Raw genomic sequence first — 288,358 nt, forward strand, 5'->3', positions numbered from 1 at the left:
TGGGTCATAAAATAAAAATAAACGTCTATCGCTGACTACGTTCCGTCAAATCATTAGTATGGACGCATTTACTTATTAGGATGCGAATGTCCGTGCGTATAAAATGGAGGTAAGGAAAACACAGCTCTCCGGTAGTCTTTCTGTCTCCTTTTTTTTTTTTATACAGGAAAGACCATTGCACTTGTGCGCATTCTCACAAGTAATGTTAAGAGATCCATGGGGTTCAACTAATATTTAATTTTCAGAGATTTTTGTATTAAATATTAATGTTGATAAACTTAATTGTAATTAATATGAATATATATTGTTAAAATGTTGTATCTGAATAAAAGATACTCAAATGGAAGCTGTCTTTCTGCTTCCTCTTTCTATACAGATTAAAACATAGGCTACTCCCCATGTAGAGGAAGATACTTTTTAGTAACACCTTGGCAAGGACACCGCCAGGTGTGGGCAAATTGGAAATGAGATCTCGGGGATCTATTTCATAAATATTATAACACTCCATATGACACACTAGCGGACTATTATGATATGGTAGTAGAAGAGTTAATATATGGCTATCAAGAGTATGTAAAAGCAAGCAGACATGTTCATGAACCTATCCTAGGACCATGCTCTTAACAAACGTCAGTTTAGTTTAAGATCAGTTTCTCTAAGCTCTCCTAAATTCAGGAACCTGCATTTCGTCGTCCTAGCTTTAGATCAGCATTAGTTTAAATCACGATTTCCCGAACTATTTTGTGTTTTTTGATGTTATTTGTAAAGATCGGTAGAATAGGGTGTTCAAATCTTTATTCTCATCACCTTACAACCCTTTTATAGATACTTTTTAAAATTATACAACACATAAGCTTGTACGTATATTTTTCTATATATGAATATAACAAAACAGTACATTGACAAAAATAAAAAGATGGACCACCAACCCCCCCCCCTCCCCTCCCCCGTTGCTACGTGCCTTACTGTGAGCTTATGAATTAATCAATTTGTTTTTTTTCTTTTTTCGTTTTTGTTTTTTTTTTTGGTTTTGTTGTTTTTTTTTTTTTTTTTTACAAAATATTGTCTCTGTGTGGCGAAAATGAAAATTGTTCATCTATTTAATCATAACATTGATTTAAATAAATTAAATTTATTGCTTTGCAAATTGACCAATAAATTATGAAAATATTTTTTGCTAAAGAGTTAATTCACTTTAATTAGTATAAGCCTACAAGATAATTTTCACATTTTCATTTTGTTCCTGAAAAATAATTGGAAGAGACTTGCAGCTTTGTTTGATGAATTAAGTAAAAAAATTGTGTTTTTCAGAAACAACGACAGAATAAAAGATAGTGAGTGGTGGCACATTGGTAATGATGTTTGAGAAATTGTAAATCAATTCACTTACTTAGGAATACTTTTCAACTTTAACAACAAATTTACTAAAGCTGAAAAACAATTATCTGAACATGGTAGAAAAGCATTGTTTGCGCTTACAAAAAATATACGGGGAATGTTTTATTGGCGGAATTGTTAATTATTGTTCAGAAATATGGGGAAATAATATTGGTTGCATTATTGAAAAACTTCATACAGAATTTCTGTAAACAAGTTCTCGGAGTTAAGAAAAATACAAATACTGCTTATTTATATGCTGGATTAGGCCATGTGCCCCTTGTACATTATAGAATGTTTAACATTATTACGTTTTGGAAAAATGTCTAATTAGTGACAATTGTATAATTAGACATTGCTACGAAGTTAATTATATTAGTTGTGAAGAACACGGTTATAAAAACTGGGTTTTCGATGTTAAGAAAATTCTCATTGACCTCGGTTTCTTTTATATGTGGACTAACCAAAAAATAAACAATGGTATTTACTACTTGTAAAACAATGAATTTTTGATCAGGCCAAACAAGATATTTTTGCAAATGTTGAAAATTCGAAAAAGTGTTCCTTTTACAAATATCTTATCGATGATATGCATTTTCAATACTATTTAGGAAAACCTATTCCCATTTTAAATTACAGATATATATAATTCAATAACGACTATCGTCACATCGCCTGGCTATTGAAACTGGCAGATATAATAGCACAAATAGAGAAAATAGATTTTGTCCAAATTGCAAAACTAGTGTTGAAGATGAATTCCATTTTTTATTTCTTTGTCCTTTAAACAGAACATTGCGCATATTAAACATGAAAGAATATTATTATAAAAAAAACCTTCTATGTTTAAATTAATTCAACTTTTAATACTGAAATTGTTAAAGATCTTGGCAAATTCATTTCTAAAAGAATGCTATTTGTATTATATAATTGTTAGTCTTTTGTTTTGTATTCTCAACCGGTATATATAGTATAGTATATGTTATTATTTGTACGTGCACAAGTTCTCCTGTAAATACACTACCACCTCATGTTATACATATGTTATACTGATACTAGTAAGCTATAAAGATTAAAGAAATAAAGAATTGAAATTGACTTGTGTAATGTATTTTTTAGGTAGATTAATACCAATTTTTTTTATAATCATACTTGTAACTAACATTAATATTCTATTCATTGCAAATTTAAAGTGATTTTATTACCCCCCCCCCCCATGAATTCTATGAAAAGGTGCCTTCTCGTGTATTACCCGTATGGTAAGAGTGTCTAATTTCAAGAAAATTTCTTGTTAAAATGATCATTGGATTGTATTATATTCTCATGTTTTACTAGCTACTAATTTCCTTGTAAATCTTAATAGATACCTTTATTTAAAAAATGTATACAAATTGAAATATACTGGTTTTTATCGTGTTAATTAATTTTTTTCTGTCAAAATTCATAGTGATTTTCCCCATAAAAGTCTCTTAAATTAAAGTACTGAATATAATATTATAAAATAATTTTTTTGATAAGGTTTTTCTAGGATACCGTCGATCTACATCATAAGGTATGTCTTAAGCTGATCTAAGGGTTTTTCTAACTTTTTACCTAAGTCATATGTGAGTAACACTCTTAAGTCACAACTTAGGAAAGTTTTGTGAACATGTCTGCTGGTTTATCTTTTGTCTACTTAAAAAATCATATTACAGAACAATATATTACAGAAAAAAATGAACTGTAATAATGAAGAATTTATTCAGGTGCAAAAATGTGCCTTCACCTTTTTGAATAAAACAAGTTCAAAAAATCCGTTGGCCATCGATTGAAATTTTTGAATGTATCAAGATCAGGAATTGAAACTCATTTCTGGTGTTGGAAAACTCAGTAGCAACAGACTGTAGTACAAAATCAGCTTGCTTAATTTCAAGACTCATCAAGTACTTCAATCAATAGCCACACCATATGACAGGATCAACTATCTGAAATAAAATAGGGTTTTTTAAAATTAAAAAAAAACAAACAAACACAAATCAAAATGCAAGAAACGGGAAAAAATGTTTTTAAAAATATTTAATTTTCTACATACATGATTCCCGGTATAATATTCGTACGGTATAAAAATCGTACAAATTTTAATTTCTTTATTTACCAAATAAAGCCCTCAAGGGGCAACATGAAGATTGTACATACAGCATCCAATGTACATAAAACATTCAATAAACATGTAGAAGAGGGAAAGAGTTGGATGATTGAAAGAGCTAGGACAGACAGGAACATTTAATTAGTATATATATATATGTATAGTTCTATACACTCAATACAATGTCCTCTGTATATTTATGTTTAACACCATACATAAATATGTCAAAATACAAATGTACATACAAACATGAAATAGTTTATCATATGATTAAAAAGTAAAAACTCAATATTTGACCAGGAAATACAAATTAAGGCAATGCCTTTTGTAAAAATATACCAAGAGAGTGAAATATATCTAATTCTTCACAGTTTAAAATCCAAAATAATTTTTGCTTATCTTGCAAACTAGTAAAATGTTTTGCTTTAGATGAAATGAAATCAGTAGTTTCTCTCTTTCCTTTGTAACGTTGCTGCATTTGATAAGAAAATGGTCTTTATCTTCAATTCTATATTAAGTGTACACTTTTTACATATTTAGCTATGTGAAGCATGGTTCATACTTTTCTTATTCAAACCCAATATGGTTTTACAAAATTTGAGATGTAACGTTTCAGCTATTAAGTTGTTATAACACTGTTGTATCAATATATCATTAGACCGTTTTATTTTTATGTTATTGACATTAAGGATTCCTCATATTTCAGAGTCATAAAGTAAAATTGGCTTTATAGTGTGGTCAAATACATTTAATCTAGTGGATATCCCGGGGTTTAGACTCAGGAAATCTTTCCGTAGTTTGAAATAAGCTTTCAATCCCTTGTTGTGTAATTCAACCTTAGCCAGTGAGAAAGCCCCTGATGCTGTGAAATGAATGCCTATAAGTATTTGTAACTTGGTACACATTCAATATTGGAAATTTTGAAACAAAATTTATGTTTTATTGTTCTCCCGGCTTTGTTAAATATGATAACTTTGGTTTTATTGGAATTAACTTGCATACCCCAGTCATCACAATATTTCTCTTAAGCCATTAATTTTTGCTGAAGTCCTTCTGGTGACTATGGTGGTTATGGTTATGATAAACATTTAGTGAATATTGGTTTTGTGACGGCTTTTAATGAATTTGAAGTTTCCTCGCTTTTAAAAAAAAGGAATTTGGATATTTTACTTGCCATAATAAAGAAAACCCAGAAAAATTATGTACATGCCACATTATTTTCACCGGCCAAAACACGTGTGCTAGGAATGGTGAAGGGAAGATAATTCCCGTGTTTTGCCACTTTGTTTACAAGTTATTTTTAGACTACGGCATTCCATTTACAAGGACTGCAACTCGTTTGTTTACATTTTAAAAACAGGAATAAAGAACATGTACTATTCCTAGTTTCTGGTTAGATTTAGTGGATATCTATACTCCGATTATAAATAATCAAACTCCGATTTTAAATAATCAAAATTAAATCAGTTATACCAAATAAAAAAAACTTGACTTAAATTTTTCAGCAACACCCTGCTTCAACAACAAAAAGTAAAAAAAACCCAGAATTTTTTTCTCCTCTCATTGAATGAACATTTTTAGTTTTTTCAAAAAATAACCTACGTTTTTGCGTTTAAAAACATATTCTGTTAAGAACGTCATTATATTTTTGTAAAAACTGTAAATGAAGAAAAAAACTTACATTCACCTATGTTTTAATATTAATTGAAGATATTTCTTTTACAATAAATAACAAAATAAACACGTCTTGTGAGAGTATATTTATCACAAAACAATCCATTTAATGTTTTTATATCATATTGATTTCACGCAAAATGCATGTATGGAATATTTTAAATGGTTCATATTCTTGAAAATTAGAAGTGAAATATTAAAAGCTTAGGGTTTATATTTCATATATTTGGCAAATTAAGACGATAGATAAATGTATGACAAATAAAGAAAAAATTAAACCGTTATTTGACCCTTAAAGATAATTGTCACATGAAAATGATAATTTTCTGTACCCAGGACAGTGTTTTGCATTTATCGAATAATTCTCTTGCATCTGAAATACATTCTTGTAGTCAAACAAAATTGAAAAATCAGAAAATATTGATCGGCAAAAATCCTATTTTAGATCTCTTGTGTTTTGTTATATGTATGACAACTTCAACTATTTCCATTCCAATATTATGGGTAAACAAAGTATGCTATTGACACACACATCATATTTTAAGATTAATTAAACGACGCAAATCGATGTAATTCACGGTACACAATTTAATATTTTAATAAAGTTTTTTTTTACAGCAGATTCAAATGAGGAATAGTGGCGATAAAGAGAAAATCTAACCCAGAAAAATAACTGTTACTTTCTAGCGTGTAGTTCATGTGTAAACAAAGGAGGTATTACCTACCGAAAATACGAATAATATAGCTAAAAGCATGATCACAAGAATACAATTAATGAAGATACTTACGTTAACAACACCAATGAACAAAAAGTAACCTTAAAATACTCCATTGAACTCACAAAATTCATGAAAACAATAAAAATTCTCCCGAAGCGAACTAGCCTAGTCCGCCATTGTTTTCAAGCTAAATAAACCGCCTGACGTCACAAAATGTATATACAGTTTGAATGCCGGTTTTAGAGCCTGTTAAAATAGAAATTCCGAAGTCTTTTAAACATTACTGAAAAAATCATTGTGATATCTTCAGGTTATATCAATTCTTTACTACTTTAACGTATGCACTCATTCTTTTATTCTTATATAGTTAGAATTATTAAAAGAAAGTCAAAAAACATGCCTGTCGACATTCTCACTATGATTATCAAGGTGGCGATATATACTTCCGAGGAGGGTACCCTCCTTCCAAAGATAAAAACACGAAAGCAGATAAGTTTAAAGAAACCAAAGCAGAGTTTTATTTACAACTAAATGTCAATCTTTCGAATAATAACAAGAAAAACGACATCCAGTAAGCAGATCATACCAAACCAGAAGGGTGCGGAACAATGTCAACACCGATGTGTTGACATTCTTCCGGGTCGACATTGATGCTATGTTTATCCGACGCAGTGTTGACCTTATACAGGATCCTCGTATATATATATATATATATATATATATATATATATATATATATATATATATATATATATATATATATATATATATATATATATATATTATATATATATATATATATATATATATATATATATATATATATATATATATATATATATGTTTTTTATTTACGCTTTACACATTTATAATATATCAATATATCTAAGCGTTATATGCACTACAATAATTGAATTCTGAATGAATGAACTATGACATGTGCACCTGAATATACATATACAGATTTAAAAATTAAAGCTGCTACATACATGCAACATGCCGTCCGAAAGTGTTTAGGTATATTAAGGAGATAAGCGACAGTCCTCAGTTTAAGATAATTTTCCTCGGTGTATTATTTCTTCTTTATGTGCATTACCGGGTTATTTTTGGAGTTGGAATATTTTGAATTTTTCTTTTAATAGCATGCAAAATTCAACTGAATGCTTATTGGTAATGTCATAGCATATATTTTCAACTAAATGTATTTATTCAATCTTCACATTGCGGAGACTGGAACTGAAGAAAAGTTTAATATAATGGATGCTATAGTCTGTCCCGGGTTTTTGCTACCATGATAATTTAACAATATTGTCAGTGAAAAACCAAATAATATTTTATCAAATTGAAAATATTTTAAGGTTAAAAAAATCCAGACAAAATTACCGTAACTGGACTGCTTAAAGAGACAGTACGGCGCATCTTATCGAAAACCCGACATGAAAAAAAATTCCGATCGGGTTTGGTATTTTTGTACTACTCATCAATGTATAAACTTTTCAGAAAATTACAAAGTTCTCCGTGCAATAAATCTAATTATATCATTAAAATTAATAATTACGTATAACCTATCACATAAATACATTGCAAGCATGTATTTATGGTGTTTATTATAGGAGTTGCTACAACCTAAATCTATTTTTATAAATGAGGCCCCTTGAGGGGTTATTTGACATATACATGTATATGTCTATTCATTTTAGAATGAACCTGAATTGGTAAACCATTTATAAATTATCGCGTAAGAAAGGATGTGTTTCAATTAGGGAATCGCTTTAACCTCGTTTTCCATGATGACCGTAGTGGGACGAAGATCTTGTAGTTTTCAGCACGTGTCTTTATTCTTTTAAAAGTACATTTACAATTTTTTTTCTCACTTCATTGTCTCCATATTCAGACTTATCCAATTTCACTTTGATTTTCTTTTGTTCTTTATGGTTTGCTTAATTCATGTTGCAATACTCTCTTATTATTTGTGTAAATTCTTACTTCTATCTCCGTTAAAAACATGCATTTAATCATGCAAACCATAAAGCTCTCTCAATAAAGACGAATACAAATTGTATGAATTTAAAGTTGCATTATGGCGCCAGGAGAGCGTCTTTGCGCTACAATAGCTGCTCCCGAAAATTCATGAATACGAAACTAACAAATTCAAATATTTTGATAAGTACTCAATCTAGAAGTATGGAATAGATGTAATCAACTTGTTAACATGCTATGATATACGCGGGCTTAAAAGATGCACTTTCTCTTTATATGCATGTGCAATGCGTATGCGCGGTTTTAAAAACATCTCAGAGAAAGATATACAATACACATAAGTTAAATTATGTACATATAATATGAAAATGCACAATACAAAATTTCTATGAAAATAAGAATACAGACTATCACTACATTTTCAAATGGAAACATTCTCTAGGGTAAACATACTTAAAAAGTTTCTAATGTTGAAAGACATTTTAAAAATTACGATAGTTCAATCCATAAATGAAAAATGTAAATTTTAAAAAAGCTTTTAAACTATTCTGTTTTTGCCTTTGGAATGTTTAAGGCACTACGTTAGCTTAATCTTGTTGATTTAATGTTTATCTCGTCTATATATTTCCATAAGTCTTGATAACTTGTAGTTAAATCATGGTCTAACTTTAAAAATTAAAATAATTGTTTTATAGTTACACAAAATAGCATTTTTAATAAAGATGTGTAATTGTTTTGTTCAAGATACTGTAAACGTACTACATTTGGCGGTGTATTCTATTAAACGCTTTTGGCGGAATACTACTTCTGCTAAATCAAGTACACCGCTAAATGTCATGTATATATGTTTAAGAATAGTCACATTCAGGAACACACAAATTCAAATCCACGCCAACGTGTTAAAAAACTTATTTCCGTCAAATATAGTACACGCCAAATATAATACGTTTACAGCAGTTCGCTTTTGATTAAAAACCCATTTGTTCAGGTTGTTAGATTAAATGTGTCTCTTGGAATCTATAAAGACATTATATCGCCAGATCTGTTGTCTTCAATCATTCTCTTCTGTTCTATATCAGCAGTTAATCATAATAGTAGGTTAAAAAATACACAATGTTTATTGAGTAATATGTTGTTGTTATCTGTAAATAGACCTCCTGTCATTCACATTTACATCCACCACAAACTCTTAAAGAAATGAGCATTTTCCTTGGTTTGCAATTCATTTGATTAATTTGTGATCGAATTGATTTTGTATCATCTGCTTAGCATTGCTTGGTATTGTTTCCATTTTTCCCCACTGATTTCTAAAATGGGTTTAATGTCACCTTGTTTCATACTAGGTAAGTTGCTTTTTTCTTTAACCCAAGGCCTTAATTCTTCTAGGTTGCATAATGTAAGCAGTTTATCAAAGTGATAGGTTCCAAACACGATAAGAGTCATTCTTTTTATGACGTCATGTTGTAATCTGTAAATAGACGCTTCTTTTTTTACAAACTCCTTTGGTATAAAGGAAGGAATATCCTCTTTACTCTTGCAATGCTTTTTAGGCTTATCTTTAGAGGACAATCCCTGCTGAATATTACTTGTTTCTTCTGTTGTTTCAATTCCAGTATTCTCGTTTTGTTCTGTTTTGCATTTTGTCTCATCTCCAAAGGTATCACAGTTGCAAGACTCAAGTAATTCAAAAAGCTTGTCGTATTTGTCGTCGTTCACATTTATCTTCATTTTATTTAGACTCATATATACTAACATTAGAAACGTTTCTTTATCATTAGATCGGTACTTTTTTTCTAAATACGACTTCAAATATCTTAGAGGTTGATTACAAAATGCTAGTAGGCCAACTGTTTGGAAATGGCTACATCTACAGAACAGCGCACATATTTCTGGGTATCCTAATGAATGGTCATTGCCTTTTAATGCTAGCTGTTCAACTTGACTGAAGCCAATTTTCGGACAGAAAATTAGAAGATGTGAAGATAAGATTTGGGTCCGATCTCCTTTTGTAAGACTCTTTGACAGATCTATGAATTTTGTTTTTTTTCCAAGGGATTTGACAAATTTAGTGATACTTTCCCGATCTTTATCAATAAGAAAGATTATGAAAGCTTTTGTATATGTGTTTGAAGAGGACATATTTTCAAATAACATGTGACTTTTATCTGCTAGGTCTTGCTTTTCTGACTTAGATATTCCTATAGAAAGCGACATGTCCACGATGATAGGTTCATGATGTTCTTTAACGTCAAATGTAAGAGGATTGCTGATCATTATCGGTGATGAATTCGTGACAGCCACGTATACTTGTTTAGCTGTTGACCTTTTCCCAGATCCCCATCGGCCTACCAAACAGAGTACTTCACCACCACTGGTGATAAAGTTCACTCCCTCGTGAAAGGCTGATGTTTTATAGAAAGGTTTCTCTAAGTTGAAATCTAATAAGTCAAGAAGAAAAATATTTATTAGATATAAATAATAAAAGTATTAATTATAATACAAGATAGTAAAAATATAAAGTATTGAGAATTAGACATACTATCAATCAAATGCATGTCTTCTTCTCCCTTTTTTCGTTGTCCTAAAACATAATAAAATAAGACATTTTATTTTCAATTAATGTAATCACTCATGTCTTCGAAAAAAAATTAATGATAATTATGACCAAATTCAGGTTAAAACTAAAACGTGCCTTCAGCTGCGTTTGTAATAAGGGGCTTTTGACTTTCTGTCTTATTGTTTTCGTTCTGTTTTATTTTTATTATCATTTTCGTTCGCTAGTTTTGGACTGATTAACCTCATTTGTACCCAAATTTTGTGAAAAAAATGAATACCATTAATTTCTTCATGCAATTCACTACTGATATCGTCTCTTTACTTTGGAAAATCAAGTATGTTAAATTTACATCGAAGTAGAGAGTCGTTTCACATATAATTAAACTGCACCACTTCATTTTACGGGGCTAATGATGGTGTTAAAAGCCGATCTGAAGAAAGTTAAGAGACGATAATAGCAGTAAATTGCATGAAAAATTTAATAAAATTATTTTTTTTTTTTTACAGAATTTGCAGTTAAATAAGGTAAATCAGTCCAAAACTAGCGCACGTTTTTGTGTGTAATAAATACACAATTTTTTCAATGGGTGACACTCTAGCTCCCAGGTCGTCCATCAGAATTTTTTAGGCCGGAAACTACAGACCTGCAGCTAGTACAAATCGGATTGATCTTATACTGTGGTTTCATTAATATTCAAGGGTATCAATTTTCGTGGAAAAAGGGAAAATCACGATTTCAAGGATACGTAATTTCGTGGCCAATGACCCTATCAATACAAACTGTTAATAGAAATTGCACTTCATGGAACACTTAATTTCGTGAATCAACTTAATAACGAAATCCACGAAACCACAGTATCGTTTATTTGTAGCACGTGGATTTTGATCGACCAAAATTGACATGTGCTGAAAACTACATGAACATCGCTCGACTAAGGTCATCATGGATTAAGAGGTATTATAGGGGACTCTCTAAACGGAACACATTATCATATTTTTGATGAATTATAAATAGTTTACCAAATTTAGTTAATATCAACATGAAGAGACATAAATATGTTATATAAGCCCTCAATGGGCCAAGAGAATAAAATATTTTCTCTGCGTTACCTTATTAAAAATTGTTTTTAACAAAATTAGGAATTTTTTAGGGGCAATACCCAGTAACTGCTTTAAGGTGACATCGAATTGTTTTTGTATAAATTGATTGAAGGCATTGACAAAAGTTATTTTAAAAACTTTGATTTATTGCATTTATACCAGTGTTTTGGAATTGTAAAAACTTCGTAAAACTACTTTCGTATGAGTTATGTCAGTTTGAATTTTTTGCTTAGGTGAATGATTTGACCCCTGGTGATTTTGAAAATCTCATAAGATAATGTGCGTCTTATTAGTTTTGTATAACTGTCATTTACTTCAGTTACTATTACAATGAGCTTGCAATTTACGTCTTTGATTCTATTTGCAGATAAAATTTAATCGCAGGTTGCTATTCATTATACATAATGATTATGTCAAAGTTTTAAAAAAGCGACAAACAATTTGAGAACACCAAAAAGTACTTAAAACGACCTAGAACGACCTCCAAAATTACACTTCATAGATAATTGTGTGTAGTACATAATTATGTTATTCTCACTATACTTCCCTTTGTCATATTATATGATCGTGAGACCATTTCTTGAAACCGTCAAATTCAAATTAGACAAAAACTTTAAAAAGTTATAAACGGCAACGAAACAACAATATAATATTGAGAGATAGCATCAGGCAGAGACATAACGGATGTACAAATCAGAAATATCAACATAAATATTGGAAACATAATTACTACTACTTTATGAATACCATTTACTTATCTATGTCGAACCTAACTATTTCTTACTTTTTCGCCGACTTTGATATACAATACAGCTCACGATGAGAAGAAGAATAACGAATAATATCCCTACTCCGACAAAGATCCATGGCAGTGGGTCTGGTAAGATATCTTCTCTAGAAATTCTAGAATCCAACAAAAAATGACAAAATAAGTATATATCTGTCGGATTGCTTTAACTTTAATCGTTTAATCTAAACTAAATTTACTTCAAGTTTTTGGTTAAATATTTTAATAAATTAGTCCTCTTTGGTAGTACGGGCGACTTCATTCGAAGTCCACAATTTGTAAAACGGTCAAGATTTGTGTGTTCCCTTTTTAAATGTTCTGAACATGAGGTGTTTCTCAAAGTTTCGTCCTTTATTTGCTGTTACATCGTATACAACCCCTAACGCGGGGGAGTCGACAAAGAGTATGGGGGAGTTCACGGGAGCAATTCAGGTCACTCCTTTTGCAGGTATTAATAACAAGTATTTCCAAAAAATATATACCGCACGGAAGATAGCGATAGTCATACTTTGCGTCGGTCATATATTGGTCCGAGTGCTCTATGCGTCTAGTAGTCTCACACACTTCGAAACTATTTGACAGATTTCAAATTCACGGTGATCGGGTGGTCAAAATATGCATGATTTGTAAAATATATGACTTGGTTTGGGTTACAAACATTTGAAACAGTCATACAAATAATCAACCTTGTAAGTGCAATAATCAAATCTTAAGAAAAAAATAGTCAAGGCATTTTCTGTTAAGATGTAACGGTAACCTATGGGGGAGTCGATTTTCGGAAAACAGAACGCACGGGGGAGTAGAAAAATATTGTCTGTTTAATCGATAAACGGGGCGTGTAGTTTACAGTCCTGTCAGTTTCATTTGCTGTAGGTTTCGACCGAAAATCAAATCCCTCATACATTACCTAAATAAACAATGAAATCAACTGTAATTTTATATAAAAAAGTTTCTTTCCCATCATTGTCAACCAACAGCGGAGCGCGGTGGGTTAGAGGATTTACTACGATTCTGTAAAACAGAGTTCGTATCCCGCTCAGGATTTTAACATTTTTACCTTTCTAATACCTTTCTATTACTTTTCCGATACCACCTTAAGATTTGATAAGTTTGGTACATATTCATGTTCTGTGTAACGTACAAAATTAAATCTTGATACAGTGATAGACTTTAAGCATAAAATCATAAAAATTTAATAAAAAAGTCTGAAATTTTTTTTCAGATAAAATTTTGCAATAATTTTGCCTTTGGAGCCCTCTACCTTAAATTTGACATTATTGACACCCGCCCTCTTTTATTATGCCAAATTTATACTGAAATCATGTACATATCTAGGCAAACTGAATTAATTTTATAAAGTTCTTGATATTCAACAAGCTTTTAATCAGAATATTTTCGTAAATCGTCTATTCAATCTGATCATTGTGCATAATTAGAACAATATTTGTTGAAATAATTTTGCTTAATTAAAAATACTGGCAACCATTGCCAGTCGAGCTGAAATTGCATTTTTGGTGCACGAACTTAAGGTAAAAAAATTGCCTTAACTCAGAAGGATGAATACTGACCCTACCCCCTTTTTACTTGTATTTTTAAGTATATTTTGTCGTAAATGTAAACACAAGCTTGCGAACTACTTGCTTACGGGTCAGAATGTCGCACAGCATTTGGATGTATTTGTTCTTTATGGAATTTTTATGATATTAGAGAGAGTAAGATTGCAAAACAGGTTTATGTTATTTTTGTCATTTTCAATTAAATTAAGTTCTAATATCGCGAAATTGGTTTTTTGAGTCAAGGAGCCCTACAAGGGGCAATACTGACTTTTTATCTTTGGAGCTCATTTTTTACAAAAAGGACTGTAAACTAGAGGTTTTTTCATCTTTTTTTACTTTTTACTACGCATAGAATTGTTGATATGCAAAAAATATATAAAATATATTTTTCATAAAATCAAGAATGTAATATTTTTATTTACTTTTAATGTATATCCGTCATACAAGAGCAAATCTCAATACTATCATTCCTCTTTTAAAAAAAAGTTTCCTTTTTCTAAACAGCATTGATAATATAAATATGATATGTAATGATTATGATATTTTTAAAGAGAGAAGTACTCACTTGTCATCACCTGTAAACGTTTTATTCAAACACGCAGGATCTGAAATGAGTAATGAAAACGCCTTTAAATTGATCAACTTTTAATTTCGAAGTAATTCAATATCATATGAGCCATTTATAGTTATTTCCCATAACTTGTCTTTCTTTCAAAAAGGACTATATCTTGTTATAAATGCATAAAAGTACAAAATTATAAAATTATACAATGTATATGCATTCATATTTAATATATAAAACACCACTGTATACTCAGATACAGAGATTGGCAATCTCGTGGTTTGATTTTCCAATAAATATTTTGAGGTGACGAACTTCAGTTTTCAGTCAGACAGAGACTGTCTGGTTTTTTTTCCTTTATTTCATCAAAAAAATGATAAGCATGAGAAAAGGACTGTGATTCTTACACTTATAGACTTCATTGGACAGAAATAAAACGTCTGGACACGACCCGGTGGACACGTTGCATGGCACAGTGTCCAAGGTATTGGCCCCTGTGTTGTATTCAGGACAGTAGTCTATTAAAAAACCAAACCAGGAAGCTAAATATAAAACAGTCACGTTAATGAAACGTGAGTGAATAACCGCCAAAGGTAAACACATTTGTACTTGAGCAAAGTCACATGATGATCACAAGACTAGCGGGAAGTAAATATATTGCAACATCATTTATATACATGTCGTCTACAGTGTTAATGTACTCAACGACTTGTAATCTTTTTTATTCAAACAATAAATTGATTCATCATTGATAGTTCAGAAGTAGCATTCAATTAACACACGTACGCGTTTTCGATAATCTTTTTTTAAAAATCAGTGAAAACAAAAAAATCGTTTACACATTGGTTAGTGTAATGAACAATCGATCGTAAAGTTACAAGAAACTACATGCTAAAGTATTGAAAAGATACAAAAGACATTTACTAAAAATGTTTTTATGTTAGAAAAATAGGTGTAATGCTATGCCTACATGTACAATCACGTTTATAAATTTAAAATGGCTGATAATGTACCAGGTAGTAATGATTGAATTCTTACTTGGTTGAACCCATACAGACTGTATACATATCTCTCCCGATCTATTCCTTTCGTTTTGGATACAATGATATACATTGATGGAACCCTGACAGTTAAAAGAATCTTTATTCTTCTCATATACGGTTTTATTGAATGAACAAGTCGTTTTTCGTTCCTTAAACATGGCTTCTTTCAGTTTGTTTAATCTATTTATAGCATTGAGTATGTAATGAAATACTTAATTGTGCTATTTCATTCAGTAAGGTGACAGATGAAAAAAAAATGCTTATAGCGAAGTACATAGAGGCGTTTAATAGGGGTTAACTCCAGAAAAGTTTCTACGTTATGTTTTGACTGACTTTTGTCCAATTAGATCTTAGCTGGGCGGAGTTAAAATATTGCCGCTCGTGACTTGAGAGAGAGAGAGAGAGAGAGAGAGAGAGAGAGAGAGAGAGAGAGAGAGTATGGTGGGCAGAGATTTGCCACCATAAGAGAGAGAGAGAGAGAGAGAGAGAGAGAAAATTGAGTAAATTTTAAGTGATGCCGATGAAGAAATCACGATATAGAAATTACATGTATATCCTATATTGGTATAAGTTTAATTAATAAAGGCGTTTTTAAGAACGACTTTGAAAATTTCTTTGACCGTCGACAACAATGTCTTCATATAAGAATGACGTAACTATCCAACTTATATTTCCTGGAGTCCGAGAATACGGGCATTAAATATTTTGAAATGCGAACGAATGATAACATGAATTTAGATGTAGTAAAAAGGAAAGGCAACGCAGACGGATGCTTAGTGGAAAAATAAAACAATGGCGGACGTATTCGTCCTTAGGTAAAGAATGTTTCTCAATGAGTAACCATGGAGAAAGTTTTTGTACAAAGTAAATTTACAACCTATATTTAATTCCAGGAAGATTTGTCATACTTTAATTAATATACTAACTGGTAACACTTGTAATGAAAACAGTTTCTTAATTAAGGTGGAATATCCCTCTGATAATCTCACTTTGTTTCTGTTAACTCACAATTATTAAGGCATGTAGCAATAAGGGAAGCAGTGTTGGGCCCCAATTTATGTTGAGAGGCGACATTTATTTAATATTCAATTATAAAAAAAAAAGAAGAAAGGAAATTTGAACCAAACGTACTAAGCCCAAAGTTTTGGCAAGTGAAAAAAGTAAAGAAAACTTCACACAAAAAAAATGTAAGAAACGAATTATATTTATCAAAATTTTAATGAGGCAGTGTCTACATGTAAACCCCTTCCCCTCCCCCAATGGATTAATTTTTTTTTTAGAAATATTACCAAATTTTATGTACTAGTTCAGTACATGAACAGAACGTGTTTGATGTTTTAGGCCAGAGAATTTTGGATGAAATTTTGCTCTCTCTCTCTCTCTCTCTCTCTCTCTCTCTCTCTCTCTCTCTCCTCCCTCCCTCCCTCTCTCTCTCTCTCTCTCTCTCTCTCTCTCTCTCTCTCTCTCTCTCTCTCTCTCTCTCTCTCTCTCTCTCTCTCTCTCTCTCTCTCTCTCTCTCTCTCTCTCTCTCTCTCTCTCTCCATTTATAGCTCGTTCACGAAGGTGAATGAATTGTAATTGAGAAAAACGTGACCAAGACTATTGCAAACTTTAGGCTTTATTATCATCGTTTGAAACATAACATTTCAAATGTTTAAAATTGAATATGGGTTTTCTTATCTGAGAGAGCAGATATGGGACAACAAAATTAAACAAATAATAATATTGCATTTTATTCAAGACAATATATCCCTATATTGAGATCATACCAATTACTGGAAGATCATTCATTTGATCCCCTTTTAGTGTCATAACAAAATACTCTCACGACTGGTTTACACTTTTAGCATTTCTAAAACATATGGATCCATTCAAATGAACTATTATCTTATCCAAATTTAAAAACAGAAAACATTTTTGATTAGTTAGAAACTGTGGCAATTTATCAAGTACTGTATGTGAAATATGTATGTAAAGTCTTCAATAGTCTATGATAAAGAAAGATAACTCATGCTAATTGAAGCAATTTTTGTTACAAACCTATGCAACAAAGTGCTATTCTGAACTAAAAAGCACTTCATTATGTTTTCTAATATGGATTGGCAATGTATATTACTATATATTATTTTCATATACATTTAATATTTTTAATTTATTTTACGCTGCAATGGTAAAAGTTTGCTTTTTCTATTCACTTTGTCTAGTTTTCTTCATAATATGATTAGACACATTATCAATTTTTGAAAAATCTAGCAGCGCTTCATCACTTCAACTTTGTTTCATCTAAATCTATTGATGTTGACTTTCATGAAAATCAATATGAATTTTTAAAAAAAAGATATGGTAAAATTAATAGCAGAGAGATATTACACCTTAAATAGTCGTACAGACTTCGATGTTTGACATTACTTCTCCCCATTGTCTATATATATAGACATCGTTGTTCCCCGGTTAAAGATTTTCAAAACACTTCAAAGTTACATAAATTAAGACTTTATATGATATGGGCCTAAAATGGCCCCCTACAATGAACATGGTCCTTATACTGAAATTCTTTGTTTTCTTTGTACAGATATAAATGTGATGTTTTTACATAATGTTCATTTTGATTAAACTGCCCAAAATTTAGAAATATGACATCGTAAAGACAACCTTTTCCAGCCATTTTTGGCATAAAACAGCTTATTTTCAAGCAGTTTTTCTTTCAGAAAACATAGAGTGCATGCTTGAACAAACAACATTTTTTCATCAGAGATGTATCTACCCAACACTAAAAAGTGACAAAAAAATTTTCCTTGTTCACGCATGCGCTCTATATTTCCCATTCATAAAAAGATAAGAAAAATGTCAGTTTTTGACCGATTTAGATTGAATTATAGAGATGCCGTCACTTCTGACGTCAAATACGGCAAGTGAGTGAAATAAATCAATAAATAGGTGAAAAATATGTTTTAAATCAACTCTTCTAAAAAAAAAACATAACATTTTATTGTACCTGAAACACTTTAAAAAATGGCGAATTATGGGGGCCAAATTTAACTCATAGCATATATAGTTCTTTATAAGATATTATGATACTAGATACCTTGATTTGTCACTTTATAACTATTGATACATAGTTCGCTCATCTGCCTCATCTATGATGTATTCCATTAACTCTCTCTCTCTCTTTCTCTCTTTCTCTCTCTCTCTCTCTCTCTCTCACACACACAAATTAGGTCACGAGTGGTAATGTCTCAACTCCGCCTTCTACGATCTGATTGGACAAAGGTCAGTCAAAACATTACGTAAAAACTTTTCTGGAGTTAATGCCTATTAATCGCTTCTATGTACATGTACTTCGCTGCATAATTATCAGCTTAGGACGGGTGTAAAGATAAAAATTACATTCGTTAAATAATGGCCGATATGTAGAACATGTTGGTCAACATGTTCTAGTAGAATACTTATAACTGTACATGTTTGTTGTAGCATACGCGGATTGTTTTGTAGAATCAATATCCTTGGATAGCTTTGTTTTTTACCTTTTTTAGCTCACCTGTCAGGTTGAGTTAAACGCAAACCTGCACTTTTCTATTTGATTGTATCTATCTGTGCAGCTATTTGTCTATAAACGTTTTGTGATATATTTAAAGTACAAGTTACATGTAATTATAAATAATGTAAAAGTAAGAATGATGTAATCATTATGTAATCGTTGTCAACTGAATGTTTTACTACACAGTCTCATGTATTATAAAAAGCATGCAATTAAATCTGAATAATAAATTTAGTCTACACACGTGCGCTGTATACATGATACGTTTTACATTCAAAACATTTAATCTTCAGATTGGATTAATGAAATGTTCTAGTAACACAAAAGTTTCACCCAACATGCATATGTGACTCAAGACTTTTTATTGATCATCAACCCCAGATAGCATTTTGACAAACGTTAGCTCACAATAGAAGCTCTTATACGAATATATGTTCCCATATGAATAAACGCAAATTCAGTTAGAGAAATAATGCAATTAATATGGGTTTTTTTAATGATCATTTTTATCATCACTAATGCATATTGTGAGAAATATATTGTATTTGTTTTAAAATTACATCATCATATGATAGGTATTAAAAATATAATTCCATTATGGAATCATTCATATTGTTCAAAGGTTGTTGAGGAAACTGCAATAGAAATTTGATACGGACAGAGGCACAGATAAACAGGAAGTTAACATAGTATTCGTACGAAAATGAATTCAACCATATGGCATGTCTAAACAAGAGCGTGCTAAAATTACAAACACCTTCAAAAAGGAATTGGTAAGAAAACTGCGACGAAAGTTTTGTTATGGACAGATGCGGGGATAACCAGAAAGTTGACGTCAAATTCGACAAAAATATTTCCTACCATATTGCATGCTTAAACAATGAGTGTGCAAAAATTTCAATCATTTATAAAGACTAGTTGCTTACGACACCTCGACAAATATTTGTCATGGACATTTGCACGGATAAACGTATGATCGTCAGATTCGTATTAAAATAAATCCAGCAATCATATAGCATGTTAAAAAGAGTGTGCTAAAATTTCAAGCACCAACGAACAACTGTTCCTGAGAATTCTGTGACGAAAATTTTGTTACAGACGGACACACAAGGGCAAAACAGCAAAAATTCTCTCCATCGGAGGGGAGGGGGGGGGGGCGGGTTCATTACATTTTGGGCTTTTATGTTTCCTTAAACAGTATTTCATTTAAATGGGATGTCACAAAATACTGGTGAGGGACTTTGAAATTTGATACCGGCTTCTGTATGACGCATACGCCTTTTGAAAATCGGTTTAATTTTATCCTGAAAGGCCAACTACTTCCACTTGAAATTTGATTTGAAATAACAGTTACTTTCATTATGGAAAGATTCTTGACCATAAAGGAATAATTCTTAACCGTTAAAGCTGAGATTATTTCATGAAAGCATTTGGTGGCCATATTAGTTTCGATCGCTCCTCGACTGCTACTGTGGTATATAAACCATCGAGAATGTTAAGGTCTTCTATAATAGTAGTGCCTATTCAGCCAAACAAGCAGACACGAGCTGTCGCATCATTACCGTCTTTAGTTATGGAAAAATGGAGAGCAAGCGAGCGCATCATCATGCAAGTACCTGAAGGGGTAGACACAACCCCCAGAGGCACCATTATGCAAGCTGACGAGTACTTTAAGTTTTTAAAAGTTAATTACAGATTTTGAACTGATGCTATATGTAACAGGGTAAAACGGGAAGTCATCCATATCTTAAATGCTTCCGCTGCCCCCTTCCCCCTCGCCAAACATGAATGCTACACATCTCACCTCTAATTCTATAATTTCTATGTAGTTTATAAGCGATGTCAAAATTCTATGGGGTCAGTACTAGTTTTCAACATGTGGGGGTCTGGAATGGTTTCAACTGTAGGAAAAAGACCCAACTTATCATAGAATACTGACCGTGGGTCAGTTTTCTTCGTAGAAAATTGACCCCCGGGTCAATATTCTACGAGGGTCACTTTTCGTCGTTACACCGGTCGCGCTACATCCAACACAGTAGATAAGTGGTAGTACGCGCTTCATGAAAATAATAATTTTTAAAAAGTATTAGAAATTGCATGTTGCCTTCTTTTTGACTAAAACCTGGTACAGTCCTTCAATTCAAGTTTGATATAGTTGCACTTCGAATAATTGATGACATCTTAAAATTTAAAACAAAACACAAACTTACACAAATAATAATAATTTGCACATACACGGTAAGCGTTTTATTCAATAAGGAATCATTCTTTTAGTATTATAATGTGATTAAATGCATCGTGGGTGATTAATTAAAATAGTCATCGATGAAATGTATTGGACTATTCATTACAAAATCGATTTGTTATCTCAAACAAAGACCCTGGAACGCATATTTATTAATAAGGGTCATTGTTATATTCATGTTAACATTGTTTTATTGATTAGGTTATTTGGATATTTACATTTAAGAAATCAAACATATCAGAGTTATAAACGTAACTATATTTTTGTATGATTTAAAGGATTCAATTTTCAAACCATAAGCTCTTGTGATAATATTATTAAATTCTTAAACATGACCTCATGACCCGATAAAAGTTTTACACAAAAATGAATATCATTGCTCTTTAGAAAGTTTATACCACAAATATATGAATTTAAACTATTTTATTTTTTAAATATTGGATCAAAGTTAACAATTATTTATACTAATTACGCAACTGCATTTGAAATGCTTTTGATTGCGAAAAATTCGAAAGCTACGTGTTTATGAGTAAACACTTTGAGCGTTTCAAGAAGAGAAGAAAATAAGCTCCCTTTTCTTTAATTAAGACATCCGACGTCGGAGGCCAACTTGTCAAGGAGTTTGACAAAAGAACATGTTCACGGGGTTGTATTGGCAGTGAATAACAAAACGTGGACGTTTCTGGACCATGATGTTCTGAACAGAGCAGACAATAGAGTTTGATTTTGTAGCTAGAGCTACAAATCTGCAACTACTTCAGGTTGGGCTTTTTATTCTTTCCCTTGATAATTTCAGAAACGTCCTGTTCAGGGTTATCAGCTTAAAGAATCATCGATACACGTATTTGAGCATTTAACAGGGGTGACTTAAAATCACCCATCTACAGCAAAACCAGAAGGTTTGAATGTAAGTACCAAGTTCCGCCATATTATAGTATAATCTATAACCTTTGGATACAGTATTCATTTACCGAAATCCAAGATGGCGTGACAGTGTAAAGGTAAATCTAGGACCGTCGGATGTTGTGCACATATCTGTTACATTATTTTGGTTTCAAAGTCAAACGTTTGCACGAGCTGCTGGCAAATATTAACTGTTATGAACCATTAACTAGTAAATATTATAATTTTACATCTTAAAATATAGGATAAAACATCAGACTAAACAGGAAGTAAAACAAGTATTAATACTAACGCACACGCCCTTTCTGCTTTGAAGTACATAAAGTGTGCCTTGTTGAGATAAAATTGCTAGTTGTAAATCACTATCTCAAAGTAGAGTACTAGGAACATGTTTTGTGGTCGAGTATAACTAAATAATATGAAAGTTTAATCAAGTTGTTACTTCTTGTTGAGATAAAATACATTGTAATATTTTTAAATGGATTGACAAAATGTATATAATTAATTTACTGAAGTGTTTCTGGTGTTTTATAATTACTTTTCATTTAAGGATTACGTTTACTCAGGGGCCAAAAAAAAATCCTCTAATAGGAACGAAAAAGTACCTATTGTTCATTGTAGCCCCACTATTGTGGAGCTATTTTCACTTTCAAATAACTAGGTCAATGACATACTTTTTCTGCTAGTGACCTCTAAATGGTTTTTTTTTAAATTGTCAAAATTGTCCACAATTTTCAAGGTTTTCTATATTTTGTAATATTAAATATTAGAAATAATAAAACAATTTGTAGGTTGGGAAATGATAAAATACGAATTGCTTGACTAAATTTATATTTGAATGAATCGTTTTATGCTCATATTTTAAGTTTAATTTAGTCCGAATTTCCTCTATCAATTTCCAAAATTGTACCCCTTTTTGACTATTAGGAGCCCCAAACCATTGATTGCCTAAAACTGTTTTTATTGTCTGTATTACATTGTATGTTGACATTGACATTATATAAGGTCAATGATCAAAATTTCGAGATATTTTATCTTGAATCAATTTTATATATTTGAAAGATTTTTCCAATTGCGTGCCAGCCAGTGATATAAATTTATAGACGAGTAAATCCAACCATAAAATATGTAAAATAATATGAAAAAAACACATAGAAACTAAACTTTTGCAATTACATTGCAACATAAAGATTTTAAGAGAAATTAAGAAAATAATCCATAAACAAATCATGGATATTAATATCGATATTTGTTAATAACATTGCTATTTTGTGTTTCTAAAACAACTTTTGACTTTAGATATTGAACATTGTAAAAATCTTTTTTGAAATCTTAAACCCTGTGTAAACGTAATCCTTAATAAGGCTGTTGGATTCTAATACAGCAAACTACATTGAAGCGTTTATTAGGTGTTAACTCCAGAAAAGTTTCTACGTAATGTTTTGACTGACCTTTGTCCAATCAGATCGTAGCTGGGCGGAGTTAAGACATTGTCGCTCGTGACTTGAATGAGAGAGAGAGAGAGAGAGAGAGAGAGAGAGAGAGAGAGAGAGAGAGAGTGAATTGAGTAAATTATAAGTGGTGCCGATGAAGAAATTATCATTAGTTATTTACTTGCAAACAAATTAATTAAGGTATGAATATAAAAATTACATGTATATCCTATATTGGTATAACTTTAAAGCGTTTTAAAGAACGATTGTGAAAATTTCTTTGGCCGCGCGCCGTCCACAACATGTACCTGTATAAGAATGACGTAACAAACCATCTGAATTTCCTAGCATGGAGTCCGAGAATACGGGCATTAAATATTTTGAAATGCGAACGAATGATCACTTATGAATTTAGATGAAGTGAAAAGGAAAGGCAACGGAGGCGGATTCTTAGTGGAAAAATAAAACAATGGCGGACAAATTCGTCCTAAGGTAAAGAATGTTTCACACTAAGTAACCATGAAGAAAGGTTTTATACAAAGTAAATTTACAACCTTTGTTTAATTCCAGGAAGATTTGGCAAACTTTGATTAGGACACTAACGGTTACACTTGTAATAAATACAGTTTCTTAACTTTTCGTACAGTCTTCGATGTTTGGCATTACCTCCTCACATTATATAGACATCGTTGTTCCCTGGTAAAGAATTTAAAAACACTTCAAAGTTTCATAAATTTAAAAGATATTCTAGACCTTGATTTGTCACTTTAATTTATAACTATTGTTGATAGATAGTTCGCTCATCTGCTTCATCTAGGTTATAATTTACTCCATTATAACTCTCTCTCTCTCTCTTTTTCTCTCTCTCTCAAGTTATATCACGAGCGGTAATGTCTCAACTCCGCCCAGCTACGATCTGATTGGACAAAGGTCAGTTAAAACATTACGTAGAAACTTTTCTGGAGTAAGCCCCTATTAAACGCTTCAATGTATTTTGCTGTAAAGCATGTATTCAAACATTAAAGGAGTATAGTCACGGTTTTGGTCAAATTATATTTTTCTGTTTTTATTATTTAAAATGCTTTAGGAATGCATTTCAAGTGATCAAATGAAATTTGAGGGTCAGTCGTACAGTTATAAGAAAATACAGAGCTTACAATTTTTTGTTGTGTAAACAAGGCTAGTGCCCTGTTTTTTGTTTACATAGGTTCAATATACCAGTAAAAAAAAATTAAGCTGATTTGTGTATCTCCTTATTCATTTTAAGCATAAACAAACAGTTTCTAACGTTAAACACATTCATTTTTGGTCTAAAACTGAAAATTTTATTTCAACATTCAAAATGTAAACAGAGGCTTTGTTTACATATCAAAGAATACTTATAACTCAACAAATGACATTCAAGTTTTGGTTGACTATTATAAATGCCCTACTGAAGCATTATAAACATTAAAATCGAAAAATTAATTTTTAACCAAAATAGTGACCTCTTTCATGCAGCGTAAGGTTCTTGAGATCAAGTGAATAACAACATCTTTATCCCTTAAAATCTACTGAAATACAACCTACCTGCATGCATGTTCATGAAGCTATCTTAGGACTATGATCTGTCCTAAGTTTCTCGAAGCTCTTCTAACTTAAGGAACCGCCATAACTTTATTCTTACTTTACGACATCACTTAGTACGTTGTCCTAAGACCATCCTAAGGCTATAAAATCACGTTTTGGGGAATATTGCGGCAGTTGTGAAGATTTCTCTTAAGGCTTATCAAATGTTAATTTACACTCAAAGAATGCACGTGTTGTTTGAATTTAATATTTGTAAATTTTTAAAAATCTATACATTAACTTTACTGGTTTTATGCATATTGTCGACACGTGTTAACTACCGACACTTACACTTTTCTCAGGCAAAATGTTTAGTGATTTATCCCGACAAAAGTCTCTCAAATTCGATATGTATCAATAAATGTGAAAAATAAGAATGGCAGTAGAAGGTTAGGATATCCTCTGTGTTAACTACAGAGACGTAGAATTTTCTCTGGCAAAATGATTAATGATTCATCCCTACACAAGTCTCTCAAACTCTATCTGAATGAATTAATGTGAAAAATAAGAATAATGGATATCCTAACTAAGATGTTCCTAGGTAACCATCTTAAGACGTGTCCTAAGTTGATCTTAAGATATTCCTAACTTTTTTTCTATGTCATATTTTAGGAACACACTTTGGTCATATTTTAGGAAAGTTTCTGTGAACATGCCTGCTGGTTTTCATTAATAAGAGGGTGGTGTGATCGCTTTTAAGTCGCTGTAATATTACATTTTTGAGATTATATATTATTTCCAACAACTGCAATTTTAGTTTTCGATCTCCTTGATACGCTCATCCATACACTCCCTCTATGTAAGACCGAAAGCACTGCTGAGTATTCATGCTTCACTATATTCCAGTATTTCATTCATCCGAACTCGGTTACTTACATTGTACGAGAAGATTTGTAGAAACGCTTTTTGAAAAAAAATCAGATAACCACTTCACTAGTACACGGGTTCTGGGCTGCTCTGGCGGCACTGCTCCAAGTCATATCCAGTGCTTGTAGGAATGTTGTTGATGGCCTATGTTCCTCACGGAACGCGAGGCCTAAGTAAGTACTTCACTAGTACAATAAAAGACGAAACAAACAGACTGAGACTGAAATTCAGGCACACATATTTCAAAAATCCTTGATCATTGTAGAACGTTTCCCTGTGTCGAACTGTTATGTGTATATCATTGCACATGCGCAAACCACACACTGAAGTAGAAAGTGCAGTAACAACTGGAAAGGACTGAAGAAAAGAGTGTTTTTATAGAAACGAAACAAGGGCCCGTTTCACGAAAAATACTTAGGAATAAGTCATAACTTAGGAGAGAACGTTGTTTAAAATACTTATTCACCTACAAATAAGGAAATATACACTAAACACATGAATAAAGAAAATTTAATTTAATTAAGGTTGATTCTATAGTACATGTATAAGGATTCATTATCGGTCCATGTAGCTAGGGATCACAGGGGTCATTACCATTAGACATTGTATTAGTATGGAACTTACATACCAAAAAATATGTTTGTGTGAGTGGAATAATTGGATTGTGTTTCAAAGTAATAGATTAAAGTACTGAAAGCACTGATAGACGGAGGCATCATTTCTGAGATAATAATTAAAGTATTGAAGTACTGACGGGAGTTGATATTATCGATTATAATTTATCTTAAAATCAACGATATGCAATTAATTTCGGATGACAAGTAGTTTCTTATCCGTATTTAAATTACGCACATTTTAAGAATATGGATTTTCGGTCTTTTCCGACAATTTTAAGATTTCCGGGAAAACATCATATGAATCATTTGTGTAATATTTAAAGATAGAATAAATTCCATCAAACTATGTATCATTAATGAAAATATTCTCGAAAATTGTTTGGATCCAAGCAATATTTAACTCTAGTCTCGTTTTACCAGACGCTTGGTTGTCTCCGTTAATCTCCAAAAGCAAGAGAGACTATCTGCTTGTTGAACATTTCCGGAGACAGTCGAGCGGCTTGGTGAACGAGACTATATTGAACTCTGGCATAGGAACACATACGACTACAAGAATTATCTAAATTATCGATTTATTTCGAGAACTAGGTCTTATCAACGGCGATGATTTGTGCTTACTTACAATCACAGTTTTACTCTGATTTGCCAGAGTACATGTAGCTGCAAAGGGAGTTGATTAAAATCCACTCCCAATAATATGTATTTTGTCCTCAAAATTTAAGGTATAGAAGGTTTGGAGTGTTAATTATAAGAGTTTGCAATACTAAATACTACAGGATAGAGTCTGACACTACTTTGCTTACATATTTCTAGATTTTTATGGAATATGCAAAAAATAAATATTTTACAAAACAGAAAATGTTACAAGTAAATTTAATGATTCACAATATATACTACAATTCATGATAAATCGCTCTTTTTTGTATGAAAAATTCGTTCCAGCTTGAAAACCCCTTATGCTAGGTACATGTACATGTAATACATGCATGATCTCAATCTCGCAAAGGTGTCGTTTTTTTGGGTTTTTTTTGCAGAATGTTTGATTCCATAGTAGAGAGTGATGAAATATATTTTTAAGCGTTTCCAAAAATTATGGAGATAAACTTTTTATGTAAAAGAGACGCTACAGCTCATTTTGCGCGAATACCATTAAATGACAGTTTTCCCATAACTTACATGAATTTTAAAATAATGCTTTTTAAAGATTAAAAATACTCAAATTACCGTTAAATTAATCAATTCAGACGGTCCAAACAGTAAATGTTGCTAGCTCAGCCTTTTGATCAACATTTCAGCGTTCTGGGTAACTGCCAGTAAAGGAGCGAAATTTCTACAGATTTGACGTGTGGTTTAAACAAAATTTTAAAGATATAAATTTTGAATTCCGGAAAAATCTTTAAAACGCAATTGCGAGCGTATTATTGCAGTGAAAAGATCCAGTTTTTCAGTACATGCACGGGAAACTGTCAGGGGAAATAACCAAGAAGGGAATAATTAGCTTTAATGTGTCTTTATTAAGGATATGTGAACCTGACATGAAACTAATTGAATAATTGAAAAAATTGTTTTAACAGACTCTAATTGATTCTTTTTTGTCAAAAAAGACATTTTAAGCATATGTAAACGAGTTCGTTTCCATGCCAACGACCTTCAAACTTACCCATGTTCAAAAAATTAGAACGAGAAAAAAAAACTTAAATGCAAATTAAAAATGTCATAAAAGACATATTTACAGAAAACTAGCTAGAAAATTTTCTCACCGAAATATTAAAAAAGGTTAATAAAATACATTATTTATCTGAAAATAGATTATAAGAATTCCTTTTATTTAATCCGCTATTTTGGTTTGAATTTCCACTGACGACTAAAAAAGTGACATTTTTTGACGTGACCAGAGCTAGAAAAATTGCCAAAAATACTATTTTCTATAATAAGACTCTTAATTTTTAATGTTATTTTTAAGAAATGATAAATAGCAAAAAAATAATAATAAATAATTGGCATGTTGGTGAATTAGAAAAAAAAGATTATAACGTCTGAGTTTCCTCTGACCTCTATTGAAATAGATGCTACAAACCCTACATGCTGTTAGAAAAGACGAATAATTCAGTTTTAAATGGAGTTTCTTTCAACAAGTTATACTGTGAACCTGCATAAGTTCTTGTAGAACAAAAGTAATGCAGTTGAGTTGCAAATACTTCTATTAATTGAATAAAAGGCTAAAAATCCGAATTTCCTCTGATCTGACTTTTACAAAAAATCAGTCTGCGCCCTTCATGAAAGTCAATACTGCCATAAATGATTGTATTTCTAAAAACCAATTATATAAACAGAAAAGGATTCTTTAATTTGACAATTTTTTCACTTCCAATCTATATTTAAGAGTTTATTTTAATGGTATAAGAATAAACAGAGTGCCATAGTTGTGCATCTGATATAATCAAGAAACTCTGGTCTCTGTACACAAAAAAGAAAACATGCATGAAAACTTTAATGCACACTGTAATATAATCAGAATTATCTTGTGTACGATCTGTTACATTGTTGGAACTCTCTTATGTAAGAAGTTACATAAAGTTAGTTTATCCGGTTACACAACATGGCTGCATGAGTTATTACATTGTGTCAGGAAATCTGCGTCCATCAGTCAGGAACAATGTCACACAGCAGTATCAAAACCTTACCAGAATTTATTATAGCTGAAGCGCGACTTTCTTGTGCATTTAGATGCTCTGGGACTGGACGAAAAACCCGGCAAGAGGAAAGTAGGACTATTGCTAGCTAACATGGGCCGGGAAGCTGTGAAAATCTACGATTAGTTCACATATGGGCTCCACAAATAGAAGAGGACAGAGACAACAACATCGAGGCACAACCTGGAGCGAATAAACATGATCTACAGACAGTATTCATTATTCAAGAAGTTCGATCGTCACTTTGGGGTCCATAACTATCGAAACATTAAAAGCAAGAATTCTTGAAAAACAGGAGAGGCAAAAATACAATTATGGATTACATATTATATGAAATGTAAAGCTGAATTTTGTGAGTATGGAGAGCAGAAAGAAGTGTTGATATGTGACATGATAATTAACGGTGTCAACGATATGAAATATTCAGAGAAGTTAATGGAAATTCCCGCTGGCGAATTAACACTGGATAAGGTCATTCAAACCTGTCGTCAAATCGAATTGACCAACGTGCATCTGAAAAACTTGGACGCTGAAAATCCATCAGTAAATTTTGTGAACACAAAACATAACACAAGCGTCGAGAAACCAAGGACATTTGGACAACCAGTGCAGCGAGGAAGCATGCAGAGAGGAGGAAGCAGATACCAAGGTACGCATCCGTATTGTGCAAATTGCAGTAAACACCACATTAAAGGACGTTGTCCAGTATTTAACATGCATTGTGGTGCCTGTGGGCAGAAAGGACACTTTAAGCATTCAAACCTATGTCAAAGTCGTGCGGCACCACCAAGAGGTAATCAGAGAAGTCGGAGAAATTTCAGAGGAAGAGGACACCCTCTGCGGCGTTCGCGAGTATATTATGCGGAAGACAACACACCTCATAACCAGGGGTTCAAATTTTTGTTATTAACAACTCTGAGCTGGACGAGATGTTTAATCAGTGCACCGGCTCCGGGATCATGAAACTGTCTTAAATTTAAGTTAGAATTTTGTCTTAAATCTACGATTTAGACTTAGTTTAGATTGCTTACTTAAGTGGATCACAAAACGATCTAAGAAAAAACTTAGCTAAGATTTGTCTTAGCTAAACTCCATAGTAACTCGCGCGATTTTTCGACAGAATTTGTTAAAAGTGGAACTCTTCTTCGTTTGAAGATTCTTATCGGCTGCATCGTAAACATTATCATATATCACAAAGTTTAAAAAATTATATTTAAAAGATGCTTCACACAAATATTAGCATAGTTTCTTACTGGATAACATTTCAGTCATTATACAGACGTGTTTACAAAATTTCACTTTAACAAAGGGAAATAACTTCAATAGCAAGTCCACAAAGGGGAAAAACCTAGACTATAAATAGAAAACCCGAGGACGAGGGAGCAACCTTCTTTGCTGATCATTTCTTCTTAAAAATCCAACGAGTGTCGCCATTTTGAACTTACTTAGTAACAATCTATAAACTTAAGTCTGCCTAATAGCAGTCTTAAGATTTAAGACAATATTTCAGACTTAACCCTAAGTCATTTTTTTGTGATCCACTTAAAGAACAATCTTAAAATTTAAGTGCAAATTTATTTACTTAAGTCTGACTTAAGATTTAAGACAGTTTCATGATCTCGGAGCCAGTACAAGATGTGTGGACCGCGAGTACAGATACTAAATCAGAGTCAGCCTGTGATTGGAAAGTTACATTTGACATTGGCAGCAAGAAATTAACCTTGGACACTGATAGCGGTGCTCAGTGCAACATATTATCCAAAACAAGTGCAGAGAAATGTTCGTCCATTGCTCCGATCACTGATAGTAACATTATATTAAATCAATGGCGTAAGCACCAAAGTTAAAGCATTTGGACAGATAAGCATACCATGCAAATACAAGGACACAGAAAGACTAGTTAGTTTCCAAGTGATTGACAATCCTCGACCCTTACAGTTACTTGGTAGGAAAGACAGTATTCTATTTGGTCTGATTGCAAGAGTTAACAGTGTCAATGTCAGTACCGCAACTGAACAAATAAGAAAAGACTATGCAGATGTCATTGGACAGGACATTGGATGCCTTCCTGGCGAATAAGAAATAAAAATAGACAAAAAAGTGGCACCCGTAATTCACGCACCAAGAGCTATTCCAGTAGCTATTCGTGATCAAGTAAAACTTGAGCTTGATAACTTAGTTCGTTGTGGCATCATATCTCTAGTAACAGAACCAACTCCATGGGTCAACAGTATGGTCAACAAGGCAATTATGCGTGAACATTATCCAATGAACAGTATTGATGATATTGTGACAAGATTGCACGGAAGCAAGTATTTTTCAACCTTGGATGCTAACATGGGCTACTATCAGATCAAATTGTCTAAGACCAGTTCTATGTTAACAACCAGGGATGGGGTCAATTACAATGGAAAGTAATTAATTAAATTACAATTACTTGCCTAAATTCTTCAATTAAATTACCATTACCATTACAAGGGTTTTCAAAAGTAATTAATTAAATTACAATTACTTTGCAGATGTAATTTATTAAATTACAAATTACATTTTGAAGTTCATAAAAATTTAATAAAACTATGATTTATCTACAACACATAAACATTTAAGGAGGTATGTCAAAAATGTGAATAAAATTTCGCCATAATCAAAATATTTTCACTGTTTGAGAATTTGCTAACTACTTTGATAAGTAACAATTTTTGGAAAGAAAAAACATAAATTTGGTTTTATTGTTTATTTCAAAACCCAGGTACCGGTAGTCATAATATGGAGGTGTCCCATACCACCTTAATATTCAATAAACATTTGAAAGTCATATCCCCTAACCTACACCTATCATGTCAACTAAAGTATTTCCTGCATGCAAAGCTTTTAAATGAAAACTTTCTCCTTGGCATTTTTATACACTTTTTTTTCTTTAAAAATACAATGCCAAAGTACAGGTTAATCTCGGGTAGAGGACAGACTTTAATTGTTATCAAAACACGATTCACACCTGTTGTTCTCTAACTAATTATCAAATGTTTGCAATAAGGGAACACACCCTGTGGACACGTTTGGCATCTAAGACTTAAAACCCATTTGAAGCCATACATTTTAGCTTTATGTATTTTAGGCTATCAATTACAAATCATAACTTGATAGTTTATATAATTTAGATAACACTGATTTTGTTTGTAAATTAAACAGTGATTTTTGTTTAACTGATTCAATGATAATTGACACACTAATTATTCTAATAAGAAGGAAAATAAGTACTTTTTAAGAAAAAAGAGATCAAACAAATCATCAAATACAGTCATGTACTTAATTAAATTTGGGAAACTTATGATTAAATATTGAATCACTGAAAAATTTCATTCTGAAAAATATTTAGTATGATATATAGAATAAGAGTTCAATGCTTTTTAACTACTCTTCCCAAATTAATTAAATTAATTAACAATTAGTGTGGGGAACAATGGGTAGTGGACAAGTTCATATTTATATGTACACCAGTGTGTAATTGAAAGTAATTGAAAAGTAATTGGAATTACATGCCTTTTTCGAAAGTAATTAATTAAATTACCATTACATGTAATTGAAAATGAGGCCAATTACACTTTACTTTCAATTACATCAAAATTTGTAATTAATTACACTCAATTACCATTACAAATTACCATTACCCCATCCCTGTTAACAACATTTAACACACCCTTTGGAAGATACCGATACCTTCGTATTCCAATGGGATTGAAATGTTCCGGTGAAATTTTTCAGAGGGAGATGGTGACTCATTTTGGCAGCATGGAAGGAGTAGAAATCGTGATAGATGACATATTAGTTCACGGAAAGACCTTGGAAGAGCACACAGACCGACTCACATAGGTATTGGAAAAAGCCCGAACCATCGGATTGAAGTTAAACTCAGCCAAGTGTGAACTTGTGAAACCGGAAGTTGACTATGTTGGCCATCGTCTCACAGGAGAAGGCTTGAAACCATCAGCAGGTAGAGTAAAAGCAATTCTTGAAGGACCCAGAAGACAGAGGGGAACTTGAGACAGAAGTAGGTACATGTATATTAGCCTATCTCGCCAAGTTTATTCCAAGACTGAGTGAACTCACAGCTCCGCTATGGAAAACGTTGAATCGAAACAAGCATTCGCTAATGTAAAAAAAACCCCACTTACCTCTACAGATGTATTGAAGTATTTCGACGCTACTCGACCAGTGACTGTGACCGTTGATGCATCAATGAAAGGATTAGGAGCAGCGATTTGCAGGAAAATGGATTTGTGGCCTATGCATCTCGAGCTCTCACCTCAGCAGAACAGAAATACGCGCAAATCAAGAAAGAGATGTTGGCAGTAGTCTTCAGATGTGAACGTTTCCACAAACTGCTGTCAGGGAAGTCTAATGTGACAATAGAAACTGACCATAAACCACTGGAAGCCATCATGAAAAAACCAATTCATACAGCACCAAAGAGGATACAAAAAATGATGTTAAGATTACAGCCTTACGAGTTCAATCTCATCTACATTAAAGGCAAAGAAATTGGATTGGCAGACTGTCTGAGCCGACTACCATTAGGAAACAGTGACGAAAGGCTAATAGATGATGAAATGATGGTCATGGTAGCTGAAACCTTATCGTATACAAACCATGAAACACTAGTCGAATCTACGAAGAAAGATCAACAACTACAAATTCTGAAACAAGTTTTTGCCAAGGATGGCCAGAAGAGGCAATGTGATGTACCACTTGAAGTCATGCCATTTTGGGACTTTCGTGATGAGCTATCTACTTACAATGGACTCGTCTATCGTGGAGAGCGTACAGTCATACCATCAGAACTAAGAACAGTAACATTGAAGACAATCCACAGTTCTCACCAAGGGATCATTAAGAGTAAACAGAAAGAAAGCTAGAGAATAAGTGTTCTGGCCAGGAATGAACAAACAGATTGAAGATCTTGTCAGCAGATGCAGTGCATGTTTAACACATAGAAACAAACCACAAAGGGAACCAATGATGATTCACCATATACCTTCATTTCCTTGGAGCAAAGTTGGAATCGATTTATGTGTCCTTGATAATCGTCATTTCCTCATCCTAGTTGATTACCTCTCCAACTTTATTGAAGTAGCAGAGTTAGAAAGGGACACCAGAGCGAAAACTGTTATAAAAAAGATCAAGGAGTGTATTGCTCGTTATGGTATAATGGACATATTAGTGAGTGACAATGGTCCACAGTTTGCTTGCCAAGAATTCAGAGTTTACAAGAGCATTTGGGATCGACCATGTCACATCAGCACCATTACATCCACAATCAAATGGACTTGCAGAAAGATCAGTACAAACAATCAAGAACATCTTAAAGAAATGCACAGAGTCAGGAGATGATATGTACCTAGGGCTTCTCGATCTACGCAACACCCCCAGGGATAACGAAATCGGAACTCCAATGCAACGTCTTATGTCCAGGCGGGCTAAGACACTGATACCCATCAGGGACACATTGCGAAAGCCATGCATTATAGAACCAAACCTAGTCTCTACTCGTCGTATGGAATACAAACAGAAGCAAAAGTTCTATTATGACCAAACTGCAAAGCCAAGACCACAGTTTGAACATGGAGATTCCATACGTTTTCAAACACCTGATGGTTGGAAATCAGCAACCTATTTGTCAGCCTCTGTACATCCACGTTCTCATATTGTCGACGCTGGCAGTCAGGGAAGAACGAACCGCAGGAACAACTGTAAACTGATGAAGACAAGGGAAGACCCGCATGTGATCCAACCAAACATGAAGGATTCGCGTCGCCCACTCTTAAAGTTCCAATCCCGAGAAATCCATCTGCAAACCATTTACTACCAGAGAAGCCTAAACCAGCATTACCAGAGGAGAAGCCAAAGGTCGAACAGAAGTCCGAACCGGTACAAGCACAAGATACACAGCAAAGATGTACACGTTCTGGACGAGGCGTCACCAAGCCAAAGTACTTATCCGACTATTCCGAGTGATTCGCAATCAAGTGATTATCTATGATGTGAAAGGGCATAATAATCCCTTAGTCAGTTTATACTTATTTGTTATGTTAGTTAATGTCATTTAGATGATGTTACACTAGTCAGTGTATTTCTAGTCATTCTGAAATTTGTCCAGCCTAATTTGCAGTAAGAACAATAATGAACATTGGATCTGACAATATTTGTACAACTCATTTGAATTAACTCAACTATGTATTTCATTCTAATCTCCAATTAACACAATTATAAGTTAAATGTAATTCAGAATAAAAGGGGGATGTAGTATAATCGGAATTATCTTGTGTATGATGTGTTACATCGTTGGAACTCTCTTATGTAAGAAGTTAAATAAAGTTAGTGTATCCAGTTACACAACATGGCTGCATGAGTTATTATACACACAATCTTTATTAAGCCTTTGTTGAAAGATTTAAAATACAATCAAACCAAATAAATCACAGGTTTCATAAAAATCATATACTGACTGTAATTAATTTGAATTTCCTCTATCAATCTTTAAAAGTTTTGTCTGAATTGCAAGGTATTGCATTAAACTGGGTGTTGGAAAATAGGAGAATCTTTTAAACGATTACAGGTATAAAATGAAATGTGATACTTAATCATGAGAATTCTTTTAATCATATCATTTGATTGGACTAAACAACACTGCAGATTCTGAAATGATTTATGATTTGTCCTTATGTATATACATGATTTTATGCAATCCTATAATTCCTATATATGCTGAACTTTGAACCCTTCCTTGGTCCCCATATTGGTCTTGATGCTATTTATAATTTATGATTTAGACTATCAGAATGATTATGCCGGGTAATATATTACAATGGTTCAGCCTCAATCTGAACTAAAAAATACAAAATGTGGAAGGCCACACCAATTAAATTTCTTTTTCATCGGATCCTGCACGCTCGTGTTTAAATAAAACTTTACAAATCATATTATGGACCGCCTAAAAATTTCGGCCTCAAAAAATAATAATCTTATTATTTTATCGCTCGCCCGCTCGTACCCTTTTCCATTTAATGTCCGGCAAGCAAGAAATTATATTGGTGTGGCCTAACTAGGATATGGATATTTTTTCATGCAAAAATGATAAAAATATAGATAAGTTATCTATACCGGTATATATAACAAAAAATATCTTATTCACAAAAATCATTTCAAAAAATATTTAAAATAAAACTTTTACTCAACCATACATTCATAACTCATTCAAACACTCTGTCATTCAAGAGGACTGATATTTTCTGTGAGGCTTGTTGTATATAAGTGTCATTATGATGATCTCAACTTGATCTACGTCAGTAACCTCATTAGGGTTATAAAATAAAACAGACTTCAGACAGATAAATGGATGGACAGACAGACACTGATAGACAGAAATGATGATTTGAAATACTATGCAATCATAAAATTAAACATAATTATAAACATAAGACATATATAATAAAAACCAGTTTCTCCACATGAACAGTAAACAGTATATAGCCATTACAAACTTCATTACTGCACTTGTTCAGTATAAACAACTTTTGATTTCTATCAATTGTATTTCGTATAGCATATGCATTATCATAATATATATTCTTTTACATTAATAATTCTTAATCGTATGCATTATTTGTCCAAATTATTCATGACTTTTGGGATTTCAGAATTGGTTTTCAAATCCAAGTAAATGTAAAAAAATCATTAATGGTAGATTATCACTGGTTTGGCCCAGTTCCATATTTCAGGATTAGTTGTGTTGCTTATTAATTGTCTTAATATTATATAATAAACGTTCAAATAAATATTGTCATCCTTAAATTACCAAATAAATGATCCAAGTCATCAATCGGGAAAGGCTTTACAAGGATGAACATAAGAGAAACAATAATCTGATTATCAGCACTTCTCTTCATCACTCATGGTTTCAGTTCTTTACATTAGTCTTATATTTTCCGCATTGTGTCTTTAATAGGAATGACCTCGTTAACACATACCAGTGATATTCTCACTTCTTGGAGGTTTGATAAATCTGTATTAAAAAACAAACAAACTGATATTACTGGTACTATTACTTATAACATATAAGAAGGACTCATATGAAAGGATGATTTTAAGAAGCTACATGTAGAAAAATAAAATTCATATAGGCATATTATGAAAATTTATGCAACATAGACAGACAGAACCTTATATGAATGGATTATTCTATATAAAAATTTGATATCAGGTGAAACTTGTCAACTTTTTATTCTAATCTTGAAATTTTAAATTAATGTTACCTAACTTGACAATTTCAAATCTTATATAACTGTGTGTATTTAGAAATCTTACGTTTTCATGATTTGAAAATAATGGGGAAAGAAATAAGAATTTGTAACAGTAATGAACATATCACATGAAATCTAAATATGATGTGAGCAATTCTATCAACCGATAAACCATGATATACTAATTTTTCTTTCAACTGTACTTTGATTTTTACAGTTCAATAAAGGTGAATATCAGTCAGCTGTTTAAATGTTTTCACAGTACAGAGAATCAACATTATCAGTTATTGATAGTGAATAAAAAATTAATTCTTCATGTTATGAACCATATGTGCTAAAAAAAATCATCATTACAAACATGTAACCTATTTCCTTACAAATATACTGTTCAAGCTAATGTGCATGAAAGTGTAACACTTAAAATCATTTTGTGAGCACTGTAAATGTTGGTAAAAAAGCTTGTCATATGCTAGAGTTAACTCAGGGCCCTCTACGCTAACAGCTGGGTATATACGCGCCTGGTTAAACATACCATTTATCATGGTTAATTTCATTTGAGAAAATTCGAACTAAAATTGTGCTTATTTTATATACAAACACTGACTGAATTAACAACGAATAATTTTTATGTTTGAACAAATTAGGATAATTGTTAAGCTATTCTGCATATAGGCGAGGCACTATTGTTTCACGTGGATAATATACAAGCATAATAATCTGTAACGTTAACATAATACAATAGAACATGTCATAACACACCTACCATGTTTACTGTAATGTTCATGTTTCTTAAGAACATGTTGAAGAACAACCAAATCCGTGCTGCACGTTTACTTACTAGTTTATTCCTGGAAGTCCCATTGTACAGGTTACAAAAATGTAAATATATGAAAACCTGATAAAAACGGAATTTACAAATAACATTACACCTTTCCCCTTAATAAATTTTGCATTATGATTTAAAGTTCTTTTTTTTCATCATATAGAGAATTTCACTCATAGTATCATTATAGACACAATTGAAAGAAATAGATATATAACATACTTACAAATAAATGTACAAATATTTACTGATCATTTATAGGTATACATATCTAATCATGTGCACATCAAGGTAGACTGCCTTGATTGCAATTATATAAGTAAGGGATTATGCTGCCCCATCACACATATTCACTAAGATATTTCGGACGACGCACTTCTCGGCCTGCACGCGTTTTGTACGGTTGCACTTGCTGAACAATGTCTGGACTTCTCGCGTCTTCCATTTCTGTAGTGTCCGGGTTTCCAGCTTCTGAATTACTTGTTTCTTTGTCTCTCACTGTATCTTTGTCTTCGTCATCAAGTTCAACAATTGCTTCTTTAAAACTGGTTTCTTTTGACTGTATGATGTCTCTTCGATTTCTTCTAAATTGATCTCCATTCTGATCTTGTAAGTTGTATGATCTGGTATGGACTTGATCCTTGACATATCCGGGTTGCCACTGTCCTCTGTGTCTGAATCTAACTCTTTGTCCTGGCGACAAACTTGACAGATTTCGGCTTCCAACATCAAAATAAGTTTTCTGACGATTCCGAGTAATTTTCATCTTTTGGCTGGTAATGTCATCTGGTACTAATTTTGGTTTCAGTTGATTTTTGGTTATTGGTAATATTGATCTAAGTTGTGGGCTCAGGAGTAGTTTTGCCGGAGATTCAACATCTGTTGGCGTGTTCCGGTATTCTAGTAAACTGATATATGGATCCTTCCCATCTATCCTTGCTTTTTCTAAGAAGGATTTTTTTTTCCTTGTGGATTTTAAGGACTCGACGTTTTGTATTCGAAACACCAACTTCTGGAGAAATCTTTGAATTCCTTGGAAGTATACTGAGGACCATTATCACTTCGCACTTCATAAGGAATGCCATGACGGGCAAACATGGACTTCATATGTGTGATCACAGTTTTGCTCCTAGTGTTCTCAAGATTGACTACTTCAAAAAACTTGGAATAATAATCCACAACGATCAAATAATCCTCATTGTTCAACGTGAACAAATCTGAACCAAGCACTTGCCATGGACCTTCTGGTACTGGCGTAGGATTTAACGGCTCTTTTGGATTCTTGTTTCTCATATCTGTACATGTATGACATTTGGCAATCATGTCGGTTATGTCTCGATTCATACCAATCCAGTAAACCACAGTTCTTGCACGAGCTTTAGTCTTCTCTATTCCAAGATAACTAACATGTAGATATCTCAAAATTTCGGGTTGTAATACTTCTGGAATAACAATTCTTTCATTCATCAATAACAAACTGTCTACACATGTAAGTTCTGATCTTAACTTCCAGTACTCTTGTAATGGTTTCCGTAGCTGATTTTTGTTTTCAGGCCAACCACTTTTTGCAAGACGAATAACTTCACTTAGAATAGCATCATTTGCCGTTTCTTTTTTGATGTCTTGCAGTATGTTTCTAGAAATGGGAATGCTTGGTATAAACACGGAATGAACATAAGTTTCAATTTCCTCGCAAATTTCTTCTTTTTGTTGCTTTGTCGGAGGTAAATGAGCCCGAGATAGAGTATCAGCAATGATCAACTGTTTTCCTGTAACATACTTGAAGTTGAAATCATATTTCTGTAAACGAAGTAAGAGTCTTTGTAGCCTTGGAGGAGTTTGGAATAATGATTTCCTTAGAATATTTCCCAATGGTTTGTGATCATTCTCAACAACGACATTGACACCATAGGTATACTGGTGGAATCTCTCTAAACCGAATGTAACAGCTAACAGTTCTTTTTCGATTTGTGCATATCGCTTCTCAGTCTCTGTCAATGATCTAGATGCATATGCAATTGGTCTTTCATCTTGAGTGATCACAGCACCTAAACCACACTTTGAAGCATCAACACTAACACATACTGGTTTTTTAACATCGAAGAAAGTCAGAATTGGTTCACGAGATAAAATGTCTTTGATAGCTTCGAATGCATACTGTTGAGGTTTTTCCCATGTAAACAACACATCACTCCTGAGTAAAGATCTGATAGGCTCGTTAATCGCTGACATATTAGGAACAAATTTGGCAAGATAGTTCACAGTTCCTAAAAGACGTTCGACTCCTTTCTTGTCAGTTGGAGGTGGCATTTTAAGAATGGCTTCTATTTTCGTAGGATCAGGTCTCACTCCATTTTTCGAAATCACATGTCCTATGTATTGAATTTCGGATTGATTGAAAAGACATTTTTCCTTATTTAGAGTAAGATTGATCTCTTGGCATCGCTGTAACACTGCTCATTCTTCTATTGTGCTCCTCTTCATTTCTCCCCCATATCAGTATATCATCAATGTCAACTTCTACACCATCAATATTGTGAAAGTGTTGCGCAATTCTCTTTTGGAATACTTCCTGTGCACTTTTGATACCAAAAGGCATACGACAGAAACAATATCTTCCAAATGGTGAATGAAACGTAGTGAGGAGTTGACTAGCTTCATCGAGGGGTATTTGCCAGTATCCGCTATTGGCATAGAGTTTACTGAACACAGTAGCTCCAGACAGTCTTGATGTAATTTCTTCAATAGTAGGTAACTGAAAATGTTCCCGCTTGATTGCTTTGTTTAAATCTCTGGGATCTAAACACACACGAAGTTTCCCCGTTTTGACTTTTTCTGCAATGACGAGAGAATTCACCCAATCAGTAGGTTGATCGACTTTTTAATAACTCCTTTTGATTCCATGTTGTCCAGGGTTTTCTTCAGTTCATCGCGGAATGCTGCTGGTATTTGCCTTGGACAGTGTACGACAGGTTTAATTTTGTCATCAATACATATCGTATAAGGTTCTTTCAAACATCCAAGTCCAGAAAACACACTTGAGTATTCATCAACAGGAGAGAAACACTGTGATATTCCTGTTGATAAGGTAACTTTTATAAATCCTAGTTCACAACAGGATTTGTATCCTAGTATGGGTGGTTGATTTCCAGTAGTAACATAGAACTCTAACTGTTGATCTTTGTATGGAAGTACACATTTTCCTGCTACTGGTATGGAATCCCCCGAATAACTGGTAAGTCTTACACTAGTATCAACGAGTGGTTCTCCTGTCTGATTTTTTTCGTAGATTTTATCTGTGAGGATATTTACTTGTGATCCAGTGTCCAACTTGAACTTCACTATTTCATTATTGATCTTTAGGTTCACATATATTTCATCTTTGTTATTTTCGCTTGAGATCGATCCGATGAAAAAATCTTCTCTTTGTTCGTCTTGCGAATCTTCATCTCCGTTTAGATCGTTTGCATGAATAGCTTTAGTCTTGCACATTGCTGCGAAGTGATTTTTCCAATGACACTTGCTACATCTTTTCCCAAATGCCGGACAATGTCCTCGACTGTGACTTTTCCCACATTTACCACATGTGAATGTTGTTCTCGAATTGTAATTTGGACCACTGTATTTCTGCTTTCCAGATGTTTGTTGATAACCGGTTCCAGTAGTTTTTTGGAATGTATGTCTATTTCCTGTAGACGGTTTCACCGACTGTCTGTTTCTGTCACACTTGACAACACTGATCTGTTCTTCTTGTTGTAAGTCTTTCATCCTGCTCTGTGATTCTTCATTTGCACGACATATGCTTAATGCTTTGATGAGTGTAAGTTCATTGTCTCTAAGAAGTCTCTCTTTCACTTTCTCGGAGTGTACACCACACACAATTCTATCTCGTAACATCTCATCTTCTAATGTGTCAAATCTACAGTTCTTAGATATGATTCTTAAATCAGTAACATACTGGTCTATAGTTTCTGTTTTCCCTTGGACCCTAGTATGAAATCTATGTCTCCACACTGTTATATTTTCTCTCGGAGCGCAGTACTCTTTAAAATTTTGGAAAAGTACATCTACTTTATCTCTATCTTCTTCAACTATTGTCATAGTATTGAAAATTTCTCTACCTTCTTGACCGATAATATACAGGAAAGCACTGCATTTCTCTGCGTCGGTTCTGCCATTCATAGCAATGGTTAAGTATAATTTCATGGTTTGCTCCCATTTTCTCCATCTTTCAGGTATATTTCCATCTGTCGTGGAAAAATCCAATTCTGGTGGTGGACGAATATGTTCCATTATATATATATAGTAGTATATATACTACAGTTTCTTCTGACACCATGTAATATTCATGTTTCTTAAGAACATGTCGAAGAACAACCAACTCCGTGTTGCACGTTTTACTAACTAGTTCATTCCCGGAAGTCCCATAGTACAGGTAACTAAATAAATGAAAACCTGATAAAAACGGAATTTACAAATAACATTACACATGTACATAGACACTACACTTATTACATTTTATTTACATACTTTCCTTTTTTTTAAAGATGTTTCCAGGTGAATAAGGGAATGAATTTTTACATTCACTTATCAAGTCTACATCTGTGTCATATTGAGAAGAATTTACATGATCGGTATTAATTTAGAATTAACAATATGGTATGAAAGTGTCTTAGAATGTTACCTAATTAAAGTGTTACGCTAAGAAAGTTTTGTGAAACAGCTATTACACATCTTATGAACTTCCTAAGTTAAAAGTTGGGCATACTTTAAGTTCTATCCTAGGAAACATCTTAGGAAATCTTTGTGAAACGGGCTCCAGTGATGTAATGCAGAGTTTCCTAACTACGAATGACGAATAGAGAAACGTGAAAAAACATTTATCTTGTAAGAACGGGAAAGGATCTCGTTTTAACGAGAGAGAGAGAGAGAGAGAGAGAGAGAGAGAGAGAGAGAGAGAGAGAGAGAGAGAGAGAGAGAGAGAGAGAGAGATTTAAGTACAAATTAGAGAAAAAAAGTACAAATGGTCAAGGAGGACAGACTGATTAAAAAATTTCATGTATAAATAAACAGTGTTTTGATTGTTGAGTTTATAAAGTTTTTTTTAAGTTTTAAGATAATTCACAAAATTAAAAAGTGTTAGGTCTTTGACAAAATCTAGGTTCCAAATATTTTTGTCTAATACATGAAAGAACATTATATTCTAATATAAAGTGCATTTCATCAGCTATTTGATTATTATTATATTAGTGCATCATCTTTCATTTAGAGGAATGCCTAACCATCTAACGTTACCAGTTTCTACAGGAAGTCGGTGATTCGACGACGAATTTTTACAAGTATTTTCGAAGTTTCGAAGGTAGAATACTCATATATTTTTCATATTCAAAAGTTAATTCGAAAGTAATATATATATGTGACCTTTTAAAGAATTTGCAATATCAGCCGACAATTTCTGCACAAACTGGTCTTTAAGCCTTTGCTTAACAGCATTTGTAATCCAATTAACATTCCAATTGTTTGAAAAACCACACTTATCAAAAATAGAATGTATACAATCAAAGAGAAAAGATCTCGTTATAACGAGTTGATTATCCCGGATCGTTATTACGAGAAAAGATCTCGTTATTACGAGAAAAGATCTATTAAAATGGAGCGTTTTTAGATGTATATTCCATACATAGTCAGAAGAAAATATTACCCCCTTCGAGCACTATGACGTCATTTTAGTGCATTATGACGTCAGGTTTCGTACTCAAATTGAAAATTGTAATGTTATTATAAAAGCTTGATTTCTATCGTTCTATTTACTTTTCATCCGCCCTCGCCCTAAATGGAATTTACTGACCATGTATAAACCATATTAGGTCAAATACAAATCATAACTAATAATGTTTTATTTGACCATTTTATGTAGAAATTATAAAGAATGATCGTTGTTATTTAGGAATTAATCAAAATTGAAATAACGCCAAACGGGTGAACCAATCGACACGAATTTCTAGACAATACCATTATATATTCAACCAATGTAATTTTAACCGTTGTACTGCACACACATTTAATCCATAGAAGACAATAAGTGTAAATTACCCTATTTACCAGTTAAGGCATCTTGACACACAAATGCATTATTTGATAGATCGATGAAGAATCATTTTTTGAGAAATTATTATAATACAAAAATGACACATATATCGGCTTCCAATTGTTTTATATGAATTTTTTTGATTTTTTATATAAACCGGAAACATCGTTTTAGCTGCGAACAGGATATCTTAGAGCAAAATACTGAGTATCAATTAATTTACATACAAATATCTATTAATACATATAAGAGACGGCCATAGAAAATTTATGCTATTTAAAAATAAATATTTATGAAAGTAAAAAACAAGAATTGTAGATATCTTTTAAATCCATTGATAAAAACTGCAAATAAACTGTTACTCGCATTAAACAAATCAATTGCTGTAGAATCATATTTCAACAAGAAATTAAAACGAAATATTAAAATTGGAAAAACTGGAAAATCTTAAAATCGAACCGATCCCGATTATATTGTAATTAAACTAATCACGAACGAAATCATAGAAAGTTAGAATGTATCACAGTTTTGCAAAAATTTCAGGTTGTTTAGCTGTACTGATTTGACTGATTTTCATATCGATTACTAAGAACAAACTGCAGATTTAAAATAAAAATCAATTCTGATGGGAATCAAGGGTTTTTTTTTCAATCGAAATCGGTTCAAATTTAAGAAATAGCAATTTTTCTGAAAATTTCGCATTTTCATTTCAATTTCTTTGCAAAATATCATTGTTTAATTTGAGTAATTTATGTGACTAGATATACGGTGCACTAATTGTTCTTATTTCAAATTATCCTCGGCAGGTTGCCAAATACTTATATCATTCTTTTACACGAAGACAATCTTTATTGTTCAGAAATTAAACATACACTGTATTATATAAACTATGCAAACTCAAGGTTCTGAAGAAACTTTTATACTCATACATGTATATTTTCAATCATATCTTTGTTTACCGCTTGATGCTGTGTTATTTTCTTTTCTTTTTTCATGTATTATGTGTTCAAAGTGGCATATAGGTCCGACAGGCCGGGTGTTTAATCTATGCTGACTGTTGCTAATATTACACTTGGAAATGTATACACATGTCACTATAAATAAATAAATGACTTACTTACTTATAAGGAATTACATTTTTGATTTTCAGAAATATTTTTTTAATCAAAAAATTGAATACTTGACCAAACAATCTTTGGCATGTATTTATTTATAATTATATTACACATTAAGGTGGCTCGTATCTATACACCACTTTTTAATGACGCAGTACGCAAAAAGGTAAATCTGGAAGCATGCAATTCCGGTACTGGCTGATTTAAACTGAAGCGAATTGTATGGGGACCGCTCTTTTAAAAATTTTGTAAATGAATATTAGATTTAATTTGATAATTGGAAAATTCATTACTTACAAGTAATGTGGTATGTGACACCTTCACGTTGTGTGGTATTATTTATCGAAATAAACAATAAACAATAAAATCAAGTATTTAAATAGTTTCTTTCCCGTTATTGACATGTTTCACCGTAGCGCAGTGGGTTAGTGGGTTTCCTACAAATCTGTCATTCTCTCACCAGAAGTCGTGCTACACAAGCTTCGCTTACACCTCTGTCAATGCTAAAAAAATAGTCTGTCACATGATCAAAACAAACAAGGCAAGCACATGGCATTGTTGATTCGCTTCTTCTGTACAATCAGCTTAAAGGGAAGTCATCGACGGGTGAAGACTCTGAGGAGACGTTTAAAACATCACTGGAGATGACAGTGGTGCTGATTTATGTAAACTCATCGATGAATCGGTAGCGTACAGAAACTGATTTTTCAAACATCTGTTGAACTATATCATGTTATCTTATTGTAATGTTTACCTCTGCAAAATAGTTCTCCCAGTAACATTGAAATAAAAATAAAAAAAGCATTAAAGATTTAAATTTAATAATTTATAATCATATTCATAGATAAAAGGAATAACTACATAGATTTTAATTACATTTTGTCCATTGTTTAAGTTTGTACAAGAATCTTGTACATCGGGCGTTGACATGGGTGTAAGTGAAGCTTGTGTAGCGCGACCTCTGGTGAGAGAATACAAATATGTAGGTCATGAGTTCGATTCCCGTTGAGAACAATAAATTGTGGAACTTTTCAAAAGTTTCTAAAACGTATTTTTGGTTGAATACAGTGAAAGAAAATTCTAAACCGGTGAAAATATTGCAATTATAATATACTTTAATGCACATTAATATCCACACCTTAAGGGGATGGGAGGGTTGCTTTGAATCTCTCGCAGGTTGGGATACATAAATCCTATTAGCCTAGTCAATTTTCCCCTTTATTTATTATACCCGCACTTTCTAAAGAAAGTTCGGGTATATTGTTGTTACCCTGTTCCGTCCGTCCGTCTGTCTGTCCATCCGTCCGTCTGTCACTTTAAGTTTTACTTTCTCAAACTGCTCTTACATCTTATAAACCAGCAAACTGAACTCTTGGAGTTTGATTTGGGGTATCATGTTGTTTTGTAAAAAGGTATCAAAAATTCTCTGTTAGTCCTGGGGGTCAAATAATTGGTAAAAAATGACGTTTTTTTTCACCAAAAAACCTTCTTCCTCGAACTCCTCCTACATTTTCAACAGTAGACAAATCATCTTTTAGAATATGTTTTAGGGTATCCTATAGATGTGCAATAAGGTTTCGGAATTTTCAATTTTGTCCTGGGGGTTATTTAATGGATGAAAAATGATGGGGTTTTTTCTTACAAAAAAACTGGTTTCAAAAACGTCTTTATTTTTGGGCAGTAGCCAAATGATCTTCTAGTATATGATTGGGGGTGTCATATTGAGGCGTGATCAGGTTCCAGAATTTTTTTTTTATGAAGGGGATCAGTGGGCAACAAAAAATGACGTTTTTTTGCAAAACATTATGGTTCCCAGAACTCCTCTTACAAATTTTGGAGTAGCTACGTCATCTCTTGGGATATAATTGGGGCTGGCCTATAGATGTGCAATAAGGTTTTAAAAATTCAAATTTCATCCAGGGAGTCAAATAGTAGAAGAAAATTGACGTTTATCACTTCAAAAAAGCATAGATCCTAGAACTCCTTTTATGATTTAATGGATAGACACATCATATCTTGGGATATGATAGGAACTGTTCCATAGATGTGCATTATGGTTTTGAAAAATTAAATTTAACCCTGAGGCCCATTACCTACCGGTACATACCTTTTAATGCCCTTAAAGGATCAAGAATATATATATGGTTAAGGGGTGGGGATCTCAACCGTTTTCGAGATATTCGTGCACTTCCTGTTCAAGGGGGGTCATGACCACTCCCGGGGCCCATGACCTACATACCGTTTGATGCCCCTTGACACAAGGAACAAGAATATATATGGTTTAAGGGTGGGGATCTCAACTGTTTTGAAGATTATAAGGGACTTGCTGTTTGAGGGCGTCAGGACCACCCACAGGGCCCATGACCTACGTAACATTTGATGCCCCTTGACATCACAAACATGAATATATATGGTTTAGGGGTCATGATTATAATAGTTTCTGAGATATATGGTAATTTCAAATTCATGGGGGATGGGGATGACCCCAGGGGTCAGATCTAATAAACCCTATATATTGCCAGTAACAGCCAATATATGATTATGAAAACCCTATATCATTATCTTTGTCCGTTTTCAAGTTACCTGCATTTACAATAGAGTCTACGATTCTTCCTACAAGGTTCAATGTTAGACCCCACACCCTTTTGACACCCCCCTCCCCCGAAAAGTGGTTGTCTAACCCAAAATAAGAAAAATCAAACCAGTTTGCACAACTAGATATGCAGGCCTATCATATCATAGAGTTTTGTACAATTCTGTTCAGCCATCTCTGAGAAACAAGTTCAGAGCGGGAAAGAAGAAAAAGAAGATGAAGAATATATATAATAATACATGTATTAAGAACCGTACAAAAACAATAAGTCTCCAAATTTCATTCGGGAGACTTAATAATAAAGATTAAATAGAGATAGGATCATCAAACATCAATAATTTAAAGATTATTGACAATTTCTGATTCTAAGGGGGTCAGGATGACCCCTTAGGGTCATGACTTACATGCCATAATGATCTGATGCGCCTGCATGACATAAGGAGGAATAATATCTTTGGATTAAGGTGGGGATCTCAATGGTTTTTATGATATTTGATAATTTCAGGAAGAGCACTTGGGATCATGACCTACATACCATCTTAAATGCCTTGACCATAGAAACAATAATATAATATGTACATGATATATGATTCAATTAAAGAACCCAGATATAGATTAATCATCTGTTTTGTAATACTTCCTATGTATATATACATGTACATGTATAAGTTTGTGTTTTGTTCTATACTATTCATGTTCATGACTGTAGTATGGCTTAGTCTTATTCTAAATTACATTAAATATTGTCAAATATATGACTTGGAACCCCAACCCCAAAACAAACTCAAATATAAACTGTTTTCCCCCCCTCCCTTGTCGAATGATCTATTACGTATGATCAGAGGTCATATTTCTACCTTGGGATCAATAAGTAGTATTCATTGACAAGTTAAAATTAATAACAATAAATGATTCAAATTATAAATGTTTATACTCCACATTCACCCCCCCCCCCCAAATTTAACCTGGTTATAAAGATTCAGTCTTCTTAATACATTCTTACATGTGTACAGTAGCAAATTTTAAATCATTTCTTGATTGCTTTTTCTCTCGTGATTCACATTAACATTTTGGAAATTGCTTAATTCAATTTTTAATAGATTTATAAACAAAATGTTATATGCATCACTGCCATGTGTATTCGCCTATTTGGGGCAATTGTATAGTCTCCTAAACAAAGCAGGGACATCATTAGGCTAGGAATTACCCACATGGATCAACCACTACTGTATAACATATGAATAAGATAAAATACATTATTATTTCTAGTTCTAAAATGTCAGGGTGTCTCCAAGGGGGCATAATCTATATACAATTTTACGCTCAATGACACAAAGAGCAAAAATAAATTATATGGTTTAGGGATGAGGATCTCAGATCTCAGAAGTTAATTAACAAAATATACTGTGTATCATATCATTTCCTATTTCATAAAGGGGGGGGGGGGGGTGTTAAAGACAACACCTGGGGGTCATTAATGTACCTTACACCATTTGATGCATCATAATGACATTAGAAGATATTTTGTATTTTCCTGTTTCGTGGGGTCAGAACAGTCCCATAAGGTCATGACCTACATTGTATTTGATGCATTATAATACATTAAGAAAGAAATACTCCTTCCTTCCTATTATAACTCATATAAAAATGATAAGTGTCTACACTTACTTACATGTAATACACAAATTTAATAAGAAATTGTTTATACAGGGTCAATATGGGGTCAACTCAATAGTGCATGCAGTCTAACAAATGAAAAAAATAACTTTTACAAATAAAATGACAGAAACTTTACAAATACGATAGGATAGGTAACGATGATAAGCTTATTTAAATATTAAACGATGATGATACAGTATGCTGTCAAAGGGAGATCACATTTAGAAAGTGAAAGTAAAACTTATATATGTATGCTGGCATCTCATTATATTGTGCTACTGCTACTACATGTATTATGCTTACCTAAATTGGTCAACATCATAATGATAATCCAATTAAAACACAATAATGAATTCCTTAAGTTGATCTTAACTAATCCTTTTCTGCATACGGAAAACACAGACATGTATGTATTGGTTTTCAACTGCTAAAACGCGGAACGGATAACGGAACGGAATGGAAAATATCATCACGTTTATCGCTTAAAAAGGGTATAGACTGGCCAGAAACGATTTACTTTGTATCTTTTATTTATATCTAATATATGATTATCAACATGTTGTTATCTTATTAGTATTCATATGAATGTCTATCAATTATAGCATTGTATTCATTCGGCTTTAGTTGAGTACGAAACGGAAAAATCAAATGTATACGAATTGTGAAACATTAAAGTAGTCCGAGTATCGCACTACGTCATAATACGGATTTCACAGTATTAATTCGACTTTTACAAAGCGTTTTTGATACCCGGTATTGATTTTGCTCTTCATCGCTGTTGTAAACAATGGCAATAATAAGCAATTAGAACGGTAATATATGTATTCTATGAGAGATAGAAATGATTAATGTTGAGAAACTCGATTCTGTTAAAGTAAAATGAAAAACGAAGTTTCTGATTAACCAGGATCTCAGGTATGCTTATATCTTCTTTGTTTTTACCCCCCCCCCCCCCCGAATTTTTCTTTTTCTTTTACTAAAACCGGTTTAAATTTAGAGACAGAAGCTACGTTGAATGTAATTAATCGTCAATTAATTAATGTTTAAATGATATCTAACATTGTTGACAGATCTAGGCAGAAAACTGTAGCAAAATGTGATTTTTACGGATTTTTTCGTCAGGGTCTACTTGGTTTATAGCTTATAGCGTGAAAAGTAATCCGTCAACATATAATTTATTTTACCAAATCTTTTTTCTAAGATGTCAATCTATAGAATAAACACCATTTTTTTAAGTTTGAGTCCATAAAATAGTAAAAAAAATTACCAAAAGCGATACTAGCATTGCATTTTTGGTATTCTATTTTGATACATCAAGTCCATAAAGCGTACTTACTTACAAAAATTTGCGCAAAATTATTGATGAGATATGGCTTAAATAAATATTTATACTCTATTTGTATGTTCAGTTCTAATTTTCCCAAAATTGTTAATTATTTTTAGGAAAAACGGACGTCTGGCAAATTTCATAATTGTCAATAATTTTCGCAAGGGGGTACACCCGTCTGAGAGGTGATAACAAACAAACTAGCATGTAAACATACATATTTTCTTATGTATATGTATTGCTAGAATGTATATTTATCATTTAAAGCTAAGCTTTTAATGATTGAGCCCATTTAGTGCCGAGTATAGGACTACCTTAACATGATTAAACGAGCAAATTAGCTATAACTTTTTACTTATTTTTCTTATATGGTATTCCTGGCACATCAGCGTAACGTACGCAGTTAGTGAAAGCGTTTTATGCGTGTTTTGAGTATTTTTATAATTCAAATATGATGTACATGTATATACTTACATCAAAATTGAATTTTCTGTGTTCTAGACGATCTTTTATCATACAGACGATACAGTATCATTGAGATGGAAGAAGAATAAAACCGTAGGACTGACGACATTAAAAATTAAAATACAGTAAACATTAAAATACCCGGTAATTTGTGAAACTAGTAATTTGTGAAACTAGTATTTTTAGCAATGCAATTTCGTTTACGTTTGCATTACTAAGCAGTTGTTTATTCCAGCAGCTATATACATATATGATCCGAATAGAGAGCTCTAGACGTTGCCTGGTTTACGGCCTCGGGCAATAGATCATACTGAGCTGTTCCCTGCAACAAGGGAAAAAATTCTGGTCTATTGTCTGTTCAAGCGTTAAATAATTGTTTTATTACCTAATTCCTTTTTTAGTTTTCGGGGTTTACAATTTGCATATTGCAGATAGTTTTCGTGCCGTTATGCAATATACTCAATTTTTTTTTTTCATCTTTTACATGCACAAAACCTGTTGCATGCATTACAACATCTCAATTTAATATTAGTTTACACAAAGAAGGGGGAATCTTCAACCCATTAGATTATAAATGCATGTAGTCTTTAACCTAATATGAGGCTTTAAAACTATTGATTATTTGATACTCCATTTTGATAACATTGAATTTGGTTTCACCAAGTACTAAAAACAGCGTCTATGTAAAGGAATATACATTCCATGAGAACTATCGAAAGGATGTAACATTAACATACCCGCGTTCTGAAATACGTTTCCTGTCCAATGTTATATACATACGTATATTTTATTGATAAAGACAACTTTCTTATATATTTCATTCATATTGAATTAATTTCCTTTTGTAGACCGAGTGGTATTTTATGTTTGAAATTTAATTTGTTTGATCATTTTAGAAATACATTGCCGCATCTGTTTGTGATCTCTCATGTTGACATCTCCCTCCTCTCCCTTATCCATTTCTCACAGTGATCCCCTGTTTATTGCCATTTGTTTATTTTCGTTTATCTGATTGATGGTCAGATCTTAGACTTGCGTGTCTTTGAATTTATTATAGTAATTCCCTCCTGTATCCTGTTTTGAGAATTTATGTCTTTGAGCGTTCTCAAAATTTTGGTTCCATCTTGGAGTTATTTCATTGGTCCTTTATAGAGAAAGGGGAGGAGTTGTCAAAGATGAGACATGCGGGATTGATAATTATTTTACACTCTCACTTTGGATTTCTTTTTAAAATGATGTTTCTTTAATTGTGATTTTGAACTTTAATAAATTCTAAATTTTAAAACTGGATATTTTTATTTACGTTACATTACGTAACCAATATTACGTAATCACAACATGGTGGAGAATCTAAATTCGTATTGTGCTTCTTTTGGACTATTTTTGCGTTAATTTATTGAGTTAAAAAAACAAAACAATGTTTACACCTCTACGAGGACAAAACAGTGATTTTAGTACACCTCCAACTGTTATCAATATGGAAGCAGGGCTAGATGACACTCCTGTCTTCAATCCTCGAAGTTCACTAAATTATTCACGAGGAAACAATGTTTCATCAATTTCGGACAAAGTTTCTTTGAAAAAATTCAGTGGATTTAGTTCCGAAAATGGCAAAAACTTTCTTATGCAATTCGAATCATTTTGTATATACCAAAATCTTACAACTGATGATAGACGTGTTGCAGCTTTCCATCTCCATCTATCTGGACCGGCATTGATTTGGTTTAATTCGTTAGAGATCCCTGTAAAACGCACATGGTTTACCTTAAAAAATGCGTTTACAGAGCAGTATGCAAAACAGGGAATGTTTGACCCTGATATGGTTGCAGAGAGTGCAGTTTTCGAAGCGCTGAGGTTGGCATCTTCACAACCCTTGGAAGATTTTCACAGTAAGATAATGGAAAAGGGTTCCCGCCTGCAAAAACCCGAGAGAGATTTAATCACAAAATTCGTCAACGAACTACCTGATCAGTTGGCATTTTTCGTACGGACAGCGTCCGTTAAATCTTTCAAGGATGCTTTGCAACAAGCAAAGTTAAGCCCTATTTACACGATGTGATTTTACAGATCTGACTCGCCACATCTTACAAATCAGACCATGTAAATAGGAAAATCATAGGACAGATATCAAGTCAGATGGAGTCAGATGGAATAGAGACATGCTCTATTCTGTCTGGCAAGTCAGATGGTTTTGACCAATCATTAACACGGTCAGAAAGGTTGATCTAAATACAGAACAATTAAAACGTGGACTTTTCCCGAACTTTTGCAACTATTTAATTTAGATTAATTTCAGGATTAATTTGGTGTATTTTTGAGTTGGAAGTGTTAAACATACATAAAGACTGATACATCCTACATAACCGAGTTCAAACTCACCAGAAAGAAGAAAAATAATTATGTAAAATTTGCAACTGAAAAATATCTATGGATAATACCATTGTACTAAATTTTTATATTTGTGAAATATTAATAGATTGTAGGTTATAGCCATCTTCTGATGTTATATTGTAAACAACAAAAAAATTGGAGGGACATATTAATGAACTACATGTCTGACAAATCATACTGTGTAAATGCAACACTGCAATCAGATGTGAAATCAAATATGAAGTCAGATCTGTAAAATCATATCGTGTAAATAGGGCTTTAGGCGAGGCCTATGGATATAGATCCCTTTCTGCCACAGCACCAATGGTCGCAGCCGTACAGCCAGCAGAGTCGAACACCAACCAGGGCCATAATCAACACCTCTTTAGCATGTTGCGCGACATCAGTCAACGTCTAGAAAAATTAGAGGCACCAACTTCTAGACCGCGGACTGGACGTGACCGGGATTTGCCTACCTGCCACGCGTGTGGGGGAGCAGGCCACTTGAAACGAAGCTGTAATTGGACCGGGCACGGTTCTCCAAAGTCTCAAGCAAAGTGCCAGATCTGTTTCCAGACCGGACATACCGCCGCGGAATGTCGTCTGTTCGCTACAAAGAAAAGTCCGTAATTCCGAACCAAAAAACGCACAGCGCCCGGGATAAATGCGGCATCTGTCTTGGGCTCCAAGAATGACGTGTCAAATGGTGCCGATAAGTGTGATATTTCTCAGCAAGGAAAACTTGTGTATTTACCTGTACGTTTTGGTTCTAATTCAGTTTCTGCACTTTTGGATTCGGGTAGTACAATCAATATAATTTCATCAAAATTTTACCAAAGTTTGGGCTCAAAATCAAAAAGTGCTCTCTCACCCTCTGAAAATCCTCAAGTCAAATTAGCCAATGGCCAGTACGTTAATATTTTAGGTACTACCAGAATTCATATGCAGTTACCCGATAGGGAATCCCATTCAGTGATTCCAGTGTTTGTGCTTCAGGAATTATCTCATCCAATTATTCTTGGAACTCAGTTTTTAACGTCATTAGGGATTGTGTTAGATTTTAAATCAATGTCTGTATATATGGATTCTTACTCGCTTATTAAGGTAAGGAATGCAAATTTTGTAACATTACCTCCGCATTCAAGCATGATTGTCGAAGCAAAAATACCAAAACATGTTAGTATTGGTTTAACTGGTGTATGTTTACCCAGTGAAGCTATGATGAATAGAGGTTTGATGGTAGCTAAGTCAGTTGCTTTAGTAGATATACGGCATACTATGCCAGTCAAAGTTTTGAATGTTTCTGACAAGAATGTAAATATAGGTAGAAACAATGTTATTGCTTATTTTGAGCCTTTGAATGATCATGTTATCTCCAACCTGTCTGAAAATGATGCCTTAAACATGTGTGCAAATATATGTTTAAAAAATACTGGTGGCGAGTCATCTGAAAGTTTAGAAAATTTATGACAAATTTTACCGTTAATGCTGAATTGCATGCTGACGAGAAGATAACGTTGCAAAATACACTTTGGACAAACAGAGACTGTTTTGTTACCGCTGAAAATCCTGATATTGGTGTCACGAATATTGTTCAACACACAATTCATCTCAAACCAGACGCGATCTCTAAACATCACAAGCCGTACAGACTTCCACCCGAAAAACGGGAAGTGTTACGTCACCAGTTGGATGAATTATTACGTCAAGGCATAATCGTACCTGTGAATGAAAACGAAGATTTGCCGATTACAAGTCCCATTGTTTTAATTTCAAAGCGAAATAAACCTGTGGAAAAACCGGAATCTATTACAAAAGAGTACCGTATGACATCATACCGATTTTGCTGCGATTTTCGATACCTAAACTCGCAAAGTCAAGATTTCCGGTACAATATACCGAATTTACAAGAACTCACAGAATCCTTTTCTGAGAAAACACCGAACTACATTAGTAGTATTGATCTTAGTTCCGGATTCTTTCAAATGGGTATTTCACCGGAATCAACAAAGTATACTGCATTTAACACCTGTTTTGGAACTTATAAATTCAAACGCTTACCGATGGGATTGAAAACGAGCCCGAATTTATTTCAAATGTTGATGGATAAAGTTTTCAGTGGAATGACTTTCCGATCTGTACTGTGCTATATTGATGATGCAATCGTTGCCTCATCAACATTTGAAGAACATATCAAAGACCTCAACGAAGTTTTTCAACGTTTGAAAAACGCCGGACTTAAAATCAATCCTAAAAAGTGCGTATTCGCCCAATCTTCGTGTAAGTTTCTTGGTCATGTTGTATCCAAGCATGGAATTAGTCCCCCATCCGACAAATTACAAGCTATTGAAACGTTACCTGAACCGAAGAACACTAATGAATTGCGCCGTACTCTTGGACTTTTTAACTGGTTTCGGAAATTTATACCAAACTATTCTGCAGTTGCTAACCCGCTGAATAAACTTCTTAAGTCCAATACAAAATATAATTGGACTGATGAGCAACAATCAGCGTTTGTGGAATTAAAACGTTTATTGCTACAAAGTCCTGTGCTGGCCTTTCCGCGTTCTGACTTGGAATTTAGACTAGCAGTAGATACGTCTAGCAAAGGAATAGGCTACATGTTATACCAAAAACATCCTGATGGTACTTCCCGTGTCGTACGATTTGGATCCAAAGGACTAACAAAATGGCAAAGTTCATATGGACCGACAAAATTAGAATTTTTAGGCATGGTTACCGCTATTCTTGATTGTTCAACATATTTAAGCGGGAAGCACTTTATAGTAGAATGTGATCACCAAGCTTTGAAACCCTTGTTTCAAAAGCAGTTACGCGGTGCTATATATGAACGGTGGCTAGCTTTGTTACAACGTTATGACTTTTCCATCGAGTACAAACCCGCAGCCCAGATGGTGGTACCTGATGCATTGTCCAGAAATTCTAATTTTCCGTCAGTGATGGAAGCAAGTCCGGAGGAGGACGACCCGTTTTTCCCGTATGTATCGGAACCACAAACATCAATTACTTTACCAAACGGACTGTGCCTCAAGTCTTTATTAAGCCAAGATCTTGTTTGTAGCAATTTTGTAAATGTTGAAAATATGTATGATGCAGACACTGAGGACAATTTAGAAATTCCCTGTTATAATCCCAAAACAGCAGGTGTAAATTCTCCGATTAAGTCACACATGTGTGAAACGTCTATACAAATTAAGGACTTAGCGCCTAATATCGATAATGATTTAATTGCGACCGACGGCGGGGAATGCAGCAGTACTGGTCACAACCATCTTGATGTAACTGATGAGCACTCTTCTCAAGAGGTCAGTTCCGATCAGCCCGTTCGTGGTAAATTAGAATTTGATGCATCAACACGCTCGCGTCCGCAGATAATTAATGAAATTGGTGTGACTGCAGATTTTATAACCCAATTACAAAGAAATGATCCAACCCTAATGCAGCTTATCTCTTATCTGAAAGATGGTGAATTACCGCAATCTCAAAAAGCAGCCCGTGAAATTTTACTGAAACATACAGACTTTGCAATATTTGACGGCATTCTGTAACATTCAAAAATCGTGAAATCTAAGAGATCAAGAACTTTAAATCCATACCAGATGGTATTACCCCATGATCTAGTATTAAAGGTCCTAGAGATATACCACGATTCTCCAACGGGCGGACACGGAGGAATTCAGGACACATTGGACAAAATAAAAGAACATTTCTACTGTCCAAAATTGGCCACACTTGTGTATGAATATGTCAAATCATGCGACTTTTGTCAAAAACGAAAAATGACACAAGATGCTACAAAATCTAACATAACAGCATTTCGAATCCCATCAGAACCCTTTGAAGTCTGGGAGATTGATTTATATGGGCGCTTACCCCCGACATCGGATGGCGATTCTTACATTTTCACAGCTGTGGATTTGTTTTCAAAGTATTTGTTTGCAACACCAATAAGAAACAAAGATGCGTTAACGGTATCTAATGCACTGTTTAAATTGTTTACATATTTTGGTGTGTGTAATACACTTATTAGTGATCAAGGCAGTGAATTCATCGCAGAAATTACCAGGGAACTGTGTAAATCTCTCCATGTCACTCAGGAGTTTACGCCAAGCTTTGTCCATCATTGTCTTGGGGCATGCGAACGAACGCATTCAACATTAGCTGAAAAATTAACACCATATACTGTGGAATCATTAAATTTCGTGGAGGCCAATTTTCGTGGATTGCTTAAATTTTACAGGTTCGTGGGGACGTAATTTCGTGTATTCTCTAAAACTTACAAAGGAAATATGCCTTTATTACCTTAATTTATTAATTCGTGGAGGATGCTAATTCGTGGATGAGAGGTACCCACGAATTCCACGAAAATTGAGCCACCACGAAATCTAATGATTCCACAGTATTTCAAATGATAGAAAATCCTGGAATAAATTCCTGCCAGCTGTGGTGTTTGCAATGAACACGTCTGCGAACTCCAGTTCAGGATTTTCATCTTATGAAATCATTTATGGACGGCGACCAAAATTTCCCTTAACAAATCCCATTAGAAATTTTGAAACAATGCACAAAGGTATACAAACCTACATGAAAGAACACACAGAGAAACTTAATGTTATCAGAAAAATTGCAAAGGAAAATGTGGAATATAAAGCAGAAAAAATGGTAACATCGGCAAATAAAACATCCAAAGAACTTAATATCCAAGAAAGAAGTTATGTATACCTCCAAACCGAAACATCAGGAGAAGGACAAAAACTACAAAATCGATTCAGTGGTCCGTATGTTGTTGAACAATTGTCAAGTCCGCACATGGTGGTACTGCGTGACCCGGAGACTAACAAACTCCTAAACCCTGTACACCGGGATAGACTCAAAACTGCGTTTATACGGGAACCTACACCAACCAATTTTTTCACAGTTTCAAATTGCGCCAAACCAAAAACCTATAAATCGATAGAAACACAAACAGAAAAACAACATCAACCATCGCTCACTGAAGTTCGTAAGTCAGACAGAGCAAGAAGAAAACTCATAAGATTTAGAGACGACGATCATGTGAATCCAAACGAACTTCCAAACTTTTCTATTTCGAGTGAATCAGACGGTTATCATAAAATAAAACGTGTTTTAGGAAAACGCGATTCAAATTATTTAATTCAAATCGTTGGTGAACCGGCAGACAATGCAGTTTGGGTTCCGTGGTCTGCACTTAACAACAAAGCCAGACGCGCACTTGAAATAAGACCGCCACCTAATCTGTAATTTTCTTATGCATTCTGTTGATATATTTATTGACAGTGTGCTATATTTAGTTGTGTGTATTTTCATTTTACTGCAGAGTATGTTTGACCTGTAGTAATTTATGAAGATAACTGTTTACAAATTTTGTCATTGAATGTAATCACGGATGTTTTATTCCAAAAGGATTACATGTACAACTTTTGAAATGTAAATGAATTGTTTAGAATAGAAATGTATCTTGTCTGTATTGTGTTAACTTAGATGGATGCATCGACAAGGTTTAACAATTATGATACAAGTCGAGATATATTGAGAGTTCATTTTGTTTATGTCATATAAAAATATATGCAACTTTTTGTTGTGGTTTACATAGATATTGCTCTCTCTAACCAAGGATGTGTCGAGATATATTGAGAGTTCATTTTGTTTATGTCATATAAAAATATATGCAACTTTTTGTTGTGGTTTACATAGATATTGCTCTCTCTAACCAAGGATGTGTTATTCCGACAGGGTTATAATTTATGCAATTCTATAGTATTTGAGATATCTTGAATAATTGACATAGTTATTGCTGTTTCTAACCAAGGATGTGTTATTTCGACAGGGTTATATTTTATGCATTTCTATGGTGACTGAAATATTTTCAAGACAAGATTGATATAATTTAGTTGTTAAACTTTTCAGTAGTTTTTGTGTGCAAAGAATAAAAAAGTAAAGAAAAAAAAAGTTTAAAAGTTAGGATAATGACCATGACATTGCAGTGTAAGGAGAATGTGTGAGTACATGTACTGCGCAAATCATGTACAGTGTGAAAGTGATAAAAATAATTTTCGGGTGACATGATCATTATCTTTTCAGTTGTGTTTAATGTTTACTTGCATGACTTGAGTTTTGTGTTTTTAAATGGTGAGTAATGTTTATTTTGTTTTATGTTTGTGCAGTATGATTTTATTGTCTTTATCAATTTTTTTTATATCTGAAATTGAATGTCAATTTTTTTTCGGGGCGGATGTTATATACATACGTATATTTTATTGATAAAGACAACTTTCTTATATATTTCATTCATATTGAATTAATTTCCTTTTGTAGACCGAGTGGTATTTTATGTTTGAAATTTAATTTGTTTGATCATTTTAGAAATACATTGCCGCATCTGTTTGTGATCTCTCATGTTGACATCTCCCTCCTCTCCCTTATCCATTTCTCACAGTGATCCCCTGTTTATTGCCATTTGTTTATTTTCGTTTATCTGATTGATGGTCAGATCTTAGACTTGCGTGTCTTTGAATTTATTATAGTAATTCCCTCCTGTATCTTGTTTTGAGAATTTATGTCTTTGAGCGTTCTCCAAATTTTGGTTCCATCTTGGAGTTATTTCAATGGTCCTTTATAGAGAAAGGGGAGGAGTTGTCAAAGATGAGACATGCGGGATTGATAATTATTTTACACTCTCACTTTGGATTTCTTTTTAAAATGATGTTTCTTTAATTGTGATTTTGAACTTTAATAAATTTTAAAACTGGATATTTTGATTTACGTTACATTACGTAACCAATATTACGTAATCACAACACCAATAGATCGCAGTCTATTGACCGGCGGTCAAATAGATCGAAGTCTATTGAACGGCGGTCTAATAGATCGCAGTCTATTGACCGGCAGTTCAAAATAGACGCAAATATTTAATATGTAATAAAACAACAAAATCCCTTTGATTAGGTAATAATAGAAAAAGGTTGACATCTTTTCTCCATTTGGAAGTCACTCAGAAGACCTTGCACAATTTTGCAACACTATCATCCGGGTCTGTTGAAATGCAAACCCCCGTAGACTTCTTTATTTTTAGCTGTGTATTTATACCAGCTGATAAGTTAGAGAGGACATTTTAAAGAAAGAATAATGAGAATGTTTAATGCTTCTAAAAGAGAATCGCTTGAACCCTGAGGTATATATAAATATACGGCTAAAAGTGAATCGAGGATATTTTGGGACAGAAAATAGTGGTCAATGCATGTACTGTTAATTTTGAGGAAATAAATATTCTTAAATAAATAATCTAATATTGCTAATCTTTCAAAAAAAATTAAAAAGGTACTTAAAGTATATCGTTTTAGCATGATTAACAAATCTATGAGGTAAATAACATTAGATAAGATTTTCCGTTTTCCCTTCCGTTCCGCTTCCCGTTCCATTTTCCGTTCCGCGTTTTAGCAACACCTATGTATGTATACACGTGAACCCATCTAATCGACGCGAAGAGCTGGGTAAAACTAGTACCCGCTAATGAGACATGCAGACCTGTGTTGTGTACGTAACTTCAGACAAAGATCAGTCATTTGTAACATGCATGTATTTTTATGACCTATTCTTCAAATCCACTTGCACTATTTTATTAGGTAAATAACAGCTTTAAGGTGGTGCAGGACACCTGCATATTGTGATGTACATGTATACTTCCAATTGAGATAAACAATAAAGTATATTAAATATTGATTAAATATTTACCCCCCAAATAATGTTTCCTAACATTGAAGCGCAATGGGTTAGAGCGTTTACATGTCTGTAAGGGCATTGGGGTCCAAGGTGTATTTTTGATAATTTTACAATTGATATAAATGAATTTTCATGGGGAGGGGGGGGGGGGGTCTGGACCCCTCACTCCCACCCCTTCTCTAAATCTGTGCACACGATGATGTTCATGTAGGCACACAGAAGCAAATCTAAAACCGGCAACCGCCATGGGGAGGGGGCATAATTTAATTTTTAATTTTGTTTGTATTAATTATATAGACCATTATACTTTCTATGACATAAAATGTTAAGATTATTGATTAACTGAAAATTCACTTCAAACAGTTCTACCCCAAATTGCACATAAAGTGCTGCTCATGTCACGATGTGTATTATCATATGGGAAGGGATCTCATCCTTCAGTTATGAAAATTATAATTGTATTACCGGAACTTGCATATAGCCTTCATTTTTAATTAAACAGTGTTATTTAGGGGCAAACACATGGTGCGGGTATTACTGTCTAATGACAGCATCTAGTTCTATTTAGGAAATTTTCTTCAACTCAGAAACGAAAAGTCCCCAAGGTGTTTGGGCCTTGGGACTGAGGAACGATAACCCTTACATGAGGAACTTTCATACCAAATAAAATTTAAAATATTTTGAATGTTTATTTACAATGATTTTCATTCAATTGTTTTGTCAGATTTATTAAAATACATTTTCTTATAACATCAAGCAACTGTTTCCGATTTTGTCAACAGAGTAAGAAAATGTGAAAAGTTATGTTTTGGGGAATACTAAAACAAATTGCAAAAATAACATTTTTGAATGTTAAGAAGTGTAAAAAAATTTCATGTGTCCGAAGGAAATATCCATCATATGACAAAAGAATTTCTCTCAATTTGTTAATAGCTGTCTTTTAAAAAATACACGAAAAAACATAAAAAAAATTTCTTTTAAAATAGCTATAGCATCCCTATCATCATTTTAATATTTGATAAGTATATGATTTGTGGTCTTCTATTGAAAATTGGAATAAAACTGTGGGTGTATGGAGCCACCTTAATTGATACCAAGTTTTAAGCTTTAAAATACCCTGTTTGTCCTCAAAACAGTTTTTCCTATTTCACTGCAAAAATACAAAAAAAGGAAGTGAAAAAAAACAACATAAAATCACTGAAAGACGATGTTGATCTCTGTTTTGTGGAATTATATTTAAAAAAATCTAATAAAATTTTGGTGTGTCGAGGAACCTTTTAATCAAAGGACGGGTGCACACTTATGGGCCCCGGTAAAAAGTGAAAAAATGAAGATTCAAATTAAGCATATTTTTCTCCCTAACATTATTTAATGATATCTATTTCATAAGAATTAACAAGTTTTAGCGCTGAATTTATTGTGTATAAAAAGCATGAAGCTTCACAACATAGTAGGGGTCAGCCGACATTCGTGATTTTGTATAGTAAATCGAGGACGGGCATTTATTTCAAAGCCTTTGTTTACTGTCAACCTAACCGAGTACAAACTTGTGGAAAAGACAAAATTCGCATTACACATTTAGAAAACTCCTGTGAAAATAAGAAGTTTGTAGTACGTTAGGCTGGTACCTAAAAAATGAAAAACGTATGAAAATTTCAAGGTTTTTCCTATAGCAAGCGAAAGCTATTTCTTGCGTGACCCATGTTTGAACCCACGCATGGAATAAATTAGGAATTTTTGTTTGGTCAAGGCGCCAATCTATCCACGTACAGAACAATGTTGATTTAAATGTCTCCTCTCTCTGATTTAAATAGACACAATTCAGGTAAGTTCGGTTCGATTTTGTCGGATTTAGATTATTTATAGGCATTTAAAAATCCTAATTTTTTTAAAAACTTTATGCTAATTTTTGTAAATTTAAGCGTGCATATAAATCAGAAGTATCCATCAGTGCTTTACTATTACGAGAAGAAAGTAATTTGTTGATATTTTCAACAAAAAAACGGCAATGAAAATGGGCCCATTCTCTATAGCTTAAGTGCACTTGTTCTTTCAAAAAATAAAACGATACGACGACTAAGGTAATCATATTAAGCTTTAAGGTGGCTCTATACACCCACAGTTTATTCCAATATTCAATAGAAGACCACAAAACATATACTTATCAAATATTAAAATGATGGTAGGGATACGATAAGTATTTTAAAAGAATTTTTTAATGTTTTTTCGTGTTTTTGTAAAATAATTTTTAAAAAGTTAACTACTTACAAATTGAGAGAATTTTTTTGTCATATGATAGATATTTCCTTCAGACATCTAAAAAAAAAATATAACACTTCTTAACATTCAAAAATGTCATTATTGCAATTTGTTTTATTATTTCCCCAAAACATTATTGTTCATATTTTCTTACTCTCTTCACAAATCATCTGAAAAACCTGCTTGATGTTATAAGGAAATGTATTTTAATAAATATGACACAAAAAATTGAATGAAAATCATTGCAAATAAACACAAAAAATATTTTAAATTTTATTTGGAATGAAAGTTCCTCTGGTAAGAGTTATCGTTCCTAAGTCGCAAGGCCCAAACACCTTGGGGACTTTTCATTTCTGAGTTGAAGAAAATTTCCTAAATATCATGTTGGAATGATAAATACATAGATATTTCATTATAGGCTTATATAAGTGAATATATTCGCTTTAATGCAAAACTAAATCAAATAAATAAACGGGAAAATAAACTAATAGGATTTATGTATTCCAACCTGAGAGAAATTCAAAGCCACCCTCCCATCCCCTTTAGGTGGTAAGGAATATTTGTCGACATTAATGTGGATTAAAGTTTATTATAATTGAAATACTTTCACCGATTTAGAATTTTCTTAAACAGAATTCAACCCAAAAATACGTTTTAGAAAATTTTTGAAAATTAAAATTTTTATCGTCCTCAACGGGATTCGAACTCATGACCTACAGGTATGTAGTAAACCCACTAACCCACTGCGCTACGCTGCAATATATCGATGATCGGAAAGACACTACTTAAAAAATTATACTTGATTTTATTGTTTATTTCGATAAATAATACGACACAAAGTGAAGGTGTCACATACCACATCACTTGTAAGTAATGAACTTTCCAATTATGAAATTCAATCTATTCATTTAACAAATTTTTCAAAAGAGCGGTCCCCACACAATTCGCCTCAGTTTAAATCAGTCAGTACCGGAATTGCATGCTTCCAGATTTACTTTTTTGCGTACTGCGTCATCAAAAAGTGGTGTATAGAGCCACCTTAAATAGCAATTTTATACATATCATTTGAGATATCATTTACCATATGCTGGGATAAGGCTTGATACTTTTTTATCACATCACCAAATTATTGATAGACAATGATATGACTATGATTTAAACAGCAACCTACTGAAATCGGAATTATCCAGGAAAGTGTAAACTTGTGTGGAAGTATCCTCAGATAGCGTAGATTTAAGTTTCTTAATATCATGGTCCCTGGGGGTAGGGTGGGGCCACAATGGGGGATTGATTTTTACATAAGAATACATAGAGAAAATCTTTAAAAATCTTCTTCTCACAAACTAATAGGCAAGAAAAGTTCAATTTGGAGTGGAAGTATACTCAGATAGTGTAGATTCAAGTTTGTTCAAATCATGGTCCCTGGGGGTTGGGCGGGGCCCCAATGGTGGGATGGATTTTTACACAGGAATATATAGAGAGAACCTTTAAAAATATTCTGGGAAAATTTTGAGTCCAAAAAGCAGTACTTGTGTAAAAGCATGGGTTGTGCAGATTAAAATTTGATCAAAATTTGTGGGGTCATAAAGTGGGGGGAGCGGGTTATATAGGAATATAGAATATCATCTTACAGCTACAACAAGAAAAAGGGTCTTGATATTTACCATAAAAACGTGGATAGAAAACTGTACTTAGTCAGTCAACATATATTGGTTTTGATAGTGTAATGCTATCTCGACTTCTACCAAGGAAGAAAGCTAGATGCACCCAAGGTGGCGGCATTGCAGTGTTAACTAGAGAAGAATTATGTCATTTCGTTAGTATTTGTGAAGTTTGTGAAGATACTGTTCTCTGGTTGAAAATTTCATCTGTAAACAAAGAAGATACTTACATCTGCTGTTTCTATATACCTCCATCTTGCTCATCTTACTATCACTTATATGACTGTGATTTATTTAGTGACATCGAACAACATATATCTAAGTACAGTGATTTAGGAAGGATTTTCCTCATCGGGGATTCTAATGCCCGTACCGGAGATAAAAATGATTTCATTAGTGATGATACCTTGCATAACTCTCTGAACGAAAATCTTAGTAACTTACTTGACTACAGCAGTGATCAAAACGAACTTCTCCCACCTAGAATCAACCCTGACACTGAGATAAATGATTTAGGCTACAAGCTTATCAACCGGTGCAAATCAAGTGGAGTACGCATAGTCAATGGTCGACACCCAGTTGGTTACTCGGACAGTTTCACGTTTCATAATAGAAGAGGAATGACATGTATTGACTATCTATTAACTAGAAGTGATATGTTTGTTGAAAAGTTTGTTGAAAAATTTATTGTTTGTATTTCAACCAATTCTCAGACCACGCCCCATTACACCTTCAAATACGTTTACCTGGACAGCGGTGCGAAAAACTCGGACAAGATGCCTCAAGTGGAAGTTTATGCGCAGCACCTCCCAAGTGGAACAGTGAAAAGATTCATGAGGGTCGTTTAGCACTTGAGCGAAACCTGAGCAAAATAACCAGCCACATCTTCTCCTGTCCCTACGACAAGGCAGAAAATCTCAATACGCAGATGATACATCTCTTGTTACAAATGGATCACCAGAATCTTTAAATGGGATTCTTATAGAATTAGATATGTTTGCGAGTATTTCAGGTCTAAGAATTAACTTTACGAAAACAAAAATGGTCTGGATAGGCAGAAATTTTTTTTCAAAAGATGTTTTTCATCACTCTAGATGGAAACTGACCTGGAATAATACAACTTTTGATCTGCTAGGAATTAAATTTTCAGTTAACTTACAGGAAATGCCAGAACTTAATTATAAAAGTAAATTTTTGGAAATCGAACAAACAATTAAACAATGGAAATCAAGAAAATTAACTCCAATTGGAAGAATAGTTGTTATAGAAACTTTAATTGTACCCAAAATTAATCATTTGATTTTAACCTTACCAAACCCCGACCATGAATTAATACAAAAGTTGGATAAAGCTTTATTTAATTATCTCTGGGGGTCAGATATACAAAAAATTAAGAAAAATACAATCATTCAAGACTACAATCAGGGAGGGCTTAAGATGATCGATTACAAGGAATCTATGTTAGCACTTAAATCAACCTGGATAAGAAGACTTCTTCATTCATCGCCTAAATGGATACATATTTTAGAAGCTGAAATGAATACTAGTGTTAGCAACTTATGGTCAAGAGGTACTGAATATACTCTAAAAATATGTAAATTAATACATAATTGTTTCTGGAAAAAAGTACTCCTGAGCTGGACCAAAATAACTGATTGCCAGATAACTATAAAAGAATTAATTCCATTTGAACATATATGGTATAATCCAAGAATTAAAATAAACAAGGCATCTGTATTTCTAAAACAATATTTTAATAATGGTATGATTTATATTTCTGACCTTTTTGATCTAAATGGTAATTTCATAACTTATGAAACAATTATTAACTCAAAGGTAAAAACAAATTATGTAGAATATGTAGGACTGAGGAACGCAATTTTTGAATATATAGGGACATGTAATATGACACAAGTAAAACAAAAGATTCAGCCATATATATCAATGCCCCTAAAAGTGTTTTACAAAAGCAAAAAAGGATGTAAAGATATGTACAATTTACTTACTAGAGAAAAGAAAAAGCAAGTTACCTCGGTAATAAATTGGAGAGAGAAAGGATATGATATGAATGAATTTGACTGGGGAAATATTTTTGAACTTCCATTTAATCTACTCTTGAATCTAAACTCCAATGGATGCAATATCAAATATTACATAGAATTGTTCCTACGAATAATTCTCTCTAAAAAATTAAGCTTAAGGACTCTCCTCTTTGTAGCTTTTGTAAATTAAACATTGAAACAATAGAACATTTATTTGCAGAATGCCCTGAAGTTAAGGATATATGGTATAGAATTGAAGAGCTGTTCTTAACAAAATATAATGTATCTTTTGTTTTTGATAAAAGAAGCATACTTTTTGGTAAATACAACAATAATAAATTATACAGAGTTCAGAACTTATTGATACTTATTGTAAAACAATACATTTTTTCTTCTTGTAAGTTCAAACCTATCCAAAAACTTTACTATTTTGGTTTAAGTATCATAATTGCCGACAGATTCCTTATTCAGAAATTTATGTTATTAAAAAACTGCAAATATTTAGAATATGAAAGAGAATAGAAAGCAATTTGTGATTTGCTGTAGGTAGCATATATATTAGCTATTACATAGAACTTATGAATTATAAACCCAAAATCTACTATAGTTATTACTAGAAGTAAAATATACAATAGCTGATTTATGTTTGATGTACATGATGTGATATTGCCTGTCTGTCTTTTTTCTCTCTCTCTCTTTTTACTTTCTCTATCATATATAACTCTTTTGCATAATAATACGCTATATATTAAATTTTTTTGTACCATGTATGTTATATTGTAAAAGAGTTTCAATAAAATGTTTCAAAAAAAAAAAAAAAAAAAAATCTTGACTTATGTGTTAAACTCTTTACTAATGATTTACAGAAAGTTTTGACTCCACATCTAGAATTTAAAGTCCGACGTCCAACCAGACCGCCCGTGCGCAGATGTAACACTTCAGCATCAGATATCCATAGGATCTATACAGAAGATAAACCCTGGTTCATAAACACATGTAAACAAAAATACCAAGATTATATTTGTGCACTCGCCCAATTCAATAAGAGCAAATCTGATTATAATAGGTTTAACCTCCATGCTGTTAAACATATCTACAAAAAGTACGAGACCCGCGCAAAGCGTGAATATTTACAACAGGAGGGAGACATGCTTTGTGCTCTAAAAAAATCAAACCAAAAACTTTTCCTAAACACAAATCATCGAGACCCGCTGTGACGGCTTACAATTTTCTTGAGTACTTCAAAACCCTAGAGGGAACCACTTTACAAGAAGACCCGTACCCGGAACTGGATGAAGAATCAATCAATATTTGAAGAGCTGGACAAAGAAATCGTATTCGAAATTCGAAACGCAGTCAAAAACACGAAAAACGAAAAGTCTTGTGGCCCTGACTTGATGTTAAATGAAACTTTTAAATATTACATAGATCTGCTGTTGTCATCTATACATTATTTATTCAACAACATTCTAAACAATGGTTTTTTCCCATCTCTGTGGTCCAGAGCTTTCATCGTACCGATCCATGAAAAGGGCGACATCTCCGATCCGAACAATTATCGCGGTATCAGCCTGATCAGCAACCTTGGAAAAATTTTCTCGTCTATTCTGAACTCTAGATCATTAAAATGGTCTTGTGAAAATAATGTTATATCTGATGCTCAATTTGGCTTTAAACCCATGTCAGGGACAACAGATGCTATTTTTAGTCTATTCTCAATTATTAATTCTACTCTAAGCCAGAGAAAAAGGTTATATTGTTGTTTTATTGACTATCAGAAAGCGTTTGACTCTGTAGATAGGTATAATTTGTGGTACAAACTTTCAAAACTTGGAATACGTGGTAAACTGCTGTCAGTAATTAAATCTATGTATGCTAATGACAGAGCATCAGTACTTGTTAATGGTTTTATTACAGAAGACTTTGAAAAAAATGTAGGTTTGATGCAAGGCGAAGTTCTTTCACCTATTTTGCTTTCTCTTTATGTCAATGATTTTGAAAATGAATTTTTCTGTAGTGACACTATCCCAAAGGAAATTCAAGATTTAAACCTGTTTGTACTACTATATGCCGATGACATGGTTATTTTCTCAGAATCTGTAGATGGTTTACAAAAAATGTTAGATATTTTATATGAATACACTAGTAAGTGGCATCTTACTGTAAATGTGGCAAAAACTAAAATTGTTTTTTTCAGAAATGGGGGAAAACTACACACAAATGAACAATGGACATACAAAGGACAGTTACTAGATATTGTCGATAGCTTTACTTACCTTGGTGTCATATTTAAGTACAATTGTAAATTCTTAGAAACAGAAAAAATGTTGGCTGAACAAGGACAAAAGTGTCTTTATACCATGCTTTCTAGAACAAAATATTTGTATTTGAATAACGAAACAATGTTGGCATTGTTTGAAACATACGTAAAAAGCATTTTATGTTATGGTTGTGAAGTTTGGGGATCACACAAGGCAAATGATATTGACAAAGTTTTTATGAAGTTTTGTAAGCGTTTATTAGGAGTGAAAGCAAATTGTAATAATGCTATGGTTTACATTGAATTGGGATGTCTCCCATTAAGGTGTGTGAGAATTATTAGAATGATAAAGTACTGGTGTACACTACTTGGAACCACAAACTGTATATTAAAATCCCGTTAAGTAAATCTTACCATAGACTGTAAAGCCAAAAGGCCATGCTCCAATTGGGCAGCATTTATTAGATCAGAATTGTATAGTATTGGTCTTGATGAATTATTGGAACACCAAGAATACCTTGTGTTCCAAAAACATTTTCCAATTATAAAGAAAAGAATAATAGATGTTCACTGTCAGGAATTGTATGCTGTTATCAATAACTCTCCAAAATGTTATATTTTTTCACATTTGATAGATAATTTTTGCATGCAATCCTATTTACCTAAACCTATACCTAAGAAATTTAGAAGATGTATTACAAAGTATAGATTAGAATCTCATTCATTAGCAGTTGAGTCTGGAAGGTATAAAAACATTGCCAGAAATGAAAGAAAGTGTATTTTTTGTAATCACAACGACATTGAAGATGTTTTTCACTTTGTGTTAAAATGCCCGCTTTACAATTTACTATGATCAAGATACATTAAGAATTATTATGTTAAAAAACCATCTGTGTTCAAACCTGTTCAGTTATTAAGTTCGAACAATACCAAAGAGTTATGTAACCTTGGTAAATATCTTCACTATGCAACTATGTTCAGAAATTCATTGCTCTAGTTAAAATTATAGAATTTTTTTTTCCTATTACAATTGGTAGATCATAATTTCAGTATTATATATATCTATTGTACCTCACAATATTGCTCCGCCTCGCCTTCTATGTCTTTACCGACCCCACAAATTTCTGTACACAGTCAGTAACAAACCTAATAAGTGTTTTGTTTTGTCGAGGACCTAAAGTTTGATATGTAAACAAACAGAAGATAATACATAATATTAAAATTCATAGCTTAATTCTCTAATTGTTTACCTTTCTCGTCAGTCGTCTGTGCAAACCTGGATGCCATATTGTAGGATCATAATATTACGTCACGGGCAAAGGGGGGTCACTCTAAATATTTTGGGGCTTATGGTTGAACATTTGTGTAAAAAAGCAGCTTAAATAACTTTACGTCCGCCATGTTGCCGTATAAATTTTGACGCTCGCCGTGTAAAGAAATTTATAAGGCAATCACGTGACGCTATTCATCCAATGACGTCGAGACATTCCAGTCCGAGGCAAAACAATATCTTATATAATGTAAACATATATGAAAGCTGTATGTTGTTCTCCATAGCCAGAGTGCATGCTCTGCAGAGACTCTGAAGTCTACTGGCTTCGCATTTTGCGTGCCTCGCATATGTTTATAAATGTTATTATGTTTAATGCTGATGAGCTTATTGCTCAAAGTTGAAATAAATAAAAAATAAAAATTTGATCAGAGCTAAGGCAACTGTTGCTCAGGTGAGCAATGTGGCCCCTGGGCCTCTTGTTCCTATCTGCTTTGATTGAGTTATTGGGGATGGGGGGTATACAATTTTTTATATAATAAAAAAACAAGCTAGTTAAATTTGTAAATAATGCACACTGTTGTAAAACTGTTAAAACAACGTCTTTTGAATTGCAAGTCGACAAGTTCGAAATAAAGAAATTAACCCTTGATATGCGTACATCTTAAATATAATGAAACAAAACTAGCTATCATGAATTCAAGCGATTAAAGTTCAATTCAATTAAATGAGTACAAATAAACAACACATATGCATATGCACGAAGATCATTGATAGTAAACCATACATATGTTTTAAAATTTGAACGCAATTAATTCATTGATCCTTGAATCAATAAGGTTTATGAATTTGATTTTCGAGAATTCAAGTAGGCGTGCATGCGACATTTTAGAGTCTTTGAGAACCTTGACAAAAGCTTGTCAATAGATCTAAAATTGATAAAAGTCTGCATTATAGCATATATTTTTAAGTAATATTTTAACAAATTAAAATTGATTGTATCTAAATGTAGCTTTCTTAGAGAAAAAAATGAGAATACATACGTGTTGTAAAATTGTAAGTAATATAGATAAGGAACATACAACTACACAAAAGGACAAATTACAACTGTAAACCTATTTAAAGGAGTATTCTAAATATTTTGAAATCAGTTTTGTTTCACATTTTCGAATTTTATTAAAAAACGTTGAACTGGTCTCAGACTTCGTTCAAAACATATACATATATGTGGTACTTCTTCAAATGATGTGAAGACTTAAATGAACAATGTTAACTAACTTCAGAGGTTTTTAAACTAAAATCTAGTCTCCGCTCACTGAGAATTGATTTAAAAATCAAAAATCTATCCTTACTTATAAACATCTATATGATGATGGAGTTGTTGTTGTGGAATACATGTATAATTTAGAATTATAGCATCTGTTTAATTATTGTGTTTATATAATTTATTAGCGTATACCCAACTTTAAATCTTCATACTTTAGGTAAATTTTGTTGACAAGTAGTAGTACATATTACACACGTTTAATGAGCTAAGCCCATTATTGATCAAATTGATTTAATCTTAATTTATTTATATAAAAATGTGAATAGTTATCAAATGATAGGTAATATTTTAAAGTTACATATACAAATATTTCAATAAATGTGAATGTTTTCCTTAATAACACGTAAACAAACCCAAAGTCAAAATTCTATGTTTATTTTGCCTTAGAAGCAAAACGTTCGCCTACCTATTAGCATAGATTTAAACCCAAATTTAGTTCCGACAAAGTTTCCGCCTTTTTGTGAAACGCAACTTAGTCGGGTTTTGAGGTTTAGTCCCTGATTTAGTCTGGACTAAGCTTACGCCTGAACATAGGCCTTTTTGAGAAACGGGTCCCAGTTGAATTCGCAAAGCGGTTAGAAATGTGAAAACAAGGCGATTGAAAGTTGAGTTAGAGTCTACCTAGGCAATTTCAGGGAAAATTTATCTCAGAATCAGATTCAAGAGGAAATTATAGAGGAAAGCAATTTTAACTTCGAAGTTCTTTTTACGGACCAAAACGGACAGAAAAGCACAATGAGTTTAATTTGACAAACATTCTGTTTACAGGCATAAAGTGTTATCAAACATGAATCATTTATCTCCCGCAATTAAATGTATTAATGTTATATTTTTCAAGAAAATGAATGAAAAACACTTTGAATAACAAAATACAGTTACGTTTATTTTTCATACCTAAATCATATTTTCATTACGATATCTAATTAAGAAATAAAGTACGAGTTTTCGTGAATGTTGCATTATAACCTCCGAGGTCGAGAAATGTTGTTTTGAAATATAAAAGGCTTTTATATTTTAAACAACATTTCGAAACCGAGGAGGTTATCAAGCAACATTCACGATAACAACAACTTTATTTCTATTCTACTAGCAGCCCAGAATTTATACATATCGTTTCTTCTATAGAGAATGCAATCGGAAGTGGTTGTTTTCATATTAATCATAGCTTTACACTTTTGAAAAATATATGATCGCGTTACATGTTGCTATGTTTTACAGATGTGAAATATATATCATCGTCGTTAACTATAGTTTTCTGTCCGTTAACTATAGTTTACAATCTTTAAACCTAGTTTATCGACTGTGAAACTAAGATTAGCTCATTAAGTTTTTGTGAATTTGGCGTGCCATAGACTTTTGCGACGTTTTTCTTTGTATGGTAAATTGTTATCCATAAGACCTCTTTCCTCAAACTTTGCTCATATGTAAAATACTTATACAACTTGAAAGTGGTTGACGTCAGTCCGCGCTCTTCATTTTTACAAAGTTGCTGAAAATTTCGACCAATCAAGAAATAATCATGAGTTATACACGCAGAGTATCAAAAAGTATTTAATAAGACATCACTTAAAAATATACGCAGAGATTTTAATTTAATCATTTGAGATTGTAATTTCGTTACGTCTACAGGGGCATAAATCAGATTTAAATCAATTGACGTGAATTAAAAAAAAAGCAATGTAGATATTGTCAATTATCCAGGGGCCCGTTTCTCAAAAAGGCCTACATATGTATGTCCAGGCGTAAGCTTAGTTGGACTAAACCTCAAAACCAGACTATACTGCGTTTTACAAAAAGGCGGACACTTAGTCGGGACTAATTTGTGGGTTTAAATCTACGCCTGCTAATGGGTAGGCGTTAGTGATTAGTCTCTGCACAAAAATGGCGAGTGTTTTGTTTTTAAGGCAAAATAAACGGAGAATTTTAATTTTTGGTTTGTTTTACGTGTTATTAAGATAAAAATTCACATTTGTTGAAATGTTTGTACATGTAGGTATAACTTTGAAAAATACCTATTGTTCGATAACTGTTCCTATTTTTAAATAAATTAATATAAGATTAAATCAATGTGACAATTAATTGGCTTACCTTATTAAACGCATGTAATATACAATACTACTCGATAATGAAATCTAAAGGAAGGAGTCTTCTCGTTATCAAACATACTTCTTTTAATAAGAAAATCATGAAATTTTGACACAGTCAAACGGATCATATTACCAAATGATTCTCGAAGGTCAAATCAAATTTGACCTTCTTGTTTTCGCATAAAGGTCAGGTCAAGGTCACTACCTTTTTCCTCAACGTGAAGAATTATAAAAAATAAGTGCAGCTCTTTGCAGTTATGTTGACATTTGTTTAAGATTTTAAGATTATATTCTTCTATAAAATGATAGAATATCAGAATGTTTATCAGCTTAAACTGCTAAATTGCAATAAATATTTATACTAAAGTTGATATTGCTTAGCCCGCATTTCCTCTAATTTTCTAAATTTTGAAGAAATTTTGATTATTTTTTATGCTCCAAATAATAAAATATTTCTGAATTTTATGTATTATAAAGACTTTATATAACGATATAAAATGACAGAAAAGCTAATACATTGACCATGTAACAAGAGAGAAAAACTGATTTAAGTGATTTTTTCACGAAAATCAATGTATAGAATGGGCGCTTTAAAAAGCTTATCAAAATGAAATTTGATAGGCAAATCATATTTTAAAAACATATTCTGAAACCCAAGTATCATATCATTAGTTCACATAAGTAAAAAATCCAACATTGATGTTATTGTTTTTAAAATGCTAAATCAGACGCATTAATCTGCAGCAATTCTGAATTGCGAAACGTGATATTTTCTTACGCCAATATTCCGCCAAAAATATAGTCCTTGTTAGATTCTAAACATTTATTACTTTTTCTATGCCAGGTTGTATGATAGTAAGAAAGAAAGAAAAATATACTAATTAATTTCCTTTCATTTCGATTTAATGAAAAATTAATCAAATTTACGTTTGACAAGTCGAAAACCAGAAAAGACTCCATTCTTAAGTATGAAGAATTAAAGATGGGTATACCTCGATAAATGATATAAACGCACTAATTAAAAAGATGTTATAATTCTAAAATAAACATGTATTCCCCAACAAGATAGCTGTATACATAAGTACGAATAGATTATTGATTTTCAAATCAATACTCAGTAAGCATAGACTAGCATTTAATGTTTCTAATCAAATTTGAACCTATAAAACAAAATTGATTTCAAAATATTGGGAACGTTCCTTTGCATAGGAGCAACTCAAAACGTTTACAGTTGTAATTTGTCCTTGTGTGTGGTTGTTGTTTCTTTACATATATTACTTACAACTTTACAACATGTATACATTCTCATTTTAATTTTTTTTACTCTTAGTATCGTTACAAAAACGTATGAAAACTGCATGTATTTTGAATGTTTATGAACTTGCATTTAGATACATGAACAATCAATTTTTGTTGAAATATAACTTAAACATATGTTTAAGAAGCGTGCAGAGTGTGTATCAGTTCTAGATCTATTGACAAGCGTTTGTCAAGGTTCTTGAAGGTTTTAAAACTTCACATGCACACATCCTTGAGTTTTTGGAAATGAAATTCATCAATCCTATTATTCTAGGATTAAGTGATCGATTGCCTTCATATTAAACATCGATTGTAATTCTTTTAAAAAGGTATGTTTTACATGTACTTAGTGCATATTCAAAACTGATTTCCTTCTGTTCATGTACATGTTATTTATACAGTAGATATTTTCGATTTCAGTTGGTTGTTGTTTAACTCATGGTCATATTATTGTCTATAAATAATATAGTGAATTGATTAAAAAAGAACCAAGCCTTATCCCATCATCTGAAAGTGTCTTAATATTTATATGAAGCATACTTATCATTCTGCAGACTTATGAGGACATATCTACTGTACCCTGTCCATGTATTCTATAAATATTTGAAGTTAACACGAATATTGGAGTTAAGTTCTATGTATTGTTTCGTTCAATTAATTTGCACAATTGTGCCTCAATATCATCTACAATGCATTTAATTGTCATATATTTGGTTTCTGAAACCTTTATATATGCCGCTTTTATATCAACTATTTTTCTTTAAAATGTCATTATGTTAAGAAGTGTATAGGCATTTATTCTACTTTCATTAATATAAAACAACTTGAACTATACACATTCAGTAGTAAAGTATAACATGCGTACTTTCGGGTACTATGTGTACTACGAATTGGAAAATTGATCCACCACATATAATTATAGCCTCAAAGCAAAACAAAATACGATATGCACATGCTCAGTACTCAGAGGAGATGTCTAAGTTATTCGACATTTAAACCCTAACTTACGCCTCTTTCAGAAACGCATCTTAGACCCGACTAAATAATAGCGTAATTCAAAGAAAATAATGAATTTTTTTCTGATAATATTTATATCTAAATTCTAACAATAATTAAAACAGTGTCTTTTTTCTTCTTCTCGGTTTAATTAATGATACAAATAACACACCTGTTACGGTGTCTTACACCATCGCGGTAAAATCGTGGCCCCGCGATCACCGCGATGACAATACCGCGACGGTGTATTGCGGAAAGGATTAAACACCATTATGGTATCGCGGGAAATTACGAGATCCGCGTTGGCTGTGGTGTAATTAGACCCAGGTTTACGCCTTTTTGAGAAACGGGCCCCAGGTGGATCAAATTCCAAAAATTGCATGCACAAGAACTGGAACAGTATCATTGTCTAGCCGCCTGACTAAAAGTCCCAATTATTAAATTTATTTTTTCATAATAATGTAAACATTTATGTATATTTTCATTAAATACATGTACATTGTATGTATATAATTCGGTCAAACAAAGCGAGATCACTTTGTATGTACAGTGCAGGCTAAAAGATATGCTGATTTCATTTTCTGGAAATTGATGAACAGCTGATCAATAACACCTTTCTACTGTGTTCAAAATTCTTCCATGACAGTTCATTTATATTGTTTACACATTCATCCAGATGTTTATGCACATTAATTCTTAATTATTACTAGTTTGTTTTTAGAACTCAGTATATTACTACCATAACACTGTTTGAAATCTTGTCACCTGGGTTCATACTTATGATGCTGTACTATTGGTAATAAAAAAACCCCAAATAATAATAAACAAATTACTGCATGTCTCCATCTGATTTTCTCTAAATGAGGAATCTACATTCATGGTCATATATGGTATTGTTTGTGTAGAATGTGCATATATGTAACTTTCAAATAAAATTTGAAGTGTTGGTCATTTTACCCATCCATGCATAATATATGTAGACCTTTCACAAAAATGTTCAAATTACTGTTGACATGTCCTTATATGCATGTAAATTAAATTGTATGACTTCTCATAATTATATTTTGTTATTTGCAGAGTAATTTGAAAAGTGTCACACTGATTTGAAAAAAAAAGGCTGGAAGAAAATGTAAGTAAATAACATACATGTATAAGTTCAATAATTTATCATTGAAATAATGACCAATCTTATTATTCTATGAGACAATTCAATTAGAAAAAGTATTTTCAAGTACGAATGGTTTCATTTAATGTTTTAAAATGATTGATATAAACCTATGTTATTTATAAATCTACAATTTGAATATTGCTCATCAACAAATCAACAATACATGGTATGTTTTAATTCACACTGACTGCACCAGCATTATATAATATCAATCAATCAAATCAGTTGTGTGTGTGAGAGAGAGAGAGAGAGAGAGAGAGAGAGAGAGAGAGAGAGAGAGAGAGGTGCATTATTAAGGTCAGGCCGGGTAAAATAAAGGGGTGCAATTAAACTAATATCATGCACATATCAGGGGTGAGGATGCGAATAATTTCAAATCGATCAAACTGAAAAGATGTATTTGAATTTGTGCAAAATTAAATGCACATCTAAACATAATGAAATGTTTATTAAGATAAATAAATTCCATTGACTATCAAATTGTAGAAAATCCTCCATTTCAGTCTTTCAGCCATTTTGATAACAAGTTAAACTTACTGAAATATATATAATTTTCATTTTAGCTGGTACCTGCTTTGTCTTGAGATTTACATAAATGATGTTCTTATTGGTGATCATTTACCCGCACCCTTATCCTGGTGTCATATACAAGATGAAATGATGGAAAGAAAAACCAGAACTTTAGAAACAGGAAGACTGTGTTTTTGAAGAGAGAAGAGGACCAGAACTAAGATGTCATACAATAAACACATTGACATCATGAAAAAAAATTGCAATTTTGAGTTTGCATGCATATGTCAGGTTTAAATGTTGTCACAGAATTTTTTTTCAGAAAGTCCCTTTATCTTCTTGATTTAATAAAACAAATGAACCATATATAATTGTTTCTATATATATAATTTTGTTTGATAAGTGGAAAGGGGATGGTATATAAATGGGCGGGAGAGAGAGTCTCTCACATAGGAGAATTCAGACTTATTTAAATTCAATATATTGATGTGAACCAATCAAAGTACTGAAAGTACTGAGAAGCGCTAAGCATTCGCTGTAATTGTTACTGTATTAAGGAACATCTGTTAAATCTAATAATAAGCAATGTACATGAGATATACTTTCTATGTTTTAGAATTTTGAAATTGAACACTATTTGAAAAAGAAATGGGATAAGGCAAAAATTTATACAATGAAAGTCCCAGCGGGATTCAAACTCACAACCTGCAAATTTTTAGTTATTGCTGTACCACATTTTCTACGCTGTTGAACAACAATTAAAGGAAAGAGAAAATCTATAAAGTATGTCAAAGAATGAAGGTGTACCATTTTTTGTTGAATTTGACAGCCTTACCATGTTTACTGGAAAATGAAAGGTTTCAATTTTTGAAATATTTGCAAAAAGGTAATTATTGGTTTCATAAACAATGTTCTAGGTTATCTCAGATTAACATTGATGTTTTGTGCAGGTGAAAACATTTATATTCATTTTATTAGCCATGCATTTATAATTTCGTTTATATCTTAATTTAAATTGTAAAGGGAATTAAGAGTAATTTGCACAATGCATACAGGTCTTAAGTTATTTGTAGAGGTAAAAGTGGAAAGAAATTTAAGAGATTTAACAAGTTTTATTGCAAAGAATTTCACAATGAATACAAAGTTAGAAATGCTTACAATGGTAATGTAAAACATTATTTGACACTGAAAAAAGAATTGAAAAAAAATAAACAAGTAGAGGTTCTTTAGGATGAAGGGAAACATATTTTCTTCAATAAAAAAATGTAGTTAAGTGTGATAAATATTACAAAAATCTGTTTGCTGGCCTAGAAAATTAAATACGAAATTTAATGGTGCTGGAGATTGGTTTCAACATGTAATAAGATAAAAAACAAAACAAACTAAAAACCAACACATGTACATCAGGTATGAATTAAATACAAGCACAATCCAATCTGCAAGATGTTAATAACCATAACAATACTTCTTTAATAGTAATCATGTCACAAAATTGTTCATCGATAACAATACCGGTAATGGACAAACAAGTGTATCAAAAAATTGCAGATAAGGTTTAACCATGTCTTAATTTGTAACAAATGGAAAATGTTTGCAAAATTCATATAATATACATGTACACACAACAAGCAATATTGCTGCACAACAAAAGCTTAAATGTTCTTTCACATTTTGAATATATTTTTGTTTAAATCCTTTACGATATAAATAAAAAAAAAAATGTTTTTTTCTAAAAATTGGAATGATATTTGTTATAACCATATATAAAAAGGAGGGAGAGTGTATACTTCGAAAACATTTTTTTTCCTCAGAATTTTACATAACTATTGGGAATAATTAATTTTCAGAAGTATACAAAAAATTTTGAGTTGATAAATAGAGCTGAAATTACAGTATGAAATCCATCTCCTTCTCATTTGAGATTGGTGTTGTGGTTGTTGTCAGTAAATGCAATGTTCAGACTGAGAATTTCAGATCCTTGTTGTGTGGTAATAATGTTAATTGGGATTTTACTCCAAGAGATAATCTTTTGGTTCATTGAAGGAGAGACTGGAGGCATGGTTGTCACTTTCTGATAATGTTGTTTCATTACTGATTATAGTTGAACTGTAATGTCCCTGTAGTTTGAATCCAGTGATTGTTCTTTAATGGCCCTATTGCAATTGTAGACCTAAGTGCTTCCATGTGTCCACTAATTTGAATTTGAAGTGGCTGTATTTTCTGCAAAGAAAGAAAATTGCAAATATATATTAAAAAATGTCAGATTGACTTTCTTTATCAGTATATCTTTTAAAAATATGGTAGTTGAGTGTGACAAAAACAATTTAAATTTGAAAATGACAGTTATAATATTGTTGTAATTTGCAATACATATATACATATATTCATGTAGTCAATGAACAAATAATTGACCTAAACAATAGTGTTCCTACTTGAATTGAGAGTTCCATATCTTGCAACTCATTCAACAGACAATGGGAGATTTTGATTTGAATTCCCTATCTGTTGTTCTTGTTCTGCAAGTTCTGTCTAAAGAGTGACATCAATGTACATGGGTTTTCTTCTTGAAGAGTTATTGATCTAATAAATGTGTTGTTCCATTAACCGTAACAGTTTTTGAGGCTTCATTCTAAAATAAACAAATGGAGAAATTCAGATGTACATGAATAAAATACCAACATGTTGTAAATGTATGTTGTTTTCTACTATCAATGTCAAAGATTGAGATTTTACTATAGTCTTACTTTGATTATTTGTCTCTTAACAGAGAAAATGGATCTCCATGGAGAAGTCTTTGTTTCAGAAACCTTCTTTATTGGTGATGTGGGCATGATCATTTAAACTGCAGATTCCTCTATGGCATTTGGTACATCTATTCTTGCCTTCACCCATTCTTGTTGTTTTTGGCGGTGTGTTCCTTTTGTAAACACTTTGACAGTTATACCATTCGAGTATGGTATAGCTCGAGGTTTTTTCCTCCTTGAGGTCAAGAATGCTTTTGAATGGCATTCTACAAAGAAATAACAATATTGTCACTATTCAACTTTGAAACAAAGTCAGAAGAGAGAGAATAGCTTTTGATGGCACAAAAAAATATCATATTGATAATACAGTTTATCTCACAAAATTAACAGGGAATAAAGTGTTTCTTTTGCAAATGTATATTTTTTCGAATTAACTAATATACACCTGATTGTAACTCAGATTTTTCGTATTAATGGAATAACTGAAATTTAAATTTATGTCAAGTTCAAGTCTGATTCGGTATGAAAAATTATTTCTAAACCCCAAGAGGAATGTTATATTGACAACTGAGTTTATGTTACATTGACAACTGAAAAAATGCTTAAATATCATCATGATAATATCAAGGTTTTTTGTTTTTGTTTTTATTCAAGTTCATCAGTATGATCATCATGATATGGCAAATAAGCCACAATTGGCTTGTGGTCAGAGTAATATGACTCCAATGTTGCACTTGATATTTGAGAAGGACACATCATATTGGTATAAATGTGGTCCAAACATGAGTCATAATCACTTGTAACAGAGTGAACAACCTGGCTTACTTTATGGTCTATGAGAAATTCTGATAAACAAGTCTGTGTAAAAAAGTCAACATTTGCATCTCCCATAATAACAAAATGATGTTCTGTTCCAAGCAATTCAAACAAATTCTGAAGGTACTGACACAAATACCCCTGTGAAGCTTTTTGAGGAGAGCAATAAAAGAAGACAAGTTGCAATATTCTTTCCCGGTGAATTATATGACAAAGCACTGTTTCAGTTGCCATAATATGGAGTCTTCTTATATTCTGGAAAGGGATCTTTGAATAAATAACTATTCCGTGATATGGCCTTCCACTTATGTATTTCTCATCATCAAATCTAAAGGTGCTATATCCTTGTAATTCATAACATGTAGCATCATCTGATGGTTTTAGTCTGCTTTCGGCTATAGCAATGATATCAGCTGATATCAAGTTTTTCTCCAACTTCATATCATTGATATGCAAATGCAGTGATCTGCAATTATGATACAGTAGTTTTAAATCCTCGTTCAGATTTTGTAAAAGTGGCAAACATGAGTGTAGAGTAGCCTCTGAGTACAAACGATCCATTTCATCAGCAACACTCTTTGATACAGAAATCTTACTTTCATTTAGTTCTAATAAAAACACATCTTCTAATTTTCTAACTCGGCTTAAACCTACATAATGCATGTGTTCTTGCTTCCTTTTTCCAAAATGCAAAACGGCTTTATTCATGGTTGACCCCTGAGATTTGTGTATGGTTTTAGCACAGGCTAAACGCAAAGGAAACTGTCTTCTGATCACATATGCAGAGCGAAACATGCCTACATTAAAATTTCTTGTAATTTCTAAGACAGAAGTCCAAGATATACTGCAATATGGAGCAAAAAGGTGTGCATACTTTGTACGTGCTTTTGAACCAACAGCTTCATTTTCAAATGCAACCCAAACTAGAACTGTCCTAATGGGACTAATACCCCGCTAGGCTAATTTCAAATGGGACAAATAATTGAATTGAATAATAAAGGTTTGGAACACATACAAAAAAAAATTTCTAGAATTGTAAAAAAAAAAAAAAATAGTTAACAAAGAAAAATTAAAATCAAAATTGTCAGAATTTCACTGTAAATACATATCTATAACAGTAATACTTTTACAAATGTATGTATTTGATGATATATTTTTTTAATTTAATTGATTTAAAGAAAAACCAACAAAATGACAATAATCCCTCCCTTTGCAGTGAATAGAAATACCAGTAGCCAAGCAATGCTCTTCTGTTGATAAAACTTTCAATATCTTTCTAATAAGAGTCTTGACAGATGCAATTAGTTGTTTCAAATTTTCCTCACTTTCTCCTATGGCACAATGGAACTCCATATCAGAAAATTGATCCCATAGGACTATGATTTTCTTTGATGAACTTGTTAAATTTAATAAACTCCCAAAACATTACCATAATTACCATACTATGTAAAAATATGTAAAAAAAGAAAATTTAATATTACAAACAATTTTAAAATTGCCAAAACACTACAATCATATCAGTAATTTTGAATTTCAATACAATTAATGCCCAATAGGGTCACTTCATCAATTTACTTGACAAATAAATTTAAACAACCTCTAAAAATAGTTTAACTTCTTTATTAATAATTATATTATTTATTTCCTTATAATGATAGACCTTTTGGTTTACATGAAACAGTTTTAAAATAGCCCCAAAACCATCACCCACTTTACAGATTATCAATTTCCCCTAAACACATGCTCCATCTGAACCATGGCTCAGATAATGGCTCCCTTGGGACAAATGAATTCAGCCACACTTGTCTTTGATGTTCTTATTAGCTCCTAAGAATTTATCATTGACAAACAAAAACTTTGCATTGTCAGTTGATAAAAAATAATTTCTTTTTTATTAATTAAGACATAAAGACAAAAAACTCCATCTGGATGTATTTATATAAATATATTTTAGAGTGTTTTCTATTAATTAATTAATAAAATCTGTAAGGATTACCTCCCTTACTTTTCAACATTAGTGTACAATATATAGAATAAGGAAAATGAAAACTGTCATAAAATCATTAAATCTTGTCTGATCTTAAAAAAAATTCCAGGTGCACATCTTCAGATGGTGTTCAACATATGTACAAATTTTCAAACTGTTCCATGCAGTAATAAAAAATTCTATAGGGGGGACAAAGTTGCGTCTACAGACAGACGGACAGACGGACGGACAGACAGACGGACAGGGTGAAACCAATATACCCCCCTAAACTTCGTTTGCGGGGGTATAATAATACTGCACCTCTGTGAATTTTCCACTCGAAAGTCTAATTTTTTAACCAAACATGTTGTTCCATTAGTGAGACCATCCTCGACATCGATATTGATACAAATTTCAGCCGGCATATCTTCAACTATTAGCAAATTTTTGAATAACCCCATTGTTTTTGATGGATCATCAGAAACTTTTGACAAAATTTTCTGTTTAATGTCTTTAGTTACATCTCCACTAACAGTATCTATGGCTGAAATTGTACATTTTTTACTGGTTTCTGCATTTGTGTATGCTAGCATGTTATGCTCATCTACTTGTGCATTAATAGTGTACAAGTAAGGCAAAGAAGATGGGATGGAATCAAGTGACTTTAACCTTGTTTTCAGAGTGGCAATATCAGCAAAAGAATGCAATCCCTTGCGCATTCTATTGAGTAGTTCAGCAAAACTTTTATCATCCTTTTGACGCATGATATCTGTCAATTCAAATACCCTGAAATGGTCTTGCCAAAGATTTGCTGCCAAAGGTCCATAATCATCTACCAAATTCTGAAAGATCCACCCATCAAATACCGGTTTCAACTGAAACAAATCTCCAATAGCAATAATGCTTACTCCACCAAATGGTTTCTCTGTAGCAAATATTTCTTGAAGTCTTAGATTTATGTAATTGAAAAGTTTGTTTCCAACCATAGATATTTCATCAATGAAAATAACTTTCAAACTACGGAATTTGACTCTGAAGGAATCTAACTGCTTCATATCTAATGGTTTGTACTTCAAAGATTGATTTGCAGGAATACAGAAAAGAGAATGAATTGTTTGTCCACCTATATTGTAAGCTGCCTTTCCTGTTGGGGCACACAAAAGAGTTTTCACATCATCTGGATTTTCATGGATTTTTTTTGCAAAATACCTTGTCACAGCCTGGTAAATAGCAGTAGTTACAATGCTTTTTCCAACACCTGCTCCACCAGTCAAGAAACAGTAAATTGGTCCTTCATTCATCTTCATTTTATGTAATACATGATAGAAAAATATTTTCTGTTTTTCATTCAAAGTTCTGACCAAATTCATATAATCATTATGACTAAGTGAGTTCACAGGTGTATCACAAATGCTGATTTGTTTCCTTGTTATGCCTAAATCAAGGCCAATGTCATAGTCGAGACCAATATCTTTTGGGTTGAAACACCCATGAAATATGTTTTCATCATCTGTTTTTTCATATTGGTCAACTTCTTCATTGTGCTGCACTTCTGCTGCAATCACGTGGAATTCTTCATCACAATCTGTCATATTCTTTTCAACAATGTCAATAATGCCTTCATCTACCTCATATTTAAGTTTATTGGCATTTATGATTTCAACTTTTCTTTTGTAGTGTTCCTCATATGTTCCATAGTTTCCTTGCAAATCCTTTGTCTCATTTCTCCAAGGGTAAAACAACATAAGTTGTTCTCTATAAAAGTTCTCAGGATCTTGGTCTTTGTTAAATCTTACATATCGAATTATTTTATTTGTCTTGCGTTTCCTAAGAATTGTTCCATTTCTCATGTGATACTCCATTTGCAATGAATCTACAGTTTCATCCTGTTCTGCAAGCATGTCCTCGTCTTCTTCATTTCTTTCATCCTCCAGTAAATCACCATCTTTGTTCTGATTACCTTCATTTTTTTTCTCTGAAATAACATCGAATTGTGACACAAAATCAGCCAAACAGATATTTTTTAAAGCATTTGGTCGTCTCTGGTAACGTTTCAAAGCATTATCTGACTGTATATCTGTTGAACTCTCGGGTAGTTCTGACAGAACATCCAATGGTTTTAAAAGGAATGTTCTGTTTTCATCATGATTGGTGTTAATAAATGCGAATGACCTAGTGCTAACACGCAGTGGTAACTGTAATATCAAATATGCTGCCTCCTGAGCTGATACTTCTACATGAGTCAAAAATGTGTTCCCTATATGTCTCACTTGCTGCTTCAAAGTTTTATTTCCTTGCCTTGCTTCTTTACAAGCTTCGTACATCAAGTTCGACATTCCTCTTTGCGATTTTGAAATATATGAAACAATGTAAGCAGCACAGGCATATGCGTCAAGAATAAACTGAACATCAATGTTTGCTTGCCAACATTTCAATATCATTTCATTGTAAGAATTGACTCTGATTTCAGATACATCTCTTTTTAGGAAAACCTTTGGTGATTTCAATGAAGATCTCAGAGCCATTATGTACATTTCCTCTGAAATTTGAAGTTTACAAAGAAATTCTGAAAAAGACATGTCAAAGCCAGTTTTCATTTCATTCAAAAGAGAAGCAATTCTTTCATATTCATCAACAATTTTTGGATATTTTTCCTTTTCAGCATCCTGTAATGGTTCAAGAATTTGTGTTCTTGACAAAGGAGGTAGGGGGAAATTGAACCGGCAAATATTTTTCCCCTTCTTTCTACATGTGCGAGCATGTCTATGAGTTTGGTAATTGATGAGATCTGGGATATCATTTCTCTTTTGACATGAAGAATGGGTGTCAATGAAATTCTCCAAATGTTGTTTGTCAGATTTTCCATACAGGGGTGCATTTTCAATCCATAAAAGCATGTGAATGTGAGGGGATCCTCTTTGTTGGAATTCAACCCTATGGAAATGGTCCACAACTCTTCCCAATGGAAAATTTGATGATTTCAAAACATCACTAATGAAAACTTGCACTCTGTGATTGAAAAATCGTGTACATGTTACAGGATCACTTTGTACAAGCTCGCACTTCTCTTTCCATGTTAAATTGGCAATTTCTTCATCGGTGTATTCAACATGTTTAACCTGTTGTCCAAGAATTTTGAGAAGAGATGGCCATCTGGTTTCAGCAGCTGATAGAGAACAAAACCAGGTAGGTACACCTAACTGCCTTATCATTGCAAAAACATCCCTTTTCGCACTTTCCCAGTAAGCTGGAGATCCACGCAACTGCCGTAATACACGATAACCCTCATCAAGTCTCACAATATTATCAAAAGTTGATTGATTCAGAACTTGTCCTACTGTAACTTTTTGCCCATTCAGTTGACACTTTCTCATAGCCAAATTTACTCGATCTTGAATTTGCTTGATTTGCAATTTTTTTAGTTTAAAGAAAATATTTGGAACTGAACAAGCTGCACGTCTGTCAACACTTCTCAATTCCCATTTGCAGATAGTGCTATAATGCACGGGCATTTGCCTGTCTTTGTTCTCGAGACGTTTCTGACCACAGTAAATACTTGGAAATGCTAAATATTCTGCATTATTGTCTTGATAAAGACCAAGTGGTACCTGACCTTCTCCAGGGGCAAATGAAAAGGTTTTACACAAGGACCTTACATCAACGGGATGAAGCAATGTATCTGTGCTACCAGTTAGCCTGTTTTCAAAATTTGGATCCTCTGTCCACTCATCAGAGTCATCATCATGATTTGCATTGTTTTGATTAGTCAGTTCAGTTTCACTTGATAATGTTTCAATATGTGAATCACTTTCACTATTACCCACATCATACCCTAGCCATTCATGCATTTCTGATTCTATGTTCCAATTTTCATTCATTTTAATCCCTTCTGTCTGAAATAATGAACTGTTTTTCAAAAGCCATTTTAAAGCTTTCAAGCATTTGTTTGGTCTGATTGCTTCATGCAATACAGAGTGCTTGAAATTCATCTTTCTTTTCAGCTTAACCTGAACAGTTTCGGAATCTGACAAAGTTCTTGGTAAAGATGTAACTGTAGAATTCACATCTGATGGTACATTGACAACATTTCCTCTCAAACTTTTCTGACCACCACGAGGTTTCTCTACGACTTGCATAAATGGTATTCTTGGACTTATTAATCTTTCTTCAAGTTCAGTAATGTCAAGCTCAGGGGGTTTCTCTGGGAACCCCATTCCATTGAAGACAGAACAGGATGGAATTTTTTGAGATTTTAGATTTCTATAGCAAGTATTACATACCCATTCTGTATTTTCCACACTTTTGATTCCAAGTAAGCAGTTTTGCAATAAATCTGATGAACCAATGAGGGAAGTGGCTTTATGAACATTTTCCCTAAACCATGTTTGTGTACAGCAACTGCATATATAACAGGGTCCATGACAAACTTTCTTTTGAAAGTTTTGAACAACTTTGTCTATTCTTGCATCAGTAACATCCTTCAAAGTGAAATCATTTTCTGTTTTTTCCGTATTCAATGATGATTCGCTATTTACAATATCAAAAGCATGTTCACATCTTTTGCCACTTACTGAGTGAGTAATGTTCAGGTCATCATCTACATCTGTATCCAAATCTAAGGAAGTTTTCTTCCGCTTTTTGGAAACTCCTATTTTGACTCGACAAATCTCATACTGAACTTCTTGTAAAGTTGATGTTGGAGACAATGAAATACATAGTTTTCTCAGAAATGAACACAGATCTTGGAATGATGCTAAAGTACTTAAAACACCTGATCCATTTGGATCACACAAACCATTCAAACCCCGACTATGAGAGTCAAATACTCCATATGTGCCATTTCTTTCATTAAAAGTGATTGCAACTGCAGATGAATGGAAAATTAGGATGGCAAACTGCTTGGAACAAGAAGATGACAACACTGAATTCAAACTTGTTTCTAGCTTCTTCCCAACACCATCAACACTTCCATTGACTGACATGTTTCCATAAAATGTCGATAAAGTTTCAATTGAGAAACTAACGCATTTGAAATTGACAAACTTTGGTAAATCTGAAAACTGTAAAAGTTCTTGATTTGGTCGAAGAAAACCATATTGACACATCTTTTTATACAAAATATCACCTTTCACTAATGTAAAATTCAAATCGTTTCTGTCAATATCTTCAAAGCTTTTCAAACAACTTTGCATTATGAAGACAACACAGTTTGTCATACACTGTTTACCCCTGGATTCATTAGAGAAATAAACATCCCCTTGACTAAAATTAGCTTGAACTACTCTTTTCTGAGAATCATTTGTAGCCATTTTCTTTCAATACTTTAACTGTGTACTATCGAGTGGTATTAAATTATTATCCTAATCAATAAATAAGTTGACACAAAATAAGAGAATAAGTCCTGATCTGTAGAGCATACTTGCAACTGTATCGGATTCATTTGGCATGACTACGAAGGGAACTTGAACGTCAGGCAGGCAAATATTTTATGTCGATTATTAAATTACGCTTCATATAATATCCCGCAGTTATATTTTTTAAAATAATCGATTAAGCTGTCATTCCTAAAAATTTAGAATAATTTAGCCAAATGATGAAACAAATGGACACATAAAACTCTACATTACTAGTATCAATTTCTAATTTATAAAAAAAAAACTAATTATACACCATCTACAAAAATCTTATATTCTTTGAATTTGTAATCAAAATTCAAAACTAATGGACCTTTTTAGAATTATCTAAACAAGGTTTCAAGAAATTGATGTAATGTATGCTAAAGCGTTGTTTTTCAAGGAAACTTATTTACAAATACCTTAAAAATAGTCAGATTTTAAATGGTACGAACAATTTAAATATTTTTTGTAGTCGTATGTATTCCTACGCCAGAGTTCAATATAGTCTCGTTCAACTCGACGCTCGGCTGTCTCCGTAAACCCTTGTCGGAGATTTACGGTGTCAGCCGAGCGTTTGGTTGAACGAGACTTGAGTTCAATATTGCTTGGATCCATACAATTTTCGAGAAATACCACCACCGGTACCACCACTGATACATAGTTTGATTGAATTGATTTTATCTTTAAATATTATTTAACATGATTCATATGGAGGTTTCTCGACATTCTAGTCAAAAAAGTCCAAAAATTCATATTATAAAAAAATATGCGTAATTCAAATTACAAACTACGTAAACATGTACTTGTCATGCAAAATAACATATCATTGATTTTAAAATAAGTAAACATCGACAAAATCAACTCCCGTCAGTTCTTCAGTACTTTGATTATATACAGTATTCAAGTCTGTCGATGACAGTTTTAAGAGTTAAAAAGGACAATAGTAAGTTAATTTAATTTGACAAGAAATATACCAATATATTTTAGACGGAAAGCGATCAGGGTTATTTCAAATGCCGAATCTGCGAAAAACTATAATTCATTGTAGAATACACAGCTTAAAAAAGGAACGAAAGTGATGTTTTATTGGGTTTTGAAACATCTGTGTGCGTTTAAATCATAGTCAATTTCACTCGATTTATTTCCTATTTGACTGCCTATGTTACAGTTCATAAGAAAGACTCTCGCAAATCTGACTAAAATTATCACAACTGTCGAATGGAAAAAGAAGATTTTTTTTTTATTCATGAATCCATCAAACTTTTTCAAATTAAATAGAGATTTAACATGATTTTGGAAAGTGTCTGTTTATTAGTATTTAACAGACCAGGTCTCAGTATAGCATTATTTGATTCACGTTTAGCAGATTTTTTCACAAAAAATTATCTCTGCCATTCTGTTGAATTCATGTCAATAAAAATAGCATATATGGTGAAACATATAGTATCGTTTTGTTGGGATAGGGGGTGTTAAGCAATAAATATGAATATAAGTTCATGTTAATAACCGTTGGATCAGTTGTATTTCACTAGGTCTTGAATCAAGAAATTCAATGGTTTTAATGTGTATGCCCGTATCTTATTTGTTGACTCAAAATCACACAAACTCTGGTATCGAAAGATGTCTTTCACGTAAAAACACCATCTAGACGTTATCGATGTCATCAACGTTCACATTTATATAGTCTATTTTTCACTAATCCTATCATTTAATTTTTCCTTTTCTTAAACGAAAATGATGACATCATGTTAATAATTGTATTCCTTTTTTACCTATGTTTTACTTATATGTTTTGGCAAGCTGTGAAGACAGTGTGAGGTTGCCAAGGTAAAAGAAATTCTGAGTATTAGTGAAATCAAGAAATGAAATTAAGTGACTGGGCTATGTTATGTAGTGTGGGTTATGATTTGACTTAGTTATTTTGTGTAATAAGTGGGTTATAATGCTATGTTCTGACTGGGTTATGTTGTGTTTAATGTCTGGGTTATGTTATAAAGTGACTCGGTTATTTAGTAGAATAACTTGGTTATATTATGAAGTTACTTAGTTTCACTATGTTTCAACTGATTTGACTGGGTTATATTGTGAATTGACTGGGTAATATCGTGTATTGACTGGGTTATAATGTGTTTTAACTGGATTATAATGTTTATTGGCTGGATTATAATGTGTATTGACTGGGTTATGTTTGCAGCGAGATGTTTTGCATGGTTACTTGGTTTAATTGTCTAATGATTGAGCTTTATCATGAAGTAACTACGTTTATTGTATATTGATTGGGTTTTGTTGTTTTATGACTTTGTTGTATCGTACATGTATATGCTTGGGTTATGTAGTGAATGATTGGATTTTGTTGTAAATTGTCTTGGTTGAGTTGAATAGCGACCAAGTTAAATTACATAATGACTTGATTTCGTTGCGTAGTAACTAAATTATGTTTGGTAGCAACTGGGTCGTGTTATATAGTGATAGGGTTATGTTGTTACATGACTAGGTTATATTACGTTTTAAAACTACTTGCACTTTGATTGGCAATAAGCATTTCACTAAATTTGATTTAAGATCTGGTTATTGGCAGGTAGAGATAAAGGAAAAGGACAAGCATAAGACCGCTTTTTCCTTGGGCCCCTTAGAATTTTATGAATGCAACCTTCTGGCATTTGGCTTAACAAATGCCCATGCCATGTTCCAGTGATTAATGGAGACTTCCATGTGTGATTTTCATATCAGAGAATGTTTTATTTTTTTTAGATGATATTATGGTCTCTTCTTAGTCTTTTGATGATCATTTGAAGAGATCAGAAAATGTCTTCGAAAAAACTGGAAAAACATATTAACTTAAAACTTAAGGTAGCTCGCGGGTTTACTGCTTGCGAGAAAACCTACCCTGAAAATTTGTCCGCGTGATCGACAGGTTTTAATGATTTATTTCTAAAATTTATTTGAGATTCGTCTGCGTTGTAATAATTTTATCGTGATTCAAACACAGTGTCGCTGATAAAATCAAGCAACGCCATTTCAATGAAACATATAGTAAAATGCATATCTTAGTCGAAAACCGCATTTCAAAACTATGCTTCAAACTTTTAAACGATCTAGACGAACTTAATTTTACTCAACACAATAACAGAAGAGATTATTTTGAATCAATTCATAGAAAAAAATCAATATGTGTTCTCGGCCAATTTTTCGTAAAACAACTTTAAAGATTTAAAAGATTTCACAAAATCCTATATTCTTATCACGACGTTAGCCCGACGTTATCAATTTCTTTTGTCTGAGAACCAAATATGAAAATGCGCTGGTTGACCAGACTAGCTGATTTACACATATTAGAACATGCAAATCTAATTAACATTATTATGAATGTTTTCGAATGCATAAATGAAATTAATGTAAGGTTGTGAAGAAAAGAAACATGGCTACTTATCTTTTCAATGAGTCAGTCATGCATTTAATGCAAAAATAATTACCATACACGTATTGACATATAAAAAAGTTTGTAATCGCATAATTACGATAACTAGCTAAAGCCAAAATGATTTCAATAGTTAGATCAGTATTTGAAAATACAGAATTCATAATTGTGAAACGAGCGAAGTTAATACATATGGTTCAATTTATTTACAATGTACTTGTCTAAACAACAAATTAAAGAGTTCCAACGCACACTCATACCTTATAGAACTCAATGCTACAATGTATGTCATCTTTAAATTTTTAGGACTTGATAATTATAAATGTTTTCTATAAACTGCAATTTAGCTTTTTAAAATATTTCATTTTATGTTTCTAAAGACCATTTGTTATTTCTAAAAGAATTGTATGAGTTTGTTATGACGGTCAACTCTTTGCGTCGAATCCTATTGTGACGTCAGCAAACCCGCGAGCTACGTTAAACCATCCATGTTTGAACTCTTTATGAGTGAAGTGAAATATTTAGGTCATAGTGTGTCTGCGGAAGGTGTCAAAACCGACCCAGATAAAATTGAAGCACTCAAGTCATGGCCAGTATCAGAACATGTTAAAAAATCACGCTTTTGTTTGTTTCACGGATATATTACAGACGATTTATTAAAGATTATGCAAGAGTACTTCACCCTGTCATTGAGTTATTGGCAGGACACTCTACAGCAATAGGAAAAAATTAGAGAGGGAGCAGTAAGAACATTGCATAACTTCTACCTTTTATGTCAATTTCAGATGCTGTAGATACTGAATTTCCCAAAGATTAAGATAGACAACATAAGATGTATTGCTTCTACCATTGTTTTTTTTTTATAGTTTTATTTAGATGATAGACAGTGGTAATAACTACAACAAAACAAAGACGAACATAAGCACATATAACAATGGCATCAAATGTTTTCTATGAAAGACAATTAAAAATAGTCAAAATTTATAGGCTTAGAATAATCAAAATATACAATTATGAATTTTCATTATTATTAAACTTGTTAACTTACTCCATTGTGGTCTAAAACATGTAAAAGATTGACAGTCACTGATGTTTCTAGTACTGTGTTTTCCTCACGAACCGCACGAGACACACTGAGTTCCACAAATCACTACACACGGATATAAACGGAACATACATAAATTTCACAACACGGACAAAAACGGATAAACACACAAAATAAGCCGTGTGACGGCACATAAGAGGAGATACAGAAGTCAAAAGAAGATATATATATACAAACTCAGAGTTGATATCATCTGATTCAAGTGAGGATGTTGGTGATGTATAGATTACCTATGAGGTAAAGAAAAGATCAGGAAAGGTATCCAAAGTTGTGCCTAATACTTCACGCATTTGCCATTGTAATGATTCAAGTGAATCTTTCGGTGTCACGGGCAATAATAATTTTGGTATATCAGGCGATGACGTTGGTCGCGGAAACTCGTTTACAACACACTTCGATTCTTCAACTGTAAAATCGGACTATGGATGTCCTATCTATTCTGTTGATTTATTCAGACAGGTGGGTCACATAATTCTACTTTGTCTTTACTAAATGAAGATGAAAATGTGTTAACAGAAAATGATGTTATCATTAGCAATCGGTTTTTGGAACGGAATTCTCAGTTCGCAGTTCGCAGGGGCTCGAAATTTTCAGGGGCATTTCTGGTGGTATACCACTGCCATCGTGAAAATTTGGTGAAGTGGTCTTCTCTAGTTTTTGAGATTTAGGCCTTTTCACAATTGAAAAGTGAACTGCGTTCTAGAACGCAGTTCGCAATTCAAAATTTAGAATTCATATTTGGGGCCCGAGATTCTCAGGGGCATCTACTAGTGGTATTTCACTACCACTGTGAAAATATGGTGATGCAGTTGTCTATAGTTTTTGAGAATCGGGCTTATATGCATTTGAATAGTGAACTGCGTTTTAGAACGCAGTTTGCAATTCAAAATTTAGAATTCATATTTGGGACTCGAAATTTTCAGGGGCATTTACTGGTGGTATACCACTGCCACCGTGGAAATTTGGTGAAATGGTCTTCTCTTGTTTTTAAGATTTTGGCCTTTTCCCAAATGAAAAGTGAACTGCAGCCTCAAATCCCACTCCCTCTGAAAAACCCTGCAAGCGAACATGTACTTCATATATCTATATTTCCCATCACCCCTCACTACTCTTTTAAAATATTTCTGGATCTGTGCCTTTTTGCACTCAATTTTTCCTTTTCTTCTTAGTTTTTTTGGAAATGTTTTATTCGCATATCTATTTTATAAATTTGTAGAATTGAAGAATTTCTGGTATCAATTACATTACAGTTGATTCATAGAATAAATTGATCAATGTCAGTTAAAAACGTTAAACACGTGTACGTAAAATTTCTATTGTGTTTAATCTTTTAAACGCTTGTCACCGCTGCGACCCGAGTTCGATCTCCGTGATCGACAGTGGTTGTATGTGATAGGGTATGGCGGTCGCTCGCTTGGACACATGGGTTTTCTCCGGGTACTCCGGATTCTTCCCACACCAATGACCCACTCGCGCTAAAATCCGTGTCAACGAAAGATATTAATATAAGTTGTAGAACTTGCTTATCAATCATTGTAAAATAAATAAAGTTCAGTTTCAGTTTCTGTTAAATTTATTGAAAAATTTAAGATATGATAAGTTTTTAATATTTGCCTAATAGCAAAATTATTTTCATTGATGATGTATCGATCAAAAAAGTATACACTCTTTTGAATAAGTTTCTAGTCGACGCTGCATAAAACTGATTGACCACATCCGTCCATTAAAGTTCTCTCCGAGCCAAAGATAGGTACTTGTACCCAGCATCCGTGGTGCAAGTGGATGACAGTCATTGCCCCTCACCCCGGGATGAGACACCAGTCTATCGCAGGTTAACTCTCATCGAAAACCGTTCCCAAAGTCAGTTGGGTGGACTGCGACATTGTAGATAAAGTACTTGTTAATTAAATTAAGTAATTGTTAATAGTAGAAATTAACAGCAAAAACATTGAGTGACAACCCTTAAAAATAGTAGTACCAAATGCAATCAAGTAATTTTATGCTATTCAATATAAATATTAATTTCTAACCTTTTTTTTTAAATATTCCAGCTTGAACTTTCTCTTTTAGTTTTCAAATCCCTTCCCATTTTTTATTCAATTAAATAAAAAATTGAATGATAAAATACAAAAACATTACTTTAATTAATTTGATATCATTTTCCAGGTATAAAATTAAGATGAGGTCAATGATAAAATGTTTGAGATACGATGTCTTTTATCGTTATTAAGCATTAAGTTATGTGGTTATCTAAATGATTAAGTGAGATAATACCAAAAAATACATGCAAGATTACATGTTCATTGACTTAGATATAAAAGTTTAACTTCTAATAGTGAAGTACGGTCAAAATTGTTTTAGCAGAAAATAAAATCTGCAAAATTTAGACAAAAAATTATATGCGTTTTTATGCATTGTTTGCCCCCCAAATTAAAGTTTTAGAAAGAGCTTTAAAAATAAGGTAAAAGATATTTAAAATCATATTGGAAATAAAGGTGTAACAAGTTATCACCACAGTGACGTCATAATGTAGAAATGACGCCATGAAGATTGCATTATTTTGATAAATTAATGTTTTGTAGCAAATATGGATGTTTTCAGATTGTTTTTTGACTGGGAAACATCGAGCGCAGGCTTGCTCAGGTACCATTTTTAGTATAATGTGTATAACTATCTGAAGAAAAACATATGTTAAAATCGCACTTGAGCAGACCTGCACTTTATACTTCCGAATGCAAAATAAAAAGCAAAAGTGAGAATAATTTCATTTGTTTGCAAATTTGCGGAAATTAGGACATTTAGGTGACGTCATAGATACATATGTAAACAGCGAATGAGCAATGGTGACTAAAATCAAGATTAAAGTTAAAGGCATCCCCTATACAATAATTTGTGAAGATTATATTTTTATACCATACTATTTAAAAATTGATTGAAATCGGGGGCAGATATTAGACCATACCGTACATAGTCCTTTCTTCTCTTTTGCTTGAAGTCCATTTTTGTTTGAGCCTAATTCCATATTATATAGTAAAAAAATATTAAATGTTATGTAAAGAATAATCTATTTGATTTTTGTGTTTTGAAAAAATATCTTTCATGACATTGATCCTTATTACAATCAAAATTTGATAAATCGAACCCAAAGTAAATACCACCCTTAACAGTAGCACGATTACTCAAAATTATATTATTATTATTATTATTATTAATATGAATTCTAAATTTGAATTGCAAACTGCGTTCTAGAACATTGTTCACTTTTCAATTGCACATCGTGTTTAATGAGTGGAGGCCGAGTCTATAAACCTAATAATGACAACATTACCATATTTTTACAGTGGTAGTGGTATACCACCAGTTGATGACCCTAAAAATTTCAGACCCCAAATATAAATTCTAAATTTTGAATTGGGAACTGCTGTTTAAAACGCAGTTCACTATTCAATTGCATATAAGCCCGATTCTCAAAAACAATAGAAACATGTAACCGCATCACCATATTTTCACACTGGTGGTAAACTACCCCTAGTAGATGTCCCTGAAAATTTCGAGACCCAAATATGAATTTAAATTTTGAATTGATAACTGCATTTTAGAACGCAGTTCACTATTCAATTGCATCTAAGCCCGATTCTCAAAAACTATAGATAACTGCATCACCATATTTTCACAGTGGTAGTGAAATACTACTAGTAGATGCCCCTGAAACTTTCGGGCCTCATATATGAATCCTAAATTTTGACTTGCAATCTGCTTTACAGAACGCAGTTCACTTTTCATTTGCGAAAAGGCCAAAATCTCAAAAACTAGAGAAGACAATTTCACGAAATTTTCACGGTGGCAGTGGTATACCACAAGTAATTGCCCCTGAAAATTTTGAGCCCCAAATATGAATTCTAAATTTCGATATGCGAACTGCGTTCTAGAACGCAGTTCACTATTCATTTGCATATACGCCCGATTCCCAAAACTATAGATAACAGCATCACCATATTTTCACAGTGGTAGTGAAATACCACTAGTAGATGCCCCTGAAAATTTCGGGACTCAAATATCAATTCTAAGTTTTGAATTACGTTCTAGAACGCAGTTCACTATTTAATTGCGAAAAGGCCAAAATCTTAAAAACTGGAGAAGAACACTTCACCAAATTTTCATGGTGGAAGTGGTATACCACCAGTATAACCCCTGAAAATTTCGAGCCCCAAATATGGATTCTAAATTTTGAATTGCTAACTGCTTTATAGAACGCAGTTCACTATTCAATTGCGAAAAGGCCAAAATCTCAAAAACTAGAGAAGACCACTTCACGAAATTTTACGGTGGCAGTTGTATACCACTAGTAAATGCCCCTGAAGATTTCGAGCCCCAAATATGAATTTTAATTTACTTATTCAATTGCATGTAAGCCCGATTTTCAAAAATATAGTGAACCACATCACCATATTTTCACAGTGGTAGTGAAATACCACTAGTAGATGCCCCTGAAAATTTTGGGCCCCAAATATGAATTCTAAATTTTGAATTGCGAACTGTGTTCTAGAACGCAGTTCACTATTCAATTGCATATAAGCCCGATTCTCAAAAACAATAGATAACTGCATCATCATATTTTCACAGTGGTAGTGAATACCACTACTAGATGCTTCTGAAAATTTCGAGCCTCAAATATGAATTCTAAATTTTGAATTGCAAACTGCGTTCTAGAACGCAGTTCACTTTTCAATTGCGAACTGTGAACTGCGTTCCAAAAACGGATTGCAGTTTTCATTCAGGTTTACTATGACCAGAAATGAACCTGACAGGTATGGAGACTGGGTTATGGGGTCCCAGCCAATTGAATTTGGTATTTGTGACAGAGACGAATGGAGTTACAAAAGTTGTATACAGTTTTATGCTTATATGATTTAAAGTTTCAGATTCGGTGAATTATTGTTTGATGACAAGATGAGTTAGCTGGGAAAGTTGTAACATTGTTTTCAGAATTAATCTGAAGAAAAATCTAATTTTTAACACGAACTTTGAGTATGTACTACAGAACGCCACCCAAGACGGACGGTTGATGTTTTTAAGACTGTTTCATCAACCAAGAATTACAAACTATTTATATAGTAGTCCTAAATCGAGAATAAATTAGTTCCACGAGAAGCCCTTGGAATTCTATATCCTAATGTAGCCTGGATATATTATCTATATCATAATCAGCCACCCCATGACATTTGTTCTATATAATGATAATAATAACCAAATGTAATTTTGTGAACTGTGACAAGATAATGTTGAAAAATTGTGAGAGGTTTTCCGTTTACTTCTAAAAAATGAAGAATTTTCCTTTTCCATTATTGATCATCATACGAAATATGCTTCGTTTTTGGGTAAGAAGAGAACATGAGAACGAAGAATTATTGGTCCCCCTTACTTTTATTTGATTGTACATCGATATTTACTGTGAGTCACATTGTGTTATGCTTTATAATAACTTATTCTCGACTAGGTTATTTTAGTGTGTGCTCAATAGTAAATGATCCTGTCTTTGAGTTGTGATTTACAACAGGAAATGGTCTGCAACTTTGACGAAAGTAGATTACTTGAGTAAAAAAAAAGTGTTTACTCTGTATTTTTGGCTCTATTTTTTTTTTTTTTTACATTATACTCAAAACTGCTATAGCTAGAGCGCATGAGGCGTGGTGTGTACATTAGATCAAGAATCAATAAATATGATAAGAGCTGCAAGGGTCCCGGGTTCGTTTCCTGTATCATTGTATACATAAATATATGCATTTTTTTAAGTAAATGGCAGCTGTTGATCTGCTATCATTCAAAGTTGAAAACGACCTCGATTAAATTTTTTAAATCCAAGTCAATTTCTTCGCTGACTAAATAAATGTTATAATTGTAATCGGGATGTTTAAAATTTATTCTTTAAAGTCGGAATTACCACGTCGAAATAACGACGGCAGACATTTTCTATGATACTTGGCTTCTGTTGACAATTTCCACATTTACGCGGAGATTTCTCCGACACTAACCCCCGTTTTTAGATTTCAACAAACATGCTCCATTTGACGTTAGTTTGTAGTTTGCAAAGGTAAAAGAACGGTCTCAAATCAAAATTGTTTCAAATTTTCCAGAACTTGTCATTTAGAGCGAATATACTGATGTTATGTTGATAAGACAAACCGGAATAGATGGTGTGACGTCATAGATTAAAGTTCAATGGCAGCCCCCATGGCGGCAGGAAATTTAAATTAAGCGATCGATTTTCTTGATTTATTCATTGTTCCGGGGTATTTAATGAAAATAAATACGATTTTCAATTATAGTAGATGATAATTAATTGATTTATTGTACAACATATTTTTAGTTTCCGTCCCCTTTAAATAATAATTATCTATTCGGAATTTATATTTCCACATGCAGTGACTGGGTTTTGTTATTAACAATCCACCTACTTATGCATAGATAAGGTATATAATAGTGGGTTATTTGTGAAGAGGAAAATATTCGATGGCAAGCATATACATGTAGTTATGTTTAAAGTACGAACTGTGCCTTGTTCGTTTAACAAAACTGTGTATGAGGAGGATAGAGATTCCTTTAACTGTCAGGGTTCCATCAATGTCTATCATTGTATCCAGAATGAGAGGAACAGATCAGGGGAAATATGCATACGAACTGTCTGGGTCCAACCAAGTAAGTCTTACATTTACATACAGGAAGAATATAAGATTACTTTACACATAATTCTAAATACATAAATGTTGGTTTTAACCTTGTTTTTCAATTTAGATATGTTACAATATATATACCTGTATACTGACCGAGTTTTACTTTTGTTTTCGATTAAAAAGACAGAAGTGAAACTGAAATTTCAACGCAATTCGACTAAACATCATTTCAAATCAATACTCTGTAGCAGCTGTCTTATTTTTAAATAGTCGATCAGTGTTATTGTTAAAATATGTCCGTGATAATCATGAACATTTTAATTACTAAGAAAGCCATTAATTGCACACTTTTATTTTTTACGTTACTGTTGCCTTCTTTATATTTCAATGTTCCAGTAAGGGTTTGGATATGTTGTTCAGGTCTTGGGTAGAAAATTAGCTATTTTATCATTTTAATACACTACTGTCCAGAATACAACACTGGCGCCAACACTCTGGACACAATCCTTTGCAATGTGTCGAGCGGTTGTCCCGACGTACTATATCACTCCAATGAAGTTTACAAGTGTAAGATTTTTTTTCTTATTTTAGTTTGTTTACAATACAAATTTACATCTACTTGAATATTATAAAGAACCCAATATGAACAAAGCTTTTAGACCCACTCAAAACGAAAAAGAACGGGTTTTTTTTTTAATTTTATTGGGTTTACGTTCCACGGATAATATTTAAACAATAAAATGCTTTCTTTAGTGATTCATTCGGGATATGAACGTAGCAACATTGCAGGAAAAATACATAACCCCCGTTAGCAGGTTATGTTAATTTCTCCTGCAATGATACCCACCTTTATAACCCGCATGAATCATCAAAGAAAGCATTTTATTGTTTATATTAACATCTCTTTCTTTAACTAATTAATAAATTGATTATGAAAAGTTAGTAAAATTCACTAAATTAATGTAAATGTACATTAACAAAAAGAAACAGCCAAATCGTGTCCTGTAGGAGTTTTAGTCTGACAGCATCATGATTATTTCGCGCAGTCCGTGAGTTTACTTAGGTCGCTGTAGATTCAGACCAATCGATAAACAGGACGTGTCAATTTCAGTCCTGTCACTTTCAGCCGCTGTAGATTTCAACCAATCGATAAATGGAGCGTGTAAATTTCAGTTTGGCCTTTCTATAGAGCTATGAATTGACTATATTTTTCCGTAAGAAAAAGAGGAAATTTTACATGGTATATGCAAATATTACACATGTACTTCTCAGATAGAGATAGATTCATATACTTATTATCTATTTATCGTGCGTTGAATCAAGATCACAGTCAAGGTTAGTATGTGATTTAAATTACGCGTTTATTTAAAAAAAAAAGATTTATTCAAGCAAAACATCATATACATTTACCTTACAAATCTGGTTTTTAATTTATGGTTGGGCCTAATCTTTTAGGAGGTTTAAGGACTAGCATACTAAACTTAACAAAGGTCAAAGCGTTCCAATATACTGGGTATTCAAGACAAAAATTGACTATCTTTTAAAAGTAAAACAAAAGCTTTGTGCATAGGAAACACTCCTTATCCACAGGCAAAAATTGCCTGGTGATAAAATTATGTTTAACCATTTAAAAATATTCCTGTGTGAATAAAATGAGTGCATTTCTGTATCAAATAGATAGAAGAATGATTTCTAAAAGTAGTTTTTTCTCGTTTCCTATTTAAAATGCAAGTACTAGTATTCAACATTTTCCGACAAAGAATATTATCGGTATCGCTCATTTATTGTATCGTTCATTTGCAGTATTTTGTTTTATATGCATCAATTGTAGATACACATATATACATAGATAGGTAGATCAAACAATTTAAATTTAATATATAAATAAACGATGCATTGTTAACTCTGTAATTACCGTCTTGTCTGCGATTTTAAGCTCGCTTGAACCAAAGTTAGAGCTAATCTTTTATAGTTATCTAGCCTACAAAACTAGCAAATAAGTCTAAGTCAAATGTGATCTGATGTATAAAGTACATGTACATGTACTTTTTTATGAGTCGATTTATATATCATTTCAGATCCTGTATGTTTGAATAAAACTTTTACTGAGCGTGAAGAGTGAGTTTACTTTTATTTTTTATCATACAGATACTTTAAGTTATTTCAAAAGTTTTGTAACTTGAAAATGATTGAATTATGATTTATATTTGCTAAAGGTAAAAACCAAGCTGAAAAAGCTAATGACTTATATAAGTATCTTTGATTTCTCCTATATCTTCTCTTGCGAATGATGTTACGCATTGAAATACTTTAGACAACCCAAAAGTAGATATTCGAAAGATGAAAATTTATAACTGTTAATTGTGAAGCTTTGATTTTTTGCAGTAAACAGTAAACTTATTCATTATCTTCACAACTCAATACTTATATTTTGTATCTTTCCTAAACCAAGACATATTGATTTTAGAAAAGTGCGCCATTCTAAAAGTTTTACACAATGCACTGTAGATAGGATATCTATTTATGTACAGATGTATTTAAATGATAAATAGTTGTTTGAAAGTAAGTCTCTCTCTCTCTTTCTCTCTCTCTCTTTCTTTCTTTCTTTCTCTATCTCTCTCGTAGTTCATTGAAAGTCTTGTTTTCAAAACACGGATATTATATACAAAATATATTTCTTAAACCATGTCTCTCCGTGAAACTTTTTGGTATACCGGAGGCGTCCACTTTGACGCTATTTGGTATTTTTGTTTACTTTTGCAGGTGTGTTATTTAAAAAAGACTAGCAATTTACATACTTATATCCAAGTCTTTGCTGAAGACTTTCAGCAAAGCCTGGCTAAACATTGGTAGCGAGCTAAGTTTATTTTGTCTTAACGTTGATACAACACGGGAAAGTTAAGAAAAGCAATCGACCACTACCAAAGAAATATGCATTTGTTTTACTTGCTTTCTAATAAATTACTATTAGGTTTATGGACATCATCTTTCAATTTAACCCATTCAATCACTAGTACTTGGTGGTTAGAATAGGCACCGTGCGAATATTCATTCAAGTTTCCAGGGCCTCCTTCTCTCTCCACCAAATCGTCATGTTTATACACGAAAGCATCTAATTGCGATACATCTCCACTACTATATTATAATAATAGACTCGAATTTTTGGTCTTAAATACCGAGAAATTGGAAGAATACTGTCTTTTGTTTTATAAATTTTAAACATCATTGGTACTTGAAGATTACCAATTTGTTATTATTTTTTCTCTGATAAGCTTGCGCAATACATTCACGCTAACGGGATCTTTAGTTTATGTTTACACAATATCACATCTGCATGAATAAACTCAGAAATGATAATACAAATACGGGTAAATTTTCATTGGACTTATGCTTTATATTCTGTTCATATATTGTAATGATTTCTTATGAATGTATGAAAAAACAAATATACATTTCAACTTACTACTTACTTTTGTCTTCGTGATGACAAAAATATTTGATTACATGCAAAAAAAGTTACCTTATATTTGTTAAGAGAGTGAAGATAGAATATGTTTTATCGTAAAAATGAGTAATGTCCTACGGACCCAGTTTAACAAGAAAAATACTTAACATTTTTAGTTGAAAGGTATTTGCAGTCTCAAAAAGGTTTGTTGTGATAAATTTGACTTTTATTTTCGAGGCAACTTCATTAACTTTCTCCAAAATCGTTCCGGGGCGATTCTGCAATTTTCTGCTACATTATCACAGATAGCAAGCTTATATTGGCTCAGCGTTGGCCAGATGTTATCATTAATGTGGGCCCAATGTAATTGTGCTCATCGGCACAACAATGCACCAACACGCTGGCGTGACGTTGGCCCATTGACAGTAGATTGACACTTTTAATGTTGGCCCGATGTTGGAGCAACGATTTAATCAAACCAATATTCCCCATACTTTGTTCTCAAAAAACAATCTCACAAAGATTAACAGTAAGTATAATCTTTATTGTTTTCTCACCGAAATATAATAAATATTCAAATTTTCAAATGTTTTTTTATAGTCGATCTATATACTTCCATATCCCTTCAATCTTCTTCATTTGTTTTCTTTACTCCTATTTTCATCCCCCTTTCCAATCCGATGAATAACGAATCACAATAAATGCGTTTGGTCACTATCTTTAGTTCAGTTCCAGTTTAGTTCTCTAGTTCTGACATCGTTGATAACTTCAAAAGCCTGTTTTCGCAAAATGCTGCTCTACATTAAAAAAATAATCATATAAAATGAAAAAATGATTAATTGATATATACGGAATTGCATTTACATTATAAAAATAATAATGCAAAGAAAATCCTCAATATATAACTATTCAAAAAAGAATGTAATACCACATTGTGTCTAATTAAATTTAGTTTTCAATCCAGCAATAAATTTCTTTGCAGGAAGGGGACCTATTTTACTCTGCAAAGTTTTGATATGTGTATCAAAATTTTTTGTAATATTACTGCTTTTTTACTGTAAATAAGTCAATTTGAATTTTCCGGGGAGGAGGCCAGGGGCGCCGGGGGGGGGGTGGGGGGTTGGTTGGTTGGTCGGGATCTATCCGACCTTTTTTTATATCCGTGCAAGACCCCCACAGCTTCTGATCTAATATTGTTAGCATATCATGCCGATGATTTATCATACAAACATACGACAGAGGTATTTATTAAAGCTGCATTGAGGACAATTATATCAGTTTACCCTGACATATTCTGATCAGCTCACATCAATGATAAAAAATTGTGTCTTTAATTCCTACTCTAAATGTTGAATATTATCATAATAAATTCAGTTACCTTAGATGTTCCTTAACTTGAGCCGATAAACTGCATGGTTCTTATCATCTTCACAAATAATGTAGGTGACAGCTATGTCACCCAGTTTGAACATCAGCAGGAGGATGTCTATACAAGAAAATTGCCTTTAATTTGCTTTCAAATTTTCATTTAAAAGTTTTTAGAACATTATTGTAAAATTATCATCGATATAATAAATCTTCATACTTACATTATTCCTGCAGGCAGCCATGATGATGGCATCAGATCGAGTTACTCCGATGGTTTTGTAAAAAATGACATCAGTTCTTTTGGCGGTAATGTTTCATTCACGAGTGCAGAAAAGTTACTATGCATTGATACTGCATTTCATTCAAAGTGTAGACAAGTAAAATGATTCATGATGGACACACATAATAAAGTCATGTACATTTTAAAAAAAAATAAACAACTAAAATTCTAAATCTGCAATTAATTTGAATACATTTATACTTATAGTAACCATTATAGATTTATAATACATGTATATTCAATATAATATAAATCTAAATTAATCTAAAGATTTTTAATTATAAAAGACTTTTAGTCAATAGTTTTTTAAAGACACACCAATTTTAAAGTTATATACTTTGTTCATCTGTAAAATAATCATTTATATAAAAATTCAAAACACACATTTTACTCCGTCGGCCCGACATCGGTGCAGTGTATTCGCGCCCATCGAGATCAATTTAATTTTGGTCCAACGATGGTACAATGTTTATGTACTAACGTTGGATGAACTACGTTGCTCCAATATTGGAACGATGCCAATGCACCAGCAGTGATAAAAACAATGTTGGTCCAATGTTGGTCCAACGTCGTTCTACCAACAGCGATATGTAGCCAACCTTACAACCATAAGCCAACGTTTGGCCAACGTAAGCTTGCTGTCTGGGTTACGGGTATAAGGGAGGGATTCTAACTGTGGTGAGGGCCTTTCCTGAGACACAGTTAGATTATTCAAACTAAGGAAAATTAATAGCATAATTGTAGGCTTATAGCTTTGTAATGTAAATGTTAATAATCAGGCGTATCGATGTACCTATTTCTTAAATGTCCGAAATGCAATGTCAACTCGTGCACGCACGGGTCAAAGTCTACTGTAAAATCTAGATAAAGGCAACGTTTTGTAGCGACTTTCATCTTAGCGTAAGTTAGAATCGAAACATTTAAATTTGACTTTTGAAAATGTAAAATCATACATATGTAAGCCTTTTGCATTTTAACTATTCAAATGTAGGATTTATTTTAAAAATTGTCGAGTTTGGTCTCTTTTACAAATATATGTTATGTCATAAGTTTTTACCGTGTTTTAAAACTGTACATACTGTTTTCAATATTATCACTGAGCTAGCAAGTCCAGTTTTGAAAACGCTGATTGGCTTTGGAGAAATTAAAATTGAGAAACAAATAATTATGAAAATTTTTTATGAAAAAATCTGAATCATAAGCTATTTAATTGATCGAATTATTAAGGCAGACTCATAAGTGTTGCTATCTTAATTTCAATTAATCGGCTGTGTTTTATATTAGTGTTGCAAAAGACGTTGTCTCATCGATGCTGGGGATCTATGTCGGAATCGCTGTTGCTCTATCTTTGTTAATTGTTCTACTTGCAGTGTGTTTATTCTTGTCATATTATCGCAGAAGAGGCAAGTTATTTCTACTGAGTTTACAATGATAATTAGTTATGGAGACTTATATGAAGATATTTTTATGGTTTGGCAATTTTTTCAGCAACATTATCTACTTTTAGTGCATAACATTGGCTTCTAATATTGTATCATGATTCATTTAGTTGATTTTCAATGAGTCTGTGTATGAAATGCAAAACTTATTATTGATCTGATGACATATTTATTGATGCGTGATAGCTACGTCGGCAGATTACCTAATGCTGTTTATTTTGACAGCGCTTGTATTCATGATGTCTAAATGCATTTGATGTCATTGAGGAACACACAATCACTCACTGTGTATTGAGTTAACAGAGAATAGTTGATATAGGCACTTTGGTATTTGAATCTCAATTTATTACAACATCGTAACTATTGTAATTATTTTTTATCAAAGGCCTAATAGTAACATAATCTAATAATAAAATGACTTACTTTACTAAAATACTTTTTAGGACAACACAGGAGAGAAGATGAAGAAATACCTTTGATTGGTGGTATGTCTAATTCTCAATCAAAGATAACAATACTTTATATTTTTACTTTCTTGTTTTGTAATTTATAATCTAGAAAATAAATAATTTTTAGCTTGACTTTTTAGAGTTCAATATAGAGATACCTTTCCATAAAACATCAGCATTTCACGAAGGAGTGAACTTTTTAAACAAAAATGGTGGAAAGATACTCTGTTTCGGAGGACGATGGGGGTCAGGAAGAACGTCAACAGCTAAGCAAGTATATGCGACTGTCACGAAATCACCACCCATAATAATCAGTGATCCTTTATCATTTGACGTTAGTAAACATTATAAACCTATTATCTTGGACTATGCATTTTCTAAAGGAATATCACAGACAGAGACGGAACTCTTAAGAAAAAAGATAAATACATTGTTTAAGAATGTGTCCTCTTCAACATCAGATTCGAAAGTGTTCATAATCTTGAAATTAGATGAAGATATGACAACTGTGCCTGAATTGGTAAAATCCCTTGTGGCACAAAAGGAAGCAAAATTTATTGATCTGTCAAAGAGCCTAACAAAGGGAGATCGGACACAAATCCTGTCTTCAGAATTTGAAACTTTCTGTTCGAATGAAGATTTCAGTAAAGTTGAAAATCTGGCAATGGTAGGTAATGACAGTTCATTAGGATACCCAGAAATATGCGCTCTAATAAGTAGATGCAGAGCCTTTCAAAAAAGTCCGGTGTTGTTCTGTAATCGTCCTCTGGGATTTCTCAAATCGTATTTGGAAAACATGCATCAATCTGATGATAAAAATAAGTTTCTCGTGTTGGTATACATGAGTTTAAATAAAATGGAGATAGATGTGAACGACCGAAACGACCAGCTTTTTGAATTTCTGGAGTCTTGCAACTGTGATTCCTTTGGAGAGGAGACAAAATGCAAAACAGAACAAATCGAGAATATTGAAACTGAAATAACAGGAGAAACAAGTAATATTCACCAGGGATTTTCTTCTAAAGATAAGCCTAAGAAGCATCACAAGAGTAAAGAGGATATCCCTTCCTTAATACCAATGGAGTTTGTAAAAAAAGAAGTGTCTATTTACAGATTACAACATGACGTCATAAAGAAAATGACTCTTATCGTGTATGGAACACATCATTTTGATAAACTGCTTGAATTGTTCAAGCCCGAAGAATTAAAGACATGGGTTAAAGAAAAACAAACTACAAGGCGACATAAAACCTGTTTTAGAAATCGACCGAGAACAGTGGAGACAATTCCAAGCAAAGCTGAGGTATTGAAAAAAAAAATCATTTATGAATTCAAAATTTGGATATGAATGATAACAGCGAAATTGATTCGCTCTTTACTAGTGTCCTGTAGCTGTGATCGAATTGGAATAAATCCTTAAAAAGAATCAAAAAACTTAGTAAAATATTCATATCTTGATACAAAGGAGTAAAACTTGTGGTGGGAGTAAACAAGAGGTTCATTTACAGATAAATACGTAATAAAGAGAGTGACTGATATCGTGCTTTCATTAACTGGAGACATATACTGAATAAAAAGATCTGGTGGTATTAGGTCTGTTTTCGAAATCAATGGGAGCGATGGACACTATATCAAGCAATTATGGGAATTCTTCAGTTGCATTGAAAGTTTAAGAGTCCGTCTGTCTAATCCACATTAAAATATAAGTATTTCACGGTAGAGATTAATTTCATAGTTTTATAGTTCGGTAGGAATTGAATCACTGTTTCTCTGCCTGAGATATCAACCTTCTGATTATTTTTTTTGCAAAATATACAGGTCAAAATATGCGTATTCTTTTATAAAATTTTATTTTTGTTTGAATTGTTTGAATAAATATCTAGCTAGAAAATCAAAGGATGTGTTTTACTTTACCCTTTACAGTTTATCAAGTAATTAAAGGGTTGCTCTGTGTTAGACAAGTAAAGAACCTTCAATAAGATTAGAGTGAAGTAAAAAAAATTAAGATAGTGTACAATTTGATTTTTTTATAGCGTTAAAACAGTAGACGTTGCAATTGATATTTCTTGTTATACTATAAAAAGCACATAGATCATGACTTACATATATGTATACAAAACGTGGGTAGATAGATAAAGGAGGCTAATGAGAATATATTATAAAGTAAAGAGGAAACGGTTTAAATCAGAATGATCCTGCAAACATTTTTAATCATCACTTTGCGATCATACTTTCAATTATTTGAATAATAATAATAGTCTGGTCGACCCATTCGATATTAAATAGAAATAGGCAGTCAGTGAAATATTATCATTTATTTATTATGCAGGTAAAATAAGACTTTTACCCCATGTTCATCAGTATTGTTGAACTATGTATAGGTAAAGATAAACTTTGATTTTCTGATATAATGTATAACAAAAGGCATACAAGCCTAGACAGTCACATAATCTAAGTATCATAGTTTTTTTGGAGTCTATGCCATAATCCAAGACTTCCCTGACTGTTACTTCCGCATTTTATTATAATTATGTGAAGTTTAACAAAATTATAATATATTAATCCATAAAAAGGGTACCAGAGTCTAGGAAATCTTGGATTATTCATACCCTAGCTCAAGGTGCCAAATATTGTAAACTTTTGGTAAACAAGAGGCCCATGGGGCCACATCGCTCACCTGAGCAACAATAGGCGTTCAAAAGATATTGTGCCATATGGTCCCTCGGTAGAATAACAAAAAATAAACATTGTAAAGTATTCGAAATTTACACTTTTTTTTGCATACACGTAATCTTTGACATTGTACCTTCATGAAATACTATTTTTTACCAGAATAAGAAAATCATACGCAAGATATAAAACTAAACATTTGGTAGGGGTACACTGTTAAGTTGTTAACTTCGAATTCCCTAAATTTTCGTTCTGCCCCCCCCCCCCCCAACCACTTTGTAAAGCGATCAAAATATATGAGAGCATATAGGTACATTTTTTTCACCAATTATTTACTAGTTATTGTATTTAAAAAAGATATATAATAGTCATTGTATTTCATTTTTAAAATCCTACATGTATAGATGTGAAGAAGAAAATTGTACCTCAATGTGCTCAATTCCTCAAATTGAAAACATTCAAAAATTTAATTTGTGTTCTCCATTATAATTAAATGACTGTTATTTTCCTTGCGTACAAACTAGGATAATTTTCCACTGTGATATTTTCTTAGGAATATCGATAATTACTTTATCCCCGCAACAGAAATGTGTCAGAACTATGTAAACTGTTTTAAAGATGTCGTTTTTATTTACTCGTGTCTGAAAAACTATCAAAATTGATGTAGATTTCACATTATTTATTGTATAAAGAGGGGGCCCCAGAGAGTAGGTATATACAGAATATCATTCTTTTATTTTGTTTGTACAAGTAAGTACCTAAGAATTTCTAATGTTCAACCAAAATTTCAGCGTCAATCGTAGAATTATAAGGAAGATACAGAGCTCACAGTTCGCCTAGGTTTGAGTCATATTTTGTTCATATGCGTTTATTACATTCAGCTTAAGATTTTTAACTTGGCATTTCCTATTCAGCATTTAAAATGGAAAAAAAGAATGGCCTAAGATTTTCTTTTATTCACTCAAGACCAGTTCACTGGTATTCGAGGTTCAAAACCAGTTTATACAAATGTACACAAACACAGTCAAGGATCACATGAACAGTAGGAGTAATAATGACGAAAAAAGGTTAAGTTTACAATACAATAAGTTGTTAAAGTTGGTTTCTGGAAGAACATACTTTGAGAATTTTCTTAATAAATATTGACAATTTTTTTACTTTTTTAATCTTTAGTTTTTAAGATCTGTGTACAAAAATAGAATTGTGAGCAAATCTCTGTATCTTGCTTGTAATTTGAAGCTTAACACTCAAATATGGTTAGTAAATAGAAATTGCAAACTATTAAACACAAGAAACATACACTATAACAAATAAAGAACACAATTTATTTTTTCGAAATGAATCATATATATACATGTATATACCTACATATTTCCGTCAGCGATATCAAACTCTATTTGAACTGAATAAACTCGAGAAAATGCCGAGCATCTCAACAAAACCTTTTGCATTAATCTACCATTACGCAAAAGATAATGCCGAATTACCGATAGAATGAATTGTATTTCAGTACTTTTTTGATACATCAGATTTTGCTTAATTTGCGCATGTAAACAGTTAATTGTTTGATTTACCGAAGTCTCTGTTTGATTTGATGCGTAAAAATCACGAAATACAGACGATAGTTCCCAGGTTACAAAGCATAAATAATGAAAACGAAACGAAAATCAGAACAAGGTAACACAAACGTCATGTGTGAAAACTGTCAACGCATTGAACTAATTAGCCTCAATTTACTTCACAAAATTGGCACCAATGTATTTTGCATTTTTCAAATATTTCCCTTCATACGCGAACTGTTGCACAACAAGCAAATTTATCATAGTCAGATCGACCCTTTTTCGTATAATCACATGGCTGCTTTAAACAAAGAACCTCGTTTTAGGAGTATGGAATACGAGTCTTGGTTAAAAGGGTATGCAAACCCGGGCCGTGGCAATATAAAAGCCGGGGCAGATCGGCAATCGTCAATTCCAAATACGCATTATTTTGCAGCAATATTTACAGCGAATACAAATATACTGGTCCATCAAATATCCTGAAATTTTAATGAGATTGGCAGATTAATAACTGCCAATCTTTTGTTTTGCCAAGGCGAAGTCTTGCCTACCAATTTTACCGGATGCCGAACCCGAAGCTATTAAACTTATTGAAACACGCCTTTCCTTTATTATTATTTTCGTAATAACTCAGATTTGAAACAGAATTAGCCCTTAATTTTTGCAATTTATATTTTCCTTCCCATAAGGATAATTTATGCTAAACTACGTTGAATTGGACTCAGTAGTTCTTGAGAAGAAGATTTTTAAAAATGCACCCCCCCCCTTTTCTACAGTTTCAAGGTTTCTCCGCTTTGAATACAGATCGGACTTTTATTTCTGCAATTTATATTTGCCCTCCCATAAGGATGCTTTGTGCCAAATTTGGTTAAAATTGGATACGCGGTTCTAGAGAAGAAGTTCAAAATGTAAAAAGTTTACAGACGGACGGACAGACAGACAGACAGACGACGGACAAAAGGTGATCAGAACTTTACCGAGTGACTATACGACCATATTTTTCACCCCTCAACCCCTGCCAAATGGGCACTGAATTTCACAATTTTACTACAAAAGTCCACTATATACATGTACATAATAACAATTCATTTAGTTTAACCATTTAGTTTATCTTGATTTTATAAACATATAGGAATGGAGTAAAAAGAATTGTAAGATAATACAATTTCATTATATGGCCACACTGAAATTGTTGAGTAACTTCATTAAAACAACAGAACCCCAAGTGAGCAAAAAAAGATTTAAAAAATGAAACTATTTACAAATAAACAAAGATTTTGAACAAAGCTATACCTGTTAACTAACTATAAAATAACTAACTAAACATTGACTTCTAAGTTATTGTTACATAAAAATAAAATAAATAAACATAACATCTTTTAACCGACAAATTCTATCTTATAATTATAAACTGCAATAATTTATTGACTTTTTAAAAATAATTAAATTTATATAAACCCATAAATTTTCAATAAAACAGTAATTTCAAAGTATTAATGATTTGCAATCACATGTACTGAAACATCTCCTTTAAATCCTTGTAAACAAAATCATTCTTAGTGATTTCAATAAGGAATGATTTGACATTTTGATGTTAAAAATCTTAGTATAAATACTGTTCCGGATAATTATGCCGAAGCTTTTTTGCACCCGCTTCAGTTGCATATATCGAAAAAATAAAATATGCCATACGAAAGACCATTGCTTAAAGCTTTTATAACCATTTTTTAAATATAAATGTATCTCACCTTTTCAAGTGAGATATTTACCTTTAGAAAATAAATTCTTACAGGTAAATAATCTTTCTTACAGGACAGAATTTTTTCCTATAGGATGTTTGGCATTTCCTACCGGAATAAAAGAACTTCCAATACGAATTTAAATTCCGATAGGATTTGAACAAAACTCCCGTAGGATTTCAAAATCCGAAAGGATATCTAAATCTCCTATAGGAAAACTACCCGTCTGAATCAAATTCCAGCAGGACTTTGTTCTTACACGAAATAAAAGTCCTTTAAAATTTTTGGAAAATCTTATAGGATTTTCAATATTTCCTGTAGAAAATTTATTTCCACTGAATTATTATTCTCTTATGGGATATTAATTTTTAAAAGTAAATATCTTACATGGCACACTAAAAACAAAAATGGTTATATACTCTCTAAACAATGGTCTATCATATTGTATATATGGATTTTAACGGAACTGCATCTTAAGCGGATGCAAAAATGCCATTATGGAACTGGCATAATGATCCGGCATAGTGTTTATTCTTTAATCATGCTGCAGGATTTGTTTGATGAAAACCAATTTTCTTTTAAAGGTCATTAAGTCTTTTGCTGTACACTATTTTGAATAAGTATAAAATTGTAAATTGGAAGTACGGTCAAATAACATTAAAGGACTACGTGCGGTTTTATGCATTTTTTGCCCCCAAAATTAAAGTTTTATAAAGCACTTTAAAATTAAGGGTGAAGATAGTTAGAATCATATTAAAAAGAAGAATGCAAAAGGTTATCAATACAATGACGTCATTATGTAAAAATGACGTCACGATGATTGCCTAATTTTGATAAATTGATGTTTTGAAGCGAAATATGGATGTTTTCCGATGGTTTTTCGACTGGGAAACATTTAGCGCAGGCTTGCTCAAGTATCATTTTTTAGTAAAATGTGTATAATTATCTGATGAAAAACATATGTTAAAATCTTACTTGAGCAGACCTGCGCTCTCTACTTCCGAATGCAAAATATAAAGCAAATATGAAATTTTCAATTGTTTACAAATTTGCGGGAAGAATGTAATTTAGTTGACGTCATAGATAAAAATCGAATGAGCAATGGTGGTGAAAATCAAGATTAAAGTGATAGGCGTCCACTGTGCAATGATTTATGAAGATTTGATTTTTATACGACACTATCAAAAAATTTGTCTTTTAATCCCCGTTTCCTTTAAATGGTCAGCAGGTTTTTTTCAGAACCATTCCTGAATGAATAGGACAATTTTTGTGTGCGACAGTATTGTTTAATATTTCGTAATATGTCTAGGTTTGCTTAACAAATCAAAGGTCGACTTATTGAAATTTTATTTTATTCTGTATCATTTCCTTACAAATAACGATTTACCTACATTCTTCCTAGACTAGTTAAAAATATCAGTGGTCCTGTAACTTCTGCAAGCAACATTTTTACTTTTGTTTGGTTTGGTAAAAAAAAAGACAATTCATATGGATTAAAAATGAAGTATATTAAAATAATATTCTGGAAAAATAATCAGGCATGAAATACCAATTGGTATTAATAGCTAATACAAAGTAAGTTTCGAACTTCCCATTATCGACTTTTCGAATTTCACGTGACTCAGTGACGCAAGTGCGATTTTACTTATTAGACAAGTTGTGCTGGGCTTTTCCTCGCTATTGGCCATGTTTAATTATAAGCTAAGGAAAGGGCCTTGTGCTTTTGAAGAATCTGTTTGGAGGCAAGATGCAGTTTCTCTTCAATGTTCGAGTCCCGGGAATGACTACCATTGCGTCTCAGACGAAAACAACAGATTAGTTGAATTATGTATACAACATATCTGGGTTGATCCAAGTAAGTACAGAACACGTAATACCTACTTAAAAACGTTATTTCTTTTTTATGACTACAATGCTTGAAATTTAACCGATATATATCAGATTTAGAGATAGTTGTGTGTAAATTTTGTTTGCTGTCTCTCTGGTTTTTAAACCGAGATATTATTAGAAACGAAACCGAAACCTTGAATATTGTTCTACTTTTACACCTGATTTGCGTATTAACGTCCATCAATTTAAATGTAAGTTAGCATCGTTATGCTTTAGCTGTGAGCACTATAAAATTTACAGTTTAATAAATGATACTAAAAAATGCAGACCCTTTTCATTTTTCTGGATAAACAGATGAATTTTTTGAATGAAACTAACTAAATTACCTCTAGTCTGGAAGTATAGAATTGGCATAATGGGGTAAAAAAGTGTCGTCGTTTTGTTTAATTTAATATCACATTCAATCAATCTAATTAAAATTAGATCCTTCACGCTTTCGTATTTGATATGTCGCTGTGAGGCGACATATCAAATACGAAAGCGTGAAGGGTCTAATTTTAATTAGATTGACATTCAATTAAATCATTTTAAATTCCAGTAACATATCTTGGCCAATCATTGTAATGTTTTATTTACATTAACTTCTATTCGCTTTGTATAAACCTTTTCCTAAAATCAAATGCAAAGTGTTTATTAACTAAATCTTAAGTTTTTGGGGGATAAAGATACGCGTTGGTCGTGTTCACTATGTACAGACCGTCGTTTGATATATCCCCATAAAACTGAAAGAATGCTTCCTTGTAGCTATTTAATTTGCTTTTTATTTGTTTAAACATGCAAACCTCGTCATTCATTCTTGTCTCTTTTCTGTGTACTGTGGTTTCATTAAAGGACTTGCAAACGATTTGATATCAAAAAATTTTTAAAATATTTTTTATGTATAAAATGGTTTACTAGTGCATTTTAAATGATTGACCAAAATGTTGAATGTTAAAGTCAAGTTACAAGCGAGATACAGAGATAAGAATTGGTTGTTATGTAAACAAAGCTCGAGTCTTATAGTTGTTTACAAAATATGTAATGTAGAGATTTACCATTTCTTAGAAAAAATGACATTAAAAAACAATTTAAAATAACTCAATATCTTCATAAATACTAGTATCAACAAAGAAAGATACATCTGATTGAATCGTAACCAATACAACACATATGTAAAAATGAAAACATTCGAGCTTTGTTTACAAAACAAAGAATTATGAACTCTGTATCTTGCTTATTATTTGATATTTGACTTTCAAATTTTGACATAGCATTAAAAACGTCTATATTTATCAATATAAACAGTGAAAAGGGAAAAATAAAATTCGAAAATTCGAAGTCAAATCGTGTCCAAGTCCCTTTAACACTCGGGAACATAAGTTTTCACGTGTGAGGTGAAAATGAAAGATTTATGAATGATTCTTTTGTGGCCAATTGTCTTATCAATGCAGTATCATAAGAAATTGCACTTCTATGAACATATTTGATTTCCTGGATCAACTCAACAACAAAATCAAAAAATATCAACAAGAGGCCCATGGAGCCACATCGCTCACCTGAACAACAATGGCTTGGTATTGACGTTCAAAGGATATTTTGCCATATGTCCCCTCGGTAAAATAACAAAAAAAAAATACTGTTATTTAGTATCCAAATTTTACACATGTTTTGCATACACTTAATCTTTTTCATTGTACCTTTATGAATACCATTTTTACCACAAGAATATCCTATGCAAGATGATATTAAACTCAAGTTTTGGTAGGGGTACAATTGTAACTTCCCAATCCCTTTATTTTAATTCTGCCCCCCACCCCCCCTCCACCCAACACTTTATAAAGTGATCAAAATATATGAGCATATAGGTACATTTTCTTCGTCAACTACTTATTACTTATTGTATTTCATTTAAAAAAATCCTAAATGTGAAAGAAGAAAATTATATCTCAATTGCTCAAATTAAAAACATTAAAAAATTTAATTGGTCTTCCCCATCAATAAACAATTGCTGTTTACCTGGCGTTAAATCGTGTGACGTTTTATAACCTTATTCACTTGATCGATGAATACATTTGAATGAAAAATGTTGTCACTTGATATTTAAGGGCTATTATAATCAATGTATTGACAGGCATATCACTCTATTTTACTAAGGCCCACCCATTATTTTCATCTTTATTCAATAACAAGTAAGTTACAGCTACCATCCCTTTAGCAAACATTTCTATAATGATCAACCAAATTTTCAGTATCAGTCGTAGAATTATAAACAAGATACATAGATTGGTTTGAGTCATGTTTTTGTTCACATGAGTTCCTTACATTCGACATAAGACTTTAAACTTAGTATTTCCTATTCAGCATAGCTGCATTTAAAATATAAACAAACTAAAGCATGACATCAGCTCTGTGTACAAACATAGCATTGACATAAAGCTCTGTGTCTTGCTTATATATCAAACAGACATTTTGTTTATACAAATAGCAATACAAAAAAATATCATTATGACTTTTCGCTTTGTCAGCTTCTGAGAAGTTTACCCTTCAGAAAAATATTTCAAGCCAAAAAGACCTAAATTGCGCCGTCAAAAACACTTTCACATAAAAGTCGAGTCAGTAATTGGAAGGACAAAACAGAATACTGACACAATATTCACAAAATTTCTATTCAAATAAAAAGTTGTCGGCGTTTCGTCTTTTAATGTGTATTAGCTACATGGGACATGTAATGAGGATATAAGGGAATTAATATAAATTGTTTTAAAAGTGCAAAATAAATAAATATAATGCTGAAAACGTGTATTGCTATTTAAACAAAATTATTTATGTATCAAAATCTTTGTGTATTAAAATCTTTATATAATAACGTGTATGTCAATGACATGAATATATTTTAATTATAGCCTTACTTTTTTTCCATAGACTACTGTCCGATATACAACACCGGGGCCAACACGCTTGATACAGTTTCCTGTAATGTGACGACTGGATCGTGTCCAAGCACACGAATTTGGTCGAATGAAATTTATAAGTGTAAGTTTTTCTTAAACTATGTGGTTCTTTAACTAGTATTGTCAACGAATTTTCATAACATACAACTATTATTGTCTATCCACATCCACTATAATTTGACAGTAGGGTGGCTTTTATTTATTTATATATGCGAACTGTATACATGTACATTTATTTCATTATTTGAGTGCTTGTGAATTATTATTTTAACGATAAAAGTTTATTCAATTTAAAAAAAAAAGAAGATATAAACACAGATTAAAAAATTAGTTGAAAATGAAAAAATGAATGAAAAAATTAGTTGGTCACATGATCAAATCCTGTGAAGCCCAAAGGGCTTCTCAAAAGGTTTCATCACGCAACATTTTAACATTGCTGTTTTTTCCTTATATTTGCGTTTGAGAAAGGCAAATTGTTCAGAATCATTATGATTCATTATGATTACGGTAATTATATGTTTACAATAATGCAATCATTACTATGACGGTGGTTTTACGTTTACAATAGCGCAATTATTACTATAACGATGGTTTGACGTTTACAATAACACAACCGTCAAAGCATCATCGCGTGAAAATATCAGGTAGTCATTACATATCATAAAAGAGTTCACAAAGAACTGAACGTTTTGGCTCTTTTTTTGGTTCATATAAGGACGCATATTTGTAAATGTAAATATACAGAAATGAACATTTTTTTTCTCTTTTGTTGGTTACTTATTTTAAACAATATTTGCAAATGTAAACATTTATGAAAATTAGCGTTTTCAAATGCTCACGGTAATATGAACTTGGTTGGTCATATGATTTAATTTTGTGTTTAAAGTCCGATGACCTCCTCAGAATATTTGACAGAAACGTTTTAGAAAGGCCAATAATTTCACATTAGATTGTTTTTATGTTTAGAGCAATGTAATCGTCAAACAATAAGCCGCCTTAGCGCAGTAATCTTTATTACGTCATTGCAAAGTTCATACATTGCAAAGTTCATACAGATGGTCAAACATGTAGGTTTATAAAAGGAACCAAATATTACCAATTAAAGAAATGATACAATCCTTGGATCCGGATTCCATGTTTGTACATTTGGTATTCCTGCTATTGCTGCCAATCAGTCACTCGAGTGTGATAACCTTTTATGTTTTGTCGACATTATATTTTGTCAGGAAGCTTTTGCAAAGTATAGGTTTCTTATATCTTTTCATATCCTGTATGTTTGAACAAAACGTTTACTGATGGTGAAAAGTAAGTCTTTTGTGTTCCTTTATTACAACTACTGTAAATATTTAAGTTAGTTGTAGAAGTTGTTAAATGATCACTTCCTGCCCGAAATACTATATATTTCTATGGAATACATTTTAGATGAAAAAAAATCCAATCTGAAAATTTTTCGGGGGGGGGGGGGGGGGTCCGAAACAGATGTATTAGTAATTTTCCATGTGATTTGTAAGTATTTCAATTTTGAAAAGGATGGGGATTGACATAAAACAAATACTTTACTTAGATTTTAACAACCGTAAGTGAAAATCAACAATTAGAACTATACGCTACCATTTCATAAGCCTTTTTTTAATCAGCGCTCGTGATTTAACGAAAACGTATTTTCACTAAAATGTTAATAACTATTATTACGTTTTTTTTGACTACGTTTTTTTACTATTATTTTAGTGTTTCAAACGAAACAGTCTCATTGCCGCTGGGGATATTAATCGGAGTTCCTGCATCTTTGTTCATTGTTTTCTTTGCACTGTTTTTAATCGGGCATTGTATTTGCAGAAGAAGTAAGTTTTTTAAAACTAAGTTTACAAAAAATATTTATAGAAATAAATACAAACAGCACAAACCTTTATAAGTTTTCTTTTGATTAGTTACATATCAACATTATAAAGAAGAACTGCATGCAAGTAATTTTTATGATTTGAAATAGTGTTTTAAAAAATATTTTACCAACTGGAAGTGCATAATCAATGATGAATCATAAACCATTTAGTGCATTTTCAATATATCTTTTAATTATGTACTGCAATAACTCTGATGACATGTTTAAGGATAGCTACGTCATCGAAGCAATGGCAATCTCTAAAAAAATTCATTATCACTATATTTATTTTTCATTTCAAAGACATAATAGTAATATTATTTAACAATAAAAATATTAATTATAATAATATTATTAAGCTGATGGACTGTATTGCCCAAGTTTGTATTTCTGAATAAATAATAATATTTGAAATGTCATATTTTATTCTGTTTTTAGGACAATACAGGAGGGGAAATAAAGAAATTCCGGAGGATGGTATGTCCAGTTCTCTACTAAAGATATCAATGCTTAATATTTTTACATTCTGGCATAACAATGTATGACTTGATAAATAATTATTTTTTTGACTTATTAGATTTCAGCTTAGAGAAACCTTTCCATAAAACATCAGCCTTTCACGAAGGAGTGAAATTTATCACCAGTGGTGGTAAAGTACTCTGTTTGGTAGGCCGATGGGGATCAGGCAAAAGGTCAACAGCTAAACAAGTATACGTGGCTGTCACGAATTCATCACCGTTAATAATCAGCGATCCTCTTACATTTGACGTTACGGAACACCATGAACCAATTATCGTAGACATGACACTTGCTATAGAAACATCACAGTCAGAAAAGAAAAACCTAGAAGAGAAAATGCTCATGTTATTTGAAAATATGTCTTCTCCAAAAGAATATACAAAAGTTTTCATAATCTTTCTAATTGATGAAGATCGAGAAAATATCGGTAAATTTGTCAGATACCTTGGAAAGGAAACAAAATGCATAGATTTATCAGAGAGTTTTACAAAAGGAGATCGGACTCAGATCCTATATTCACAATTTGTAACTTTATGTCGGCATAAAAATTTCAGTGAAGTTGAAAAACTGGCAGTTGGAAAAGGCAAGGACCATTTTTTAGGTTACTCAGAAATATGTGCTCTGTTTTGTAGATGTACCTTTTTCCAAAGAGTTGGTCCAGTGTTATTTCGAAATTGTCCTTTAAAATATTTCAAGTCATATTTAGAAATTATGCACACCTCTGATGAAGAAAAGTTTCTAATATTGGTGTACATGAGTCTAAATAACATGGTGATTAGTGTCGACAACCAAACCGCAATGTTACATGAAATACTGGAGTCGTGCAATTGCGATTCCAATAAAAAAGAAATCAGCAGCAGAACTGAACAAAATAACATTACTGAAACTGAAGCCACAGAATAGACAAGTCAAAATAGGCAAGGAATATCCTAAAAAAAAAAAGCTTGAAGAGAAATACATGAGTAAAGAGTATATAACTTCCATAATACCGGAGGAGTTTGTAAACAAAGAAGCAGATCTGTCTGTTTACAGATTACAACATGACGTCATAAAGAGAATGACTCTTATCGTGTTTGGAACCTATCACTTTGATAAACTGCTTGCATTATGCAACCCGAAAGAGTTAAAACCATGGGTTAAAGGAAAAAACATCCTATCGGATGTTGCACACGGCGAAATAAAACCTGTTTTACAAATCCATGGAGAAAAATGGAGACAATACAAAGATGTGTTTCGTAATGAAATTTAATCTATTTTTATGAGGATAAAGAATAATAGCATTGAAATAGCAAATGAATTGTCTTCTTTTTAAAACCTTTATTTGTAAACATAGATAAACATCTTTGTATAGCGAAAGTTACTACTTTGACGCTTTCTGGGGTTTTTTTTATTTCACATCTTTACTTGAGAATTAGGTATTCACGTTGTGTTCTTTCATCATCAGTTGACTTTTCTTTGTATTGTCTCCATAAAAAAGACCTTCAGTTTATTAATTAAATATTGTCATAGATGCACCTATTCTTTCATATATAAATATTGTTTGTTTCATTTAGAATGTTTTGAATAAGCATCTACTTATTCTTATATATCAACTATACTATCTCCTCAATGCAGTTAGTCATGTTTCCAACGGAAGACCTTGTACTGATTCTGATGGTAATTCTTCATTATTGTTATTCTTCTTGTAGACGTGTTTTAAACCTTGATAACTTTTTTGCTTGTTGTCCGAATCATTTAATATTTATTCGTTTGATGAGATATTGGCGCTTCTGATTGGTCGAAAAATTTCTTTGATACCTGCATCAATAAAATTTTGCCGGATCTACTTTTCTAAACTGTTCTGATCTAACACTATTTATAGAACAGGAATTTCCAAAATAAGCACTGTCAACAAAATGTAAAGTTATGTCTGTTTTATTGTCAGCAGACAAAATACAATTTTATAAACATAAAAATTTGAAAGTTTAACCTTCAAAAATAAACAAAACACATTATTTGATTCACGAAATAGAAAATTAAGCGTCTTCTCACGATTTCGTCTGCTTGAGATCAATCAACATTACTGCGAGGCTGGCTGTTTCTTTTCCAGATTAATTATAAAGAACATATAGGCCTATACACTTTCACGGTAACACTGCTGTTCAAATTTGGTAACGATAATTTTTAATTTACACACGTAACGTTACATGATCGGTCATCAGAATAAGCATCGTAAAGCAAAGCTAAGAGTATTGCATCAACTCCTCCGGGGTATTCCAAGCGGCAGATATACCATTTAAGTACATCATTGGCTAGCTAGTTACCACAACGTTTACAAAAGTTGCTTATACATACTATTCTTTGTCGACATATCAACTATTTTCGTCCACGATCGCCTCTCCTTGATTGGTTATGTCCAGTTGCATATTCCAGCGATCACACATGAAAACTAGTTTTATTACGAATTTTTCAGCACAGAGAATAATATCACAAGATATCGCATGTATTTTCCTTTTGTTTTCAATTCAGCCGGTTCAGATTTTAACTCACTATTTGTGTTTAATCCATTAATTCAACTCAGTAGCTCTGCATCAGCTGAAGGCGCATTCATTTTGAATATTGTTGCTGTTGTTGTTTTGTATTCATACGCGCCGCTTCATTTACATTATTTACTTTTTTGATCAATGACACTTAACATTTTTTGATTTGAAAATGTTTTATTAAATGATAAGAAATGAAGATAATATTTTTTCTATTGATCGACGTATCAAAGAAAAAATTGACCGGAAAACTTTTTCATCAATGCGCTACGCGCATTGATGAAGTTTTCCGGTCAATTTTTTCTTTGATACGTCGATCAATAGAAAAATTATTATCTTCATTTCTTAATTTCATTCAAATTTTCAGGGTGTATTGTAAATTAGATTTAGTTTTTAAGTCACTTAAAATGAGAAATCGTAATTTCGGGGTTCGAGTTATGCCCCTTTTAAAAATATTTTAGGGGCATTCGTTTTTGGACAAAGGCTCCGAAATGGTCCGTAGCAAATAAATCAGAGTGAGAAATCTTCAAAATTGACACTTTGAATGTTGTCCTCTGATTTTTGTATCTTAGTTTTTTTCCAATTGTACCACCTGATCTATATAATTGAAATCCATGTTTTAAAAATTGCTAATTTTTAATCATGTTTTTTTTTGCTTCGTAACTTTGTAGTTTGAAATATTTTCTAAATGCATATAGAACAAAAGTTGTGCATGAATTAAAGGGCTTTCATTTAAGACCAGAAAAAGGGGCTGCCCCTTAAATAAGGGATCTAGGTGCCCGGAACGACTTTGCTGTATAACTAAAAAACGATACATGCCACGATAATGATGTCGCTGGAAAAGTTGTTCTTCATTATCTTATCAATCAAATAGCAATATAGTATTGTTTGGATATTGTATACTATATTGTATAGAGTTAAAATCTTCACATGAAGACATGCATATCCGCTTTCATTTTGCTTATAGGGAATAGCTCCCTTTGCGGACTAGTGTTTTAAAGTAGCAGTCAATTCTTTTCTTGTCTAAATATATCCCCAACTTATCACAGACATGCCTTTATCCGTTTTTTGAGCGATCTAAGTCTTCAATACTCTGCAGTCTGGGGGTTACATTAATACATAGAAAATAGGCATGAACTAATTTTCAAGAGTTCAAATTGATTTTCTAAAGCCCTGTTTGGTCAGAAGTTAAGGTAGGGTGAAAATGACCTCCTATCAATATCTGTAAGACCCTAAAAAGTGTAAGGAGAAGGTGGATAGTTTTATTAAGACTGATTGACAATCCTTTCTTGATTTGAAGCTGTAACAGGACCTCTCGGCTCTAGTTTTTTTCCCATTCTGCTTCCCGTTCGGTTTCAAGTCTACAAAAGTGTTCAATCAATTTCAACGAGTTTATGTGAAGGGACAATGCCATAAAGCTTTTGAAATTTCAAGAATGAGCTCAATTTCTTTTTAACGGAACGTCATTCTATAATTTCAAAAGGTAATTTTGTTCAGGGTATATTTTAAAATGGTTTTAACTAGACACTTGAAATTTTCCGGGTGTAAACAGTCTCCTTTGAAGTCATCTTTTCGTAAGTTCTAATGATAGATACAACGACCTTGTCAGGAAATACAATCTTCCACTGGGTCGCATGCTGACTGACGTTTTTCATACAAATTGTTAGACCAAAATTAATCACCTAATTGTCTACGGACTTTTCCGTTTTTCCCCGATTACGACAAAGAGCACACGGCGGGTGCGACAGAGGATGCTCACTTCTCCTAGGCACCTGACACTACCATTATCTTTTTGGAGGTCCGAGTTGCCCTGCTTTGAATTTGTATTTCGTTTTATGGATTTTTTTTAGATAGTTGTCGGTTTGTTATTGTCATTTTTTTTTCATCAATATGTTTTAAAGTGTATTTCAAATTGTTCGGTATTTTTTTTTATTGAGGTCCCTTCATTTAAATATTCAACCCCCCATACGATACACTGTGTATCGTATGGACGTGTTATATAATATAATTATATAGTACTAGAAGTTAGATGTCCCCTTTTTAGTCGCAGGTTCATTACATGTAATGTATATCATCGTTCATATCTAATAGGATCTGATTGTATATAAGACAAATATGTATCGGTGGATGATATACACGAAGTTCTTCAAGTCTGATGCTGATGGTTTAAAGAGTATAGAAAGGGAAAGGAGTACATTGATTTGATTGGACCGGATATTTATCAATATTTTAGGAAGATGAACGTCAAAACATCAGGTTTTACCAACTGCCGAATCTGCAAATAACTATTATTCATTAAAGAATACATAGCTTTAAAAAAATGAAGGAATTTTTTGTTGGGTAGTTTTGAAACATCTTTTTAAGTGTATATTACAGTCAATTTCACTTGATTCAATTCCTATTTGATGCTTATGTTAGGGTTCTGTCGTTGGAAGATGTAAACAAAGTTTTACTTCATTTTTAAAGTTAAATGTGTAAAATAACCCTTTCATCGCATGTAGCTGTCTCTCGTATATTTGTAGATATGATATCTAGGCAACCCGTGATATCTAAAACGTCGTCATATGTACTTTATGATACCAGTGAACTTTATACAAGTATGTGAAGACCAGAGTACACATCCTACTTAAGTTTGGATTGGCCAAGTACATGTATGTCTGCACATAACAATGCAATCTATCGGAAAATTAAAGATTATATGGTTATTTTTCTTCTATGATTACATTTTTCTTTCAAATAGAAGTTTTGCGTTACAAAAAATATGTATTATGAATAAGCTACATTGTATATCTACTACCTTTTATTCTCCTATATTTACACTATATAAATAGTTCCTGTTTGGGAGGGTAACAGTTGAAATTGACACCCCGAGGAAACCATTGTCAACCGACGCGAAGCGGGGAAGAGGGGTGTCAATTTCAACTGTTATCCTCCCAAACAGGCACTATTAAAATTTTTTATTATACTGAATGTCTTAATTTTAGAGAATTGTTACTGCTTTTATATAGAAATAACGTGATTTCTACGGCGAACTGTACTCCTATAATTTACGCGCATGTAACAATTCGTTGTGTTACCCGTTGCTAAGTGTGTTGCTAACGCTGAGGGTAATAGAACGGATTATCAACTGCGTCTAAACCAATCAGATTTCAGTATTTAATATGAAAGTATAATAATTGCAAATGTTTTCCCTTACATAACATTGTTTGCGCAATCCGCTGTTATTCCTGCATTACAGCAGTCTGGATCAAGATGTCAAAGTAGCGCAAGAATAATCTAGGTCACTACGTTTTAGCTCACCAAAACGAAGTCGTGGGAAGGGGGGGGGGGAGCTTATGCTATGAGCTGGTTAAAGTTTTTGATATAGGCAGATATAGACAGGTCCTATATCTAAGTTATTACTGGTTTAAGTTTTTGGAGCAGGTGCCCTTTGATGATTATATCTTAGTGATAACTGGTCCTAACTTCATTAAAATGTTATGATTGATGCGTCTAATGCTACTGATGCACCTGACAGGCATAAATGCTGAATCTGAGCCATATGTTTCGGATGCTTGATGAGGTTAGGGTTTTTGAGATAGGTCACATGTTTAATAGATAATCGCAGAGGTACATTGTAACTTTTACAATGTGACATACGTACTCAAACTAACCGACTTTCGCTAAAACACACCTAGATGTGTAATGAAAACATGATTTAGGCATAAAGAAAAGAAAACTTATCAGTATTTTGTCATACGAAGTTTTAATCATTCATTTTTTTTTACATTAACGTTAATCGCGGGGATAAATTATTATGGCTTAAGATTCACGTAAGACAATGTTTATGGATCGACATCGTAACAACGCGTTCTTGAAAATTACAACCGTAATTTGTCAAAGTAGATAAATCAGTCATAGTTCATTTCTGACTCTTATAAAAAGTCTCGATCAAAAAAGCAAACGCAATATCACAGAACGACACGAACATTTAATGTAATTGTCAAATTTTCGACAACTTCTCCCTTCTTCAGGACAAAAGAAATAAATAACATGGAAAAAACAAAGAAAATAAAATGTAGCTTTACATTTAACACTATTTAAGAATATATAAAAAAAAAAATAACAAAAACAAAGACATTTTAAACAGCTTTGATTCTCGATGTTAGAGAGGGTGTGGCAAAATGGCTGATCGCTGTACTTGAATAATTAATCGACTACAAAATCCACGCCTGTTTGAGTTATTTAGTAAATAGTTAGTAATAAATAAATTAAAATTGACGTCCGTGTTAATAAAGGGAAATTTAAACCCCCGTTGTTAATTCGCACTGCGCTTTGAAGACACGTAGCATCGTTTTTGAAAGTTGGGGGGGGGGGCAGACTCATCAAAAAATCTTGACAACCAAAAAACGAACAAACAAACAAATACCAAAACAACTTTCATAAATCTTTATAATGCTAAGCAGTGGGGGAGGAGGGGTTCGGGGGCGGTGGTAGTATATATATAACTTCAATTTCACTCTTAAAAGGCCAGATAATGATGTTGAAAAATTGTGCGAGGTTTTTCGTAAACTTTTAAATGAAAAATAGTTTATCATTTATATCTTGTGATCTCAGAAAAAAATCTGCTTCGTTCTTAGCAGTTTCGCCCCGTGAAAGGAGATGATATATAGGAGATGATATCCCTTCCTCTTACTTTGATTTGATCGAACAGTTAATCTTACTTGTTCTCATACAGACACAAGATTACTCGTTGTTTGCTCCGTAGAAGTAAAAATCTGTAAAGTTCTGTGGGGTTTTTTTTGCTACTTTGAGCTTTGACTTATCATCAGACATCAGGCCTGCAACGTTGACGAAAGTAGATCATTTGAGTTAAAAGGCACAATTACAATAATTATTGTTATAAACAAACGTTTTAGTCTGTATTTTCGCTCTACGTTATACTAAAAACTGCTTTCTTTAAAGTACATTCCACGTGATGTTGTTCAGTAGATCAAGAATCAAGTAATGTGGTAGGCTTCGGTTTCTGAGCTAATTTAAAATGTAATACTATATTGGTAAAGAGGAAAAAATGTATGCATAAATCAATTAATAAAACCGTACCTTATGTCGTCATTCATGTAGTTAGGTACTTAACGAGGCCGGGTCCAATTTGTACAGCCCTAGATTTTTGAATGAAATTTTTTACAAGAATTTCTACTGATATAATTATTATTTCAAGATAGAAAAATATGACATTTACCACACCGTTTGTTTAAGGGGTCATCTCAAAGTTTGTTAATTTTTAACATAGGACCCTATGGAATTTTGGGTTTTTTTTTTTTTTTTTTTTTTTTTTTTTAACAATTTTTTAAAAACTTCTTCACTTGGGATTTTTTTTCTGTTCCACATATTAAAGTTTTTGCTAAAAGGCTTCAAATGGTCAAATACAAACACCCTTTTACCTCCTGGTTTGTTCCGCGGGTCTTATGAAAGTTGTGTTTTGTATGCCCAATTTCCCAGTTTGTCAGATAATGGCTATTTTTTATTTGACAAAGGCGGAAATGGTGATCTTTATAGTATTATTAAAACATTCAGACATATTTAAGTAATAATTAATATATAACATCACATATTAAGGGTCATTAATATAAAATACATGGTTACTGTTTTGAAATATATTAATTAAGCTATAATCAGGCGGGTTAAGAAAACGTGACAAAGGGCTAGGCTTGCTGAACCCTCTTCACATTTTCGACCCGATCCCAAATATAGCTTAAACGTCGAGACATTTATGTTTATTCCACAATGTTATATCAAATTTACGCACCAAACGAGCTATTTTCAACAAATATCGCTGAATATCTGCAGTTGAAACTATCACCCCAATTTTTCAACAAAGCAAAAAGATGACGTCACAATACAAATGAAACGCTGCGCGAAAGCGTGTGTACTCGTTCTGTACGGCCTCGTTAATTCAAACGATTTACTTTCCGCCAATAATAACTATTCATCAGATTCGGCAAACAAATCATTGTATATTATTTTCCGATCAAATCGGAATTTAAATTTCCGGATGCGTTGACTGGTTTTTTTTTTAAATTTATTTTAACTACTCCACCTACTTGAACATTGATTAGGTTGTGATAGTACATGTAGGTGTGTATATGAAGAGGGAAATAGTTCATTTGATAACAAGCATATAGTTATGTTTAAACTACGAAATACGCCTTGTACGTTTAACAAAACTGTATACGAAGAGGATAAAGCCTTATTCAGCTGTCAAAGTTTCATCAATGTCTATCATTGTATCCAAAACGAAAGGAATAAATCAGGAGAGATATGTATACAGCCTGTCTGGGTTCAACCAGGTGAGTTTTACATCCACATACAAGAAGTAGATAAGTTTATTTCATACGTAATTTTATATGCATGCATGATATTTTTACGTCTTGTTGTCGGTCTATATTAACAGTTATATAAAGTGTACACTTGATTGGGGTTTTCTAATGTTTCTATATTAAAAGAAGTGATTTGACGAAAGTGAAACTGAAACTCTAACGTCATTCGACTTAATATCAGTTTAAATCAATACACAGCAACAGCTGGTGTTTTTTCTTGATAGTCGATCAGTGTTACTTTTGTAGAAATATTTTCTTTATATTTCTGTAATCATCGTCAACATCCTTATTACTAGGAAGCATTTTATTACTGGACACGGATATTTTTCACCTTACTCTTACATGTATGATATTGCAGAGTCTTAGTGAGGTTTTTGGTTTTGTTGTTTAATGTTTTGTATATAAAATCTGTATTTTGAATCTATTTTGAAAGACTACTGTCCAGAATACAACACTGGCGCCAATACACTGGACACAGTCCCTTGCAATGCGTCCAGCGGCTGTCCAAACGTATTATTTCTCTCCAATGAAGTCTACAAGTGTAAGACCTTTCTCATTACTTTAGTTTGTTTAAAATTCATGTTTGCATCTCCTTCAATATTATCAACAACTAAAAGTGAACAGGTTTTAAACCCATTCAAAAGAAATAGAACATGTAGTTTTATTTCAATAGGTTTGCGTTGCACGGATAATATTTTCCTATAATTTGTATGCAAACATTACACATGTACTTCTTAGATCGATTCATTTACTTCCCTATTTATCATGCAGTTAATCAAGATCACAATTTAAGACCAGTATGTGATTTTAATCACGCAATTATTCATTAAAAGGAGTTTTTCAAGCCGAACATCATACATGTATACATTCACCTTACAAATCCGGTATCTTTTTTAAATTGTAGTTAATCTTTGAGGACGTTTATGAAGTAGCATACTAAATTTAACACAGGTCGTAATATAAGCGTTCCAGTATACTGAGTATTAAAAGACAAAAGGTCATTTTAAAGAACAGTAGTGATGACATCGCAAAGTTTTGCACATAACAACACTTTCTTACACAAAGACTAAAACTGCTTGTTGATAAAAATGTTAAACCATTTTAAAGATATACTTGTATGCATAAAATGATATGTCCTAAAGAAATTGAAAACCTAATTATTAATAGAAATGCGCAGTTTCATCTTATTCAAGGTCATTACATATGACCATCAAACAGGATCAACAGGATTATATACAGTATGATTTGAAAATATTTCACCATCTTCATCTGCAGTATATGTAACTTATCTATAATTCTTATTCTCCTTTGATGTATCACCGTGACAAAGATGTATGTGTTGGGGAAGAAATCGCATTTACTTAAAGGTTGCTTCCTCAGACTAATGAATAAAATCTAATAAAGTCTAGTACTGCATATCTAAGCAATTTAAACATGTTTATCTCCTGATAATAAAGCGGAAAAGGAAAATTAGTAATGATGTACTTGGTTCATCAAAAAAAATATTTTTTATTTTTTGGCCATTGTTTGTATTTGGTAAATACTTAACTTAGGATCGACATCTTTTAAATAATGGTCTCTCATCCAAGCGTAATAAAAATAATTAATAAAATAACATTAATTCAATCTTTTATTTAGACAGGATAGCATAATTAGTAACAACGTACTTGCTTACATTGTGGTCCTGTAAATACCGTTAGGGATTGGAAGGATAATAGAGACATTCTATGTAATATGAGCCTGAGGCTCAAAGAGGATATAATTATCAAGCCTGAATTTCTCATAAACAAGTCTAGGTCAAATAAAGTGTTTAAAGCCGATGTAAATTTTAAAAACTGAGGGTTTTTTTAGATTTGAGACAACTCATTTTTTAATGTTTCAGATGCATTTTCTTTCTAAACAGAAAAGAAAATGACCAGATCTTTCCTTGCTAGCAAACATTTTAAAACCTTTTAATATTGTTTATTATTCACACATGAAAGCGAAAATTCTGTTAAATCTTAACATTATAAAACTGTTTTCTTTAATTTAAAGACCAATGCTTCATACTAAGAATCTGTTAATTTTACTTTTTTTCTACAAATATACCGTCAATCACTCCTGTGTGATGTGTACGGTAGTTTTTTTATGAGCTGATCTGCATATTATGTCAGCAACCATTTGCGTAGTAAGTATCACATATATCTTTTCAGATCCTGTCTGTTTGAATAAAACGTTTACTGAAAGTGAAGAGTGAGTTTACATTTGTTTTCTATCATACAAATACTTTATGTAATTAAGATTTACCTCACCTGAACCAAAGGTTTAAGTGAGATTTTTGATCACCTGTTGTCAATCGTCCGTCCGTCGGCCCATCTTTTGACTTTTCACATTTCTTTTAATTCCTTTCAAGAATCACTGAGTCAAATTTAACAAACCTTTGTACAAACTATACTTACAGAAAGGGAATTATAAGTTCTAAACCTTTGGAAAGGTTGACGATTATTTATGCCAAAGATTGTATATAAAGTCTTAAATTATTAATTAAAACCGTGCCCCCCCCTCCCCGACCAATATTAGTGTTCAAAAATGAATTTCAAAGTTCAAAATAAATATGTAAAGAGGAAAGTTTTAAAATCTTCTACAGTGATATTAAATATTCTAACTTGTAATAACTGTTACCCCTGAACCAATACTGGGGCTCAAGATGAGTTTAAAGTTCAACATATATGTACCATTAGAAAATGTTTTATAATCTTTTCCTGTAAATATACAATGATTCATTTAGTGAAATCACTACGTAAGCATTCTGATAACTTCATATCCTCAAATCAAGATCACTTCTTTCACTTTTTATAAATATTTATGAATAGTCAATTTTCAAATTATTAAATTTGATACGTTGAATCCAAGGATAATATGTTTGGTCGGTTAATGTATCTCTGATCTTATGATCATGATGTGTGAGATAAGATTTCGATAAGTCTTTTTTTATAGTTTTTTATGTATTTCCAAATCTTAAAACATGTGAGAATTTGTGTGTAAATTTGCAAAGATATACATGAACTGTTGAGCAATATGGTTCATTGGCCCCTTGTTTAAGTTATTTAAAGAATAGGTATATCGTTTTAAGAAATATCCATTACGTATTTTGTAAAAGGTAAAACCAATCTAAAAAAAATGGTGTCTATGATATCGAAATGTTTCTGTAATTAATCTTACAGACCAGTTCTCCTACTTCTTCGTCTCTGAATGACAACTAAAATGCAAATTTTACAGAAATAAAAAACTGTTAATTTATAAATTTATAACTGTTAATAAAGCTTTGAATTTTGTGCAATCAACTTATTCAGTATCTTCACAACGTCAATACATATATTTTGGATGTTCCTTAAACCAAGTCAGAATGTTTTAAAAACTCACTTATCACAGTGGTACACAATGTGTTATTGATAACATATCCAACTATGTATTAAAAAGATAAATGTTTACAAAAAAGGTTTTTTTAATCTAATCATTACTAAAAAAAAAATTGGAAGGCTTTATTTTTTTGTTTTTTTGTACAGGTTCAAAGAGCAACCGCGCACTACTACAGACGCGTGTAGTTGTTAAATAATGATTGTACTTGTTTTTTGATAAGTTACTTGATAAGGTACGGAACCCAACATACAATTCAACCCCATTAACTACTTAGTTTGTTAAAAAAGGCACTGTGCAATTATTCACGGATACCTGTTTCGAATGCATATTTCTTTCTCCACTAATTCGTTCGGTTGATAAGCGACTGATTTCGTTAATTAATTAATTACTTGATTTTTTTTACTGACAGCAGATACTGCTTACAGTTACAGTTACTAGACATCAAACCTAAAGTTTTGTATAAATTTTAAGCATTAGTATTAGAAAGGAAAGATTATCAATATAAGATATAAAGACGTGAATTTATACATATTTTGCACTTGCCATAAAGATATTTTAAAAAATTGTCCACATAAATTGTCGAGTTTGTTCTATATTGGATTTATTTAGTTTTTAGTTGTTTATTTTTTCATACATATTTCGGCTTGTTTTAAAACTGTACTTACTGTTGTTAAAACTATCAGTGGTTCGAGCTTGCCAAATTTTTGATATCGCTCATTGGCTGTAAAGAAAATATTTAAGGCACACATAATCATTTAAAGCGTTTATATTATACCTGAATAACAAGTATTTGGTTGGTTGGATTTGTTCGGTTTTATATTCAATTTTTTCTTTAATTCAATTAACAGTAAGTATTTAATTTTAGGATGTCAAAAGGAAATAATTCATCAACAGCGGAGGTTTATATTGGAATTGCTGTATCTTTGTTTATTCTAATTGCTCTCATTTCAATTGGTATACTTGTGTTTTGTTTTTGCCGAAAAGGTAAGTTTTTTCCGTAAAAATAGTTATAAATAAACCATGCAAACAATAGTACGTTATCTATTAACACATTTACCTTAAGAAATAATATTTTACTGTTTGTCAAAACATAAACATAGAAAACCCCAATCAACTTGGAGTGCATAATTTTGCCCAGTAATTTTGAACTGCAATAAAAAAACAAAACTCCTGATATACTCAGTGGTAAGTCATAGCTAAATGTACATCAGTAGAAAAGTAAATTGTTTTCATGTCGTACGCGCTAGTATTCGTGTAATTTAAATGCAACTTATATCATTGGGAAAACAGTGTAAATTGTAACTTAATTATATTGGTTTTCTTTTTAAAGGTCAAGATCTAGTAAATGAAAGGTGCCTATGAATATCAAGATATTTATTCTTCCAATACTGTTTCATAATAACACTAGCTTTGTTTGATAAGGGTTTGATGTTTTGGTACAACAGTTAAAATCATTTTTGCTGTCTTTTTAATGAAATGTAAATTCAAAAAAAAAAAAGCTTTGCTCATTTTTTACAAATTAAATGTAAATAGTAAGGGGATTTATCAAATCAATATTGACATCATAATCTTTAACGGTTCTAGCCCTAAAAACACTTTGGATTCAATTACTACATTTTGACCTTAACAGAGAAAAAATTATTTAGGTATGTTTTCATTTGAGTTTGATTTTCATCATAACATTACATGTATGATTATTGCTTTTATAATAACATTATCTGATAATAAAACTCCTTATTTACTATGTCTTTCAGGACAAAAACATGACAAAGATGAAGAAAAACGTTTGATTGATGGTATGGTTAGTTTTCAATCAAGGATATTAATAGTGTATAGTTATATATACTGTTTTGCATTTAAATGTATAATCTAATAAATATATTTTTCTTAACTTAATAGAGGAACCTTTCTATAAAACTTCAGCCTATCACGAAGGTGTGAAATTTTTAAACAGTGGTGGAAAAATACTTTGTTTGAAAGGACGATGGGGGTCTGGGAGAACGTCAACAGCTAATAAAATATACAAGGATGTCACAGATTCACCGCCGATAATAATCAGTGATCCTTTAACATTTGACGTGAGGGAAAAATCTGAACCCATCATTATTAGCCAAGCTTTTTTAAACAGAAAAAAATGTGTAGAAATGGAACATTTCAGAGAAAAAATCTGCATATTTTTCAGAAATATACCCTCTTCAAACAAAAATTCAAAAGTCTTCATAATCTTAATACTAAAAGAAAACGAAGATCCGAAAGCAATTTATGAATTCTTCGAATCCTCTGTGGTGCAAAAGAGGGACATAAAGATTTTAGATTTATCTAACAATCTAAGAAGAGGAGATCGGATTCAAATCTTGTATTCACAATTCCAGACATCTTCTTATGTTGACAACTTCCATGAAATTGAAAAACTTGCAATAAAAGGCAATGACAATTCGTTAGGATACCCGGAAATATGTGCTTTGTTTTGTAGATGCCATTTTCAAAAAGTTGGACCAGTATTATTTTGCAATCAACCTCTAAGAAATTTAAAGTCGTATTTAGAAACTATGCACCAATCCAATGATAGAGACAAGTTTCTTATGTTGGTATATATGAGTTTAAATCAAATGATGATTGATGTTGTCAACGAAAATGACATGCTTTTTGAATTACTGGAGTTATGTAGCTGTGTTCCCAAAAACCAAAAGGAGGCAACCGAGACCACATTGGAACATAGGAACAAAAATAAAACTGAAGTAACAGAAGAAACAAGTATTACTGAGCTGGGGCAAACCTCTGGAAAGAAACCCCCCAAAAAGCATAACAGAGAGCACGTTACATCCTTAATACCAATGGAGTTCATAAAAAAAGAAAGCCGGACGTCCGTTTACAAATTACAGCATGAAGTTATAAAGAGAGTGACTCTTATTGTTTTTGGAACTCATCATTTTGATAAACTGCTTACATTATCCGACCCTGAAGAATTAGTGACATGGGTTAAAAAAGAGCGGTTGATTGACCCACAGGGCGATATTGAACCTGTATTAGAAATCAAAGAGGAACAATGGAGACAATACCAAACAATGAAAAATAAAAACTGAAAAAAATCAATGAAAAATCAAAATTTATTAAAATCAAATATAATTTAAATCGATATAAATGAACGATTTGTTTTTACTGGAGTCTTGTAGCTTTAATCAAATTGGAACTAATTCTTCAAAAGAATTACAAAACTAAGAAGTTTTATTTCTTGATACTGAAGGAGTTTGTTTTGGATTTAATAAGGGGTCCATTTAAGGTGAGATGGGACACTTCCATGTTGTGACGGATTATCTATCCAAATAAACATGAAAAATGAAGTGTAGTTATGTTAGTAGTTTCTTTCTCAGTGTTGTCACCTAACAGCGAATCGCAGTGGGTTAATAGTTTACTACGAAAGTAAGTCATGATTTCAAATCAAGCTGGGGGTTTTCAATTTTTTACCTGTCAAGAAATTTTGAATAGCAATTTTTGGGATAAATATTGTTAAGTTTCTAATTCTAAATTCTAATCCAATGAAAGTATTCTTATTTTAATGTACTTTAATCCACATTAACATCGATAGATGTTCCATACCACCTTTAAGATAGTTATATAATTTCATAAAGAAAATGTTATCATATCTTGAGCTTACTATTAATGATGACAAAAAACTATAAAAATAAATTGAACAGATTGGTCTGGCGATCGTGGGGCTGTTTTCAAAACCAATTAAGATATACATGAACGGACATAATACCGTATAACGGGTATCTTTAACGTGCTACTAATTTTTACTAATTTTCACGAGTTTTATGTATCCGTAAACATTAAAGGCGTAAATTTTAACAGAATACAAACTAACGTAAATTTTCTACATCGTACCTATGAGAGTAATGTTCATGACCGTAAGCTTAGTCCCTGACGGCTGATCGTGTAGGTATATTTGAGTTTATATCTTCCTATTCAGTCTTGAGAATTTTTATAATTACGTATAATGCCACGGGGGGGGGGGGGGGGGGGGGGAGAACATTTTTAAAATGTAGTTGTCTTTCTTTATTTCCCGGGAAATCGAACTGAGACGAGCACATGGTGTACATCAATGATGATACCCAGATTAATAGGAATAAGTAAAGTGTATGTCGCATCTGAAATAAAGGTAAATGAATAAACACAATCATAATAATTAAGGATTTGTTAACAGAAAAGCGTTTTTCTGATTTGTATGTGTGTTAACTGTAACAAAGTTACGATGAAATCTCCCCCCCCCCCTTTACCACAGATGATTTTAATTTTTACGGACGTATCCAATTCGTAAAACATTTACGCGTAAAAATTCAAATCGCCCTATTTTAAGACAAATTCGTAAAGAATCACAGCGGTAAAAATTACCTGTTATACGGTATTAAAAGATTTAGTAACACTATTGGTTTCAGAGTCTGTTTTATCTATATTGGTTTATTAGTACAGTGAAACTTCTCTCAACCGGCAGGCTGCCGGGCCGGACAAAAGGGCTGGTTTACAGGGGGTGCTGGTTTACTGAGGTACAGGAAAAACTAGCCATAGTCAAGGAAATTATGTCTCTGTTTGATCCATATATATACAGTCTCGGGTCATAAGTATTCGTAAAAAAAACAAAATGGCGGCGATGTAATCAAATCTAGGTCACCTTAGTTTCATCAACTTTTTAACTTAATTAAATTTCCACCAACCTTAATATTTCGTAAGACAGCCTTTAAACTTGATTACTGCTTGAATTCTTCTTGGAATCGACTGGTAAAGCCTCTGAATAAATTGAAGCGGGATTTTTTCCCGGGCCTGTCGAACGGCAGCTGCCAGGTCATCGTTGGTCCTCAGATTATGAACATTTCTATTAATTTCGTGTTTCATTTTTTTCCAGCAATTTTCAATAATATTTAAGTCAGGACTTTGGGCTGGCCATTCAAGTGTTGTTATTCCCTCTCTAGTCACGAAATCTTTCACTACTCTCGCTCTATGCACAGGCGCATTGTCGTCTTGAAATATATACTGATTGTTAGGGAAATGCATGGCTACAACAGGCCATTAGTTGCTATCAATGATTTCAATATATTTTTCGGCATTTATGTTACCGTCGACAATACATAAAGTACCTACACCGTGGGTTGTTATACATACCCACACCATCAAATCAAGGCGCCGTCCAGAAGGGGGTGCAACACAAGGGGGGTCCCACTATTCACCATCCTTTCGCCATACATACACGCGTTGTTCTTCATCAATCATAACCTTACATTCATCACTGAATATTATATTATTCCAAAAATCATCGACAGTTTTGTGTCTGTATTGTTTACACCAATTAACTCGCTTTTTCGTGTTCACTTCACGAATCCGGAGTTTTTTCTTTACAAGCCTTCTCCGATATCCCCCTTTTCTCAAAATTCTTTTTACCGTACTCTCTGACAGTCTACTAGCTCCATTCTCATTGGAAACATTCGTTAACTCAGTCAAAGTCCTTCGACGATTATTTTTCACTAGTCGAATAAGTTGCCTTTCCCCTTGAACACTACACTTACGCGGCCTGCCACTTCGATTCTTGTTTTCTGTAATTTCACGTCTTTCCTGTCGCTTTAAAAAACTGCATATTGTAGATATTGGTCTTCTTGTTATTTCTGATATTTCTTTTAACTTTATATTAGCTTTAGACAATGATAAAATACTTTCTTTTTCGGATGCACACAGTTCAGATCCTTTTCTACCCATTTGTTTTGATAGCGGAAACAAAACATTTGCAGACAACAAAATACGTCATAACACAGCCACGTGATCCGTCATGTGCTTGAGTATATTTGTACAAAGTAAGAGGGATAACTCTAGTTTGTGCGTCAATAACGACGCTGAAATGGGGAGCGAAGCGCGGTAGTGAAAATGACGGCCGCCATTTTTTACGAATACTTTTGACCCAAGACTGTGTGTGTGTATATATATATATATATATATATATATATATATATATATATATATATATATATATATATATATATATATCCATAATTGATAATATTCAAAATAGACCATTCCTGCATATAGCATAATTCCACGCATATTCCCATGAAATAATTAAACTCTATCTGCTCGAAATTGAACAACCTGATGAGCCCTTATCTTTGTACAGTAAAACATCACGAAACAAATAAGTATGATTCACATTGCCACTTTATTACATGTATTTAAAGCAATATGAGCTGCAATTTTCATGTTGTAACAAATATGTTATTTTCTACTAAAATGAAAAAGAATGTCATGGTTTTTCAATATCTGTAAGCCACGTACTACCAGGTTTTTGCAGCAGAATAAAATTCTAAAAAATACAGCTCATATTGCTTTAACCAAATTTGGTTTGAAATAATCACGAAAATGACAATAGATGATTATATAACAATAATTAAAAAGTTGATTAAATTAATCATAAATCATGAATATTTGATTTTTTATGCCATACTATTTCACAACTAAACTAATCCATAACTCCCATAACTCATGTAATCAATGATGTGATTGATTAGATAATCTATGCAAAACATAATCATTGTGGTCTGAAAGCGCCATGTACTTGATTAATTCTAATTAATCAGGTTCAGACCCCAAAGAGGGAGGGAGAAAATTTTAAGTGGCAAAGTGCATTCCAATATCTTTTAATAAAAGTAGATTAATAATTGCCTCGATATACATACATGTAAGCCTTACAAACCTTAGTCCAATATACATGTAAACACAGACAATTACTCTTCATGCATGGGTAAGGATATACAAATGCTCCACCTTACAAGATATACAAAAAAACCTAATACTTGTTAAGGTCTTTCGTTTCCAACGGAAGACCTAATAGTTTTCGTACTGTTCCTTATTAAGGTCTTCCGTTTCCAGCGGAAGACCTTATTGTTTTTGTACTGTTTCTACTGATGTTTGGGCGTGATCTAAACTTCATACATTTTTCTTAATTTTTTTCGTAGTCACTTCCGGTACCGAATTATCGGCCATGTTGTAATTTTTGACGACTCATTTTGTGCAGCTTTAAACTCAGAAACCATAAGAGATATGAATATGATAGGTAGACTATAGTTTGAAGTTGTGCAGCATGTAGTTGTTTAATGCCTGTTGCACCATTTCTTGGAGCTCGCCTGGGCACGACAATTGGGTAGGAATTTTCATTCAAAATGTTCACACGTTTTGATTTATGTCTTTTTATCAGTTGATATTTTGTTAAGACATATATAACAAAAGTGGTAGAGAATCAAAAGTTCTTTCAAACAAAATCAATAAAAAGGGGCAGGCCCCTTTATTTAGGGGCCAAGGCACTCGTAAACTCTATTACAAATAACTTAAAAAGGATAAATATTTTGTAATGCATTATAGAAGCAAAGTTGTTGATCGTACCAATATCTATTAGAAAAAATCATTGCCACGCCCATTTATTACGTAATTAGGGATTTTTAGGGCCCAAAGTACTTAAACTTTGACGCAATATAACTAGAGAAGTAAACATATTTTGTTAGACATCATAGAAAAGAAAATGTTTGAATTTATGATTTAAATCGATTCCACTTATCAAAACACGAATTTCTGTCCCCATTAAGGATCTAGAGGGCTGGCCCCTTAAATATTCAATCATTTGTATCTCAAAAATGATCAACAATTTTAGATGGGTGTAAGATCAAAAAATGTTAGAATTCTTAAGACCTTTTAAAAAAATCAAGAAAAAGGGGCTGGCCCCTTTTTTGGGGGGGAGGGGGGGGGGGGCAAGAGACTCGTTAAGTCTTTTACAAATGACATAAAAACGATTAAGATTTCTTAATGCATTATAGAAGCAAAGTTGTTGATTGTAGCAATATCTATCTGGAAAACTCATTGCCACACCCATTTATTACGTAATTAGGGATTTGTATACATTATCTGAAAGTGTGTGTGTGTGTGTGGAGGGGGAGGGGTAATTCTGAAATTGTATTGATTATTCATGGTATGATTTAAAACAGAAATCGCTAGGAAGACCTACTCGTTACTCGTAACGAGATCGTATCTAGTTATTATTATTTTTTTCCCCAAATTTTGTGCACGAGATTTCTCGAAAACTATTCGACCGATCTCAACCATTTTTTCACAGATGTTTGGGCGTGATCTAAATTCATACATTTTTCTTAATTTTTTGTAGTCACTTCCGGTACCGAATTGTCGGCCATTTTGTAATTTTTGACGACTCATTTTGTGTAGCTATAAACTCGGAAACCATAAGAGATATGAATATGAAATTTTCAGGATAGGTAGACTATAGTTTGAAGTTGTGCAGCAGGTAGTTGTTTATTGCCTGTTGCGTCATTTCTCGGAGCTCGCCTGGGCACGACAATTGGGTAGGAATTTTCATTCAAAATTTTCACACGTTTTGATTCATATCTTTTTATCAGTTGATATTTTGTTAAGACATATATAACAAAAGTGGTAGAGAATCAAAAGTTCTTTCCCATAAAATCAAGAAAAAGGAGCTGGTCCCTTTATTTAGGGGCCAAGGCACTCTTAAACTCTATTACAAATAACTTAAAAAGGATAAATATTTTGTAATGCATTATAGAAGCAAAGTTGTTGATCGTACCAATATCTATTAGAAAAAATCATTGCCACGCCCATTTATTACGTAATTAGGAATTTTTAGGGGCCAAAGTACTTAAACTTTGAAAATATAACTAGAGAAGTAAACATATTTTGTTAGACATCAAAGGAAAGAAAATGATTGAATTTATGATTTAAATCGATTCCACTTATCAAAACACGAATTTCTGTCCCCATTAAGGATCTAGAGGGCTGGCCCCTAAAATATTCAAACATTTGTATCTCAAAAATGATCAACAATTTTAGATGGGCGTAAGAATAAACATTGTTTGTATTCTTAAGACCTTTTCAAAGAAATCAGGAAAAAGTGGCTGGCCCCTTTTTGGGGAAGGGGGGGGGGGAAGGGAAGAGACTCGTAAAGTCTATTGCACATTACATAAAAACGATTAAGATTTCTTAATGCATTATAGAAGCAAAGTTGTTGATTGTAGCAATATTTATTTGGAAAACTCATCGCCACACCCATTTATTACGTAATTAAGGATTTGTATACATTATCTAAAAGTGTGTGTGTGTGTGGGGGGGGGGGGTGTAATTCTGAAATGTATCGATTATTCATGGTATGATTTAAAACAGAAATCGCTAGGAAGACCTACTCGTTACTCGTAACGAGATCGTATCTAGTTATTTTTTCCCCCAAATTTTGTGCACGAGATTTATCGAAAACTATTCGACTGATTTCCACCATTTTTTCACAGATGATTAGACTTGATATGAACTTAATACGTTTTAGATAATTTTTTTGTCGTCACTTCCGGTACCGAAATATCAGCCATTTTGTTCATTTTTACGACCTATTTTGTGCACACTAAAACTATTAAAGACATGAATATGAAATTTTCAGGATAGGTAGACCATAGTCTGAAGTTAATCCTATTGTTTTTGTTTTACGCCAGTGGCCCCATTCTTAGGAGCTCACTCTGGCTCGAAAATTGGGTACGATTTTTGTTCCCAAGTTTTTGTCTACAAGATTCCTCAGAGATGGGTGGATAGATTTTCTTCAAATTTGCAGGAATGATAGATCAACACTTTATCCTCAGGAATTTATTTTATTTTTTTCCAAAGTTCATTTCCTGTCGTCCGTTTCCTGTCCCGCGTCAAAAATCTTGTGACATTGAGGTCTCAATAATGATTAGGACTTGGGCATTCAGACTTCGTAGGATTATAGATATATAGTTGTAGATGTCTTCAAACTATTATGTTTTGTTCTTCATAACTCCCGGTCGTCACCGGAAGCACTCTAAAAATTATTTTTTTTGCATTAATTTTATTTCATATAGAATTAAAGTATAAGTAATAATCCTTACATATGTGATGTGGCCGATGTTAAATGAAAACAAAAATTCGACTTTCGGTGAGATATCTCAGATGATTTATTTGATATCCGCGAGATTTTAGTCACTGTAAGTGATTGAGACATGAAACTTTAATGAATGATAGACAATTAATTGAAGATGTGTTCAACGGGTTTAATTTTGTCAACTGTCACTTCTGGTGCTCACCGGAAGGTTCAAACAATCCATGTTTTTAACAAGTATAACAGATTTTCTTAGGTGTTTCATCTAGCATAATAAACAGTGATGTACACTAGTCAAATGTACAAGAACTACTAGCTTTTTTTCCATTAATCACTTTCGTTCGTCCGTTTCCAGTCTCGAGATAAAAAAAAAACTAGTTTCACAAGGATCTGGCAGATAGTATCGACATTTCATTGTATCGTATAAAACTAATCGGACGGAAGACCTATTCGTTACTCGTAACGAGATCTAGTTATATATATTAATCATAGGTAGGAATATACAAATGCCCAACCTAGTCAAAGCATTGACTTAAAAATTAAAATTTATATTTAAAATCAATTTAAAACTGTCAAAGGTAGGAATTAAACTATAACCAATAAATTTGACAATACCGCAGGAAAGATAACTATCGTGAACTTAACAGTTTAAGCCCCGGTACACCCTTTGAAACAAATATATTCTTATGAAGCATCATTAAAAGAATTTATATCTTGAATTTCAGAAACATGAAGCACCTTTCATTTTCTAGATCTTGACCTTAAAGCCGCTTATATCAACTTGAGTTTACATTGGAACTCTGATAAAATATTTTAGTTTTGGAAACATCTGAAATGAAATTAAAACAGTTTTGAATGTAGAATTTAAAATCACAGTTGATGAAACATTTTATAAAAGTCCAATCAAGAATTTGTTATCTAAACAGTTATGCCGCTAGTTTTATTGACGTTCGATTTATCACCGAGTTCTAATCTTTAATTTCAATGTAGACTAGTATAGAACAGAATACGATAACTGAATACGAATCGATGAATTAAAAAATAGAAAAAGAACTAGAGCAAAGCTCGTTGCAAAGCAACGAGTGGGTCTTCCGTTAATGTCGGAAGTTAAGCTGGAAGTTCCTGTAAGAAGCAGAGCTCTAAAACCAACAACAAGAGTAATTAAAATAAAAAGATGGGAAAAAAATCCAATTATTCCTGGTACGACTTAACAAAATACGAATGATTTTAAGTACGACTTAACAAAAACTTTTCCGATTTCAAGTACGACTTAACAAAAAAAATCCGAATGTGTTCAAGTACGACTTAACAATTATTTTTGGTACGAATTAATTTTACTTTGAACATTATGCTATTTTTTAAACCAAGGACGCGGAATCAAAATTTCCGGAAAAATCAATTTTTAAACCCCGATATCTCTGTAATGCATCGTCCGATTTTCAAACGGATTTCAGATTTGAATTCACCATGGCAAGTTCTATAAGACTGGTGTATTGTCTTATTTTGTTCAAAAAAATGAAAATTTCCAAAAATTGGAACTGCTTCCGGTTTTGAGCAAAATTGATGAACAAAATTTTAAACCTCCCAGTACATTATAGAATTGATACATCTATTATCAGTAAAAAATTCAAAGCGATATCTTTAAAGTTTACGGAGATTTCTTCCGGACAAAATCACTTTCTTTAAATTTAAAAATGGCCGCCAAATTTGAACGGAAGCGACATAAATGCTGAAACTTTAATATCTTTAAGGCACGGTAACTTTACAAAAGCTCTGAAAATTTCATTGAAATCGGATGAAAACTGTTTGAGATATAAAGCCGAGAAGGAGTCAGAAAAAAAATAAAAAATAAAATAATAACTAGAGCAAAGCTCGTTGCAAAGCAACGAGTGGGTTTTCCGCTAATGTCGAAAGCAACGCTAGAAGTACGTCTAAGAAGCAGAGTTCTTTATCTAGTAACAAAGAAACCGAAGTACAAAAAGATAAAAAAAATCGAATGATTCTTGGTACAACTTAACATAATCCGAATGTTTTTAAGTACGACTTAACCAAAAACCCTTAACCATTTCAAGAACGACTTAACAAAAAAAACCAATGTGTTTAAGTACGACTTAACAAATTTGACTTCATTTTAGGTACAAGTTTACTTTACCTTGAACTAACATCTTTTTTCTTAACCCAGAATGCAAAATTAAAATTTACGTAAAAAATCAATTTTGTTTAAAACATAATTCTGAGCAACTTTTTCTCTTCACTGCTTTTCAAAGGGTTGACCTTTCGTACTGTGTGCTCGTTGCGTCATTAATTGTCAGAAACTTATCGATGTTAAGTTTACTTTACTGTACCTCTGTGAATATTTTCTATGTAAAATTACTATGAACCAGACAACATTGAAATGGTGAACATTTCAAAGGGCCCCGCTTATGTAATTTCAGAGAATTCTGCTTTGACCTTGAGCTATAACTTGAAATTTATCCAGCTGGCATAGAACTTTTAATTCAATTTCATTCCTCCTAACATACATGCATTTTTGTTCAATCTGACCAAGATTAAGCATATTTGGAAAATAATCTACTGTCTAAAACTAATTTTAAAAAGATCTGCTATGACCTTCCAGGGCTCTACATTAACTTTTTTTCCTACTTGTCCATTCGGACAAGTGACCAAAACATTTACTTGTCCGAACTTCAACTTCACTTGTCCGAAAAATTTTCAATATTAAAGATCAAATATTGTCAACTTGAGAACTACAGTACTCTATTACTAAAATAAAATCATTTATTGATTAATACTCTAGCTATAATTAATAACCTGACTTTTTAAATGGAAACTTAAAGTGTCTTTCCTATAATTATGTACATGTATTTGTTCTATATAACATTAAACATGATTTGTCAGCTGTAGCTTTGTCATGGCAAATTACAAGACATCTTAAATTTAGCATCAGGTTTAAAAATACATGTAACTGTTATATTGATTTCTCAGCTGTTTTTTAAACTAAACATGGAATGTCATCATAGTCTATCAATGATGAATGAAACCTAAAATAAGTTACATTTCTTTCCATAATCCTTTATCTTTGCTACCTTTTCTTCCTTTCTTTTTCTTAACATATGTGTTTGGTACTTTGTAAGAACTAAGATCCACACCTTGAAAGTTGTTTGAAATTAGTGAACTTCAATCCCGATCAAGAGTAACTCAATTGTATTGCAATTTGATGTCGGGATCGAAATTCAAAATAACTAATTGATAAACTTATAACGAGACTACAGATAAACTTATCACAAAACTTTCTTTTCTTTTTTAAATGTTGGAGACTTCTTACTATAAAATATGCACTTGTCCAGTCGGACAAGTGGCCAGCAATATTCACTTGTCCGCATATTTTTTTAACTGGTACCGGACAAGCGGACAAGCGTTAATGTCGAGCCCTGCCTTCACATTGACAGACTTGGTTCAAGGTCACTGCACGCCATTAACCAATAAACTCTGTAAAGGTAAAATATTAGCCAAATTGGGGCTAAAAGGAGAGTATATCTATGCTCTTAAAATATGGATTTTTGTGTGATCTGATATGACCTTGACTCTTCATCTACAAATATCATTCGAGGTCATTGCATATATTTTGATCAAAGGCATCATGTGGGTGAAGTATGAGGCTGAATGGAGCAAAGGGAGAGAAGATATACTCCGGACAAGGATTTTTTAAAATATAATTCTGCTATGACCTTCACAGTTTCTTTTCACTGAAAATAGGTTCAAGGTCACTACACACCCTTTCACCCTTTACTCAAACGCTCTGCTTATGTGAAGTCTGAGCCAAATAAGGGTTAGTAGAAATTATATATGCTCTCAAAAAAGGATTTTTGCATGATCCGATATGATCTTCACCCTTTACCTAGAAATTTCATGCAAGGTCACTGCACATCGTTTAACCATAGAGACACTCTGTGAGTATTAGCCAGATTGGACCAAAGGGAAAAAAGATATGCCCCAGACAAGGATTTTATATATATAATTCTGCTATGACCTTAACCTTATACCTAAAAACATGGTTCAAGGTCACTGCACATCCTTCAACCAAAGGAACCCTGTGGATGAGGTATGAGCCAGATTGGGCCAAGGGGAGAGAAGCTATGCTCCGGTCAAGCCATCTCGGATGGACAGACGGACAAATTGATCACTAGAAGGCGCCCGCATAAACATGCCTTTTTATCTAATTTAAAATAGTATCCATGCTATCTGCCCATGGTGAATAGTCATCAATATTTACAATATTTAACCAAAAAATAGCTTTTAAAAATATTTGAAAAGGTAAAAATTGTAAAAACCCCAGCGGGATTCGAACTCATGACTTACAGGTTCCTAGTAACCCTCTAACCCACTGTGCTAAGGAGTTATGTGACCATTTTTGAAAAGAAACTACATGTACTTATAAAATTACACTTTATTTTATTGTTTATTTCGATAAACAATACGTCACAACATGGAAGTGTCCCATATCACCTTAAACTCGGAACACCTCTGACCTAATAAGATCGCATCATTAAATACAAAGTTTGATTTAACTCTAATTTGTTTATCATCAAGAAATTGTGCATCGCTGACAAATAAAGTTTTCTTCTGTATAATGAAATACCAATTAACTGACTATTCGGACAATAGCAAGTTTATTGTCCCACTCCACAGCAACTATTTCCCTTGGCTTTGCCTCATTAAATAGTTGCTGTCTTTGGGGACAATAAACTTGCTATTGTCCTCATACCCAGTAAATACTAAATAGGCATATAATATCCCATCCACCTACATTTCATGTTATATAACCTCCCGTTTGTAACCTTCAATTTCACTGTAAAGTCAACATATCTGTCATAGCCGCAAGTTTCACAATTTATTTCTGCTTCTCATGTACTTAAAATCAGGGGCCTTAATATTGCTTACCAATTCCAACAAGAGACATCCCTCTAACTATTGATAATCATTAAAATTCATTTCATGAATCTACGCAACAATGATAAACCTTCAAGTACAGTCACAATTTTACAAAAATATTGACGGTACTTTATCCGAAACTGTTCCTTGTACCTTAAACTTAGTACACTAACATTTTTATGAAAAGACTAAGAAAGCTAATGCAATTCTGAGAAAAAGAATACCACATATTGCCAATTCCATTGAGGTTTAATAAAAATATGGCCATTTAAGTGAACCCACCATTTCCAATTTCCTTTAGTAAACACAGATTTACAGGGTTCTCCATAGTAAAACATCTTTACCTGACCTTTTAAGGGTCAACTTTTGTTCAACCACCTTTAAAAAGAAACCTTATTCAATACAACATACCCCTACATGATATAATCATGATAAAAGCTTCACATCACTTAGAAATACCCTTACATGTATACCCCCCACCCCCCAATCTTTTGATTTTCATAAAAAGTCATGGTTTGAAATGTTTTACCTAATTTTATGAAACGTGTGGCAATTTCCTTGAGTAATTTCTCACACATATGAAAACAATCATCAATGATTCTAAAATTTGATCTTTATTTGTTTATTGTATGATTTGTACCATTTTAATTAACAAATAGACAGCTGTCCTGCTTGTGATTTCTTGTTTTCATGAAAAAAGTAAGCTAACAATCATATTTAGTGAATATCTAATCTATTCTGATTTCTAGTCTCCTTCTAACCATGCTAAAACAGTAAGTTACAACCTACAAGTTAGACATCTGCCTTAAATTAAAATTAAATTCAAACACACCCAGGTAGCTGAAGACAGATCGAGTTGATGTCAATGAAAAATTTTCAAATTTGACATGTTTTTCTACTTTTTTTTATGCATATATACCTTAGAAAGGTAGAAATAGGTTGTTTCTTGTTCATTTCAAAAGTAATTATCATAGCAGATGTTATTTCAAAGTCAAATGTACATTTACATATCCTACATGTAATCTTAATGCAGACAATTAAATAGAGGGGGGGGGGGGGGATTTTTCAATTATGTAAACACATCTAAATATCTTTACGAAATAAAAAATAAAGGAAACATAATTGCATACTTTTATTGAAAAACAAATTTTCACAGCAATTATGAATTTCTTTTTAAACAGCCTTAATTTTGTTTTCATAATTTCTTATCAAACACCAACCACAACATGGCATGATGCTTTCTTCAGTTCCATTATTGTTTATGCATTATCGGATTTAATTTGAATTACCAGTAAATAGTCTGTAGAACACAAGGAATATGCATGTGGATAGAGGTGACAGGTTAATCTCAGGAGCTGACCCACAAGAATCAACAGGTACCGGTAAAAGCCATGTGGTAACAAGAGTCTGTTTTGAGCTGAAATAAAAAAAAAAAATAATTAGCTGTGTTTACATACATGTACTAGTAATAGCTGTGTTTACATTAACAAATGCATAGTATTTCTGGAAAAAATACACTGACCATGCAGTGTAATAGGTATGACATATCCCAATACATGACATAACATTTAGGCAGTACAAGATCAAAAATTTGCATATCAAGTCATAATATAATATTAAAAAATTTTCATAGGTATAAACATTTATCAAATGGAGAGAGAGAGAGTTTGAGAGAGAGAGAGAGTTTATTACCGTACTTGTAGTGCAACAGTCAATATTTCAATTCGTAAATTACAAACGAATATTACCCACCGAACAGCGTCAAAGTACATGTACTGGTATTAGCTTCTGGTATACCATTTTTTTATCAATTCTACTGTGTTTTTTTTTTTGCAAATAAATTTAGCAAGGGTTTTTGCTTATTTTCTTATAAATTACATGTTTTAAAAACAATACTATGTGTAATAAGCATAAAACATGTATGAGTTAACTTAATGAAGAATTTTTAATAGATTATTTTTCACAGAATGTGGTACATTACATGTACCGTATGTCAATCTTTATAAAACTAGCGTATATTTCGTGCGCCATAAATTGCAAGTTTTTTGTAAATATCATTTACTTGCATGATAGGTATATATGGTCTAACCAAAATTTTCTTCACAAAGCTACAGCTGTATGTACCACATATATGTTTTGTCACAAGTATACATTTAAAAAAAAACAACCCCAAATTCCAACAGTTGAAATAAACTCAACTCATTCTCTGATAAGTTCATTGTGTTTTGTGCGTGCATATCTTATTTGTCTGCTGCAACAGCAGCCAATCAGCGGTAAGCTGAATCCACAAAAAGAAAGTTTGTGTTTTAGGAGCGGGTAAATTGTTTATGCGACACTGTCAAGAAAACCACACCAAATAATAACAGGAAACATAAATATTCACTTATATGTATTGTGTTGTAAAGTAAAGGTTTTTAACACTTATTGCATCTTGCAAAACATGTGATGACCCTTAATCATCTGTCATATATCTGATATACATGTATATGTAAAAGATGGGAGAAATAACGACGGAACAAACTGGGATTCGAACCTGGCCCTCTGAATCTCTAGTCAAGTGCTCTACCAACTGAGCTACATGTATCTGGCACCGGTATTCAAACCAGTCTGACCGTCACATTCCTTCCCCCTTAAATGATCTTCACCCTCGAAGATCACCCCTGGCAGGAGTTAACCTGTTAGTTCCAGGGGTTGGTCACAACACCAATATTGTAACAGGATGGGAGAAATAATGAAGGACCAAACCGGGATTTGAACCTGGGCCCCCTGAATCTCTAGTCAGGTGCTCTACCAACTGAGCTATCTGGCACTGGTATTCAAAATGGTCTGATCGTCACATATATAAAGAATTATTTTAAACAATGTTGTTCAATAAAAAATAACACGCGCAACCTTCAGTTTTTGTCTGTAATTAATCAATATTGGCGTGCGATCAGTTCTCGCCGAGTACCATTTCTCACCAGTGCATTGTTACGTCATTTTATCAACACATAAAATTATATACGAATCAAAGTATGATGTTACAGTGCACCAGCGAGAAATGGTTTTCGACGAGAACTGCTCGCAGGCCAGTACTGCCAGTAGTCAGATTAAAAAAAGAGAATAAAAAATTACATTTAAATCATTAACAAGGACAATTTAAGTACACATCATAACTGCTAAACAAGAAAAATTATGTGAACTGGTAGAATAGTACGCATAGTTCTAACTTGTAACCTACATGTACAAGTACATGTACCGGGTACACGTTGGTCTGATAAACCTTTCTAATGATACAATGATTGGCATCATAAAGATATTAAAGTCATGTTTTAACTCTGAAGTCTGAAGTATACAATTTTATTTACTTGAAGTTATGTCTACAGGATATTCATGACTACATTTGGAGTCTTCTGCACAAGAATATATGATATGTTTCTAATTAGACCCTGCTTTGAATTTTGAGTTGAAAATTCACAATCTGTTATTTTTTTAAATAGATAAATTCAGTTACCCTTTCCAGTCCCCCATGAACCTCGAGCGAGTCTAAACATCCATGAAACATGTAAAAATTACACGTTAGCCTAGTAAACAAACACCCACACCATAACAACAAGAGGCCCATGGGCCACATCGCTCACCTGAGGAACAAGCGGTATGATAAAATCAGCTCAATGGAGTCATAATACAAACTATCTGGACAATGTTTAATAATTCATGTAAATCCTGTATAAATAAAATCCATTTTCCCTTGGATATTCTTCTGTTTATAATCATTAGTCCCTTTTCTAACAGGATGATTTTATAGTCATATCATATGTTGAGTATTGCAGATCTAAAAAAAGATCCCTAACAATAGTTTATATATGGGATATAAACGTACATCAAACTCTGAACCTTCTCGTGAGGCCAAAAAATTGTCCTGGGGCCAAAGTCTTAACAATTATAAAGAATCATCTGGCTGATTAGTTTCTGAGAAGATTTTTAAAGATTTACCCTATATATTCCTTTGTTAAACTTTGACCCCCCCCCCATTGTGGCCCCACCCTACCCCTGGGGATCATTATTTTCACAACTTTGAATCTACACTACCTGAGGATGCTTTCACACAAGTTTCAGCTTTCCTGGCTGATTAGTTTCTGAGAAGAAGATTTTTAAAGAATAACTCTGTTTATTCCTATGTAAAACATCGACCTCCCATTGTGTCCCAAACCTACCCCCAGGGGTCATGATTTTCACAAATTTGAATCTACACTACCTGAGTATGCTGACACACAAGTTTTAGCTTTCCTGGCTAATTAGTTTCTGAGAACAAGATTTTTAAAGATTTACTGTATATAATCATATGTTAAACTTCGATCCCCCATTGTGGCCCCAACCTACCCCCAGGGGTCATGATTTTCACAACTTTGAATCTACACTACCTGAGGATGCTTCCACACAAGTTCCAGCTTTGCCGGCGAATTAGTTTCTGAGAAGAAGATTTTTAAAGATTTACTGTATATATTCCTATGTAAAACGTCGATCCCCTATTGTGGCCCCACCCTACACCCAGGGGTCATGATTTTCACAACTTTAAAATTTACACTACCTGAGGATGCATCCACACAAGTGTCAGCTTTCCTGTCTGATTAGTTTCTGAGAAGAAGATTTTTAAAGATTTACTGTATATATTCCTATGTACAACGTCGATCCCCTATTGTGGCCCCACCCTACCCTCGGGGGTCATGATTTTCACAAATTTGAATCTTCACTACCTAAGGATGCATCCACACAAGTGTCAGCTTTCCTGGCCGATTAGTTTCTGAGAAGATTTTTAAAGATTTACTTTTTATATTCATATGTTAAACTTCGACCCTCCATTGTGGCCCCACCCTACCCCTAGGGGTCATGATTTTCACATCTTTGAATCTACACTACCTGAGGATGCTTCCACACAAGTGTCAGCTTTCCTGGCCGATTAGTTTCTGAGAAGAAGATTTCTAAAGAGTTACTCTATATATTCATGTTAAACTTCGACCCCCCCATTGTGGCCCCATCCTCAGGTGAGCTAAAAAGGTTAAGTTTACAATTCAATAAGTGGGTTTCTGGAAGAACAGATTTTGAAAATTTTCGTAATAAATATTGACAATTTTTTATACTTTTTTAATCTTTAGCTTTTAAGATCTGTGTACAAACATAGAATTGTGAGCAAATCTCTGTATCTTGCTTATAATTCGAAGCTTAACACTCAAATATGGTTAGTAAATAGAAATTGTAAACAACATGCACTACATGTATAACAAATAAAGAACACAATTTATTTTTTCGAAATGATTCATATATATATACATGGATATACCTACATATTTCCGTAAGCGATATCAAACTCTATTTAAACTGAATAAACTAGAGAAAATGCCAAGCATCTCAACAAAACCTATTGCATTAATCTACCATTACGCAAAAGATAATGCCGAATTAACGATAGAATGAATTGTATTTCAGTACCCCTACATCAGATTTTGCTTAATTTGCGCAGGTAAATGTAACGTAACGTAACTGTTTGATTTACCGAAGTCTCTGATTGATTTGGTACGTAAAAATCACGAAATACAGACGATAGTTTCCAGGTTAAAAAGCATAAATAATGAAAACGAAACGAAAATCAGAACAAGCTAACACCAACGTCATGTGTGAAAACTGTCAACGCATTGAAATATTTAACCTCAATTTACTTCACAAAATCGGCACCAATATATTTTTCATGTTTCAAAACTTCCCTTCATACGGGAACTGTTGCACAACAAGCAAATTCATCATAGTCAGATCGACACTTTTTCGTATAATGTCATGGCTGCTTTAAACAAAGAACCTCGTTTTAGAAGTATGGAATACGAGTCTTGGTAAAATGGGTATGCAAACCCGGGCCGTGGCAAAATAAATGCCGGGGCAGATCGGCAATCGTCAATTCCAAATACGCATTATTTTGCAGCAATATCTACAGCGAATACAAATATACTAGTCCATCAAATATCCTGATATTTTAATGAGATTGGCAGATTAGTAACTGCCAATCTTTTGTTTTGCCCAGGCCAAGTCTTGCCTACCCATTTTACCGGATGCCGAGCCCGATTGAAACACGCCTTTCCTTTATTATTATTTTCGTAATAACTTCGATTTGAAACAAAATTACCCCTTAATTTTTGCAATTTATATTTTCCTTCCTATAAGGATAATTTATGCTAAACTACGTTGAATTTGCCTCGGTAGTTCTTGAGAAGAAGATTTTTAAAAATGCACCCCCCTTTTTCTACAGTTTCAAGGTTTTCTCCGCATTGAATACAGATCGGACTTTAATTTTTGCAATTTATATTTGCCCTCCCATAAGGATGCTTTGTGCCAAATTTGGTTGAAATTGGATAAGCAGTTTCAGAGAAGAAGTTCAAAATGTAAAAAGTTTACAGACGGACAGACGGACAGACGGACAGACGGACGGACGGACAGACGGACAGACGGACGACGGACAAAATGTGATCAGAATAGCTCACTTGAGCTTTCAGCTCAGGTGAGCTAAACATATATGGCAAGAAAATAGGACTGTGTTTTGAGGTGATACTTTTGTACCCTAGGGTACACTCCTATATCTTTAAGGAGAAAAAGGGTTACAAAGAGGGTACAATGTAAAAGCATTGGAAAATGAAAGTAGCAAATTATTTAAGATACTTGTAAGTCACTAAGGTACAGAGGGTACAGAGGGTACAATGGTAACATAATGACTGAATGCCACAGACTAAGTAGCCTACATTTGATTCAATCTTTATTTCCTCTTTACAGTTTTTCAAATTGATATTATTTGTTGTGAATAATATAAAACTTGATATTAATTTTAATTTATTTTTAAGTGGGTCAGTTCTCTTTATTTGATATAATTAAAAGTTTTTCTTGAACCTAAATTGTCTATGAAGTCATATCCTTACATAACAATCATGATTTTTTATATTAATTCATATATACCTATGTTATAAACAGAAATATGAAGCTCTATATTTGGGCTTGTACACCCAATGATTATTGAAATCAATTAGTAGTAGGAATACTGTAGGTGCATGTTTTTCTCTTTTTGAAATATGTACAAAATCTGTACGTAAATATAGAAATATTCATTTCTTATGACATGTATATTGCAGGCTTATTCACATCTTTTGGTAAAACAATTTTGAATGGTAATTCCAGGGACATAAATAATGTTATTTATGTCCCTGGTAATTCATATAAAAGATTTGCTTGGCAATGTGTTTAAAAATTACTGCTGATCTATATTGGAACATCCCTTACCTGAGACAGTTAGATAAAATAATCCCGGGTAAATTCATAATTAAGGTCATTTCCATGAGTTTTTCATGATAAACTGTGAGGTCAGTAGCTTTTTTTTTAAAAGGGCTGATATCCTGAGAGAATATAAACATTTCACTTAGACATGCTTCTCAACAAGTGAAATATCTACATTTATTCTGCATGCAGGTGTTGTCAACAATATGTCTTTGAAGTTTGTATAAAAAAAAGGTGTGAAACTGAGAGTCCTTGCAAATAACATTGAATAGAGTTATACAGGTAAACCATACACATTGGAAGGTCCTTGAGGTGTGAAATGATTAACCCCTTGCAATCAACATAGGACATGTATATACAAGGACATGTATAGTTGGTGTCTTCCCACTTAGCCAAAATTCTGAAATTTACACAGGTGACTGGTTTTGGCTAGGTGGGAATGGTGCACAGGTGGTTAGGGAAGGGAGAGAACAAAAGAAATTAATTACAGGTGACCTAGAGTCCGTTTTAGAATGACCACAAGTGCTTTGAGAAAATTTTTGATTTTTTCTTTATGTGGGAATAAACTGTATAGTTACAGGCCAAATTAAACTTGTATTCCAGAAAAGTGCAAACACTTAACATGCTTTCTAAAGAAAAGTATATATATAAACATTCACAATATTTAGCTAAAGAAAAACCTTTTTTCATATGTTATGTACAACACTAATTTTTTTTATAATTGAATATTTTTTTCAAATTGAAAAGGACATATTACCTAGATTCCATGTTTGCAATTAAATTAAATTATAACAAGTGACATCATATCTAACTGTTCTTAAGTAAAATGTTGGCATAATTATATGATTGCTCTCTAGTGGCAGTATATGTACACCACGAAGTACTTAATTAAATTAAAGCAATAAAATTATTTTAAATCGTAATGAAGATCATCCCTTGTTGGCCTAGATATATATTGTTTTTACTTTGCAAATTGTAATGAATTATCATCAGCATTATAAATTCAAAGTCGGAAAACTGATCTCATATTTTATTTTATATGAGCAATGGAAAAATATGTTTAACCTGTTTGCTATAGCTAAGTATACATGTAACTATATTTTGAATAAGCACCTTGCCATGCACCTGGGTACAGGACACACCTGTTGTGTATATCTTGTATATTCTGTGTTAGTTCCATGGTTTTTTCTCCAGGTGAACAAACAATAGATTTTAATTAGATATACACAAACATATAAAAATGTCTAGACACACAAGCAGTAAAATTTTATCATGGGAAATAGTGACTTTTTACATACATGCATTTTTTTCCACAGACCTCAAGTCTAGCAGATTTAGCATCTAAAATCAGTATCTAGAGATGATTAAAATTGAGAAACAAAATGCATTAATAGAGCCATAACTTGAATATTACATTAAATCATTTTATACTACTACCAATTCTTTTTTTTAAAATTTGAACAATATTGAATTATGTACATAACAGGATTGGGCCATAGGCACTCTGAAATTTTATTTTTAAATTTGTTTTTAAATAAGATTTTTCCTAAGACACATAATATAAAGATATATTTAATAGTTTTATTAGTAATGTTAATGCATGTTCAGAGTAACAAGCACCAATTTTGTTTTTTACTGATCAATAAATCTTATTTCTGAGCACATTGTGTATACAAATAAATTCATTAAAGACATTTTACTTTAATGATAGTGTCATGTTACTACTCGTCTGGTTAGTGCCTCTGATATTCTTTTAAACACCATCACCAGCTCTGTAAAGTGACCTAACTACCTAACTAGTGTATAGATTCTGTGCATGTTAAAATGGTAACACTTGCACATAAGCCCGTTTCACAACGATACCCTAATATGATGATATGACATTTCATAATTTAAGATGAATTTAAGATAAGTTATAACTCAAAGGCGTCAGAACCCGGGGGGGGGGGGGGGGGGGGGGGGGGGGGAGGGGGGGGCTTAGGCCCCCCCCCCCACTTTTTTTGCAAAGTTAGACCTAACCATCAGGCACATAGCATCATAGAGGGTTCATACCCCGCAGCAAAAATAATTGTTCCTAAATTTACCTGAAAAGATGGAAATATTGAGAAGTTGGAGTCATAAGTATACTAGCGGATTAGGGTTTTCATTTTTGGGAATCAGGTTTTTTTTCCCTTTTTTTTGCTTGTCTAGATTTCTGAGGATTAGTCTAGCCTGCCCCCCCCCCCCCCCTTTTCAATTTGCTTCCGACACCACAGTGACTGTAACTGAATTTGGATATGTTTCGAAGATTTGCTTTTTGGGCACTGACATCATAATTAAACTCATATTTATTGAGCTAGGTCCTGCTTATGTCAAAATTTTAAGTTTAAATTTGTATGTACCCATCCAGTAAATTCTTTTTTCATTTGATATATACTGTAAATTAAGACTTTCAAAGTGAATTAATGTAAAACTTAATAAACATTTGAAGAGTAAAACCTGTAAATAATGTGCAGTGTCTACATTCAATGACATCTTGATGTACATTATGTGTAGAAGATTTTACATTTACATTATTGCATGCCGGTACATGAGTATTCAGATAAAGAAATCAAATTTATTTGATATAGAGAGATCGAATCCTACTCCTAAGGTATTTGGTGTCACATTTCTATTTCAAATATAATTCTGAAAACAATGTTAACATTCACTAGCTAGGATGTATGATATCAACTGCCTAAATCAATTGATTAAAAACATTTAAATTGTCGCAGCTACATGTTGATTTTCAGTCTAGTACATTTTTTGTCTACTTCTTGGTCCATTTAAATAGTCTGTGTTAACTATAATAATTAAGTTCTTATTCCTATATTAAAAAGGCAAATTAGACAATTTAGACTTAAAGGTAGGCCTAGGTGGAATGGAACTTTTGAAATATTACCTCAATGTAAGCATTTTTTCTTTTGGTATGGTTTACATCAAAGATGGGGGTGTTTTAGGCAAAAAGAAAACGACACAACCAAATACACCTGATAGAAGAATCTAGGATGAATTACAATAATTCTGAATGGAACAGCTAGCATTCCTTTGAAGGATCTAGCATTTGATACTCTTAAATCAAATTAAGAGAGCCAGGATTCTTTTATAGGTGGTACCAATTATAAATCCGTAGTCTCTGACCTACATCACCCCCACCCCTACCCGCTAAGACCAAACTTCTTCAGCATATGCTCTAGTTATGGTCTTACAAAAGATGGTGAAGAAAATATCGAGATTTATTTCTCCAAGAAAAATCATATATTTTACGAGGACTTTTTTAGGGGAAAATAAATCTTCATATTTCCTGATTCAGAAAATTCATGCAATAAACCTTTTATAATCATACAAGTATTCCTATTCCTATATGTAAAAAAAAACCAAACCCTATTGTGGCCCCATATATCCTACCCCCCGTGATCATATTATTCTACATTACCCAAAGATCCTACCACACAAGTTACAGCTTTTCTGCCCAATTGGTTTTTGAGAAGATTGTTAAAGACTTTTCTCTATATATTCCTATGTTAAAATTTGACCCCCATTGTGGCCCAACCGTATCCCTGAAGTATATTTTTGCAGTAGCCAAATGATCTACTAGAATATGATTGGGGATGTCATTTTGATGGGGATCTGAACATGCAGTTTTCAAGATATTTGGTATTTTCCTGTTTCATGCAGGGTTTTCTGCATTTCTGAGGGATGAAGGCCAAAACTGAGGGCCAAAGGGCAATAAGGGGTACGCGGTTGCTCCCTCACAGTTTTCAGGTATTTTCTTGTTTCATGGGGTCACAAAAATCCCATAGGGTCATGGCCTACATTATATTGATGAATCATAATACATTCTGAATCTCGAAAACACATGTGATGTACACCAGGTGAAACCCATCTAGCCTAAAGAGCCGAGGCAAGTTCAACAGAGCTAGGGCTCGCCAAAATTTGGGTTGTGGGTGTAGGGAATTTTTGTGAGAGCTTGCGAGTGCTTGCTCTGTTGAACATGTCTCTGGGTAAAACTAGTACCCGATGATGTTGACGTGCAAAAGCAAATAAAGTGCTTAGTTAGTAATAATTATATACACCATACCGTCTATGACATAAAATGTGATTATTATTGATTAAATTGATTTAAAATTTACATGCCAACGGTCAACCTCAGTTGACATTCCTCCAGAGTTTTGCCAAGTTTTTTTAAACATAATATACTTACGGTAATTTACATTGTACATTTAGAATTTGTTTCACACGCATAGTCAAAAGCGTGATCTGCATGGAGTCACAGAGCTGAGAACTTCAAAACTTTAATAAAGTTTTCCCAAAGAGTTGTCACAAGCATTTCTTACACAAAGGGCAATAACTGTGTAAACTCTGGGAGTTTTCAGACTTGCGTCTTTTGGTGCCATAACTGTTAGTAGACAATTTAATAAAAACATAAAATAAGACTTGTTCCATTAAGTCTAATAACAAAAAAGCTATCCTGAGTCAAATGTAAAAAGCAAAAATTACTAAAGAATTCTTTCATCTAAAGGGCCTTTAGGATTGAATGTAAGGTTTTACACAGAGAGAGAGAGAGAGAGAGAGAGAGAGAGAGAGAGAGAGAGAGAGAGAGAGAGAGAGAGAGAGAGAGAGAGAGAGAGAGAATTTACACAAAGAGAGAGAGAGAGAGGGTTAAGAGAGAGAGACTTTACAGAGGGAGAGAGAGGGGAAAGAGTTGTTTTGGTGGTATTACTTTAATGGGAAACACACTCTGAAAATTCAGGACTATAATTAAAAATATGGAGCACAGAAGCACTCTATAAAAGAAAATGCCTTGAAGTTCTAAAACATGACAGTATTTGCAGGTTTTGATTCATTTACCCCTGTTTGAGTCAACATATTCCAAGTATTGAAATAGTTTATAGGTTAAAAATCAATGATATCTAAAATGTATATTGTTTTAAATGATTTTTTTTAAAAATATCGGATATATTGATATTTCAATTTTTCAGTAGCTTGACCGACCATATATGGGCATTTTACACACCTTATCCACCCATCTTCTTAGAATGGGATATATTAGAAAAAATAAAAACTGCTAAATTCATGTATGATCTCTCGATCTAAATAGTGTTACAGGTATCCTTAACTGTATCCAACTTGGCAAGTGTACCCTTTGTACCCGCTGTACCCTTTCCTCCAGCTCATATATTTGATTTTTTAACTTAGACTAAAATAAAGACTTCTTAAGCCTTGTATCACTTTCTAATAGTGTTGTAACCAACCATGTATCCAAGTGTACCCTTTGTACCCACTGTACCTACCCTTTCCTCCAGCTCCTATATTTGATTTTTTAACTTAGACTAAAATAAAGACTTCTTAAGCCTTGTATCACTTTCTAATAGTGTTGTAACACACCATGTATCCAAGTGTACCCTTTGTACCCACTGTACCCTTTCCTCCAGCTCATATATTTGATTTTTTAACTTAGACTAAAATAAAGACTTCTTAAGCCTTGTATCACTTTCTAATAGTGTTGTAACCCACCATGTATCCAAGTGTACCCTTTGTACCCACTGTACCTTTCCTCCAGCTCCTATATTTGATTTTTTAACTTAGACTAAAATAAAGACTTCTTAAGCCTTGTATCGCTTTCTCATAGAGTTGTAACCTACCCTGTATCCAAGTGTACCCTTTGTACCCATTGTACCCTTTCCTTCAGCTCATATATTTGATTTTTTAACTTAGACTAAAATAAAGACTTTTTAAGCCTTGTATCACTTTCTAAAGTTGTAACCCACCATGTATCCAAGTGTACCGTTTGTACCCACTGTACCCTTTCCTCCAGCTCATATATTTGATTTTTTAACTTAGACTAAAATAAAGACTTTTTAAGCCTTGTATCACTTTCTAATAGTGTTGTAACACACCATGTATCCAAGTGTACCCTTTGTACCCACTGTACCCTTTCCTCCAGCTCATATATTTGATTTTTTAACTTAGACTAAAATAAAGACTTCTTCAGCCTTGTATCGCTTTCTCATAGAGTTGTAACCTACCCTGTATCCAAGTGTACCCTTTGTACCCATTGTACCCTTTCCTTCAGCTCATTTATTTGATTTTTTAACTTAGACTAAAATAAAGACTCCTTAACCCTTGTATCACTTTCTAATAGTGTTGTAACCAATCATGTATCCAAGTGTACCCTTTGTACCCACTGTACCCTTTCCTCCAGCTCCTATATTTGATTTTTTAACTTAGACTAAAATAAAGACTTCTTAAGCCTTGTATCGCTTTCTCATAGAGTTGTAACCTACCCTGTATCCAAGTGCACCCTTTGTACCCACTGTACCCTTTCCTTCAGCTCATATATTTGATTTTTTAACTTAGACCTTTTCTATAGCTATTTAAAGTCGATTCTCTAAAATCCTTCCTGACTCCCCTACTTTCAGTTTTAGTAGAAAAATATAGTGTACCCTGTTTGTAACTTTTAACTCATGTTTTATATAGTGGTGTACCCTTGGGTACAAAACTATTACCTTAAAACGCAGTCCTAATTTCTTGCCATATCTAGAGCTAAAAACAAACAGTGTGCACGTACTTACATGTACATCTATACTATATACTAAATTTTAACTTTAACTTTCTTAAACTTTAAAAGGAGTAAAAGCCTCACCTTCTTCAGTAACATCCACATAAATCACACACTTTAATGTCCATCTTTTCCCCTTTATTACTCGTAGCTTATCAACGGCTGATCGTCGACAGAAGTGTGGCTGTCAGAATTTCCTCGTAAACGATTCACACGAGAAAAATATCCTCCTTAAACAAATATGTAGTATTGTTCCCTGTGCATGTTCATATGTTTCACAGTAAATTGAAAATGCATTTGTACGTCGAAAGAATACACAACTTCTCTTCTGCATTACGGCTCTCTCTTTTCTACAATGCCGTTCGTTACTGTTTACATTCGGCGCGCGCGCGGGGGTTACAAACAGGGGCGCCCCGACAAATAGTTGCACATAGAACGTTAAAATAATGTGTATTCATTGAATTCATAAATGATATAGATGAAAAAAATGAAATTGAATCACAACTATTTATCTAAGACGCAACACAACGTAATGCAGTATATGCCTGGGCCTTAAAGTGGCATTTGTTCGCTTGTGCGTCTATGTAGACAAATTAACTCGTTCATGTAACGTTACGATTCACACATGCATATTTGTTTTATGAAATTTGAAAAAAAATAGGGCACAGAACTTTTTAAATTTGATACCAAATGACATTATTTAATATATTAACAATAACTGAATTGATTTTTTTTCATAAAATGATAACGATTTTTGCTATCAGAAAAATACGTGTATGAGCTGCTGACCCCTAATTATAGGGGCCAGCACTTTTTTCTTAATTTTAAATGAAAGCTCTCGTTATTCTAAACAACTTTTGTTCTATATGTATTAACAAAATATTTTTAGTTTAAAGGTTATAATACAAAAAGCAACAAAATTTCAGCCCCGAAAAAATCTTAAAATTTGGCGACAAATAGCTCAAAAACTAACAAAGAAATTACCAAAATTTTCATGCCAGCAAAACTATAAAATGTTACCGACAATTTCGCCAAATTTCATGCGTCTATCATCTGTAGTTCCCGAGATCAACTCTGGACAAAAGACCCCCCAATTTTCAATTAAAGGGCAATAACTCGTAACCGGAAGTAAATTTTAAAAATTTGAAAAAAACGTCTAGAGATATTAATATCATCTACATACCCTGAAAGTTTCATAGCAATCATACAAAAAATGTTCGAGAAATCTCGTGCACAAAATTTGCGGGGAAAAAAAAAAATAATAACTAGAGCAAAGCTCGTTGCAAAGCAACGAGTGGGTTTTCCGCTAATGTCGAAAGCAACGCTAGAAGTACGTCTAAGAAGCAGAGTTCTTAAACTAGTAACAGAAACCTAAGTACAAAAAGATAAAAAAAAATCGAATGATTCTTGGTACAACTTAACATGATCCGAATGTTTTTAAGTACGACTTAACCAAAAACCCTTAACCATTTCAAGAACGACTTAACAAAAAAAACCAATGTGTTTAAGTACGACTTAACAAATTTGACTTCATTTTAGGTACAAGTTTACTTTACCTTGAACTAACATCTTTTTTCTTAACCCAGAATGCAAAATTAAAATTTATGTAAAAAATCAATTTTGTTTAAAACATAATTCTGAGCAACTTTTCCTCTTCACTGCTTTTCAAAAGGTTGACCTTTCGTACTGTGTGCTCGTTGCGTCATTAATTGTCAGAAACTTATCGATGTTAAGTTTACTTTACTGTACTTCTTTGAATATTTTCTATGTAAAATTACTATGAACCAGACAACATTGAAATGGTGAACATTTCAAAGGGCCCCGCTTATGTTATTTCAGAGAATTCTGCTTTGACCTTGACCTATAACTTGAAATTTTTCCAGCTGGCATAGAACTTTTAATTCAATTTCATTCCCCCTAACATACATGCATTTTTGTTCAATCTGACCAAGATTAAGCATATTTGGAAAATAATCTACTATTTAAAACTAATTTTAAAAAGATCTGCTATGACCTTCACATTGACAGACTTGGTTCAAGGTCACTGCACGCCATTAACCAATAAACTCTGTAAAGGTAAAATATTAGCCAAATAGGGGCTAAAAGGAGAGTATATCTATGCTCTTAAAATATGGATTTTTGTGTGATCTGATATGACCTTGACTCTTCATCTACAAATATCATTCGAGTTCATTAATTGCATATATTTTGAACAAAGGCATCATGTGGGTAAAGTATGAGGCTGAATGGAGCAAAGGGAGAGAAGATATACTCCGGACAAGGATTTTTAAAAATATAATTCTGATATGACCTTCACAGTTTCTTTAAACTGAAAATAGGTTCAAGGTCACTAAACACCCTTTCACCCTTTACTCAAAAGCTCTGCTTATGTGAAGTCTGAGCCAAATAGGGGTGAGTAGAAATTATATATGCTCTCAAAAAAGGATTTTTGCATGATCCGATATGATCTTCACCCGTTACCTAGAAATTTCATGCAAGGTCACTGCACATCATTTAACCATAGAGACACTCTGTGAGTATTAGCCAGATTGGACAAAAGGGAAAAAAGATATGCCCCAGACAAGGATATATAATTCTGCTATGACCTTAACCTTATACCTAAAAACATGGTTCAAGGTCACTGCACATCCTTCAACCAAAGGAACCCTGTGGATGAGGTATGAGCCAGATTGGGCCAAGGGGAGAGAAGCTATGCTCCTGTCAAGCCATCTCGGATGGACAGACCGACAAATTGATCACTAGAAGGCGCCCACATAAACATGCCTTTTTATCTAAAATAGTATCCATGCTATCTGCCCATGGTGAATAGTCATCAAAACCATTCATTAGCAGAATTTGATTTCACTCCTTTTTAAGGTGGTATGGGACATCTGTCGATATTAATGTGGATTAAAGTACTATATAATTGAAAACTTTTCACCGGTTTAGAATTTTCAAATTTTACAATATTTAACCAAAAAATAGCTTTTAAAAATATTTGAAAAGGTAAAAATTGTAAAAACCCCAGCGGGATTCGAACTCATGACTTACAGGTTCCTAGTAAACCCTCTAACCCACTGTGCTAAGGAGTTAGGTGACCATTTTTGAGAAGAAACTACATGTACTTATATAATTACACTTTATTTTATTGTTTATTTCGATAAACAATACGTCACAACATGGAAGTGTCCCATATCACCTTAAACTCGGAACACCTCTGACCTAATAAGATCGCCACATTAAATACAAAGTTTGATTTAACTCTAATTTGTTTATCATCAAGAAATTCTGCATCGCTGACAAATAAAGTTTTCTTCTGTATAATGAAATACCAATTAACTGACTATTCGGACAATAGCAAGTTTATTGTCCCATTCAATAGCTACTATTTCCCTTGGCTTTGCCTCATTAAATATTTGCTGTCTTGGGGGACAATAAACTTGCTATTGTCCTCATACCCAGTAAATACTAAATAGGCATATAATATCCCATCCACCTACATTTCATGTTATATAACCTCCCGTTTGTAACCTTCAATTTCACTGTAAAGTCAACATATCTGTCATAGCCGCAAGTTTCACAATTTATTTCTGCTTCTCATGTACGTAAAATTAGGGGCCTTAATATTGCTTACCAATTCCAACAAGAGACATCCCTCTAACTATTGGTAATCATTAAAATTCATTTCATGAATCTACGCAACAATGATAAACCTTCAAGTACAGTCACTCTCAATTTTACAAAAATATTGACGGTACTTTATCCGAAACTGTTCCTTGTATCTTTAACTTAGTACACTAACATTTTTATGAAAAGACGGTTTGTCTTAGAATAAGAAAGCTAATGCAATTCTGAGAAAAAGAATACCACATATTGCCAATTCCATTGAGGTTTAATAAAAATATGGCCATTTAAGTGAACCCACCATTTCCAATTTCCTTTAGTAAAGACAGATTTACAGGGTTCTCCATAGTAAAACATCTTTATCTGACCTTTTAGAGGTCAACTTTTGTTCAACCACCTTTAAAAAGAAACCTTATTCAATACAACATATGCCTACATAATATAATCATGATAAAAGCTTCACATCACTTAGAAATACCCTTACATGTATACCCCCCACCCCCCAATCTTTTGATTTTCATAAAAAGTCATGGTTTGAAATGTTTTACCTAATTTTATGAAACATGTGGCAATTTCCTTGAGTCATTTCTCACACATATTTGAAAACAATCATCAATGATTCTAAAATGTGATCTTTATTTGTTTATTGTATGATTTGTACCATTTTAATAAACAAATAGACAGCTGTCCTGCTTGTGATTTCTTGTTTTCATGAAAAAAGTAAGCTAACAATCATATTTAGTGAATATCTAATCTATTCTGATTTCTAGTCTTCTTCTAACCATGCTAAAACAGTAAGTTACAACCTACAAGTTAGACATCTGCCTTAAATTAGAATTAAATTCAAACACACCCAGGTAGCTGGAGACAGAGTTGATTTCAATGAAAAATGTTCAAATTTGACATGTTTTTCTACTTTTTTATGCATATATACCTTAGAAAGGTAGAAATAGGTTGTTTCTTGTTCATTTCAAAAGTAATTATCATAGCAGATGTTTTTTCAAAGTCAAATGTACATTTACATATCCTACATGTAATCTTAATGCAGACAATTAAATAGAGGGGGGGGGTTCAATTATGTAAACACATCTAAATATCTTTATGAAATAAAAAATAAAGGAAACATAATTGTATACTTTTATTGAAAAACAAATTTTCACAGCAATTATGAATTTCTTTAAACAGCCTTAATTTTGTTTTCATAATTTCTTATCAAACACAAACCACAACATGGCATGATGCTTTCTTCAAGTTCCATTATTGTTCATGCATTATCGGATTTAATTTGAATTACCAGTAAATAGTCTGTAGAACACAAGGAATATGCATGTGGATAGAGGTGACAGGTTAATCTCAGGAGCTGACCCACAAGAATCAACAGGTACCGGTAAAAGCCATGTGGTAACAAGAGTCTGTTTTGAGCTGAAATAAATAAAAAAAATAATTAGCTGTGTTTACATACATGTACTAGTAATAGCTGTGTTTACATTAACATATGCATAGTATTTCTGTAAAAAATACACTGACCATGCAGTGTAATAAGTATGACATATCCCAATACATGACATAACATTTAGGCAGTACAAGATCAAAAATTTGCATATCAAGTCATAATATAATATTAAAAAATGTTCATAGGTATAAACACTTATCAAATTGAGAAAGAGAGAGAGTTTGAGAGAGAGAGAGTTTATTACCATACTTGTAGTGCAACAGTCAATATTTCAATTCGTAAATTACAAACGAATATTACCCACCGAACAGCGTCAAAGTACATGTACTGGTATTAGCTTCTGGTATACCATTTTTTATCAATTCTACTGTGTATTTTTTGTTTGCAAATAAATTTAGCGAGGGTTTTTGTTTATTTTCTTATAAATTACGTTTTAAAAACAATACTATGTGTAATAAGCATAAAACATGTATGAGTAAACTTAATGAAGAATTTTTAATAGATTATTTTTCAAAGAATGTGGTACATTACATGTATGTCAATCTTTATAAAACTAGCGTATATTTCGTGCGCCATAAATTGCAAGTTTTTTGTAAATATCATTTACTTGCATGATAGGTATATATGGTCTAACCAAAATTTTCCTCATAAAGCTATACAGCTGTATGTACCACATATATGTTTTGTCACAAGTATACATTTTTAAAAAAAATACCCAAATTCCAACAGTTTAAATAAACTCAACTCATTCTCTGATAAGTTCATTGTGTTTTGTGCGTGCATATCTTATTTGTCTGCTGCAACAGCAGCCAATCAGCGGTAAGCTGAATCCACAAAAAGAAAGTTTGTGTTTTAGGAGCGGGTAAATTGTTTATGCGACACTGTCAAGAAAACCACACCAAATAATAACAAGAAACATAAATATTCACTTAAATGTATTCTGTTGTAAAGTAAAGGTTTTTAACACTTATTGCATCTTGCAAAACATGTGATGACCTTAATCATCTGTCATATATCTGATATACATGTATATGTAAAAGATGGGAGAAATAACGACGGAACAAAGTGGGATTCGAACCTGGCCCTCTCAATCTCTAGTCAAGTGCTCTACCAACTGAGCTACATGTATCTGGCACCGGTATTCAAACCAGTCTGACCGTCACATTCCTCCCCCTTAAATGATCTTCACCCTCGAAGATCATCCCTGGCAGGATCGAGTTAACCTGTTAGTTCCAGGGGTTGGTCACAACACCAATATTGTAACAGGATGGGAGAAATAATGAAGGGATTTGAACCTGGGCCCCCTGAATCTCTAGTCAGGTGCTCTACCAACTGAGCTATCTGGCACTGGTATTCAAACCGGTCTGATCGTCACATATATAAAGAATTATTTTAAACAATGTTGTTCAATTAAAAATAACACTCGCAACCTTCAGTTTTTGTCTGTAATTAATCAATATTGGCGTGCGATCAGTTCTCGCAGAGTACCATTTCTCACCAGTGCATTGTTACGTCATTTTATCAACACATAAAATTATATACGAAAATATGATGTAACAGTGCACCAGCGAGAAATGGTCCTCGGCGAGAACTGCTCGCACGCAAGTACTGCCAGTAGTCAGATTAAAAAAAAGAGAATAAAAAATTACATTTAAAACATTAACAAGGACAATTTAAGTACACATTATAACTGCTAAACAAGAAAAATTATGTGAACTGGTAGAATGGTAGGCATAGTTCTAACTTGTAACCTACATGTACAAGTACATGTACCGGGTACCCGTTGGTCTGCTATACCTCTTTAATGATACAATGATCGGCATCATAAAGATATTAAAGCCATGTTTTAACTCTGAAGTCTGAAGTATACAATTTTATTTACTTGAAGTTATGTCTACAGGGTATTCATGACTACATTTGGAGTCCTCTGCACAAGAATATATGATATGTTTCTAATTAGACCCTGCTTTGAATTTTGAGTTGAAAATTCACAATCTGTTATTTTTTTAAATAGATAAATTCAGTTACCCTTTCCAGTCCCCCATGAACCTCGAGCGAGTCTAAACACCCATGAAACATGTAAAAATTACACGTTAGTAAACAAACACCCACACCATAACAAAAACATCTAACAGTGTGCACGTACTTACATGTACATCTATACTATATACTAAATTTTAACCAGTTAACAAGAAACTTTAAAAGGAGTAAAAGCCTCACCTTCTTCAGTAACATCCACATAAATCACACACTTTAATGTCCATCTTTTCTCCTTTATTACTCGTAGCTTATCAACGGCTGATCGTCGACAGAAGTGTGGCTGTCAGAATTTCCTCGTAAACGATTCACACGAGAAAAATATCCTCCTTAATCAAATATGTAGTATTGTTCCCTGTGCATGTTCATATGTTTCACAGCAAATTGAAAATGCATGTGTACACCGAAAGAATACACAACTTCTCTTCTGCCTTACGGCTCTCTCTTTTCTACAATGCCGATCGTTACTGTTTACATTCGGCGCGCGCGCGCGGGGGTCACAAACAGGGGCGCCCCGACAAATAGTTGCACATAGAACGTTTAAATAATGTGTGTTCATTGAATTCATAAATGATATAGATGAAAAAAATGAAATTGAATCACAACAATTTATCTAAGACGCAACACAACGTAATGCAGTAAATGCCTGGGCCTTAATGTGGCATTTGTTCGCTTATGTGTCTATGTAGACATATTAACTCGTTCATGTACGATTCTCACATATTTGTTTTATGAAATTTGAAAAAAAATATAGGACAGAACTTGTTTAATTTGATACCAAATGACATTATTTAATATATTTACAATAACTAAATTAATTTTTTTTCATAAAATGATAACGATTTTTGCTATCAGAAAAATACGTGTATGAGCTGCTGACCCCTAATTATAGGGGCCAGCCCTTTTTTCTTAATTTTAAATGAAAGCTCTCGTTATTTTAAACAACTTTTGTTCTATATGTATTAACAAAATATTTTTAGTTTAAAGGTTATAATACAAAAAGCAACAAAATTTCAGCCCCGAAAAAATCTTAAACTTTGGCGACAAATAGCTCAAAAACTAACAAAGAAATTACCAAAATTTTCATGCCAGCAAAATTATAAAATGTTACCGACAATTTCGCCAAATTTCATGCATCTATCATCTGTAGTTCCCGAGATCAACTCTGGACAAAAGACCCCCCAATTTTCAATTAAAGGGCAATAACTCATAACCGGAAGTGAATTTTAAAAATTTGAAAAAAACGTCTAGAGATATTAATATCATCTACATACCCTGAAAGTTTCATAGCAATCAGACAAAAAATGTTCGAGAAATCTCGTGCACAAAATTTGCGGGAAAAAAAAAAAAATAATAATAAGAAACAGTAGAATAACAGAAGGGTTTTCCGTTGAAAAACGGAAAACCCTAATAAGAAACAGTAGAATAACAGAAGGGTTTTCCGTTGAAAAACGGAAAACCCTAATAAAAAGAAACCGAAGAAAAACAAGAGGGTCTTCCGTTGGAAACGGAAGACCCTAATTAACACAAAAAACATGATATTTTAATTATTTGATATAACCACATTTATTATACATCCCGTTATTAAACCATATTAAACACGTGTAATTAACACCTATTACATTGACACTCTGTCGAGTCGCTGTACCTGCTGTTTCCGACAATTTTAGGAAATGTAAAGTTTCGAATCGAACATTTTGCGGTAAGATTATGACAAAGATGATGGTGATAATACAGCATGTTTGAAGGAGGGCGTTTTGAACGTCCAAGAGACGCATTTAATTATACAACCCGAACAAATTGTATATGATTTTTATAAAAAGCAAACTGCTGGGGCGATTTTGAACAAAATATAATGTATCTTTATCAAAAATGTTATATTGTGTACGGAACAATTACTTTTGTTTTTAAACTTTAACATTGTTTAGCTCTAAGTAAACTAGACTTATTCTTATATGTGAATGAGATTCATATCAAATATCAACTAGAATCAGCCAAAGCAATGCATTATATTATACATACCAATTGAAAAAGAGCAACGTTTTAGATCTTTTGCGATATACGACTTGCATATATGAAACAGCTACATGTATTCCAATTTTTTAAATATCCCTCAACACTAGAAACTTTTAAATATGCTTATCATAGAGAATATTTCCATTAAACATCATTGTGATAGTCTAAATTTCATTTTCATATAAGTTTTATATTATGAATATACATATTATATGCACATAATTTAACTTTCATGTAATGTATATTTATATAATTATTTCACAAAACTTGTATATTTTAGCAGTTTTGTATATTTTTGCTGTCTGGGAAAACAATTTCAGGGCTATAATGTAAGTTATTTTGTAAACTAATTGTTTTATCCTGTACAAATAAAGGACACTGTTATTATTATATCCGGCTCGTGCACCATGTATCAAACCCTGACTACTATTGAGGCATACTATATGCACACCACAACACTACATGTATTGTTTTTATTATGCCGAGTGTTGTATATACTGAGTCAGACGTGCTTTGCTATAAGTAGCTGTGACGTTTGAGTGTTGTCTTGTCCCAAAAATAATCACTGGAAAAGCTAGCGTTTGTTCTTTCAAATTAATCAATAGATTTCAAATTGATTGATTATTTAATCAACAAGTTGTTGTACAATAAAAAATCAACAAAGATTTATGATATCAAGCGTTATTTAAAAGAGCGTTTTCGTGATTCTCATGTAGAATTTCTTTCGAAATTTTTCAATCCATTTGTTCAAAAGTTTATCAAAACTATAACTTATAAAATTATAGCCCATAATGAGGTGTTTTTCGAAAGATTATTTTAATTGCTTGATGTTAATCGTATGTTTCTACGTTTTATATACATAAATACCGTCGGATACATTATCGGCTGATGTAGTGTAACAGAAACGCGTTGGGCTTCAAGACGTTAAGCCTTTAGTGGCAAGAGTTTGAAACCCGCTGTCGGCGCTTGCAAAGTTTTCGTTGTTAACATTTGCCGTGCTCTATTTCGGCATGGTATGCTTACGCTATATAAATCCATTGTATACTATGCAAAAATAGATGAGTATTGAATATATAGCGAAAAACTGACTGGAGGCATAATAATATAAGATAACTAGAATACAGTTATGACATCATAAAGCATATAGTACACTATAGTTATGTAAAGAACTGAGAACGTTAACGCTTATATTTTACATCCAAATATTTCGGAATTTCTGTCAGATATTTAAAAACCAAGTTCGCAGGACAGTTAAGGCAACATTTTGCTTTTAAACAGCAGTAAAAGGAGGTCGTTTTGGTTTTGTCTATTCATTTCTGCATAATGAATAGTTCTAAACTATTTTGGGTGTTATTGTAAAGATATGGGTCTCCTTTACTTGACCATGTCTAAATTTGTCGGTCACGTGACTTTTTAGGGTCACGTGGGCGTCTTTTAGACAAAAATCGTCAATGCTAAAATGAGACAAAAAGTTCAAGGGCAAGGCAAAGAAATTTAAGAGTGAGTAATATGGCAACATATTCAAAATTATCCATACATCATAGAAATCAATGCTCATTCAGTTGTAAAGTTTACTAGTTATGTAAATTTCTTTAAAAACTGGCTACTTGTTCCTAAAATAGTGCAATTTTGTATATTTTCATTACAATTACAAAGTAAACATTCATCTCTCAACAAATGAGCATCAGTTTTTATAAAGAACTCGTAAAAGGGAAGAAAATCATACCAAGTTTAATAATATCTATAGCGGTCTTGCACTTGAACTTTTGCATTTAATTTCTCAATCTAGAAGTCCTCTCAAATCAATGCACATTTCAAACGCACAAGTGATCCCAAAAGGGGAGGTAACTCTTTGAGCGATAACTCTTTTGATATAGGCGCGATGTCATTTTATCACATAATCCGAATTAATTTTAGGATATGTTTCAACAGTACATTATGTAAATGGATATTTAAAAATAGTGCTTCTGTTTTATTTATTTTAAAAGAGACAAGATGGTTACGATGAATCGTCCGCATTTCCTCTGTTGTATTGTGGTAGATCGGGATTTTGTTTCTATTTATTATTATTAGTATTCCGATCCCGATGTAATTTATTCTATTACTTTGGTAACGCCCACTTTATACGATAGCCAATAACTTTAATGACAGTTGTCTATTGTTCTGTCCCATATATAAAGCCGTATAAGTCCTTATTTGACGAAGGAGACGGCTGGTTTCGCTAGCTACTTTTCTCCTGAAGCAGAGAGGGGGAGGGAGACGGCTGGTTTCGCTAGCTACTTTTCTCCTGAGTCCCGGCCCGTCTCGTCTGTCTATTTGAGGTCCCTGTTAAAGTTAGGTTTTAGGGTTGGGGATTTTTAGTACTTGCTATTGACTTGTGTTCTTATTTTGTTATAATAAATTTATAAAGGGTTGTTAATCTTGGTTTTCATTTACTTTGGGTTTGGTTTATTATATCTGGTTTATCTATAGTGAGAGTAAAGTCGTTTTCATACCTTATTTATAATTTAGTAAAGTTTAGTAATGTAGAGGTCAAATTCAGTCACAAAACAAAAATAAACACAACGCGAAGTACTGATAAAAACCTATACGGCACTGACCTGCTACATTATTTGGTGAACCGTGACCAGGATAGGGTTTGTACTACAATGGTCAGTGGCACGTGCTACTCACTTTGAGAGCCCTATTCAGTGATTCAGACTTGGGAAAATTCTTTTGTTGTCAGTTTCTATTGTATTGTGGGTTTTTTTTTTTATTTCTTTAGCTGTCGCTTTTCTTTGTAATGGATTTGTGGGTTTGAGAATTCATGTTGTTCGTGAGTTGAAATATTTAGTAGATTATTTTTGTACTTATTTTTACGCTGCATTTTTTCATCATGCAGTTATGTTTAGAGATGATAGAGAATTTTTGCGTGAGAGAAATTATCCCTCAGCACATATTCAGACCGGGAATGGTGTCCCTTATGAAAGTTCCGATAAGTCCAACGAAGTTAGAGTATATACTATTGATAGACAGATAGAAGAGTTATCAGCAAAGTGTGATTTTTTAGAGAGAGAGCTCAAAACGAAGTATTTTAAAAATGGTCTTGCTTTTGAAAATGTCAGTCAGACGGCTAGAGAGAATCGAACGCACGTGCAATCTGACAATTATTTGGCACATTCACGTCATTCAAAGCATAGGAAAGAAATTAAGTCGCCAACATTTGATGGTAGTTTTTATATTCATGAATTTTTCATTCAGTTTGAACAGGTTGCTAAGTGGAATGGGTGGAGTAAGAGAGAATGTGCAAGTCAGCTTATTATGAGTTTGCGGGGGTCTGCAAGACATGTTTTGTCCGAAATTCCTTTGACGAAATCTGACAGTTATGATGATTTGAAAAATATTTTCAAGAGTTATTTCAATCCCGGAGAAAGTGTGAAAGCTTACCAAGTTGAGTTTAAAACAGCGCGTAGACAAAATGGGGAAACAGTCGAAGATTTTGGTTATGCTTTGAAAAGGTTAGCCTTAAAATCATATCCACATATTCCCTATAAATACTTAGAACCTCATATTGTTGACCAGTTTATCTTTGGTTTAGGGGATATTGATTTGCAAAAGCATGTTCAGTTTAAACATCCCTCCACAATTGAGAAAGCGATAGGTCTAGCGATAGAATATGAGAGTGTCGTAAGTACTTTTGTCGCAAACCAAATGCCTGTTTCAATTCACACAATTGACACCAATTTTAATAATTTAAAAGCATTTATTAGGGAAGAAATTCAGAAAGCGTTTTGTGAACATTTTGTTGATGCAGTTGATTCTTTACCGAATTCAAACATGTCTGATTGCCAAAACGTTCCTCCTAATATTACCAGTAAATCGTGCCATCTGGTTGGTCATTGTTCTGAAAATTCAAGCTCGTTAGAAACAACTCTTACTCTCGAAAAACCTTCAGGGACTAATGCCATGGTCGGGTCATTAGTTTCAGGCCGTTCAAATCTTACCGAACACAGTCGACCATTCGAGGTAGAGTCGCAGAACCAAACAGAAACTGGTAAAACGCCGGATAAAGTTCAATGTTTTGAAGAAAATGTATGTCTTGGGGAAGTTACTAAAACACACAATGTGCCTGTTGACTTTAAGTCCAGTTCTACATGTAATGAATCCGAGTGTTCTAACACTGAGTTACAGACTGTTTCCCATTTAAGTGATAATGGCGTAATGTTGTCAACTTTGAACACCAAAGCAAATGTTTTTATGCCAAACTCTCAGACTTGTTCAGATTTATCAGAAAAGAGAGAGAACGAGCACATGGCAGATTCTGTCCTGGAATGGAAGCTCGATGGAAGAACTATTCTCCCTGGTAAAGTCAATTCTTGTATGAGCGGTGAAATCCCCTTACAGTTGTCGTTCGTGGGTACTACTTTTATGTACAAGCCCGTCGACCCAGTATTGTACCCTTACTGCCGACCCGAGCATCCGAAGGGAGTTGGCTAAATGTGTTTTGATATAACAATGTCAGTTGAAAGTTGGAGCGTTGTAGCATATCACGTCGTTTAATCCTAGTTTTCATTTAGTGTTCGTTGATTTGTTTATTTTGTGGCTTATAAACTAAATTAGATTTTTTGTAAGATTTGATAGGTTATTAAACACGCGTAAATCTAGTAGGTTAGTCTAACAGTAACTGTCCTCTGTCGATCTTGTTGACAAAACTAGGATAGTATGCCTGTTAATAACCCGTGTAAACATAATACTTTAATGTACTGTAAAGTTCCGTGTCTGTGTGATGATTTGATATATGGATTCAGTTATGATATTTATGACATGTTTATCAATAATTTTTCTTGATTTTCCAGACCACGTATTCACCAATTTTATTGCAGTTTATCCAGACACCATGTTGACCAATGCGAAATTTGGAAATGGACTGGAACCTGATACATTCAACTCCATATATTTCAAGTGTCTGATCGCCTTCATACTATCCGATGTTATACCGGTATCCACTGTGTTCATTCTGGAATCAGCGATATCCGTGAATATTGTGTTAATCGTGTGTAAATGTTGTGTTATACCCATAGTATTATATTCTGGAATGTGTTCCAATTCGTGATTGCTGAGGACCATGGAGACTGGTACTGTGAAGCCAAGGTGAACTTAGCAATGTGACATATTCCTCTGATTGTGTTATGTTTTGCTTATATTTTGTATAATGTATGTTTCTAGGGAATTTGATTGAAAGCTTCACTTCATTTTAATCAAATGCATAGCATTTGTCTTTAAGGGGGGAGGAATGTGGTAGATCGGGATTTTGTTTCTATTTATTATTATTAGTATTCCGATCCCGATGTAATTTATTCTATTACTTTGGTAACGCCCACTTTATACGATAGCCAATAACTTTAATGACAGTTGTCTATTGTTCTGTCCCATATATAAAGCCGTGTAAGTCCTTATTTGACGAAGGAGACGGCTGGTTTCGCTAGCTACTTTTCTCCTGAAGCAGAGAGGGGGAGGGAGACGGCTGGTTTCGCTAGCTACTTTTCTCCTGAGTCCCGACCCGTCTCGTCTGTCTATTTGAGGTCCCTGTTAAAGTTAGGTTTTAGGGTTGGGGATTTTTAGTACTTGCTATTGACTTGTGTTCTTATTTTGTTATAATAAATTTATAAAGGGTTGTTAATCTTGGTTTTCATTTACTTTGGGTTTGGTTTATTATATCTGGTTTATCTATAGTGAGAGTAAAGTCGTTTTCATACCTTATTTATAATTTAGTAAAGTTTAGTAATGTAGAGGTCAAATTCAGTCACAAAACAAAAATAAACACAACGCGAAGTACTGATAAAAACCTATACGGCACTGACCTGCTACAGTATCATGGATGTAAACAAAAAACCATTGTGTATCAGTTCTCTTGGTTAACCGCATTCGCGGAGTTATTGTTTTCTTAATATTTTTTTAGTAATGGGAGAAAAATATATAAGAGCTAATTGTACACAATTATTTGAGGGATTAGATGTCAACAGAGACAAATGAAGCCCCTGATATTAATAAACTGACTAAATTGTTCTCATAATATATATTAAAAAATAAGATATGGAGTATTATTTCATTATTTATATGCAGCCTTTGCCCAATGACTGCATATTCTATAGCACTGCTTGGGTCTGTTAATATTATTCTGGGGAGGGGGTTCAAAGGAGTAACTTTATTCTGTTTGCCAGGGGCCAGGTACCATGGTGTTTTACTATGTAAATTGTGAATTAAATTAGAATTTGCCACGGGGACTATACATTTAGATCTGCCCATGTATGAGGCAATCAACAGTATTCACCTTTGTATTACACATGTTACACTTGTAATTTAAACACTCATTAAAATTGACTTTTATTTTTATTCAACACATGCAGAATGATTAAGATTAAGGAGAGGTGGGAGGGTTAGCATATCTATTCATTCACAAAATAAATTCTAAACGCTCATTTCTCATTACCGAGAAAGGAAAGAGAGTGTGTAAATCCTGCAACAAGGCGATCAAAAGCCATTTTTAAGCGCTAAGCGCATGCGCAAGCGCTTATTAGGGTTTCTCAGATCTCATGATCTTTCCATGATCTTTCAATCAACGACATCTATCGGTAGTTTCAATCGTGGTTGCGTTCAATACTACAAATATCCAGACATAGTAAATATATTTGCTACAATCAAGTTTTTGTGAATTGAAGAGATTGGGTGCCGTTTAAGTTTCTATTCAAGTTAAAGTTAGAATTGTTTCGATAGAATATACATGTATGATAATAAGAGCAACGTTCGCCGAATTGTGTAGGACAAAATTACGATTAATATTAACTTTACAAGAGAAAACGTGTAACTTTTTATATACGCGCCCAATGATATAAAGTTTTAATTTAAGAAACGTTTGAGATGTTTGATACTGCACATGAAATAATTTTCAATTCTTCGTCATTTTCTCACTTAGCGGACACATTAGCAACTTAAGATTTAAAATTCGTGGATCTACCTTGAAATCGAACGCAACCTCGACAGCGACCTCTATCATGATGTAAACAAAGTGGGGTTCTATGATTAGTGTACAAGGTCTCATAAAATATCTCCGCGGTGAAATATAGTTCTAAAAAGAAGGTGTTAAAAGTTTTCATATTGTTGTTTAACTTTATTTCTTTTACACTTTTAATAATGAAATGCCAGATATAAACCATTTACCACTTAATTACTGATATATTCGATTTATAAATGATGAGGTCAAACCCGCGGAATAATACAATATTTACTTCGAGAAGGCGAGAAAAATCTTAAACGTGGGCGAACCTGAGAGCTGTTTAAACAAGAAGAAGACAATTAAAGTAGGCGGAGAAAGAATCATCAGACCGAGAAAAGGTAAATACAATCATATATCTGGCGGTAAATTTGATTGAAGATTACATACAGTGCAATTGCTTTTAAACCATTTTCAAAAGTAGTACGTCGAAGCAGATCTATTCGTTATCATTTAGACACTAAAATAATATGAGAGTATTTGAATGAGAATTTTATTTACGATTGTTTATAATGATATATATTTGAGAACACTGAGAGACTTGAGAATGGCATTATCCTGTTATTAGCATCGCGATGCTGATAATTTTTGACGTTGTTGACGTTATTAACGTCAATTGTAGGCCCAATTGTAATACTTTTATAATACTTATCTTATAAGAGGGAAAGTATAAGGAAAGTATAAAGTTCACGTTATTATTTGTTGAATCTATTTAAAAAATGTACATATTTGTGTGTTTCTCTGTGTTGTACATAACAGGTATTTAAAGTGTAACAACAGTAACATTTTGTTTTGTAATGATCTACTACGGAATAAATGTAAAATATATTGAGATATATGTTAATCCATGTCATATTACGATGAAGAATCAGGCACCAAAGTTGTATTTTAAAAGTATTTCATTACGGAATAAACTGTAAAGGTCGGATATCGAGTCCATTTCAATCTATAATGCTTATATCGTGAAGGAAAATGGCATTGGGGTTTTATAATTAAAATCAACTTTGTTACGGAATAAAGGTCAAATGCGAAGTTGTTTCTTGTATGTAATGTATACCAGTTATTCCGTTGAATAATATGTCAAGAAATTTCATAATTTATATTGATAATGATGGGTTTGTGAGTAAATAATTACATTCTTGCTCTTTATTCCGTAGAAGAATGCGTGAATTTTGGACGAAGTTTAAATGCACGGACTTTAAATGCATTGTCATTACACAGGGATGTCGATAACGGGACAATTACTAGACAGACGATTATTCTCGCTCTCTCTATATATACTCCTGTTATTGGCATCGCGATGCTAATAATTTTCAGCCATTTCGGATGAACTGAACACTCTGTAATAGTGACATCCCCCCCCCAAAAAAAAGCCCCAGGTTTTTTTTCTGATGGACCTCCCAAAGAAACCCTCTTTCCCGGAAATACTTCCCTTCGTGGAGTTTTTATAATGATTTCTTAACATCGTCTCTCTATATATACTCCTGTTATTGGCATCGCGATGCTAATAATTTCCAGCCATTTAAGAGTGAATATATAGACGAACGAATCATTCTCGCTCTCTCTATATATACTTCTGTTATTAGCATCGCGATGCTAATAATTTCCAGCCATTTCCGATGAACTGAACACTCTGTAATAGTGACATCCCCCCCAAAAAAACAAGCCCCAGGTTTTTTTTCTGATGGACCCCCCAAAGAAACCCTCTTTCCCGGGAATACTTCCCTTCGTGGAGTTTTTATAAAGATTTCTGAACATCGTCTCTCTATATATACTCCTGTTATTGGCATCGCGATGCTAATAATTTCCAGCCATTTCAGAGTGAATATATAGACGGACGAATCATTCTCGCTCTCTCTATATATACTCCTGTTATTAGCATCGCGATGCTTATAATTTCCAGCTTTATTTCGGATGAACTGAACACTTTAATATAGTGACATCCCCCCCAAACAAACCAAGCCCCAGTTTTTTTCTGATGGACCCCCCAAAGAAACCCTCTTTCCCGGGAATACTTCCCTTCGCGGAGTTTTTATAATGATTTCTGAACATCGTCTCTCTATATATACTCCTGTTATTGGCATCGCGATGCTAATAATTTCCAGCCATTTAAGAGTGAATAGATATCATTCTCGCTCTCTATATATACTCCTGTTATTAGCGTCGCGATGCTAATAATTTCCTGCTTTATTTCGGATGAACTGAACACTGTAATAGTGACACCCCCCCAAAAAAAAAAACCAAGCCCCATTTTTTCTGATGGACCCCCCAAAGAAACCCTTTTTCCCGGGAATACTTCCCCTCGCGGAGTTTTTATTATGATTTCTTAATATCGTCTCTCTATATATACTCCTGTTATTGGCATCGCGATGCTAATAATTTCCAGCCATTTCAGAGTGAATATATAGACGGACGAATCATTCTCGCTCTCTCTATATATACTCCTGTTATTAGCATCGCGATGCTAATAATTTCCAGCCATATAAGAGTGAATGGATATCATTCTCGCTCTCTATATATACTCCTGTTATTAGCATCGCGATGCTAATAATTTCCAGCTTTATTTCGGATGAACTGAACACTTTAATAGTGACATCCCCCCCAAACAAACCAAGCCCCAGTTTTTTTCTGATGGACCCCCCAAAGAAACCCTCTTTCCCGGGAATACTTCCCTTCGCGGAGTTTTTATAATGATTTCTTAACATCGTCTCTCTATATATACTCCTGTTATTGGCATCGCGATGCTAATAATTTCCAGCCATTTAAGAGTGAATAGATATCATTCTCGCTCTCTATATATACTCATGTTATTAGCATCGCGATGCTAATAATTTCCAGCTTTATTTCGGATGAACTGAACACTGTAATAGTGACATCCCCCCCCCCCCAAAAAAAAACAAGCCCCATTTTTTTTCTGATGGACCCCCCCAAAGAAACCCTCTTTCCCGGGAATACTTCCCCTCGCGGAGTTTTTATAATGATTTCTTAATATCGTCTCTCTATATATGCTCCTGTTATTGGCATCGCGATGCTAATAATTTCCAGCCATTTCAGAGTGAATGGATATCATTCTCGCTCTCTATATATACTCCTGTTATTAGCATCGCGATGCTAATAATTTCCAGCTTTATTTCGGATGAACTGAACACTGTAATGTGACATCCCCCCAAAAAAAACCAAGCCCCATTTTTTTTCTGAAGGACCCCCCAAAGAAACCCTCTTTCCCGGGAATACTTCCCTTCGCGGAGTTTTTATAATGATTTCTTAACATCGTCTCTCTATATATACTCCTGTTATTGGCATCGCGATGCTAATAATTTCCAGCCATTTAAGAGTGAATAGATAGAGGGACAAATTATTCTCGCTCTCTATATATACTCCTGTTATTAGCATCGCGATGTCAATAACAGGAGTATATATAGAGAGACGAAACATTCTCGACAAAGTATGAATATTTAGTGTATTTGCGATGAAGTACTGGAATGCACATAAGTGATATTATGTTTTATAATATTCTACACAGATGCATCATCCTGATGTTTAAAAAAGGTATAAGAGTATTCATTGATAATTTTAACGCTTCTGACGTTACGTAAAATAACGTCAAAAATTATCAGCATCACGATGCTAATAACAGGATAATGCCAGAATCATGAGATACATGAGAGAATTCTGAAGCTCCAATGAGAAATTTGACACGACTTAGAATTTTGACACACATTTGAGATTGATGACTTTATGAGAGATTTAATGATACCCTTGATGAGAGATTTTAAGAGAATTATGAGATTAACATGAGAATTATGAAACTTCAATTAGAATTTTGACACGACTAAGAATTCTGAGACACGCATTTATGAACAATGAGTCAGTATAAAAATTGTGAATTGTGAGAAACATACAACTTGAATTTTGACAAAGACTCAAAATGTAGATCAATTATGCTTTACAACAAAGTTGTCTTTATGAGAAGTGAGAACTTTGATTTTGTATAATTAATCAAGAACTAAGTCTTGTCAGGAGCAATGATTTGTGCTGAGGTCCAAACACTGTTTCACTTTCGGTTTGTCCGAGTGACTGCATAGGAGAGTTGATTAAAAATCAACTCCCAAAAATGATTTAATCATAGCTTCACAGTTGATGAACTAGGTTTAACGGTTGTAAACTATAGTTAACGACGATACTCTATATTTCACATCTGTAAACCGCATTTGACGCGATCATCTATGTTTTAGAAGTGTAAAACTATAAGTAACACTAAAAACAAACATTTGCAAAACATAGTTTTTCTGAAAAATATAGTCTCAAGAGTGTGAAAATATAATAAGCAACTCTTAACCATATTTAACGAATGTAAATCATAGTTTACATACGTGAATCTATTTTTTTCAGCAAAATCTATCGTAAACGTTATTTAAATACAGATAAACTTAGCTTATCATTCGTTAACTATAGTTTACAACCGTAAAATTTGGTTTTGCAGGTAAAAACTATAGTAAAGAAAGTGTTAAAGAGACATTACAGCCGAAAAACACATCTGTGAATAACTTCAGATTTACCCATAGTATTGTTAGGAAATATGATTAATTGTGACAGTTGAGGTACATAAAAATCCCTTTCTCGTAGCTAATTATTGTTATTATGAACTTACAGAAATTTAAGAGTCGTACAAACCGGACGAACCTATATCGTTTATTTGTACTAAGTTGATTTTGATTGAAAGTAATAGACACGATCTTCGCCCGGCCAACGATCATCATGGTATACGAGCTAAAGGGACTCTCTAAACGGAACACATTCTCACTTTCTAAATAATTTATTAATAGTTTACTAATTCCAGATCATGTTAAAATGAACAGACATGAATATGTCAAAAAAAAAACAAGGGGCATTACTTACAAAAATGAATTTAGGTTATAGCAACTCCTATGATAAACACACAGAATACATTCTTACAAAATAATAGTTGTGTGGTTATTTTAAAACCTTTGAACAATTCTTACCTGGGAGAAGTAAAAAAGACATATTTCTATCAACAAACATGTCCAAGAGAATCTTTGCTACTATAATTTACGAACCGTAAACTACAGTTAACAATAAACTATTGTTAACTCTGGATTAGCGCCGTAAACTATATTTTACAGTTGATAATCTGTGATTTTTTACTTAACCCCTTTTATATATATTTCACATTTTTAAACCTTGGTAAACGTGATCAGCTATGTTTCAGAAGTGTAAAACTATAATTAACAATGAAAACAACCATTTGCAATTTCAAAACATGATTTATTAGATATAGTTTCACTAGTGTGAAACTATTATTAAAAACTCTTAACTTTAGTTAACACTTGTAAATTATAGATTCCTCATAATGTCACAATGAACACAAAATTGATAAGTTTCCAATTCCAAATTTTACATAGAATTCTGTGCACTAGCTCTCATTTTTTTTTATATTTAAAATAACAAATACTGAAATGTGTTCATTTTGCCATGAAACTACGGAGTCTTCTTTCTTATGGTTGTCTGCATGCACGAAATATTTGGATTATAATTATAATACAGGAAAAACTATAGAACTTGTAATCTTTGGGTGTAACCATGCTAATCCTGTATTATATTGAGCACTTAATCTATTTATATTGTTAGCAACATGGTTTATTTATATTAACAGATGTCAGTATATTTTACCTTCTACAAAATCATTGTTTGAATACAATAAATGTGTTAGATATGTTGACATCTACTCTTCCCATTCATTAAGCATACGGAAAGAAAGTGAGGTCAAGGATAGTTGGCGGATCATCTTAAAATAATTAGTTTCCTGAGATTCCAATTTTATTCATCTTTTTATGTTAGAATTGTACATGCATAGTGTGTTACTAAATTTAAAAAAAATCAAAAAGAAATATAGTTTACAGATGTAAATCTATTAATCTATTGTTAACGTTATTTGCAGACAGATAAACTTAAATTATCATTTGTACTATAGTTTACAACAGTTAAATATAGTTTTACAGATGACAACCATAGTTAACGATTCGGTAACTATAGTTTGCTGTTTGTAAACCTTAGTTACAAGTCGATAAACCTAATTTATCAAACGTGAAACTATGTTTAGCTCATATTTGTCAATTTGTCGTGCCATAGATATGAAGGGTATTATACATTCTTTGTAATGCGCCTGATATTAGTAACTTTCTGGTCCAATCAAACCAACGTTCTCTCTTCCATTTTTATGCTCTTAACACTGTCAACAACATGCTTTCAAAGTTAAAATGTATATCATCCAAAGTTAAATTATTGTCTCTTATGCAAGCAAAACTTTTAGATATGAAGGGTAATATACATTCTTTGTAATGAGCCTGATAATAAAAAACGGGACATTTATTATTCATGTATTACATTTCTTTCCTTTTATAGCGAATTTTTTTTTAAGATTTCAATTCAAATTCATTAAGAATTTGAATGAGCTGTTCCCATGTGATTACACAGTGTATAGAGGGACGTTAATACAAAACGAACACTATGCAGCATATTTTAAAACATAAATTTTAAACATATTTTATTAAAAAGGCAAATGGATTAGGAAAGCCTATCTGAACCCTCTCCGAAAAAGAGTCATGTAGTGCTGTTATAAAATAATATAAAGGATAAAGTATTACAAGTGTGCAGAGTCATATATTTATTGATATTCTTTTGTAACAAGACAAGGGAAAATTGACTTTAAAAATGTAATCTTGAAATTTTCCATAGATAATTTGTAGAATAATTTTTTAGTCAATGCATATGCATTCACACCTACATTTTCAAATCCACAACCAATATTAATACTCAGGGACATGCAAACATAAGAATGACGTATCCATGATCCAGCACATTTTAATAGGTACACTAAATCATTAATGAGTGTACTATGAAATAATCATCAATATAGTAATCAAATGCGATGAAGCACAGTCTTTTTAATTAAAAAGTCGAAAAGGCTTAAAAGCTCTTGCAATGTTTCGCCAAAAACAAATCACTATATAAGATGCTTTTAGAAGGTCTAACTCTCATCCCTGCTATTATTCTGGCTGCTTTAGTAAAGTACATTTTCAAGCGATTCAGAAATTTCTTGGTACAGTTTCATCATCGCTGTATTAAAAAATAAGTCTAATAAAAGCCAAATTCTTTTAGAAAGGTATTTATCTATCAATTAAATCCTTAAGCAATGTTGATATATTTAGCCTTTTGCATGCATTTTTAGAAATACCACTAACAAAAACCATAAGACTGTAGATGCAAGACAATCAAACTGTAGATGCAAGACAACGAGTACATGACTTTTGGTATTGTTTATCATTTCACCATTATATCCAAAGTGGATATGAGGGAATTTTACATTTTTCCTAGTAAAGTCAACATTTTCAGTTCTATTTGCTTTAAAATCTACAAACCATGTGTTGAACTAAATTTATATTAAGTCAGGGTAACTGATAAAGCCTGTTGTTTGACATCATTATCAATAAATGCAAATAAAATTATCTGTAAATAATCTAATACTGTTTGAAATACTTTTAGTAATGTCATTAATATTTAACAAATATGAAATGAATAAGTACTAGGGAATCCCAGTATCTAACATCTTAAATGTAGATGTATATCCTTCTATTGTTACTCTCTGTTGTCTGTGTGTCAAATAATATAATTTTCGATCCAGCCTTCTATGTTTCCCAAACATAGCCCCTCAAGTTTATGAATAAGGCTTAGACTCCAAACTCTATCGAATGCTTTACAAATATCACGGTAAATAAAAAATATCTTCTCCTTTGTCTAAGCTTGATATATTTTTATCATAAAGTACTACTAGTTGATTAACAATTGGATCTTCTGTCTAGAACCCTTACCGGAATTTTGATAGTAGTTCATCGCCTTTAATGTAACTAAGGTTTCAACGGAATATCTTTTTTGTTATTACATTGTTTCTTTTTCCTTTATTATTCTTTTTTTCTTACGAATTTTTGTGGATGTAATTTCTCGAGCACGACTTTGTCGATTTTTTGAAACTTTCAAAACTAATAGATACCGATTTGAACCTCATTGGTAATGTATTTTATTTATGACGTCATTTATATTTTTGACATATGGACATTTTAACGACTTTTAGAGGGTCGGCTTGTTCGGAATAAAGATATGAGTTCAAATTTTAAGGGATTGTAGATCAAAGATTGTAAATGTTAAAGAAGCATTTTTATTGCTCTGTAATTAAAAGCGCCGATGCTCACACAAGCTCGAAATATGGAGGAAAAAAAACAGCGTTGCGATTTTGCATGGTTTTCTTTGAATATCAGTTTGCTCAGATGTATTTTGTATAAAAATGTAAACATAAAAATCTTTATTAAATTAAATCAAAGAATTTCATTTGATTTCAAGAAAAATTTGCTTGCCTTTAAATGAGTGACCGAAAGGAATCTATATTCTTTTATAATAATTTTTAACTGTGAAATAAATGATTTGTGATACATTATAGAAGTAATTATGTTTATTGTAACGTTATTTACCTATTCAAGACAACTGTTATCTCAATTCTTACGTAATTAGGGATTTTAAGGGGCCAAAAGTCTGAAATTTTGATCTTCACTATTTCAAAATAGAGAAAAATTTTGAAAGGCAATTTTGAACAAATTATGTTCAAAATAATGTGCTTAACAATGTACAACCATAATTTTGTTTGTTATCTGGACCCTAAAAGGAGTTACATGATCGGTTCTTAAAACGACCTGTCCCAGATATGTCCAAAATAGTAACGAATTTTGAACAATTTTACACAAAATGTATTAAAAATCAAATATATTTTATTTGATATGAAGGAAAAGAAACTGATCCCTCAAATTAGGGATCCAAAGGGATCTATATTGTTTCACCCATAGCTATTTTAGATCCCACCCCCACTTTCAGATATGTTTGTTGACAAAATTCAAAACTAAAGTCATTCCATCTTTTAAAAATCAAACGGAAGACCTCTTTGCTCTCAACAAGAGCGAAAATTTCTTGATTATGATAGAAAGCACTATAGGTAAGAAGTATATGACTCAAATAGAAATTTTCTAATATCTTTAGGCATTGCGAAGTAGGCTACTTATTTTATTACGGGTACATTCAAACTGTTGACAATGCTGTGGGTCATTGGTGCGTACAGGTTTTTTTTATATATTTTTTTCTTAGTCACATTCGTTTGCGGTCAGCATAAGTAACACATGTATAAGGCTTATCATAGGGTCGAACAATAACTGTTTTTGTTGGTACATGCTTTTCAGTAAGTTTTGGGTATTTTTGAGTAAAATTATTGTATATATCATATATGTTTTCGGAATTGAATACTTCTTCAACCCAATTGAGAAGTGATAAATCAGCATTTAAGCCCTGGTAGTTAGCAGGGTATTGATTTTTATTACACTTTTGAAAGCTTTTTGTTAATGAATAGTGTCAGGGGAATGTGCTCTACAATATCATTTTCAATACAATGCACAACATAGGTACATGTAGGAACAAGATCTATACAGGTATATGAACAAATATTTACACTTGCAGATGTTTTCCCTTATATAACACTGTTTGCGCAATCCGCTGTTATTCCTGCATAACATCATTGTGGGTCAAGAGGTCACTACTTTTTCCTGAAACATACCAATTACATATCGTAATGAAAACATAATTTATGCATAAAAAATAATTGTATCTGTATTTTGTTATACGAAGTTTTATGCATTCTTTTAAATAAAATATATAACATTGCGAGGGATAAATGATCCATGTTAAGATAGGTCTGTAAACAGAATAATGTTTATGGATCGACAACGTAACGAGGCGTTCTTGAAAATTAAAATCGCAATTTGTCAAAGGAGTTAATTCAGTTAAAATCCATTCCTGACTTTATTACAAGCCTCGATCAAGGAAACGCAATATCACAGACCTTTCGTGTTTAGTCCATCCACGAATCGCGGTTAAATTTAACTCCTTATCCTTCTCTGTCCGTTTTGTTCCGTAAAAAGAACTTAAAAGTTAAATTGTCTTTCCTCTATAATGTCGGAGAAAAAATCATTATGCTCTTGAATCTGATTCTGTGATAGAGTTTCCCCTGAAAATGCCTAAGTAGACTCTTCATGGACTTAATGGGATTTTAATAACTTATATTTACAATTTCAACTGTCTTTGTCTGTGATTACATTACGAGTCAATTTTGAACCCTAAAACCCCAAAACTTCATAAAACATGAGAGACACAAAATGGGCGTGTGTTATAGCATAACCGAGAAACGGTATTTGCTGCACCGCGTTGTAATACATAGCATGTGATACATAAAAAATAGTGGTTTTAAAATATTGTTGTTTAAAAGTGTACAAATTGGAAATAATATGAATATAAGTAATAAGGAATCATTCTTTGAATATTATAAGGTGATAATTTTGGTCGGAGCGTGGTCAAGGGTTTGACCTCGCCCCGACCGAAATTATCACCACATAATACTCAAAGAATGATTCCTTATTCCTGAAATAAAGCCGCATTCACAATTTTTATTTCTGTTACTTTAATATTTGCATTGCATTGTTAATTAGCTATTTAACGGAATATCCCTGCTGTTCATTTTCTATGCGTTTTTATTTGTAGTTTTAAATTCAGTGTAGTCAGTTGTTCATTATTACGCTTCTTTTAAAAATGATTTGAATTCCTATATATACTTCTGCAAACAAATTTCTTTGTATGGACCCAGATAAAAGTAAGAATTACCTCTCTTGTATTTGCCGAAGTGATTGCAAGCGTCCTGAAAACGGGGATTTCAAACAAGGACACATTATTATGATCAAATAATTAAAAAAGAAAACAAATTTGGCGACGGATTTTCTCTAATTCCGGAAACATTATACGCTTCTAAACACTTCCCTGAATCCTTGTGTTGAGTTTTAGTAATTTGGTCAAAATAACCGGTGGTCGAAATTACCCCGTTCTACCTTATTACTTTAAAGTTACAAAAGGTGGTCACTGTGTTGCAACAATACCGAATATTCAACATAATGTAGGCAGTCAGGTCCTGCAACTCAACGCCGCTAAATGAAACCACTTAGATTCTGAATCTTGGCATCACTCACCAGGAGAGACAAACACAAGTTCACATTACAAGGGTCCAAAACTTCCAAGCGACTACACTTTTTCTGATGTAAACTAGTGAACTAGTGTAGGCATCGAATGAATAGCTACTTAAACGAACTAAAAAACTTGTATAGTTACTTATATAGTAAGTAACACCAACCAAACCCCTAAAATCATATGTGCAAACCGAGCAAACACGTTAGATGAAGTTCCCAAGCTAAATTTAGCAACATCTACAATTCAGTGACCAATAAAGCTCCTTCTTTTTTAGATAATTTTGTGTTTTTTCCCCAATTATTCCTAATTCAAAAATCAGTGTTAATTTGTTAAGGAACATGGTCACGATTTGAGTTATATCTTAAGTTTCCTATTTTGTTTACAATGCTTTATGAAGACATTTATTATGTGTTACCGAAAGCTGAAGGTCTGCTGTCAAATTATAAGCAAGATACATGCCTCGCAATTCTCCGTTTTGTGAATGCATGAATTGTCCGTGTATTGTATTTTTTTACATTGGTTGTTAAGGAAGGAGTCTTAATCGTTATCAAACATACTTCTCATAATAAGAAATTCATGGAATTTTGACACCGTCAAACGGATCTTATTACCAAATGATTCTATTAGCTTAATCAAATTTGACTTTTTTGTTTTCGCATAAAGGTCAGGTCAAGGTCACTACCTTTTTCCTCAACGTAAAGGATGATAAAAATAAGTGGAGCTCTTTCAAATTCTTTAGACATTTGTTTAAGATTTGAAGATTCTATTCTTCGATGAAATGATAGAATATCAGAATGTCTATCAGCTTATACTACTAAATTGGAATAAATATCTATACTAAAATTGATATTGCTTAGCCCGCATTTCCTCTTAATTTTCTTAAATTTTGAAAAAAATTTGATTATTTTTTTTATGTTTCCAATAATAAAATATTTCTGATTTTTATGTATTATGAAGACTTGGTATAAAGATATAAAATTACAGAAAAGCTAATATATTGACCATTTAATAAGAGAAAAAAAACTGGTTTTAGTGATTTTTTCACAAAAATCAATGTATAGAATGGGCGCTTTAAAAAGCTTATAAAAATGTAATTTGATAGGCAAATCATATTTTAAAAACATGTTCTGAAACCCCCAATTATCATATCATTAGTTCACATTAGTAGAAAAATCCAACATGAATGTTATTGTTTTTAAAATGCTAAAACAGACTCATTAATCTGCAGAAATTCTGAATTGCGAAACGTGATACTTTCCTACGCCAATATTACGCCAAAAATATAGTCCTTGTTAGATTCTAGACATTGATTACTTTTTCTATGCCAAGTTGTATGATAGTAAAAAAAAGAAAAATATACTATTTTAATTTCCTTTCATCTTGATTTAATGAACAATTAATCAAATTTAAGTTTGACAAGTCGAAAACCAGAAAAGACTCCTTCCTTAAGTAGTAAAAAGTTCACTCAAATAAGGTTTTTTTTCTTTTTTTATACTTGTTAACTATGAGCACAATTAAACAATTTTTACTATTTTGCTCAACCCATATTGTTTAAATTCTGATATTATAGCCAGCAACCTAAATGTAAACAAAGACATGATACAAGCATTGTATACATAATTTTTTTTAAAAACTCTGTATTTTGCTGAAAACGGACAAATGAAATTTTAAAAAAAGCAATTAAAAAACTTCGAAATGTACATTGACCATTTAAAATAAAAATATGAAAAGAAAAATGACCATGTTTCTCTCAACGTTTAAGTGGACCCCCTCCCCCAGTCTTAACCGAATTCCTTATATGAAAATCATGGGAACATGTAACATATAAACACTTTTCAGTTATTTCTGAACGTAAAACTTTACCCGGAGGCAGTAAGATGAAAATATGTGTTCTTTTTCCTAAATCTGTAGAACTGTTCTAAGTGTTTAAATCAAAAGATAACGTAATGCCAGTCATTTATTTAAAATGTATAAAGGGAATACTATTTTTTCTTATAATCTAGAATCAAGATTAACAAATGTGAATATGAAAATAGAGATATTTATGTCACAAATATTCTAAATTGTAGTTCAAGATAGGTGACTTTGAAAAATCCATGGACCATTCATTCATTTTAACTTCTTTTTCTTTATGAAGATTCTCTGCAATTTTTACATTAAAAAACGATATTTACCTCGGAATACGAAAAATAACAAATAACGTTTCATAAGAGATGTAGCTCAAATACAGTGTAAGACAAAAGTACATGTAGTTCTCATGTCAACTTATTTATCGATATAAATAATCGGGTTAGACAATAGTGGCGTGTTTGCGTTGGTTTTTCTGGCAAATTAATTGTTGTCATGATAGTTGTTTTTAGATAAAAAAGGAAAGAAAAGGCTTTTTTAATGTTCTGATAAGTTAAGGATAAAAATTAATCAGATCGGATATTTATCAACAGCTTGACAAGTCGAAGGGTTGACAAGTTGACAAGTCGACGGTTGACAAGTTGACGAGTTGTCAGGTTGACAGTTGGACAGGTCTATAGGTTGACGGGTTCACATGTTGACGGTAGACAGATCGACGGGTACACAGGTGATTTAAAAGATTTAGGGGTAGACAGGTCGACCTGTCAATTGTTGGACTTTTGATCTATTAACCTTTTTACCTGTATTGAAAGATAATTGATGATTTAGCTTTATTAACTTTATCTTAAATATAATCATTTTAACATAAATACAGAATTAAAGTACTGAAGCTCTAACAGTCGGACTCTTTTGATTTGTTATTATGCAAATTGTGTCAAAACGACTGACAATCTCTCTCTCTCTCTCTCTCTCTCTCTCTCTCTCTCTCTCTCTCTCTCTCTCTCTCTCTCTGTTTAGCGGAAGCTTCTACTTTAACGCTGTTCGGTGTTGTTGTTTTTTTACTCTCGCAGTTGTGCTTTTTAAAGAAACACTTGCAATATACAAGCCTATACTCAGCACCCTGCTTTCAGAAAAGGCCGGGGAAACGGTTGAAACACTCGTATGTCTAATGAAAGCATCTTGAGTTAGCTTTGATGAATAAAACAAATATGTAAAACATCTACAACTTACGGGGAAAATCACAATCAAAGCGATGTTGACAACTTTCAAGATTACTTCATAACATATATCGGTAATATAAGTGTGCTCAATTATTGGAATCTTGAAAAAATATCATTCAGTAGACATAATCAATAAAACTATAGACATTATGCAACAATGTAACTCATAGCAACTGCATCTAATTGTCAGTTATTGAAATAAATTCAGGTGTAAATTCACATGCTAACTATACTGAATGAATTTTGATACATAAGCCACTGTCTACTAAGTAGACCGTTTTCTTGGTTTTGGAGAATTTTTTCTTTGGAATTAAAAAGATAGCGTATATACATGTACATGCACTTTGACTAAAAAAAAATATTTTCTATCCAAATATAAGTATTCGTATTGGAATTCTTCTGATAAAGAGTTAATCCATGCAGGCACAGATGTAGATAACTATCAATGCGTACATAGCAGTGCATCATTAACAAAAACTTTGTTTTCATTGACTGTCGATATAGAACATGGATATATGGATTTGAAGTATATCTAATATTTTTTTGGAAATGGTTAATTTAATTTTTTTTTAAATATCCTTCGCAAGTCAAAGTGTTAACTTTGCTTTAACGCTAAACCTCAAAACGCCCTAGATAGTACAATTAGAATATCAATTTTTAAAGAAAAAATATGAAACTATTATTGATACCATATTTTTCAGTTGTTCAGATGAGAATTATGAATATTTATATCAAAACATTTCTATGGAGAAGTATATTTTATATAAAGAAGGTGTTAAGGTTTCTTCTATGAACAATGTTTTATCTTCATTAAAGATACACTACAGCTAAAGTTCTTCATCTTGGTTATTCTTTTTTTAAACGCAGTTCATTTAAAGAATAGAAGTTGTGCATGTACTGTAAATTCGAATCTTTTAAATGTAACAATAATCTCGCAATTGAGTGTTAAAGATGTTTTGGATTTAAGAATTTATATATTGACTCGATCGTAATAATTTATTATACATCGTTTGATTTTGAATGCGACAGTTGTCGATGAAATGTGGTAGATAGTTTTATAGAGATAAACCGGAAGCGAAATTAATTTATGCACAACATCATGCACCTGACAAATAAAATTAATAATAATAAAAGATATTTGGGGTCTTCCGTCTTCAGCGGAAGACCCTTCTATTATTCTATTGTTTCTTTTTCACTTTTCATTATTATTCTTTTTTTTTCTTACCGATTTTGTGAAGACGATTTCTCGGAGATGGCTGAGTCGATTTCGCTCAAATTTTCAATATTAACGTGTTTTTATCTAAAGCTGATACTTTTTTTTAATTTTTAAAAATACACTTCCGGTCAGAAGTTATCGTCCGTTTACGATTTAAAAAGTCAATTTTGTCTGTCAGGTTTCTCAAAAACGAGTAAAGATAAAAGGCAGAAATTTTCAGAAATGATAGATCCACTGTTTGTCTAGTGCACCTCGGTCAAATGCATGTCCGCCGTCACTTCCGGTCGCCACCGGAAGAAAATTGAAAAAATTGAATTTTTCGACTTTTTTTATTTTTTAATATCATTTTTTTTTTGCACCTTATAGTGACTCTTTTACTGATTCAGAATATGTAATTTGTTTTAAAATCAATCAAGGCATTTCAAGAAATTAAGCGTCAAAGTTCTGAAGCGAGAGTCCGAGTAGCTCAGTCGATAGAGTCGTGGACATGGCCCAGGCGACCCGGGTTCAAGCCCCGAGTGCCGCAATTTTTTTAAAAATTTTTTTCGTTTAGATCTACGGTTTTATCTTTGAATCGATAAGTTTGATCTAATCTATTCAAAAATCGGACGGAAGACCCACTCGTTGCTCGCAACGAGATCGTGTCTAGTTATTATTATATTTTTATCTCTTATAAGATATATAGTTCGCACTTGTGTTTTGTCCTTGCCCTTTTAGTTCACCTGAGGACACCCCTTATACATTGCTCACAAACTCCATAGGATTCAAGGAAATAATATCCTCTTTGCTCCTAATGCGCTTTTTCGGCTTATTTTCAGAGGATTCCAACCATCAACCCCAATCGTCAACAGCGTTTGGCATTCAGTTACGTAACTCATTCCACAAATCGCTATTGAATTCGCGCAATAATTTAAATCAATAAAACTATTTGTTTATTTTCTTTAAAGAATTTGGTTTATACATTGCGGACTTAAAAAGATTTAATGCGTGGTTTTTATTTTGATATATATTTACTGAAATGCATGAAAGGTTTCTGCACTCTATTCTAATGCGTAGACTCAATCCATGTGTTCGACGCTTGCCTTTCGGTTTGAGACTTCGGTTGACAGTAAACTAATAGACGGGGTCACGTAAGAGGCGTTTCATACCAATATGATTTTCCGGTAGTAATAACTCAAATTTTGTTGAGAAAAAAAAATCAAGAATAGGGAGAACAAGTAAATGATGGATTTAATAAATTAAAACCAAAAATGAGATAAAAAGATTTATTTATACATGTATTTATCATTCGTTTATATGGTGTTCAAAATAAAAGAGCCATGAAAGGCGTGAAAATGACCTAACGGTAACCGTTATTTTGCAGTTAATTCGGGAAACTGGACCTAGGCGCGTTTACATCAGCTTACCAGGATTGATCCAATGATGCAATGGACTAGAAAATTTTCACATTAAAAAATGCATTCTGGTTTACTGTTTAGTAAATAGTCAAGGATGTATCAATCTATTCTTCCAAGGGAAATAAGTAAATGTCTCAATAATTTCCGAACACGCTTCGTATTTTGGAGACTAGTTTGATGCGTAAAGATATTAAATTTTTATTCTGTACCATGGCAGATTTTATAAGAATTTATTTGAAGAAAACACCTAAACAAGATAAATATATTTGTTTTCCCTTGAACTGAAATGTCACACTTTCATTGGTTTAAACATAGCACGTGATTGCCTCATATATCTCTATATTTGTGCTGTGAGAAATAATATTAGGCAATATGGCCGTAATTGGCCGACGCTTCGTTTACTCTAATTTCGACATTTCATAGTATTTAATACATAACTGCATGCCGTAAGTTCTTAAAGTATTTTGAGTGGTTGCCCTTTGAAATTCTTTAAAATTAGAGTAGTTTCCCTAAGAATATTGACGTCACATTGTTTTGTCTGGAGCAGAACAAAACGGCAGCGTCGAAATTTGCTCAAATCTCTGCAGAGGAAAGGGAGACAACATTTAAATTTGAATAGCAACAAACATTGTCAGTAAACATAGGTGAAGCAAAGATGTTTAAAAGAGTTTGAAAGGTGAGATTAAATAAATGAGTTAAATTGGACGAAATGTTAGGAATCTTGTACACCGCGTTGCGAAGATCATCGCTATTTGTGAAGAAATATGTCACTTGCGCCAGTTAATGTATATCCAACACAGCAACAAACACACGGGTATCAACGCAGCATTTATTAAACCGGAAACAGGGGTATAATGACAGACAAAAATATAAACACAGAACCCTACGGGTCACACTCTGCAAACCCGGAATACATGTTATTTAACATAATGGCCATGGTGTCACCATTTTTTCATCTGTTTTTTCTTTTATACAAATGGAAAAATACTAAATGCAATAAAGGTATTGTTAATCACGGAACATACTTTATGCAATGACAACTTAAACTGAATTCTGACAGATGTCAAGAATTAACACTTAAAAGGGGATTATCATGCCCCACACACAAATCACACGGTTTAATCACAAACATAGTCAGATAACCACTTCGGTGGATGGCGAACACGGGTGGGTCTAGGTTGCAGGTCATCATCGTTGAGAGTAGGTGGTAAAGCGGCAGCACTGTCAGAGTGTGTTATCTCGGAAACTAGTGGGTCTGTGAGTTTATTTGCAGGTGATGAGGGATGAAGTGGAGTTGGAGGATCCGAGAGAATAGAAGGTATTGGTGGTGGTGATGTATGTTGGATTGGTTAAGTTGTTTTCCAAGTCCATCGATTCAAGAGGCGACTCATCACACTCATCGTCAGAGGGTAGGTTGATCGGAACACTGTCTTGACGTATTTCCTGCGATGGTACGAAGTAGCAATCGCTGTCTTTAACACGATAAGCTGTTCATCGGAGCTGGGAGCCACTGAACTTACTAATGTGTCGCCAGTCGCCATCGCAAGATACTACGATATACCTGTCTCTGGTTTTTGATTTATTACGGTCACAAAATAAGTACACCAAGTCGCCAATTTTGCTCCGACATCCAGGGGCACTGCTCTTTCCGGGTTGTTTAGAGGCCTGACTGTGTGGGTGATTATTGAGCTTAATGTCATGTTGTTTGGAAATGAGATCATTATCGTCCACATGGATCTGGTCATGCGAGAACTGGTCACGATGGGTCCACATCTCCTTGGCAGAGAGTCCTCTACTTCTTATTCGTGTATTCAGTCGAGAGGTAATTAAACACAAAGACAATGGAGTAACTGTGCGACACATTGGATCATAACGCAAGATTTCAGTTTCTAGTTCCTGTATTGCTCGCTCTGCTACGGGTTTTTTTTTATTGATGTTCTTAATACGTCCTACTTCAATGGATATGCGATGCTTGTCGTTGACTAATGCAGTAAATCCAGGTGCAGGGTCTGTCCGGATTACAGCAAATAAGCCATCTAACGGTAGTAGCTCTGAACACAAAATGAGTAGTCCTTCCCGAAGTGTTTCATGGCGCTCATTTTCAAAGAGTAACGTCCGTGTATAGGAAGTTATGTACTCACGCAGAACCAGTATGAGTTGGCGTTCTCGCTCAAGGACATCAACTGCAAACAGATAGCCAACTTTGTCAGGTGGTTGACCTGAAGAGTGTTTTGGTTGAAATTTAGGCGAACTTTTCAATGCAGTGCACTGATGACACTTGTCTGAGGTGTTGTTCATAGCTTTGTCCATGTCAAGTGCAAAGAAGAACCGATTTACCACTTTTTTAGTTGATTGGAAGATGGATGGTTCAGTGAAATGTGTATAGAAGTAAGGAGTCCGTCAAGAACGCTGCGAGGAAAAATAATGCACTCCTGTGTTGGGTGGAATGGTATATTACGTTTGACCACCAATAACCCATCCTTGGCAATAACTGCATGCTGTAAATAACGCTTGACATCCCGACCATTTGGTATCTTTTTAGATGGTGTTGTGCCTAGCAGAAGGTGTGCATGTGTACGTCTCAGGTCTGAACAGTCTCGTTGGATGGCAAGCCAGGAGGTTCTTGTTGTAAATGGCATTTTGGCTCTCCCCTCCTCTATGTCCTCAGTGGTTACTCGTTGAACAACTGCCTGGGCGGTAGTGTTAACAAAGGAACAGATTTGGCATGAGAGATCATCACAAGCGGGAGCATTTCGACTGCTAAAATCTGTTGGTATTATAGCCGCACCAGACACATGACGCAAGGATACTTGAAACCTGCTCGCAGTTGACAGGAATGTTGATACACGTGGGCTAGTAGAAAATTCGCCACGGCACATTTTCTCGAAGGCCTGCACACATGGCTTACTATCGGTGAGAACACAGGCATTTAGTGACGACTGTACAATGTATGGACTAAATGCTTTACAGCTGCTGAAATTGAAAGTGCTTCGACCTCACACGGCAGCCATGTATGCTGATTAGCTCGGAGCTTAGCACTGAAAAATCCAGAGAGGTAAATTTTGTCATTGCAGTTTATGTAGAGTGTAGCCCTAAGTCCTCCACTACGCAGAGCACCGTCAGTGACTATCCACAACTGGTCTGAAGCTTGCGGTAGAGTAATTGTCTGATTGGATTAGATACTTTTCTGGGCCTTTTCAAAGTGGTTATGAAGATCATCAGTCTACTGAATTTTGTCTTTAGAGTCCTTGCCAGAAGTGGCGGTATCTAAAGGAGAAATGACCTGTGAGCATCCTTTTAAGACACGTCCAAGGACTTTGAAAGCACCAATAAATGACCTCAAGCCACTGACAGTAGGTGGGGGTTGACAGTTGGCTAACGCAGCAATTCGGTGAGGGCTTGCACGAAGGGTGCCTTCACGCCATATCCACCCCAAGATTGTGGTTTCCCTTGGAGTGATCACGGTTTTTGATGCGGATAAGTTAAGGCCATTTCTCTTTAGAGCTTGAAGAGTCCTTGTGAAATTATAATGGAGGTCTATAGGGGTAGATCCACCACAGTACAGATCATCGGCTAACTTAGCAACTACACCTTCCTTGACTAAGTCACCCAAAACTCTACAGGTCAGCTCCTCTTAAAATGGTCTCTTAGCCAGGCATACCCATTGCTGAACGAGCGTATACTCTGACGCCACGAAAGGGGGTTACCACACCGCAGTACTTCTTGGACTCTTTTGCCAGAGGGATTTGATAGAATGCCTGTGTAAGGTCTGTTATTGCAATATATCTCCGCTGAGCAATTTGTCGGAGAGTCGAATCTACGTCAGACATAAGCGATGGCTGGGGCTTGCTGTATCTCCCAACATCTGCGAAGACTGTGACTAATCTGAAGCCCCCAGATGGCTTTTTGACTAGGAATGATGGGTTTACATACTCGACATTGACTTTCACAATCTCTGGCTTGGTGAAGACACCACATGCCTCAAACTCGTCAAATTTGTCCTGAAGTGTTGAAAGAAGTTGTTTATTGTATTGAGGTAAGTGTCCCTTTCTTTGAGGAGGTTGGACTGGCCCCATGTTAACAACATACTTGAGTGGACCACTGGCACCATTGTAACCTTTAAAATCTGGACTAGACACCTCATCGTATGTGTCGAGAGTCTGTTTAAACTGTGCTTTCATTTCGGGAGAAAGGGTATTATCAGGGTCAAGGTTGACTGCAGCAGAATGTGTGGTTGATCTTTTGCTGTCTTTAGTGTTGAGCTTAGGGTCAGGTGTAGTGCTTTCATATGGAGAAACAACCGGGGAGAAAGTGGGTCTCACTAGGCACAAGTGCTGGTTTCTTTTAATGGTACAAGGATCATTTGACAAATTTGCAATCCGTACTTTTCCTGCTACACTGTCTATGAATGAAGGAGGGGGCCAATTTGTTGTAGAACTCTGGCATGATGGGCTCCAGCGAAAATGTGTTGTACTCATCCGGACTAGTCATATTGTCGGGAAGTTTGAACTCAATGTATTCTCCCGGTCACAGAGAGGTGTGTGCCACTGGAGCTCGGAGAACTTGTGTGAGCCGAATGGAGTGGTGTCCTTTCCGAGCTTTAGTGCCATACCGGAATACACAGTTGTCACTAATTCTGACTTCCTGTCGGGCGGGTCTGATTATAATGTCATTTGCCTCCATAAATGGAATTCCAGCCAAAATGGGGGTGTCCAGATTGTCAACAACTAGTCCTTCAAATGTTAACTCTTGCCCATCATGATTAAAGGTAAGTCGAGTCTCACCGGATACATGGAGCGGTGATAATCCATCGGCCTGGTTGGCATATTGGGAAGAAGGGGTGACTACTGCTTGTAGGTTGCTGGCAACATCTGATCGAATCATGTTACCAGTTGCGCCACTGTCTATGGTAATGCGAACAGAACTGAGTGCGCATAGCTCTGGCATCATCTGTGTTTCGTAGTTCTTTTAGTAGCGAGTCAAGGGCTTGGGAAATTTCAGGCTTCAATGTAGCTAGTGTACGTGATCTTAATTCCGTCCCATACCTTTGTTTCACTAATCTTGGAAGATCGGGATGGATGAGAGTAAGCCACGTGAGTACAATAACGTTCTCCAGTTTAGGGGTAAGTTCTTCATCCTCTTGGATTTCATGGCCATTGTGTGTGATACCCAGTTCAGTTTTCAAGAGGTTATCTTCAGTGAACGCCATGAGTCTCTGAAATAAGTCCTCAGGTCTTTCGTTTGGCTGTAGTTGAATGTTTGTAAAGCCCAGGAAATGGGCACCAGTTGACTGAAATCCATAGTGTAGGCGAATAATCTGCCATATGTCCCTAAGTGTCGTAGAATTATTTACTATGGTGCTCCTCGAAATAATAGGTGTATAATTTGCGATCTGACCGAGCATGAGTTCGAGTGTCCTGACTTTCTGTGCGCGGGTCTTGTGATTGGCCTCGGGGACATTCTCATCGTCGTCCACGAAGTTTCTATGGCGGTAAGCGCGGGTTTTCTTTCCCCAAGTTGCACCGTCCTCTAGAAATGGTAAGAAATTAGTGTCCAGTGAGAAAGTGTATAATAAATTTTGTCTCCAGTTTTCGTAGGAGTTAACAGTTTCTACTTTGGTTAAGCACCACTGTTTTTGCGCCCTATTCGCCATGTTGTTCACGGTGTTGTACAAAATACGACAATACCTGAGTGTCCGGGGTGAATCTTTTATCACGCTGTTGCTGTCCGCTTCTAGGAGAGTTGAATACGAATGAAAAATAGCTTGGGTTCGTAAACGACCGCTGCCACCACGCCAGTTAATGTATATCCAACACAGCAACAAACACACAGGTATCAACGCAGCATTTATTAAACCGGAAACAGGGGTAGAATGACAGACAAAAATACAAACACAGAACCATACGGGTCACACTCTGCAAACCCGGAATACATGTTATTTAACATAATGGTGTTGATAGTCCTTGGGAAAACAAAACACTTTTTAGGTTAGTTACTGACTCACTACGGAAATATATTGGGTTGAGAAATCTCAAAGTGTGATTTCGCTATATCCGTAAATGTACAATACGAGTTTTGATCAATATAAGGACAGTAATTAAAGCTGACATGAACTCATAAAAGCGTTTGGTCGCCATATTAGTTTTGATCGCTCCTCTACTGCCATTGGGGTATATATATAGTACCGGTCGAGTTATGGTCGGTTGCTTTCCGATCGAGGCATTCAGGTTACACGGACTTCTGAATGCATGAACTACACATTGTAGTAAAATCTTTGTAGTAAAGAATATAGGAAACAGCAATCAATAAAGTACAAAATATATTTATTCTTTGAAAGAATTTCCAAGGTATCCGTACTATTTTGCACAAATAGTGCTGCCTTACTTAACATGCATATCGAACACGTGCTTCTTTCATACAGAGTGCATAACGTCTGCATCTTTTTGAAAACCCCAGTGGCACTACATCCAACACAGTAGATGATAGTAAATCCAAGAAAGTAACAAAACGTAACATCGTTTCCATCGGTTTCTAGAAAAAAATCCATGTGATCATTGCCAATGCTCGATCTGCCACAGTGTCTGATTGCACATGTGCAACGTTATAACGTACACAGGAAAACAGTCTACAATTATCGAGGATTTTTTAAGTATCTGTGTCTGGATTTTAGTTTTTCTTGTTTCGACATTCATTGGATATTCCCTGCCAGTGCAGCGGTTGTCGTATTATTTTTGTTCAAAAGCGTTTCTACATGTTTTTTTCACCCCTGCGAATGTGTTCGGAATGTTTTCTTTATCGTTGCTAAGTATGTAATAAATCCAGAGGTGCTCGAATGAAAGTTCACGAGACTTCACCGATATGTGTTCAGTTCCTGTGAAATTTCGAGCGGAAGTATAAGTGTTCGGATAATTTTCTCAAAATACGTAAGTACTGGTCGTTTTTCATATCATATCCTACTTTGATTTATGTTAAAACGAGAAAAACTTTGAAGATGTATGTCTTATTTTATCATCTAGCAGTTATTTATATTAAACGATATTATTCAGAACAGAGTTATCGTTCGTGTACAAACACGTGTAGAGTGGTTGAAAATATAAACATTGGGTTGCTTAATAAAATCATAGTCATGTTTGATGCTTGTGGTGTGCAATACCATGTTTTAAAAAAAATAATTGGTGTCTGTTTTGCATTAAAACTTAGTATATCGAGCCATTTTCAAGGAACATTCTGCATAAAATGGTATAGTCTGTTTCACTATTGATGTTATTACTAGGTCAGGCTCGGATCGAAAATTAATCCTCAGGAGGGATCTCTTTTAAGCATGTTAGTTTTTGCAACAGCAGACAAAAACTAATTTTTGTATAGTCACATATATTTCTAGAACACATTTTATTCACCAATTAATGAAGATAAAGTTTAAAATCAATAAACCTCTAGATTTTATATTTGACTACTAGAACCTAGACACTGTGAAATAGACTATACACGAGGTTCGATTTTTACTGCGAAACTGAAAAGGTCAAATAAAACCACGTGGTCTAAAATTTGAATGACAATAACATTCGCAGGGGTGTTTTGTCCGGGTGAATGAAATACCTGAATGCGGTGAAGCATGAATAGTGCTTTCGGCCTTATATCTGGGGTGTGTAGCTATGAGCAGAACAATAGAAATCGACAAATAATATGGCGGTAGTCGGAGATAAAAGGGAAATAATGCGTATTTATGAATTCATGCCAGCTTTAACAGTGGAACATCAAAAGCATTTAGTACATAACTCATACTGTCTTCACTTTAAAGGAAAGGTTTTATAACTAAATCGGATGAAATCTTTGATATCACAATATACTTCAACTTAAATCATCATAAAATTTGTTTCATCGACATCGTGGATGTTGGGTTTGGGTTTCAGTGTATAACTATCTCGATGTTTATCTATTTTTGGAACCACCACATAATGAAGAATCATAATACATACTGTATATCGAAGAAGTATCATCCGATATATTGTTGAAGTCCAGCACGTAATGTTGAAATATCAGCATGTAATGTTAAAGTATTGTAAGCAGATTTAAAACTGATCAATTATCTATTATACAACAAAATTTGTTACTTTCAAATGCATATTGTTTTAAATTTACAATATCTACTTGTGAATCAAGTTACGCTAGTTCTTGTGCGCGGGTGGATTGAGTTGGTGAACACTTTCTTTACTTTTCTATTGGCCGTTGTTCCTATTGGCTAGTTTTATCGAATCAGATCATTTCTAATATGTTTTGACCGTTGGGGCGAGCGCAGAAGGAACCACACATGTATCTGTAATCATTGTTAAATGCTACCCGTGGACTTGCCCTAAGCTAAAAACTTTATTTGTTTTATTCCAATGGTCCCTTCCTAGGCTTAAATACACTTAAACTACCACTGAGCATTAATAAAATGTCAAACAGACTTATTAAAATATTTTGATAAACACAAAGCCGTTTGGTTTTTTTAATGTAAATACAATTATGTTTTATCATTCTTTTACCTTTTGATAATGACCATTAAAATCAGTAAACAATAAATTGTGTGTCTGTGTTATATCTCATTTTGTTCCTTGATGTTACCTGTGTTTTAATTATTTTCGTCTGTGACATCAATTTTGTTTTTGATCTTTTAAATTTGTGTACGCTCTATAAGCGTTGTAGACATGATTGTGCCCTCTCGCTTTTTTGGTGCGTGATATACAATATTATTGAAAGGTTTTACCACTTATGCAACTATAACAAATACATGTAGATATTTTAACAGGTTAATACGATTTAACTAATCAGAGTTAAATCCATTTATCAAAGGGAAATCATGTTTAGATTTCATCATATTAACATTTTATTTTATTATCAACTCATAAATCTAGGCACGTATTTCACAACTATTATTCCCACAATAATCCGCACCTCCTGGTATTAGCCTTACCATCGGCCTTAAGATCAATTCTATGTAAGAATCAAAATTCGGTGGCCACGCATAGTCACGGATTTTCTTCACACTTGACAATTTAATAGACTTTGGTGAGTAAAAAAGCCTTACACCATTTGTTTGTTGCTATGTGGTCCTGTTGCCATGGTAACAGAGGGTAAATATGTAAAAATGGCATTTTAATGCTTATTTGAGAACATGTTGTGAATAATGTGCAGAACTTGGGGTTTCCAGAGTAAAATATATTATTAAAAATAGTTGTCATTTTTCAAACGAAAGAAAAAAAATTCTGGAGAAACGCATATTGTTAGAGCGTGTCCATGGTTACTAAACATAAATTTTAAAATCTGTTTTCTTCATTTAATTTGAATAAAAAGTGCAAATCTTGGATTTTTTGGTTAAGACTATTATGATTGTGCAATTAAGAATTTAAATATGAAAATTGAGAACCGTTGCTATGGTAACAAGCTTAAAAATAAGGAAAATTATGATATTTTTAGGCATATTTGAATGGATATGATTCACTTATAATGAATAAATATATAAAATTAAAAGGTGAGAAAAAATAAAGTATGCCCTCAACTTTAATGACACTTTCTAAAAATAACTGCCGTTGCTATGGACTTTTCAAAAAGTAAGAATTCCTGTGTGATTTTTTACGCAACCTAATTTTCCATAGCAACAACACTTCACTGTTGCATAACAAAGCTTTTTGTGGTATATAATGAAAAATTAGATGTATTTTTACAAGTTCCAATTAAAAAAAATTGCAAAAAAATTCTAAAATCGGGAATTAAAGCATATCAAAATCATCTTAAATATACCAGTTTCCTATTATTTGGCCTTGTTGTCATAGCAACGGATGTCAATTTTCATGATAAAATATTAATAGCATGGATATTGATATGGATGTAAAAATGTAACAGTTTCGCATTTCGGCTTATTAAAAAACCGCAAAAAACTGATTTCAAAAAATTGTAACGGTTTCCATGGTAACATTTTATAAGTATTGGTTTCTCCATCAATTTTATGAAATAATTAAATAATTGAAAATAGGACAAAGGCTGTTTTATGTCTTTGATAGTTCACATTAGTGGGCAAAACCTTCTAATATGGCCTCAAAGTAGGTTAGTTTTGCTATTTTTCCATCTTTAGCCTCAGTTACTATGGCAACGGTTACCCCTAGCAACCGACTTCTAGTGGGTTTTTTTCCTTTTACATCTAGGTGTGTCCATGTATGAAATATAAGGAAAATTGGTGACTATGCGTGGCCAGACCTTTTTATAAATCTTTGATTCTTACATAGAATTGATCTTAAATTTTAGGTTATTAGCCAAACCCGTGACGTCATTTTGTACTTGCATCAGTCATCCTTCAAAAAATTCACCCACCCTCCCATATCCCTTATACCTGGTTGAGTCAATGCTTTTACCTATTAGCTGTTTAATTGATATACTGTTATTAATAAATGTACGTTGTTTCTTTTCTTTGCTGCTGTTTTTTCTTTCTGACCATTGCAGGACAAGCTGAAGCCTGGTTCGTTGTGACTTTGTATTTAATATATCCCCACTGTTAACTGTCTGAACCTCATACGCACTTCTATATTAAGTACTGGGTTGGAATCAGAAAAGAAGAACGTACAAGATCCAGTTCCCTTTTTTTTTTTTTTTTTTTTTTTTCCACTCTATATTGAACATCTGATAAAAACCCCCTACCGTCCACTCCTTCCGCAAATCGGCAAGTGATGATGCTACTCGTTATCAGCAGTTCTCAGTGGGGATCTTAATATATCCCCACTGTTAACTGTCTGAACCTCATACGCACTTCTATATTAAGTACTGGGTTGGAATCAGAATTAAAGAATCTTCCTTGACCGAATTGCTTTCACCGTTTTAGAACCATATTGTTCTTATTATATACTATAACCTCTCCCAACACTCAATCTTAAATATAATAAACAAATTTCAAATCAATTGACTTTTGTATTTATGCAGGTATTTTGCATACAATCATCACAATAGAAAACAATGTACAATTTTTTAAACAATACACATATTCATGACATATTTCAGTAACAAACACATCTAATCAAAGGCTGGTGACAATGAAGAAATATCCCCATGTGTTTTATAAAATGATTCTATATCCTCCCTGTCACTTGTAATCTTGGCAATATTTCCTGCTACTCTACTCGCGTCCGTCAAAGATTTTGACCTACTGTAATAATGTGCCGAACTCTCCGTTGACCATCCTACATGTTGCATAAGCTCGCCGGGGCCCTTGACCGCACCCGACACTGCCATTGTGATAGCAAAACCTCCCCGTAAACAGTGCGGCGTCTCTCCTTCATCTATTCCCAGTGTAATTAAGTAGCATTTTAACCTTTCATATATCGCTGAATATTCCAATTTTTTTATCTAAAACCCTCCCTTTTTCCGTAACAGGTCTAAACAAGTAACCCAAACTTATGTTAATTCCATTATCACTTGTCCATTTATAATAGTGTTCCAAACCCAAAACAGGACATATTATTTTATCCTCAGACCTTTTAATGACAAAAGTGTTACATTTTCCATCTCCTCGAAATGTTTTCCCATACGTATGATTAAACGCGAACCCTGACGAGTTTGGAAGTTTCTTAACCTCTTGAGACAAAATGTTAGAAATATCACTGGCTCTATCGCCAGCAAAAAATTGTAATTTAAACACAGCCTGGTCTCTCACAAGCACAATTTTTTCTCTTAAAGATAAATCATGTCTAGACAACTCTCTGTCAATGTATGTAGCTATTTTTTGCAATTTCCCCTGAATATTGGTTAGGCTTGTTTTGGTAAAATGCGAGATTTAGCTTGCTCATCTTTACAAGATTTTTGATAGCTTTGAACTTCCGGAGACATGCACGGATTGCCGCTGCATGTACCAACATCCCATGAACGACCCCTACCATGCCTACACAAAATTTCAGATAGACTCTGTACCATGCCATGCACTGTCCCAGCCGCTAATCTTATCGCGCATCCACATCGATGTATGCCAAACTCTCCAATATGTGGACATGACATTCCATGGATTTGTGTCTTCCCCAACTTATCATTCCACACTAAAAATCTACAAATATCTTTCGGTGTAACTGACATAATTGTTGGTGTATGTGGTAGAGCTAACAGAAATTTTTTAAAACGAACTTCTAAACTTTTCCTTCTCTTTGTCTGTTTCGACTCCTCTTCCCGAGATTTTAAGTCATTAAGCCTTTCGTCTATACCAAACAGATCAATGGACTTTCCAGTGAAATTCTGAAACAGGAATGTAAACCACTAAACATACATTTATTTCATCAACTAAAGTCCATTCTATATGCTTTCAAATCCCATTTTAGACCAACCATATCATGTAAAAAACCCAATTTAGAAGGACACATGAGTACGTTTTTGTCCCCTTTTCCACCCAATTTTATTGATGCAATGCTAAAAGACATTAACAATGGCCACCATATTGGTTTCGGTGTCATGCTTGGCACAACCAATGTGCATCGCGGGAGTCTATGTTCCCTTAACAAACACAGTACTGGTAATATGAGGCTAAAGGGGGGAAACACATATGGGTTTACTTCTTTGGATAACTCCTGAGCAAATACATTGACACCTGCGGACTGAGGGGATGGGTATTGCGTAAAGTGGCGTAATGGTACTCCTTCCGAATCTCTCATTACATTTGAATCAGTCGCCATTAGATCCACAGTATGTGGCCCAAATGCACTATCAACCAAACTCCATGTCGCAACACTTAACATGCTATCGACATAAGAAATTTTCCTTGAGGGATAATCCGCTAGATTAGATTTTGACTCAACGTAATGCATTTTTAAATCCACATTCAAAACGCAAACCATCTGAAAAATTTCCTTCATGATTGCTGACAACTGAACATCCCTCGATCCTTGATTTTCCCAAGCACATACCACCGCCATATTATCAACAAATAAATCCACTCTATGATCTTGAACATCCAACTTCAAAGATTGTAAAGCTTTTAAAACAGCCGTTGCCTCCTTCTGATGAATTGGCCTAATATCTCCCTTTGCCCAAAAATCACCGAACGCCTCACCTTTATCTTTCCCAGACATGATTGCTACCCCATAACGATATAAAGAAGCATCTGTTGACATGGACACTTGCAAGTGCCTCTCTGGCCTCCATGGAGCACAACCTTTCCAACCATCGACAAAACGCCAATATTTCACCTCCTCAAGTAACGCCCCACTCATCTTAATTTTCCTACTGTTTCTCAAACCTATGGAAATAGCTGCATTTATCTCACGTGTATATAGTTTTGCTCCAGGTATGACTAACGACATTGATACACATTTTCCAGCAAACCTTTGCAACGTTCTAACATCAACATTCTCATAGCTTAAAATTGTTTCTCTTAAAGCCATAAATTTTTCTTTCTTGTCATTAGGTAATAGATAAGCTTGTTTTTTGGAATCCACATAAAACCCCAAATACCTAACCAAAGTGGACGGAATTAACTGACACTTTTTTAGTGCTAGAGTATATCCAAGAGTTGTCAAACTGGTCACAACCATCGAGACCATCTTAATTGGACTATCAATTGTAGTTAGAGAATTTGCCATTTTATTGCTCGTTTTTGAATTAAATACCATAAATCGGTCATCAATGTACTGAATTGTGTTTAAACCCTGATCTCTGAACAATGACGTTACTTGCATGCCTAGCATTTGATATATGTACGGGGAGGCTTTCCAACCGAATGGCAGAGTAGTGTATGTGAAAACCCAACCCCCAAATTGAACTCCAAAATACTCTTCCGATTCTCTTGTAAGTTTTATATGATCATATCCCGATTTCTCATCACAACAAATCATATGTGCGTCCTTTTCGACCAACCTATGGACGTCTTTCAGAGTGTCAAGACTAAAAGGCAAATCTCGAGTCCATAGGTTGATAAAGCGTGCATCATGGCAGAGTCTCGGTTTACTGGGTTCAACAGTCAACGGCATTATCACCTTTGGAAGAGAGCACTCGCCTACCTTACCCCATAATCGAAATGACCCATTTTTTAACCTTTCGTTTATTTCTCCCCTAATGAACGACGTATACGATTTGCAAGATGGCGCATTAGGAAAAAACTGTCTTGGCGGAATATCTGAATCAAATGGTCTTCCTTTATAATTCCCTTTAAACGATCGCATGAACGACAGTGCATCAATTCCCGATTCTACCCAAGTTTGCACTGTTTCAGACATGTTATCTGATTTTCTTTTTGTAACATCTAACCAAGCACTTGAACAATTGTGAATTTCGCCAGAAACAAATGTATCTGGATTTCGTACAACCAGATCGTTAAACGTTTCATTCTTATCATATAAAAGAAATTGTTCATTTACGTGGACTGCAGGTTTGGAATCGCTTTCCTTCAGTGTTATCCACGTAGGATGCCCTCTCTTTTCCAAAACACTTTTCTCCGGATCAAAGGAATCACATTTTTCCCATTCTGGGATTTCAATCTCAAAGTCCTGTTAAGGAACAAAGAATAAAATTTTAATTTACAGAGAGCATCTCTTTGAATAACACTAAGGATAGGATTCCCAACCTGCAATCCACGTGAGCAAGCTCACTAGGGCGTCAGAGTCCCTGGATATTAGGTTAAAGGAACACAAATTGATGTAAGTCAATATGCATCAAGTGTTTTATTCATACAAATATAGTCCTTTATTGAACAATTACAGTCAAAATTAAATTTTTAGTAACTCATAAAACTACCATTAACATTTTAATGGACATACTTTTATACAAAATGTTTAATAGATCTTGCATAAGCAACGTAACATATGGTTTCCATGTCCTTATCATATTACTTTCCTCTCGCTGCTTTCATTTTCATACAATCACGGACATAATGGTCAGGCCCACCGCAAAACAGACAATTTCCTCTTGATGACTGACCTCTACCTGAGCCTCGCTGGTATTTCCTATATCCACCATATCCCGTTACACCCCCATACGGGTACATTTGTGGTACAAAATTCCCCTGCCCAAACCCCCAGTAAGCTTGTGGTGGTTGTGAATATAGGTTCAACATGGGAGACTGATGTGTTGCCTGAACCTTCCCCAATACGCTACTTTCACCACACTCTGACTTTACTTTCAACGCTTTTGATAACGCTTTTCCTACCACATCTGTAGCTTTTCCCCCCAGAACACTTAAACAGAATGACGGGATATCTAGCTTTTCTTTATTACAGTTAGCTTGTCTCGCTAATTCCTCGAAGATAGCCGCATCATCGCTGTTCATTTTTCGGGCGGTACTTGCTAACTCCTCAACAAGGACAAGAATCAACGGGACGCTTGGTTCCGTCTGCATACACAGGCCCCTCACCTTTGCTTTCAGGCTTTTCAACTCCTCTTCTCCCTCGTTCCTCTTTGATTGTTCGAGTTCTTCAATTCTTTTTTCCAGAGCATGCTCCTTCTTTTGTTTTTTGGCCTGCGGCTCACCAACCTGAATATTGATACACTTTATTAAGTCATATATGGTAAATATATCCGAACAACACATTGAGTGAATACTTCATATTATACTAATCACCATTATACTTCTTATATTCTTATATTAAATTATAGTAAGATCATATTGTGCTGCGCTCTATGTCATTTTTTATTTTTTTTTTATTTTTTTTTTTTTAAACTTTCAAATACATTGTCGGTCATCCGCCATTCCCTTTGCTAAAATATATACAGTCATGTTTTTACCTGCTGCTCATCTTGACTGATGTCTTGACCATCCGGCTGGCCCACCTCATTAGCATAAATTATTGCATAGTGCAATAATTTTTTCATGCCCTCCTCAATATTGGCAGTATCTCCAACCATCTGGAGGCATTCTTCAAGAGACTCCCCAGACAGCTCTCTGAATGCCGTCTTCATCTCACTGATGGTCATTGTCTCCGTCGGGGCGTTCATCTTTAGTCTGGCTAAAGGTCCCGCTGGGCCCTCTGCTCCTCTTACACGTTTAATTAACGGGAAAATGTCTTTCCCCGTTAACGTATGTCTCTTTCGTAAGACCGCAGGTGGCGGCATCTAAACAAATGTAAAAGAAACCAATTAAATAGCCATTCAAACTTTATCTTAAAACTAGTTACACTATATAGATCCCAATCTTGTCTCATCACAAATATACTTAAATGACTTATCACGCTTTTATCACTATATTAAATTATGTGAACATCCTACTTAATATGAAATTTTCATCAGTATACCAGCTTTTACTAAACAAATTCTCTCTCTCTCTCTCTCTCTCTCTCTCTCTCTCTCTCTCTCTCTCTCTCTCTCTTATACATTAAACTTGGACTCACTTTATTAAAGTAATTAACATTTTCATGTAATTTCCTACGCGATTTTTCTCCTCTTCTCTCTCTTTATTTTCAAGCTATTAGTCCTCAAGCGAACTGACATTATGAACCACCTCCACGTGATTTTAATTTTTTCCTCACCGTAGACACACTTTCATCATCATCATCATCATCACATTTTCTCAAGCATCAAACTTACAACCACCACAACGTGGACTGAACGTGTTCTCAAAATGCCATTTTATTTCTATCGTCTCTTCTATATCTCAGACTCCATTTCCACCACAATGTGGATTAACATTACACACCTCCGCGTGTGGTATTTATATTTATTAAATGTTTTCCTTCTGAATAAACAAGACATTCACCTCAACGTGGTTCTAATCACAAATTTCATAATGACTTATATTTCCACCTTATGTGGCATTCAATTGTTAACTTTTTTTTTTTTCTTCAATTAAACAAAACATCCACCTCAACGTGGATTTAATCATGATTTCAAATCACTATATATTATACATCCACCTCAACGCAGATGCATTTTTAATCAACCTATCTTAACATACCTTGAAGAAGTTTCAATCTGTGGTCAAATATAGCTGTTAAAAAACACGTCTGGAAGCTCTCTCCGCAAATCGGCAAGTGATGATGCTACTCGTTATCAGCAGTTCTCAGTGGGGATCTTGTTGGCCTCCAATCGTCATGGCTGCTGAAAGAAATCCCACGCAATTCCAACAGTGGGCGGCATTCTGGCTTACCAGTAGTGCTTATGTCAACAATATTAATTAACAGTTATTTGCATTTGTATATATATTATGAACTAGGTGAGCAAGCAGTTGAGCATCTGTTCCCAGGGCTCAAGGTTTTGCTTTGCTTGTTTGTTAGGGATGCCCTATAAGGCAAGAATTGATGCCTGGCTCCTACAGCCATGGGCAATCATCGCCAAATAAAACTTAAAATAAAATACTGTGAAGTTGTTTTTCATTGGGCGATTCCCCAAACTTGTTTTGTTTTCTGTATTTCGTCTTTGATACTTGTTTTCTTTTATTTATTCTGATCATTACAAAAGGACGTGGCTGCACGTAGATCTAATGATGATTGGACTTTACTTTTTAATAATTTTTTGTCACCTACCTAACGTATGCATTTATGATTGGATCAATATGACAGTAAATTGAGCATGGAACTTGCATGTGTATTTACTAAGCAAAATAATTCTCAAAACAAAACTAATCAGCCAAAGAGTCACCGTTAACACTGGTATTGAGTACATGTACTTCCTACACGTAACATCCAGAACAGATGCTTGATCCACCTATAAATGTATCGCGGGAAATTAAAACGCAAGATCACTGTGACGTCATACTTAACTTTCTTTTGCGCTCGACAGTTTTCGTAAATTGTCGGACTAATTCGGGGAAGGAAATGACGTCATTTGTCAGCAAAAGTTCAGATAGGTACATTTTTTTTACATAAGCATGAAGCATATGTGTTGTTTATTTAAGGTTTTTAAAAGGATTTTTTTATTTTTAAATGAAAATGATGTATGCGATTTGGAGGTAAGAATTCTCCGTAGAAACCCTTCCTGTTCCACCATGTTGCTATTCACCGCAAAGGATTATTGGGATATGTAGAACTTTTTCACACCGGTCCACAAAATTTTCTTTGAACAATGTGCAGTTTTCAATTTGAATTTCCTCCGTTCGTACATGTTGTCTATAGAGCTCGCTACGCGAGTGGCGCTCGCTATTATTATAAAACCCGGAAACTTTCGAATTTTGTTTCACTGTAGGTCCGGCGATTTTGTACACCAACACTTCGCAAAAGGTATTTATTTTATTAATTTGTATAACTTATAACTTTTCTTAGTGTCTACATAAAGTAAACTAAGATTATAATAAAGTTTAAAGGTTTATTTAAACCGTAATGAATTACTGTATAAATATAATATTATATATATATATATATATATATATATATATATATATATATATATATATATATATATATATATATATATATATATATATATATATATATATATATAGGATAAAGCAAATATAAAATCACACAATTATAGATGTTCTATTTATCTCATACAATTTGATTTATATTATGAAGCTTTTGAGACAGACCCTTATATGACCCGAATTTAAGCAATTTATTTTTTTCAAAGATTAAAAACGATGATGCAACGTTGTTTTATGCGGTTATTGTGACCTTGCGCAATACAATTTAGTACGTCATTTCTGAGATAAATCTAACTGTTTTAATGTAAAGTATCACTGAAATAAACCTTGAAATGATTTTTTAGCTCTAAATAGTTTTTCTTAGAGCTTATTAATTTGATTAAATGGAAATACTGATCAGAAGACCTGAATTATCAAGTTTGTTGACATACACAAAGTTGCGAATGCACGTTAGTTTGAATTGACTCGAACAAGGAACAGTTGTTGATGTTTTATAACACAAACACCAGCCTAATGATTAGGGATTGAAAATAGTGAATAAGGATGCTTACTGGTGGTGGAATCAAAGTCTTATGAAACATTTTTTCGGTAAGGTCTTGTATATAAACACAATTTGCACAACCAGTACGCTCTGTTTCCATCGCGTCGTCAGGATGAACCCGTTGATATAGTTAACATAATTTGCAGTTTTATAAACTACACAAAGCAAATTGAAAGTTTAAATGGGGCTAAACTTATCAAAAATCTTGACAAACAAGAAAAAAAGGTCTCTTGGGTACAGTTATGTAACAAGAGTTGGGGGGGGGGGGCAACTAGCCCGGGTTCCGACGCCTATGCTACGCAGTTAAATGAAGTCTTTGACATAATCCATTTTATATCAATTTTTGTAGTTGATATAGTTATGTTGAAAGTACTAGCAAATCTTCGAAAATAGGTAACTGAAGCGTTGAAGCGAGGGGCTGTGTCAAAAGTAGTTCCGACCGGAAGTATTTGATATAGCGTCACCCGTGTGATATAGCAAAGGTTTATCACAGGGGTAATATACACCACACGTATGATATATATATATATATATATATATATATATATATATATATATATATATATATATATATATATATATATATATATATTTATATGTGTTTATATTTTTTTACAGAATCACATTTTTGTACATATTAAACATCCTGAACAAAGAACCTTGCCTTTATTATTTACTCAGTCACAGTAATAACATGTAATGCTGAAGTATCAGCCTGTAATGTTGAAGTATCAACATGTAATATCAAAGTATCAGCGTATAATGTTGAAGTATCATCATGTTATGTCGAAGTATCAGCATGTACTGTCAAAGTATCAGCATGCAATGTCAAAGTATCAGCATTCAATGTCAAAGTATCAGCATGTAATGTTGAAAAAAAAAGTTTCAGCATATAATGCTGAAGTATTTCACTCCGTTGTATAACGAAGTGAAATAGTACACCCCTGCGAATGTGTTCGGAATGTTTTCTTTATCGTTGCTAAGTATGTGATAAATCTAGAGGTGCTCGAATTAAAGTTCACGAGACTTCACCGAGATGTGTTTAGTTCCTGTGAAATTTCGACCGGAAGTATAAATGTTCGGATAATTTTCTCAAAATACGTAAGTACTGGTCGATTTTCATATCATATTCTACTTTGATTTATGTTAAAACATCAACATCTATTAAGATGTATATCCTATTTCACCATCTAGCGGTTTGTTAAATTAAACGATGGTATTCAGAACAGAGTTATCGTTCGTGTTCAACCACGTGTAGAGTAGTTGATAATATAAACATTGGGTTGCTTAATAAAATCATAGCCATGTTTGCTGCTTGTTGTGTGCAATACAATTAAAAAAAAAAATAATGGGTGAATGTTTTGCATAAAATCTTAGTGTATAGAGCCATTTTTAAGGAACATTCAGCATAAAATAATTCAGTCTGTTTCACTATTGATGTTATTACTAGGTCAGGCGCGGATCGAAAATTAATCCTCAGGAGGGATCTCTTTTAAGCATGTTAGTTTTTGCAACAGCAGACAAAAACTAATTTTTGTATAGTCACATTTATTTCTAGAACACATTTTATTTACCAATTAATGAAGATAAAGTTTAAAATCAATAAACCTCTAGATTTTATATTTGACTACTAGAACCTAGACACTGTGAAATAGACTATACACGAGGTTCGATTTTTACTGCGAAACTGAAAAGGTCAAATAAAACCACGTGGTCTAAAATTTGAATGACAATAACATTCGCAGGGGTGTTTTGTCCGGGTGAATGAAATACCTGAATGCGGTGAAGCATGAATAGGATCTCTACTACGCATGTTAATTGTCGCAACAGCAGAAAAAAAAACTATTTTTTTTGTATTGTCACATTTATTTCTAGAACACATTTTATCCACCAATTAATGAAGATAAAGTTTAAAATCAATTAACCTCTAGAATTTATATTCAACTACAAGTACCTAGATTCTCTAAAATAGACTATAAACACGAGGCATGATATTTACTGCGAAACTGAAAGGGTCAAATAAAAGCACGTGGTCTAAAATTTAAATGACAATAACATTCGCAGGGGTGTAGTCGGGGATTGCTTTAGTCCGACTGTAGATGGTTGAATTCTTATTTTATAAGTGACACGCCGTTTTTTAAGTATAAAAAGAAAACTCATATACAGTCGGACTAAAGTTCAGATAAATACCTCTTCTCCAAAGTGAAGACTATGAATTAATGATTTTTTGAAAAAAAATACTTTGTAAGTATCATTTGTTTCATTAGGAATTACTAATATAAATGGTTTTAGTGGCGGCAGTGAAGGCGATTTTGTGAAACATAGTATTTATTGTTCTGCTTTGAAACAGAATACATGTAGCAAAATTAATTTACAAACTATTTCACATCATAGTCCTGAAAAATTATTTACAGTAATGATATAAAGAAACTTACAGAATATACACATAGTTTTGAGAGAAGAATATATACAATCATTTTGAGTAAAATTATATATAGTACATGTAATATATATGTACGATAATAATATAAAACGTCTATGAAAATAAAATACAGACCATCATCGATATGTTTAAAGGAAACATGCACTAAAGAAAACAAACATGTACTTAAAAGTCTCCATTGTTGAGTGACATTTTAAAAAATTGCAATTGTTTATTCAATAAAAGGGAGTGGTACATATTAAAAAAAATCTAAAACATTCAGGTTTTTTTTAAGTTGGGATGTATAATGGAATACTTTTGCTTTTTCTAGTGAATTACAGTTTATATCATCAAAATATTTAAATAAGTGTAGACAATTTAGAATTTGATAATATTTTCCTGAAGTCCATCACCCGAATAGTTGTTCTGTACAGAAATTACCATTTTTAAACCAAAGTACTGAAGTACTGACGGAAGGTGATTTTTCTGATGATGATCTATTTCAATATCAACATACGTTATTTCGTAAAGCAAGTAGTTTCTTAGCTCTATTTGAATAATTACAAATATTGTTTTCAAATATAAATTCTCTGGTTTTTCTGACAAGAATTCCAAGCATTAGAAGGAAATTCCAATATGAATCACGTTGTGTAATATAAAGATAGAATTAACGCCATCAAACTTTACGATGTATTTCGGGAAAAGTGTATCAAAGCAATTTAAACAAACTTCAGTACTGGTTCTATTTTTAGATTGGATAACTTGTCCTTGATTTCAAACGCTATCGCTTTAATCGAACAACAAAAAATATCCTAATTGTTCGTACCAATAAGAATCTGACTATTTGAAAAGTCATTTATAAATAAATGTCACGTAAAAATTGTTGTGAATACATTACATCGTATATACCGATTAATTTAATCAGTGGTGATGATTTTGTGCTTAGGACATAAGATTGTTTTATTTCCAGTTTGCCAAAGTAACTGCATAATAGAGTTGATTAAAATAAATCCCCGAAAAGATGTGCAATGTTTCTGTTTAAAATCTAATCTCCCTAGCGGTTCACTCTTGATTAAATAAAACCGATTTCAGTGTTGACATTTACATTCATTCGATTAATATTTGAATAAATCAATTTTTTATTTTCATTTTAATTTTCCTTGGTATTGGCTCCATTGTTTTCCACCAATTTCTAAAACAGGTTTTATGTCGCTTAAATGTGCGACATGTACAATAGTTGTCTTGCTTTGATTTTCAACATATTTCTTTAATTCCTTCGGCTCCGATAACTCAAGCAGTTTATCAAAGTGATAGGTTCCAAACACAATAAGCGTCATTCTCTTTATGACGTCATGTTGTAATCTGTAAACAGATGCCCCTTGTACCTTATCCACAAACTCCATAGGTATCAAGGAAATAATATCCTCTCTGCTCCTAATTCGCTTTTTCGGCTTATTTACAGAGGGTGATATATGCTCAGTATTACTTGTTTCTAGTGATACTTCAGTTCCAGTAATTTCGATTTGTTTTGTGCTGCTTTTTGTCTCCTTTCCAGTTGGAACACAATTGCACGTTTCCAGTATTTCAAAGAGAATGTCGTTTTGGTTGCTAATGTTTATCTCCATTTGAGTTAGACTCATATACACCAACATAAGAAACTTTTCCTTTTCACCAGTTTCGTGCATTCTTTGTAAATACGACTTTAAGAATTCTAAAGGACGATTTCGAAATAACACTGGACCAACTCTTTGGAAATAAGTACATCTACAAAACAGAGCACATATTTCTGAGTATCCTAATAAATGGTCCTTGCCTTTTCCAACTGCCAGTTTTTCAACTTCTCTGAAGTTTTTATTCCGACAGAAAGTTTCAAATTGTGAATATAGAATTTGAGTCCGATCTCCTTTTGTAAAACTCTTTGATAGATCTATGAATTTTGTTTCTTTTCTAAGGGATCTGACAAATTTAACGATATTTTTCCGATCTTCATCAATTAGAAAGATTATGAAAGCTTTTGAAGAGGACGTGTTTTGGAATAACATATGGATTTTCTTTCCTAGGTCTTCCTTTTCTGAGTTGGATATTCCTATAGAGAGCGTCATATCCACGATAATTTGTTCATGGTAATCTTTAACGTCAAATGTAAGAGGATCGCTGATCATAATTGGTGATGAATTCGTGACAGCCACGTATACTTGTTTAGCTGTTGACCTTTTCCCAGATCCCCATTGGCCTACCAAACAGAGTACTTCACCACCGCTGGTAATAAAGTTCACTCCCTCGTGAAAGGCTGATGTTTCATAGAAAGGTTTCTCTAAGTTGAAATCTAATAAGTCGAGAGAAATATTTTTTTATTAGATCATAAATTATAATGCAAGTCAGAAAGTAAACATAGTAAGTATTGATATCTTCATTAGAGAATTAACATACCGTCAAAAGGAATTTCTTCATTTCCCCTCCTGTATTGTCCTAAAAAAGAATGAAATATGACTTTTTCAAATTATGTTATATTATGTATTTGGGAAAAAAAACCAATGATACTGAATTTTGTCAGAAACTGCTATTGCTCCTATGACGTAGCGATCTCGCATCACTGAACATGTCATCAAAGTTATTGCAGTACATCAAATAATCAGTGATTCACGATTCCAAATTGAAGGGTAAAATTATGCACATCTAGTTTGTAAAGTATTTTAAAACAATATCTCAAACCATAAAAATTACAAACATGTAGTTCTTCTTTATTATGTTATATTGTAGCATAATATGTAATAAAAAAGGCTTATTTTGTAAACTTAGTAAAACACTTACTTTTTCTGCGAATACAATGCCCAATTAAACACAGTGCAAGGAGAACAATGAACAAAGATACAGAGATTCCGATATATATCCACGGCGTCAATGAGACAGCTTCGTTTGAAACACTAAGACAAATTTAAAATACCAACGATTAACTGAAAATATTTCATGTAACACAATTATTAATTTGTCTTAAATATGAAACCCAACAAAAAATTTGATCATTCTGTTTATGTTCATCTTTAATTATAAACTCTACAAATAATTATTTGATATCTCAAACGTCAAAGGGTAAAACAGAACTAAACTACGCTTTTTCAATGGGGACTTCAATAACATTCTGATTATAAAACAAGGCCAAAAAAAGTAATTAAAACCAATAAAATACTAAAAATGCAAAATGCTTGCATATGGATTAATTCACCTCTTTACATCGTCAATTCATAAGAGTTGATCACTACTGCCCTGACAAACGTCGCTTAAATTCAAAAAGAAATTAAACAAGAGAGCAAGAAACCTATCATAATCAGTTGTTCTTGGAAGCAAAATATAAATGCAGAGAGAAAAAGTCAACGAAAGAAAATTTCAAAATTTCAAACAGTTTTCATTAAATTTCATAGGCTCCGCCTTTTGAAAGATATTTGTCAAAGACGTATTAACGTTTTTGATGAAAATAAGTTTTCCGTAAATAACGAGCGCTGATAAAAAAAAAAATAGCTTATGAAATGGTAGCGTATTGTTCTAATTGTTGATTTTCACTTACGGTTGTTAAAATTTAAGTAAAGTATTTGTTCAATGTCAATCCCCATCCTTTTCAAAATTGAAACCCTTACAAATTACTAATACATCTGTTTCGGACTCCCCCACCCCCCCCCCCCCCCCCCCCTCAGTTTGGATTTTTTTTCATCTAAAATGTATTCCATAGAAATAAATAGTATTTAGGGCAGAAAGTGATCATTTGACAACTTCTACAAATAACTTTAATACTCACAGTAGTATTAATAGAGGAACACAGAAGACTTACGTTTCACCATCAGTATACGTTTTGTTCAAACATACAGGATCTGAAAAGATATAAGAAACCTATACTTTGCAAAAGCTTCCTGACAAAATATAATGTCGGCAAATCATAAAAGATTATCACACTCGAGTGACTGATCGGCAGCAATAGCATGAATACCAAATGTACAAACATGGAATCCGGATGCAAGGATTTAATCATCTCTTTAATTGGTAATATTTGGTTCCTTTTATAAACCTACATGTTTGACCATCTGTATGAACTATGCAATGTATGAACTTTGCAATGACGTAATAAAGATTACTGCGCTTATTGTTTGACGATTACATTGCTCTAAACATAAAAACAAAGCTAATGTAAAATGGTTTGCCTTTCTAAAACGTTTCTTTCAAATATTCTGAGGAGGTCATCGGACTTTAAACACAAAATTTAATCCTATGACCAACCAAGTTCATATTCCCGTGAGCATTTGAAAACGCTCATTTTCATAAATGTTTACATTTGCAAATAGTGTTTAAAATAAGTAACCAACAAAAGACAAAAAAATGTTCATTTCTGTATATTTACATTTAAAAATATGCTTCCTTATATGAACCTATAAAATAGCGAAAACGTTCAGTTCTGTGTGAACTCTTTTATGATATGTAATGACTACCTGATAATTACACGCGATTATGCTTTGACGGTTGTGTTATTGTAAACGTAAAACCACCGTCATAGTAATGATGCATTATTGTAAACATAAAATTACCGAAATCATAAAGATTCTGAACAACTTGCCTTTCTCAAACGTAAATATAAGAAAAAAACAGCAATGTTAAAATGTTGCGTGATCAAACCTTTTGAGAAGCCCTTTGGGCTTCACAGGATTTGATCACGTGACCAACCAAGTTCAAATTCACGAGAACTTTTTAATCTGTGTTAACATCTTTTTTTTTTAAATTGAATAAACTTTTATCAGGAAAATAAAAATGCACAAGCACTCAAATAATAATATAAATGTACATGTATACAGTTCGCATATATAAATTTAAAAAAAGCCATCCTACTATCAAATTATAATGTGTGTGGATAGACAACAATAGTTGTATGTTATGAAAATCCGTTGACAAAACTAGTTAAAGAACTACATAATTTAAGATAAACTTACACTTATAAATTTCATTCGACCAAATTCGCGTGCTTGGACACGATCCAGTGGTCACATTACAGGGAACTGTATCAAGAGTGTTGGCCCCGGTGTTGTATATCGGACAGTAGTCTTTGGAAAAAAAGTTAAGCTATAATTAAAATTAAATATATTCATGTCATTGACATATACGTTATTATATAAAGATTTTAATACACAAAGATTTTAACACATAAATAATATTGTTTAAATAGCAATACACGTTTTCAGCATTATATTTATTTATTTTGCACTTTTAAAACGATTTATTTTAATTCCCTTATATCCTCATTACATGTCCCATGTAGCTAATACACATTAAAAGACGAAACGCCGACATTTTTTTATTTGAATAGAAATTTTGTGAATATTGTGTCAGTATTCTGTTTTGTCCCTCCAATTACTGACTCGACTTTTATGTGAAAGCTTTTTTTGACGGTGCAATTTATGTCTTTTTGCTTGACATATTTTTCTAAAGGGTAAACTTCTCAAGAGCTCACAAAGCAAAACGTCATAATGATATTTTCTTGTATTGTGATTTGTATAAACAAAATATCTGTTTGATCTATAAGCAAGATACAGAGCTTTGCGCAAAATGCTATGTTTGTACACAGAGCTGATGTCATGCTTTAGTTTGTTTATATTTTAAATGCAGCTATGCTGAATAGGAAATACTAAGTTAAAAAATCTTATGTTGAATGTAAGGAACTCATGTGAACAAAAACATGACTCAAACCAATCTATGTATCTTGCTTATAATTCTACGATTGATACTGAAATTTTGGTTGATCATTATAGAAATGTTTTGCTAAAGGGATGGTATGCTGTAACTACTTGTTATTGAATACAGATGACAATACTGGGTGGGCCTTAGTAAAATAGAGTGATATGCCTGTCAGTACATCGATTCACATATAGGACTTTTTAAAATGAAATACAATAAGTAGTTAAGTAGTTGAAGAAGAAAATGTACCTATATGCTCATATATTTTGATCACTTTACAAAGTGTTGGGGGGGGGGCAGAACTAAAATAAAGAGATTTGGAAGTTACAAGTGTACCCCTACCAAAACTTGAGTTTAATATATCTTGCATAGGATATTCTTGTGGTAAAAATGGTATTCATAAAGGTATAATGAAAAAGATTAAGTGTATGCAAAAACATGTGTAAAATTTGGATACTTAACAGTATTTATTTTTGTTATTCTACCGAGGGGACTTATGGCAAAATATCCTTTGAACGTCCATACCAAGCCATTGTTGCTCAGGTGAGCGATGTGGCACCATGGGGTTCTTGTTGATATTTTTTTATTTTGTTGTTGAGTTGACCCAGGAAATCAAATATGTTCATAGAGGTGCAATTTCTTATGATACTGCATTGATAAGACAATTGACCACAAAAGAATCATTCATAAATCTATCATGTTTACCTCATATATGGAAACTTATGTTCCCGAGTGTTATTGAAACCACAGTACATAGAAAAAAGACAAGAATGAATGACCCACACTGTTTGTGAGCAAACAAGGTTTGCATGTTTAAACAAATAAAAAGCAAATTAAATAGTTACAAGGGAGCATTCTTTGAGTTTTCTGGGGATATATCAAACGACGGTCTGTACATAGTGAACACGACCAACACATATCTTTATCCCCAAAAAACTAAAATAGATTTAGTTAATAAACACTTTGCATTTGAATTTAGGAAAAGGTTTATACATAGCAAATAGAAGTTAATGTAAATAAAACATTACAATAATTGGCCAAGATATGTTACTGGAATTTAAAATGATTTAATTGAATGTGATATTAAATTAAACAAAACGACGACACTTTTTTCCCCGATGATGCCAATTCTATACTTCCAGACTAGAGGTAATTTAGCTAGTTTCATTCAAAAAATTCATCTGTTATGCCAGAAAAATAAAAAGGGTCTGCATTTTTCAGTATCATTTATTTGCGACTACTACATGAAACAATAAAACTGTAATTTTTTAGTGCTCACAGCAAAAGCATAACGATGCTAAATTAAATTGATGGACGTTAATACGCAAATCAGGTGTAAAAGTAGAACAATATTCAAGGTTTCGGTTTCGTTTCTAATAATATCTCGGTTTTAAAACCAGCGAGACAGCAAACAAAATTTACACACAACTATCTCTAAATCTGATATATATCGGTTAAATATCAAGCATTGTAGTCATAAAAAAGAAATATAACGTTTACAAGTAGGTATTACGTTTTCTGTACTTACTTGGATCAACCCAGATATGTTGTATACATAATTCAACTAATCTGTTGTTTTCGTCTGAGACGCAATGGTAGTCATTCCCGGGACTCGAACATTGAAGAGAAACTGCATCTTGCTTCCAAACAGATTCTTCAAAAGCACAAGGCCCTTTCCTTAGCTTATAATTAAACATGGCCAATAGCGAGGAAAAGCCCAGCACAACTCGTCTGATAAGTAAAATCGCACTTGCGTCACTGAGTCACGTGAAAGTCGAAAAGTCGATAATGGGAAGTTCGAAACTTACTTTGTAATAGCTATTAATACCGATTGGTATTTCATGCCTGATTATTTATCCAGAATATTATTTTAATATACTTCAATTTTAATCCATATTAAATGTCTTTTTTTACCAAACCAAACAAAAGTAAAAATTTCGCTTGCAGAAGTGACAGGACAATTGACATTTTAACTAGTCTATGAAGAATGTAGGTAAATCGTTATTTGTAAGGAAATAATACAGAATAAAATAAAATTTCAATAAGTCGACATTTGATATGTTTAGCAAACCTGGACATATTACGAAATATTAAACAATACTGTCGCACACAAAAATTGTCCTATTCATTCAGGAATGGTTCTGGAAAAAAAACCTGCTGACCATTAAAAGGAAACGGTTATTACAAGACTATGATCGTGCTTAAGTACCTTTGTCAAATTTATAAAGGACTTTGTGCAGTATGGTAAAAAAAATTTAACAAATTTTTAAATAGTGTCGTATAAAAATCTAATCTTCATAAATCATTGCACAGTGGACGCCTATCACTTTAATCTTGATTTTCACCACCATTGCTCATTCGCTATTTATCTATGACGTCAACTAAATTACATTCTTCCCGCAAATTTGTAAACAATTGAAAATTTTATTTTTGCTTTATATTTTGCATTCGGAAGCATAGAGCGCAGGTCTGCTCAAATAAGATTTAAACATATATTTTTCTTCAGATAATTATACACATTTTACTAAAAAAAATTATACTTGATCAAGCCTGTGCTCAATGTTTCCCAGTCGAAAAACCATCGGAAAACACCCATATTTCGCTTCAAAACATCATTTTATCAAAATTAGGCAATCATCGTGACGTCATTTTTACATAATGACGTCACTGTATTGATAACCTTTTGCACCCTTCTTTTTAATATGATTCTAACCATCTTCACCCTTAATTTTAAAGCGCTTTATAAAACTTTAATGTTGGGGCCAAAAATGCATAAAACCGCACGTAGTCCTTTAATGTTATTTGACCGTACTTCCAATTAAAATTTTTATACTTATTCAAGATAGGGTACAGCAATAGACTTAATGACCTTTAAAAGAAAATTGATTTTCATCAAACAAATCCTGCAGCATGATTAAAGAATAAACACTATGCCGGATTATTATGCCAGTGCCAAGATGGCATTTTTGCATCCGCTTAAGATGCAGTTCCGTTGAAATCCATATATACAATATGATAGACCATTGTTTAGAGAGTATATAACGACTTTTGTTTTTAGTGTGTCATGTAAGATATTTACCTTTAAAAATTAATATCCCATAAGAGAATAATATTTCAGGAGAAATAAATTTTCTACAGGAAATATTGAAAATCCTTTTGATTTTCCAAAAATTTTAAAGGACTTTTATTTCGTGTAAGAGAAAAGTATGCCCCGCTGAAATTTGATTCAGACGGGTAGTTTTTCCTATAGGAGATTTAGATATCCTTTCGGATTTTGAAATCCTATGGGAGTTTTGTTCAAATCCTATCGGAATTTAAATTGGTATTGGAAGTTCTTTTATTCCGGTAGGAAATGCCAAACATCCTATAGGAAAAAAGTCTGTCCTGTAGGAAAAATTATTTACCTGTAGGAATTTATTTTCTAAAGGTAAATATATCACCTGAAAAGGTGGGATACATTTATATTTAAAAAATCTTTAAGCAATGGTCTTTCGTATGGCATATTTTATTTTTTCGATATATGCAACTGAAGCGGGTGCAAAAAAGCCACCCTGGCTTCGGCATAATTATCCGGTACAGTATTTATAGTAAGATTTCAACATCAAAATGTCAAATCATTGCTTATTGAATTCACTAAGAATGATTTCGTTTACAAGGATTTGAAGGAGATGTTTCAGTACATGTGATTGCAAATCATTCATACTTTGAAATTACTGTTTTATTGAAAATTTATGGGTTTATTTAAATTTAATTATTTTTAAAAAGTCAATAAATTATTGCAGTTTATAATTATAAGATAGAATTTGTCGGTTAAAAGATGTTATGTTTATTTATTTTATTTTAATGTAACATTAACTTAGAAGTTAATGTTTAGTTAGTTATTTTTTAGTTAGTTAACAGGTATAGCTTTGTTCAAAATCTTTATTTCATTTTTGTTTATTTGTAAATATTTTCATTTTTTAAATCTTTCTTTGCTCACTTGGGGTTTTGTTGTTTTGATAAAGATACTCAGCAATTTCAGTGTGGCCATATAATGAAATTGCATTATATCTTAGAATTCTTTTTACTCCATTCCTACATGTATATAAAATCGAGATAAACTAAATGGTTAAACTAAATGAATTGTTATTATGTACATAGTGGACTTTTGTAGTAAAATTGTGAAATGCAGAGCCCATTTGGCAGGGGACTCTAAAGCACTCTAATGGGAGGGCCAATATAAATTGCAGGAATAAAAGTCCGATCTGTATTCAAAACGGATAAAACCTTGAAAGTATAGAAAAAGGGGGTGTATTTTTAAAAATCTTCTTCTCAAGAACTACTGAGTCCAATTCAACGTAGTTTAGCATAATTTATCCTTATGTGAAGGAAAAGATAAATTGCAAAAATTAAGGGCTAATTCTGTTTCAAATCTGAGTCATTAAGAAAATAATAATAAAGGAAAGGCGTGTTTCAATCAGTTTAATAGCTTCGGGTTCGGCATCCGGTAAAATAGGTAGGCAAGACTTGGCCTTGGCAAAACAAAAGATTGGCAGTTATTAATCTGCCAATCTCATTAAAATTTCAGGATATTTGATGGACCAGTATATTTGTATTCGCTGTAAATATTGCTGCAAAATAATGCGTATTTGGAATTGACGATTGCCGATCTGCCCCGGCTTTTATATTGCCACGGCCCGGGTTTGCATACCCATTTTACCAAGACTCGTATTCCATACTTCTAAAACGAGGTTCTTTGTTTAAAGCAGCAATGGCATTATACGAAAAAGGGTCGATCTGACTATGATGAATTTGCTTATTGTGCAACAGTTCGCGTATGAAGGGAATATTTGAAACATGCAAAATATATTGGTGCCGATTTTGTGAAGTAAATTGAGGCTAAATATTTCAATGCGTTGAAAGTTTTTACACATGACGTTGGTGTTAGCTTGTTCTGATTTTCGTTTCGTTTTCATTATTTATGCTTTGTAACCTGGGAACTATCGTCTGTATTTCGTGATTTTTACGTATCAAACCAAACAGATACTTCGGTAAATCAAACAGTTAACTGTTTACCTGCGCAAATTAAGCAAAATCTGATGTATCAAAAAAGTACTGAAATACAATTCATTCTATCGGTAATTCGGCATTATCTTTTGCTTAATGGTAGATTAATGCAATAGGGTTTGGTGAGATGCTCGGCATTTTCTCGAGTTTATTCAGTTTAAATAGAGTTTGATATCGCTGACGGAAATATGTACGTATATACATGTATATATATGATTTATTTCGAAAAAAAATAAATTGTGTTCTTTATTGGTTATAGTGCATGTTTCTTGTGTTTAATTGTTTACAATTTCTATTTACTAACCATATTTGAGTGTTAAGCTTCGAATTATAAGCTAGACACAGAGTTTTGCTCACAATTCTATGTTTGTACAAAGATCTTAAAAACTAAAGATTAAAAAAGTAAAAAATTTGTCAATATTTATTAAGAAAATTTTCAAAGTCTGTTCTTCCAGAAACCAACTTTAACAACTTATTGTATTGTAAACTTAACCTTTTTTCGTCATTATTACTCCTACTGTACATGTGATCCTTGACTGTGTTTGTGCACATTTGTATAAACTGATTTTGAACCCAAATACCAGTGAACTGGTCTTGAGTGAATAAAAGAAATAAAAATCTTAGCCTATCCTTTTTTTCCATTTTAAATGCTGAATAGAAAATACCAAGTTAAAAATCTTAAGCTGAATGTAATAAACTCATGTGAACAAAATATGACTCAAACCTAGGCGAACTGTGAGCTCTGTATCTTGCTTATAATTCTACGATTGACGCTGAAATTTTGGTTGAAAATTAGAAATTCTAAATGAATTAGAGTATGTTAAATACTTGTACAAACAAAATAAAAGAATGATATTCTGTATATACCTACTCTCTGGGGCCCCCTCTTTATACAATAAATAATGTGAAATCTACATCAATTTTGATAGTTTTTCAGACACGAGTAAATGAAAACGACATCTTGAAAACAGTTTCCATAGTTCTGACACATTTCTGTTGCGGGGATAAAGTAATTATCGCTATTCCTAAGAAAGTATCACAGCGGAAAATTATCCTGGTTTGTACGCGAGGTAAATAACAGTCATTTAATTATAATGGAGAAGACAAATTAAATTTTTGAATGTTTTTAATTGGAGGAATTGAGCACATTGAGGTACAATTTTCTTCTTCACATCTATACATGTAGGATTTTTAAAATAAAATACAATAACTATCATATATATTTTTTAAAATACAATAACTAGTAAGTAGTTGATGAAAAAATGTACCTATATGCTCTCATATATTTTGATCGCTTTACAAAGTGGGGGGAGGGACAGAACGAAAACATAGGGAATCGGGAGTTAACAACTTAACATTGTACCCCTACCAAATGTTTAGTTTTATATCTTGCGGTGGATTTTCTTATTCTGGTAAAAATAGTATCTCATGAAGGTACAGTGTCAAAGATTCCGTGTATGCAAAAATAAGTGTGTAAAATTCGAATACTTTACAATATTTATTTTTTGTTATTCTACCGAGGGACCATATGGCACAATACCTTTTGAAAGCCCATTGTTGCTCAGGTGGGCGATGTGGCCCCATGGGCCTCTTGTTTACCAGAAGTTTACAATTTTTGGCTCCTTGTGCTAGGGTATGAATAATCCAAGATTTCCTAGACTCGGGTACCCTTTTTATGGATTAATATATTATAATTTTGTTGAACTTAATTATAATAAAATGAGGAGGTAACAGTCAGGGAAGACTTGGATTAGGGCATAGACTAAACAAAACTATGATACTCAGATCAGGTGACCGTCTATGCTTGTATGCCTTTTGTTATACATTATATCAGAAAATCAAAGTTTATCTCTACCTATACATACTAGTAGTTCAACCATACTGATGAACATGGAGTAAAAGTCTTATTTTACCTGCATAATAAATAAATGATAATATTTCACTGACTGCCTATTTCTATTTAATATTGAATAGGTCGACCAGACTATTATTATAATTCAAATAACTAAAAGAATGATCGCAAAGTGATGATTAAAAATGTTTGCAGGATCATTCTGATTTAAACCGTTCCCCCTTATTGATAATACATTCTCATCAACCTTCTTTATCTATCTACCCAAGTTTTGTATACATATATGTAAGTCATGATCCAAGTGCTTTTTATAGTATAACAAGAATTAACAATCGCAACGTCTACTGTTTTAACGCTATAAAAAATCAAATTGCACACTATATTTACTTTTTTTACTTCACTCTTAAGTTATTGAAGGTTCTTTACGTGTCTAACACAGTGCAACCCTTTAATTACTTGATAAACTGTAAAGGGTAAAGTAAAACACACACTTTGATTTTCTAGCTAGATATTTATTCAAACAATTCAAACAAACAAAAAATAAAACGCATATTTTGACCTGTATATTTTGCAAAAAAATAATCAGAAGGTTGATATCTCAGGCAGAGAAACAGTGATTTAATTTCTACCGAACTATAAAACTATGACATTAATCTCTACCGTGAAATACATATATTTTAATGTGGGTTAGACAGACGAACTCTTAAACTTTCAGCGCAACTGAAGAATTTCCTTAATCGTTTGATATAGCGTCCATCGTTTCCATTGATTTCGAAAACAGGCCTAATCCCACCAGATCTTTTCTCTTAGTGTATGTCTCCAGTTCACGAAAGCACGATATCAGTCACTATCTTTATTACGTCTTTATCTGTAAATGACACTCTTGTTTACGCCCACCACAAGTTTTATTCCTTGGTATGAATGAATTTTTTCATAAGTTTTATGATTCTTTTTTAAAGCGCTAAGCATAGCTGCAGCGCTTTTTTGTCGCCAGATTTCTAAACCTACTTCCACTTTCGTTTTCGCGTTTCCTATATACCGCCACCTACTGGTGGATGCTGGAGAAGTCGTATCATGGAGAAGTCGTACTCTGGAAAAATCATAACTATGCAGTAGGGAGAACTAAATTATCTTCAAGTTATCCTGCATGCAGATGCATTTGTTTCTCCAGTATTAAATAAACAATAAGTTTCATTTAAATGTCATTATTATATATCGGATACGGGTGCTCCAAAAGCCATATCATGATGATTTATTTCGAGAAAAAAATGGATGTTATATGCACTAAGTTGTGTTTTAGGTGTTAGTAATAATTGGAATAATTCTACAATATCAATAGGTTTTGAGTGTTTTTAAATGTAATATGTTACAGTTATGAACACCATGTACTAGTATTATATAAAAATGTAGAATTTATATATATAAAAATTTTCAATTAACACCGGGCCCTTTCCACGATAATTTGTGCTGCTTTTTATAAACATTGTTTTAAGCTATGTTTCCTGTATGCAATATTTCAGAAATATTTTTCTTTCAATTTGCATTAATATGTAATCACGCGACATATCGAAAACCGGGGAGCGGATGGAAGTTCTAATTTTAATAAGATTGACCCGTACCCTATTACATGGCTACGGGTTTTCTTTAATACGACCTCTGTTACGCTGGTGAAAACAGTTCCTCCATCCAAAGACAACTTCCGGGCCTTTCCGGCAGACCTTGTATGTATTGCAGGTGTCACTACAGTATTAAAGTTTACTATATATCCCTACCATAAATGCGCATCTTTAGATACAAGTTATAAATTCAAAACAAACTTCTGCGAAAATCTTTTTGATATTTTTTAAAACAACACTTCTTCTCTAATTTAGTATCAAAAACACAAGCAAGGCACGTGAGTTTTTTTACGTCGAAGTTACACGTGTGCTTGAAAAGCACAAGACCACAAGCAAAGAACTTATCACCCCTCTTCTTATCAAAAACAACACACATCACAAAAAATGACCTAGCTCGCATTATTACAAAACGTGAATAGTCAGACATCTTACACATTATTATTTTTTTATCCATAAAAAGGTAGCCCCTGTTGCAGGCGGAAACGGCACAAATTCAAAGGAGAATTCGCGAATGGTTTTGCCTCATCTAGGTTTTGACTTGAACCTAGTACAGTGAAATAGTGTTCAGTGCAGTGACATCTGCATAGGCGTCCATGACAACATCCTTTTAATAAAATTTGTTAAGAACATGATACTTTTTACGTCTGATGAGATGTGAGCTAGACTTCATCAAATTTAATGATATACCCTAAAATATACATCAGAAGAGACCGTCTAGTTGATGCTTAAATGAAAAGAAGCGACTCCATTTTGATATTCTAACATCAGGTAATGTGAAAACATTAGGGGTCTTTGCATGGTGTATTGTAAAATAAGGCTGGAAATATTGTTCAAATACCAAAGCTTATATTTTTAAGAATAAGTAGCATTCCCTGCAAGGCAGATCTGTAATGCGGTTAGTATTTTCTTACTTTTGTCTTTTTATTTTGCAATAATATTGGTATCGTAATTTGCCACTTTTTTTAGTGTTCATAAATTTTTTTTATGGTTTGGAAGTTGTCAAGTGTAAAAACAAAGAAATGATGAAAATTAGCAAGTAATTTAAACTTGAATATATATTAATCATCATCTGGTCGTTGTTATTGGCGACAATCTTATTTTACTTTATTTTCTTCACAAGAAGCACGCACTCTGCAGCTCTGCTAAACAGTTGCGAAATCTGTTTAAAACTAACAAGCAATATCATTTTAAAATTACTACGAATGATATCGATTTCCATAAATTGCTAAAATTTAAAATCAAGCATTTTTTCAACATGGCTTTAGGCAGATTGTTATACTGTAAATTGTAATTTTTGACTTTACAGTCAAATGGATAAACCATTTTATGCTTCAAAAATAATGATACACTTACATTTATTGCGAATTGCTTTTATTATGATTTTTTAAAAAGTCAGTCATCAGTATTTTGTTTCCATGTAACACGACAGCATGCATTAATCATTAAAAAGAATTATGCATTCTATAAATGAGACACATCCAAATTCTACATCATTTCTGAATTCTGAGTAAGTGCATTTTTCTCAATAACGAACAATATGATTCTTTACATGTATTTTCATATCAATCGATATATTTTTTAACACTTTCTTCCCGACTTAGCGCTTTTCAGTACTTTCAGTACTTTGATTAAGATTTATTCCAATTCGATCACAGCCACAGGACACCAATAAAGAGCAAGTCAATTTCGGTGTTTTCACTAATATCCAAATTTTGAATTCATCAATTGACTTTTTTCAATAACTCAGCTTTGCTTGGAATTGTTTCCACTGTTTTCGGTCGATTTCTAAAACAGGTTTTATGTCGCGCAGTCCAACATCCTGTTTCATGCCTTTTTCTTTAACCCATGCCTTTAATTCTTCAGGCTTAGACAATTCAAGCAGTTTATCAAAATGATGTGTTCCATACACGATAAGAGTCATTCTCTTTATGACGTCATGTTGTAATCTGTCAGCAATCACAAACTCCTCCGGTATTAAGGAAGTTATATACTCTTTGCTTATGTAATGCTTTTTTGGTTTAAGCTGATTTCTAAAGGATGGTCCCTGGTCAATATTACTTCTTTCTCCTATTGAATCAATTCCAGATAGCTCATTTTGTTCCGTTTCGCCTTTCGTCTCCTTACTAGTGGGGTCAGAAGTACAGTTGCACGACTCCAGTATACCAGAAAACATGTCGCTTTGGCTGTTAACATTTATCTCCATATGATTAAGACTCATACACACCAACATGAGAAACTTCTCTTTGTCATCGGATTGGTGCATATTTCCTAAATACGACTTTAAATAACGTAGAGGTTGATTACAAAATACCAATGGTCCAACTGTTTGGAGATTATTACATCTACAAAACAGAGCACATATTTCTGGGTATCCTAATGAATTGTAATTGCCTTTTATAGCCAGATTTTCGATTTTACTAAAGTCTTTATTAGGACAGAAACGTTCAAACTGTGAATATAAGATTTGAGTGCGATCTCCTTTTGTTAGACTCTTTGATAGATCTATAAATTTTATGTCCTTTTCTCGTGTTACAAAGGATTTGACAAATTCAGAGACTGCTTCCCGATCTTCATTTTCTTTTAGTATGAGGATAATGAAGACTTTTAAATATTTTTTTGAGGAGGATGTATCATTGAAAAATATGCGGATTTTCTCTTTGAAGTGTTCCAATTCTTCATGTGATTTTCCTTTTAAAGAAGTTTGGCTCACAATGATAGGTTTATAATGTTTACTGGCGTCAAATGCAAAAAGATCACTGATAATTATCGGTGTTGACTTTGTGACAGCCATGTAAACTTGTTTAGCTGTTGAACTTTTCCCTGACCCCCAAAGTCCTCCCAAACAAAGAATTTTTCCACCATTACCTAAAAATGTCACTCCTTCGTAATAGGCTGATGTTTTATAGAAAGGTTCTTTCTCTGGTAAGTAAGAAATATATTTATTTATAAGATTATACATTTTAATGCAAGAAGGTATATGCAAATAAACAGTATAGATATCATTTTTGAGAATTAGCCATACCATCAAGCAAAGGTATGTCTTCATCTTCTCTCCTGTATCGTCCTAAAAGAAAATAAGGTAAAAATAATCAGACAATTTTTATACTAGTTGATTTTCTTTCATACTTTAAATTTGAAAATGAATTGAAATTGGTCTAATGATATGTTTATTAATGCGCGATAGCTTCGTCAGCAGAGTAGTTGCTGTTTATGTTAAAAGCGTTTGTATTTAATGAGTTTGAATTGATAGCTCTGGTAAACAAAAAAGTTTTTGTTAAAATGTGATGATTAAACATTTGAGGGCAAAATTATACTCTCTATAGGCCCTCTAAGTTATTAAAATTACCTTTTTTTTGTCAAACAGTAACAATTTCTTCTCCAATGGAGGTTTTAGTGTTGATGTATTGATTTATATAGCAAGGTTTATATTCTGTTTTAAAACAATTCTTTTGTAAACTTATTGAAAATAACTTACTTTTTCTGTAAATAAATCTACAATACACGATTAAACACACTGCAAGGAGAATGATGAACAAAAAGAGAGCTACACCAATATATATCGCAGGCGTCAATGAAACATCTTCGTTTGAACCACTAAAATAAAATATAGACGATTAATCGAAAATAGCATCACATAATGGAATATGAAACTGAACGAATTCGATCATATTGCTTATGTTTCAGATTTAACTATAAACCTTTTTCATAATATTTGTACCTTAATTCTGGTTTTATCTCTCAAACGGCCATGTGTAACTAAAAACTCTAACTAGCTTGTACACTGATGACTTCAATAACATTACGATTATAAAACAGGGGGAGAAAAAGGGAAAATGCATAAAATAGTGAAAATACAAAGTGCTTACATATGGAATAAAGTCTTCACAACGTCAATTTATCAGGGTTTCTCTAACAAACCTAGCATTAACATCGTTATCCGAATGAATTTCAGGGAGCATAGAATCTTTTCAAAATATCAACTATTCGAAACAACAAGGAGATGCAGAGTAAAAGACCCAATGGAAAAAAAGAAGTATTGATATCTTTGAATAGCGCACTGTGGCAATTTTACTTTTCCAGTAAAATATGACGTTTTCCATAAATGTATTAGTTTTTTTTCCCATTAAAACGCGTATACCAATAGGAAGTGTTAATGACAGTGCTCGATTGTTCTTCCCGCTAATTTTTTTACTATTTAATCCACAGTAAGACATTACACGTTCACAGAGCTGCCTTTATTTATTTACTGTTTACAATATATTTTTAAAATATAGCTTTATGACTTTTTGTCCTTTTTCAATTGCAAATGCTTTCGCCCAGTGTTGAATTGGCTCAGATGCAGTTGTGTTTACAGAGATATAATTTCCGATATTACATTTGTCCAGTTTTAAATTTAGTTTTTAAAAGTCAACGAGGTCAAAAAAGCAAAACAAGCGGGTGCGAATATGTCCGCCTTTTTAAAGGTTTTGTGAGGAAAATAAATCAGTTTTCTGTAAATTAAAAGAAGCTAAACATTACGACGAGGTATCAATTTTTCAAACTTTGCTCTAGACTTACGGTTGTTAAAAGTCAAACACCACTCTTTAGAAAATTTTGATTAATTGGATTCAGATTGAAAAAAATACATTAAATAGCAAATAGACCACACTGGAAAGGAAAAAAAAGTCCCTCAACCTCCCTCCCCGGCCTGTTGAAGATTGTAGGTTCATGCCTATCTTTTAGAGATTATTCACTATGGGTGATGTGCGGCCATCTTTTGCATTTCAGGATAAGAATTAAACATTTCTGTTTTCTGTTTCTGAGGACATCAATGAACCCCCTCATATTTTGCTAGATTTTTAAATCATCAAAATAATTCTGTAGCTGCGCAGTTCGACAGCTATTCGGAGTGATTGAAATGGCATTGTCGGTTTCTTGTATGCATACTTTTCAAACAAAGAGACATGTAGGACTTCATATTTATTGCTTTTATATCTTTTGGCAACATTTTTGGCCAATTTCGGACAGAGACAAGCCAGTTCAAGAAATGTTTAAATCCTAATCCTAAAATGTACAAGATGGCAGCACATCCCCCTTACATCTAGAAATTATTTAAATACTCACAGTAATTGTATCATGATAAATGAATAACAAAACTCACTTTTCACCACCGGAATACGTTTTATTCAAACATGCTGGATCTGAAACGTTATATAAAACAAATGTTGTAGTTCTATCCATATTCACTACAATGTGATAAAAACCTTTCGGACTCTCTTGGATTTTATCTGCACCACCGTTATTGAACACTTCTTAATACTCAAGGAATTATTTGTTATTCCTTAAATAATTATTAGCGTTTAATTAAGTTTCAACAATCAACAATCTGAAGACACTTATGCATAATAGGGTATAAATAAAATCATAGTTGGTATAAATAAAATATTAATATTTAAATAATATCGAAAATAATTTTTAATACTAGTTAAAGAAACTTATTCATTCTCACATTTGTAGACTTCATTTGACAAAAATAATGCGTCTGGGCAGGATCCGGTTGACTCATTACATGAAACTATGTCAAGTGTGTGGGCACCGGTGTTGTATTCTGGACAGTAGTCTAGTGAAATAAATAAAAAGGTAAAGTAAAATAATTTTATATCACTCCCTAATACATCAACAAATAACGATTTCAAGCGCAGATACCAATTTTCTACACAAATCCAGCTCTTTTTTTTCTTTACACTTATATGAATGAAAAAAACTTTTGCCCTCATTACCTGGTTCGAGGTGATAAATTATCGCGGTTAAGAGGTACATTATCAGAAGTATAGATGCTAGAAATATTTGATGATTGGTTCGCAGCTAGCCTGAGATATTCGGGACAAAAAGAATTTCGCAAACCTCGCAAATATTATCACATGCAAAAAAAATGTTGGTTTACATACTTGTTATAAGGAATCATTTTGTGCGTAAAATGAAGCGTTACACGTATATACATTCGGGTCTGTAAATAATGAACAATATTTACATTTCCCAGTGTACTATATAACCCATAACTTCAAATGTCGTATAATTTGGACGCCAGCGAGGTTTGCTTATTTATATTTAAACATTTAATCGTACTGGCTTAAAATTACATAAATATAAGTAATAAAGAAACATTATTTGAATATAATGAGGTAATAATTTCGGTCGGGGGGGGGGGATCGATTCTTTCATACAGTCCTTCCGGCTTTATTAGATTTAATCACGCCACGACCGAAATTATCACCTCATAATATTCTAACAACGATTCCTTATTCCTTGATAACCGACACGTATCTTTTTTCCAATAAAACTCAAAAAAAGATTTCTTAAATAAAAACTCTATATGCATTTCAGGTTTTTGAACATTTCACATTATTATATATTACATATAAAAAATCTTGTAAGGAGAAAACATTCTTTTAATCCATTGTATTTGCATTAGTTTTTAGGAATAAGAAGATCAACTGCCAAAGAAAAAAATTAAGAAATATCAAAATTAGCCAAGAAGCAATAGCAAAATTGATAATTATGTGCAGCGATTTTTTACACACTGATATATTGATCTTATACTTTCAGACTAAAGACAAGTTTTGAAATTATTTTTTTTTATATCAGAAAAACTGTGAGGGGTCTGCAGTTATCAGTAATAAAACAATAAAACTATAAATTATAAAATTGAGAATGATTGAGTTTAATAGAGAAATCAATTGTTCCTGTTGTACAAGGTTTCGGTTTCGTTTCTATTAATACCTCGGGGTTTTTTTTTTAAACCAGCGAGAAAACACAGATGTAAATACAAATAAGTCTAAAACTGACTTACAATGAGTAATTTATCCAGCATAGTAACTATTGATGATTTATAGATAAAAACATAAGGAAGGACTACTTATATTGTACAAATTGAATGTTTTCTATACTTACTTGGATTGACCCAGATAGGCTGTACACATATTTCTCCTAATCTTTTATTTTCGTCTGAGGTACAATGGTAGACTCTCTCAGGACTGGAACATTGAAATAAGATTGCATCCTGTTTCCATACAGATTCTTCTAAAGCACATGGACCTTTCCTAAGCTTAAACATGGTCAGTAGCGATGAGTAGCCCAACACAGCCCGTCCGGTAAATAAAAACGCGCATGCGTAACTGGGTCACGTGAGAGTCGAAAAGTCGATAATCAATAGATAGAATATTACTTGCTCTTTTCTATTCACTATTCTAATAGCGAGTGGTTTTATTGCATTGTTTTTTTATTACAAAAGATTATTATTATATTTGTACAATAGTTTCAAATACGTGTAAACTATCTTTTCATCAATGTTCATCAAAGGAAACAGCTAAAAATAAAAGATGTCGCTTGCAGATCCAGCAGATCTAGAAGTGACAAGACCAATGATCTTTTAGCTAGTCTGGGGAAATTGTAGTAATCACGTCATTTGTAGGGAAAAAATACTGAAACAAGCCAGCTAACCTGTTAATGAAATTAGAATAAGTCGATCTTTAAAATGAATATGCCTGAAGAAATTAACAAATATTGCATAATTCTGTCACATATGTACACGTTCATGTTTGGTAAAAAGATTCTGGAAAATGTATGAACAAGGTAATGATCATGTACAGTTAACCTGTCCAAATCAGTGAATTCAATACAACTCGTATATGAATAATATAAAGGACTATATTTTCTACTTTACCTCTTTCATCCGCAAGAAATGAATATTTCTTATCCATAAAAAACACAAGGACAATACCTATGATCATGTTTATTAGATAAGAGTTGTGTACTCAGCTCGAAATAAATAGCTAATTCATTAATTTAGATACATAAAATAAGAGACACTAAAATTTTGGATTTTATGTAGTAGTTACCCCATATAATATTGTTGGTTATGTGCAGATACCCGATGGGCGTGGTCATAATGACACGAGGAAGCGTAGCTCCCGAGTGTCATTATGACCACGCCCAGCGGGTATCTGCATATAATCAACAATATTATATGGGGTAAGTTACTTGTACCATAGTTTACGATTTTTTATTATATCTTATTATCATAGTAATACTAGGAGTGCATGTGCCTCTAAACAATTCGGTGCCAATGCGTTGGTCTTTATATATGTACATTGTACTGCGTGAATTTCCAAAATGACTTTCTATCCCCGACAAAGATTAATTATTCTTCATTAAAAAAAATATATCGACTTTCCATTGTTATATTTTTATTTTATAATCATTTATTTTCCGACTTATAGTATCGATATTTGCTTCAAAGAAGTAAACTTATTAACACAATTTCATATGTACGAACCGTAAATTGTGCAATGCTTCTGTTTAAACAATTGAAATTAAATTTAAATTGATGAAAGTAATTAGTTTTTAAAATCTTATTTGATACTCTGTATCAATATATGTTTTTTTTAAAGTGGCTGAAAAAACATGTACATATATATTTTGATCAAAATCAATTAATAAGCAAAAAAAAAATTATTTTTGAAATGCATGCCGCGAAACCGTGAATGGTTAATGTCGAATTCGATTGGCTACCGCTATTCACTATGTCCACAAACAAGTTTTCTATTCAAACGCTTTCCAATACGTGATCGACTTTATATAAAACCTTTCAACGGGATACCCCTATTTCATTTAACACGCGTTTGCTTGTCCAAACACATGGAGAGGAATATTAAAATAGAGTCTTTCTGACAAAGCCATTGCCGATGTTGTTTTGTCTCGAGCTAAAAATGAGATTTATTCGACGAACTACATGTAAGTTAGTCGAGTCATTATCCGTGTTGAGTTTTGGCAATTTTAATCTGGAGGAAGCTCTTACTGTGGAGTATTATGGACGCGCTAAAACAACTTGTTGATGTTGTTTTTTCTCGAGATAGTGGGCGGAATTATAAAAAAAAAAGTGTGGGGTATGTACATATAACCCACACTTTTAACAATAGAAAACTCGCCAAGCTATGGTACTAGTTATCTTGCACTTCGTAATGAATGAAGAACAAATTTGTCTTTTTCAACTCCGATGCTTTCTAAAATGGATTTAATCAGTTAAGTCATTCTAGAATGGATAGGACAGGTATTTTTGTTAGTTCTTGTCTTGAATGTTGACAGCTTGATAAACTTAAATCATCTCCTGTAAAAGCTAAACTAAACATGCAATACATTCTTCATTTTGACAATTCTTGAGAATTCCCAAACTGTGTTTACACTTTACAACATATTCCCTACTTCAACTGTAACAAGTTCTTATTTTTTGATTGGAATAGACAATTTCATCTCGCATCTTAAATCGTTAAAACAGTAACATTTTCTTTACATGGATTTTTAAAGAATGAAATCGTGTTTTCGTAATGTACTAAAGAAATTAGATTTGAGAACTGAAAAAGAAATATTTTCTATACCAAAAAGAAATTAACAAATCTACTTAAAAGGCATATGCAGGTAAAGCTGAAAACTTGTAAATGTGACACCAATCTAAGAATCTAAGAAAACAATATCCAGCATATACATGATCACTTGCATCAGTGTAAATGATTCTTTCAGGAAACAAATACTCTTTTAAAAATGTCTTTGGGTAAAAACATACAAATCAATTTCCAAAATATGAACTCAACAATGGTTTCATTTGATAACTGAAAAATATGTCCCAAGCCTTTCTTTTTAACATACGTGTATAGACAAATGTATGTGTCTTCTCAAAAATCTAGACAAAGATCCAAACCTTGCACAAAATAATATGATTTTAACTGTTTTGTTAAGTTTTGCTAACTTGTTGACAGGAAAAAATAAAATTCTCAAGATTTTCTTTCAATGTAATAAGATTATCTAACTGCAATTTTCTGCAATTCTATAGTATCTTTCTCTCTAGATTCCATTTAAATACTAACCAATCCAAGCTTTGGACCAGTGCCCATAACGATTTATCCTCGTTAACAACAATTCCTGACTTAACAAGTGTATCTTTAACAAAGATTGAAGCTTTTAATTAATTAGAATAATTTTCTGCAAAACAAAACCCATCATCAAGATTGAAAACAATGTGAATATCTCTCTTTCTCTCTCTCTCTTTCTCTCTCTCTTGAACCGAAGATAAATCAAATGGCGAAGAAGAAAATAAGTAAAGCAGTAAATTAAAAACATTACGTAAATTTTCCCTCATCACGAAAATCCGAAATATATCAACATTGAAGGGATTTAAATCATTATGATGAAATCCAGAAGACATGTTAAGACTGTAACTAGAGGGACCAAACTGAATGCATTATAATTATGAATGTTTGAATATATTTTATGTTTTTCATGTACAATTATAGAATATTTGAACATATTAAATATTTTATGTTTTTCCCGTACTATTACAAAACGTTTATGATATTACGTCATAATGAACTCTGAAAAGCGCAACATATACTTGATGTTATATGACGTCACAATGATCATTGGAAATGTATGTACTTATGTATCTATGGTGATTGTTCAAAACTCCTGAAGATTACAATGAAACCGGTTGAGTTTTGAATCGGGTTTCTGTTATTTTTTATCATCTAATAATTTAATTCTGGTTGTAACGCGCTCTCTGATTGGCTAAAAAAATATTTTATATTGTATAAAGAATGTTGCCTACGTCATAGTAAGACTAACGTCAAAAACGTATCAATACGGTTGACGTTTCGTTTGAATTTTGTACAATTTTACGTCATTTTAAAGGTCAAATGGCCGTTTTTATCTATAATGAAGAGTAAAAAAAATTAAATTATAAGCAATGAATTCAATATTTATTAGTTTTTTGAAACAGTTTACGCTTTTTTATAAACCGCTTCGCGGTTTATAAAGCGTAAACTGCCCCAAACCATTTTATCCCTCTGACTGCGGCAAGGACATATATGTCCTTTTACCGCTGGCTGCGAGAGGGACATATATGTCCTTTACGACATCATGAACGTAAAGTCACATTTTCCCTTACATTTTCAATGGATTTTATATCATTTTTACTCGATTTTTACTATATAAATTGATTTAATTTTTTAGAAACATCAACCTTTTGTTATAGTTAATAAAAATTATTGAATTTTTTAGCAAAAATTTTGAAAATACGCATAAGATACAGGAGAATCTTATTTTCTACTAAAATGACATAAAAATATCATGGTTTTTAAATATCTTTTAGCCATATTTTTGTGTGAAAAGACCGTTAAGAAGCTTAATTTGAGCATAACTGATTTATTGTCGTCCTGTACAAAAATTGATTTGCTATATATTCCTTAGAAGAGAAATCTTTCCTCTAACAAAAATGAATGGGTTTTTTTCAAACCTTATTTAACATAAAAGTTAACATGTAAGTTAAATATGCACTAGCAGCTTTTTACAGCAAACTAAAATTCAAAAAAATACAGCTCGTATTGCTTTAACTTTATTGCGGTTATCATCTCCGAGACTCATGCAGCCTTTAATGTGGATTATATTAGACAAATGTGAAATAAAAATAAAGACTGGTTTGAGCTGATATCTATTTGCGACTTTGAGCTTCTTGCGATTCTCGTGAAACGGAGTCGCACGAAAATAAGAAAGTTTAAAGTATATCATACCTATACATTTCGTTCTCCTTTTTAATTATCCCGGTTATGAGTATGAAAACATCATACTAACCAAGAAAAAAATATGAAATAATTATACAAATTATCGATATCCGAATGCACAACATGAATCACATTTTTAGTTTTAATCTGAATGATATGTATTCCTCTGGTAAGAAACAAAATGCAGAGTATGGTTTTCCATGTTGACTAGCGGTATTTGCAAGTCATCAGATCGTTTTCAGAAATATGGACTCTTTAGTGCCGTACTCGAAGTTTCCCTATCTAAGATTTTCTAAAAGTACATGTATGTATATGAAACTCTTGTAGAAGTCTGATATAAATTTTGCGAGAATCAATTGTAAGAACTGACTGAACTACCAAACTATCACGATGAATTTGCAGTCTAATAGTACCTGAAGTTTTGAAGGGAATAAATGGAGAAATCGATCCATCATCGATTCTTTCTGACATAAATTATGTCTTGTAGAAACTTTCAAACATACTAACCATATATACAAACACATATATTTTTGGATGTCGTCTTGGCAGTCATGCAATGATTTTGTGATAATTTATATGTAAGTAGATACTCCTACCTGTACACATACTCGAACAAGTATGTGCATTCATCCACTTTTGATATAAAGCACAACTTTCAAAAATTAATTTGAAAATTTTTGAGAAAAAAAAATTGTTTTAAGAGGGGGGGGGATGTCATTAAATCTACGTATTCTTTTTCTTTTTTAGTAAAAAATTAAATGACTATCATCATTTTGACCGTATATAATTATATAGCACGCTTGGCACTGGGTTTGGAGATCCCTTAAATACACAATAAATGCTTACAAATTCTCACTGTAAATGTACTCATTTAATTTGTAGCAGTGGTGTTTTTTTTAACAAATGTCAACAAAGTAAAAAAAAAATCAAGATATTGATTTACTACGTGTATAATTTATTTCTTGAAAGGTTTACTTGATCACATACGTTGATGTTTGAATGTGATTAACATTTTGCAAGCAACTTCTTCTATTATATAATTTCCATATAAAGGACATCATTATCTGTGCTAGTGCTATACCTATTATACTAGTCCAGTGCTTAAGGTGTAATATCCCTCTGCTATTAATTTTGCCATAAATTTTTTAAATAATTTCATATTGATTTTCATCAAAGTCAATATCAATCGATTCATATGAAACAAGTTTTAAGTGATGAAGCGCTGCTAGATTTTTCAACAATTGATAAAATATCTAATCATGATATGAAGAAAACTAGACATAGTGATTAGAAAAAACAAAATTTTACCACCGCAGCATAAAATTAAAAATCCAAAATGTATATGAAAATAATATATAGTTATATACATTTTCAATTCATATTACAAAACATGTTGAAGCGCTGCATTTTAGTTCAGAATAGCACTTTGTTGTATAGGTTTGCAACAAAAATTGCTTCAATCAGCAAGAGTCATCTTTCTTTATCATAGACTATTGAAGGTTTTACATACAGTGCAAAAAAAATTGCCACAGTTTCTTAAATTTCAGAAAAGGTTTTCTTTTTTAAATTTGGATAAGATAATAGTAAATGGATATATATATTTAAGAAATCCTAAAAATGTAAACCAGAGCATTTTTTTATGTAACACAAAAAGGGGATCAAGTGAATAATCGTCCAGTAATTGGTATGATATCAATACAGGGATATACTGTCTTGAATCAAATGAGCTGAGATATTAGGGTTTTTAGTTAATTTGTTTTCCCATATCTGCTCCCTCAGAATAGAAAATCTTTATTCAATTTTAAACATTTGAAATGTAATAAGTTTTAAATAAACGATTTCAACTAAGTCTAGAATTTGTAATTGTCTTGCATGGTCACATTTTTCCAATTATAATTCATTCAGCTCTGTGAACGAGCTATAGATAGAGAAATAAAAATATTCAATCCAAATATTTTCTGGCCTAAAACGTCAAACATGTACCTACATGAACTGAACAAGTACATAAAATTTAGTTATATCTAAAAAAAAAAAAGAAGAAGAAGAATAAATCCATCGGGAGGGGAGAGGGGGAGGAATAGTCATGTAGATATTGCCTCATAATTATATACTTTATCATTATGATACATTTCTTGTAATATTTTGTAAAAGTTTTCTTTACTTTTTTGCCCCCCTGCTTCAAAAGAGCCATGGGGTTCAGTTCTAATTTTCTTTTTCTTTCTTTGAATTCAAATAAGTGTATCGCCTTCCAACATAAATTGGGACCATGCCCCACCTCCCTTGTTGTTACATGCATTAATAATTGTGAACAGAAACAAAGTGATATTATTTTCTACAGAAGTTATCTTTCTAATCAGAGGGACATTCCACCTTAACCCTAAGATTTAAAAATAATTAACGAAAATACAACTTTTAATTCGATAATAAACATATATAAATATTTAAATTACATATACAAATGTAGTTGGAAATTAAAGTATTCCGATGTGTTTAATTACCTAGTTGTCGTAGTTTACGTACAATATAATTTTTGAACCTAATAGAAGGGCAATGCAAGTTTTCATCATGACATCGAACGATCGTGGTGCATGAAACAGCCATAGCAAGCACACATGAACGAAAGTACAAAAGACGTATTTCATGTAGAAAAAAAACAACAATTTTAAGTAAATCTGAGACTTAATTAGATTGTCTTAAAGAAAATAAAGACGAACTGACAAATCGCTATTAGTAGATACTTTATATACTATATATACACGGCGAAATAAGAGTTTTTTGGCCAGATATCAGACACTTTATCCTTTAACAAGAATAAATAATCAAGTATTTTTCACAGTATAACACTACATGTATAAGTCCAGTAAAATTAAGAAATTATCAAGAATAAGGATTTATACTTGGAAAAAACTACATTTGTATACTGTGTAACAGTTGCATAAATGTAATTAAAAGGAAAGGATGTACATAAAAAATGCACGATGCCAAAGAAATGATATGGACGGTAAACAATTGGTATATTCTAATAAATCAAGGGGCTGCGAATTCTCTCTGTCTCTCTCTGTCTCTCTCTCTCTCTCTCTCTCTCTCTCTCTCTCTCAGAATTTTCTCTGAATGGGGAATCGTATTTGTAGACCCTTATTGTTTTTGTGTTCTGAATCTGTCTCTGATGAGATGCAGGCTGCAGCCATGCGAAATTCTTAGAGCGATATGTAGTGTTTGTGCACTTTGATCTAGATCTATATACATGTAACCCCCCCCCCCCCCTCTAAAAACTCATACAAAGACAAATTGGTTCATACAACAAGAAATGATATCGTATTTAGTATATTTTCTAAGAATCTTTTGTTTACATGCTTGAGAATATCTCATGATTGTTCTTCAACAAATGTATAAAGATACATCTAAAATACTTTATCAAAGACAAATATGCTTCATCAAAAACGTACAGTTATTATACATGTATATTTACATTATCCAGTGTCTTTGTCTGTGATAACACTACGTATCGATTTTGTACTATATAACCCATAATACAAATGACGCCAAATTGAGGCGCCGGTGGGGTTTGCTTATTTATATTTAAAGATTTAATCGTACGATGGCCTAAAATTATATAAATATAAGTAATAAGGAATCAGTCTTTGAATATTATGAGGTGATAATTTCGGTCGGGGCGTGATCAAATCTATCATAAAGCCCTTCGGGCTTTATTGGATTTGATCACGCCCCGACCAAAATTATCACCTCATAATTTTCAAAGAATGATTCCTTATTCCTTATATAAACATATTATGTTCTTGCATATACATAATGTAAAAGACAGTTGCCTTATAATCTATTCATAGTTTTAGGTTAAGATTATCGGGTTCACTACGCAGACTTATTACATGTACGAAACGATCTGTGTTGATACTGTATATAAAGTATATAAGGAATAAGGAATAATTCGTTGAGTATTATGAGGTTATAATTTCGGTCGGGGTGTGATCAAATCCAATAAAGCCCGAAGGGCGTTATGATAGATTTAATCACACCTCGACCGAAATTATCATCTCATAATATTCAAAGAATTATTCCTTATTACTTATATTTATATAATTTTAAGCCATCGTACGATTATATATTTAAATATGAATAAGCAAACTCCGCTTGCGCCTCGATTTGGCGTCATTTGTATTATGAGTTATAGGCCTATAGTACAAAATCGATATGTAGTGTTATCACAGGCAAAGACACTGGTAAAAAAAAATATATATATATATATATATATATATATATATATATATATATATATATATATATATATATATATATATATATTATATATATATATATATATATATATATATATATATATATATATATATATATATATATATATATATAAAATCCCATATTGACGCTATGCTATGGTAATAGAAAACAGCTACACACATGTCCACGCTTTTCAATACAATTATTGATGAACATTTTTTAAAACCTAAATATCCATCAAAAACAATTTTACATCTATCTAGTTATTTTCGTGTAATACAAGAATCAAATAGAAAACACCATAATCAGAAGATTTCCACAGCTAATATGAAACGTACGAAACCATGCAGCATTGGGCTTAAATTTTGATAAAACGTAAAGTGGATAGTTTTTAGGGATGTTTGATTATTTTTCTATGTACATGTATATGTGTTTAAAATATCGCAGCATACATGTAATTCCCATGCAAAAGACTAAAACTGAACTATCAATGAATATGTTTTAAGTCAATATTAATCTTGTGAACAAGATGGGTGATCCTGCTTGTCCGACAAATTGCCAGATAATGATGGCCTGATATACTAAGTAGATCCAACAACGTGTCGGAAGTCGTAAGTCAAAAAACAAAAAGGTGAAGGAATCAAATTTCAAAAAGCTGTTTACCTACGCTAGGCACTGTGCTTCTTCCCAAGTCAAGGGTTTCTGATCCGCTCTGCCTCTTTGTTTGAAGCGGAGCGGATCAGAAACCCTTGACTTTAAAAGATGGGCACTGTGTTCTGTTAAGGTAATGTTTGTGGCTTACGTTGGATTTTTCATTCTAAGAAAATGCACCCAAGTTACATGATGTTTTATTCACATTCATAGTCTTTTTTATCAATAAATCCAAAAGATTTTGTCCGTCCCATTTTAGAACTATTAATGGTCAAATTTCTTTATTTTAAACTTTCGATTGAATATAGTTGCAACAATTTATCAAAATCTACATCATATTTGGGGATTGGAGAATGTTTGGGAGTGATACATGTATATCCTAAAAAAGTTCATTTCTAATGTTGCATTTATTATATCAATCGTTACTTGTAATTTTCAAGCAATTTTAAACAACACACTCCAAATAAGATTTGATAATTTGGTCTTATTCCGCTGCTTTAAAGGTAAGAATAATTCAGTTTTCAATTGTGCTACACGATACTTTTTTTAATACTTTTTTTTTTACTATAACCAAATATCTTTAGACCACTCATCACAATATTAGTTCCACCCTCTATGCATATTTATGAATCTTCGCTTCAATCAAAGGCAGACAAGTCTAAATCCCAGATATTTGCAGACCAGTATGAGGGGAAAAATTAATTTATTGCAACCCAGTTTAAAACCATTATGACAATAAATTTCTATTGGAATTTCACCAAACTTTTAAAAAAAGAATTAACGCAACAAGAATTACCGAAAAAGGACAGAAAATGCGGCGATCAGCGCAGTCGTCCTTTTCTGATCTTCTTTTAATTGTAACCTGATACTACTTTTATTAAATTTGAGAATACTGTAAGTTTATAAAATTATTAAGCCTCACATGCATTTATGATCTTTTATAATTATGTATCAAAAAAATGTTGCTTCTGCTTCTTGGCAACTGCGATAAATCAAAGGATACATTCATGAAATCTTCGGAAAATTAGTGGAAAAGACAAGTAAAAAATTACAGCATTGTAATCCGCACTTGGAAATAGAACGCGCACTTGTTATATTCCTTGAACTTTGAGAAAAGCCCGCGTAAAAACGTCAAAAACTTATGACGTCGTTTAAAATGTCGCAGTGACGTAAAGTATTCTGTTCAATAACGTCGCAGCCAGAGGGTTAAATCGTATAAAACAAATTTATAAAAAAAAAATAAGTAAAATAATACATATTTAGGTATCCAAGACAAAATTTATTTAAGGAATGAATTCAATATTTATTTGTTTTATACGATATAAAATGGTTTGGGGCAGTTTACGCTTTATAAACCGCGAAGCGGTTTATAAAAAAGCGTAAACTGTTCCAAACCATTTTATATCGTATAAAACTAATAAATATTGAATTCGTTGCTTATAATTTAATTGTTTACTCTTCATTATAGATAAAAACGGTCATTTGACCTTTAAAGTGACATAAAATTGTACAAAATTCACATTTAACGTCAGGCGTATTGATACGTTTTTGACGTTAGTATTACTATGACGTAGGCAACAGTCTTTATACAATATAAAACAATTGTTTTAGCCAATCAGAAAGCGCGTTACAACCAGAATTAAATTATTCAAAAACAAAATTTTTACAAGTTACACACAGGTAAATCAAAAATACAAAAATATGCATAGTTTGTCATGTATATCTTGCAAACAAAAATTAAAAGCTTGATATGTCAGTGAAAGTATTTCTATGGGATCTAGAGCAAGACAACTTATAATATGATCATAATTTGAAAACACAAACAAGTGGCACATGGGGCTACATCGCTCACCTGAGCAACAATGACTTTATACGTGCGTTTAAAGGATATTGTGCCATATGGTCCCTCGGTAGAATAACAAAAAATAAATATTGTAGAGTATTGGATTTTACATACATTACACAGTATTATTGCATACACTAAATATAAGAAAATGTTATGCAAAATATAAAACTAAACTTTCGGTAGGGGTACAACTTTCAAGGTGTTAACTTTCAATTCCCTATATTTTCTTTCTGCCTCCCCCCTTTTCCCCAACTTTATAAAGCGATCAAAATATTTGAGAGCATATACATGTAGGTACATCCTCTTATTCAACTACTTATTGTATTATTGAAAAATTTATAATAGTTATTGTATTTTATTAAAAAAAATTCTGTTAGATGTGAAGAATAAAATAATATTTCAATGCGCTCAATTCCTCAAATTAAAAACATTCAAATATTTAGTTGGTGTTCCCCATTATAAACAACTGTTGTTTACCTGGCGTAAATTTGCGTGACTTTTATAACCTTACTCACTTGATTAATGAATACTGTTGTCACGTGACATGTTAAAGAGCTATTATAATCAATGTATTGACAGGCACATCACTCTATTTTACTAAGGCCCACCCATTATTTTCATCTTTATTAAAAAACAACAAATGGATACAAACCAGGACGATTATCAGCTGTAATATTTTCTTAAGAATAGCGATTATGCCTTTATCTCCGTAACAAACTGTGTCAAAACTATGAAAACGGTTTTAACAGTGTCGTTTTTATTTACTCATGTCTGAAAAAATATCAAAATTGATGTAGAATTCATCGTACAAAGAGGGGGCCACATAAAGTAGTAACAGCATATCATGCTTGAATATTTTTTTGTACAAGTATTTAAAGGGTACCTGCAGCCCAGCCGATGTGAAACATATGTCAAAGAGTTTACTTACCAAAATTTAATGCAAAAAACCGCATCGAAATCGATGCAAAAATAACGAAGTTACGCCTTTTCAAAGTGGCTATTTTTTCCTGCTTTTGGAAATCTAATCAAGAGAAAACAGAATAAGGCGATAACGAGGCTTCAGCGAAAGTGACGTCACGAGGTCAACAGGAGGGAAATTCCATTACAAAGCTATACAAATTAAAATTGATTTTTCAGCCAAAATGATTGACATAGGTCAGATGTTTTGACGTATCTAGTTATTTTAAGTATTGTAATTTTAAGTAATTTGTATCCGTAATTATTTTATTACAGTCTATGGTGGCATATCTCTGCCTCGGTGTGCAAGTTATTTTTCTATTAATTATGTCGACATGCAAAATTTATATGTTGACATGCAAGATAGTTATGTCAACATGCAACATAACTTTGTTGACATGCAAGAAAACTGCAATCAAATAAGAATTATAAAAAATCTCAAATATCGCCAACATGTGACATCCAAGATGCTAGGTACGGTACCTATTGATGTCAACATGAAACTTATTTATGTAAACATGCAACTTCTTTTTGTCGACATGCATCTTATTTATGTCGACATGCAACTTAGTTATGTTAACATGCAACATATCTATGTCGACATGCAACTTATAAGTGGCATGTCAACATATTTATCTCGCATGTAAACATAACTAAGTTGCATGTCAACATATTCATCTCGCATGTAAACATAAATAAGTTCTATGTTGACATAAATAAGTTGCATGTTGACATAAATAAGTTGCATGTTAACATAAATAAGTTGCACGTCGACATATAAAGGTAGCATCTAGCATCTTGGATGTCACAGGTGGGCGATTTTTGAGATTTTTTTTAGATTTAGTATAATTCTTATCTAATTGCAATGTTCTTGCATGTCAACATAATAATGTTGCATGTTGATATAATTATCTTGCATGTCAACATATAATCTTGCATGTCGACATATTTGATAGAAAAATAACTTGCACACAAGGGGCAGAGATATGCCACCATAACATTCAGATTTCTTTTTAAATGATTTTAAAATTTGCTATTCTCGTCGCCTTTTTACCGATGAATACAATAACTTAAAACGCTTGCATGGGCAGATTTATCTTCATTATTCATTTTTTGATTACATAATATCCTTTCACACACGAGTGATCTGAGACAATGACACAGGTAAACAGATAAACTAACGAAGCCACTGCTCCAGACACACGTAAATCTGGGGTTTGTATACACATGGTACACGAGTCTGGTGAACGAAGAGAGGGTTTCACAACTCTAGACTGGTAAATTGATTTGTGTATAATTAGCTACTCAATTGTTTAAAAAAAAACCAGAAAAATAAATTAGACTGTGTAAAATCAATCATTCGTAAGCAAGGCCTAATACATGTGTATAGTCCGTCAATCAGTGATTAAAGAAATTTGGGGTAACGAAAATATAGAAGTTATTGAACGTGTACATTTAAAATTTTTAAAATTTGTTTTTAACTTAAAAAGTAGTACACCATCCTATATGGTTTACGGGGAAACAGGTCGTGTCCCTTTATGTATCAATGTATATACCAGAATGATTTCCTACTGGTCAAAGTTATTTACAAACTCTGAAATCAAAATTGTATCTGTTTTATATAAGTTTTTGGTCTTGCAATATCAAAGGGGAAATATGTCAAACTCTTGGATTGTAAAAATATTTTAGATGTGTGTGGTTTTTCAAATATTTGGTATGAACAAAATATTGTAAATGTAAAGTGGATTTCTGCAATTGTAAAACAAAGGTTACAAGACCAATATATCCAAAAATGGTCTAGTGACATTAATGACTCGTCAAAAGGGCAAATTTACAAGATTTTTAAGAAAAATTTTAATTATGAAAATTACATTAATATATTGCCACTTAGGCTCAGAAAGGTTTTTATGAAATTTAGAACCTCAAATCACCATCTCCCAGTGGAGACTGGGAGATGGTACAATACTCCTTTAAACCAAAGAGTGTGTAAACTGTGTAATTCTGGTCAAATTGCTGACGAATTTCATTATATTCTGGAATGTAAAGAACTATTGACATTTAGACGTAAATATATTGATGATAAATACTGGTCAGCGCCAAATACTATTAAGTTTTGTGAACTTATGTCTTGTTCAAATGCTACAAACCTGAAAAAATTATGTTATTTTATTATCAAAATATACAGTCTGATATAATAGTCTGTCCTCCATTATTATACTTTTTCCTATCTTCATTGTATATATTGTATATTTATGCTTATTTACTATTTATTTACTACTTATCTATTCATTTATACAATGTACCTCTGACTTTTAAACTGTATATAATGATTGACCTCATGTACCATTCCATGGTGTGAGCGAAATAAACTGAATTGAATTGAATTGAAGAATCATGCATGAGACTATCAAATAGTAAAACTAATGTTCGAAGTAAATACCTTTATTGTTACTTATCTAATCACTTAAATAATGACCAAATTTATAATTCAGCAATTTAAACCTTTTTGTATGTGATCAAGTATTTATTTCGGAAGTAATTACGTTGGTCTTTATAATTTCTTATTTAATAAGTGCAACTTTCTTTCGAGCGCTATGGTCAGCAATTTAACGCTTTAACTCCATATAGCTTAAATTGTTATACTGACAACGATTCATTATGAAATCTGAATAAACTTGAACATTTTAAGAAAGTATGTAAATAAATGGTAAATGAAATTCCATTATCGTATTTTTACTGAAAGAACTTAATCATGCAGCCATCTTGGACTTTCGCCTTGATACGTTTATAATCCCGTGTTTGTTTGTTAAAGAATGCATACTATTTTGATTGGTATTGGTCTGATATCAATATTCTTGAATAATCGGGCGACATCATTTGTAATTTTATGCCTTTTACGAGGAATAGACCCCGCGTTACCTATTACGAAATATGTATTATCAATATTATTAATCAGTTAATAATGTCACGGAAAAGTCATTCGAAAGAATGACAATATTAACAAAATATGTTTCTTATAACAATAGTGCTTTGATTAATTGTCATTTTGTTACATATGGTGTGCATTTATATGTAAAATGTGTTACACATTTGACTAAATTCATGAAGCAAACAATTTTCCGAATTCGGCATTTTTGTTCGATAAAATACGGGTTTAAGGATGACGTTTACTCAAAATGAAAAAAAATTCCACTGATGATAATGAAAAGCCAACTATTGTGTGTTATGGACCTTTTATTGTAGTGTTATTTTTCATTTTCAAAAAAGTAGGTCAATGACCTACTTTTTGAGTTAATGGCCATTGTATATTTTTGGAAAATTAAAGGAAAATCACTGAAAATTTTACACTATGATTGAGATTTTCTTAATTGTGAAAATAATACAAATTGCTCAACACTTTTGAAAATGAAATACAATTTATGAATGGCAGTGACACTAAATACATACAAAGCATTAAGTTTTCCTTCACAATTTTTATAAATATTCCAGTCCGAATTTCCTCTATCACTTTTCAAATTCCTACCCATTTTTGATCCAATTTTACAAAAAATTGAATGATGATAATACAAAAACATTTATAGTATTAAACTACTTATATTGATCTTATTCTGTTCGCATATAATTTATATGAGGTCAATGATCAAAATTTTGAGATTGGTGTCTTTTCATGTTTTTAAGTATATTTCAATATTTTTTAAATTCATGCCATAAGGTTATAATAATGAACAAATGAGGTAAAACTACCTGAAAATATGCAAAATTATATAGACTAAAATATAAAATCTTAACTTTTAATATTAGAGTACTTCCAAAATTGTTTTAGCAGAAAACAAAATCTGCAAAATTTAGTCCGAATTTCCTCTGTTTGGCTAAAAGTCAATTTTTGTTTTGGCATAATTCCATAATATAGTAGAAATATCGAATGTTATGTCAATAAGAATTCATTTCGCAGATACCTTTTGTGTTTAGAACAAATTTTACTCATGACACTGAACTTTATAACAATCCGGATTCGAGAACTCAAACCCTGAGTAAACAACACCCTTAAACTCAAACAACAGTATATTTAGTTATCCATGGTTGATAAGGAAATGAAACAACAGAAAAAAATGTTCAGATATCGATAAAACAATGCAAGAAAACGAGCAGTTTTCATACGATATTCCTGTTTCTCATACAGCGGCGTTGACCTCGTGACGTCACAGCTCATCTCGCGCCAAATCGGCTTGATTCAAAACTCGTTCAGGTGTGAATTCGGGTTTTCCCCAAATATCTCGAAAACTACATATGCGATCATTGTAAAATTTTCATGATGATGTTTTTACACACAGATCTCCATTATATCAAAAATTGACCGGCACTGCAGGTACCCTTTAACGTTTCGCGAGACATTTCTAATGATCAACAAAAATTTCAGCGCCAATGGTAGAATTATAAGCAAGACACAGAGCTCACGATTCTGCTAGGGTTGAGTCATATTTTATTCGCTTTAGTTTATTACATTCAGCTTAGGATTTTTAACTTGGTATTTCCTATTAAGCATTTAAAATGTAGACAAAAAAATTGCCTCATATCTGTGTACAAACATAGCATTGTGAGCAAAGCTCTGTATCTTGCTTATAATTCGAAGCTTAACACTCAAATATGGCTAGTAAATGGAAATTATAATCAATTAAACAGAAGAAACATTCACTAAAACAAATAAAGAGCAGGATTTATTTTTTGAAATGAATCAAATATATACCTACATATTTCCTTCAGCGATATTAAACTCTATTTCAACTGAATAAACTCGAGAAGATGCTGAGCATCTCAACAAAACATTGCATTAATCAACCATTACGCAAAAGATCATCCCGAAATGCCAATAGAATGAATTGTATTTTAGTACTTTGTTAATACATCAGATTATTTTCGGTAAACAGTCGACCGTCTGATTTACCAAAGCCTATGTAAAAAATCAAAAAATCCAGGCGATAGTTTCCCATGTTACAAAGCATAGGTAATGAAAATGAAACGAAAATCAAAACAAGCTAACATAACACTACCGTCAAATGTAAAAATTGTCAACGCATTGAAATATTTAACCTCAATTTACTTCACAAAATCGGTACCAATGGATCTTGCATGTTTCAAAGATTCCCTTCGCATGCGAACTGTTGCACAGCAAAACGAATTCATCATTGTCAGATCGACCCATTTATCGTACGTCAAACATGGCTGCGTCTAGAACTTCGTTTCAGAAGTATGGAATACCGAACCCGAAGTTATAAACTGATTAAAACACGCCTTTCCTTAATTATTATTTTCGTAATAACTCGGATTTGGGAAAGAATTTGTCCATAATTTTTGCAATTTATATTGACTTTGCCATAAGGATTGTTTATGCTAAATTACGTTAAATTTTACTCCATAGTTCTTGAGAAGAAGATTTTTTAAAATGCAGCCCCTTTTTTCTAAAGTTTTGAGGTTTTGTCCGCTTTGAATAAAGAGCTGTCTTTCATTTCTGCAATTTATATTTGCCTTCCCATAAGGATGTTTTGGGCCAAATTTGGTTGAAATTTATAAAGAAGTTCAAAATGTAAAAAAAAATTACAGACGGACGGACGGACGTACGGACGACGGATATAATGTGATCAGAATAGCTCACTCGAGCTTTCAGTTCAGGTGAGCTAAAAAGTGGAAGTACGGTAATACACATTTAAAGCGTATCTATTATACATGGCACATAGATCATATTATATTCAAACATTAATCGCTAGTGACCTTCAATAAATTATTTTCAACTACGCATAAATCTTGTTGTTGCTTTTTTGAAAAAATCATATTGAAGTAATCGAATTTGGTATTTTTGCCATTGATTTTCACTAAAATACAAAACAAAGTAGGTTTTTGGTACATCTGTCGATGCTTTAAACATTTCATTCATTTTTGAAGGCGCTTCTTCTAAAAAGGATAACATATCCTCTATTGGTTGACGAATCAAATACAAGGATGCATCTTCTTCCTGTTCCCATTGAACAAGAGGTGAAATATATCTTGATTCACCAAATTTTCCACTTTCTTCAATGAGTTTCATTTTCTTCCCAATTCCGATTTTGTCATCAGAGATAAATATCAGCACGCCATTCTTTTCCAGATCCTCAACGTCGGAAATGTGTTGGTTACTGTGTGGGTTACTGTCAGGTTTAACTGTAAGACAAGAGGGCTATGAACTACAGCGCTCACCTGAGTAATCTTAACTATAACTCAATGAGTAACAGCGACTGGAGTCAAAGACATTTTATTGCAAACAATTGAATCCGAAATGCATGTACAGCACATTCAAAGCACCGCACAAATTCAATCTATTTATTTCAGCTGATCTAAAGCAATCAGCAACTTCTTAACAAAGTTGTGTCAGCTAACTCATTCTAGTTTAACTCAATTTAATATTATATTTGTTCACCTAACGAAAAGAAATATTCATATTGAGAAAATACAACTTGCTACAAAAAAAATGTAAATGGTTCCACAAAATAGAGAAATGATAGACTGGTTCACTTCATTGATGACACGGCGCTTGCATTCGTAATCAACGATAGCGAACCAGTAATTCATTGAATAAGTTTTAAAATATTTATGCCTACCTAAAGTTAACTTCAGTGATAATAAAAAATAAACCTTATTATATATTAAATATATAATAATATATATTATAAAAATATATTTACATCTACCATGTTTAATTTCCTCTTTTTCTTACGTAAAAATATAGTCAATTCATAGCTCTATAGAAACAGCCAAACTGAAATTTACATGCCCCATTTCTCGATTGGTTAAAATCTACAGCGGCTGAAAGTGACAGGACTGAAACTGACACGCCCTGTTTATCGATTGGTCTGAATCTACAGCGACCTAAGTAAACTCACGGACTGCACGAAATAATCATGATGATGCCAGACTCAAAGTCTCACAAGAGACGATTTGGCTGTTTCTTTTAGCTAACGTACTTACGTACATTAACAGTAATTTAGTGAATTTTACTAACTTTTTATAATCAATTTATTAATTAGTTAAAGAAAGATGTTAATATAAACAATAAAATGCTTTCTTTGATGATTCATGCGGGTTATGAAGGTAGCGATCATTGCAGGAAAAATAAACAAAACCCGCTAACGCGGGTTATGTATTTTTCCTGCAATGTCGCTACCTTCATATCCCGAATGAATCACCAAAGAAAGCATTTTATTGTATAAATAATTCAAACCTATTCATATTATTTCAAATACAATGTAGATAATAACACTATATATTCATCATTACATGTACGACCTTAATGATCTTATGCCGTGTTTCTGTATGGTGTAAATTTATTTCAAAAATCCTCATATTTGCGTCAACTTCTAACAATTTTACACATTTTAACATTACACATTGTAACATTGCAAGTTACATGTTGCTATATAGTTATTTGCTTCATAAGAACTTCTTTTATATATAATCCTATAATTCATCCCCTCTCACCGCCTCAATCGCACTTACAGGGGTAAAGCAATACTTATCTTAGAAATTGCTTCAATTACTTTTTTTCTAATTTTACAAAAAATATTACAAACTTTTGGTTTTCAAAAGTTTACGTGTTGTATCTTCCTATCATAACCGACTTTGAACTTTTTAGGACCCTTTTCTGACCCTAAAACACATTTTGAACAAAATTAAATACTGTGGAATCATCAATTTTCGTGGGGGCCAATTTTCGTGGATTCCTGAAATTTTATAGGTTCGTTGGGACGTAATTTCCTGTATTTTCTTATACCTACAAAACGAAATATGACTTTATAACCCTAATATACTATTCGAGGAGGATGTTAATTCGTGGATGGGGTACCCACGAAATCCACGAAAATTCAGCCACCACGAAATCTAATGATTCCACAGTATACAATACCCCAAAACCTTGAAAATTGCCGGATTCAATGATAATCCGCTTTTGAAAATAAGCAAATTCTTGCATTGAAAATTACTCAAAACATATTCCTGTTTGGAATAAAGCCAAGCATGACATGACAATGCTATTTAGGAAATATTTTTTAACTCATAAGTGCTTTTTCTTTTGCAATATCTTAAACACGGTATAATTTCATTTTAATTATTAAATTATTTGATTATAAAAATTTCATAATATTTATGATTAGATTCAAAATGAAATGTTACTAATTTTAACTTCTCTGTCGTAATGTTTTCTTGGAGTAGGAGCACGTCTAGTAGTCGCCATTGCTAAAAGCGCACTGTTTTAAAAACGGATGTCCAGATATAAAGAGGCCGGAACACTTTTAATTTAACTTTCTCAGATGTTCAAGTGGATATATTTTATATTAATAGCTTTCTTGTCATTCATAGCATGTTAATTTGGACAGTTTTTAACTATTTTCAATGACAAACTCTGAAACAAATGCTTTGTTAGATAAAGGAACACATACATAAACAATTTTATGAAGAAAAAATATATATATTAACAGATCATTTTTTTTCATTTAAAAATCTAAGAGAGGGCTCGATGGTTGCTGTTTTTAGACTGTATTGATCTTCTTTTAAATAAAGAGCTATACATAAAAAATATAGGAAAATATCAAAATACAAAATGCAAAATATATGGATTTCACTACAGTTTATAGCTTAACAAAGCTATCTTAAAAGCTACGTCAGGTCTGATGATTTGTTGTCCATTTAGTCTCCTTAAGAGACCGATGAAAAGCTTAAGTTTCCCAAAAAAAATCATATTTTACTACATTGGCTTTACAACAAACAGGTGTTAAATGATTCAAAACAATTACTAACTAGCAATTTATTCTTTAAACCATTATTAAATGGTTAAGGTTTATAATAAGGAACACATTACAAGAACTGCATTAATACCAGACTTGTTACGTGGCAAGTCTCATGAACTTTAATTCGAGCAATTCTGGATTTATTACAAACATAGCAAGGCTATGAAATTTTTTTTCCAACCAAGAATTCTAAGATTTCTGTTAAAACATCAAGCTTGAAAACCATGTAGTGCAGTATTTTTTTAACGGCCGACAACATGTTCCAAACATTATTTTCTTGCTTCATACCGATTTCAAGTTCCTTAACGCACAAATTATTCCAATATCAACATATTTTGCAAGTGTTCTATACTCTGTCCCAAGATATTTTGGATTCACGTTTGGCTTAATTGTTTGATATTTATAAATACCTCAGGATCCAAACGATGTTCATTCAAAAGTATGAAAAATTTCCAAGATTTCTCAGTCAAAACGCCCCTGTTAGCTTATCAGGTTTCAATACAATGCTGAAAAATGTGATGTCTACGGAGATTTTGCATTGCAGCAAGCCCGGATGATAACGTTGAAATATTGCGCGATGTATTCCGAGTGTATTCCGAATGGAGAAAAGATGTAAACATTCCCCATTATAAATCTCCGTAAGGAATCTGTTTTCGTTCCTGTGAATTTTTCCGAGTGAAAGATGATAATGTGTCAATGAAATTATCTTGGAAAATATCCCTTTCAACTATTTCAATTGCACTTCTTTCACAGGTAAGTGTATTTTTATTAAAAATCGTCCAAATGTGAATCCAAAATATCTTGGGACAGAGTATAGTACATATTTTTAGTTTTAGAACAGCTAATCTAAAATAATATTATGCAAGTTTGTGTTAGTGTTTTTGGATTTTCTATACAACTTAACGTAAAAATACTTCTACAAACTTCTGTAGTTATCAATAAACTGAATGTGAGTTTTTACCATCTGATTAACCTAATCCTAATCCCAAGTTGTCTTACTTACCCAAGCTTTCTGTTTTCTTTAGGTTAATTGCTGTTTGATGATTGCTGCTATGTTGATGTTCTAAAATTTAATACAATATGTCTCACAACTGTTTCTATTTTTTTATATCTATTGAGTACCATTCGATTTGGAGGTCTGGTGTTAAGTTTCGTAAGTGTATTCTCAAATGCTTGCATGTTTATTTTCGAATTATATTCTAGACAGTTTTCCTAATAAATTATAGACAAGTAGTTCCACATATTTTTTCAAAATATACTGTATTTTTCAAAACATTACTTCGTCTCTGTTACAACTGAATTAAGCATTAACTGATAATTGTACAAAAACCATTATTTGGTCCCATAACTATTTCTTTCTTTGATTTGAACGGTAATTTAAGGTAATACTCAGCATCTGCAAGTGTTGACTCCTATTGATTTCAAACGTTTAGTATAAAATTCTGCATAACCAAAATGGGAGGTTCTTGACTGTCAAAAATTCATTTACTAGGTAAACCAGATTGACAGTCAAATTGCTATGATGTTAAGATTTTTTAAAAAGTAAATCAAAGCCAGTCCTTTTTGCGGATAACAATAAGTCATAAGGGGATAGAACAATGCTTTCCTTTGTTTATATCGTTTTGTTTTTCTTAGTAGTAGTAAAACACCACTAGTTCACGTAAAAAGACTTGTAGTCGTGCTGATGTTACAAGAACGTGCTTGCAAGCTAATTTAGTACGTATTTTTGGATGAATTTAATTATATTCCGGGATACATTCAGAATTCAAGAAAGAAATACATATATGATTGATACTGTACGTTATAAAATGATGTTAAATTCTCTTATCTTACATTATTTACATATTTGACAACACGAAAAATTATGTGTTATCCGAACAAAAATAAACATGAAAAAATTACCGTGTGCTGTTAAAGGAACGCTGTCGGGGGTGGATCTCTCAAAGTTGCTTTTTTCTGTTTGTACAGAATGGTAATTTGTTTTTTAAGTACTGTTGACTGTGAACAGTGTTTGAAAAAATGAGATACTTGTATGTTAGAATAATCATATATACAAATGTTTCTTTTTTAAACTATTATCGTTGTTTTTCTGATTGATTAGATTGGATATTTTAAGAAATGATAACAAACCGCTTTCCCTAGATGTTTGTCCTCTCTTCTTGCGGTTCCGGTAAATACATATTCCAACACACAAAAGTATCAATAAAACCAAAGCAACAGAAATTATGATATAATACACGTATGTAGGGAACTGCTCATTTGCGTCGTGATTTCTTGTAGAGGAACTGCAAAACCAAATGAAATAAATATAATGTCAGATAATTCATATATAATTTAAGACATCTGGTATAATCATTAAATCAACGACTACAAAACAGTATGTTCCTTCTGTCTGTCTGTCTGTCTGTCTGTCTGTCTCTCTCTCTCTGTCTCTCTCTCTCTCTCTCTCTCTCTCTCTCTCTCTCTCTCTCTCTCTCTCTCTCTCTCTCTCTCTCTCTCTCTCTCTCTAACCTTATAGTTGTAGTCGCCAAGCTTGGTTTTCTATTACAGATAGGATCTAAAATTAAATAGGCGAATTTTGTACAAATTTTAATATAGTGAGAAAAGTTATCTAAAGCTACTTTAAGATGTACCAGCATAGATTCTATTTAAGATTACTGTATTATAACATATAGGATGGTAAACTCTCAGCCATTTTAGAATTTAAAATTTGAAATTTAGAATTTAAAATAAGGAATATATAGGAAGTATCATATAAACCGTAAGAGAACGTACATTTGTAAACCTCATTGGACCAATATATCTCCGTTGGACAGCCAACAGACAAATGGCATGAAAATACGTCTATTTTGCCGACCTTTGAGTTGTATTCTGGGCACATTTCTGAAATGCATGAATCCTATTAAATCCTATTGAATCCTATTAAAAAGTTCAAATGTAATCGAAATGTAATTGCAATCAGGATTTATTAAAACTTATTAGATGGTTATAGGTATTTGTCATTTCAGGCATTTGAATGTATCAAAAGAATATAATGATGTCATACTACTGTTTTAAGTTTAATTGTTGGCTATGTTCAATTATTCTGCAGTTTGAGAGCGACGGTCAAGGCACCCGAACAACGAAATCCCGCGCTCGCGAAATTATGTTATAAGAGTGCCGAGTTTTATTAAATTTTATAAAACGAATACCGATTTGTGCATATTTCGTTGAGGGTATTATCACCAAGCAAAATGTATATTTCACATGTTGCAAATATTGTCTTTAGTTTAAGCTTGTCTTATGTCCTTTTATAAAGATATTTATAGGGCTTAGTGGCCGCTGTTAGTGGCTGCTAGCTTCAGCCTGGTAATATTTAATGCAGCAGTTTGCTTATTACTTTTTGATATATATGAAATTCCAAACTCCCATAAAATTCCCTCATTCAAACATTTTGTACAACCATTCTATATACATGTTTTACAATTTACTCATACACAACAAAGGTAAACATGTGTATCACATACTTTCCTGGATCCAGACTTTGCCCAGACACTGTTCCGTTTCCCCGCCATCCTCCGTCCTCAGACAGTGGTAACTGTTAGGGTCCACACACTGTAATCTCTGGGAGGCGGTGTCCCACTCACTCTTGTTCTGGGGACATTGATGTAAATTCATTTGCACAATTTATTCCTTAAAATCCGTACTTTCGCTTTGAACTGAGGAACATGCCAAATCTTGCAAATGACAAGACATTTAATCAATTGCAAAATCGATATATTTTAAGTACGGGGTTTTAATTTGCATATCAGAATATCTAGTAGTACAAAGAACCCGTAAAATACGTTATATGAGATATTTTCCAAAAAACACACAAAGTTTTTGCATAAATCTTTTTTAAAGTTTATGTCTATCTGTTATTAAATTACATTTTATTTACTCAAGGCAGAAAATAATCGAGTACCAGCGTATTTTAATCAATTGATCCTTGTGCAAATTAACCTTCAACCATTTTAATATGTCTAACCTTTTTTTGTTTCTTTTTGAACAGATATACTTCAATAAATGGGCCATGACAATAATTCTTATTGGCATAGTAAATTCTCATATAATGTCGATTTCATGTTACAGTCCAGTGAAAAGAGAAGCAAACGGTTGGTTTGAGAAAATGTGGGCAAAAATTGTAAGGACAAATTTCATTTAAAAAAATCTAAAATGAATACATGTATAAAAGGTTTCATTCCAAAGAACACAATTGAAATTTCGAAAAGATCAACTGAATAAAATTTTGATTTACCTTTTCTGAACTGCTTTAACACATTATTCGTAACCAAATTAACACACTGCCTTTAACTTTATAGCTATCCACTTCTTTGGCTAAAAATGACTGTAAGAGGGTACGTACATACACATGAATTGTTTTTCCTTCAACTGGACTCTATTACCCACCGATGTTTATGCATTAATTTTACATCGGATTTGAAAAATGTGTTTTTAAGTTAATTTTAATTGTTTTCAATAATATATTTTCTGGAAATAAACAAAACGTCTTATAAAAGGAGTAATTAAAATTTCCGCTATTGGGAATAATATATTGTAATACGAAACAAATATTTTAACTGATTTCTATTGTATTTTCAAGTTTTCAAATGTTTTTGACTATTTATCATCAGAACTCACGACATATCTGGTTTTCTTATCTTTATGTAACAAAACATAATACAACATGAGTTTGATCAATATCGTGCTCTATTTGCATCATTTTTGTAGTCTTCTAAATCTTTTTTTTTTTCAAATTCGATGCAATATTTTTTCAAGTTGTTCATCATTTCGAACATGTTGGCAATATATAGGTCCCTGTATTATTTCTATTTTCTAGATGCAAAAAGATTGAATATCTAAAACTTATAAGTCAGAATAATACACGGGTATTTAGGATAACCAGTAAACAACCTGCACTGGTTAGGGACATGTTCACACGTAATACACGTAATCAATAATATTTTTGTTTCATTAAATGTATCTTTTGTTAAACTCAGACGGAATTGGACAGCAATCCTGATTTAATTGATACATGTATGTACTACAATCTCTATTCCAAAAGGTAAGATTGGAATAAACTTTACCCTAAAGGGGTTCGTAGGTCTTATACATATAAATTTACAATTACTGATATAAAGAACAAATAACACGAATTATAGTTTATATTACGACCAAAAATTTCCAAAATACAATTTGTAGGTTTGCATTTCTTAAAAAATCATCACACGAACACAGCATCTTTCCTAACACAAACTAGTACTTTCTCAGACAAAAGAAATATGTTGATCATGAAATAGAGCCATTTCTTGGAAATATTTTCTATGTTTTGTCCACAGTGTTAGCGGCATCTCTAAAATAAACATTGAAAGTGGTTGTTGGCCCGCCGCTAAGTAGATCTCATCCAACGCACCCCGCATCTTATCTATATCCGATGAATGTATCACGTGACGGAATACATCCTGGATAAAGTAAACTTTGGTCCATCTATCCGCCTTAAACTCATTTATATCCTTCACAAACTGACACTTGTCGTATCTGTTTTCGTACACTAGATGTTCGTAGGCTACAGCAATCTTGTCGGAGTCGTCTCCCACATACACAGTGATGTTGCCCTTGGGGGCAGGGGAGGAGACATCTGAATAGTGGTCTGTGAATAGAAATAAATCAATTAAATAAAATATTATCAATATCCATATATATGTCTCCTATACCATGTTTAACATAATAATAAAAATGTTTTACCTATGAACGGGCGTTTTTCAGCATCCAAAGAGTCCCTGTTTGTTAGGTTATTACCATTAACTGCATCTGTTCATTTAGAATATTCATTGCATAAGTCACAGACAAAACATACCTTTAATTATAGAGAGAAGATGTCCATGTATCCACATAGTATATGTTTTGGCTGGTTATGATATAAATAATTACCTTGGTTAATGAGATCATCCTGTTGGTTATGTTCTCGCTTTGAGTACTCAATCTTGATGTCGTGTCTATATTCTTGAAAGAAAAAATCTTATACAGTTATCTGTCAATGTAACTGTTGTAAATTAAATATTTGCATGAATGTTTTTACATTAAGCCACAATTTAAAAGTGATTTACGTGTAACTGAGGTTTGCATAGAGATAAAATTAAGGTAAAACCACTAACCTCTGTGTCTTGATCTCTTTCTTCTACACAGTATGAATATCAGTACCACAACAAACACCAGTGCTATAAGTATGACCCCTCCTATGATGTAGGGCAGTAAGGTCTGTATGTCGAGGCCGGAACTGCCAGGGGCGGTCGATGTATTGTTATGTGATCTATGAAAGGTACACGATTGACTTGAAACACAGACTGTGTTGTCCATGCACTAATTTCTGCATTGGATTGAGTACATTTAATTTCTACATAGCTGAACACTATACGGGGATTTTTCTTGTATATGTATTGCTACTACTGATAATAGGGAGAGGGCAAATTAAGTTTTTATAACTTGTGCCCAATCCCATTGTAATATATAATGCAATAAAATATGTTCAAATCAAATCACTACTGATAAATGCATTGGATAGAATACACCTGATTTCTACGGAACTGAATATATTACGTACACTGTTGTTTGCATGTCTACTACTATTATGTTGTTGGAATCCTGTGTCTGGTTTGTTTTCTGTAGACAGGTTGCATCTAAGTATAAATTTGATCATCGTTGTAATTAACTAAATTCAATGTGATTGTAAAATACAAAGAGAAGAAACAGTACATAAGCTTACACTGATATACGTCGTTGGACCAGTAGGTAACATCCGGGCATTCAGTGCTGGTACTTTGACATTTATCAACATCCAGCATCTTTAAATTTGTATTATATTCCGGACACATTCCTGCAAATATATGCAGCTTACATTAAATCTATCGAATACCAAAACCCAGTGTTTTCATTTCATTTAAAAAATAACTTGCAACACTTCATGATAAACTATCTTAGTAATTACCACAGTTACTAAGTTACCTGGCTGAATCCATGTTTTCTCCAGGCACGTTTCTATTAACTGTCCGTTTGATGTTTTCAGACAGTGGTACACGTTTGGTATGATGCACTTTGCGGCGGTGGAGGCTTTATCCCAGCTGTCTACATCATGGGGACAGGTCATATTCTGGCCCTGTAGAACAACGCAACGTTCTTATAACATGGTTAGTAAAATAAAGATATTAGGCGCCTTTGCATTATACGGTCTGTGAATAATGGTAATAATACATGTAATTGACAGCCCTTGCTAAGTAATAAAACTACAGAAGTTTCTTGGGTAACGATAAAATGCGCCTAAAGTGACTAATATTCATACGTAAAAGAACATATTGGAATTACATATTGAGGTTCAGTCCCTTTAAATGGTCTTTGAATATATTTATTGACTGGTCGAAACCTTCAGCAACCCACGAAAAATCACGGACTGCACGAAATAATTATGATGATGCCAGACTCAAATTCCATATATTATAAGGATTGGTTATTTCTTTCACATAACATTCTGATATATATATAAACAATAATTTACTTACTTTTACCTACTTCATGTGCATTCATATTTATTTCGACATTTTTTTTTTACATGAAAGGTATAAATATAAACATCAAAGCGCTTTCTTTGATGTCTTTGGGACTATGTATTTTTCTGCAATGTCGCTAAGGTTACTTCCCGCATGAACTGTGTTAGAAATGATTTTGTTTAAATGTGTGTACACTCGGGGTGTATTTACACATTTGCAGCACTTCTCATAGTACATATAAATTTAATGATTACCTTCGTGTTTGTTCAGCTTTCTAACATCTACCACTCCTTTTAATATATCTCCTCTTTGAAATGTAAATAGTCTCAAATACACGTTTATACTTACACCTTACCATAGGAGAATTGTTCAATGCGTGGTAATAATATATGATTGCATTTGTTATTTGTTTTAATCATGATATGATATTCATTTATTGTTTTCAACGTCTGAAAGTTCTTCATGTGTAAATAAACAAATACACGCTCTAAGCTTATTTTACTTGTAGAACATGATTACACACGAATTGTTTAGACATTCACCTAACAAGAGAACTGATAAAGAAAATGACTCACCGTTAAGATACGCGATGACTATCATTAAAACAAATGACAGTGAAATTGAAAAAAGACAGACATCGGCAAAAAGGATTTTCAAAATCATGGTGATAAACATATGACATTGAAAATCTACCTACCAAATACACCGCCATTTTCTTAATCGATCATTCAGAAAACTTTACAGAGCGATTTAAATGCCCACTGTCGCATGTTTTGTTCAGCCATGGAAATTTAATGCACGGCCGTAACGGATTTTAATCGCTGTCTATTTATAGATTTGGGGGTTTTCTTCAAAAGCTATGCAAATTGAACATACTATAGAATCACAATTATCAAGCTTGTAGCTATTAGATTAGGGATTTAACGCATTAAACGTACATCAATACAGAAATGAAATATCAACGAATATCGAATATCAACATTTCTTTTAATGCTGTGTAACGGGGATGAGAGATATAATAACGGACCAGACCGAGATTCGAACCCGGGCCCCCTAAATTATCTAGTCATGTGTTCTACCAACTGTAACGACGAAAAGTGATACCCGTAGGCGTAGAATATTGACCGAGTGTCATTATTCTACGTAGAAAAATCATACCTACTCAGTTGTAGAATACTTGGATTACATCGTAGAGATTATGGCCTTAAGGTCATTTTTCTTCGTGTGGGTTGTAGAAAAATGACCCCATAGAATATTGACTAAATTTTATTACATATTCTGTGTTAACTTGTTTCAGGTCCATTCTTTTTTCTTAGGGTGGATATAGGGATGGTGGTGATGGGGAGGAGATTAAGATGCCTGCTTGGTACTTAGATTTTTGCGTTGACCCTGAGGTCCACGCAGAAAATACATAAGCGAGGTTTAACCGGATGCTATGGGGAAAATCCAGTCTGCGCATGAGCTAGCATGGTTCCTGTGCGTAATGGAATAAGAGTACCAATGCACCGGATGTTGACATCAGAGAAAAAGTTATAGAACATTGTAACACGGAATAAATGGATAGGCGTCAGGCGATTGGCTGAATTCAGGTATGTAATTATTTTCATTTTAAAGCCAAAATATAAATGTTTGAAAGAAATGATGGGATGAGGGAATATTGCAGAAAATACAGAAATGCCAGAGGAGATTGTAGGAGTGGGGGTTAATTTTTTATGCAGGGTGCCATTTACTGCTGATCGCTGTAAGGTGTAAACAAGTGCGAATTTGACCTATAAACGCCACGGGACCATGTATTTTTTTTGGAAATTTCTGAAAGTGCTTAAAATGAAGTTTCAAATGATACCAAAGATTTTGCTGCTATTGTCATAGTAAAGTACTGAGAGGTCCTAAGGTTTGTATAGAGTTCTATGGGAAAATAATTGGTAGGCTTTTCCCTATAATGGAATGAGAGTACCAATGCACCGGATGTTGACATCAGAGAAGTGTTAATACAAGATTGAGCCGCGCAGAAAAAGGTATGGCTAAGGTGATTGGCTGAATTAATTGCTGAAATAATTATTATTTCAAAGTAAATTTATCACTGTTTAAAATAAATGATGGATTGAAGAAGTACTACAAAAAGTAAAGAAATAAGAGGTGTTAAAATAGGGGGTGGGTGTCAATTTTGGGACTTGGATTTATTTGCTGCGGATCGCTGTAAGTTGTAAAGAAGCTCAATATTGACCTATAAACGCCATGGGACCCTATGTATTTCTATTGATTTTGTGTTAGTGCTTGAAATGAACTTTCAAATGTGACCAAGGATATGTTTGTAAGTATAATAGCAAATTAACTAGCCAGGTGGGTTTAGGGTAACATTGAGCCCTATGGGAAATGAATTGGTACTCCTTTCCCTAATGGGTAGCTCATAGACTGGCAATGCCTGTCTGGTACGATAGAGACAGAGGACCAGTCTAGGGTAGCTCAGGGAACCAGGCTAGCACACGTTTATCTGAATCGGGATCGGGATTCCGTGCCATATGCACACATAAGTTCAAAGGCGCTGTAATTGTAAAGTAATTGTAAAGTTGTCGGTAAACAGTATATACAGAAACAAAGTATACGTTTAAAGAAAGGCATGTGATATGAACTATTAGTATTATGAAATGAGTTAATGTTAAGCCGAAACTACAACATGCATCAACTAGCATAATTTGCAATGTTTTGTTGTTTTCCGAATACACATGTAACTTAACTTTACTTTTATAGTAGGCGAGGCTAGAGCACTTCCCGATTAAATCTTTTTAAGCATTTAAGTATGATTGAATAATTGTGTTACTGTATAAAAGTTAAAATCTCAAGAAAAATGCATCAAAATATGAAATTTTTAATTTACACAAAGCTGTCACTGCATAGTTAACAAAGTAGTGCGAATCGTAATGTGTGCGCAAATAGTAGAATTCACCGAATGCCTGATACTATACATGCAAACTTCATTCATAGATAGATCATAATTATTTTAGAAGTATGAATCCTTTAAATTCTGAGATAAAAAGTCAGGGCTATATATACATACATGTATACGTAATACAACGTACAAATTTAGTGGTTAAAAGCAGAGGGCTAGAGTCGGTGGAATCTCTGATAATCTCTAGGTGTCACAACAGTATTAAATTTTACTATATATTCTTACCAAAATTTCATAACTTTACATACTGATTAAAAATTCTAAACGAACTTATGGAAAACATCCTCTTGACATCTTTTTAAACAACGTTTCATTTACAATTTTCTAGCAAAATAACACGTGCATCCAGCAAGGCGTGAGACTTTGTTTACCTCGAAGTTACACATGTGCTTGAAAATCAAGCCCGGGCTTTTTCACCCCCCTCCGGAAACAACATGCATCAAAAATTCAAATGACCTAGCATTATTACAAAAATGGGATAGTTAGGCCTCTTACACATTGTTTTTCATCTCATAAAAAAAATCAGCTCCTGTCGCGTGCGGAAACGCCCCGAATTCAAAGGAAAATTCGGGAATTATTTTGGCTCAGCCATATTTTTGAAATACTGTTATGACACCTTAAGGCTTTCACGTTTTCGCTGGAAACACATGCAAATGGTCCACGTATTGTAGTCCTTTTTTTTAAAGGACAGCAACTTGTTTATTGTATAACCTTGTACGAATAACCAGCTTGAGTTAGCTTTTCTAATTACTTGTCATAGTCTATCATCATTATTTCAGTCTGGGTTTTTTTAATTTTTCAAATATAAAAAGATAAGATACATATATTATTTTTTTATTAAAGTACAGTGTTACACCATGACTGAAAAGGAACGATATCAATCTAAATAAACAAAAAAAAATCTCGTACAATTTGTAAACAGGAATTGATACCAGTAAATTTAATGGGGAATAGAAAATTATTCATCACGGTCTCTATCACAATGAGAAATTAATTATTAACAATCAATCTCATCAAATGCGTGAATTTAGAAAATTTGATCCGGGATTTGGGGGGAGTGGATATTTATGGAAAGGGGGTCGAGGCCTATTATAGGTAAATTTAATAAGTGACCTATATAGCTAAATAATTTTGAATTCCCCATCCCTTAGATCCGCGATCGATTGCATGCGTTATCTCATTTGGATATTTTCACAATCAATTCTTTATTGTTACAACAGGCTTAAAAAGAATGTATTTGAAAAAAAAATACAATGCTTGATTTTAAAACTATTTTAACAACACAAATCCAAAAACTGCGAATTTAGAATCAAACACAAGAAACAGAATAAATGATTTTGCATGAATTTAAAATCGATATCTGTTGTAATCAAATTGACATTAAGAATGTACTTGCAAACTTCTGTATATAACGGTGAAAACAAATTGCAAAGAAACAATCATAAGACACTGAAAAGAGCTTTGGCGTTGACTTTGACTCCATTTGAATTTAACTGTAGTATTTAAAATCGACATTTGCATCTGGTAAATAATACGGGCATATTCTTACATGTGTACATAACTTTAAACATAACTTGGATTTTCCATATAAGTGTCCCAGGCAATATTACTCATTTTTAGCATTCTAAAAGTAGAAACAACAGCTACTTTTTGTCACCGTTCTCGAAAAAGTGATCTCTGTTTCATTAGAATTATCAACATAAGACACCTAAAGCCACCTAGTGTGCTGATTCATGTGCATTGCACTTAAATAAGTAAAATTCAATAAAACAATCAAATATGTAAATAAAATATGAAAATAAAAAAAATTTGTAGAGGCCAAATTGGAGGCCAGGCCAAAATTTGGGACCAAGCCAAACTGAGACCAAAAGTCCTCAATTAAAAAAAATTGTTTTTGTGTATTTGTTTTTAAGTTTTTAATTACAAGAGTTGGCCACTTTGTTTATGGTTAAACCAACGCAGTCGAATTCCCAACCTCTCTTCCCATGGTAACATTTTTAAGTTTACAAGTAAAAAAATGAATTTATAAGGAGCTTCTTTGGAAGCAGATAAAAAATTATAGAACAAATTCCTAAATTGCCCTCTCCCACGCATTACGATTTTGAAAACTGGCAAAACGTGTTTTCCTTTTTTTTTCTTTTTTCTTCTTTTCGCTTGTCCTGACTTCGGATTAGTCTATCCTATTTCCTTTTTAAAAAACCGATGCTACGTGCCTGTACTAGCACAACTTTTTTGAGATTATAATGGCAGCAATGCAGAGTTTGAAGTTTAAGTCATCCGACATTAAGTATAACGTTAGCGCAAAAAGTGATAAATCTAAAATCCAAAAGTCATGGGAGAAGAAGGAATAGACACACTGAATGAAAATGGGTTAAGAGTAACAGAGATGTGTGCTTTAAACAATCTTGCCATATGTGGAACTCTCCTCAAAACACCTTGACATTCATAAACTCACATGGGAATCTCCTAATGATAGGGATAAAAACCTAATCGACCATGTAATGGTAAATGGCAGATACAGGAGATCAGTATGCAATGTCAGGGTTATACGTGGCGCAGATGTCAACTCAAACCACAATCTAGTGATAGCGAAAGTAAAGCTGAAACTCTGCAAAAATACAAAACCATCAGCAAAAATCAGGAAGATGTACGACGTCAGCAGACTTAAAGATCACAAGGTATGCAGAGGATTCCAACTTGAAATCAGAAACAGGTTCCAGCAACTATCAGGTGAAGAAAATGATATCAGCCGAAACTGGACACGGATGAAAGAGATATATAACGAAACAACGGGAAAAAAAACTTGGACCTGAGGACAAAGAAACATAAAGATTGGCTTAATACTGAAACAAACAAATATATGAAAGAAGGAAACAAAAAGAAGAAATTGGAAGATCAAACTAAAAAGGAATAAGAGAAATTAAGAGAAATATAGAGCAAAGGACAAAAAAGTCAAAAGAAGAGCATGCAAGAGCTGATGAAAGAAAAAACTTGGAGGAGCTGAAAATGCAGCAAAGTGAAACCACCTCAGAGAAGAATATCAGCTGACTAAACAGCTTTGCGGAAAAAAGGAGCAGGACAAGTGGCATAAGATCGAAATATGGCAAACTACTCATTTAGGAGGGAAAGATATTAGAGAGATGGCAAGAAAAATTTAGGGAAGTACTCAAAGTTCCAACAGAGGCAGCAGAACTCCCAGAAGGATGTACTGACCAGGCTGACGGACATAGAAATTGATACATCACCGATAAGAGAAGAGGAAGTTAAAAGAGCAATACTAAAAATGAAAAACGGAAAAAAGCCCCGGAATATATAACATCAGCGCCGAACTGTTAAAAGAAAGTGTAGCACCAACAGCACCAAAACTAACGGTATTATTTAACAGAATCATTGATGAACAGGAGATACTATCAGACTGGAAATGATCACTCATCGTCAAAATACCAAAGAAAGGGGATCTCACTATATGTGACAATTAGAGAGTACATTGTAATATCACTACTATTTGTTCCTTCGAAAGTTTTTTTGTGTAGAGTAGTGATAGACAGAGTTAGAGATGGAATAGAGGACAAATTAATGCCAGAACAAGCTGCATATAGGAGAGGAAGTGGCATAACAGAACAGGTTTACATCTTAAGAAACATACTAGCACAGTCCATAGAATGGCAAGCACCTTTATACATAAGCTTTATAGACTTCAATAAAGCCTTTGACAGCATAATAAGGGATGAATTGTGGAATATATTCAATCATTATGGAATTCCTGATATATATGTTAACATCATCAAAACAATGTATGACGGAAGTACTACATGTGTTATTGAAAACGGAAAAACAACTGACTGGTTCAAAGTTCAGACCGGAATGAGGCAGGGATGTGTCATGTCTGGGTTCCTTTTCATCATTGTGGTCGATTGGATAATGGGAAGCACCAACAATAGGAAACGAGGTATACGCTGGAAATTGATGTCCACACTAGAGGATCTTGATTATGCCGACGACCTGGCCTGGATATCCAGCAAATATACATATAGCGCCATACAAGAAAAAACCACCAGGCTGAAGGATGTCGCGATATAGAGGACTAAATATAAATATTAATTTAAAAAAACATGAGAATGAATGGAAAAAGAAAGATGCCATCAGCCTAAACAGCATAGAAGTTGAGGAGGCGCAAACATTCCTTTACCTCCTACCCACAATAGACAAGACCGGAGGGACAGAAGCAGATATTAAGAAAAAATTATAGCTAGCCAGGAGTGTCTTTTCATCCCTGAGCAATTTATGGAAATCAGCCCAATATAGCACTATGATCAAACTGAGAATATTCAACATCTCTGGAAAACCACCAAAAAGATGAGGAGAAGCTTGATAAATTCCACCGGAAATGTCTTCCGAGAATTTTGAAAATACACTGGCCAGACAAGATATCAAACCATCAACTATATGAACAAACAGCAAGAACAACTCAAATATCAGAACTGCTGTGACCTGGGCTCCTGAAGGAAAAAGAAGGCGAGGAAGGCCAAGGAACACCTGGAGGCGTACAGTGGAGAAAGAGAGAGAAAAAGTTGAAGAGAGGCTTGTTGTCAGCGACTGACGTAAGTGGCGTCTTTTGTTGCTCGTCTTCATGCATCCTCCGGGGCACGGTTAGGAAAAGTAAGTTAGTATAATAATGGACCTATTTAGCAAAGCGAGCATAATGCATAATGCAAACAGGGAACGCTTGCGAGCACATCATAATGCTTATAGGGGGGGGGGGGGGGTGCCACAACCCTTAAAAGGCTCAGCAAACGTATCGCCTTGAATTTCCTTAATTTCTATGTAGTTTATAAGTGAGGTCAAAACTCTATGGGGGTCAGTTTTCCACGTGTTGCGGGTCGTAGATCTACAGATCTGGAATGGTTTTCTACTATAGAAAAAGGACCCTACTTGTCATAGAATACTGACCCTGGGTCAGTTTTCTCCGTAGAAATTTGACCCCCGGGTCAACATTCTACGGGGGTCAAATTTCGTCATTACACCGGTATTTGAACTGGTCTGACCGTCACATCCCTCCCCTTTAAACGATCTTTTCCCTCGAAGATCACCCTAGGCTCTTCCCCTGGCAGGATCCCCCCGGAGTTATAAAACTGTGACACATCTGGCATGTATGTCATTATGTACTCCTCTGCCAAATGTTGTAATTTGCTATATTGTTTTAAACTGAAGGTAATTCATGATGAAGTCGAATCTGGGTTTTTTTTTATTGTCGAGAATATATCTTCATTGACAACATTCAAACACACAACACAATAATACAAGAATTAGTTTGGAAAACTTAATAAGCCAGCAATATGAACTATTTCAACAGATATCATTTAAAAATCAATTTTTTGTGTCCCAACCTATTAGAAATACGTTGATATCAAATAGTTACACACATTTCAGTTTCATACCTATTTTTCATTCATGATCTTGGTTTTGTGTTTGACAAAGACAGATCACTTACTTCTACTCATATTGTTCGGTTAATTTTTGAACGATATTTAATCTTGTGCAAGTCTGTGTGCCCCAATCGGGAATATAATAGGAGGCTCCTTGATCTCTTGTTTCAAGAATTGACTTTTTGCTTTTTGACATCAGCTAACGACCAAGAGACGTATGTAGAAATGCATACCATTAGGGTGCGCTATGTGTTATTGTTTTCTGTCTGCAAATGTTCCATCTTCCCATATCATTTAATTTTGTATTTTGTGACCAAACGTTTAATGGAAAAACTAAAACAAATTTCGTTCTGTTCCTTTTGATGGCTTGTAGTATCTCTAACTGTGTTTTACGCAAGTCAGTTTCATTGTATTCTCCATCTGACGGAATCCAGTCTCTAAATACATAATTTCCCTCTGTCTTGTTGTACGTCCATTTTTGAAAACTATTTTCCATATCAACTGCTATTTCAAGTTCTTTCATGGCTGCTTTTTTCACGATGCTTTCATCTAAATTTGTATTTCTCCCAGGTACCAAAATTAGAAGAATATAAACTCCATGCATCTCCTGCATCAAATTCATGGTCAAATCTGTAATCAAATATAATAAACGTTAATTGCTCTTAAAAGCTAATCATCGGCTTGTAATGAAGCAGAATATTTTCATCGTTCTGTACAAACATTGTAACGTCATATATAACATAGTACATCAATACTTCTCCTAATGTAATGTAAAAACTTGTTTTGATCTTATCTATCATAAAGATTTATATGCATTTTGCAGCAAAACAAATGTAAGAAAAATGAATCTTGTATAGTTTCTTTCAAATTTCTTAAATAAATGTTTTACTAATAAAAGTGATTATCTTGGATAAAAGTACTGAAAGAGAGAGAGAGAAAAGAAAAAAGATAGAGAAAGAGTATATTTCGTATGCTCCTAGACCTCTCTCCAAATTCCACACCACAAGATAATAAGCTGTACATTGACCAAAATAAACCACTTAATCAAAGATAATTACGCATTTTTCCTGTAATGAATAAATCAATACCTATCAGTTCTTTTTGTGCATTGGTCTGTCCTCTGTGCTCAGATTGCTGTGTCTGGCTGGCTTTTGGGGTTTCATATAAATTTATATCCATGTCATCTTAATAAACAAAAGTTTTAGCTTGTAAACATATTTGAAATAGCCATTTAGAACTTATACAAGTATAAACTGAAACGTGCAGCTTACGGATATTTACGACAGTGGGGTTAGAGTTTATAAAATCGCTATTCAATCCCTTTATCTTTGAAGTACAACAGTGCAATCAAATTATTTCCAAATCATTTTGTTTTCAATCTAAATAGAAAGAACTGTCATTTGATATTAAATTTGGATTCGAATTGTTAGCTCACCTTAGCTGAAAGCTCAAGTGAGCTTTTCTGATCACATTTTGTCTGTCGTCCGTCTGTCCGTCTGTCTGTGTGTCTGTCTGTCCGTCTGTAAACTTTTTACATTTTGAACTTCTTCTCTAAAACCGCTTGGCCAATTTCAACCAAATTCGACACAAAGCATTCTTATGGGAAGGCAAATATAAATTGCAGAAATGAAAGACCGATCTTATGTCAAAGCGGAGAAAACCTCAAAACTGTAGAAAAAGGGGAGTGCATTTTTAAAAATCTTCTTCTCAAGAACTACTGAGTCAAATTCAACGTAATTAAGCATAAATAATCCTTATAGAAGGGCAAATAAAAATTGCTAAAACCATGAGCTAACTCTGTTTCAAATCTGAGTTATTACGAAAATAATAAGAAAGAAAAGGCGTGTTTCAATTAGTTTATAGCTTGAAGTTCGGTATTCCATACGGAGTCAAGTGAAGTTGTACCCCAACCGGCTCGTACTCAAACAGACTAATAATCCATTGGTCCGGTCAATGATACTTGGGTTGTAAATGTAAAAGATAATCTGTTAAGATTAGGTTTTGATATAATTAAAGTAATTAAGAAAATATGAGATTAAAGAATGTAGATTTTTGAAAATATATTGTCATCACCTATAAGTTTGCCACAGAGATCCCTATGGTATATCAACATTTGAAAGAAAAATTTTTGTTTACATGCACTCTTTTCTTTAAAAAAACGATTAATTAGCTTGACAAATTTTTAAATTCTTTTCGCTCTTTGAAGGAAGGCATAATATTATAAATAAAGTTATTTTTTTACTCGATAATATGAATACAAGTCTGTTGAGCTCTGAGTCAGTTTGGTTGCAATTTGAATGTATTTCTTCCATATTTATAAAAAAGAGGTTCTTTGTTTAAAGCAGCCATGACGTATGATAAACGGGTCGATCTGACAAACATGAATTTGTATGTTGTGTGAAGGTAATCTTTGAAACATGCAAAATACACTGGCGCCGATTTTTTGAAGAAAGTTGAGGTCAAATATTTCAATGCGTTGACAGTTTTCACATAAGACGGTGTCGATAGCTTGTTTTAATTTTCGTTTCGTTTTCATTATTTATGCTTTGTAACCTGGGAACTATCGCCTGTATTTTGTTGATTTACGTATCAAATCAAACAGAGATTTCGGTAAATCAGACAGATGACTGTTTTCCTGCGCAAATTAAGCAAAATCTGATGCATTAACAAAGTACAATTCATTCTATCGGTAATTCGGTGTAATAATTTGCGTAATGGTTGATTAACGCAATGTGCTTTGTTGAGATGCTCAGAATTTTCTCGACTTTATTCAGTTTAAAATGAGTTTAATGTCGCTGACGGAAATATATAGGTATATATATGATACATTTTGAAAAATAAATTGTGCTCTTTATTTGTTATAGTGCATGTTTCTTATGTTTAATTGTTTACATTTTCTATTTACTTACCATATTTGAGTGTTAAGCTTCGCATTATAAGCAAGATACAGAGCTTTGCTCACAATTCTATGTTTGTACACAGTTCTGAGGCCATTCTTTTTTTCTTTTTTTCATTTTAAATGCTGAATAGAATGTAATAAACTCATGTGAACAAAATATGACTCAAACCTAGCAGAATTGTGAGCTCTGTATCTTGTATATAATTCTACATTGACGCTGAAATTTTGGTTGATCATTAAAAATGTCTCGCTAAACGTTAAATACTTGTGCAAAAAAATTAAAGGATGATATGCTGTAACTACTCCCTGGGGCCCCCTCTTTATACAATGAATAATATGAAACCTACGTCAATTTTGATAGTTTTTCAGACACGAGTAAAGAAAAACCACACTGTTAAAACAGTTTCCATAGTTCTGACACATTTCTGTAACGGGGATAAAGGCAGTATCGCTATTCCTAAGAAAATATTACAACCGAAAATCATGGTTTGTAGCCATTTCTTGTTTTTTAATAAAGATAAAAATATTGGGTGGGCCTTAGTAAAATAGAGTGATATTCCATTGTATTTATCAATCAAGTGTGAGTAAGGGTATAAAAGTCACACGCGTTAACGTCAGGTAAACAACAGTCGTTTAATTATAATGGGGAAGACACCTTAAATTTTTGAATGTTTTTAATTTGAGGAACTGAGCGCATTGAGGTACAATAATCTTTTTCACATCTATAGGATTTTTTTAAATAAAATACAATAACTATTATAAAAATATCTTTTAAAAAGAATACAATATCAAACAAGTAGTTGAGGAAGAAATCTACCGATATGCTCTCATATATTTTGATCGCTTTATAAAGTGGAGGGGGGGGGGGGGGGCAGAATGAAAATATAGGCAATTTGAAGTTAACAGTGTGCCCCTACCAAATGTTCAATTTTATATCTTGCGTAGGGTTTTCTTATTTTCGGTAAAAATAGTATTGCATAAAGGCACAATGACAAAGATAACGTTTATGGAAAATAATTGTAAAATTCGAATACTTTCCAATATTGTTTTTGTTATTCTACCGAGGGGCCATATGGCACAATATTTTTGAACGCCAATTTAAAAGTCATTGTTGCTCAGATAAGCGATGTGGCCCCATTGGGCCTTTTGTTTTAAAGATAACTTCAACCGAAACGTAATCGGAAATATTATACTGATTCATACAAAAAAAATAATAAGAAAACATAATATTACTTCCAATTAGTGCCTCCCCTTCGCTGTTTTCCCTTCTCTGTTCAGAAAGCTGTATAGGGCTGTCACTCGAATTCCCATTTATATTCCCTGTATCTGCAATTAACAGCATCTTTCAACCATACTGTTGATAACTTTGTTAATAGAAGAAACCTACGTAAATTTTGATAGTTTTTCAGACACGAGTAAAGAAAAACCACACTGTTAAAACAGTTTCCATAGTTCTGACACATTTCTGTAACGGGGATAAAGGCAGTATCTCTATGCCTAAGAAAATATGACAACGGAAAATCATGGTTTGTAGCCATTTATTGTTTTTTGATAAAGATGAAAATAATGGATGGGCCTTAGATAATAGAGTGATATTCCATTGTATTTATCAATCAAGTGTGAGTAAGGGTATAAAAGTCACACGCGTTAACGTCAGGTAAACAACAGTCGTTTAATTATAATGGGAAAGACACCTTAAATTTTTGAATGTTTTTAGTTTGAGGAACTGAGCGCATTGAGGTACAATAATCTTTTTCACATCTATAGGATTTTTTTTAGATAAATACAATAACTATTATAAAATATTTCTTTAAAAAATACAACATCTAATAAGTAGTTGAGGAAGAATGTACCGATATGCTCTCATATATTTTGATCGCTTTACAAAGTGAAGAGGGGGGAGGGGGCTGAATAAAAATAAAGGGAATTTGAAGTTCACAGTGTACCCCTACCAAATGTTCAATTTTATATCTTGCGTAGGATTTTCTTATTCTCGGTAAAAATAGTATTGCATAAAGGCACAATGACAAAGATAACGTGTATGCAAAAATAATTGTAAAATTCGAATACTTTCCAATATTGTTTTTGTTATTCTACCGAGGGGCCATATGGCAAAATATTTTTGAACGCTAGTTGCTCAGATGAGCGATGTGGCCCCATGGGCCTCTTGTTTTAAAGATAACTTCAACCGTAACGTAATCAGAAATATTATACTGATTCATACAAAAAAAATAATAAGAAAACATAATATTACTTCCAATTAGTGCCTCCCCTTCGCTGTTTTCCCTTCTCTGTTCAGAAAGCTGTATAGGGCTGTCACTCGAATTCCCATTTATATTCCCTGTATCTGCAATTAATAGCATCTTTCAACCATACTTTTGATAACTTTGAAAATAGAAGAATCGGTAATGCGTTTCCTAAGGTTGAAAAAATATTTCTCTGCCTTATTTATTAAATTCCTTTTACACCACAGTAAAACATTTGATTAAAATGTCTCCTTATTGTGTAGTTCTTAAATAGCGTTAAACATTTTGTTTTCAAATGAAAAAGTATAGCGTTTTTTCAAATCAAGATATGGTTTTAACCTTCGTTTCTCCTGTTGCGTTTCTTTCTTCGAAGATATACAGCAATTAGTGAAAGTATCATGATAATGACTATTAAAATGGTTATCGCTGTTGCTGATATTATTATGGTGACGTTTTCCTGGTCTTTATTTTCCTCAGAAGTTGTGTTTGCAGACATTTGTGGAATGGTCGAAGTAAGGAACCTATATTCAACAGTGATATATAGTTACTTTAATGTAGACATGTTATAAATGATAGAAACTGAGAGGTATGAACAATTAACTTACGTTGATGATAATATTGGCGTTAGAACAGTTTTATTTGTTGTTGTTGGTAATGTCTCTTCATAGCATATAGGGTCTATAATAATATATCGCTAATGAAAAACATACATACATGTACATTATTTAACTTTTTCAAGTAGTTTCATGCTTTCCTAGAATTGTTTAAAATGTCTGAATATTCAATTACAATCATTTGTCGTAATGGAAAGATAGACAATTACTGATTGAAAACAGTAAAATATTTCAAAGTTTCAAAGGTGTATTTTTCGTACATATGTACACTGCATTGGACCAAAATATTGTGCTAGGACAGTTGTTCCCATCAGATTGGCATTTAAACACGTCTATCCGGCGAACTCTGCTGTTAAATTCTGGACACATTCCTAAAAAGTGCAAAATATAAAAGAAACTAAGCTAAGTAAGTATCTAACAATTAACGTTAAGGGAAAACATCTCTATTTCTCTTCAACTTTCACATACTGAATTGTTAAATATCCTGTATAAGGTTAGAAAAATCGATTTAGGAATAAAAATTGATATAAGATGTTGAAATGTTTAAAATAAAATCAAAAATCAACCAGATATCATCGAAGTTTTATTACAACTGCCTTACAATATCATCTAAGACTAGCTTAATATACGATGTATAAGTAATGGAATACCATTTTGTATCCATACTCTCTGAAGGCATTGCTGTACCAAATTGCCGTTGTCATCTTTCAAGCAATGATAATAGTTTGGTTCCTGGCACTGCAGAGATGCACTTGCCTTGTTCCATTCATCTTGCGTGAGTGCACACTGAATTGCGTGGACATACGAAATGTGATGAAGAAGCAACACAGAGATGTACGGGTGTACCGTACTCAATTTGTGTTTCCGAAACATTAACATAATATTAATTTATGCTGGGCCTGTAAAAATATTTAAAAATACATATTAGAACATACTATTGAGTTATTTATACACAGTTAAGCTTACGAAGTCGTCTTATCTTTTATATTTCCAACGCAAAGGCTTGAATTTTATATCATCAACTTATGCATTGCAATCTTAAAACGACATGCAAATCTTTGTTGTGTTTAATTTGAAACGTGTTGAAACAAACCATATTTATGATCGATATAACAGTCTTCTGTTTAATTTTAATCTCTGTAAAAGAATTTAATACATTTATCCGAATATGTCTGAACTTATATTTTTGAACCATCAAATAATGAAAGCAGGGTAACAGTCAGAAGAATGGAAGATTAGGGTGTGGATTTCAAATCGAAGCTTATAATTCAAACTCGAAATTCTCTGACATGTCAGCCTATAAGTTAAGGTTCCTAGGTGACTTTTAAGGCCTAGCACTGTGTATCTCTTGTTTATAATACATGTGCATTCCTAGTCTGGTAATTGTATTTGATTATATACATGTTAAGCTGTTAACGTAAATAAGGATATGGTTTCTCAATTATTAAACAACCAATAAGAACACGTTAAACTATATTTAGATCACCAAACTAATGCATCATTCATAGAACTTGCATAAATCATAAAAATGAATTTGGATCAACCAACTTAGCCACCAGAACAAACAACGTAAAATTGAAGGAATGTTTATCCGTCTTACCTTCTACGCGGTTGAATACACAAATCCAAACGTTTCATATGGGTTTAAACTTGTTAGTCGAACACAACAGAGAAATTGCAAATACATGTAATTATCGATTTTTGAATCCGAAACTGAAACTACCGTAGGGGATTTAAATCAATTGTGTATTCTTAACTTACAACGCACTCTGACATTTATCCCACTGGTACGTAGTCTGGTAATTGTATTTGATTATATACATGTTAAGCTGTTAACGTAAAATTAATAAGGATATGGTTTCTCAATTATTAAACAACCAGTAAGAACACGTTAAACTATATTTAGATCACCAAACTAATGCATCATTCATAGAACTTGCATAAATCATAAAAATGAAGTTGGATCAACCAACTTAGCCACCAGAACAAACAACGTAATATTGAAGGAATGTTTATCCGTCTTACCTTCTACGCGGTTAAATACACAAATCCAAACGTTTCATTTGGGTTTAAACTTGTTAGTCGAATACAACAGAGAAATTGCAAATAATTATCGATTTTTGAATCCGAAACTGAAACTACCGTAGGGGATTTAAATCAATTGTGTATTCTTAACTTACAACGCACTCTGACATTTATCCCACTGGTACGTGATGTATTTAAGTAGATATTTTTGTTCAATTAACAGAATTAAAATCACGGAAGTTGATAAAATCATAACAGTACTTTTCCTTCAAAGAGTTGTTTATGATCTCAAATAATGAAAGAATATTTCATTTGTTAAAACATGCATACCAAAAACGAAATGGCATTTTTATGGTGACAAAAATTACAATAACCTTATCATCTTTTAGTAACAAATATTTGCCTATTAAACTCTAAATCTTGTAGAGTACATTCTCCTACACTTAAAATTGCAATTATATTCTCTTTCAATCATAAAGAAGAGAACAAATGTTTGTGACTATTTGTAGTAGACAATTTATCTACAACATTATTCCTGAAATATCTTCTATTGTGCATCAACATTGCTTACTAGGTGCAAAAGCTGTTTCATATCACAAAACGCTATGTACATGTTTCGAATAGAAAATAAGATAGAAATAAAAGTCAAACTATTTGAAAATGAGTGTTTGCAAAATGTGGCTTGTTGGTCACCAGCCAAAATTGTTAGTAGCTTTGTTTTACATAACTATACTTGCAATATCTTATTTAGCTTCCAAACTCCGATACAGTAATTATACGTTATTGAGAGATCATTACATATCCTTACTTAATTTTATTTTTTTAATTTATATTTTATTCAGAAATATGCAACCCTTTACAATATCTGATTGCCCGGGTCAGGACAAGCAGTTAAATCTTAACTATTAAGCAAATTATAACAATCAAATAAATTCTACTATTTTCCCTCTATATATTTTTGTTTTTAAAAATTTTAACATCAAGACAATTTCTTCAGAGAGAGACCTTTTGACAAAATTCCAAAATGTGTAACATGATCTAAATTTTTCTTTTATTCTTCATGTTGTTTTACATTAATAAATAACAATTGAAACATATGATATAATTGTATTTAAAATACAGTTTTTAATTTTTTTTCTAAATAGATGCCTATAATGTTTCCAGCATACATCGAAATTCAAAATACTATTCAATTTTTGCCACAATTTTTGTACAGAAAGGCAATCAAATATAAGGTGCTTAATGTCTTTCTTTTTACACGGACAAAATTAACATTTTGCATTAGACCTTGATTTACATTTGTATTAAAAGGAATTACAATTCAAAATATTATTTAATAACTTATAATTTAATTCACTAAGTCTTTTGTTATACATGTTCTTTTCCTTGGTTTCATAATTATCTTTCCAATTTTCTCTGCCAATATTATATAATTTGTTTAATGCAGATTGGTAGCAAGGTGGTTTGATTTTTTTGGGAGTTGATTTTAATCAACTCCCATATGCAGTTACTCTGGCAAACCGAAAGTGAAACAGTGTTTGGACCTAAGCACAAATCATCACCGCTGACAAGATTTAGTTCTTGAAAAAAATAGAAAAATTCAAAGTAATGTATGCTGAAGCATTGTTTTTCAAGGAAACCTATCAATAAACACTTTGGAAATTTTCAGATTTTATACAATACGAACAACTTAGATATTTTTATAGTCTCATGTATTCCTACGCCAGTTTATTATAGCTTGTCGGAGATTAACGGATACAGCCGAGCGTCTGGTTGAACGAGACTAGAGTTTGATATCAATAGTGCTTGGATCCATAAATTTTTTAAAATTGCTTCGATTACTTATACATAGTTTGAAATCTATCTTTAATTATTACACAACTGATTCATATGGGGTTTCTCGAAATTCTCGTCGGAAAAGTCTAAAATTCATATAATAAAAAGGTGCGTAATTCAAATACAGACTAAATCGATAAAATCAACTCCCGTCAGTACTTCAGTACCTTGATTTATATTTACATTTTCCAGTGTCTTTGCCTGTGATAACACTACATATCGATTTTGTACTATATAACCCATAATACAAATGACGACAAATTGAGGCGCCAGCGGGGTTTGCTTATTTATATTTAAACAAGTTGCTGTCCTTTAAAAAAGGACTGCAATACGTGGACCATTTGCATGTGTTTCCAACGAAAACGTGAAAGCCTTAAAATTATCACAGATTCCACCGACTCTAGCCCCCCGCTTTTAACCACTAAATATGTTCTTTGTATTATGTATCCCCGAGTACCCAAACTCCGTCACCATAAGCAGAAAACATTCCGCGTTTCTCTGTAAATTATTTTTTTGCAGTTTTTATCGTCTGCAATCATTAAATATAATCTGAAACGTTATAATTTAGAAAATTATTTATTTAGCAAAAATATTTTTATTATTATTCAAATAAGCTCTCTGAATACGACGTTTATCACACGTGCTATCATAACTTATGAACCTAACTCCGTCACCCACATGATCTATGATACGCCAGGGAATGAAGACACGTTAACAATTTAGTTTAAACTCAACTTCTATCTAGGCCAAGTTATTATAAGTAAAATCGGTGTATACAATTTAAATTGTATATCATTTCATCAAAGTGAAATGATCGCCAGAATAAAAAAAAATGGGCCCTTGTAACAAAAATCACAATGACCTCTCAGAATGTATGGATGCCGTTTGATTTCTGTCCTTATATATTTGAAATATATCATATCAACTATGAATATATTAATGATTATTTTATTTATTAATTACATTTTTAATAAATGTAGCATATTCCAAATACCGACATACCGTATATATCTGTAACCCTGTATAATTAAAAAATTACGGCATGAGCGATTTGACGTTATCATCAAGTGTAGTGCACAAAAGATATTGCGGACTAAAAAAAATGTATTAATGACCTTAATAAAAAATAAATTACATGTGAAATGTTTCATCGTGACCTCTCTTAAAATGACTGACCACGGTAAGTAATCAAATAGGCCCGCGTGTTAGAAATATCGTTATTTTAGTGCATCCGTGAAAAGATGTTAGCTGATTTCACGCAATTATTGTTGCATAAAATGTGCAAGGTGTAATTTTGTTATGTTTATACACATTCTTAAATTTAACCGTTGTAAATTGTTGACATTTGATTGAAGATTATTGACATGCAAAAAATGACGCCATAATCGCACTTGATTTCAAACGGCGAGGAATTTCCCGAAAGTGACGGAGTTAGGGTAGTGACGGAGTTAGGGGGCTATGCGATACACTGTATATGTATAGTTGACTTTTAATCTCAGAATTTTTAAAAGGGTTCATACTTCTAAAATAATAAATATTATGATCTATATTAATGAAGATTGCATGTATAGTATCAGGCATTCGGCGAATTCTACTATTTGCTCACACATTACGTACGCGTCGCACTACTTTGTTAATTATGCAGTGACAGCTTTGTGATTTTGGTGCATTTTTCTTGAGATTTAAACTTTTATACAACCATTATATTATCTACAGTCACATAATTATTCATTCATACTTAAATACTTAAATAATTTTAATCGGGAAGTACTCGATCTAGCCTCGCCTTCTATAAAAGTAAAGTTCAGCTACATGTGTATTCGGAAAACCACAAAACATTGCAAATTATGCTATTTGATGCATGCTGTAGTTTCGGCATAACATTACCTTATTTCATTATACTGACAGTTTATATCACATGCCGATCATTTCTTTAAAAGGAATACTTTGTTTCTGTAATGTTTACCGACAACTTTACAATTACAGCGCCTTTGAACTTACATGTGCATATGGCATGGAATCCCGATCCCGATTCAGATAAACCTGTGCTAGCCTGGTTCCCTGAGCTACCCATTACGCACAGGAACCAGGCTAGCTCATGCGCAGACTGAATTTTCCCCATAGCATCCGGTTTAACCTCGCTTATATATTTTCTGCGTGGACCTCAGGGTCCACGCAATATTTAATCTATCTATCAAAAAATTAATCTATCATAAAGCCATTCGGGCTTTATTGGATTTGATCATGCCCCGACCAAAATTATCACCTCATAATACTCAAAGAATGATTCCTTATTCCTTATATGAAGCAAGTTTACATAGTAAAATTTACATCTCTTATCGAATATATCAAGTGCCCCCTTCTGAAAATTATAAACATTTTTTTTTCGGTATTTTTTAATTAAAACAACATTTCATATCAAAACGCTCACATTTTTCTTGCTCAATTTCTTTAAACTACATGTATTGTATTTACACAATCAATTATTTTTTTCTTTAGATCATTTGAAAGTTCTTGTAGTGTTTTGATTTCACCATTTTTGTTGAATAACTCTTTGACATACAACATTTTACTCATTACCCAGTTTTAAAGAAATAATGATTTTCCCTTACGTTCGAACAAAGTATTATTCCACAGTGGTTGTTGAGCAAATGTTACATTTGATAGTTTAGATATATTAATTTAACATTCATTTAAACAACACAGCAATTCTTTTTACACAGCATGTAGATTTAAAAAAACTTCCAAATTTTCAACTTTTCTTTCAAACATTGATAGTAAATAATCAATATCTAATTCTGTGTTTTTATATACCCTTGAAATATATTATCAAGCATGCAAGATTCATCTACAAGTCTTATAACCCACGATGCTTTTATTGCCTAGTTCTATATGTACCGGATCAACACCTCCGTCCTCAATTTTGCCAGGTTTGACGCTGTTTGGACGCTGTTTTGAACGTATAGGAGTCAGGGAATAATAAAAAAGAGTATACATTGTTTGGTAAATACAATGTAATTTATCCACTACGTTTCTTTTGAATGCAAAACTGTTTGTGATTTCTTACAAAAGACTGCATTTCATGAAAGATTAGAAATCGCATATAAGTAAACCGGTCGCTTACCATACGTTTTAAAATAAATATGAAATAAGAATTGGTCAAACAATTACAACAGAAAAATATGAATAGATTTTAATGACACAGGTTTTGGATATTAAGTTATCAGTTGTTACCAAAATCAGTTTTATGCATATGATAGAGAAGTTTTTCCCAGTGTGCATCATCGAGATCGAGAATGTCACTCAATTTGAGTTTTTACTCAATTTGAATTTTAGCTTAGCAACCATACATTATTTATTGTGGCCATTTACAAATCTGGGAAGGTGATGAAAGGGCTCAACTTAATTATATTACATTGTGAAGTTTGGCTTTTCTATTGCAAATATCCGTCGATCAATCGTATCTTAACATTTTTTACTCCATGCTTTATCTTTGTAAATACATAAAGGATTCGATAACAGAAAAACCAGGATCACCGTTAAACAGGAAAAATAGGTATTTATATACGTATTCTAGCTAAGTGGCATTGGATATTGTTTTCAGTCTGCAAACATTCCAACGTCCCATCTCATTTAATAATGTATTTTTTGTCCAAACCTTAAGCGGAAAAACACAAACAAATTTCGTTCTGTTCCATTTGATGGCGTGTATTATCTCGAACTGTGTTCTTCGTAAATCAGTTTCATCGTATTCTCCATCTGACGGAATCCAGTCTCTAAATACATAACTCCCCTCTGTGTTGTTGTATGCCTATTTTTAAAAAATATTTTCCATATCAACTGCTATGTTAAGTTCTTTCATGGCTGCTTTTTTAACGATGTTTTCATCTAAATATGTATTTCTCCCATTTACCAAAATTAGAATATAAACTCCATATATTCCCTTCATCAAATCCATGGGCAAATCTGTAATCAAATATAATTCCTATAATAAAAATTAACAATGATATCTTTTGGTGAGCTTATGCTGCTGATAAATCTATAATAAATTCATATATAAATATGAGAGAGAGAGAGAGAGAGAGAGAGAGAGAGAGAGAGTGAGTGAGTGAGTGAGTATATTATTATTATATTCCTAGACCTCTATCCAAATAAAACATCACAGATAGATAGATAGATAGATAG

The 288,358-nt window shown here is 32.8% G+C and overlaps 7 protein-coding genes and 4 long non-coding RNA genes across 17 annotated transcripts; 3 read left to right on the forward strand and 8 right to left on the reverse strand.

The window, feature by feature from the left end:
* Positions 1 to 8,040: 8,040 nt before the first annotated feature.
* LOC136275781 (uncharacterized) lies at positions 8,041 to 223,738 on the reverse strand. Of its 6 annotated transcripts, none has more exons than XM_066085758.1 (6): positions 223,530 to 223,729; positions 14,845 to 14,955; positions 14,441 to 14,480; positions 12,317 to 12,435; positions 10,415 to 10,456; positions 8,041 to 10,313 (listed from the first exon to the last, which is right to left on the reverse strand). In XM_066085758.1, the coding sequence occupies exons 1-6, from the start codon at positions 223,696 to 223,698 to the stop codon at positions 9,133 to 9,135; spliced, it is 1,662 nt and encodes a 553-aa protein (XP_065941830.1). In that variant the 5' UTR covers positions 223,699 to 223,729; the 3' UTR covers positions 8,041 to 9,132. The 6 variants fall into 6 exon arrangements, with proteins under 6 accessions (XP_065941830.1, XP_065941831.1, XP_065941828.1 ...); XM_066085759.1 differs by lacking the exon at positions 223,530 to 223,729 and adding an exon at positions 15,476 to 15,677; XM_066085756.1 differs by lacking the exon at positions 223,530 to 223,729 and adding an exon at positions 15,476 to 15,677 and having other exon boundaries at positions 14,845 to 14,979.
* On the reverse strand, positions 79,931 to 83,137 carry LOC136275503 (uncharacterized). The gene is made up of 3 exons (XR_010714089.1): positions 81,506 to 83,137; positions 81,194 to 81,390; positions 79,931 to 80,981 (listed from the first exon to the last, which is right to left on the reverse strand). It is a non-coding gene; the product is annotated as an uncharacterized lncRNA (long non-coding RNA).
* Positions 100,704 to 136,626, forward strand: LOC136275803 (uncharacterized). Of its 2 annotated transcripts, none has more exons than XM_066085806.1 (6): positions 100,704 to 100,902; positions 130,356 to 130,463; positions 132,115 to 132,154; positions 134,187 to 134,305; positions 135,076 to 135,117; positions 135,221 to 136,626. In XM_066085806.1, exons 1-6 carry the CDS (start codon positions 100,740 to 100,742, stop codon positions 136,402 to 136,404), a joined length of 1,656 nt encoding a protein of 551 aa, XP_065941878.1. In that variant the 5' UTR covers positions 100,704 to 100,739; the 3' UTR covers positions 136,405 to 136,626. The 2 variants fall into 2 exon arrangements, with proteins under 2 accessions (XP_065941878.1, XP_065941877.1); XM_066085805.1 differs by lacking the exon at positions 100,704 to 100,902 and adding an exon at positions 129,652 to 129,892.
* LOC136275804 (uncharacterized) lies at positions 101,341 to 107,374 on the forward strand. Its single transcript, XR_010714296.1, has 3 exons — positions 101,341 to 101,444; positions 102,956 to 102,995; positions 107,255 to 107,374. It is a non-coding gene; the product is annotated as an uncharacterized lncRNA (long non-coding RNA).
* LOC136275341 (uncharacterized) lies at positions 119,859 to 121,332 on the forward strand. Its single transcript, XR_010713902.1, has 4 exons — positions 119,859 to 119,951; positions 120,375 to 120,487; positions 120,964 to 121,002; positions 121,103 to 121,332. It is a non-coding gene; the product is annotated as an uncharacterized lncRNA (long non-coding RNA).
* Positions 166,813 to 170,591, reverse strand: LOC136275768 (uncharacterized). The gene is made up of 2 exons (XR_010714266.1): positions 169,361 to 170,591; positions 166,813 to 167,109 (listed from the first exon to the last, which is right to left on the reverse strand). It is a non-coding gene; the product is annotated as an uncharacterized lncRNA (long non-coding RNA).
* LOC105335767 (uncharacterized) lies at positions 206,804 to 212,048 on the reverse strand. The gene is made up of 5 exons (XM_066084142.1): positions 211,923 to 212,048; positions 210,758 to 211,084; positions 210,387 to 210,506; positions 209,395 to 209,523; positions 206,804 to 207,280 (listed from the first exon to the last, which is right to left on the reverse strand). Exons 2-5 carry the CDS (start codon positions 211,082 to 211,084, stop codon positions 206,804 to 206,806), a joined length of 1,053 nt encoding a protein of 350 aa, XP_065940214.1. The 5' UTR covers positions 211,923 to 212,048.
* An 8,441-nt stretch (positions 223,739 to 232,179) lies between the features above and the next one.
* Positions 232,180 to 237,642, reverse strand: LOC136275766 (uncharacterized). The gene is made up of 6 exons (XM_066085696.1): positions 237,446 to 237,642; positions 236,004 to 236,114; positions 235,656 to 235,695; positions 233,991 to 234,109; positions 233,538 to 233,579; positions 232,180 to 233,434 (listed from the first exon to the last, which is right to left on the reverse strand). The coding sequence occupies exons 1-6, from the start codon at positions 237,606 to 237,608 to the stop codon at positions 232,251 to 232,253; spliced, it is 1,659 nt and encodes a 552-aa protein (XP_065941768.1). The 5' UTR covers positions 237,609 to 237,642; the 3' UTR covers positions 232,180 to 232,250.
* Positions 237,643 to 255,446: 17,804 nt separating this feature from the next.
* LOC109620474 (uncharacterized) lies at positions 255,447 to 262,354 on the reverse strand. The gene is made up of 7 exons (XM_020073040.3): positions 262,128 to 262,354; positions 261,397 to 261,504; positions 261,133 to 261,178; positions 260,752 to 260,906; positions 260,524 to 260,577; positions 259,625 to 259,684; positions 255,447 to 256,003 (listed from the first exon to the last, which is right to left on the reverse strand). The coding sequence occupies exons 1-7, from the start codon at positions 262,276 to 262,278 to the stop codon at positions 255,594 to 255,596; spliced, it is 984 nt and encodes a 327-aa protein (XP_019928599.3). The 5' UTR covers positions 262,279 to 262,354; the 3' UTR covers positions 255,447 to 255,593.
* A 1,029-nt stretch (positions 262,355 to 263,383) lies between these two features.
* On the reverse strand, positions 263,384 to 266,992 carry LOC105342485 (uncharacterized). Its single transcript, XM_066085763.1, has 8 exons — positions 266,878 to 266,992; positions 265,642 to 265,792; positions 265,403 to 265,513; positions 265,241 to 265,316; positions 264,795 to 264,949; positions 264,571 to 264,642; positions 264,385 to 264,450; positions 263,384 to 264,289 (listed from the first exon to the last, which is right to left on the reverse strand). The coding sequence occupies exons 1-8, from the start codon at positions 266,890 to 266,892 to the stop codon at positions 263,907 to 263,909; spliced, it is 1,029 nt and encodes a 342-aa protein (XP_065941835.1). The 5' UTR covers positions 266,893 to 266,992; the 3' UTR covers positions 263,384 to 263,906.
* Positions 266,993 to 274,253: 7,261 nt separating this feature from the next.
* On the reverse strand, positions 274,254 to 281,996 carry LOC136275684 (uncharacterized). The gene is made up of 9 exons (XM_066085391.1): positions 281,913 to 281,996; positions 280,963 to 281,211; positions 280,573 to 280,683; positions 280,304 to 280,376; positions 280,038 to 280,219; positions 279,707 to 279,799; positions 278,686 to 278,778; positions 275,642 to 275,737; positions 274,254 to 275,183 (listed from the first exon to the last, which is right to left on the reverse strand). Exons 2-9 carry the CDS (start codon positions 281,189 to 281,191, stop codon positions 274,789 to 274,791), a joined length of 1,272 nt encoding a protein of 423 aa, XP_065941463.1. The 5' UTR covers positions 281,192 to 281,211; positions 281,913 to 281,996; the 3' UTR covers positions 274,254 to 274,788.
* Between the last annotated feature and the right edge of the window lie 6,362 nt (positions 281,997 to 288,358).

The sequence above is a fragment of the Magallana gigas genome, chromosome 5 (assembly GCF_963853765.1).
Source record: "Magallana gigas chromosome 5, xbMagGiga1.1, whole genome shotgun sequence".
NCBI classification, from domain to species: domain Eukaryota; kingdom Metazoa; phylum Mollusca; class Bivalvia; order Ostreida; family Ostreidae; genus Magallana; species Magallana gigas.

What these genes read in the sequence shown, in the direction of transcription:
- LOC136275766 (XM_066085696.1), bottom strand. Translation starts at nt 237,608, where the DNA reads ATGTTTAAGCTTAGGAAAGGTCCATGTGCTTTAGAAGAATCTGTATGG. An exon ending in GCCTATCTGGGTCAATCCAA is followed by an intron (nt 236,115 to 237,445) that starts GTAAGTATAGAA and finishes TTATTTCACTAG; the next exon opens with ACTACTGTCCAGAATACAAC. An exon ending in GTCAAATGAAGTCTACAAAT is followed by an intron (nt 235,696 to 236,003) that starts GTGAGAATGAAT and finishes ATAACGTTTCAG; the next exon opens with ATCCAGCATGTTTGAATAAA.
- LOC136275781 (XM_066085756.1), bottom strand. Translation starts at nt 15,638, where the DNA reads ATGTTTAAGGAACGAAAAACGACTTGTTCATTCAATAAAACCGTATAT. An exon ending in GTCTGTATGGGTTCAACCAA is followed by an intron (nt 14,980 to 15,475) that starts GTAAGAATTCAA and finishes TTTTATATTTAG; the next exon opens with CTTCCTGGTTTGGTTTTTTA. An exon ending in GTCCAATGAAGTCTATAAGT is followed by an intron (nt 14,481 to 14,844) that starts GTAAGAATCACA and finishes TACTCATTTCAG; the next exon opens with ATCCTGCGTGTTTGAATAAA.
- LOC136275684 (XM_066085391.1), bottom strand. Translation starts at nt 281,191, where the DNA reads ATGTTAATGTTTCGGAAACACAAATTGAGTACGGTACACCCGTACATC. An exon ending in GTCCAATGCAGTGTACATAT is followed by an intron (nt 280,377 to 280,572) that starts GTACGAAAAATA and finishes ATATTATTATAG; the next exon opens with ACCCTATATGCTATGAAGAG. An exon ending in AGGGGAGGCACTAATTGGAA is followed by an intron (nt 278,779 to 279,706) that starts GTAATATTATGT and finishes TGTTAATTGCAG; the next exon opens with ATACAGGGAATATAAATGGG.
- LOC136275803 (XM_066085806.1), top strand. Translation starts at nt 100,740, where the DNA reads ATGTTTAAAGTACGAACTGTGCCTTGTTCGTTTAACAAAACTGTGTAT. An exon ending in ACGTTTACTGAAAGTGAAGA is followed by an intron (nt 132,155 to 134,186) that starts GTGAGTTTACAT and finishes ATTTAATTTTAG; the next exon opens with GATGTCAAAAGGAAATAATT. An exon ending in GTTTTGTTTTTGCCGAAAAG is followed by an intron (nt 134,306 to 135,075) that starts GTAAGTTTTTTC and finishes TATGTCTTTCAG; the next exon opens with GACAAAAACATGACAAAGAT.
- LOC105335767 (XM_066084142.1), bottom strand. Translation starts at nt 211,084, where the DNA reads ATGCCGCCACCTGCGGTCTTACGAAAGAGACATACGTTAACGGGGAAA. An exon ending in TGAAAAGCCTGAAAGCAAAG is followed by an intron (nt 209,524 to 210,386) that starts GTGAGGGGCCTG and finishes GTTCCTTAACAG; the next exon opens with GACTTTGAGATTGAAATCCC. An exon ending in ATTCCAAACCTGCAGTCCAC is followed by an intron (nt 207,281 to 209,394) that starts GTAAATGAACAA and finishes TTCCTGTTTCAG; the next exon opens with AATTTCACTGGAAAGTCCAT.
- LOC105342485 (XM_066085763.1), bottom strand. An exon ending in GTCCAACGACGTATATCAGT is followed by an intron (nt 265,317 to 265,402) that starts GTAAGCTTATGT and finishes ATTTATACTTAG; the next exon opens with ATGCAACCTGTCTACAGAAA. An exon ending in TGAAAAACGCCCGTTCATAG is followed by an intron (nt 264,290 to 264,384) that starts GTAAAACATTTT and finishes TTCTATTCACAG; the next exon opens with ACCACTATTCAGATGTCTCC.
- LOC109620474 (XM_020073040.3), bottom strand. Translation starts at nt 262,278, where the DNA reads ATGAATTTACATCAATGTCCCCAGAACAAGAGTGAGTGGGACACCGCC. An exon ending in CGTTCCTTTAACAGCACACG is followed by an intron (nt 259,685 to 260,523) that starts GTAATTTTTTCA and finishes ATTAAATTTTAG; the next exon opens with AACATCAACATAGCAGCAAT. An exon ending in AAAGAAAACAGAAAGCTTGG is followed by an intron (nt 256,004 to 259,624) that starts GTAAGTAAGACA and finishes CTTGTCTTACAG; the next exon opens with TTAAACCTGACAGTAACCCA.